Genomic DNA, 288358 nt, shown 5'->3' on the forward strand with positions numbered 1-288358 from the left:
TAAAAGTTTAATTAAAAAAATAAAAACTGTTCTCAGCAATTATATTGGTGGTAGTATTATTGGTATTCTGAGTTGATGCATGTAACTTGGGATAAAGCACATGAGTAATTATAGGATATTCTAATTCTATGGCTCCTGTATCCTTGAAAGCCATGATCCTGAGTGAAAATGCTTAGTACACAATACAGGAAAAACCTCTACAATCCTGAATTCGAGTTATTTTTTCTTAGCTCTATCTACTGATACGCCTAGAAAACAAGGACCAACCCAGGAGCAACGAGCATTGCTAGCACACAAATTACGGTTTTCAAAATACCATTTTACACTAAAAGAAACCAGGTTTTCTTAAGAGGAATCTCTGATTGCAGGTCCGGGGGCAAGACACGTACTGGATGAGCCTGGGACGGTGTGTCATGCCAGATAAGGAGGAAGGGGATATCAAAAGGACTCAGAAGCCAACTTGAAGGGACTTCCACCAGCCAAAGGTGGGACATCTTTAAATTTCAAAAAGGGTAATTTCATCAATGGTCAGTGTTGGGAAGTGGGAAGTGAATGATTTCACCATGACTCTCAATGGTGAGAAAAGTCCTGAGCTTTGGTGGATAGAAGTTTTACTTTTTTTCTTTAATTTATGCTTTTTTGGGTTATGAGCATGCTTAGAAAAACCAGCTTAAATCATGGTAAAGACTCAGGCATTTACCCTGTCTTTCCTATATGAATTCTACCACTAGATGAAATATTCAAATATTCCAAGTAATAAATGAAGAGAATGTATCCAGAGGGAAATATCATAGCTGCCCCCCACCCCATACACTACTAACCCTAAAAGTGCCAAAAAGTTGGTGAGAAGATAGCCATGTGTCCACTGCTCAGCCTGATACACTCTATTTCATTGACTGAAGACCTGTAGGTTGTACAAAGAATCATCACTCTAAGTACCGCCAAGAAAACACAACGCTGAGGCTTGGGAATTGAAGATGCATTCCAACTTCAGAGACGTTCAAATGTGACAAAAGCGGCCTTTCATCAATCAAGAATGCCTCCTTCATGTCCTGAAAGTCTTAATTTACTGCTTCTCAATTCTCAGATGTATACACAGAAAGACCAGTTTTATTACCCATCCTGCACCACTAAAAATTCAGGTAAAATAGTACATTATAGCAACAAAAATAAATGTGCACAATTCTCAAAATGTTAAGCAGTGCATGATTTTTACAAAAATCCATTATTTACCGTGACAGGATTGAAGATCACGATCTTATATGGCCTGTAACTTCCCCCTGTGAACATGTCTTCATTCGGATTTTCTAATCACATGTGCTGACATCAGCTCCTGATGACCCACAGAAGCCATTCTTCTGCAGCTGCTTCTCCTCCTGCCGCCCATCATCTTCCACTTTCAGGCCTCAGGCATCCTCAGCAAGGGCAGTGAGGAAAGCATGTACCACCAAAACCAGGTATCGGGGGTCTGCAAGCCTCTGGAATTACATGCAAAATGTTCCATCCACATCTACTTTCTATGGAAATCTGGGATTGCTGGTTAGTTTCCTTTTGAGTGTGGCCTGCCTGCCACCTGCCTGGCTTTGTCAGGTAGGCTGTAATCAATCACGTTTATTATTATTTTTTTTAACATCTTTATTGGCGTATAATTGCTTTACAATGGTGTGTTAGTTTCTGCTTTATAACAAACTGAATCAGCTATACGTATACATACATCCCCATATCCCCTCCCTCTTGCATCTCCCTCCCACCCTCCCTATCCCACCCCTCTAGGTGGTCACAAAGCACCGAGCTGATCTCCCTGTGCTATGTGGCTGCTCCCCACTAGCTATCTCTTTTACGTTTGGTAGTGTATATATGTCAATGCCACTCTCTCACTTCGTCCCAGCTTACCCTTCCCCCTCCCCGTGTCCTCAAATCCATTCTCTACGTCTGCGTCTTTATTCCTGTCCTGCCCCTAGGTTCTTCAGAACCTTTTTTTTTTTTTTTTTGATTCCATTATGTTAGCATACGGTATTTTTCTCTTTCTTTCTACAGCTCACTACAAATAACTCAATTTTGTTTCTTTTTATGGCTGAGTAATATTCCATTGTATATATGTGTCACATCTTCTTGATCCATTCATCTGTCGATGGACACGTAGGTTGCTTCCATGTCCTGGCTATTGTAAATAGAGCTGCAATGAACTTTGTGGTACATGACTCTTTTTGAATTATGGTTTTCTCAGGGTATATGCCCAGTAGTGGGATTGCTGGCTCATATGGTAGTTCTATTTTTAGTTTTTTTTTTAAGGCACCTCCATACTGTTCTCCATAGTGGTGGCATCAATTTACATTCCCACCAACAGTGCAAGAGGGTTCCCTTTTCTCCACACCCTCTCCAGCATTTACTGTTTGTAGATTTTTTGATGACGGCCATTCTGACTGGTGTGAGATGATACCTCATTGTAGTTTAATCATGATTATTTTCTAAGATGCTTTTTCTTAAGTAAACATTTTGGTCAGAGGTTCACCTGTTGCGAATTGAACAACTTGATTCCAATCCTGAGTAAGGCGAGGGCAAGGGAGTGTCATGGTGAGATAAATGGCCTTGGGTGCTTGGGGGGTGCAGGTGGGGGTAGGGGGAATAAACAGTGAGGTCTCAGTTCACCTGAGGGTAACAGAAAGCCCTGATGCTAGTCAGCTGTGAGGCCCAGGACTGATGTCATGGTAGGCATGTCCTCTGGGGAATAAACTACTGAAAAGTCTATAATACTAGCACCCATTGCTACTCTATGTAAGAAAACATGCAAGTGGTACGGAGTCGATACACACAGATAAACTAGGACAAGTACAACACACGTCTCTAACCCACGATCCTACGCTGGCATCAGCAAACTGGCCCACGGGCCACACCTGGCCTGTCATCTGTTTTTGTACAATCTGTGTAAAATAGATTTTACGTTTTAAATGTTTTTAAAAAATCAAAAATGACTATGGTGTGGCACATGAAAATTGAACGAAATTCAAATCTGTGTCCACACATAAGGTTTTACCGGAACACAGTCGTGCCCACTGGTTACATATCATCGATGGCTGCCTCTGTATTACACAATGGCAGAGTTTCAACAGAGAGAGTACGGCCTACAGAGCCTAAAACATTTACTTATTTCTGGCCATTTACTGAAAACGTTTTCTAACCCTTGCCTCAGAGCTCAGGTTTAGCAAGCTCTCTGATAACTTTTTCATAAATAGAAGATAAAATCTGGATGTAGAGCTGCAAAACATTCCATATTTATTACTCCGTTTATTGTAACTTTCAAAGCTGGGGTACCAGACATGCACAAGAATGCGAAATAGGAACCCAGATGGACAGTCTAATGTTTCTCGTTTGCTATTTCTCACTTTGCAAATTCCCTACATGGCGTGCATGCAAGGAGAGGAAAAACAACAATTACCCACCATGCTAGATTTAAAAGCATTTAATGACATAGCATATATTTAACAGAGAGGGCAAAAGTCGAGAGGTACAGGTCATAACGACTGAGCACCGGGCCTGAGTGACCACCTCCCTGCTCAGGCCCAGCCTCTGGAGTTCATTCCTATCAATGCCATTTTGATTGTGCAGTAAGATGAAAATTTGTCATTACAATCGTTACAGTGACAGAGAAATGCACACTATGTATCAAATAGCAAGGTAATGAAGCAAATTATAACACAGTGTGGCAACGCACAAGCAAGTAACCATTAGGGTAACAGGACTTTGTCCAGTAAATGCTTCAGTTCCACTTGTACACTTACCAATGATTTAAAGGGTTTATTATACATCTAGTTTTATTATACTTTGTACTAGAATTATCTCAAACATACAATATAATGTATTTCAGCAAAAAAAAAAAAAAAAAAGAAATTACAGATTATTTAAAACAGTATCAGTTTTCTATTCCTTCTTGGATCCCGACATTCTTAACCGTCGTCCAGGTTGATGCAGAAGAGCCGCATGTCGTGTGTTAGTAAGTGATGCCAGATACAAATGGTTTGGTCTGTAGAGTTAACAATGGAGCTGCACTGTGGCTGCAGCGAGATCATAATACACAATCTGTTTATTCCAGGTTAGACCCATCGTGGGCACTTCTAATAGTCAAGACTCAAGGTAACCACTGGAAGTAAATGGAAGAGAATGGTGTTGGGAACTTGGTACATTTTGTCTGTGGTGAGCACAGGAAATACTGTTTAAGCACCGCTGCCTTGCATACCAACAGCACTAGAGGCGGGTTATTTCCAACACAGCCTCACAAAATTGAGGAACAGTTTAAATATTGAGATCTAATCTATATAATTTCGTTTAAAAAAATCTGGTCTTCCCTCTGCACCTCAAGCTTTTTTGTAACTTGGAGATAAAGTGTTTAGGTGTATTTTCCCCACCCCACCCCCCCGAGAAATGCTCTATAAATTAAAAGGAAAAAATCAACCACATTGAGGAACATTTAGGCACAGAGAGTAATGTGTTGGTTCTGAGCTTGCATGCTGGAATTTCACTGAAAAGGTTAAGAGAAGGGCAGGAGGTGACGGAAAGGAGTTCACTTCTTTTTGCCAAAAAGGCTGAACCTCTTTTCTTTGTCTTTCTCTTTGTCCTTCTCCCGTTTGCCGGGACTGGACTCGCTGGTGATGGTGACAACGCTGGTGGGCAAGGTCTGAGCCCGGCTGGATGCTGGCGTGCTCTGGGTGCTGGCGGACACCTCGTGTTTATCGGAGGAGATGGCAGAGGAGATGGCCTGGATCCATGTGTTCATTTCCTCCTGGATGAAGGAGGGGACACAGGTGAGACTCAACTAAGAGGGATGGGCACGAGATGCTCTTCAGTCCCCCTGGGTGACTGTGTGAGCCTCTGGGGGCTGGAAGGCTTGGGAACGGTGTGTCTGCCTGAGAGGGGAAAGCAGTTCCCAAACGAACCTCTGCTTTGTCAGGACAGGAGTGAACATGATTGAACGCTCACCAGAATTCGGTTTACGGTACCTGAAGGTCCTCACTCTAGTATGTGGCCCTAACAAATGTGGACGAGCTGGAAGACGGGTCTACAGTAGGGTGTCAGGTCCCACCCTAGAAGGTGCTTTTTCTTTTCCTTTTTTAAACTGAAATATATTTGACCCATAACATTGTATAAATTTAACAGAAGTTGCTTTTTTCGAATGTAAAGCCCTGCATACGTGTTGTTTTCCCATCGGCCGACCCTCTCTCCTCTCAAGGAGGAGCACAGCCATGCAATGGTTGGTTAAAGGCAGCGGGGCGCAGTGGGTGCAACGGGGAGGCTCCTGGCTGGGCTGCAGGATCCACACCCAGTGCTGGGACCTGCTCCCTGTGCTTCACCCACAGGTCTCCTCCGCGGACTTCAAGGGACCCTGCGCTAGCTCTCCTGCCGCGGCGGGAGGACAGCGAGATGACATCCACTGCCTCTGAAAAGATACAGGAGAACCGAACACCTGCCAGCTTCATGACCGTGGAGGCCAGAGGACAGAAGCCACCACTGGGTCATTACTTATGTGAAGAACACCATAAATAAAGCTCTTCGGGCCACCAACACTTGCAAACTTCTAAGTATTTGAAAAAAAATGAAACTTAGAAACTTACATCGTCTTTGGCTTGGAAGAGGTACTCATTGCCGTCATTTAGTCTGTAATTTGAAAGAAGAAACTCAGTCACAATATAACTTAAGGAAAAAAAAAAAAAAATCCCCCAACTCTCATGTGGGATACAAGCAAGCCGCAGGAATCACACCAGAAATGCCCGTGAGAACCCTGCACACGTCGCCCACCGTGCCGGGGGGCCTGCACGGGCCCAGCAGCCGCACCCCGGGGCATCAAGAAGCCATATAATTGGGCCAATATGCACAGGTAACATGGGTGTTTCAATCACTGGAAGGATCCAAAAAGCTCCGAACATGTCAACACCTGGATCTGTTGTGGCAAAGACCACTGGGATGACCGATCACTGCTCTAAACTGAACACAGAAGAAAGCTCTTTAAAACTCACGGGTCCTCCTGAAATTCTGCCACTGGACTTACATCCCCCACATTAACAAATACCAGGCTTTCTGAACTGACACCCAGAAAAGTTCTCCTAGACTTCTCTTCTTATACACCTCTCAGAACAAAAGAAACTGCCCTGGCCGGGCTATCACTGTGACAAGGAGAGGACGCTGGCTGGGAGGGCCCCTCCTTCTCTGCTGCGTCCAGAGGAAGCGGGTGTTGCCGGTGCAGAGGAGGTAAATGCCCTCTGCCGATATCCCGACGCTCTGAAGCCGCATCAAGGAAGTACAAAGTGGGCGTGCAGCCAGGGTGGGTGCCAGGCTGGCCGCGCCTGGTCTTACAGTGTGTAAAGCGTCTCAGGTCCCTGGGGCCTGCCTCCAGTGCCCGTCCAGGGCTCAAAGAATCACCCCATTTGAACTGCTCTCGTTTGCGGTCCTTGGCCTCGTCCAGCTGGCATGAGACTCACGTGTAACTGAGGACCAAAGTTTGCTTTTCAAATCCCAAAGCAACAGATCAAGTTAGTATCAGACTAAGTATCGTCCTAACCACTAACATGTTTGCTTTTCACGCTTTTAAAAGAAAAACGGATTTTTCTGCCCATTCCCAAGTACAAGCAGAACTTCAGAGCTTGGATCCACTCTGCTGGGAGTCGTACGTGTTGTACAGGGTAGAGACATTTGGAACTGAATGGTTCCAGAGGCATCTGGAACATCCGCTGGGTGAGTCAGGGGAGCACCCGCCCCTTCCTGTTTGTCTCCACCTGGCTCCGGGATGACTCACTTGACCCATCTCCAGATAAGTCATGAGCAAAGAACAGCATCTCCTGGGTCTGGATTAGCTGCAAAGACGGGGAAACTATTTTTCTAAGCTCCGCTTAAACTGTGAAAAGTGACTAGCTCACCTTGTCTCAGGAAACACTAAGTTCCAGCTTTTAAAAAGGAAAGCTCCTTTTCTTCCATGTTCAGTTGTGCCGTTAACCGGCCACCGAGCCCAGAGAGCCTAACCAAGACGTGTGCCTATCCAGTTTGTCACTTTGTCGGTGATTTTTTAAACGGCAGAGGAGAGGAATCAACTGATCACAGCATCTATCTAAGAAAACCAACCCCCAGAGTGAAAATAAACACACACCCACTCTCTGGCAACGCTCACCTTAGCTTGAACACGTGCTTCTTCTTTTTGTAATCAAGGGCCACTTCACAGATGGCTTCTTTCAAACTCACAGGGACCTCACTGTGGTAGGGAATTCCGGAAGCAGCTGTCTTTGCATCTTTGTAGAAACCCATTTCTTGGTTATTTATGACACAGTAAACATTGTGCCAGGACCTGAGCAGTAAAAAAAAAAAGGAACTTCAAGTTTCTGCTCCACACTCCCCTCAAGAACTAAGGGTCTGATTAACACGAAAACGATCCTCACACAACATGGCATGATCCCCTGTTAAAGGCCCTTCCTAAATCCTGCTAAAAATACGCAATGGAACAGAATTCCTCTGTGGACTCCCAAGACAAGACACGTACTGCTAGTGGCAGGTTTTTGAGGGCCACTTCTCACTTTGAGTTTGAAGAAAACCACAGTGCCCTCTTTCATTAAATAAAGGTACTCTTGGCTCTGACGGGAAAGACTTTTGCTGGTGTTTGGTACACTCGTGTGGTAACAGGGTACAGGCCAAGCTCCTTACTGGAAACATGCCTGTCCTTAAGCAGCTCTTCCACCTCAGCTTCATTCTGTAATGAAGTGGCCTGGCTACGTGACAGGGAGGGGGAGGCAGACCCAGGGCCACTAGCACTTATGGTACACTGGCTGAATTAGAAAAAGGTAGCCTTTCCCCCAGGGTATGGCAAACTGTCCTAATATACTGCCTTTATTAGAACAAGACACTTTACTGCCACCTGCCTGTATTAACAAATAAATCTATAATGTCCCCAATGTGGATGGCAGCTCTTAGATGGGATTCCCTTGTACAGTGTACAACCTGTACAACTGTACATGGTGGTTCCAGGCAGTTTGGTTTACTGGTTAAGCACACAGGCTGTGGAGTCAGATGAGTTTTACCCTAGCTGTGCCATTTACTAAGTTACTACACAGAGTGAGCTTTCTTAACCTCCCAGAGCCTCAGTTTCTTCATTTGTAAAATGGAGATAATACAAGTAGGGCTACTGGGAGATAACAAGTATAAAGACTGATATGGCGATAAGGTAGGGGAAATGGTGAATGTCTTAAAACATCCCCCAGGAGGGAAACAACAGTGAAATCATTTCACTCTAGGGAAGACTCCCCCCCCCCCCCTCAATCTAGCAATATTCCTTCTCAGGAGGAACTACTAAGGCCTCTTCTTGCTGTTCCCACACACACTTAACTCTTCCTTCTCTCGGTGAATAAAAAAAGCACACTACTCCCACTTCCCAACGTCAGTCCCGAGAAGGATGTAATGCCCGGGAAGCTATAGAACAAATCAGCCACATAAACACACACTCCCCTTTCGATCAAGAGTGGCCCACCTCCACCTCTTAATGGGCCGACTTCCCCCGGGACTGCCTCAGCCTCTGTGCTGTTACCTGCTTGAGGCCTTCTTATTGTGGGCCTCCCACTCGTGCTTCCGATTCAGGAAGCCTTCCATCTGGGCCAAAGGCGTCTCCTGGGTCCTGGCCGGCAAGGTGGCAGCGCTCTGGGCCGGGAGGGCAGTCTTGGCTTTGCGCTCGGAGGTGGGAGAGGGGATGGGGCTGGACTCTTTCGAGCTTGTCCTCTGTTCTGCAGCGCCATTGACCATTTCGCTCGTGTCCACCATTTCTGCCATCTAGGGACAGCGGAGAGGCCGTTCAGCTAACCCCGTGAGCCCCGGGGGTGACCACATACGCTCTGACTCGCACACGTGGCTGTGTATAAATGCCTGGCACAGATCGAGGCAGTACAGTAAAACCATTGCACATCCCACAAAGCCAGCTGGACACCAAGGACATTAGAAGGTGGGAATGGATTAATACCCGCCCGTTTACGGGGAAATGAGAAAAGCGAAATGCCAGGATGAGTTTTACTGCACTCTGTTCCTCTGATCAATCCATTTTCTCTAATAGAACTCAGATCATTTCCTCTTATGGTTACTTTAAAACAAAAGGACAACAGTTAACAATCACACATATTAAATATGAGAGAGTAGACGTTATACAGCAGCCACCTTACAACCAAGGACGCCACCAGAAGGGCTGGAAGTTGAAGCGAAAGGGCATTCACAAACAGATGGATAGACAACTCTATCAGTACTACACGGCATTCCCCCAAAGTCAGACAAGAAAGACCTTTGGTTTCTGAAAATGCTCTTCGGCTCTCCTCCCACCACCCCTTGACACATCGTCATAAACACATGCAGAAATTAGGACGGCAATCATGCATTTCACATCTACCATCCCCGTTAGACTTTGGAACTTAAGAGCTGGAAGGAAATGAGGCAAGTCAACGAACATCAATTTAACCACATCTGCCGAAGTTGTATCGTGAGTGGGTTGTAGTTTGTGTTAAAGGAGCTGGAAAAGCCAATCACAGTCACTCAACACCACACAGCTATTTACCCCCAAACAAAGACAGAACCAGGGCCTTCCCCATCACGTGCTGGTTGATCACGGTGCCTTGCTGCACTGAGACGAGGAAGCCCAGACAGCCAGGCTTCCAGCGGCTCTGACCCTTCGGGCTGGAGACGTCTTCGGGAGCTGTTCCTTCCCAAGCTCATTTATATTGTAACCCTCATGGCTTTTCGGCTTGGGAAATGCAGTAGGGTCTCCATTCATTATCGCTTTCAGCCTGTGTGCCATCAACTGTGTACCATGAACTGAAGCGGTCCCTGGCTGATACGCCCAGGGTGTGGGATTAGCGAGTTACTAAAGCTGGGTGTGGCTGATGCTTTAGTGGATTACAGACAACCTGCACCCTTCATACACGGACAAACATGGAGGTGTCAACGGCACGCTCATTAGATACGTCCCCCACCTCTGCTGCCCAGAACCAGGTGACAGCAAAATTAGCAGCAACAACCTCAACAGGATCAAGGGGCGACTGCCTACCACCGCTTGAACATTCGATATGTCAACTCCCAGGAACTGGGATGTCTCTGTTGGGCCTTATCTAAGTGGTGGGCTGGGAGTCAAGTTTATACTCTGTCTATACAAACGATCACTGTCTGCAGCGGGGGGTTAAGGTAAGACTAGAGGCTACGCACTTGAAGGGTGTCTGTGATTAGAACCCTTTATCCACACAGCAACGTGGAAAAAGGATTCTTAGGGTAGAAAGGCACAGGGAGGAGATGCACGGTGATTATCCTGGCCTTGCAAGTGACAGCCTGTCGACCAGTGCTTATAAGAAATATGCTATTTAAATCTCTCTCTTGCCTTTCCCTTTTAAAGGAGAGACAAGGGGGAAATAGTAACCAAAAAAACAAAACCCCCGAGTCAAAAGTAAGTGAGTGGATTTTAAGGTTGACACATCTGTTCTAGTGTGAGATTTCAGGAAACTTCTGGTTGGGAGGAAGTATGAGATCGGTCTGGAAGGCCTGTGCCAGGCATGAGTCCAGGGAGACATGGGGTTAGTGTCTATAGAAACCAGGTTAAACAAAAAAAAATTAGTGCTGCAGGTGTGACTCAAAAACTGCTAGTGACAGCAGTGACCTGGATAGAGGAATGTTTACTGGAAAAAGGCTAAAATTTATCACACTTGGTCAAACTTCAAGGTAGGTGACGGCCAGGGGAAGCCCCTTCTGGGGGAAGTTCTGCAGCAAAAATTTTTTTCTTTAGAGTTAGAAGGAAAGAGAAAACCCCAAACCAGTATGCAGAGATAATTAATGTTTATGCAAATGAATCACTAACCAAGAAAACAAGGAAAATAAAAGGAACAAAATGAATTTTAATGGACATGTGCTTAAGCATGCCAACAGACAACACGCCACTAGAGACAAACATCAAAAGCAAATCGTAGTGCTGTGACCAAACTGGGTACATGTGGATACACCCCTACCCCCACCCCACGTTGCTTCTCTTTAGCGATTAGTGGCTGCGTACACCTGAGAATATTTCAATCAGGAGGTGAACATAAATGCAACGTGACAACTAGTAGCACAAGGGACACCTGATTGGTTTTCTAAGTGCAAGAAGCAACACTATTTTCAAGTTCATTAACTTGAGTCTCTGCACCGTAACTCAGAAGAATGAAAAGAGCTTTTCTTCTTCTGATACAATCCAATTACAATTAAAAATTTGTCTGGCAAGCTACAATTTAAAAATCTAGATAAAAATAGGCATGAGAACAAATGCCAAAAGCATCACAGCACTCCTTTCCTGTGTGCTTATGTGGCTTTGTTTTGTTTTTGGTCTTCTGAATACGAAAGGCATAAAATTGGGTATTAGTCCTCATGATACAAAATTTAAACATATATATATGGGCACACCACATATATACATATAGATCAATGACACATATCATTTGGAGCCAGAAACACACGTCAGGGCTCCCTAATCACCAAAGATGAAGCAGTAGTTTCTTTTCTAAAATGAATTTTGGTGTGTTTTTAAGGCAGAGACCCAATAATGGTGCATACTACTCCCAGAACATAAGAAGCTTGGCATCTATCTATATACCCATCTACGGTCGCAAGTAGATAGATATGTACATAGAAATGAGGAAACAACAAACAAGATGCTATATGATGTTATCCTGACAAAAGAAAAAAAAAAGACATGCATCATGAAATGAAAAGACAAATTAGACTTAACTCATGGAGAACACATATCAAAACAGGTTTTCTGATTCCACTAACATCTAAATATGGCAAATGAGCAAGTGAATGTCTCACAAGGCTTTGATGTAATATGGGCTTGGTTTGGTGAACAGAATTTCTGTTAAGACATTTTCAAATCCCTGCTGGTGGTCTGATAAATGTCATCCTAAACGACTCTTTATTAGAGAGCGTCACAAAAGGTCAGAAGAAAACGAAAAATGAATCAGAAGATCGATACAAGACATACAACGGAGTTTCTGTCTACAGAGACACTGAAGGACTTCTGGAGCCTGGAGGCAGGCAACACCTCCTGGGGTGGTTCCCCCAAGTGCGTCGTTCAAGTAATCAGGGTGAACCAGAATGGCTTTTGTTCCATGTGTTTGAAAAATTTAAACAGTTTGACACCCTGAAGTCATCAACTGAACGGAGAGGCGTGGAAGTCTGGTAGGCAGGCTTCCCCAACGGGCCGAGAAGCGCTGCCACACCTGCCACATCCCACGTCCCGGCGGTGCCAACAGTGACCCAGACAGAGGTGGTGGCAGCAGTCAGTGGGCCCCTGACTCCTGAGGCTGGTTGCATTATCTGCTGCAAGCGAGCCTACAATTCTCAGTTCAGGACTTGGCAGAAAAAAATAAAGAGAGGACCTGGTTTGTAAAAAAGTAATAAATGATCCGAGGGTCTCAAAACCGTTCAGATTCTGCGCCTAAAGTTTAAAAAACCCTCCCAAGTAGATTCAACTTTTTTTTTTTTTTAATCATTTTCAATAAATGAATGCATCCTTCATGGAATGTTACACAGCTGACTCTACGTTTTAATCTTAGTACTGGAAGTCTCCCTCCTCAATTCCTAGTGAACTATTGCAGGTTAATAACTCTGTAAAGGGGGCTACGTATAGTGCAGGACTGCACCCTGTTAGTATAACTGGATGTGTCATACCTGTCAGATTCTAGTTTTCTTCTTCATTTTGCTGTAATCTCATTTAATTTCAATTACTCACGTAAGGCTTTCGCTGCAAAATCTTAATAAAGTAAAAAGCTCACGATAAATAAACAAAAAATACGTATGTTGCTTTCAGGCAACTGAGCATCCATCAGTTAAAAAACTCAAATAAACATGAATTAAATGCAAACAAATATGAAACCAAGGAAGGCTATGAATTAAGTAAAATTTTTAACACTGTGGGTGAAGTGGAAGCCAAAAGGTCAAACCAACAGGATTTGGAAAGAGTGGTTCTTGACAAATGGTAGCGAACTTCACAGTCCAGACCACGGCTGGTCACTGGCTGTCCGTCTGCTATTAAAGTTTTTGTAGTTTTGGTAGGTTTGAGAGCGGTAACTAACCCGTGGAGATCCCTGTTCAGCCGGCAAACCATTCTGGGAAACTTGCTCTCCTTTTGAAGTATCCCTGTTGGGGAAGGGGGAGAAAGAAGACAGAGGAGAGAAGAGGAGGAAAGGGGGAAGGAGGGAGGGGAGGGGGGAAGAAAAGAGGAGGAGAAAGAGAAGAAGACGGGGGAGAACACAAGTCAACTTTATTAGAGCCCCTGTCTCAGGAAAACATATGCACCCCTCTTTCACATGACGTGATTTCTTTCTAAAAACTCTTTAAGTGTTTCAAATTGACTCTAGATAGAGAGTAAGACCACAGGCATCCCTGCCCATAAAGGTGGCATTCAGCGTTGTCATGGAGCTTGGACCCCAGCTAAATAATCAGCCTTTCAGAAATACAGAGTAATTTCTGCCCTTTGTGTGAAAGTCACCCAGAACTTTCAGAAAGCATCACCACACAATCACTGGCCTGAAATCTGGGTAGTTCACTCCATCCATTTACTCATGTGGAAATTCTAAGTGTGTGTGTGTGTGTGTGTGTGTGTGTGTGTGTGTACACACACATGTGCACAGCAGAGATGGCTGCTGTCGACATTCCACTTCCGCTACCAACATAGCAACGTGAGAATGTGGACAAGTCACTGTCCTCAAATATTATCCAGGGGTGACTGTACAGAGAGAGTCTCAGGAGTCTTCGGAAGTGACTAACAGGAAGGGCACATCAGCACGGGCTTGGAAAGTGTGCTCCCTAAACCTCTCTCGTCACTGAATCTGAGACTGAAGTGGGCAGGCTGCCCCGTGACTCACCACTGCTGCTGGGACTCGGTCTCCTCGGAAACCTTCGAGCTCGGCTCAGGAGAAGGCGGCCGCCTCTTCCTCTCCTCTTCCTCTTGCTGTCTGCGCACTTCCAGTAGCTCCAACTGAGGGAGAATATGCCGATGTGTGGCAGAGCCCCGGACTCTGCCTCTTTTAAGGAGAGGGCTCCAGGCAAACCCTCCTCTCTGAGCGGTCTACGCTGGATCACGCGGGACAACCAGAAGCTCTAACATCCTAAGCAAAATCTCGTTAAGGTCGTAAGAACTGCAGCTACAACCTCAAACCACAGGAAACAGAGGTCTGAGTGATGAAACAGATCCATTCTATGGGCTGGCAGAAGCCCTGTGAGTTGTGTGTGCCCCTGGGAGATCGGGTTTAGTTTCTAAATGAACTCTGCAGCTCTCAACTTTGCTGAGGAAGAAAGCACCTGAGCATGAGGGTCCGTGCTGGACTTCTCATCAGAGATCAGACAAACACCACTGAGTTAGAGCTGCAATAATTCCCACAGAGGCTTCTTGTGCTGCGGTAGGGATTCAGGTTCAGCCAAGCCCCAATAACACATTAAAAAAAGCCACGAAACAGACTAACTGGAACTAAGCCATTTCATGAGCAATATGCATGTACCAGAAGTATTCCGTTTTAACACACGTGTACAGGTACATTTTAGATGCCCACAACTGTAGAAATCGGGAAGCACACCATAAAGAATCAGCTTTCCACCAGGAGTGCAAGTGTCTTGGGAGAGAAAACACCAGTGAGCAAGGCCTATTCTAAGGCCTTTATTTTGGCAGAAGAGATTACCAGGACTGGGGAGAGTTTTCAGGGGTCTAAGATCGAGCTACTAGTGCTTGATGGGAATTCTAATCCTGAAATCGGAAGAAAACTGTAAGGCTATGCTCCACGGCTTCTGTGAGATACAGGAAGAAAAGTAGATCAAAAGAGAAAAGCAAATCCCAATCGATCAATTCCCAGACGGGAAGTGACCACAGACCTAGGTGCCCAGCAAGTGGTTGAGGGGGCAGGAGCCCTGGACCATCTCCCCATGTCCTGTACCAAGAGAAACACCAACTCCAGGAAGATCCTTACTGCTTTTAAAATCAGAGCAATGACCTGAGCTCCCTAGCCTAGGAGGTGAGCAGGAAGGAGAGGCTGCCCACGGGAACCACGGCAGAGCACCCCGGCTCCCAGGGCCCACTTACTGTCGTCAGCCTTTCCAGGGCGGAGAACCTCTCGTCCCAGGTCGCTGCAGACTTTTCAAAAGCCTCGTGGCGCTTGATGAGCTTCTCCACCTCGTCCACGCTCTGGCCTATTTCTCGGCTGGAGAGGTAGGGCTCCTGTCCGAGCAGCCAGGCCTCGGCCACACTGGCGTCCCTTGAGAACTGATGGACCTCCAAGACTGCACAGGGAGCCAAGAGTGAGTGTGGAGGGCAGGGTGACTCGGCAGCTCGGGGTGGCGCTGCCCTCTGCTGGCAGCTGCCGGCACAACCAGCTTACAGTCTAGTCTAGACCTGCGCTGTCCACATAAACGTCATGTGAGCCACACGTGTACAACTTTAACCTTCCCAGCAGCCGCATTAAAAACAGGTGAAGTTGATTTCAAATGCATATTTTAGACCACCTGATATAACTGTTATTTCAACACGTAATCAGTATAAAAGTTAACTGAGTTGTGTTACATCTTTTTTTTCTTCTGTCTTTGAAATCCGACATGTATTTTATACTTGGAGCACATCTTAATTTGGACCAGCCATGTTGCAAGTTCTGAAGAGCCCCATGTGGGCAGTGGCTACTATACGGCCATGCAGGGCCAGGAGGTATGCTCTGCTCACTCAGCCCTACTTCAGTGAGGTAAGCCTCAGAGCCCTGAAGAACTCACAATCTACCTATAACCAGATTACTCTTGATGGGAGAGCCATTCACCAATCACCCTTTCTCGGGTGGAAGTGCTATGTTTTACTTTGGGGGGTTGAGAGGCAGGGAAGGATCTGGAGGCAGTATGGAAAGTAGGGACAGTATGGGCTAAGGCTTCTGCTTTATTCGTTCTGTCCCTCCACACGTGAGGAAACACAGCATGACCTCCACCCACCGCAGCTGTGAGAAGGCAGGCCAGATCTCCGCTCTGCCTGCACTATGGCTGGCATTTTCATTATACCTTAAGCAGCAAAGGTTGGGGTCATTCAGGTAAGAAATCAAGACTGCGGGCAGCACTGGTGTCACCCTGGCGGCCTCCAACACGGCACAAGAAGATGCCCCCACTGCTTGAGAGACTTGTCACCTCATCAGGAGTGCCCAGCATGCACCCTGGTGCCTAGTTCACAGTGGAGTGTAATCTGGGTTCTGCTGAACTGAACTGAACCGAACCTGCCCTGGGAGCTGGCAAAATTTACAGACCAAATCCTCATCCAAAGAATGATCAAAAGTGGGATTTCTTTTTCAAAAGAATTGAGATGCCTCCACTAGGTCTCTTACACACCTTTCAGAAAAGGCCCCTTGGATTCTGCTTCTAGAGAGCACTCCTGGTGCCTGAGAGTAAGGTTATATAATATAATATAAGGACAGAGCCCGGAGCCCCAAACACAGAATGGCAAAGTATGGTAAATAATGCTTCAGTTGGGCTACCTTTGCAGTTCATACCAATCATAAATGCTATTCCCAATACTGTATATTATAAACTCTGTGTTAGCTCACATATTCCCTTTATAAAATGAGATTAAAAATAGAATCTACCTCAGAGGGTTATTGTGGGAAGTCAATAAAGAAAAACATATAAAACACTTAGAATAATGCCTGGTTCATGGCAAAATCTTTATCGTTGTTAGCTTTCATAAGACCTAACAAGCCAACTTTCCATCTTCTTGACTCCACAGTAACAATTCTTCTTTAAGATAACTGGAGGAGAAGGGGCTCCTGTCTGCACTCTCCCAGAGGGATGCCACATCCTGTCGTCCCCATACTGTTCCTACACACTCAGACCCCGCTCACAACACTGAGGTCAATCATGAGATGAAAGATAATGAATATGTCACAGGGAACTACTTAAAAATACTTATTAGCAGGAAATGGTGAAATAGGACATTAAAAAAGCAGCATTCAGAAAGACTCCAAAAATCATTAAGAGATAACATCATATCAAATCAATTAAAGCAGGTAAATAAACCGGCTTGCTTTCAGTGGGGACCCAAAAAGAGCAGAGAGATTAGGTACATCCTTACTCAGTCTTAACCATTCCCATCGGTCTTCCCACTTGTCAATCATTTCTTTCCTCTTTTCCGTCAACTGCAGTAACTTCTCCTTGATCTGTGAGAAGAGAGGACCCCAAGGACATCTTAATAGAGTAGATCACATCCTCCTAGTCTGCCCCTTGATGGGCCGCTTCATATAAGAAAAACACTTTTTATGTAGAGACCACCACTAAGGCAGGAAAGATCTAAGGACTGCTCAGTCGATCTGCATACTGGGAGAGGAGAGAAAAGCAAGGCGACGTTCCTTCCAGAAGGGGCTGGGAGGAAGGCCGGGCTCCACCCAAAGCTGCTGTGTCGTGAGGAGGCCTGCAATGCACTGAGACCCCTCCAGACTCCGGGGCTTGCTGTGGTGAAGACACTCAAGTTAAGAGTGGGGGGCGGCGAGAGGGGCAAAGCCCTGAGCTCTCGGAGGCCTCACACTGATAACCACTCACCTCTGTGTCACCAGCCTCCCAACTCGACTTAGCAACCATCCACTAAAGAGCAAACAGATCTAGGGCACAGGTGACAGAGAAGGGGTGGCACCTTCGAGAACTGATGGAGGAGGTGAGAGAGGACGAACCCTTGACCAGAGGCCCTCAAAAATTGTCTTCTGTGCCATGGATTGATTGGCTCTACACCTAGAGACTTGCCTGTCTTATTCTATACATACAGGAAAGAAGCAAGGAGCTCTGAAACACATATAAGTGTGTGCATGTGTGTGTGTGTGAATGTAAGCACAGATTTCTGTGTGTGTGTGTCTATATATGCCCACACACACATACACACACAAGTGTGTATACTCATACGCTCACAAGAGTGAGTCACTGTACATCTGAACACCAGCTGCGCTCACCCCAGAGGCCCCAAAGCGAAGCGGCATCCTACCTCCTCTGATGCGTAGTGCTTCCTCGCCAGCAGCGATTTCCCAAGTTCAATGCAGGTCGTGAAACTGTCATTACGAGCATCGATTTCAGCTTTGATACCTTGATGATTATTCATTAATAGTTCAACAGAGGACACATCCCTAAAATTACACAAACGATACTTCCTTTAGGAGACCAAGCTTTTCAAATAAACGTGTAGGTTTCAAAACACGTAATTAATTTGAAGGAAACTGGCGGCACAGTATCTGATTCACAGTCTGAGCCCAGGCAGGGTCACTGAGCTGTAGCACAACGATGGTGTAACTCAGGCACAGCTTCACAACCTAACGCTGAGAATACGGCTACTTTTATTTTTGTGTGTGCGCTTAAACAATTTTTCTAGGTGGAGACCAGAAAAACCACTGGATCTCTGTTCAACCTTTTACTTTGAAATGCACTTCAGACTCTTCAAGAAGGTACAGACTCTTCAAGAAGGTACAGGTGTCCCCAGTTGTACCCCAGTGAGTTAGCTGCCCAAGGTTCAGGACGTGTGTGTTCTAAAGAGCAGCAAATACTGTCTCCTTATTTAGACCTGAAGACACACAGAGCAGGAACCAGCCAAGCAATCAGCGACTGGCAGAGCTGTGAGAAGGTCTCATCCATCAAAACCGACTGACTGGGAAGTCCTGACCTAAGGAAACACAACTGCCTCATGTATATAATAACCGTATTTCTTCTTTTGGGGCACAGTCCATTCCTCAGTTACGGTGAGGGCTGGAGCCGGCAGTGGGGAACAGGAGGCTATATATGTGCCTGCTTGTACACCCACTAGCTCCTCTTCACCGCTTTGCATGAAACATGGCCAAAGAGAAGACACAGAACAAATACTAAATACGAATCCCGAGACACCATTAAAGCAGATGCTGAGTGTAAGAGGCACCTTTAGTAATATGTCTGAAAAGGGATAGAGTGGTTTTTGATCTGACAGACATAGAAGAAGAACTCAGAAAAGCCATCTCATGCCAGCGGTGAGGTAGAGCTAGTCCGGTCCCAGGTATGCGGCTGCTTTGAGGCACGAGGCCCACAGATGAGAGCAGGCGGGCCTGGGTGAGCGTGGACCCAGGGGACAGGGTCGGGGAGAAATGGGGAGGGCTCCACAGGGCTCGACTACACTGGGCCCCTCGTTCCCTGACAACCGCGTGCAGGAGTCAAGTGGAACAGCGGCGGCGCCCCTAAAACCCCTCCCCGCCCCCTCTCTGGCCTCGAAGCTCTGGGGCAGGGCCCAGCCGGGAGGCCGGCAGCCTTACCGTGGCTTCTCCTGGGCTTCGATCTGCCGGATGACATCCTCCATCCACAGCATGAGGTCGCGCACCATGCTGAAGAAGCGGAACTTGTCCCCCGTGTCCACCAGCCGCACCCTGCGGCCCTCGCAGGCGTCCAGCAGGGCCTTCCAGGCTTCCAGGACCTCGTTCTCCCGCTTCTGGATGTCCTCGGCCTTGTCGCCCGCATAGGCGGCCTGGAGGCGGGCTGCATCCTCCTGCAGCTGTCTCACCTGTGAAGCCGCCAGGAGACGAGACGGCTCAGAGCTGGGCCTCCGCGCCACCACCCGGCCTCCCGCTCCCCCTCTGCACACCATTCTGCCTTCGCGCTGATGGGAGCCCTGGTCGGGAAAGGTCCCCGGAGGGGGCCCAGGATATGAAGACGGCACAGAAACACACGGTATGCACCCAGATACAGTAAAGGATAAACACCTAATCTGCTCCTGCATGGTACAGACAGTGTTTTTTTTTAATCAGGAATGAGAAACTGCCATCAAGAACTCATTTTGAAAACACCTTTTCCATTAGCTATGTGATGTTGCTGTTGAAAACAATGTATGTATCACCTGTAAGAGCTCCCACAACGGCACATTCCAACGTGAAAAACAAAAAAGCAGCACTTAATGTAGTTAAAAATGCTGATGCCAAAGAAAGTAAAATCTTAACCAGCCAAACTTCAATAAAAACTCTGGAGAACAAGAAATGCCAATGAGTCATATGAAAATATGCTACACGGAGATACTGTAAGTTGTCATCTCCTAGATGGCAAAAAATCAAGCTTGATGATGTATATGTCAGTGAGCTGATTCACTGCTGATGGGACAAAAGGTTACAGCTCCTACAAGCAGGCACAGGCAGTACCCACCAAACTTATAAATGCGTGTGCCCTTTGATTTTATGATTCCACTTTGGGGAATTTATCCTACATATACTCTTGCACTTTTAGGAAATGAAATACACATAAGGTTATTTATTGCACCAATGTCTGTAAATGCAAAAGACTGAAAATAAAGTATCTGTTCGTCCATGAGGGACTGGTTAAATGACAATGGCACATTCACACAGCAGGCTCCCAGGCAGTCATGAAAAAGAATGCGGAAGGGCTCTGTGTACTCATATGAGAAGTACTCCAAGATGACGGCTATGTAGAGAAAGCAAAGCCCAGGGAGTGTACATAATATCAATACTTTCTGTGTAAAAAGGGGGAAAAAAACAAGAAACGGCTTTCACCTTTTTGTTGGGGGCGAGGGTGGTGGTGGAGGGCAGATACACCTTTACAAGAGAAACTAATAACCGTGGCTTATTTTGTAATTTCCTTCTCTTATGTTTTATATAAAGTACGTATTAGTAAGGCCATACTCGTGCACAACATCTAATTTAAAATATACATGTATGGGGAGCGCACACTCAATCTTCATTTACTGATCGAAGTCTGAAGACAACAGCCATCCTGAATGATAGCAGCCTTCAGAGGTCCGTGAGGGGAGTATGTGGACAAACATCACGGGGGGAGGGACACTGGGGCTTGCGGGGAGATGTACCGACCCTGATCACTCAGAAGGCTCTAGGTGGTGGTAGGTAAGGAAAAACAAATTTCTGCAAGAGATGCAAAGAAGAATCAATGGGGTTTGGTTTCCCTGGTGATTTGATTCCCATATCCTAAGAGACTTTTGGAAACATTCTTTAAACATGGCTCAGGTGTTAACTCAAATGACAATAAGCAAGTTCCTAGGAAATTATTTGAAAAGCTTATCTCCTATGTGACTAACCAAATCTTTCCAAACAAGTTAAAAAAAAAAAAAAAAAAAAAATTTCCTGGGCCTCTAGCTGTTTTCAATTTGTTCTCACAACAACAAACAAGGTAGATGGGGAGAGCAAAAGCAGAAATTCCCGCTAGAATTAACTACTGCTTTGAGGAGTCACTGCAGACCATCATCAGGTTCCCTCATGTCCACTGTTCCTGCACAGAATGGAGGATGGTGGCGGGTCAGCTGGCATTAAGAGTAAAGCAGCCAAGGAGGAAACGCCATCGGCTTCTGGAGGCTGCACCGGGAGCCCTCCCTTCTGCTCTAACTGCAGGAGGGGCATGCATACTTTTGTGGCTGAAATGGCCTGGCCCAGTGGGTATGGTGAGGTGCAGACTATCAGGCTTGACGGAACAGATTCCTGCCCTGGACGTTCCTGCATCTCTCTGAGCCTCACAAAGTGAAGGGACTTAACGGAAAAAAAAAATGAAGGAGCAACTCTACCATCTCTGGAGTCTCCTGAAGTTCTAAAAGTAAATGATTTTACAGGTGCAGAGGAAAGACCTGCTGCTAATAAGGCTTCCAGGCATTCCAGAAGTTCTCTTAAGCTTTTTAAAAACTGTAACAATACACACTGCAGTCCTTAAAGCATTATGGAACCGAAGCTTCGGAAGGGAATTAAACTTGCAGCGATACAGCGTGACAGGCTCAATTCAAGCCAGGGTCGGCCCTTCTCTGGTGGCCATGCTCTAAGTGCACGGCTCAGGATCCTTACGCGCTCACGTGGTGCTCCAGGGCCTTACACGCAGTGAGAGCCACTGAACAGGAAGCTGACAAGCTTCTGAATGGAGAATCCGCCAGCCGTGAAGGAAAGACTGGAAACCCGCACAACGCATGGTGGGCGCTTTTAAATTCTGCCTGATGCAGACCCTCAGCCACTCCACAAATCTCTTAAATTATCCCCCCCACACCTTCTACCTCCAGGATGGAAAAGGGGAAGCCACTTAACGTGAATGGAGCCCCAGCTGTGACCTACCTTTGCTTCTAGAAGGGGCAAATTAAGGGGAAGACAACAGCAGTAAAGGTGGTCCTTCCACAGAACAAACCCCAAAGCACACCAGAGAAGGCTGGCACACTAGATCAGGGGCTGGCCCACGGCAAATGTGGGCTCCCTGTTTTTATAAAGCTTTGCTGGCACACAGCCACGCCCTTCCCTTTCGGATTGTCCGTGGCTGCTTTATGCTACGATGGCGGAGCTGAGTAATTGTAACGGACTGTATGTCCCACAAAACCAAAAATCTGTACTGTCTGGGCTTCTACAGAAGAAGTCTGCCAACCCCTGCACTAGATCACTGATGTGCTTCTAAAAGGTAAAAACAAACCTCCTGATATCCTCAGGGCTGATATCTTTAAGAAAACGAACTTCTTCTCTAAGATCTTGAAATTTAAGGGAAAAGGCAGATAAAATTTATTTTTCATCTAATAGACATAAGACTAAGCAGTAAACTGTGCAGGAATGAGAGTGTGAATTAGAGAGTGATTATACTACAGATCGTTACTGTTATATTGTTATCACTTTGCCAGACAGCTCTTAAACAAAGCCTTAGTGTTAACCACTTCATGGCGGGAGGGGAAGACCGGGCATAGTAAAACGTTAGAGTCTTGGTTTCTCTCTTCTCCAATACATAACTCAGACTCTGTTTGACGGAAAATAATGAGGTATCATTTTGGAAATTATTCTGGATGGATATGCCAACGTAATTCAATTCTTGTTGAGAAGGCCTAAAACTTGTCAATGTTTGTGTATGTGTCTGGGTTGTTTATTTTAATCATAAACACTGTTCATCCAACAGTGTCTGCAAAATATGGCAAACAGAATGTTACGGACTGGTAAGTTCTCCCAAATGGAGCGTTACAACAATGTGTGTAATACGTGTGTGTGCACACGCATGTCCGTTTAATTTGGGCAATTCTTTGAGGCATGTTTGGAGGAGCCAAGGAATGGAGAGAGATGCTCAGAGAGGCACAAAGACGCTGTATGGAAAGAACCCCTGCCACCACCGCTGCGCAGCGCCTCACCCACCTGAGTGCCCAGAGCCTGGATGTCATGCTCGAACGTGGTGTGCATTCTCTGTAAGGTCTCCACTGTGTTCTGATCTCTCCCGAGCTCCTCGGGGAGTTTCTTGTGCTTGTCCTGGATGCGCCCAAAGATCTCCTTGGCATCGTGGTAAAACTTGTGCAGTTCATAGGAGGCGGCGAGGATCTGTGTCCTCGTGTCGATGAGCTCCAGGAGGTCAGCCCAGGCTTCGTTGAGCCCGTCCTTCCACTCGGCGATGGTGGCGGCATCCGAGTGTCCAGAGTTGATGAGTTCATCTGCCATGTGATTGACCGTGTCCACGCGTTCCTGCCCAATGTTCCCTGTGTCCCGGGCGAATTCCCGGAATCGCTCTTGTAGCATCTGAAACAGGGATGAGCACCAAGAAATCAGTGAGACTACTGTGAACACTTTATTTCTTGATCACGCGAATGTCCTTTGGAGAGAAATGCCTGACTTAACAGATCTCAGCTCCAAAGTCTCGTATCAGTCAGGTTTCCTCCTTGCTCACTGCCGCCGAGTAAGGCACGGGCTCCATCTCCTCTGACCAGAGGAGGACAGGGCGCACGCAGCAGAGAGGTACAACCATCCCCAAGTCGCCCGGTGATCAAAGTGTCAAACTGAAACGAAACCCCGCCATCTTTGGCTCGAGTCTGGGGTGCGTTCTCCGCTCGCAGACAAGGCACGCAAGGGGCCCTCCACAGCCCGCGCGCGCCGCACTACCGCCCGGGCTCTGCCCGCGGTACTTGCCGTGACGTGCTCGTAGTCCTGCCCCAGCTCGTGCGACCCTGCGACCACCTCCCTCTCGGCGATCCACTGCTCCAGGTCATCCACCTCCCGGTTGAGCTGGAACAGCCGGTGCCTCTCGTCCAGCTTGCCCCTCCTCTCCTCCGCCAGGTCCTTGAGGCCCGCATACAGCTTGTCCACCTTGGACTGCCGCATGCTGATGCGCTCACTGCGGGGGGCGAGATGAGGGGGACATGTTCTTCAGGGGGACAGTAAATGAGGAGAAATGCCAAGAGATCACGTTCTACAACATTTCTCAAAGGAAACTTCAAGTTAACCTATTTAGCCTAAAAAAGAAAACTCTGAAATTTGACCTCAAGTAATGAAGAGTCAACGTGTAACAAAACACAGTAATCAAGGACAAAGGCCATCCTGACCGTGATGACAGAGGGAGGGGAGAGAAATCGAAACACTCTGCACTGCTGGCTCCGTATGTCAGGATTTCCTCTGACATTAGAAGTTAACCCAGGATCCGTTCTCAGGTGCCATGCTGTCGAAGGGACAGATAACATCCCCGTCTGCACACACCTTGACCTTCTCTGGGCTGTATGCTCTTCTCTGCCAGGAGGGCGGGCCCTGCTGCTCCCATTTCCTGGGTCCTGGGGGTGCAGCATCCGTCCCCCTCCCTCCAACTTCTCCCAGAATGACAGTCTTCCAGCATGAAAGCAGTCAGACAAGGACTTATTGATGCCTGTCCTTGGGCGATGAGGAAGGCCACTTTCCTGGGAGTCCTGATCACAAACACCTGAAGGAACCCCTGTACCAACCCAGCCACTGACCTCATCTCCAACTTGCCTTGGTTAACGCACAAAGCCGATTCTTGTCTGCCTGAGCTGTAACAGGCAGTTCCAGAGAAAGCCTAAAATGACTGCCACCGAAGTGAGCGTGTAAGCCTGGTCTGTAACAGGGCAGGAGTACCACACACTCCTTTTTCTTATTCCTGAGGCATTCTCAAGACTCAATGTATAAGAGTTCAGAGGCAGCATCATTTTCTTCTCCCGGCAGCCCTTTTAATTTACAGGTCCAAGTATCCTTATCCATGGCTCTATTAAAACTAGTAATTACTTTCCTAAACTGGATGACTTTTTAAACCCAAGGGTAGGTGCTTTTATCACCTGTATATCCATGCAAGTCAATCGGTACTTCTGACGCATGACACCAATAATCTTCTCAATAGGGCTTGGCCAGCAGGAGATAATCAACCCGCAAGAGTGAGCTCCTGTAATGTAACCGTGCACCCTTCCTGTTCAGCACAGGCCTACTGGGTCTGTTTTAAAAATGCTTCCCAAAGATCTACGTTACCAGTTACTCGAGCAAGAGGCCCTGACTGGGGAGGAACTGACAGGCCAGTCTCACCTTCACAGAACGGCACTCACCTTTCAGGATGGCTGTCGGCCACCAGGGCCCGGCTGGTCTTGGAGAGCTGATGCACCGTCTCCGCGTAGTCCTCCACGGCTTGTTCTAGAATCTGGTGCTTCTTCAGCATGGAGACGGCGCTCTGCTCATCCTGATTAGAGAGGGGGCCGTCACAACCACAGCCGTGCCCCCGCCCCTGACCCAAAACCCCCCGGAAGAGGGGCGCCCGGCTGACTGCGTGGTGTGGCAGGAGGAAGACTTGGCAGAGAGAAAAAAGCCACACGTGTGATATGGGCGCTGGAACACGGAGCGCTCCACGAGCATCAATGTGGACTGGCCCGTGGGAGCCTCTGAAAGACGGACGTGAGGATGACGCAGGGTGACGGGGACCCGCTGAAGTATAAGGTAAAGCCCAGGCAAACCTAGTGCATCCTGGCTGGCTGAAACACTCTCCACGGTCTAACAGATGTAGGTAACAGCATTCTGGTGAGAATACTTTCAAATACTTCTAGATTGTCTCAAAACAAAAGCATCTAGTATACTGTAAAAGACAGACTTTGGCAAATTTCTATTTAAAAAAGCGGAGGGCATGATGAATCCAGTCTTAACGACAATACCGGGATTCAGACAAGAAAATTCTGCGTCGAGGGGCAAAGAGCCAGGTTCCAGCCACCGGTACGCACCACACTGCCCCCACGACCAAGGCGGCAACGACACGTTTCACGAGGACGTCGCCCCCACGGCCCACAAGCTCAGGCTCTGAGTCTGAGGCTCTCCGGCGGCAGGGCCGGGGGGAGGGGGCTCGGCCCCCCCGCCTCACCTTGGCCTTCTCCTCGGACATCATGTACAGCTCCTGCTCGCTCATCCACGCCTCGGCCTCGGCCGCGTCGAAGTAGTACTGCTGGGCCTTGTGCGCCTCCTCCAGCCGCCGGTGCCGCTTCTCCGTCTCCTCGATGAGGAGGCCCCACAGCTGCTTCAGGTCGGCCAGCCTCTGCCGGATGGCCTCGGCGTTGAGGGTGCTGTCTGTGACGATGCTCTGGCTCCTCTCAAAGACGTCATCGATGCGGGGCTGGTGCCCCTGGATCTCCTTCTGCAGGGTCTGTGGGAGCAGGGCACACACGCCGGAGGCTCGCTAAGCCGCGGCAGCTCGCTGCTTGCGCCGCGCCGCGGGGGCCGAGGAGGAACCGCCAGCCCTCAGAGCTCTCCCGCTCACCGCCTCGTAGCGTGGCGCCGATCTACCAGGAGGAGCCAGCCCCAGCAGACACGCTTACCTGATTTTTCTTTATTAACAGCTGCACGGTCTGGAGGTTGTGGCCGTGATCCGTGGAAGTTGCCAAAGGCATCCTCTCTCCAACCCACAACTGGAAGGAATTGTAAACAGGTGGTCAGGGCCACTCAAAAAGAACAAATATTTGATGCAAACGAGGGCAGGAGGGGAGAGCAGGGAGGGCAGCGTGAGAGAGGAAGTGTGTTCAACCCCACTGGGGGATAAACAACAAGGTCCTACTGTACAGCACAGTGAACCATATTCAATATCCTGTGATAAACCGTAATGGAAAGGAATATGAAAAAGGACATATACATACATGTATAACTGAGTCACTCTGCTGTACAGCGGAAATTAACACAACGTTATAAACCAACTATACTTTAATAAAATTTAGAAAAAGAAAAAGAATCCCACTGGGAAGGGCGGCCTGGGGAGCCTGCCCTTCTTCTCCGATACAGGGCACGGGCCAGTCTTCCAGACCTCACTTCATCCTCAATACGGGACTCTCCGTGAGTCCTCATTCATTGTTTTTAAAACTACCGTTCTAGGGGCATTAAACCCTTGAGTTATCTTTAGAAAACCCGACATAAAAACAGAGTTACATTTTGTGTGGATATACGGAGCAGGGTTGGGACGGCTCAGCCCACTGACGTGACCGAGGTGGGTCAGGCCCAGAAGTGAGAACACGGGCACCAGGCTGGCCAGGCGGGGAAGTACTCACGATCTCGTCCTCCACGTCCCTGTTGAACTGATGGATCTCTTTGGAGGCCAGCAGGTTCTGCTTCCTCTCGCTCAGGGGCTCCAGCAGCTCCGTGAACTTGGTCTGCACGGTGAGGCGCCTGCTGTCCACCTCGTCCGTGCTCTTCCCCTCCTGGCTCAGGGCCTGCGCCTGGCTCTGGAGCTCTTCGATCTCCTTCTTCCGCACCTCCATCTGATTCTCCAGCATCTGAGGGCAAAGACAGACCCACCTTCACACCCGAGACGACGGACACACGGAGGGTGCTGTAAAATGTTCCCTTGTGGCACTGGCCAAAATGGAAGACCCAAGAATATTCACTGACACAGTGGAGAGCCCAAGAAATGGTTCCACACGGCCAGCGAACCAGCAATTAGCTCTCCACTTCGTCAGCTGATCTTTCAAAAAAAAAAAATCCCTAGAAAGATTTTTTTCAACTTGGGAGCAACAGTCAAGTTTATCCAGGAACTTAGGAGGCAAATGACAGGGGAAACAAGAATTAATTATGGGGAAACGACAGTCTTCATCTGCCTGTTCAGAAGCCGTAACAACGCTGGAAACCAGTTTAACCCCCAGCAAGGAGTCAGGTCTTCTGCTTCCAGTTCTTTTAGGCCAGAAGGACAGCCAATGTTACCATCTTCTCTCGATTTCTTCAATCAGAAAGCTGATTATTCTCTTTTAAAACACTGGATAATGGCTAAAAACATCCTAACTGTGTATTTACATGAGGAACACGAGCAAAAGCAGAAGCAGAGGTCTCTCACTCAGGAAAGACCACCCTGGGAAGCCCACACACTGCCGGCTTAGAGACAAGGGGCTGGCGTCTGAGAATAGACTGACTCTTTCCTTAGGTAGGGGAGGACTCGGCCACGCACTGCAAAACCGGGCCCAGGGAGCTCCTGCCAGGTTCTGCCACCAACTTGCTTGCTCAACCTCACCAGAGCTGTTTCCTCCTCAATTCAGAGTAAATTCATTGGCCCTTAGAAGGGCTTTAACTGTGATGCAAAAAACCCCAAATTTCTTTTATTATTTATAAAGTGCCCCGAACAACTCAGGTAACTATCACATATCTAGACGTTATACAGCGAAGTATGCAAACACGATAACTTTCCTTCATGTAAATTGCGGACTAAATGAAATTAATATTTACTCAACTGTTAAGTGGTGATACTATCCATCAACCAAGATGATAATGAAAGAATATTTCCATGCATGGACACCCAACACTGCTACTGTGTCTTTCCAGTTGATTCTGGAAATGTCCCACGATGCTGTCAGAGCCCGCTGTGCTGGGTTAAAATCCCTTCCCACACCAAGGGGATGTCTGAGAACACGGTGGGCGAGTTAAGACTATCAGGACCACGGCAGGGAAACAGCCACTTGCCTGTTGCTTTTTCAGCAGGATGTTGACACTGGTGAGGTCTTTGCCATAGTCGTCAGATTGAATCTGACTCTCCAGGCCGTGCAGCCATTTGTCCAGATCTGCACAGCTCTGGGTGAAGAGTTCAGCTCTGTTTGCATCGAAGAGCCGCTGGGCCTTGGTCTGTGTGGTAGACTCAAGGACTTCCCACATTTTATGTAAACCTGTGAGTTTCTCCTTCACCACGGCTTCCGTCTCTGGCTTTTCTGAAATGAGCTGCATTCCTTCCTGGAAAACACACATACATGCAGTTTGCAGGAGAATAGGTGTCACTGTGAAAAACAAACCTGAGATATTTGATCTGTGAGTTTCCTATTCATTCAACACACACACACACACACACACACACACACACGCACGCGCAGCCTTTCCACGTAGAGTTAACTGCTCAACAAAACTGACAATGGTCTGGCCTACTGTGGTTTTCACAGGTGTGGAGCACCAAGTGATTGCTGGGGCTTAGGGACACTTAATGCCAATAACCTAAAACTCCATCCCCTCCACATCACCCCCAAGAGACCATAATACATTATTTTAACTGTTAAGAGTTTGAAACAATATAGAGTGTGAAGGAAGAGAAGGGTGGGTGGGGAATGTCACATTCATGTTCTATTGTGCTGCAGAGAACCTCCCTGTGCCGAAGCAACACATTTTAGATTATTTAAAATATATAATATTTCTAAGTTCTGTGGATCCGCTCAGTCTCTGTCACAGTCCAGCACACATAACATGATCAACAGAGTGAGGACGCCGCCCCAGGGGTTTGCGGTCCATCAGGTGCAGCAGATGAGACACACAACAGAAACTCAACTCCTAGTAGTCATCAAAAGACAAAGCAGGGCTTCCCTGGTGGCGCAGTGGTTGAGAATCTGCCTGCCAGTGCAGGGGACACGGGTTCGAGCCCTGGTCTGGGAAGATCCCATATGCCGCGGAGCGACTGGGCCCGTGAGCCACAACTACTGAGCCTGCGCGTCTGGAGCTTGTGCTCCGCAACAAGATAGGTCGCGATAGTGAGAGGCCCGCGCACTGCGATGAAGAGTGGCCCCCACTTGCCGCAACTAGAGAAAGCCCTCACACAGAAACGAAGACCCAACACAGCCATAAATAAATAAATAAGTAAATAAATTTAAAAAAAAAAGACAAAGCAGGCATTTTGTGCCACCTGGTTGGGTTTCTGCTTTTCTCCCTTCTGCTGGGTTGAAGTCAGGAGTTGGTAGGTGGAGGTGGGACTGCTCCCGGCTGTGTAACTTCTGTATGTGGTCAGATATGACTCAAATATGCTGGAAAACGTGCTAAATACAAAGGAGCTCATTTCCACCCAGTTCGTTTACTCACCACGGCCACACTGACGGAGCCCCATCAAACATCTTAACTCACCTTCTCAATTTTGTCAAGCCATTCTTTGTTGGATGCGAGTTCTGCCATAAAGGCTTGATGTTTTAACCATTTACTGTGCAGATTTCTGGCTTCATCATAAGACATGTCCTGGGCTGTAAGCATCTTTTCATTGATCCAGAGAGACAGCTAGGAAAGAAAAAAAAAATCAGGAAGGTTTCAGAGATTGTGATCACAGACATCAGCCTCTCTTGTGCCCGGAAAGAGCCATTATGTCGTACTACACACACTCCATGTTTCCATGTCAACAGACAGCCAAACGTTCACTTTACAACTCTGACCTGTCACAGCAGGTTATCTCCACTGTCTGGACGCTGTACTGGAGCCTTGCTCCCAACTATGTATTTAACATTAAATCCAGGAGTACAAAAGTGCCCCGAGCCAGCTTTCAAACTGCTTGGCACCCTTAACCAGCTTCTCCCCCAAAGGCTTGTGTTTAAAATTCTGCCCTAACCAGGCTAAGTCACAACCTTCTTTCTCCTTCAAATAGCCGTGCCAGCTATACCATGTTAATCATGATTAAGTGTCTTCTACTCTGTTCGGTAATCTTTTTACCCTTTTAGTTCTTTTATTTAAAAAAAACCAAAGCCCCTACTCTTTTATCCCTCCCTTTTCCTTCACAGGCCTATCTATGGGGATGCCAAAAAGCCTAAGTAACTTGCTCACTATAGGGATAAGGCAGCAACGATGCCCTCTCAATGCTCCCTTCAAGTCTGAGTCACCTTTGTCTTTTCTTCTATAGCCTCTGTCTGTAAAGAACCTTCCATTCAGACCAAGAACACTTCACAGGACTTGATTCTGAGACCCAACATGTCTTGCTTGGATCTGAACTCTAGGAAGCCTCTTCACAGAGCCTGCCAGCCACTGACAGACAGATCTGAGAAGCCTGGGGCGGGAGTCAGCCCAACCTGGCTCCTGGACACACTTCTCTTGCTGGCTTTCACCCTGATTTGCCTGGCTCCTCACTGCCCGCCTGTAGTTGGCCACACCAGCACTAACCAGGAAGAGCTTTTGTTTGCCCAGGCGAAAGATACGCAAACAAACGCAGGATCAGCCTGGAACCAGAAGCAAACGTCTTCAGGGGCTGTGCCCTTTCTCCTAATGTGACCACAAGAAGCCACTCTTACACCAGTTGCTGCCACAACGAATCTGCACCCAAACTGCTTCATGGTCCCATCACCAAAGGTTTAGAAATGGTGCATAAAACCAACAGAAACGCTTACAGAATCAACAATTCCGAGGCCATTCACTTGCACCCTGGGCTGCTGCTAGGAAAGCCTTCCCCATAAATTTGCTTCAACAATACAAAGTCTGTTCTTTGAAAATGATGTCAAGGAGGGTGATGCGGGTCATGGGAGCACCCGGGCTCTGCACATGGGTGAACCCCCCAGGCACCATCCCTACTTTCCTCAGGATACTCACCCACCACACAGGAGGGAGTGGGGTTGAAAGCAAAAGGTGGTGAGATCTTTGATGTCACGCTTTATTAAGAGAAAAAAACCCAGTAAATCTCATAAAGCCCTTTGTAAGCAAGGAGCCTAGATTTGTTACACAACAGCCGAGACACTAAATTTCCTACTTTAAAAGCATTACCTATTTTCCTTCCAGTTACCTGAGTAACTAAGATCTGAAATGCTATGGCCATTCAATCTAAGGAGAAAAGAGGTTAAAAGGAAACCAAATGGTAAAACTTTCCCTTGTACTCTGTACACACACACTAAACACAATAAAAGGCATTTATCCAAAGTGCAAAGGACATTCACGTATTTGCGCTATTCATAAACAGCTACCCAAGAGAGATTTTTTAAAAAAGAGCTACATAAAAATCAGAGGCTTATAAACAAATCTGCTCTTTGCTGAACACATCATCCTACAGATAAAGCAGCGTGCAATGCAGCACAATGAAATGGAGCTACGGAACTTGCTAGCTTATCAACCCTCCATCAGCATTCTGGAATCAGAACCACAGTTATTATTTGTGGGCATTTACAAAGGTCATTTAAGAATATACTCATTCTCTGCAGAACAGAACACTGTGCAGATTGGAAAAGGATAGGAAAAAATGCTTTGATCACTGAATTAAGCTCAAAGCAAAGCACTGAACTCGCTACCCCTGTGCCACCACGTCTAGTTATACTGTCCTCCTGGGGAAAAAAGAAATCAATTTCAGAAAACAGGAGGCATGGTGGGAGGGAATAAAACAGAAAAGCAGTACCTTTTAAATCATTCATTTTTCAGGATATCACAATAACAGTACAAAAATTATGATGCTCTTTGTATCGCTATCTATAACTGGGACTAGGTGGGCCCTGCTCATTCCCACGGCACCACTGCGATAAATTTCCCCATCCAGGAAGTGTTTGTGGGGGGTTAGCAATGAGGGCAGATTTCACAACCCAGCCCCCTCTAGCCTCTAACCCACGAGGAAGGGAGCGTGACAGCCAGACAACCTGGATTCTCTAGACCTTGAACAATACCAACAGCCAGCAATGGTATTAAGTCTGACCTCTGGGTGCTCTGTAAAAATCCACCAGCACAATAATAGATAGGTTTTCAAATGCTGGGCTGGTCCACACACAAGCTCCATTCTCGGAGGTTCTGGCTTAAAAGGGGTGTATTTTAATGAGGCTGAATGATGGAAAGTTTATAGTCAAAGAATAGTTATCTCTTAATAATAATATCACCCCTTTGCTTGTACTGCTACACTGAGGGTTTTGGAGCCCCAAACCTGACCTAAATTCCGTCACTATGTGGAAACTATATATGCTGATGTGGTACCCCCAGCAGATCCTATGGTTGTGCTAACTCTTAATGAGGTTCAAGGAGAGTAAGATAAACCAGGGAGACTTGGCCGAGCAGTCACAAAGAGACCTGCGAATCATCTCCAGGACAAAAAAGCCCGGTCAAAACCTTTGTGCATACTTCGAGGGGAAATCGTGCAGGGCTGAGCCCTCTGGGCGTGCCTAACAGTCACTGGTGTGTGTTAAGGAGGGAACTCCTTGTAACTAAGGATGCTAATTTGGAACAAGCGTTAACAAAGATCTAAAAATCTACTAAAACTATTTCCTGTGATTCAACTGGGAAGGACTATCGTTTTATCTGCTTACTTTTCCCACACATTTCTATTTTCGAATCCACACGTATGTAAATGGAAAATCGGGGGCTGGAAATTTCAACTGAGCTTCTCTCAAAGGTTCCTCCGACCTCTCACTTCCTGCTCATTTCCTGGCATTCTTTTTCCCAAATTTAGTCCAGGTTTCACCATGTTCAGGTCAATGAATTTCATCTCAGTAACTTGTCCTTTAAGCAAGGGTATGGAATCCCACTGATTTCCCCAGCACAACACTTCCAGTATGTCTTGAGGTTAGAACAAGTCACTGGTGGTGCTTCAAGGGAAACATCAAGGTACTTCAGGGACCTTCGATCTGGGGAAGGCACAGCCCAGGCTGCAAACGTCTCCTGACAACTTTCACTCCCTCCATTGCTGAAGGGCCACTTGGTATTCACTGCAGCACATCATGCAACTCTACACAGCCAACCTTGGAGCCCGTTACTCTTCCCTATGCCTTGTCTGGGGATGTGAATGCCTCTTTAAATGAGCATCCTATTCAAATGGGTTATTAATGCTCAGGTGTCACTTGAAGAGGCACTCCTGTCCTCAGCCTGTCTGGCTCCAGGCAAACCCCGAGAGACCTAGATCCATCAGTGTGGCCCTGAAAGCCAGCAGACCCTAAGCCACATAGTTGAGGGGCTTTCTTCCCTTCTCAAGGTTTAGCTACTAGAGCATATTTTAAGATTCACAGTAAGACAGCAGTTTAATGGACATGAAGGATCGCTTCTGTCACCGTCTCTCTGACTCAGCTGTTATTAGAGACACATTTCTTTTAACACACAGCTATAAGTTTGCATGTGAGGGATTCGTAATGAGTCCAGTCATATTTTTAGCACATGACCTTGATCCTCTCCCCACCCCTCAAACTCCCCGTCCCCAAGGTCCCTGCAGCTTCACTTGGATATTCTTCATCCCATTTCTGCCTCCAGTGGGATTTAAGTCTAATAAACCAGAGAGGACCGGGTCTCACTGTGGTTCTCTGGCAGACAGTGAAATATGATGTGCTCGTGATCTCACACATGTGAAGTCAGCTAGACGCTTTTTTCCAACTAGCTTGCAGAGAGATTGCATTTTTCTGGCTAACTTTAGTTTCCCCAGTTTGTTTATGCATGTATCAGGGGAGCATGAAATAGTTTGAGAATCATCAGATTAATACCACATGCTGAAACTCAAGAGCTTGAAATCAGGATTACTGCTCTTGGCATATCAGACAGACACCTGAGGAGCCTGAAAGATGGATATTTCAAGGTCTTCAGTGAATAAGAAAGTCAGTTTGTATTTTTTTAAATCTTTCTTCTTACCTGGGTAGCCAGCTGCAGTTCCTTTTAGTTCTTTTCTTTTGTACTATTAAATGTGCGTTATTGTAAATAGTTTAAAATATAATATTAGATGCTTTTAGGTTACGGAATACTTGAGAATGAGAATATCACTGTCTTTGACGATGGAAATGTTCTACATCTGCATTGTCCACGTGATATGGCAGCCACGAATCACAGCTGGCTACCGAGCACTTAAAATACAGCGAGTATGATGGAGGAACTACACTCTTAATTTCATTTGATTTAAAATGAGACAGCCACATGTAGCTAGTGTCTACTGTATTGGACAGCACAGTTCTAGACTACAATATTCTAGATTGTAATAATCTGGTTACTCTGAGTGGTAGCTTGTAGGCTGGAGAACTGACACTGCTCCACCTGCCAATTATATACGTGATATGAATTTCTGGCCTCAGTTAATTTTATAATTCCAAGGGCTCTTATGCCAAATGCTCGGCGGCTCTTGTGAGAAGAGAGGAAAGGAGGGGTTAAAAGGAGACGCACCTCCTGACAATCTTGCAGGAATTTCTGAAGATCCCTGTTGTCCTTCAGTCTCATCAGCAGCTCACTGGCTGCCTCACGATTCTTCCTATGTCTGTTACAAAGATAAGAAAAATAATTTTAAAAAGAGGAAGTAGGGAATCTTGAAATGCAGAATTTACAACTCGGCTTCTTTCCTGGGTCTCAATATATGCTGGAAACAGTTTGCCTACAGTTCTCAATCATGTCGAGACAAGATAACCAAGAGAGTTTAGCATCCTCCAAATGAGTAAGCCATGGTACAAGAGACCATCACACCTGTCCCAGCCACACAACAGGCCAGGATGCAGGCAAAAGAGCTTCACAAATCTGGTGTTAGGGGAGAGAAAAACCCTGAGCATGTGCTGAGTAAGGGTCTCCATTTTAGGAACTATGCGAGAATATGAAATTGATCTTTAAGAAACTCATACCTGGGTGACAGGCCATGTACATGGCTAAGAAAATGCATAAAACCATGTAACTGGCTTAAAGGAACCTTCCCTGATAATGAGATTCTCGTCAGGAGAAAAACTCACCCAAATCAACAATAAACCAAGAATGAAAATTTTTAGACCTGTGACATCACACACCTAACTCAATCCCACTCTTCATTAACAGACAAGGGTCACCAAGGTTTAAAGAAGTTAAGGCACAAAACCTTAACGGAAAAACTTAGAAGAACTGGAAGGAGCTGCTGAACTCGGGCAGCGACAAGGGACGTGGAGTGCTCGCTCCCCAGCCCGGATGCTGGGCATAGGGCTTCTTGGCACACGCTGCGGAGGTGCCAGAACTCCCCTGCAAGCCTCCTTTACGCGCCGCCCAGGGGCTTCTCCACCAGACTGTGAAGGAGAGCTATGTGAACGCTGTGAGTGCCATGAGTGCCATGGAAAGGGCTACCTTCACGTGGTTCTACTGCCATGGGGCAGAGCCGTACCACACTGAGAACCGAGAAGCCTCACCCTAACACAGCTCCCCCATATTCCCAAGGGACCCAAGCGCCAGCCAGCCGAAGCGAAGGGTACGAAGAAGGGCAAAGGAAGAGTGCAAATGGGGAGGTTTGGTTTTTCATTCCAATTCCCAAAGCAATTTCTTGCTGCAGTGCCTGGGCAAGGTCTCTCGACCAGCCCTGCTCGCCCCCCTGGCAGGGAGGAAGAAGAACATGACCTCTGATTCTCTGCAACACCAAGAAAGGGCAGCTCAGGGAGCACCTCATGCCAACTGGCTTTTAAAGAACCTTCTTCAAGAGCAAGAAAGACCTTACAGTGATGCATGTGTCACACAGGCCTGCAGTGGCTGCTGGCAACAAGGGACAGGGGCAGCACTGTAGCTACCATCTTGCCTGGGGAGCAAAGGGAAACGCCCTCTGTTCCTACAGGTACCGGTGACTACAGAACACAGCAATAACATGAATGGAAATAATACTGTCAGGGAATTACTTGATATATAGGATGACTTTTTTTTTTTTAGTTGAAAGGGGTTTCATACCTTCAGGAAAAGGGGTCTTAATATGTTTATACCACTTAGGCAAAATGCAACAATAGAAAAGTACTTCTCATATAATGCTAAATGAAAAGAGTTTATGCACAGCCAATGATACAAAACTCCAAGGCACAAACTGGAAAAGCAAAAACTAAAATGGCATGTGCTAAGGGTGAGATTAAAAAGTAGTAGTTTCCACCTCCCCTCCGAATTTTTAACATTGTAGCTTTTATAATAAAAAATAAAGGCCAAAGCCCCTTTACTTCATTGCTATCCTTTCTCAAAGGTCAAAAATTTTTTTAAAATGTTTTTTAAAGATTGTTAGTGATTTCGGACTAAAGGAATTAGTCATCGAAAAATGTGGGTGGGGAAGGAATGTCAAGAAAAGTTCTTCAAGTTCCCAATCCTCAAATTCCAGTCACTATTTGTAGGGGGGTTTAAGAGAAAGAAAGCAAATAAAGCAAACCTTCAGGAGGAAGGTAATTTGAGTTGGAGTTAAGTCACAAAATGCAAGAGTCCTGCCTTTAGCCAAAGGCCTTGAATGAAAGTTCCCATTCCCTTCCCCAGCGTCACACAAAAATGCTACAAAGGCAAGGAGTAATCAGAGACACGGGCAGTTAAACCAGGACATGCAACTTTGAAGCTCGTAGAAATAATAGGAGTAAAAATAACTTCAAACACTGAGAAAATTTACTAAGAGAGAAATACCACCGGACAGAATCTTGAATGTCTCTCTTATATAATCAAGACTCACACGTGCCCAGTAGACTTCTGCCTGGACAATTTTCCTCTTTCGGTGGGTGCATGAAGGAGGGAAAGGCCAAATGGTGATTTAAGGCCTCATGTCCAAACAACACAGATCAGGAGGGCATGAGGATGGCCTCTGAGTGATGCGCTCTGCGGAACGAAAAACAGCTACACAGGCAGCTGAGATGGCTACTGCTTCAGAAAACCCTTGAGAGAAGTGAGCGTGGCTTAACTGTGCACTGGTGGTCACCAATGGTATTCACGGGAAGTGAAACTAGGGAAAGTCTTTCAAAGGGTGATCGCGGATTTAGTTATAGGGAAGGACCTTCTTAAACTTGGCCGTAGCTTTCCACACTCCTAAGAGTGCTCTTTGGGGCAAGGTTAAATCTCTTGCTTTCTTTCCATCTCTCACCACCTACCCCTATAATAAGACTCAAAAGCTCCTCACCACATGAGGCAGGTATTGGGCTTAACTGTGTTTCTTATGGAAAATAAAGAACCACAGGTACCTAAGTAAAGTGGGTTGGTGATTTTTAAGCTTTTTTTCCCACGTGAGATCAGGCCTGGCTTTATGAAACTGGGCACTTTTCCTTTTCTCCCAGGACTGCACTGGGGCTCGAATTTCCCTCTGAGCCAGGAAGCTCACCCGTTCACACCCCCCCTGAGCAGGCTTGGACAGGAGGCTCCTTTCCATCCAGTCACAAGCCCTTTAAAGGACACTCACGCCCCCACCCACATCTGTTAAGAGTCAGTGTCTTTGTTCTAGTACTTCTTCTTCTCAACAAACTTCAGTGGTAATCGATGAGATTTCCGGAACATAAGCAGGTTATGATGATTTTGCTTTCTACAAAAATAGCTTCACGGGAGCGTCAGAATGTTTCTGGACGGGGATCAGATCCGAAGAGTTAGATATTTACTTAGCTTGCGCCCTGACACCACCTGGAACTCAGATTTGTGTATTTTTTTTTAATAACAGACCAGTGTCCTCTGGGGTCAAGTTTCAGATCTTGAGGCCTCTGGGGATATTAAAGTGAAACCAGAATTCGGTTAACACGTGCTGAGGAAAATAAAAAAATGTAGTCCTCCTGAGGGCAGATCACTGGAAAGCCCCATCCCCCTTCCATCTCTCTTATGCTTATGGATAGTAGGGAATCTTCTTCCCAATGCTTTTTTAACAACAGAAATCCCCAGGAGGCCTTGGAACCCCACGGGCCCAGGCTCTCACTCAAGGACAAAAGGAAGGTTAAGCCAGCACTTGAGAGCTGCTGAAGCATTCTCTCACACCGAGGAGCCTCCCGTCTTGACAGAGTCAACTGCTTCCAACAAGCCCTTGCAGCTGCAGCATCAGGGGACGGATGAACACACTGAGGAAGCTGCCAGGCAGCTGCACGCCTGCCTGAACACAAGTGTCCCCAGTGGCCCGGCCTGCCTTCAGGAGACCAGCTGTGTGCACCTAACATGGAAGAACATGGTGTATCATGTTTACAAAACAACACGAGATTTAAAAGAAATCCTTTCTCCTCCAGGTTAAGCCTGTCTTGCCCAATCCTTGCTTCTCACACTCACTGAAGAAGGGCTTGGTGGAGGGATATTTTTCTTTTCCTTTTTCGTAGCTGTTTTAAAAGCAACAGATACAAAATTTTAATTAATATACCTTACATCCTATTCCATAGTACCACCCTGAGAGCATATGGGTTTAGGATCTGAATTACTGCAAAGGACAGACTGGTTAAAGCCAGGAGCTCAATCTTTACAGGGCAAGAGCAATTCCCCTCTCCACTGCACACTGTAAAACATTCATCTGGCCCAGGGTCCCAGGAGACCCTCTCAGACATGGTAAGAAGGTAAGTAAGGAAACGCTCTCAGCAAGAAGTTCCTCCTCTTCGCTGCACTTGAAGGCCAGAGGACCCTTGAGGAAGAGGTTGTTTCTCGATGACATCAGTCTCACAACAAGCCCTTAAATCTGGCCCAGGGCTCACTGGCACCGGAGAAGATCAGCTGGAGCGGAGGCTAGTGACCGACCCAGATGGGCCACACCCAGAGAGACGTGGCCAGTCCAGAACCAAGCCAGGGCCCGCTCAGGTTGTGCTTCCAAACCAGATCTGCCCAGACCTCCTATTTCAGTAATAACCAAGGCAGAGTTAGGAGTCAGGGGTGAGGGTCTAACAGAGAACACTGGCCAGGGAGAAAAATCTTTTGGAACTGCAAATAAATAAATAAATAAATAAAAATAAAACAAGAGCATCTAATCTTGGAGAGGCCTTGGCAGAAAAGGAGGAAAAGAGTCTTGTTTCTTATTTTGAGAAAGATCCTATTACAGCATTACCCAAGCCAATTTTCCAAGAAAGGCCTGATGGTGTTCACTTTTGCCTCTGCCAGGTACTCAGGACAAGCCAACTTTGCCCTTCTTCCCTGTCCCCTCCTGAAAGGCCTCAGAGGAGCCTTGTGTGGATGAAGGTGAATGTGGGCTTGGCTGCGGAAGCGTCTGGCTTTCGGGGTCCCACTGGGTGACACGCTACGTGTCACCTCTCACAGGGCAAGGCTCACACCCCACCGCTACTCAGCACTCTGGCTCTCCTAAGTCTTTGGTTAAGAATTAGTCTGGCGTCTCAGGCTTTCTTTCTATTGTAGATTAAATTTTGCTACGTGCCCACGTCCTGCCCACCGGGGGAATTTATACCCACAGCCCCAAAGACGTTGGCCAGTGTTTCAGACGTTTGACAGCCCCAGGGTGCATGACTCCCTTGAGAACCTCAGGATGCCGCACCTGTCATCGATAGAGTCCACCTTCTCCTGGATGCGGTCCGAACTGATGTTCCCATCGCTCACCAGCCTCCGGCCCGTCTCCACGACCGCATTGATCTTCTCCTCGTTGGCGTCCATGGTGGTCATGAAGTCCTCTTGTTTTTTAATAGCTGCTTCAGCTCCTTCCAAGGTGGTGGGCATTTCAGTATGGGCCAAAACATACTCCTTATTTGAAAAGGGAAAAACAAAATCAGAGCAGGATGAGAAATCATGAAATACAACTTGCTTTCAGAACAACAACAAAAAAAGCACTCTTTCCTACATCCTGCATTTCCACGCAACATACTTTGCAACAATTGCTTCATCACACTCATATGAAATTATCTATGGAGTCAGATAACACAAAAAGTTGGGCGGGAAAAAAAATCCCAGTGGGACACCTCAAGTGACTAAATTTCCCTAAGTGGTTAAATGCTCTTATATTTTTTTCCCAAAGAGAGTGAGGGAAGTGAACAAAGGTTTGTGCATCAGCCACAAGGGTCCACTCATGTGCCCATAAGGTGACAGCAAAAGACTGTTCAAACCCAATCTTTTAAGAGGGATTATCAACCACAATGTTGGTGACCATCCTTAGCTCTTTCTCTTTCTCTAACCTCTAATGTCCTTGGGTCACTGGGTCAAGTCCCTGACCTTTCTAGAGCAACGAAGACAGAGCCATTCAGAAAAAAAAAAAAGAAAAAAAAGAAAAATCCCCTAAAATACTGGGTTGGCCAAAAAGTTCGTTTGGATTTTTCTGTAATCTTATGGAAAAACCCGAATTTTTGGCCAACCCAATACTTTTTAGATTGAATTAACACCTCTCAGAATGTCGCTAATTTAATGAACTGCTATGAGGACATACGTACTATGAACACACTAAGAGGTCCTCGACCGTAACTGCAGTGGAACTGTACTTTGCAAGGCAAGATAGCCCCTGTGGAAATCTTCAACTCTATTTCCTACGTTGTGATGGGTTTCAGTGCCTTAGATGTCAGGAAAAAAACAAATGTCTTTCCATCATTCTTCTCATTTCCCACAGGTGAGGTTTAAACCAGCAGCCCCGGCAGAAACGCTTCCAAAGGCAGCCAGGGCCTGCCCCGACAGGAAGGAAGCCAAGGCAAGGAGGGACGTTACCTGGTTGTTAAGGAAGGCTTCGGCCTGCTTGGTGTCCCGCAGGAACTGCTGGTAGGCGTGGGACTGGGAGAGAAGGTTCTGCCTGTTCTCCCACATCTTGTGGAGCTCATTCCACCCAGTGTCCAGGGCCTGCAGCCGCTGCCGCAAGAACATGTACTGGGCGTCGGTCTGGCCCTGGGTGACCATCTCACCCATGTCCCTCATCTTCTGGTAGTCCTCCTCGTAGTTGTCGATCTCGTTTTTGATGTTCTCGTGCTGCGTGAGGAGCTTCTCGGCCTCGGTCAGGGTGTTGGGCATGTCCTCCGAGGCGATGGCCGTCTGGGTCCTGGAGAGCCAGGACTGGAAGTCGTCCAGGTCCCGCAGGAACTGCTGCAGCTTGCTGGCCTCTCCCAAGGAGGCCTCGCGGTTCTTGAGCGTGGTCTTCATCTCCTCCCACACGTCGCTGATCTCGGCCAGCCGAGACAGGATGGCCTGGGCCTGGTCGGGGTGCTCGGACTCCAGCTTCTCGGCCTCCTTCTGCAGGTCGCTCAGCTTTGCCTCGATGGCCACCAGGTCCCGCTCCATGCCGGTCAGCTTGCGCTGCAGGGCCATGACTCCCGCCAGGTCGTTGCCCAGGTCCTGGGTGGACTCAATGACCTTGGTCTTCTCCCGAATCCAGGACTTGGTTTCGTTGCACTCGAGGTGGTAGTTCTGGATGCTCAGGGCGGAGAGGAGAGCGTCCTTCTTCCGGTCCACCAGCTCCCTGAACTGACTCCACCTGTGGGCGCAGGGGCGGAGGAGAGAGCAGAGTGGGAGAGAGGCCGGAAGCTCAAGGCTGGACAAGGAAATTAACAGTGACGGTCGAAGCTGCGGCTCCCCCTCCAACTCTGCTTTGACTACGTGCGCTTTGGAAAATCATCTCCCTCAGTAATATGGACACCAAATATCACCATCGAAACAGCTCAGAGACACACTATAATCTAATCGGGAAAGAGGCTGACAAGAGGGGGGACTTGTCAAAGGAGCTGCAAAGTCAGCAGTGACAACACATCTGTCCCCCAAACAGTCACTTAATTCATGTCTGCAATGCACATTTTACTCATCTCCGAGCTGCACCTAATGAACGTTTCCCACACCCAAAGGCTTCAGAACCAAGGCCAGCTTGCCACCACGACCTACTCAAATGTATTTATTCAACAGAAAGATAAGACCGGGACAAAGGTCCACCTTGATAATTAGGACTTTCATCCACCAATTACGTCTCAAACATGCTAAAACCCTCCCTGTTCCAGAAATCATTTTAAAAGACACAGGACAGGTGCCGCCTTGATGCCGTGATCCACCACGCTGGGCACAGGTCTCACACCCAGGCCCTCGCTTCCCACGTCAGGAGGGGCTGCCCCGAACGATGTCGCCCACCCCCCTCCCCACAGAGACCCTTCTTGAAAAACCAGGGTATGTCGAAAGGCAGATGCCGACATCATGACGTCAGCGCCACAGTGTCAGTGACCCTGTGCAGGAAATTCCTGACCGCGAGGCTCAGCAGGTGACCTCGCCATCCCGGCCCGGCACACAGGGAGCCGGCCCGCCGCCTGCCTCACGCTTACCTCGTGTTGAGCTTGTCCTGCTGGGCCTTGATCTCCTTCTCACTCGGGTGTCCGCTGTGCATCAGCTGCCGAGCGATCTGGTTCACCACCGCCACCCGGGAAGCCTGGTTGTTCATCTCTGGTTCCAGGCTCTCGAATCTGCAGAGGCAATTCAACAGGGGGGTCACCTGCTCGGTCACCTCGGCTGCGAGGGGCGGGCGGGCCGGTGTCCCCGCAGCAGCTGCTCACCTGTGCTGGATGACCTCCAGGTCCTCCAGCTTCTCTGGGATCTGCATGTTGTTGAGCCACTGCTCCTTCTCGTCGATCCAGAGCTCGCAGGCGTCGGCCTCGCTGAACATCTTGTACAGGGCCAGGGTGTCCTGCAGCGCCTGCTTCCGCAGCCGCGTCAGCTCGGCCACCTCCTTGTAGCGCTCCTCGATGCCTGCCAGTCGGCCCTGCACGTCGGGAGACTCGGCGTGCTCCTGGGGGAGGGCGCCGGCCTGCTCGTGCAGCGAGTCGATGGTGGGCCGGTAGTTGGCGATCTCCTCTGCCACGTCCTTGTGCTTCTTGACCAGGGACTGGGTGGAGTACTCGTCGTGGCCCACGTCGCTGCTGGAGACGATCTTGAGGATGTCCAGCATCCAGGCGTCGATGTCGTCGGCGTCCGCCTGGAACTGATGCAGCAGTGAGGCCTCCTCCAGGCGCTTCTTGCGGATGGCCGAGAGCTGCTCCAGGTGGGCCCACTGCTCGCGAATGTAGGCGATCCGCTCCCGGATCTTCTCCGACCCGAAGTGCTCCTCGGCGATCATGTCTTCGCCCTCCTTGATGGCCTGCTCGAAGTGGCCGCTGCGGCCGCTCATCTCGTCCTCGAACGCCCGGTGCTTGCTGAGCAGCCGCACGACGCTGGTGAGGTCCTTGCCATAGTCGTCGGAGGACAGGATCTTCTCCTTCTCCCGGATCCAGCCTTCCTCCTCGGCCATCTCCCAGAAGAACTTCCAGAGGCGACGGGACTCTTCCAGGCGGGCCCGGCGCTCGGCCGCCAGCTGGCAAAGCTCTTGGTAACAGAACTCCATGTGGGCCACGCGGTCTCGGATCACCTGGGGGTCGCAGGGCTTGTAACCTGTTTAACGCCAAGGCAGGCACGTGGGTGTGACAGCGGCAGCACAGGCTCCCGCGCGTTTGCAGGCAGTCGGCTACACCCCCGCTCTCCCTCCTAGATCACCAGTTTACGCTAAGTGCAGGGCCACGTGATGGGGCAATGGAGCACCTTCTAGGATCTTGACTGGATGAGGAGGGATAGGCAAGGATAAGTGCTTTTTTTTTTTTTGCCCCAAGCGTTATTTTTTTTTGATCACTTAGGAACCAAAATTAGCAGGTAAATTGTAAGAAAGAAGGCAGCTGCATTTAATTGTTTCTAAAACAGAACAAAACCAAATCCTTCCACACATCCTTTAAACAAAGATATGCACAGCCAGGTGTGAAAGCCATGAGGTGTCTGAGAGACACACCAGGCTATCGGTGTGCAGAGTGTGGTCTGGCAGATTTCAGTGGCCAACATCAAGCCATTAAAAGCCAAGCAGCACTCGAGTACTGAAGGAAAAGACAGGTCCACTTCAGAATAGCAAGACAGAGTTAAAATGTAATGGAAGGCCACCCTACTGCATCTCATTATACCCAGGACACGGCCCACTGGGAACCCACAATAGCAAGGTAACTTTAAAGGTCCCACTGCCACACATAACCCATCTACATCTCTGGAGATGGACTTCTGGTGACGAGGGGGTAACGTCTCGAACGGTCTGTCTTTACCTTCCCCGTCTGTTGCAAACTTCTGGGCGGAGGCATTGACACCTCTCACCCGCTCTGCCTGGATGCCAATGTCCGCTTCAACCAGGGCGTGCTTCTGTAACAGGTCTTCCACGCCGAGCAAGTGTTTGCCATAGTCTTGAGACAATAATAGCACCTGCGCGCAAGAGGCAACAAAAAAGACATCCATGAATACAACCTTGACGTCATCGTCTCATAATCTTTGGACAGGATGGGAGCCAGCAACCAAGCTGCACCCTCCCTCCAGCCAGCCATCCTCCCCATATCTTTAGGGGAAGATGATGGCATGCAAACCAGAGCAAAACAAACCCAAAAGCCTATAGCAGGAGAGACATTATAAACTAAGGACCATCTACCTTGGAATAAGAAGTCAAACCTATACTAAAAAGTACAGAATAGAAAAAAGAAAAAAGAAAAAAAAAAAAAAAAAAAAAAAAAAAAAAGAAGAGAGGAGGAACCAGTATGAAATATAAACTGAGCCTCCAAGAAGGAAGTGCCTGCAATTAACAACCATTCAAGAAGATAAGATAAAGGTAACAGAGCTGTTTCATGTCAAAGTTTAAAGAAGTCTCCTAGAAGTTGCTGACCCCTTAACTGGATGCTCTCCTCACCTGCAAGCTCATTGGTACACCTCTGCGATACTTACACAATCAACGGGAGAAACACCTAGTTGAAAAGTTTACAAACCACATCTCTAACCAAATCTCTAACAGGGTCAGGTGACTGTCACGCTTAGGAGGTCCCGAGCAACATCTCTGGTTTAAGTTTGGACCCACTAATATTTTCTTTCATTTTTTCCATCAGCCCAATTTGGGGCTCTCATCACACATCCTCTCCAGATGGAATTTCTACTTCATTCTTACTTATGAGGAAGTCTCTGGCCCAATCTGAATTATAAAGTGCATGACGAATTCTAAAATGAAAAGCACATCTCTGCTAGATTTTATGAACATTTCTATTTTAAGAGGTCAAGACAGACCATACATGAGAACATCATAAACCTGGGACAATAAGAGGGAAAACTCATGGTATGAAGAGACCTTGCTCCCCCTGCCAGGAACAGTTCAAGAGGTAAGCAAAAGACAAGGGCTTACATCCCAGGAAGGAAACCCCTCGCATGAGGTCAAGCTGGGGAACACAGCATGTTGAGATAAAGGAGGCTTCAGGGTACGGCCTGAAATCTGCCCTGTTCTGTCCTAGCTATGTGGCTAAAGGCCTGCCAGCTGGAGAACTGCTTGACACGGATGAGCTTTCCTAAGAGGCTTGCATCAGAGGACACAGACAGGCACAGGACTACGGCACAACGGCAGGTCTCTTCCTGGGTTGGGGGGAAAGCTGGGAACACCATGCCCAGAGCTGTCAGTAAAGGAAGGGGAGGCACAAATCGGCACTGGCAGCCCTCTCCAACCAGCACGCCGTCCTGTGATACATACACATATCTTGCGCTTAATTCTCGCTATAACCGGATGAGGTAGATGAGGCAGATGGTAAGTAAGCTCTCCGCTTACAGGTGAAGGAAGGAGGCTCAAGGAGATCGGGAAGCTCCGGCGCTCACCATCTGAACGCTGGCTGCCTGTTTCCCGGGATGCGTTCTGTCCACACTGCCTACTACTCTTCCGTACCACCCGCCTGGCCTCTCCCCAAAGAAGAGCCACTCACACATAGACCAACGGACGGAAAGACAGCCCCAACTCTAAAAAGTTAAAACCACAGAAGACCACAATTTGATTGACCCCCTACCAGGGGATATAACCTAAATTAGACCTGAGTCACAGCGGCAGCCCTCCAGCTACGGAACTGACCTTTGTCACAACTTCTTCTCACTTCACGTCTCATTTAACTTGTGAGCTAACAACCTTCCCGTGGGTGACATGGCCCTTCTCTGGCTGTAAGTGGACGATCAGACCAGGGGCATGGTTGTGTGTTGGGGGGTTAGTGGGCGGGTCCCAGACGAGAGAGGCCTGACTGGATGGGCTCTGGCCTCCACGCTGGCACGTTTTACCTTCATTTCATCCATCCAGTCCATAATGTAGAGCATTTCCTGGAATATCTTCTGCAGCCCCAGGTTCATCTCGAGGCGCTGCCGCCGGGCCCTGAGCAGCTCCAGCAGGTACTCCCAGAGCCGGATGACGTTGTCCTTCCTCGCCGCGATGCGCTTGATGTCGTGGTAGTTCTCCGCTTCCAGCTCCCTGGCCACGGCCACCACGGCCTGCACGCGCTCCTCGTACGCGGCAATGTCCGTCTCAATGGCCTCGTGCTTCTTCGTGGCAGCCTCGACGGCAGGAAGGTCAAATCCAAAGTTGTCCTAAGAGAAAAGGGAACAAAAAGAAAAGAAGCACAAAATTCAAAAGCCATCCAATTTGGAACAAAGAAACAGAAAACGGAGGTGGGGTCCTGGGCACACCCCTTAATCTTGGCGGGGGTGGGGGAGGGTGTCCCAAAGCCAAACACTGACTCCCGAGTCCCGACCCCCACTGGTCTTCGCCTTCCTGGGGGCCCTTAGAACTGTGCTTGGGCTCAAATGCTGCCCCCAAAGCAAACCAGCAACTTCTCACTTTACAGAGGGGTGCAGCACATAGGTAGCACCCGACTTACGAGACTGGAGCAGGCGATGGCTTTGGTTAAGCCAAGTAGAAAAGAAGCCACTTACTTATTTCATGGCCAGTCTAGCTGCCTTGAAGGCCAAAGACTGGGAGAAGGAGACAAATTTTTAAATATGAACGGTTCACACACACTCACTGGCTCTAAACAAACTTTGTTTGAACTACTTCCAGATCTATAAAAAGTCAGATAAATAGAAGAGAAAATATATTAGAAATTATAAACATCCTCTTCATGGGAAGTGGGTGAGATGACTTGACAGCTGCTGCAGGACACTGGATGTTGACAAACAGCTGTCCTAAGGCCCCTGAGCGTGGTCTAGGTTCTAGCGGACCCCGGGAGCAGTTTTCTTGAACACTGTTCTAGAGCAGGACCTGGGACACCAGACGCTGGTTCTCGCTCAGCCAGGTCTCCCTCATAGCTGCCTTGCGGTCGAATCTGCGGGCAAGCTGTTCCAGTTTCTCCTGTCTTATGAGCTCGTTCCGCAGGGCCAGTTCTCGCTCGTGTTCCGCTTTTTCCAGTCTTTCCCAGGCCTACAGAGATGAAAGAGAACAGTTTTCCTGCTACGTTCAAGGAACAATCCTAGGCTGCAGTTAACAGCCAGTGCTTCTCAAAAAGACCTGAGAACTTGAAAGGGAAATCCCATTCCCAACCTCACTGACTCTTAAGCCTTGGGAAAAAAATCATTTTCTCTCAGTTGAGCCCCATGGGAACACTCTCCCTTATCTAAATCTAAAGATCCTATGTCACATCTGGGAAACAAAGCAGTGTAGATATGGAGCAATGTAGCTAAGTTACAAAGCCCTTAACTTTAATTGAGAGGAAGCAAAGTATCTTCAACAGCTCTGATGTAAAAAAGATAAATGACATCTTCTAAGAAATCATACTATGAATCTCTCATTCACCCCACTCTGAAGTCACTTATTTTTAATTCACATATCTGAGTATTTTTTTTCTAAAATACTCACCAATTAAATTCATTCCTATGAAATATATCTTACTTCACATTAAAAAAAAAATTCCACTTAAAAGAATCTAAATGTGTACAACTGACCACAGTTCTAGATTTTTCAGATTTCTGCTTGGAAATAATGCCCACCATGAAATTCTATAATTGCAGATATAACAGGCATGGAAACAAATTTTTTGACAGCTTCTCTGACGGAAGGAGTCAAAATCCTAAGCTCTCACCTCTAGGGATTCCAGATACATGAAATAAGGTTTTGAATTCTCCCTTTTGCAATTTAAAGATGTTTGAGCCAATTGCCTGGGACAAATGACAGGTAAACTGATTATGTATCTGAGTGACAAGGTAAGCAGGCTGAACCTGGTTTGATAAAATCTAACACACACACACACATACACTGCCAGCCACCTGCCCCCAAACCACCACAAGCACTCCCTTGACCCTCAGCACTACGTGAGCAATGACTGCCGCTTATCAACTAGGCAGGCCAGGAAGGAAGCCTTTCAAGATCTCTTAGCAATCAAGACCCACTGATAGAACCTGAAAACCTACAGGAGGCTGGCGCCCACACAGGAGGACAGGGCCCACGAAGGAGGCCAGACGGATCGGTTTTACCTTGTTAATGTCAGAGATGAGTTTCCCCTCCCGGGGCATGTAGACCTTCTGGTTATTGGCCCTCATCTTGCTCTGAATAGTGAAAAGCAGGACTTCCAAGTTCCCCTTCTCAGTAAATCTAAGCAGAGAAAACCAGCCATAAACATTATACTATATTTTGTTCTTTCAAAAGGAAAAACGCATCTGCTTCTAGAGAAGAGAAAAAAATAAAATAAAATAAAATAAAATAAAATAAAATAAAATAAAATAAAAAAACACACTTCGGGGCTTCCCTGGTGGCGCAGTGGTTGAGAGTCTGCCTGCCGATGCAGGGGACACGGGTTCGAGCCCTGGTCCGGGAAGATCCCACAAGCCGCGGAGCAACTAAGCCCGTGAGCCACAACTACTGAGCCTGCGCGTCTGGAGCTGTGCTCCGCAACGAGAGGCCGCGACAGTGAGAGGCCTGCGCACCGCGATGAAGAGTGGCCCCCGCTTGCCACAACTGGAGAAAGCCCTCACACAGAAATGAAGAACCAACACAGTCAATAAATAAATAAATAAACAAACACACTTTGTGCAGCCTCACAATTTTAAAAGGCATTTATCTCCAGTCTGATTTTTATGTGAAACGCTTGCGTGTTAGAGCAGTGGGTTAGTTTTTGGGTACTGAAGACCTCAGTATGTGCCAAACTGTGGGGTTTTTCTTGTGGTTCGTTGTTGTTGCTGAGATTTACAGTCAGGGGCACAGAATGCTACTCTTTTGTTAATCATCTCAATCAAGATTTAGACCCCAAGCCCTGGACGATGAACTGGCTTCATTCGGAGAGCACAGCTGAATGCATTCAACAAGGATCATTTCAAACGCCCACCTAGGGTCACTGTCAATGGGTTGTGGAGACCTCAGCCAGGAATTCACAACTGAGTGAAGTTTTCAGAAAAAGGAGGGATGACTCTTGTCATAATAAGCAAGAGATAAGGGCCACAATATTTACTGGACAACTACGTATCTTTAAAATATGTGAAAAATCAGACTTCTGGGGGCAGCAAAACCTGATCTGAACGGATATGAAACTATTGTTTTTTTAATTCACACAATGTGAATAATTACATGTTTTGCTACAGATATGTGAGGAGGCCTGATATGAGTTAACTGCCTCAGAACCACCTGGCATGTACCCTGTTACTTCTCTAAAATCCAGAAACGATGGAATTCTGAAACACATTAGGCACAAGAGCTTTGGATAAGGAACTGGGGACCTGCACCGTTTCTTGGGACTCTCACGTATCACACGTACCAGTGGCACATTTCTGCTGGAAAGGGCTCACAGAGGGTATAATTTGGAATACATCTCGGCAACACAGGCTCAGAGTAAAAGGAGGAGGACAGGCCGCTGGCGAGAGGCATTCATTGAGAGATGAGACCATGCAAGTCAGAAAACAGGGGTCTGCGGCTGCAATCACCTCTCTCCCCGTAAGAAGGGCAATGCATTACACTCTGCATCTTACTTGGGCGGCTTTTCCACAGTGCGGTAGGTGTTGAAGGCCTGAAGCTGTTGTTGAACCCCAACCAGCGAGTTGGCAAATTTGCGATTGTTCAAAATAATGATGGTTTGTTCAATCCACTCCAGAAGGTCAGAGGCAAGGGATTCATACTTTTCAATCATTTTTTCTGTTTCAATAGCATTGTCGAGCACCTGTAAACAAGAGTCAGAAAAATGGAAAAACAAGATCATATCCCTGCGTAAGGGAGACATGACTGCAGCCCTATGGGAGCCCGCACACACTTCAGCGCTGGCTCTGAAACGGTTCTATGAGACTTAGGCACAAGAGTTTTTAAAACTCCAAGAACCATGTGCTAATAAGCACTCAGACCGTGGCTATCATTTGTGAGCAATGACAACTTAACTCAACTGTAATTGGTTCTGTAACCTCCCTACCCCCAGGCAAAGGGTTTCAGATCCTGAATGACTCCTGATACCTCAGCTCTGAAATTCCTACAGGAACAAAAAGGGCTCTATTTTGCTTGGTGCTGTCCCATGAATGCCAATGCCCATGAATTTTCCATTCCATTGCACGGAGAAGACAATGTCATCTGATCTGCTGTTTTGAAATATATGGCAGGGGAACATCAGCCAAACAAAAAAATTTAAAAAGTGTAATACTGATGAGGACTTTCCAAGCGTGGTAAGTAGGATTTTCACGTCCATGACATCAGGCAACTCAATCAGATTTTCAATACCCAATTTTCTGGCAAGGTTGAGGGGAGGGGTGTTTCTGGGTCTGAGATCCCCCTGAAATCCCTTCCTCAGTATTTTAGCCACCCACCGCTCCTGCCTCCTGTTACTCTTTGGGATCGAGAGGCTGCTGCCCACTTCCCTGCCGTGTGGAGAACCTGCCACGAACTCCCAATAGCTAAACGTCTGAGTGCGTGGTGGCGGCACATTAAGATGCGAACCTTAATTACGTCTCACAACTTACAAAAGTGGTGTGAGCTCACCTTTCCAATTCGTTTTCCTTCAACAGCCAAGGCCTTCATCTTTGAGAAGTAGTGGTAATAAGTCACCACGTAAGTGATAATGGACTTCTCATCGGGGTGGTCCACACTGATATCTGCAACCCAGAGAAGATTCTGTTCAGTACTCTGCTCACGGCACCGCCACCCAGGCAGCAGGAACAACCCGGAACAGCTGCTCAGCACTGCACAGGCCCGTATCTTCATTTTTTGGGCTTGAGAGTTCTGCCATCAGTGTGTTAATTATAAAGTTAACTAACAGGGATGAAATCACCTCCCTGGCTCTTTTATTATATGAACATTCATAAGTGCCTTCTACTGCAATAAGGACATAAAAGTCTTTTTTTTTTTTTTAACATCTTTATTGAAGTATAATTGCTTTACAATGGTGTGTTAGTTGCTGCTGTATAACAAAGTGAATCAGCTATATGTGTACGTATATGCCCATATCTCCTCCCTCTTGGGTCTCCCTCCTACCCTCCCTATCCCACACTTCTAGGTGGACACAAAGCACCAAGCTGATCTCCCTGTGCTATGCAGCTGCTTCCCACCAGCTATCTGTTTTACATTTGGTACTGTATATATGTCCATGCCACTCTCTCACTTCGTCCCAGCTTACCCTTCCCCCTCCCCGTGTCCTCAAGTCCATTCTCTATATCTGCGTCTTTATTCCTGTCCTGCTCCTAGGTTCATCAGAACCACTTTTTTTTTTTTTTTTTTTTTTAGATTCCATATGTATGTGTTAGCATACGGTATCTGTTTTTCTCTTTCGGACTTACTTCACTCTGTATGACAGAAGGACATAAAAGTCTTAACAGACATGATCCTTTCTCTAGAGGATCCCAGGCTACTGAGATGACAAAATATATACAAAACTACTACACAGAAATGAAGAACATAGTAAGAACTGAGTCAGATATCTCAGTGATGTGGTTACCACCCAGACACACCACATTCACCTCCCTGCCTCCCCGACCCCTAAGCTGGTCTGTGTTTCTCTGTGGTCCTTATTTCTGCCAGTGGCACCAGAATCTTTCCCGGCCACTGAGTCCATGGACATCTTTATCTCCTTGTTACCCATATCCAGTTAGTCACCGGGTCTGAGACCTGATGATTCTATTTATGGAATCCTTACTGTCACTCTCGGGTCCAGCTCTCATGGTCACATAACCAGACCTGAAGCAATGGCTTCCTCACTGGGTCTCCCTGCTACTCGATTCACTTTACACACTGTGCCTGGCTGATCTTCCAGAAGCACAGCTGTGAAGCACAGCTCCCTCCAAGCCCAAATTACTCAGAAGTGCCCTGCAGCCTGAAAAATAAAGTATAAACCCCAAAGGCCTCTACAATTTGCCCTAACTTTCTTTCCCTCCCTCCCTTCCTTCCATCTATCCATCGAATATTTATCAAGCTTCCTCTAAGTGCCAAGTGCCATTCTAGACATTTCTCATTCTACAGCCTACTGGTTCTTCTAAGGCACTATAGATCTAAACCAAACTGGACTATTTACCACCCCTCAATTCCCAATATTCCTTCCGGTTACAGCCTCCCTTTGTCCGAAAGGGCCTTCCCCAGCACACCACCTTCTTCCTACCCTTCAGGTCCAGCTCAGAAGCCACCACTCCAACACAGCCATTTCCGATCCCTACAGCTGGAATGACTGTCTCCTCTGTTCCCTAAAAGGCTTTGTTTATGGTTTGCTTTCTGCCAGGTCCTATGATTACTTATGCACATTTCATTAGTCTTACAAGACTGAGTTTCCAAGGCAGGAACCCAGTCTTGGGAAGCCCTGGGCCACCGTGCCTCCCCACCTCCTAACGTGCTGTCTATATACAGGTTGGGTGGTCAATAAATATTTATCGAGGGAGGGAGCAAATGAATGAAGGTGGTCAGTCTTCGGGGTATGGCAATGTTGAGGGAAGTACTCAACTCAGGATAGACGGAGGAGAGAACACACAGATAGCTCTTTGTTGACGTATGGGGCTCTTTTTTCAATGTGCATCCGCACACGCGCCTTCATTTCTATCCTCCTGGCAGCCCTGTGTGAGGCAGGTTGTTTCTCTTGTTTTAAAGACTTGACTACCAGGGCACAGGGCGGGAAAGCTCCCTGCCCAGAGACACTGAGGCAGCTGATGGCAGTGGGGGCCACAGCTACTGTTCCCACCCCAGGGCCCCTGTGGCCAACTCCTGTGTCTGTTTGGCCCCATCAAAGTGGGCCCCGTGGATACAGAACTGGAGGAAGGCCAGGAAAAAATGCCATCCCTGTATGCAATTTAATAAACACAAAATGTCGACATAACTGGGAAAGAGTGAGCAAGCAAAACCTTTTTTAACTTGTTTACAATTTTATTTTAACTGATGCTCTCTGGGGCACCGGACAACTAACAGCAGCTAAGGACAACTAATAATCAAGATCAAACCCACAGAATAAGTGACATCGACTGCTTTTTTTAGCTCCTTGTCTTCGAAATGATCTGGGGAACATCAATCCCCTTTTCGTAGTGGGTGGTGATTAGCAAGAGTAACTAATGAGCAACTTATTAAATTTCTTTTTGTCATAGTGATTAAAAAAAAAAAGAAGATTCTTTATCCAAGCACAAAGAGCTCGGGCTCAGGGAGGATGGCCTTCCAGAGTAAGGCAGGGGTTAAGCACAAAGATTTATCACAGTCCAAGGAATTTTAGTTTTGTGTTTATATTGAGAAATCATTTAATGGGCTAGCACAAAGATAATTTTATCTCAGCTTCCTGTAGTGAAACTATCAGTGCATCTGATGCACTGGAAAATAGCAAGACGCCTGCCTGGCAGCCTCACGACCTCGATCTGCCCCTGGGGAGTTCAACTTCCTGTTCTATATTTATAAGAGCTTTAAACTTTCACTCACATACAGTTTTTTCTCTCTAATATTTGCTAACAGCTGAGAGGGTCTAAAAAGCTCCAGCCCTACAAACAAATCCTCTTACGTTTTAAATGCTTCTCGACATCAGAGAACGTTCCTGTGATAGCTCATGCTAAGATGAAGCCTACAGTTAGGATTTTGGTAAGCAAGGGATTTACAACCTATGGGACTGTCCCACACAGGTCTGCTCCATGTCACCTGCAGTCAGTCTTCAGGGTCCTGCTGCAGGGATCCGCAGAGCAGAGAGGTTGGTTCTGTGCAGAGATTGGGCCGCCAAGCAGCCAGCCACGAGGAGGGACTGCGCGTGTTACTCCTTCTGCCACCCACACGTTCCGGGTGCACCTTCCTCACTGAAGCGCTTCTTGCTCAGGAGCAAACACTGCACAGTCTCCTAAGGAGGCCCCTGCCCCTATCTCTACCCAGGCCAAACCACGCTCTTGCCACCGTGGGATGAACGCCAGTCAACAAGCATGTATGAGAGCCTAAGGCAGCTTCTCTTCCTTGAGCACAGAGGCTAGGGGGCTTCAGTGACTCCCCACTGCCTGCTGAATAACCTCTAAAGACCGTAACCTGTTGGGCCCCCACCCACCTTTCCAGTTGTATTTTTCCCAACATCACGCTAACACCACCCCCAATAAACTGTTAGTCCCCAATCACACCTTCCTCTTTCCTGGTTCCTTTGCTCACACAAATCCCTCTGCCTGCCCTGCCCTCTCCTCTGGCACATGTTTAAATCATACTCATCTTTCAAGGCCTTTTCAGATGTAATCCTTTACACAAATCCTCAAGTAACTCCCACACCAAAATTAAACTCCTCTTCCTTAGATAATTCCCAAAGCACACTGTATGAATACAACAAACTGACACAAAGCAGATTTTATATTTACCCCTCAGTGCAAGAGATACCGACAGTCCCACCTTTCACCCCTTGAGTCCTTACCTTCGGGGTCCAACAGTTTAGTGAGGCCGAGGTGCTGCTCTGCAAGGTTAAATGCATTCTGCAGATTGTAGTGTGCATTGGATTTCTTTAGCTTGTCAAAATCTATCAGGTCAGGCCTGTGTAGAGCAACAGTGGAACACAACAGAAACCGTGGCTTGAAAACACACCGTGTGACCCGTGGGACTCGATTACTACTCCAAAAGTGTCCACTTAGCAGAGTAAAAGCCTACGGTTTTAGTTAATCATCAAACAATGAAACCCGATTTTTGAATAAACAACCTCAAAGTTTATGAAGAGAATGGGTGAACTTGTTTCTTTTGTTTGGGAGAATTTACACACTCTCTCTCACCTTCCTCACGGGGAAGGCAGAAATTTCCACCGTGATGCAACAGCGAGGGCAACGGACATGAGGACTGAAAGTCACCCAGATCTGCTACACAAGGATGTCAACATTCCACCCCCAAATTGTTAGCATGACCTCTAAGGACTCACCGGTGTTTGTGTATCAGTGCATTGAAGGCCATGCCGTCCCTCCAGCTAGTGGTGAAATTGTGAATGTTGACGTTGGGGTACCTAACAAACACGAGGCACGAGACAAGAGCGACACAATTATCAAATAAAGGTCTGTGCTTTTGCTAAACACAGTGTTTAAAAAAAAAAGAAAAAGTCTGTAGGCACTGCGAAAATGTCGGGCAGTGAATATCAATAAGGACAATCAAATCGAAGCTAAGATCCGCCTCAACTTCTCCTTGTTGGAAAATAAGAATAAAACACACGTCCACATGGCTTTTCTTTCTTGGTAATTCGATCTGTGATCTGCGTCCTTGACTGAAAACACCAGGCTTACTGAGAAAAAAGTGACCACGACTAGATGCCTCTGACGTCTCCCTGCTTCACTGGCTTTCCACGCCCCCAGCACAGCTATCAGAACCCTGCAGACACCAAGACCCGAGTTCACACGGCACTCCGGGAGAGGGAGTAGCTGGGATTACCTGTTCAAAGACTCAGCTCTCCTTCTTCCTTATCCCACTGAACTGGATGAAGTTTTGTAAATCTAGTACCTCCCTGAAACAATTCCCTATGTTTGAAACTTACCCGCAGTCAATCAGCTACTCTACACCACATTGATTATTAATAACTTTCTACCTGTGGTTGATTAAAAGTTCATTCCTAACTTGATCCCCTTACTAAGCCTTACACTCTTTATAGTTTCCATAGTTACCACTGACTGATCATGTCCATTAGTTACATCTGTCCTCCAAGTAGTCCTGACTTGGTGCAAAATTAACCTGGCAGAAAACCAATTCTCAATTAGTACCGAGGAGCTCCGACAGTTTCAGTGAGCAATAAGCAAGATGCGATTCTCTAAAAAATATCTTCACTGAAATTTCAATGAGAGAATAAAAGAAAGGGAAACTGAGAAAACGTACAAAGACCACCCACCCTTAAGTTTAATGCACAGAGCTTCCCAAAGCAACAGAAATTAAAGAGAGGAGAAAACCCACAACTTTTTACAAATATCATGGATGAGATTCTTAAACATGGTTTCAGGGTTTTAAAATTCAAGATTAACTTCTCTCTGGAACTTCCTTAATAAACAGAGGGAAACTGATTGTGCAAATGACAGGTCCAGGATATAAATCCACTCCTGTTCTGAGAGCTAGCTGAAATGTCAGCGCATCAACTACTTACGAGTCAACAAGACGTCTCAATGGAAGTGGTGGAAAAAGATACTCGTCAACACCTTGTAAGTGATGACTCTGGTAGAACTTAGTCCTGGGAGAAGCAGCCCCTAACCCCCTGAGTTCGTGCTCACCCAGCTGTCTTCATCTGGCACCACAACAGCAATGCATCCTTGGCAGATTTCTTCTCTTTGTTGTCTTCAGTTTCCACGCTGATATCCTGGATCTAAGATTTACAAAGAAATATTAGACCAATAGATGCGTTAGCTTCCTAATGAAAGCCACAGAAGAACAGGTCTGCATATACATAAAGAGTAAACTTTAGATCAACACCTAGCCCTGCAGACTGCCTACTCCGAGGGTCAATGAGAACTGCTTTCTGAAGCCAGGGTTCACTTCTTAGAAACACCAACCAGAACTAGGTTCTCTATTTTGCACAAAGATAAGACTGAAGTGAAGACTAGTTACCTGCCTGACTTCCAAGAACCTATTAGGGGTCATTTCTACCCCCAACATAGCCCGTCTTCTCCAACTACAAGCTAGAACAGTGGTGCATACGGTACACCTTGAACCTCAGCAGACCCTAGAAAAATACCGTTTGTTTTTTCACAACCAAAGATTTTTTTACACCAGGGTGAGTGAGTCCTTTGTTGATGAGGACAGTGCGTGCACCATTTCCTGAAAACTGACCCAAACTCTCAGAGAAAGAGTGCCCATAAATGCTGTGCTTCCATGGTCTGAATGTTTGTCTCCCACACCCTCACCAATTCTTATGTTGAAATCCTAAGCCACACAGGTGATGGCGTTAAGAGATAGGGCCTTTGGGAGATGCTTAAGTTATGAGGGTAGAGCCCTCATAAATGGGATTTGTGCCTTATAAAAGAGGCTCCAGAGAGATCCCTAGCGCCTTCCACCATGTAAGGACACAATGAGAAGTATGCAACCCGGAAGAGGGCCCTCACCTGACCACGCTAGCACCCTGATCTCAGACTTACAGCCTCCAGAACCGTAAGCAATAAATTTCTATTGTTTGGAAGCCACCCAATCTGTGGTACTTTGTTTTAGCAGCCTGAATGGACTAAGACAGCCTGTATTCATCAGCTACTCAGAGGCCGCTGATTCTCAACAGGACATAGAGCCTGGTCTACTGGCACCAAAGTCAGACTCTCTGGGTCTGAATCCAGGCTCCCCCACCTACTGCGTGTCCTTGGGCTAGTTCCTCGGCTTCCCCTCTGAGGGGTGGCTATCTCGGAGCGCTGCTGTACACTTGAACAAATGCAAAGTATGAAGGGCTGGGCTCTTAGTAAGGATCCATACACGTCAGCTCTTTGGATGACGGGCTGCCTACCAGTTACGTGATTTTAAACAAACGCTCTAAATACCCCTTTGCCTTTAGTTCCTTGATTATAATGATAAAATGTGGGATGGAGTCAGGGGAAAGGGTGTTGGCCTCTCTTTCAGCTCTAACCATTCCAAGATTCCCTGTCCTGGCCCCTGTCAAAGGTCTTTCCATTTAATCTAGAAACACGCCCCAGAATTCTTTTTAAGAGAAAGAGGTAGGAGGAGGATAAAATACATACATGTAAGATTAAAAAGTTAGAAACTTTCAACTAGGAAAAACACCTAGAAATTGAAATAATTACACTTCTAAAAAAAATTCTGCATTTTTAACTGTTGTAAGTGAAGTCTGAGCTTGCACAGACTCCAAACTCCAAACAGTGTGCAAGAATAACCTTCGCTCAAGGAGTAAGACACGAACTCACCAAGAAAGGCAGGTGGAATTTTACACATTAACCCCCGTCAGCTTTCCTATGCCTCAGTGCGAAGGGAATCTGTTTCCAGACTTGTTCTTTTAGAAACAAAATCTACCCTTCTGAAGTGAAGACAGCTCCCTATGTGGACTAGGCAAACTCGACAACTTTCATTCCAGTTTCTCACACCATCTTTTACTCTCTTTTAAGGGAAAGCAGCATAAAACCTGTCTGTCATCATCGGTATTTAATGCACACCTGCTACACACATCAGGGCAGGCCACGTCTTGGGGACTCTGGAGACACACACACACACACACACACACACACACACACAGAGGAAATGTAAGACAAGGCTGCACATTCAGGAGCTGGGGGGCGGTGGGGAGAGAGATGCTTCACGGAGGACGCAGAATGTGAGCTGGGCCTTGGCTGGTGCAGAATCAATACATGTTTGTGGAGCGGGGGATGATGTGATAAAACTGCTGCGGGAGGTGGGGTCATGTCAGACACCAACCCTGCAGGCCATGCAGTGACATCAGCCTCAAAGGAAAGGGAGAAACTACGTATCAGCATTTACAGGTTCAAGCACAGAAAAAGGCAAGCTGGCAGGAAGCTAATTAGTCAATGACGCAACCCAATTCACGTGGAGAATCCTGGAAAGGGCTGTGTGTGCCAGCTCCCCGCCACGGGCACAGACCCGCTGTCAAGAGAAGCTGCTGTCAGGACGCCCTTCCACGCTCTGATTGCTACAGGCCAAAGGCAAGAGAAACAGGACTTTTTACTCTACAGAACTGAGGCGATGCTCCAGGAGAGTCCTGTTGGCCTAAGGCCAAGAGCAATAGTTAGTGAATGTAATGGTATTCACTCTGTTTTCAAATCATTCAGGAACTAAATGACAGAAACCTGCAGAAGAGTTCTGTTTGCAAAATAAAGTCACTGATTGTTGCAATTAAATCTCCACTAACGATGTCACCTTCACAGTGGTTCCCCGCCTCAGACCTATTTAATTAGAAGCGCTGGGGCTGGGACCAGGGAACCTGAATGAGTAAACGGCTTTCCCAAGGCAGGTCCAGGCTTAGGAACCCCCCATGCAGGGAGTGTCTCTGTACAGCTCTGGTTTGGTCCCCTACCCCCTCCCTCCTCCCACATACCCACCCAGACCACTGAACTAGAGCTGCCCGATCCCGAGGGAAGCGAGAAGGAAAACGACTGGTTAGAGGTTGATTTCAGCGTTTTAGTAAGAATACAAAGAGAGCTATAATTTGATTTCTGACATGGCCCTTTGTTGGTGAGATTTTTATTTACGTAGGGAAAAAAAAAAAAAAAACAATCAAACTTCATCAAAGGGGCTTAACAGGAAGGGAAGATACAGAGAACACAGCCACAGTGGAGACAGGACTGTTTGGACTTTTGTTTGCAGGGTAACCTGACGCCATGGTAAGAAGTGTTTCCTGAATTTCAGATTTTAACTGAAAAGCAGGGGCATGAAGCAACAGCCTGGAGAAAGAACCAGTCATCAGGCCGGAGGTGCTTCACAGACGAGAAAGGCTGAGCTCTCTTCCAAGGGGTCAGGAGCGCGCACAGCAGCCCTGACTGGCTGTGTGATCCCTGGCAAGGCTCCTCCCTTCCCTCATAAAGTGAAGGAACGGGACAAAGTGACCTTGAGAGCACCTTCTGGCTTACAGTATTCCTATACTTAGAACCTTTCCCTCGGGTATAACAAACCCATAAAATCGTCATCAATTCAAACAAGCAGAAGGCTTTTTGGCACATCCCCCCTGAAAACTGCTTCCTCACATCCAAAGGAGAAGGAGAAGGTGAAAACAGAGCCCACGCATGTGCCATGATCCTAAGCAGCTTTGCCTAAAGATATTCTATGACGCATGCCACAATCTGGCAAAGTTCACACAGTCTAGTGGTAGTAACCTAGCATCGACCACACCCTTACACCTCTGCTCCTGAACGCTGAGCAGCAGACACCAGACGTCTACAGTAGGTGTCGGCGAAGTGGTGGGCTAAGACGCAGCCCAGAAACCCTCTTATTTGCCAGGAGAGTCAAGACTTTCAGGGGCTAGCAAAACTGAGGGAGGATATGGCTAGCTGCCACATGCCTACAGGGCAGCCAAATGTGACCCGCCGCTCTGCTCAGCTGACTCTGAGATGACATTTCAACCTGGTCTTCCTGGTCCCTCTGGAATGGGGAGGCCAGTTTCACAGGGATGCTCATACCCAGGAGGGAGGCCGAATCGCCGGGCCAAGTCCCTTACCTGGAAGCGCAGGATGATGGTCCAGATGAGGCCGAGGGTCAGCCGGTGGTTCCCATCCACGATGTCGTGGGACCCCATGTTCTCAAGATGGACTCTCTGCTCCTTCAGGAACTGAAGGGCCTTGTCCACGTTCTCCAGACAGTGGATGCGCATTCGTCCCTTGGTGGGTTTAGGCTAAAACAGATGAGCAGAAGGTGGAAACAGATCATCCAAGAGGGCAGAAACCAGCTCAGAACTACAGCCCAGAAAGTGCACACGTGCCCATTCATGCAGCGCTTTCCGACCCATACCAAAACGTTAAAAAAAACGTGCTCATTCAGTCCAAGGACAGAGTTTATCTAACAGCCTTAGAAAAGTTTACTTAAGGGATGGTAACCGATCACTCTTCAGAGGTTTTTGTTTAATCATGGAAGTGACACAATTTACAAATGAGCACAGAAGCTGGAAGCTTAGAGAAAAAGGAACCCAGTTTTCATAAAGAATTTCAGAGCTACTACTGCCATCCATATGATTTTTGCAGATGCACAGCGAAAACACCTCTGAGGACTTTCTGGCTGCTTTAAACGTAAAAACAGGTTTGCCACCTGCTGGTTTGGGTCGTTTCCCAAGGTTGGCTCAAGATGAAAAAGGCGGGACACTCCACCCAATCAGCGGAATTTTCAAGTGCTGGTTTTGTGAGGATGATGGAGGGGGGTTGAGTAAAAGGGTGTGACTTACTGGAAAGAAAGGATAAAGTAAAAAAAAAAAATATGAGAGTAGTCTAATTTGACTACCTCAAATGTCTATTCCTTTTAATCAGTTATATCAAAATCAAAAAAAGGCATTTTCAAGGTGAGCGTTTTAAATAAACAAAGCAATAGGTAAAGATACACACACACACACACACACTCGAAATTTTCAGTGGGTCTCTATCATCTCCTGTGTCAAGAACAAGCTCATGCCTCCATCGCCCGCCTCCATCCTTCCCACCCTCCTCTCTGTCGCCCGTTACTCCCCCTTCTAGCTGAGGTTGCACCTCAGGCTGATCTCACTACTCCACAGAGCTGCCACCAGGTTGCCCACACGCCCCTGGCCAGAAGATGAACCTGGCCTGGCTGCCATCCTACCTCCTCAGCCAACTCATTGTACCCTACCCACCTTTCAAGGTTCAGGTCAAGGCACATCTTTCCTTCTAGGAGTCATTTCCAACCATTCCAGTTCTCACAGGTCTCCCCTTCCCCCCCAAACCTATACGTCTGTGGTCTCTGTCTGGACCACAGAGTTCAGGAACTAATCACATATCTTATATTTTTGCTGTTATTTCGTATGTGTTGTTTTTATTACTTCCAACTTGACTACTGCCTTGAGAGCAGGGATGATGTTTTATATGCCTGCTATATCCTCGGTGGCCTCTGGTTTGGTTCAGCACCCAGGGCCGACATGGAGTGACCTGAACGCCCACAGATGGACTGGGCAGCGGTGTGTGCTATGAGCCGGCCTCACAGAGGAAAGGCAGCCAGGTGTGCAGCAACCTGGGCACACGCAGGTGTGGGCGGCAGCTAGTCCGACGGTAAGGTCTTGCCTGCTTCCCACTTTACCCTCTGTAGCTGAGATCCTCAGTTAAGCGCTAGATGGAAAACATGTAAAGAGAAGATAACTTGGCTAACAAGTGACCACGTTAAGTACCCAGTCTCAGATTATGTTATTTTTTTCTCGACTTTCTCTTCTACAAAAAAGGACTGGCAAACATAGAAGAATGTGCCTTGACCCCGAGGAAATAAGATTATGGCCAGAGGCCTTACCACAAGTGGCAGATTTTTTCAAATAATAGCAATGGAAAAAGAAATGTCTCTAAAAGTCAAGCTTTTCACGCTCCAGTTGGCCCTCCGTCCCCGCGGGCGGCAAGTCCTGGAACCAATCCCTCTTCGGGCATCGAGGGAAGTCTGCATTATAAGAGTTTACTTACAACCTCCCACCACCCCCCGCAAAATGGCATCGTCTCTCAGAAACGTCACAACTAATACATTTCAGGTATGTCAGAAATGCTAGGATTTGTTATTCATGTTAGGTCAAGTGATAACATTACATCAAAATCAAGCAATATGGCGAGGTAAGAAAAAGATCAGATATTTAAAACAGAAAGTGGTGGCCTCCATCTAGGATTCCGTGAGCGACTGTGTAGACACAGTCTGAGGCCGACACTGGAGCCCCCCTCTTCCAAGGCACGCCCAGCAGCCTCCTCCCCTGGGCCCCCTCCTAACAGGGGAGATGGCCCTGATGGAGGGGTGTGCCCAGAGCCCTCGGGGGGAGAAGTCCCCGGACTCTGCACCTGGTTCTCGCGGGCCAGCTTTCAGTTCTTCTCATTTTCTCTGGATTAGCGGTCATTTCTTGAGGTTGACAAAGTGACCACCCACAGCGGTCCCTTGTTCTTCTCGTGTCCAGGTGGCTCCTGCTGAACCTCTGTTCAAAGTTGAGGGGTGGGGATTAACTGCCTCTAAGGAAGCATGTGAATTCTGGGGCAGGGGCTCCTGCCATTTCTCATTGCTCTACAGAGGCCTCTTCCTCTCGTCTCTTTAATGCCTGCGCCCTGACCAGCGAGCCTGTGACCAAACAGCGTGTGTCAGGCACCATACGCCCAGGACCGCAGAGCAAGAGGGACGGAAGCATTCTCCTAATGGCAGCAGGTATCTGCGAGGCCAGAAGAGGTTATGTCCTAACTGAGCGTGAGAGGAACAGTGTGGATGGAATTAGAATTGGTAAAGTTAATTCGAGTACCAGGACCCACAAAAGAGAGGCCACCCCAGTGGCTCGGCCCACGTCACAAACCTAAGTCGGACTGCCCTTGAGGGAAACAGCTGTCAAGGAGCCCAAACACACACCCATCCCAGTCCTCCAGCTCACCTCGCCCCAGAAAACAGGACCCGCTCGCCTCCTAAGGAAACCTCCAACCTCCTAGCCAGTCACGCCCTGCTCCCGCGCTGCCCCTTTTCTAACCTCTGGAAACCTGCTCTCGCCCCAAATCCCTAAGGAAACATGCTCCACCACTTGTGAGGCACGGCACTCCTCTGTCCACGGACTGTGTCCCCTTGAATAAAGGACATCAAACTCTTTACTAAATTGTTTAGTTCTGTCATCTGACAGAAGGACCTGAGCAGCAGGAGAACAAGGAACAGGCTGGGGGCTGTAAGGACCTTCCCAGGTTGCAGCAGGCGTAACTACAGTTGGTCCTTTTAGACTTTATCTTGAAACACTCAACTTCAAACGTGTGTGAGACACCGCTCAAGCCTCTGTTCTCTCGTTACAAAATCCCAGCCGACTGTGTGTTCGTTTCCACGTGAGTATGGGGTGCAAGGGTGTGTGAGGGGGAGGGCTGCGAGAGGGGTCCAAACGCTTTCCTGCAGGCTGGAAAAGCCCAACGCCACGTGGCAGGGACGCCGTGCTGATGCTGAGTGGCCATGCCAGGTGGGATCTGAGGATGGTTCACCCCAGACCTGGACACAACGTTAAGTCCCCTCCAGCACCAGCCATCAGAAACACTAGTGCGTGGGAACACAAAGGAAGGAACTAAAATAAAAACGGCAGAGAAACACCTTTGGGTAAATGATCAGACTTCTTCAAATGGTTAAAAAACAAACCTCACCAATTTCCAAAAGTCAGAGGAAATGGAAAACTTTCAGGAGACCCCCTCACCCCACTTGGTTTTTTTTTTTTTGCAATTCTCCCAAAAATCAAACCAAGATTCGGGGGGATGATACTCTGCTCTTCTCCCCCTAAAGCTTTTTTGTTTTTAATTTTCCTACTGCTCCTGGCCTTTATATCTTTTAAAACATCAAACACGAACAAACCAGATCTCTGTATATGCTTCTGTTGGGCAATTCAGCATAGAAGATGATGCTAATGTTAAAATGCCCACATTTAAGTTACAATTTCCCCACTTTCTAGCCAATCAGCGCCTTACTTCTCAAATGTCTGTTTATCCATAACATGGGGATAATATGAATAATTATCTCAAAGGGCTGCTACATAAATGAAATGGTGAACTAATGATTATGGTGTTCTCAAACCCACAAAGTGTGTCTACCAACAGGGGTGCCTCAAGGATTTTCCTCCCAACGATTCTACTTAAAAGAGGGGGCTCCCCCTCTCCATGCCACTTGGGCTTCAAACTGTTTAGAAATAACACACCTCTCTGTTAGACAACAGGAAATGTTCAGGGTCTAGACAGAACTCTCCCACTGAGAGGCAGAGAAGTTGGTATACGTCAACTGAAAGGCAAATTTAATACCAGAAGGGAATGTGCCCCCAAATAATGGTAATGATATTACTCCTCTAATCCTGACACCCCAAATTAAACTCTGGACAGAAATAAAAGGAAAAGGTGGTAGAGAAAACTTATAACTGCCTGCTGCCTGGAGGGAGGGGAGATAGGACGAGAGAGCGGAGAGGATGTGAAAACACCCAAACCTCAACACTTAAGGCCTCTATACACAGTAAGACCTCTATGACTCAGAGCTTACTAGGAAACAAGGCTGGAAAGCACGATTTACAGAGATATTTTAAATATTACTATTATGCTGTGCAGCTAGTAATTCAAACTAGGCTAAATGTTGTGCAGTGAAAGTTGCTTCATTGCCTCACTATACCTCTCTATGTTTTTCAAACACTTTCCCACATTTCATCTCAATCGAAGCTCACTCATCTTCGGTGGCATATTAACCCCTTTTTAAACCAAAAGAATAAACCAGATGTGGCGTGATTAGATGATGTACGGGTGGCACAATGAGGGGGGAGTAAGGATCAAGACTAAAACTCAAGAATACCAACTCCTGAAACTCATGCTGTATCTGCTTCAGAGAGGGCTTCTGAAGTGTTTTAAGGCACGGTACCTGGGCAAGTTTAGGGGGCAATCATTACAGGGAATTTATTTTAGAAGGGTTAATGACTGCACAGAACTATATACACTGAAACACACTGGGTCATATAAACGGCAAAACTCCCAAGATCTAAAAATTCTTAGCTGCCATTTCCTGTGCCACTATGTTAACCTATCTGTTAGGTGGTTTACATTTATTTAATCCTCACACTAACACTGCACAGCAATAGTTGTTATTATTCTTGTTATTTTGCAGATGAGAACTTGCTGGCTTAGAGGGGTGAGGTGATGGTGCGCGGCTGGCTGGTGTGCGGTGAGCCGGGATTCCAGAGCGCGCCCTCTTCAGGCTACACCGGGAACCAAGGGCAGTACACACACACACGTCTACGTGAAAGGAAATTACGAGGCTCGGTTCCCATCTGGCAGACAGTTTTCCTTTTTTTTTAAAAGAGCTATTTTTATTTTTACTCAACCTCCATCTTCTCAAGAGGAAGAAGAGATAACAATGGAGAGAACTGAACACCGAGCAACTGGGGGAGGGGTGCATCGCTCAGGGATAAACACAAGCCTCGCCCCAAGAGTGGCTCGCCCTGCCGAGAAAAGGAACCTTCCCTGTCTCGTCTCCATTAATTATTGTCAAGTTCCTAGTGCGACACAGGTCCGTTCCCACGGCAACATGCGCATTTCTGTCCTCTGTGTCCTTTCTGATGGGGCAGTTTGAGATGCCACTTAGGAGGAGGCAAGGATCAATACCAGACTCGCGTGCAACTCAAGCAAGGGGGGCTCTGCAGGCGCGGGCTCCTCTGAGGAAATGCCGACTTTAACGGATCCTCCTTTAAATCAATCTAACAAGTGTCCCTGCTCTTCCGCACCAGGGCCTGTGGGCCTGTGTCTTGTGGGCGCTTTTCCTGTTTCCCCTTCCCAAGGTCCCTTCTGTCCCTTCTAGTCCCAAATCTCTATCAACCACAGCTCCAACCCATCTGGGCCTTCCTCCAGACCCATCTTCTTTCCAACTCCAAAGGAGGAGTGGGAATTACAGGGCTAAATAACCAACCTCCAGAAACTGACAATATACTCCTGATTGCTTATTAGAGCAGCTAGTCCGAGCCCTGCCCCTGAGAAGCGGTGTGGTCCTGGGCAAATTCGCCAAGTGGGCCCAAGGCCCTTAGAAAGGAAGGAGGGGGCTGGATGCCGCCACCCCCCACCCCCCCATGGCTCTGCCCCGACTGTCACTCAGCCTGGAGTTTGGATCGATTACACGCTGTGAGGCATCAGGATTTGCAGAACTGTGGAGTAATCACGATGGCAGGCTTTTTGTCAGAGTCTAGAGATGGAAAAGAAAAAGCAAATGTTTCCTGGAGCCATTTTTAGCCTCCTTGAATAGAAGAGGAAGACATAAAGGAGGATTCCTGGCAGGGTATTTTGGGAGGACCCTGGGGAGCTGGGCCACTCTTCTACCCTGGTTAAGCCCCACTCCCTCTGATTTTCTTCATGGGTATCCAAAGCCACCTTGAAGCCACCTGGAGCAACAGCTCTCCAAGGGTTGCAGGGTGGACAGAACACCAATCCTGGGAATTGGGAGAGGCCGACTGCCACATGCCAGCTGGATGGGCTTGATGGCTGCTGACTCTCAGTTACAGGACCTATGAAATAAAGGGATCTAACTTAGTGGCCACTAAAGTCCCTTCCAGCTATAAAATACAACCTATGTGTTGGAGGGTGAAAGACTCACTAGCATGCAAGGTGAATTCTAAAGTGCCTCCTGATCTCTCGTTTAGGTGAGGAAGAAATAGAGAAAAGACACTACTGGTCTCAGTATATCAGAGCAATGGATACTTGCTTATATTTTTGCCTTTTAATCAAAAATCAGTGTTTGCTACACACACACACACACACACACACACACACCCCACTACTTAATACAGAGGGTAGGATGGGATAGCAATTTGGGATTTGGGGATAGGAACTCCAAAATCTCCTCTGATACAACAGCCAAACTCATTTCACATTATGTCCCCAAACACCTCCCTACACATCACACTTTGAGCTTTAAGAAGAGTATAAACGATTCTTGCCCAATTAAAATTAAACAGGAAACAACATACTTTGTTCCATTAATTCCTGCCCGTCTCCTTCCTGGTTGGGACCCACTCCCAAGGAGAATCTTCTCCTTTAGCAGGACTCAATGAGAAAGGAGGGGACCAAGAGACAGGAGAGTAGGCTGGAGTCCAAGTTATATTCCCCAGTAGTGATACTGGCCTTGGGCGAGGCCCTGGTCACTCACTGCCCGTTTCTCCTATAAAGCGTAAGTTGTCCCCTTGATTAGACTGTGAGAACTAAACACATTATGCATGAGACAGAAAACACTAAAAGTGACTGACCATCATCACTCCTTCCAAAAACAAACTCCAATTCAGCCAGGATGCTTTCCCTACACTTGTTCCCTCCTGCCACCCACCCTCAAGCGCTCTCTTCACTCTTCCTCACGGCTGACACGCGGCCCCTCCTTGACACCCCATCCAGAAGGCCCGTTTCCCCTTCTGAACTCTAGGGCTTTGGGGCCATTCATTCAGTACTTTATCACATGGTATTACTATTACCTGTTACTATTAATTCACTTTTAGTATGTGTGCAATTAGACCCGAATTTAACAGGGGCATTCTTCTGTGTCTGTTTAGAACAAAAGCAAATTCTCCCACACAAGAGACATTACAAACAACAGGCAGGTTCTGTGGCCAGTCCATAAAACCCCGTTTCTATAACAATACATGCCAGCATGTTCTCCTAACAAAGGCTCTATGTAAAACGCACTCAGGGTAGTTCAACGTGGGATTTGTCTAAGGCTTAGCAAATCTCATGGTAAATCTATCTTCTCCACCTAGCTCAGCCTGTTTTGGAATTAACGGTGGTAAAAAAAAAAAAAAAAAAAAAAAAAAAAAAATCCTCTTTTTGTTGCATTGTCTTCTTTGAGATTGATTAACAGAATAAGAAGACAGAATATCAGGAAAACATCAAGCAACCAAAAATCAGTGGTACCCGCTATTGGAAATGGCAGGGGCTGGGGGGAGGGCAGAAGTGTTCAGAAAACCTTGTCCTCTTGGTCAGAGGCGAGGGCTCAGTCTGGCAGGAGCAAGGCAGGAAACTGTCTTATTCAGAACCATCCTTCATGCCGAGGCCCACGGAGGGAAGGGGGCAGGCACTGGCCAACTTCGAACTTGGATGAGGACCCGTGGGCTCCACTTCACCCCCGAAGTCCAGAGGCCCCACTCCCTCCAAATGTCAGTGGGTTGCACAGGACAAACCTTTACCCCTCAAGTCCCGTTTCTCATCTGGCCCTGGGACCTAGGACCAATGACAAAGTGACCAGCACAGTGACCGCTTCTACCTGGTCAGTTGATGTCGTAAAGGGTGGTCTATATTCTTTATGGAACTTTAAAGCAAGACATTTATGAACTTATAGTACATGGTAATTTCAGAGTAACACATTGGAAAGGAAAGGTTTTCTTTGTCATCAACCCAATCCCGATTAGCAGCAGCTTCCGGGCTCAGCCGAAGAGTTTCCTCACTGCTCCAGGATCTGACATACCTTGCGGCAAAGAGAGCGACAACTTCCGGACACAGATCCCGCCCAAGTCAGGAGCAGATGTGAGGATTCCTGCCCTCTCATGTTCCCCAGTACACTGGAATCAAGTGCCTTGATAACCCAAAATGCCTACCCAAAGCCTGCTCAAATCTAACTCAAATTTTATTAAGCCAAAATGCAGGGTGGGGTTAGGGTGGAATGCTCTGGATCATTAAGCTAATGTATTTCTTTGAACTTAGTAAAAATAAGACAAATCTCCCCCTCTGTAAAGAGGGATGAGTTGGCTCCAAGCGTCTATTAATAAAATAAATTTAGATACCGCAGTCCCTCAAACATTTATCTACCACCTACTGCCAAGCTGGTGGTAAGTGCTGGCGCTGAAACGCCGATGGAGACATGGCTCCAGATGGAGTGCAAATGTTTATGTGACCCCGGGCTTTGGATCACTGGTGCAGAAAGCCCAGTGCTGACTGAACGTTATCTGATGATACAACCGTTTAGCTGTGGACATTAATTTACCCAGGCCTGGAAGCTCTAGCAACCTCATTCGTTTTGGAATCTGAAGATGCAAGAATCCTTTGGGGTAAGCCCTCATGGATGGATGTCCTCTCCTGCGGGGAGGGTCTCTAACGTTGAGTCCCTGGCAGCTTCTGCAGCCAACAGCAGAGTGTGGTCTGTGTCCCTTCCAGAAGGCTCCATGAACCAAATAAACCACGGGGCCAAAGAGGCCGAAAATCTCCAGTACAAATGAACAAGAGCTGTAGCTCACTCTATCTATGGTATCCTTACTTTTGGAATAAGAAGATTAATCAGACTGCCCAACCTATAGTCAGAGTTGGCTGTGAGGAAAGGATAATAAAAGAAGTCAAGGCTCTTGGGGTTTTACAAAGTGGTAAGTCATGGCTAAACACAGCTTCTGCCACTGACTGCCTGAGAGGATGGAGATGGCAGCCCTCTCATGCTTCTCTATCTCTACTCTCCCAGGCCTCTGGGTCACTGCAAAAAATATATATATATAAATATATATACTGCTGGCAGCAAAGAGGAGTGGGAGGTACCTGCAAACAACCAAGAATTATGCTTTGCTGGTTGCTTTTTTTTCTCCCTAATGTTTTTGTTGCCCTTTCCAGAATAAAGGGCAAAGGGTCTGATCCCGTTTATTATGTGGACATTATCAAGGACACAATCTTCTTGGTATGAAAGAATTATGGACCTTCCAGGGTGAACAATTTACTCCCCACAGCCCTGAAGACGGGACCCTATTGGGACAAAAATTAATGTTCAAACTAATTTCTAGTTTCAGGTGACCTTTAATGATTTTTTTTTTTTTTTAGCTACTTTCAAAACATCATTCAAAAAAACCCAAAAATCAATAGACAATCATACTAGGTTAAACATTAAAAGGGAAAAAAAAATGTGGGGCGGTTGAGAAAGTCTGGTTACCAAAATTGTATTTAAAGATGAATATCACAATAATTCTGGCCTAGACTCACGTCAAAAAACAAACCAAAATGACCAGCCCTCCCCCTGTGGACCCACTGCTCCCACTTGCACCTTACACACCGCCTTCAGGGCAGCATCACGGTCACGGAGGCAGGAGCCTCCTTTGTTTCTCCAGCGTGTCTAGCTTGACCCACAACCTCTCAAGAAAACGAGGCAACATAACGTGCACGCTCAGGGAACAAAGAGCGTGTGGACCACAGGCACTGAGGATGAGGCGGGGCTTCACTGTCTCTTAGAGGAGGCTGTGCTTGAACGGAGGGGCAGGGAAAGGGAAACCTGATGTTCTTACCCGGGCTCAAAGGGGCCATTCTGCCTGTGGGCTAATGACAGGACAGGGTGCAACCGCAGCCCCTGGCCTGTGGTCAGAGGTGTGTGGGTCGGTCTGCATGCAGACCCACCGCGGCTGTCAAGTTACGGGGTGGAGCTCGAGTTAAAAGTGAGGCTTTCTGGCAGCCCTGCCAACCACCAGCATCATGTTTTCCTGGTGATGTCACTGCAGATGTGGGCTCGATCCCTGGGCGTCAGCCTGCCTTTGGCTGGGCCCCCACCAGCACCTATGGAACCGCCTGTGCTCTGGCAGAAGACAGCACCCATTTCCACACCAAGGCGAGACAAAACCTGTTGGGTCAGTTACAGTGACTGGTTTAAGATTCCTCAGTTTAAGGTCCATAGACAAAAGTCACATCAGAGACAGCCATGGCAGCTCTGGGAAACAGAATGGGGAGAACAGTTTCACTGTAGGCTGACAAACTCCCCTGCCCAAAAAGGCGGCTCGGGGGAATTCATCAAAGCTCCAAGTTTCCAAGGAGACACAGCACCAGCCTCTCCCTCCACCCCCAAAACAAGAAGTGTGCATGGAAGAAACCAAAAAAACACCAGGGACCATTGAATTCAATTCCTGCCACCTTAAAACAGCAGCTCAGATTTTCCAGAGAATCAGTAAGACACAAATTGAAAAGTATTCCGTGATTTCAAGGGATACAGGTACATCCTGGAGCCAGGACCCAAGGCTGGCCCTTAAATTTCCAGCACCGTGCCCTGTTCAACAGGGGACACCAGCCAAGATCTTTCTGACCAAAGGTAGTAACCTTGCAAATAACCAGAATGAAGCCGCTTCACTACAGTTCAAGAAAATCACCCAGATTCAGAATGTTACCCTGGAGCTTTCCCCATCGTGCTCACCTCACTTATCAAGAGTCTCCTCCTCAAAAATATCAACCGTTAACTGCAGAAATCAACAGGAGACAACTCCACACTTGATTTTTCAAAAAAACATTTTCCCACCTACAGTGCACCACACTTCACATCCCCTCTTACCAGTCTCTCTCCGGAGAGGACCTCCAGCAGCTTGATGAGCATCCGTCCATCCCGAAGGTCAGTGTACAGGTCTGTGATCCGGCAGGACACCCGGGCGAGGTGGGAGTTGACCCACTTGGTGAAGGTCTTCTTCTGCACGGCTTCACGTTCATCTGCAAGCAGAGGAGAGCTCACTTTACCACCAACCACAGCCTGGGCAGTGGTGGGTGTGTGCCAGTGGGGGCATGAGACACTGGCCAAAGGAAGAAGAGCAAAACTCAACTGTAATGAACCTTAGCTCCTCTAAAGCACGGTCAGCAACTCGGGAATAGAGGAACCATACAATCCCTGAACACTGGAGCCCCTAAGCATAACCACCAGCAGAGCATCCTTCGCTCGCACTCATCTCATTTCCTCCCACCTCTGCTGGAGAGGCAACACGACAGAGAAGGTCACGGTGGGTTCCTCTGCACCCCTGCCCGATAGTATAATACTTGGCTGGTAAAGTTTCTAACGTGGGCGTCAGCTATTATTCCTCCCCAGTGGGGCGGACGCACACAGTACACAGAAGGACGTGGGGCAGAAGAGCTCAGGAGACAGCCAGAAATTGCTTCCCTCAGGTACAAAGGATCAGGCAACACCTGACGAGATAAATTCACTCATGACCTTGATCTGCAATGACCCTTTCACCTGCTGAGTGGGATGTTCAGTGAACAGCAGAAACAATGGTGGGCAACTTGGCAGAGTACAAGGAGACCTGGCCAGGCACTGGGAGAGCAGGGCCTGGGCCCGAGGTTGAGGTTTCGTCAAAAATGTGCTGAGACCCTGGGCTCAGTGTTCCCTTCCGTAAAGTGAGTAGACGACTATCATCTCCAAACTTCAACCATTCCTTGAAAAGGCAACTGCTGGTTTATGGTCCAAAGTGGGGTAGCTGCACATCTAAATCATCCAGGAAACAGTATTAAGTTTTTCAAGCCTCAGTGATCAAGCTCTGTCCAATTCAAAGCACAAAACTCTAGACACACGTGCCTAGAACCGGCCCTTCACATTTCATACAAATGGGCTTCCCATCTTCTTGCCTCTGCAGAATGTTCTAAATGCAGGCTGTTGAAGATCTTCGACAGGGATCCACAGAATGTGCCCTGGACCCACCGACTCACACTCCCTGACTGTTCTCTACTGAGCTACCCTTTGGTCACATACTCACCCCACTTCCAGTTCCATCAGCATAAACCTGTCCTAAAAGGACCCAAGACTTCCTCCTTTCAGCGTTAGGCCCAAACCCACCAAGATGCTTATGAACCAATCTACAAAAAAGGGAGCAGACTCCAACAACTTTTTGTGTATTTCAGCATCACTGAGTGACAGCTAAAAAGCCACCCTTGCTGATGGGGCATGAACTTGGTGGCCTGGGTGTACTGGGTTCCCAGGCTGCCCAGGGTATCCTGGGAATGTCTGCAGGGAAGGCTCTGCTGAGGCCTCCACCCACCACAGGGAGGGAATGAGGCAGAGGCAACAAGAGATGAGCCTTTACTGCTGCCAACCTGGCAGGTGAGGCCACCGGGCCACCTGCCAAGACAGCCGCCCACCTTCGAAGCCAGCAGCTCCTCCTGGCCCAGCCTTCCCCCGAGGGAACAGCCCGCCACAGGGAAAGAGGGCCTTGCCTCGCAACAAAGGCCAACTGAAAGCAAGGGATCAGAAAGGGCAGGATGGGGGAACAAGGAAAAAGGCAGTGAGGGGCACAGTGCAGACTGAAAAAGGCACTGCACCAATAACATCATGATCGGTCGCAGAGAAAAGATCCCATGCATTATTCGTCACACAATCATCATGATGGACGGTAACTTCATGACAGCGACACAGAAGCTGTATTTTTTGGCCGAAGGTTGGCTGTTTGGAAAGAGCAGGTCCAGAGCAGAGTACACAGACACATGAAGCTTCTCCTAAGGACACGTCACAGATGGCAAGTAACTCGAGGTTCAGGTGCATTTAGGGTCAACTAATTTTTTTCTAAATTATAATATCTTTTACGTGCTACACAGTTGGAAATGTCTTTAATAAAGCCCTTGATGGGTATCCTAGGTTGTTATTAAAGGGTCTGGGGCTCCAAATCGCTACCACACCCAGCCTATCACGGGAACAAGGTCAAAATGAAAACCTGCTTGGATTAAGTTATTTCTAAATAAACAAGTACCAAATGTGTCCCCAGCCAACTGTCACTGCTTTGGGTGAATCTCACATTACAGAAACACCCCCGGCTTCCTTCAGGTTCTGAATTAACAGGTTCCTTTACAAGCAGATTCGAGGATCTCCTCCTAAAGACAGTGCGCTCCCACAGCGCCCTGTCCTGAAGAGCTGGAGGCTGACCCCAACCCTCCTCCCCATGAAGACGCAAGCAAGCAAAGAGGCCACGGGTGGCGCAGAGGGAACTGAGTGGAAACAGGACAGGCTGAGGATCTGTGAGAGGACGGCTCCCCAGGGCTGCTGGGGTCCTCAGAACCTCCTGGAAGAAGGGAGGAAAGAAGAGAGGGAAGAGAAGTTCAAAAATAAAATTAAACAGAAGGAATGAGCGCTTGCTCTCCTGCTTCCCAGCTCTCTACTCTGCCCACCCCCACCTCAGGAGCAGGCTCCAGGTAGCTTGAGCATGCTAGAAAAATCACGGAGGGCTCAAGTTCCTCGGGCTTACTGGAAAAGGCATGGAAGATTCCATCCAGGGACTGGACCAGAATCAACACCCTTACGACACACAAGGGGCAGGAAATGGGCTCAGCCGAGAGACACAAAGCCCAGCCAACTCAGCGTGTCCTCTTACAATGGAGCACTTGGTGAACAACAAATGCTTCTGAAACCGGAAGGAGGGAAAGGGAGGGAAAAAACCTACCCAGAGGGCCAGCTGAGGATGAGGCTGCCTGTCCTTGGGGACTCCGTCCTTTGTTCCACCCTTCCTGGGAAGGCGCAGTGACATCACCCCTCCACTCCCAACCCAGTGAAGCCAGGCCAGACGCCTGCCCGAGGAGCTGGAGGCCCTTGACGCAGACAATGGAAGACAGTCCAGAGGCGTGTTCCCAACTTCAAGCTGCTGTCACCGTGCCCGAGCTATGTGAGGAGGTGGTGGGAGCAGCAGAGAGAAGAGCGCCCACCTTCTAGTTCTACAAGTATGAGCAGCTCTGGGAGTCCTCACAAGCTCCACTTGATCTGGTTTATTTAGACCAGTGGTTCCCAACTGGGGGCAATTCTGCTCCCTAGGGGACACTGGGCAATGTCTGGAGACATTTTTGATTGATTGTCATAACTGGGGGGGCAGGTGCCACTGGCACATAGTGGGTAGGAGCCAGGGACGCTGCTAAACACCCTACAGTGCGAAGGGCGGCCCCTACAACAAAGGGTTATCCAGCCCCGAATGTCAGCAGTGCCTGAGCTGGGTTGAGAAACCCTGCTTGAGACATTCTGGGCTTACACCAACTGGAGTTGACATTAGGACACCCAAGTTGGGGTACTATTCATTCATGACTCCCTATGCCTGCATCAAAGGCTTTTTGATCCGGATGGTGTGCCTGTTAGCTGATGGCAGCAGAAACTCCCTGCCCTCAGGCCCATCCAATTCCACAAAGAGCTGGCTCCTTCCTTGCAAGGCAGAAGGACAACCGCGGGGGTGGGCTCGGTCTGGGTCAGTGTGACACGGGCATTTCTGTCCCCCGTGCCATTTCTGTCCTCCTTTTCCCTTTCAGGGCCTTGTATTGCTGTTAATCAAGCCAAAGCATGCCCGCATCTCCCCCCGAGGAGAATTCACCTGGATGAGCCTGATGCTGCGGCAGGTTCCCACCCGTCTCTGCCCCAAACTCAGCAGTGGTGCCTCCGAGGAACGGGGACCCCACAGCTGCTCCCTGTGAGTATCCTTCAGCTGTACTTGCCCCTCTCCCCCACATGATACTTATGTGGAGGGACTCACCTAAAGCTTGCTCTGGCATTCAATGCGAGGACGTCAAAGTGCCCAGCGTGTTGTAACTCTCATACCTTGGTTCCCTCTCCCTTTCCCCAGCAAAGCAGCCCTTTCAACAACTCAAACTATTCAAGAAACTTACCAGGGATCATGGAATCATATCATCTCAGGGTGGAACAAGGCTTTACAAGTCATCTGAATCAGCTTTCTTTCAAAAGCAAAAACTCCCTCCTCCTGCACCTGGACCAGCTATTTTAAAATTCCAAAAAAAGGAGGGGGGGAACTGTGTGTGTACACAGCAGGAGGTTAATAGTTGTACAGAAAGAAAACGACTCGTTCTTTCTTATTAAAATAATAATAGCATACACAGCGTACTTACTACGTCCCTGGTACTGCTCTGTGTGCTTTACACTCCTAACTACTCCATTAGTTAGGATCTGTTAACTCTCCAGGGCAGGCTGGCTCCAAAGCCCAGGTTCAGTCACTATGCAATAATGTCTCTACCACAACATCAAAATAAAAAAAAGTTTCAATGATACAACATATAGAATCAGCCGTAATCTCACCATCCTAACCCAAGTCTTTATTTTGTGAAAGGGTCCACTCCATCACTGGGTAGCTCCAATCGCTGGGATGCCGTCTCCATCGAGACGAGATCTGGCTCTGTGACCTGCCGAGGAAGCTTGCTCCACCTTTGAAGCTACAGAGAATAGGGCTCCTCACTCCTCCACGTAAAGGCCTTCAGGTGTGAACACTCCTCACCGACCCCTCTTTGCATGACTGTCACAATGTGGTGGGCAGCGTGGAACCCAAGATGGTACCTGAAGACACAGCCACCTCTCGGTGGCCTACTGATACAAGCCTACCTACCGCACACCTAACCGATACAAGCCTACCTACCGCACACCTAACCGATACAAGCCTACCTACCGCACACCTAACCGATACAAGCCTACCTACCGCACACCTAACCGATACAAGCCTACCTACCGCACACCTAACCGATACAAGCCTACCTACCGCACACCTAACCGATACAAGCCTACCTACCGCACACCTAACCGATACAAGCCGGGACTTGAGGCAGCCACAGCAGCAGCAGTCCGGAGGCAACAAAAGTGGGGAACCACGTGAGCAAAGGGCAAAAAGAACCCAGCAGCCCTCTGCGGGAGAGAGCCTGGTGAGGCAGTTTGTGTGTCAGTGCAGGGGTGGTAGTCAGGAACGGCTCTTAAAGCAGCTCTCAAAAATAAGTTTGCCAGAACCACAAATTCTACCAGAACGTCCGTGGAACCCCGAGAACCTAGGAACCAGAGCCGTTCCAAGTGTGAAGATCCAGCCAGCTAAGTCTTCTTAGCTCCACAGCCTCAGACATGAACTAGCCAACCACCTGGTCAATGAGGACCACTGGGAAGCAAACAAGAAACCCAACCTTGAATGGGTGACAACATCTGCGTTGGCCTCTGATTGTAAGGACTGAATTATAAATGGCTTTCTATTATGGTGCTCTTTCCCGAAAACAGAATTTCACAAGATGATGTGCCTGCAATGCACCATCATGCATCTGAAGAGCAATTTACGCTTTCTCAAAGCTCACTAGATCTGCACACCAACTCCGTCAGGGAGGTGGGACACCAGCGTAATCTCCAGCAAAGCCCAAGGCTTGGTGAGGTGGTGGGCTGCTCAGTGTCACCAGCCAGCAGTGACACTGGGAGTGCCGGGTGGGTGTCTTTGGGTGTTGTTCTGTCTCTTCCACTGTTTAGGTTAAGAAGGATTAGGATCCTTTCCTCTGAGTATCTAGACTCACTTGTCTTTTGTTGGTGATACCTAACTTGAAATTTTTAGAAGACGTCTTACAGAAAGAGGAGGAGATATTCAGAACAGAGAACCGTACTTGCTTAGGATCAACCAAAAGGCTGTGAATATCCTCTCCATCCTCCCCTTCTAGAAGCACATAATCAACTTCCTTTCTCTTTAGGGAATGACTATGATCAATATTGGAAGGCTGGAACACTTCAAAACTTACTTACTCTGGAGAATTGGCTGTAACTGGAAAAATGAACATTGTGTTAGCATGAGTTAAGCTACAGGATACAGAAATAGCTTTGATGAACAGAAGGGCATTGTGTTATGGAAATGATTGTACAGTATCTTTCTGCAACACCCTCTGTACAGAATGCTAAACATAACCACATTCACCATATGCCACAGCTCCAGCTATGGAAAGGGACAGGGGCCAGGGATGAAGAAAGGCCTGAAGGCATGTAACCATCTCTGGATGGAAAATAAGGGAAATACAGAAACGGGAACTGACCAATGACCCCATTTATTATTCCCTCAAAGACTGAATTTATACCTGGCGGAAGAGAGCAAATCTTTCTTCTACTTTTCAAACAGTCCGAACCTGCTGATACAACCCAATAATGTTTTCTATCAGGATCTTCCTCAATTGTGCTAAGATAAATGGCCTATCTTAAGCAAGGGCTGGCAATCCCTTACTTTTTTCTCCATATAAACACATAGCTAAATTAGGTACAGAGTTGGGTTCATAGAAGGAAAGGAGGTACAAGGATGGAAGCGGAAAAGACATCAAAAGGAGATGGTAAAGCAAGTGTCCCATGAACACATCCCCACAAGTGGCTATTTAAATCAACAATACTCCAACATTTTACGAAGTGCATACTGCATGCAGAACTCTCTATATAAGACAAGCTCTCCTGCCCTCAATGGACTAGAAGTCTAGCTGGGGAAACTTTCTACATGGAAAGTTAAAGAAATAACAAAAGATATTACAAAACAGTACAGGATCAGGTGCCAAGAGAATGATTTCAACAATGTATTTTTGGGTGTTTGGAAGAAAAAACTCACTACAATTAGGATGGTTTCGGGTCCCGTCATCCAACAGTTACTAAAATCCCCGGCCTTCTGCCTTTCCCATTCTTACTCTGCTTAAACATCACTGCCATAGTCGTCTTCCCCCAAACAGTGGTTTTTCAAAGTTATACCACTGAACCCAACACCTTCAAAGGACCCCAGCCATCTACAAGAGGGTCCAAATCTGAGCCTGGTGTTCAAGCCTCCTCAGCAGCCTCCCCCAGGGCACCTGCTTCGTCTGGGATCTTCCCTGACACCCACCCATCTCTGTGTTCCAATCCAACCCAACAGATCTTCTTCACTCATCGTGTTCTCAACTCTCACCTTGCACATTCCTTCTTCCCACCTTTGCTTACACCATTCTCCTAACCTGGAACGTACTTGCTCTTCTTTCGCCCTTCTTTTAAGACCCAGGCCAAGAGTCGTTCTTCCAAGAGGATCTCACTTGGTGGGATGAGGTCTCTGTCCCTCTCATCTTTTTATTATGTATCCTGTGTCCTATCTCCTCAGCTAGCCTGTAACTGCCTCCAATTCTATATCCATTTAGGGCCTCAGCATGTGCCTGGGGACTGTGGGGCAGGGGGCAGGGGGGTGGTGCACATCACAATACACGCTTGTTGAATGAATAAACAAACCTCCAGTGCCCAACAAATAGGCTCCCAATAAGTCTTGCTGCTGATGGCGGCCCCCATTGTTAACGAAGAAAGACATTTTCCAAATCACATAGACAGGCCCTAAGCGGTTAAACGTTATCATTGCCTGTCACTAAAAACTTTTAACACCTGAACTGTAATTGTTCTTCAGGGTCTGATAAATGATAAAAATGCAATTTTGTGGTACTGTCTTTCAGACTCAAAGGGATCCAAAGCTAACCTAAAAAGTTTCACAAAATTTTGTTTGTTTTTATTTTGTTTTGGGGGCAATGGCAACCACACGCCCATACAGTAAGAGTGCAAAGCTGCAAAACATATAAGGGTATAATTATAACATGATTTTAACATGACCCAAACAAGCCAACAGTCACAAGACTTAATTTATTCTAATTTTAACAATTTATCCATTAAAGCTCAATTCTTGAGTTGGTAAAAAAAAAAAAAAAAAAAAGAATTCTAATTCAAAACAAAAGAATACAGTAGGGTGGAGTCCCCATATGTGCCTTGGCTTGAAAAAATAAATAAATCATTTCCCAAGAGCAACATGCAAAACACACAGAACAGGAAACCGGAAACAGGCAACTGGCTGTACTGATAATAGAGAATCAAACTGTTATCCTGAGGCAGCAAAAGGAAGGAAACTAATCTTTTGACTGAAGGCCCTGTGACGGATTAGTCTGGGGGCCTTTAATTTATGTTTGCTGACTTGTATATAAATAGAACTTGAGTTGAAATACTTTTCCTAACAGTTTAGCCAGCTTCATGGACAAAACACATGTAAACATCTGTTCTAAATGCATGTGTAGCAAGCATGCAATTCTCTGCTCGTACTTAACACTCTGATGTGCAAACTATAAAACAAGCATGAACTCCCTGTAACCCGGCACCCACGGCTTACGTCAGCTGAGCAGGCCCGGCTCACAGCTTCCAGAGGGTCTTTCTTCGGAGCAGCACAGCCCCTGCTTTGCCAGCGTGGAAACCAAGGCACTGCACGGGGAAGCTCTGGAGGAGAGCCTGCAGTGATGAACTGAGAAAGCAAGCCACACTCCAGGGCCCCCGCCGCCCCTGCCACGGTTATCTCCTCAAGGTCACAAACCACCAACGCCGCCGAGGCCGTGGAGGACGTGGAGGTAACGACGGGGGCCAGCTCCGAAAGCACACGGCAGAGCAACAGCACCGACCCCTCTGCGATGAGAATGAGGCTGAAGGAAGTAGCGCACAATGCCCAAACCAGGAGGGGAGACTAAGTGCCTTAAAACACAGAGTCAGGACCTCAGGAAGAAATATTCAGAAACCGCCCGCTCCATTTGCCTGAAAATGGGTGGCATGCTTCAAAATGCCTTCACAGACAGGAAACCATCCCATGAGCCCGCTGCCCTGCTACTCTCCACCTCTGTGGGACAGGCCAGCACGAACCAGCCTGAAACCGCAGCCAAGGAGAATCAGGAGGACGAAGGATGAAGTCAGTCCTCCTTTGCTCCTACGCACTGGTGGAGGCCGTCAGTTCTAACTAGACAAGGCCCAGAAAGGTTCTAGGGATTCTCCTGAGGGCGTACAGCCAGCAAAGGCCCACCCAGGAGCCGAACCCTAAAGAATCCCGAAGCTCCTACGCACATCCCATCCAACAGTGCCTGCGGAAAACATGATGCCACCTCCCCACACAGCACAAAAATCACTGCCATCCATCTCAGCTCAGTTTCTTCATGACTGAAATTTAAAACAGGCATCAGCAAACTCGGGCGTTACATAGTCTGTTTCTGTACAGCCTGGGAGCTAGAGGGTTTTTGCCTCTTTTGAGGGTTGGGGAGGGGCATCAGAGGAGGATGAGGAGATAAGATAGAGAGCCCCACGTGGCCCGCAGAGCCTAACATAGCTACTATCTGGCCCTTTACAGAAAAAGTTTGTCAAGTCCTGGTTTAAAACACCTTTTATAATGTCATTGGTCCCACATCCTATTTGTTAGCTTCCATTTTCAAGGACATGAGGCCAGGGTGACGTGCTCTAGCCACATGCGCTTTTTTTTTCTTTTTAAGTTATTTCACTAAGACGCTGCCCACATGGCAGGTCAGTAGGGACAGGGGGTGGTGTGGGGACAACTCAGGGCCCTCTCAGCTGAGGGGTATTTATCTGGTTACCACGACACAACAGGATTAACAGCGCTACCCCAGCTGTCAGGAGGGACAAAGCATGATGTGCACCACAGGCTCCCGGAACTCAAGGCCACACCTTCTCTTCCCCTTCAAAGGATGAGGAAGAGCCAGGAGGCTGGAGACCAGATTTCCCACCTGCCTCTCCAGGTACACAAGCTTCAGGTCCTCAATTCCTACCCTGAAGGACATTTTATTCGCCACCACCTCTCCTCCCCAATCCTCCCTGGAAGGAAGACTACGAACTATTAAGTCAAGGTAGACTGAGGGTAATTTGTAATATCCTCAAAAGATGGAAAAGGCTTGGACCTAAACAGATACCATATCCTTAATTATTAAACTTATATGGCAGAATGCTCACATTAATACAGACTAGGAGAGAATTTTTTAAGGGGCAACAAATATAATAGGTACACTAAAGACTTTATGAAGGTACTTTAATTGTAATATATGAAGGTGTGTGTCTGTGTGGTATTACTTTTTCTAAGCAACAACTAAAAAAGCAGTAAATAATATACTCTAAACCAGACTATTATGTGGCACACAAATTCACTGGTAAAGACAAAATCCTGTATTTCATTTTCAAGGGCTTAAAGGTAGGTTTTTATTATAGGAGTCTCGGGATTAAATGCAGGTGGTGAGAGAGAAGTTTACTATGCCTCTTTTTTCATGCAATGAACAAAAAAGGGAGCCGTTCTGTTCTGTGTACTGTATGTAGTTGGTCTAAACCAGTATATTAAAAATCAAATAGTGTGTGCCCTGGCCCTTGCTTATGATTTTTCTATCTTTTCCAGTCTTCCAGAATTCTTAAGGTCAACAGTGCAGGGAGGAAAACAGAACTCTCTTTCATACACAAGAGTCACATTACCGTCAGACACTCAAGATGCAAGAGGACACTTACTACTCAGTGTTTTCAAAGAGGCTGAGGCGGCCAACAAGATGAATGCACCAACTGCAGCCACTCAGGACAGGTCCTGATAACCCTCCTGTATAATGAGGCTGTCCAAATTAACTGTAATTCACTGAGTCCAAAAAGCTCAGATCCAAGGGACTCTTTTTTTTTAAACTGGAAAGACACACAAACAAGAAGGAACAGTCAAAGACCTAAAAGTCACCCTAAAGCTGTCTGCTTTTCATGGATAGTATAGTGTTTACTAAAATAATCATTTCTGAATGAATTGATTACTGAAGCACCTATGTAAGAAAATCTAAGATATCATGGAAGTCCTCCAAATAAGGCTATGTGTGTAAATTTAATCTACAAAGGACTGGCATTTTGGAACAAAGAAAGCCACGGTGATGCCGTTATCACTTGGATCTATATAATGATGACAAGGTTCCACTTAATGAGAAGAGAAATTATATTTAAAAACAAATGAAACAAAAGAATTTTAAAACTGGCTTCTGCCCTAGAGAACATTACAAATTAGTCACCTAAACCCCTTCTTGCCAATAACCATGATGCACCACAAAAACTATGAGGGTTGAAATGGCAGAATAAATTAAGTAAGACTGTCTCTCAACTTCAGTGCCAAACTCCAAAATTAAATAAGCCCAAGCTTTCATGTGTGTTTGGGAGAAAGGTGTCCAAACTACACTTGGATTTCAGAAATAACTAGCAGTTGTGCCAAGATGAAAATACAAAATGCACAATGTTATAAAGATGACCTGCTCTCTGGACTGAACTAAATAATTTCAGAGCTTAGCACTACTTTCTAAATGATATCACAATGCATCAAAACCAAAATTTCACTTCTCACGATGCATATCCTTCATCCAAGAAGTAATTACTGAATGATAAATGCTGACCCAATCCTCGATTATATATGTAACTCAGCCAACTACTTCACTGGAAATTGATTCCATACAGAAGAGCAAATGGTCTACACACTAGTATTTGACATTCAGCCATACAGGTCTACTGTCTTTTTTTTCATCTTGGATCAATCTATCAACCAATGAGCAACCATTTATTGAGTAAACGCTATGAAGGCATTGGAAAGAGCACCTAAAAGCATTAAGAGTTCTTACCTTACGGTGATCATTTCATAATATACCCAAATGTCAAATCATTATGTAGTACACCTAAAACTAACAATACTGTACATCAACTGTATTTCAGTTTTAAAAAGTTCACCAGCAATTTTCAATTCCTTGGAAATTCACAGCAGTAGATAATTGATACCCATATTCAACTACCATTTAGTTATTTTTAAGGTGTCAAAATGAAGAGAAAGTTATCACTCACAGCATCAAATATGCAACAATTCTGCTAGCTTCCTCTGTGGCTTTCCTCAACCCCACACATAGAATAAATGGCCACACAAAATTTCTTACAAAGCCAAACGGCACAGAGTTTTGGCGGGCAGATTCTATAAGTACACAATGTACAGTACCTTGTTTTAATAAAGGAGGACAGAAAAACTGGAGGAGGAAATGACCTCAGAGTCAACCCCTGTAATGATCTAGTCAACAGGTGGGTGGCTCACACTAATCAAAGGAGGGCAGGACAGTGAACGGTTGATACTATTTTTTTTTTTTAAATCAGTACCTATTTCTCATTGATAGGAAACCTCATCAAAGATTTAAGCATAGCTTTACAGAAGCTAATGCACAAGATGTGCCCTGGATCACACTGAATCTTCCTAGCTTACAGCTGGTCATCTACCTTAATTTAATTTTTTCAAGTGAAAACGCAAAAACGGGGCATAAATGGGGAGATTGGTTTTTCTGTTGTTCTGTTTGATTTGGAAACTTAAACCTGTTGCCCAGTGCCGCTTAACTTAAATGTAAGTGTCTTCCCACAGAAGCTTTATGATGTCCCAAAGTACACACACCCCACCCCCGTGCAGGCCCCCACCCCCACTAACAAGGCATTAACTCTCACTCCACAAAACTGGGAGCTTAACAACAGGTGTGCGAAACTTGGCTGCTGTAGTTTCGTTTTTTGGGGTTTTTTTAAGTTTTTTTTTTTTTTTTTTTTTTTGGGTGTGGACCATTTTTAAGCTCTTTACTGAATTTGTTAAAATACTGCTTCTGTTTTATGTTTTGGTTTTGTGGCCCTGAGGCATGGGGATCTCAGCTCCCTGACCAGGGATCAAACCCGTACCCCCGGCATTGGAAGGCAAATTCTTAACCATTGGACTGCCAGGGAAGTCCCTGTTTGCTGTAGTTTTGCCTGTCTGTAGGGGAATGGGCCTGTCACAGGGTAAGTATTACTCCTATTACCTGGACGTGGCCTGGGAAACCTACTGCTATAGCTGATTTGTTCTTTGGGACATTTTATTGCTTCATAAAGTCCTTGGCAGTTCCTCCTCAACAGCCTCTATAAAGATAATAATCATGGAATTGAGTGGGAAGGGCTGGAGGCCCAGAGAGGTTCCATTGGGGCATCAGACAGCAAAAGTTCCACTTCCAGGACTAGGTGAAAGTAGGCGAAAATAAACTCTGTTCCTTGAATTTGAAAAACAAATCTTGTCTGAAGACACAGAGAAATGGACACACTAGTATGTAGCTGGTGGGAGGGTAAGTGGGCAATATCAAAATTATTAAAATGCATTTTCTCCACCTACCAATCACACCTTAGATACTTTCTAGAAATACCTGCACATAAAGATGTACAGGATATGAAGGGAGATTGGTTCAAGATGGAGGAGTAGAGGGACATGCGCTCACTCCCTCTTGCAAGAGCACTAGAATCACAACTAACTGCTGAACAATCATCGAGAGGAAGACACTGGAACTCACCAAAAAAGATACACCACATTCAAGGACAGCAGAGAAGCCACAATGAGATGGTAAGAGGGGTGCAATCACAATAAAATCAAATCCCATAACTGCTGGGTGGGTGACTCACAAACTGGAGAACACTTACACCACAGAAGTCCACCCACTGGAGTGAAGGTTCTGAGCCCCACGTCAGGCTTCCAGGCCTGTGGGGTCTGGCAACGGGAGGAGGAATTCCCAGAGAATCGGACTTTGAAGGCTAGCGGGATTTGACTGCAGGGCTTCAACAGGACTGGGGGAAGCAGAGACCTCACTCTTGGAGGGCACACACAAGGCGGTGTGAGCATCAGAACCCAGGGGGAAGGAGCAGTGACCCCATAAGAGACTGGGCCAGACCTACCTGCTGTTGTTAGAGGGTCTCCTGTGGAGGTGGAAGTTGGCTGTGGCTCACCATGGGGACGGGGACACTGGCAGCGGAAGTTCTGGGAAGTGCTCCTTGGCGTGAGACCTCCCAGAGTCCACCACCAGCCCCACCAAAGAGCCTGTAGCCTCCAGCGCTGGGTCGCCTCAGGCCAAACAACCAACAGGGAGGGAACCCAGCCCCACACATCAGCAGACAAGCGGATTAAAGTTTTACTGAGCACTGCCCACCAGAGCAACACCTAGCTCTACCCACCACCATTCCCTCCCATCAGGAAACTTGCATAAGCCTCTCAGACAGCCTCATCCACCAGAGGCCAGAGAGCAGAAGCAAGAAGAACTACAATCCTGCAGCCTGTGGAACAAAAACCACATTCACAGAAAGACAGACAAAATGCAAAGGCAGAGGACTACGTACCAGATGAAGGAACAAGATAAAACCCCAGAAAAACAACTAAATGAAGTGGAGACAGGCAACCTTCCAGAAAAGGAATTCAGAATAATGATAGTGAAGATGATCCAGGACCTCAGAAAAAAAAATGGAGGCAAAGATCAAGAAGACACAAGAAATGTTTAACAAAGATATAGAAGAATTAAAGAACAAACAACTAAAAGAATTAAAGAACAAACAAACAGAGATGAACAATACAATAACTGAAATGAAAAAATCATTAGAAGGAATCAATAGCAGAATAATGGAGGCAGAAGAATGGTTAAGTGACCTGGAAGACAGAATGGTGGAATTCACTGCTGCAGAACAGAATAAAGAGAAAACAATGAAAAGAAATGAAGACAGCCTAAGAGACCTCTGGGACAACGTTAAATATACCAACATTCGCATTATAGGGGTCCCAGAAGAAGAAGAGAGAGAGAAAGGACCCGAGAAAATATCTGAAGAGATTATAGCCGAAAACTTCCCTAACATGGGAAAAGAACAGCCACCCAAGTCCAGGAAGCGCAGAAAGTCCCAGGCAGGATAAACCCAAGGAGAAACACGCTGAGACACATAGTAATCAACTTGAAAAAAATTAAAGGCAAAGAAAACTTATTAAAAGCAACAAGGGAAAAACAACAAATAACATACAAGGAAAGTCCGATAATGTTAACAGCTGATTTCTCAGCAGAAACTCTACAAGCCAGAAGGGAGTGGCACGATATATTTAAAGTGATGAAAGGGAAGAACCTACAACCAAGATTACTCTACCCAGCAAGGATCTCATTCAGATTCAATGGAGAAATCAAAAGCTTTATAGACAAGCAACAGCTAAGAGAATTCAGCACCACCAAACCAGCTCTACAACAAATGTTAAAGGAACTTCTCTAAGTGGGAAACACAAGAAAAGAAAAGGACGTACGAAAACAAACCCATAACAATTAAGAAAATGGTCACAGGAACATATATATCGATAATTACCTTAAACGTGAATGGATTAAATGCTCCAACCAAAAGACACAGGCTCGCTGAATGGATACAAAAACAAGACCCATATATATGCTGTCCACAAGAGACCCACGTCAGACTTAGGGACACGTACAAACTGAAAGTGAGTGGATGGAAAAAGATATTCCATGCAAATGGAAATCAAAAGAAAGCTGGAGCAGCAATACTCATATACGATAAAATAAACACTAAAATAAAGAATGTTACGAGAGACAAGGAAGGACACTGCATAATGATCAAGGGATCAATCCAAGAAGATATAACAATTATAAATATACATGCACCCTACACAGGAGCACCTCAATATGTAAGGCAAATGCTAACAGCAATAAAAGAGGAAATCGACAGAATAATAGTGGGGGACTTTAACACCTCACTTACACCAATGGACAGATCATCCAGAAAGAAAATTAATATGGAAACACAAGCTTTAAATGACAAAAGAGACCAGATAGATTTAATTGATATTTATAGGACATTCAGGACATATAGGACAGCAGATTACACTTTCTTCTCAAGTGCTCATGGAACATTCTCCAGGATAGATCACATCTTGGGTCACAAATCAAGCCTCAGTAAATTTAAGAAAACTGAAATCATATAAAGCATCTTTTGCGACCACAACGCTATGAGATTAGAAATCAATTACAGGGGGGAAAAAACATAAAAAACACAAACACATAGAGGCTAAACAATACATTACTAAATAATCAAGAGATCACTGAAGGAATCAAAGAGAAAATCAAAAAATACCTAGAGACAAATGCCAATGAAAACATGATGATCCAAAACCTATGGGATGCAGCAAAAGCACTTCTAAGAGGGAAGTTTATAGCAATACAATCCTACCTGAAGAAACAAGAAAAATCTCAAATAAACAATCTAACCTTACACCTAAAGGAGCTAGAGAAAGAAGAACAAACAAAACCCAAAGTTAGCAAAAGGAAAGAAATCATAAAGATCAGAGCAGAAATAAATGAAATAGAAACAAAAAAAAAAATACCAAGATAAACAAAATTGATAAACCTTTAGCCAGACTCATCAAGAAAAAGAGCGAGAGGACTCAAATCAGTAAAATTAGAAATGAAAAAGGAGAAGTTACAATGGACACCTCAGAAATTCAAAGCATCATAAGAGACTACTACAAGCAACTCTATGCAAATAAAATGGACAACCTGGAAGAAATGCATAAATTCTTAGAAAGGTATAACCTTCCAAGACTGGACCAGGAAGAAACAGAAAATATGAACAGACCAATCACAAGTAATGAAATTGAAACTGTGATTAAAAATCTTCCAACAAACTAGAGTCCAGGACGAGAGGGCTTCACAGGTGAATTCTATCAAACATTTAGAGAAGAGCTAACACCCATTCTTCTCAAACTTTTCCAAAAAACTGCAGAGGAAGGAACGCTCCCAAACTCATTCTACGAGGCCACCATCACCCTGATACCAAAACCAGACAAAGATACTACAAAAAAAGAAAATTAAAGACCAATATCACTGATGAATATAGATGCAAAAATCCTCAACAAACTACTAGCAAACAGAATCCAACAACACATTAAAAGGATCATACAACATGATCAAGTGGGATTTATCCCAGGGACGCAAGGATTCTTCAGTACACACAAATCAGTCAACGTGATACACCATATTAACAAACTGAAGAAGAAAAACCATATGATCATCTCAACAGATGCAGAAAAAGCTTCTGACAAAATTCAACACCCATTTATGATAAAAACTCTCCAGAAACTGGGCATCGAGGGAACCTACCTCAACATAATAAAGGCCATATACAACAAACCCACAGCAAACATCATTCTCAATGGTGAAAAACTGAAAGCATTTCCCCTAAGATCAGGAACAAGACAAGGATGTCCACTCTCGCCACTATTATTCAACATAGTTTTGGAAGTCCTAGCCATGGCAATCAGAGAAGAAAAAGAAATAAAAGGAATACAAACTGGAAAAGAAAAAGTAAAACTGTCACCATTTGCAGATGACATGATACTATACATAGATAATCCTAAAGATGCCACCAGAAAACTACTAATCAGTGAATTTGGTAAGGTTGCAGGATACAAAATTAATGCACAGAAATCTCTTTCATTCCTATACACTAACAATGAAAGATCAGAAAGAGAAGTTAAGGAAACAATCCCATTTATCACTGCAACAAAAAGAATAAAATACCTAGGAATAAACCTACCCAAGGAAGTAAAAGACCTGTACTCAGAAAACTATAAGACACTGATGAAAGAAATCAAAGATGACACAAGCAGATGGAGAGATATATACCATATTCTTGGACTGGAAGAATCAATATTGTGAAAATGACTAAACTACCCAAAGCCATCTACGGATTCAGTGCAATCCCTATCAAATCACCAACGGCATTTTTTACAGAACTAGAACAAAAAAATCTTAAAATTTGTATGGAGACACAAAAGACCCCGAATAGCCAAAGCAATCTTGAGGGAAAAACACGGAGCTGGAGGAATCACACTCCCAGACTTCAGACTATGCTACAAAGCTGCAGTAATCAAGACAGCATGGGACTGGCACAAAAACAGAAATATAGATCAATAGACTAGCACAGGAAGCCCAGAGATAAACCCACGCACCTATGATCAACTAATCTATGACAAAGGGGGCAAGGATATACAATGGAGAAAAGACAGTCTCTTCAATAAGTGGTGCTGGGAAAACTGGTCAGCTACATGTAAAAGAATGAAATTAGAACACTCCCTAACACCATACACAAAAATAAACTCAAAATGGATTACAGACCCAAATGTAAGACCAGACACTATAAAACTCTTAGAGGAAAACATAGGAAAAACACTCTTTGACATAAATCACAGGAAGATATTTTTTGATCCACCTCCTAGAGTAATGGAAATAAAAACAAAAATAAACAAATGGGACCTAATGAAACTTAAAAGCTTTTGCACAGCAAAGGACACCATCAACAAGACGAAAAGACAACCCTCAGAATGGGAGAAAATATTTGCAAATGAACCAATGGACAAAGGGTTAATCTCCAAAATATATAAACAGCTCATGCAGCTCAATATTAAAAAAACAAACAACCCAATCCAAAAATGGCAGAAGACCTAAATAGACATTTCTCCAAAGAAGACACAGATGGCCAAGAGGCACATGAAAAGATGCTCAACGTCACTAATTATTAGAGAAATGCAAATCAAAACTACAATGAGGTATCACCTCACACCAGTTAGAATGGGCATCATCAGAAAATCTATAAACAACAAATGCTGGAGATGGTGTGGACAAAAGGGAACCGTCTTGCACTGTGGTGGGAATGTAAATTGATACAGCCACTATGGAGAAAAGTATGGAGGTTCCTTAAAAAACTAAAAATAGGGCTTCCCTGGTGGCGCAGTGGTTGAGAGTCTGCCTGCCAATGCAGGGGACACGGGTTCGAGTCCTGGTCTGGGAAGATCCCACATGCCGCGGAGAGGCTAGGCCCGTGAGCCACAGCTACTGAGCCTGCGCGTCTGGAGCCTGTGCTCCACAACAAGAGAGGCCGCAATAGTGAGAGGCCCGCGCACCGCGATGAAGAGTGGCCCCCGCTTGCCGCAACTAGAGAAAGCCCTCGCACAGAAACGAAGACCCAACATAGTAATCAATCAATAAATAAATCTTTAAAAAAAAACTAAAAATAGAATTACCATATGACCCAGCAATCCCACTACTGGGCATATACTCAGAGAAAACCGTAATTCAAAAAGACACAAACACCCCAATGTTCATTGCAGCACTGTTTACGATACCCAGGTCATGGAAGCAACCTAAATGCCCATTGACAGACAAATGGATAAAGAAGATGTGGTACATATATAAAATGGACTATTCCTCAGCCATAAAAAGGAATGAAATTGCGTCATTTATAGACATGGATGGACCTAGAGACTGTCATACAGAGTGAAGTCAGAAAGAGAAAAACAAATATCGTATATTAACACATATACGTGGAATCTAGAAAAATGGTACAGATGGACCAGTTTGCACGGCAGAAGTAGAGACACAGATGTGGAGAGCAGGTGTGTGGACACCAGGGGGGAGGGTGGGGGGAGGGTGGTGGTGGAATGAATTGGGAGATTGGGATCGACATATATACACTAATATGTATAAAATGGATAACTAATAAGAACCTGCTGTATAAAAAATAAAATAAAATAAAATTCAAGGGAAAAAAAACAATGAGGTATCACCTCAAAAAAATAAAAAAATTAAAAAAATTGAATTATAACTCACATTCAATAAAATGCACAAACCTTAAAAAAAAAAAGATGTACAGGATATGAAGTGCAGATTTTTAAAATAATTGTAAAAAATGGATAGCGAGAACAACATAAAAAGACCAGAAACAAGTAAATATATTAATATACTGATTTATTAAAATATGATGCATTCAGGCACTTCCCTGGCAGTCCAGTGGTTAAGACTCCACGCTTCCACTGCAGGGGGCACAGGTTTGATCCCAGGAAAGGGGAACTAAGATCCCACGTGCTATGCGGCGCAGCAGAGGAAAAAAAAAAAAAAAAGATGCATTCATATGAAAGAACAGTATGTACACTCTAAAAAGAGTAAGGGAAATGAATAAAGAGTTACTTACAGAATAGTATATATATATATTTAGTATGATCCTATGAATATTTATTTATTTATTTCAATGTAAGTAATCACATAAAAAAGTACAGGAGGAGGACTTTCCAAACTATTAACTCTAATTGTCCCAAGGGAGTAGGAGCAGATGCAGAAGGCATTTCCGCTTCTGTATTTCTGCACTGTTGACTGTTTTTTTTTTTTTCCTTTAATGAGCACATACCATTTTTTAAATATGTAAAGGGCATTTCTATTTGAAGGGAAAACAGACAATTCATTTTTATTTGATAAGAGAACTAAGGTTCACCAATGGGTCTGAGATTGACGAGCACGAATAAAAAGGGCACTCACTGGAGGAAAACAAAGTCTCCCAGGGCACCACAAGAGGTCATATGTGAAATGCTGTCTTCAATGAGTACTCTAAAATAAATAAAATGCCACCCTGAATTTTCATGTCTTTCTTCTGGAGAATACTAAATCAATATTTAACCTTATACAACACTTATAAGCAAAATAAGGCAAATGACTATTAATACTTCCTTTCAATAGACGTGGAACTGAGGCTATTAACACAAAAATAAGTGACAATCACTGAAGAAACACTGAGGTCTAGGGAAGCAGTTTTCAAACCAGGTTCCTGGAGGTCAGGCTCCAAGTACCACCTTCTCACCTGTACTTTGGTCAGAAACACTTCATTTTACACCCTTTATTTACTGGAATCCCACCTCAGATTTAATCTAGGGGAAAAACAAATTCCATTTTTAAAAAATGTTTGTAAATCGCTGTACTAAGCGATGGGAAATAAAGAGAGATGCTGGTGCAGTTTACAGTTTAATGACACGCCACACTCGACGACAGGTAATTATATTGCGCGGTAATGAGGAACAAGCAAAGCACAGAGGGATCAACCAAGTGGAGGTGAGTCAAGCGGTCAAAGCTTCACAGCTGAGATTTGACTCAAGAAGACATCATGAATCAGCAGCAAGGAGAGGATCAGAGCCTGCTGGGGTTGGTCCACCAGTACTCCAGCTACACAAGTGGCAAGTTCCATGGACGGGATCCTGAATCATGGGGAATTCCAGTGTCATCTCCCACATTCACCCGCATACTTAAGAGTTTATGGAGCACTTACTAGAAGGGATCAACACCCTTCTAAGCACTTCACCCAAACTTATTTAATTCCCACAACTGCTCTGTGCAGCAGGCACTCTTTCGTCACACGTATCTTGCCTAAGAATAAACAAACAGTAAGGTTCCGAGAGGTTCCGTGGCTTGCCATGGCCACAAGGCAAGCGCGGCCCCAGAAGTCTGACCCAAGGTCTGACGCCACAGCCCCTACGGCTCCAAACAGAATTCTACACTGGCACGGACCCTGCGGTGCAATTGATATGAAACGGGGCTCAAGCCTGAACATTAAATTAGCTTCCTCCCCACCTACAGGGAGCACGTGGAACTAAGTCTCTTAGTTCCAAGCACCTTAATTCCTGACAATTCTAAAACCAACTGTTTTACTTATAATTCAGTGATAGCAGAAGGCCTCATCGGAAAGCCCTCCAGCTTTTCAACTGTTCTTTCAATTCCACCAGGGTCTCTCTTCAAGTCCCATCAGGGGAGGTGCTCCTCTCCCTTGCCTCACACCTGGGAGAAGTGTAATTCACCTTGCTCCCGGTCACCACCAATCCAAACCCAAGATCAACACTTTCCTTCTCAGACATCACCTTTAGCCACAGCATAGAAATGTCCATGACTCTCTCCTATCCTGACCCCCGTTTCAATTATTTTTTAGACTCTGGAACCACTGAGTCAAGAAAACTAGCTTTGTAACTGTTTTACCATCATGTATTTTAACAAACAGATGAGATCATTTAAGATTGTACCTGTTTTTAAAAAAGCATCAACATCAATTGAAAACTTTGAACAAGCCTAGGTTATACACAGCCAGACTGCCAGGTGTGTTTTTCTTTTACCTTGGTTTCCAGAGCCACCCTATTCTTGGCCCTGATAATTACAGGCACTCCATGTACCAAACCACAGAGCAGCACCTCTGCAGCCAGGGGAGAGTGAAATGCCTGTTGTCTGGCATGGGGAAAAGTCTTCATTCAGATTTGAAAGTAAGTAGAGCAATTAATTAATAAAAAAAAATATAGCTTGGGGTAATTAGCAGCAGCAACAAAAACGTTCAGCTGAGTGTCCCCTTTTTATCTTGAGGCAGTTCCAATAGGCAGATGATGCTCAGAATTAATGAAGTGTAATGAGACCTGCAGCAGCTGGCTAATTAGTCAGTGAAGAGGAAGCAGTACTGACAAGGGAAAAAGGGTTTTATTCTTGTTATGAGCTCAGGCCTTGGACAGTTTTCCTCAACTGTGGGGCTGTGCCCCCAGGAAAATTCCTGAAAAGCCTCCAAGTGGTCCCAGGGCAAATAAAGTTTTTTTTTTTACAAAGGCAAAGGAACCAAAGCATGAACGCTGGCTTCCAGCTGCGCAGGAGTAACTGTGGGAGCGCAGAGGCCGCGGCTGCTCAGGGCCAGCACGGTTCCCTGGGGAGCGACACCAAATTCTGTCGGCATCAAAGGATGACCACATCCTGGGCAAGCTGGACAGTCACCATCTTGTGTCTCACTGAAGACCTTGCTGAGGATTCTCAGTTCTGAGCGTCCCCTGCTCCCCAATACTAAGAATATTTAGGAGGTTATTAATTATGAAGGAGAAGCACTTAATGACAACGGACAACTCTTTTTGCTCTACATCCTGCACTTGGATCATCATTTAAGAACTGCACAGTAGGAACCCAAATTCTTTCAGAAGTAACTAGTTACTGGCAGCAAATTTCTCATTCTGTCAAGAAACAGTGAGGGAGGGAAGTTTCTCTGTTCAAAGAGAAATCTGACGATACTGGGATTATAATCTCTCCCCTCCACACAAACACACAAATAAGCAGCTGATGGCAATAATATTGATCTTCCCAACTGACGAGGCCTGTGCTTCAAACTGTTTTCCCAATAATGTGGGTGAATCTGCTCTTTACGTACTTAAGAAATAGGCTGGGAAGAGCCAGTGTAGGCCTTAAAAGTGAAAAGTGCTCGGCCAGAGTGGGCCAGAAGCCTCTAAATGTTGCCGGTTTTCTAACAGTTTCAGGTGCCTTTTAGTTCCACACAAAGTTCTACCTTTAACCTCCACCACTCAGCACACCAGCAAGAGGCAAAAATCTACTCCTTATGTAACAATAAAGTCACCCCAGAGTAACCTTCACACGCTGGGTGTTTACTTCAAAGAAAAGAAGCCTTGCAGCCATCACTGCCATGAAGAGGATATTCTAGGGGGAAGCCTGCATGTTTTTCAGCATTAGCTTCCTTTCCCCTTGGGCCAGAGGCTGTCAGAACCAGCCTGGAAACCACTTTCTTATATGGCCGTAGCATAAATGAAAATATTCCACTGTTAATTATTGACATGAAGAAGGTCATACAGGCTTGTCCTAGCGACACCAGAGAGCAGGTCTCGCCAGCAACTTTTACTCTGGCCCGGAAAGAAGAAAAGAAACTCTCATTCGTTCAGCAGAGCTTTGGGTTTCTAACCTGTTTCCAAACTAAATACAGTCAACTGCTTGAGGTTACTTACTTTTACAGTTTTAGGATCTCTGTCACATTGTATTTTCTCAAAAGTTCTAACACACAATACAGTCATTAAGTCTTCATGCAGTGGCCAGAACTGGTTCCCTCCGAGACTGACACTCTATCATATACACCCAAAGGTCAACAGTCAGGAGTTACAGAGACTCACAAAGGTGCGTTTCAGAACCCCACACAGCAGATACGTGTTCCCAATTCAAAAGCAGAACTGGGCAGCAGCGCTCAACTCCCCTGATGTGCCCCACCTGGAGCCACGTGCCCCAGCCAGTGAGGATCTGCTCCATCCAGACTGTTGTTGGTATTAAGAGAGCAGTAGTTTCCTGTCTACTGTGCTGTTCCTACTGTAAAGAGAAGAAGCAACCCTCATTGGGTGCTACAGACCCTCCGTGTGAAATGTGAAAGATGGCGGGTTAGGTGTTTTTAGAAGCCCTGGTTTGTGATAATATGATATGGTTTACCCATACAGCATATAATATCACAAACACAATCACAATCACAAACACACTGGCTGTCATCTCCACAGAATCAATCTCAAAAAATGGTAACTGATAATCCTGTATTCTCTCCCTCTGGGTGACATTCTTACACCTGTGAGGCACCCCATGCTGAATGGAAGCTACTATAATTCACTCTGACTGCATGCTTGCTTCTGACTGCATGCTCCTTCTACATTTTAAGTACACTGCAGCTCAAAGAGAAGGTGAAAGAGATCAGTCAAACTATAAAAATCATAAAAAAAGCTTTACTCTCAAAAGAGATCAAAATGGGAGTTTACAACATACACACTCACCACACAGGAAGGTTCTTCTACAGCACCCCCAACAGAAAATTTCTTGGGGAAAACACGTAGCAGTGACATGGCACCTTTCAGTCTAATAATGTCAGACCTTCCCAAGAAAGACGAAAGACATTCACATTTTTCTAGATAGAGGCACCCAGGAAGAGAGCAAACCTAGAGTTCACCAACCCAACGATCCCATGACGAGTCTTGTGATTCCAGACTCTGCAGCAGCAGAATTATCATCACACACACACATGCACAACACACACACACGCACACAAAACCATCAGGAGACACCTGCCTAAGCCAAATTAAATCATTTCTCGAACGAGATGGGGTATAAACAAACATAAATGACTTGCTTCTCTTAGGCCAAATTCACAACACAATAGATGGCAAACAAAATCAAGCTTGTGTTTTTTAGGGTATAACAACAAGTAAGGATGAACAGGTGTCCCTCTTAAAACCTATTTTTCTATCTGCCACAGGGAGACTCAAAAGGTGGCCTGGAAAAAAATGTGAATAGCAGCTGGAAGTCTTCACATATTCTTGGCAGCAGCCGAACCAGGAACAGGGATTATATACTTTATTCACACGTTGGAAATCACAGAACAAAAGGCAACTTGGCCTAAATACAGCAAGCAGCAAATGCTCCAGCAGCTGAAAATGTTTAAAGTCAAGGAAAATCAGCAAATTCCAACAATCTGAACTTAAAATGTGGGTTTGGGCTCAACGTCATGCTCCTAGGTAATGCCATCGCTGTTGAAAATTGCTCCAGGGTTCCCTTCTGTATAGCCTGTACCAAGGAGTCAAGATCAGACTTCTAACTCCAAAATTCTACTTCAGGGCTGGTACCCTTCATTCCACGTTCTCAAAGTTCCTTTACAGATAATTTTATATACTAGCAAGATACCAGGCAAATACAAACAAAAACACCACTACCAAAACCAAAATATCTAAACAACAAAAAACTCAATACTGCGAGAACAGAAATGGTGAGTTTATGATACGGTGACAAATAACTTGTACCACTGGGGAAAAAATCAGAGTCTGCGCTGTCAGTTCAGTCCCTTATTCTGCCAGAATTGCCAAAGTAAACTACCATCAAAGAAAAGGAAACAAAGCCTTCCAAGATTAAGCAAGGCTTGAATTTTACATCACATCTACCATGCTGCCCCTCACCATCGCTGCCAATTAAGAGCAAAAGTCAACAAATCCTTTACAGTTGGAATAGGATCAGGAATTTCCACTTCTCGGCAATGGCTTTCACCAAACCAAGGTTTCCCGGGTCCTAACAAAATGCTAATCCAAGATGTACAAACACCCAGGCTTCCAGCATCCTGTGGGAAACACTCTTGAGAGGCAGCACAGCAAACTGGTTAAGGATTCAGAGTCCAGAAGCAGCCTGCGTGGGTTGGGATCCACGACTCTACCACTTACTAGCTATGTGTTCTTGGGCAAAGCATCCCTTGTACCTCAGTTTCCTCACCTCCACAGTGGAAATAATTCTTATCTCACAGGGGTGCTGTGAGGAGCATTACAACAGCACTGGCCCAGGGTTAAGTATCAAGAAGTTTTAGCTGTATTACTATTACAGCCACTACCACTTCTGGGCTAGAGTTTAAGGAGGGACCTACTTTCCTTCTCTGTTTGCATGAGGACGTACTTTTCTTTTGCTTTCCCTCTCCTTGCTAGCCTGTTAGTTCTACCGCAGGACTGGTTCTGTGAGCCCAGAGAACAGAGGAGCCATTTTTTTTTAAAGCAGTGGGCATCTACCCAGCAGAATCTCATAGAAGCGTTTGGTGAAATGAAAGTTACCGAAGATGGCCAGTAGGACCCTCCATGCATTTATTTGAAGAGGTCCTTAAATCTGCAACCAATGATGATCTAACAACCCTTCGTAACAGGTAACAGAAGTGAGATACAAGTTGCTTGTGCAAGGTCATTTCACCAACATCAGCTGCTAAGCACCTGATTCCCTGAACCTATGCCAACACTAGCTGAATGCTGGCTAACAAAAAGGAGGCAAAAACCCCAACTAATAATAATAAGCATTAATAATTGAAATGGAAGGGAAAAAATATACATCATATCCTAGCCAAAGTCTAGCCGTTCCCCCAGCATCCCTCACGGTTCTGCAGCCCCCTCTGGTCATATCCCATCCCCACCCCCAGGCACCCACCATCTCATTACCTAATCCTGGTCATACTTAAAGTTGCAGCTCAAATGTCAACTCCTCCAAAAAGCCTCTCTCACATCCCACAACCCAGGAATGCTATGTGCATGTCTTCGAACACCTGCCACTTTCTACCTAGTATTCTCTTTTAGAATGTAACTTCAGACAGTGGCTGTCTGTTACACCTCTGTGTTTCTAATGTGCTTATTAGCATTGCAACTTGCTCACTTGTGCTTGTTGAACGACTGCATGGGTGGACACACTTGTTGGCTCCTTTAGAGATCTTAGAGCTATGAAGGTGTTCTAAAAACATACCCTGCCTTCATCCACAGCACTTATTCTTCATTACTGAGGAGGTGCAGGCTATTCTACTCCAACAGCCAATATGAACTGGGAGATCAACTACAGCATATTATAAGCAACTGACTTCCAGATTTTTTGACAGTTGAGTTTTTAAAAAATATTTTTTTAATTTATTTTTGGTTGCATTGGATCTTCATTGCTGCACATGGGCTTTCTCTAGTTTCAGCGAGCGGGGGCTACTCTTCGTTGTGGTGCGTGGGCTTCTCATTGCGGTGGCTTCTCTTGTTGCGGAGCACGGGCTCTAGGCATGCGGGCTTCAGTAGGCGTGGCGCACGGGCTCAGTAGTTGTGGCGCATGGGCTTAGTTGCTCCGCGGCATGTGGGATCTTCCCGGACCAGGGCTCGAACCCATGTTCCCTGAATTGGCAGGTGGATTCTTAACCACTGCACCACCAGGGAAGTCCCCCGACAGTTGAGTTTTGAAGACAAGTTCTAGATAACAATATTTATCACCAAAGTGAAGAAACTAGAGCCAACAGTGAAAAAACTGGGTCTACATACACCTCCTATCAACATTCTAGCTTTAAGTCATTACGTGAGCCACGGGAGCAGCAGAAAGAAGAAACAGATCTGGGTGATGACAAGAATTAACACAGACCATCACCGTACCCACCTTTCCCTCTAACTCTGCTGCCATAACCTAAACTGAACCAGATTCTGGAGGCTGCCCTAAGCACCCACCCAAACATGTTTCTTTTGTGCTACAAGTTAATTCCTGTCTCACCCAGGATAAAGGAAGAAAGACAAGGTTTTCATGACGGGCTAAGCAGAGGTGTGTTGGGACCCAGTTTTCCAAATGTAGGTAAGCACATTTTCCCTCTCCTTTTGGTTCAGAGGCTTGTGGGCAGGTTCAAATGAGTCATTGGTACCTAGAAGCCGAGCAGTCTGGCTGTCACTGAGTCACCAACACATCACTGCATCAAGAGATGCTTGGGGCTTCCCTGGTGGTGCAGTGGTTGAGAGTCTGCCTGCCAATGCAGGGGACACGGGTTCGAGCCCTGGTCTGGGAAGATCCCACATGCCGCGGAGCGGCTGGGCCCGTGAGCCACAATTGCTGAGCCTGCGCGTCTGGAGCCTGTGCTCCGCAACAAGAGAGGCCGCGATGGTGAGAGGCCCGCGCACTGCGATGAAGAGTGGTCCCCACTTGCCGCAACTGGAGCAGGCCCTCGCACAGAAACGAAGACTCAACACAGTCATAAATAAATAAATAAATAAATAAATAAAAGAACGTGAATTTCTTTAAAAAAAAAAAAAAAAAAGAGATGCTTGGCTGCAGGTTTTTCATCTCCAACAATTTGGGATCCAGCGCCCTCACGGTATTAGCAGTGGATCTATATCCATGTCTATTAACTACGTTCAAGAGGATCCTGATACGCCAAGGCTCAAAATCACCTGAATTTAGGCTATTACATGGCTCAACATCCCCCAAATAGCCTAACTGCATTTACCAAACGCTGTATCCACACGTGGGTGAACGTCTGCTCTGTCCTTTAAGATATGTAGATACGTTACCCATCCCCACAATATTATGCCCCTTGCAATATCAAAGATAAGCAAATAAGCAGATTGCATTGTTTTTAATGGAAGGATTTACTCAGCAATAGCAACAGTCTTATCAGAAATTGACACGTGAGAAACCTATTGGTGAGCCTTCCATTTTCAAGCTGTGTATTCAATTTGTTGCTAGGTTAGATGGTACACTTTTTTTTTTTTTTAATTAATTAACTTATTTATTTTTGGCTGCGTTGGGTTTTTGTTGCTGCGCACGGGCTTTCTCTAGTTACGGCGAGCGGGATCCACTCTTCCGTGTGGTGCACGGGCTTCTCATTGCGGTGGCTTCTCTTTGTTGCGGAGCACGGGCTCTAGGTGCGCAGGCTCAGTAGTTGTGGCTCACGGGCTTAGTTGCTCCGCTGCGTGTGGGATCTTCCTAGACCAGGGCTCGAACCTGGGTCCTCTGCATTGCCAGGCGGACTCTTAACCACTGCGTCACCAGGCAAGTCCCTAGATGGTACACTTTTAAACACCTGTGAATTTGGCTAGATGTCAAATAAGAATAATTAAATACACGTTTTAAACAAAATTTAAAACAAAAATTAAAATCAATGCAATCCACACATGTGCTGACAGACACGTACACTATACGCCTTGCTATGTGACTCCACCTATTTAGAAAAAGCACCTGCTCTAAGTTCAAAGAGGTGTTGAAAAAGGCCCCTCCTTGCTGCAGGATTTCACAAAGTCACCCTTTTTGTCACATGCTGGCTAAGAACCTTGCCACCTTACTTCACCTTTCTGATCCTCAGGTTTCTCAATCCACACAGCAGACCTTATACCACCTACCTCACAGGGCTACTGAATGGATAAACCATATGGATAAACCATATGTAGGTGAAGGTACCTGACTTATACCTAGAGCTCAGGCTGGAAAGCCCACAAAAACTTTTTTAAAAGTCAGGGCAAGAGAAAGCAGCTTGTGGTTTCACTTTTACATCACAGGCATCAGCAGCTTCATGAGCAATGTGGTGGAAAGGGTGTGACCTGCAATTCCAAACCAGACCGCATTGATCCGGCCCTCACAGCACCCCCAGCTTACCGCGTGGTGACACAAGCATGACCCATCCTGAACACAGGGCGGGCAGCGACTCCAGCAGGGCCGACTATCAGCAACCGAGGGGCTTTCTGACCCTGGGGGAGAAGAGCTGACCTCCAGAGGGAGGAGGAAGGAAACCACATCATAAATCTCACCCCCAGAGGGGAGGATGCTTTCTGAGGAGCTAGGGCTGAGGGAGATGCTTCAAAGCAGACACGACACTGTGCAGGCTGCTGCTAGAAGATGTGGTCCAACTGCTCTCTCCACACCGAGCCACACCTAGATCCTCCCAGGAAGATAAGCACCTAGGAGAGGCAGTGTGGAGTAGGGCTCGGTGAACACACAGCCGGGCGCGACTGCCAGGCCCGGCCCAGCCCACCGCTTACTAGCCGTCTGCCACTGAGCAAGTTGCTTCATCTCTCCAAGGCTTAGTTTCCTCATCTGTAAACAGAGCTGTGCCCATCTCCAGCATTCTCCCGAGTATGCAGTGAGGTAATGCATATAATAAATGGCACAGAGTCAGGTACTGAAGAATAAATGTTGGCTATTGTTACTGAAAGGTCTCTGCTTCCTTCCTCAGTGAACACCATACCAGCTGAGTGTACCTGAGCACAAGGACAGCCACGCCATTGTTTCCCCAACAAAAACTTCCTAGAATCGATTATGAATTTGTATTTTTCATAGGGAGTTCGCGAATTATGATGTAACCGATTGTCACAGCAAACCGGGAAGAGAGGGGAGGGCCGGTGCTCTTCACTATGCAGGTGTATAAAGCAGCCCCCCCCCTCCTCATATATACCCATTCAAATCCTATTACAAAAACTGTTTTCCTGTGTCTTGACTTGTTTGTGAGCTTCTTGAGGACAGGAAAAGAAACTGTACCCCAGTGCCTAGCAAAGAGCTACAGACAGAGGCCCTCCGTCAGGCAGAATATTCAACAGGGGTTGAGTAACACCATTCATTATTCTAATGATCAGGGCTCCTACTCCAATAGGAGTTTTGTTTGTTTGTGGGTTTTTAAGGCAGGGAACCTTAGAAGATGAGTTACAGTGTGAATTCCCACTGCGGGAGGGGGAACAATGACAGAAGATCCCAAATCAACTGCTGCATCACAGAATGACCTGGGCCTCGCTTTACTCTCCCAAAAGAGCACTGAGCAGAAGAGCAGCTCCTGATCAAACAAAGAGGGAGCCAGGACCCAGGACACAATTTATGTGTGCAGACAATTATGAGCTCGTAGGAAAACGAGGTAAGAAAGGTCATTTCAGAATCCCTGGATGACAATGGCAGAGATGAACATCTGGGTCCGCCCTCCCATCTGACCCCCAGCACGCCAGGGGCAAACCCTCACAGAGACAGCCAGCGCCAGATCTGGCCCAGCAGATCTCGCTCTAGTGCACCTCCCTCAACTCCAACCCTCTCCCTTCCCCAAAAGCCATCTGAATTTACTACCCTGATAAACAGTGCATGTGGTTCTGTGGCCAAGAACTCCTAGTCAAGTCCAGCTACAGTCAAGCCCACTGCGGAGTGAGTATGACTTTAAAAAATTGCTTCCTTGTGTTTCAAGTGAAAAAATAACCTCCTGTCTCAAAATTGAAATCATATATATTTGCAGAGGAAAACCAAAGATTTTTTTAAAGGGGGGGTGGGGGTGGGTGGGTGTTGGGGGTGGAGATTGTAAGGCACTGAGGGGTGGTAAGTAGTAGTTCTTGGGCCAAAATTAGTTTTCTCCATGACTGTTTCTTCAGTTTAAAAGACCAAGCTTGCACATTTAGCTGGTATCTAAACTTCTGAGGCTGTGCCTTTATTTGCTCAGAGTATTATTAACTGCCTGGCTTCCAGAAAAGCATTACTCATGAGGCATCACTCTGAGTAAAAAGGCATATTCACATTAGAGAAATCGCATTCATTTTATTTACAGCCACACAATATAAAGCTCTGAATGGCTACCACACCTAGAAGAACGGACTGCAGTTTCACGGGGTACACTTTTACCTCTTTTGCTATGTCCTAGTGTCACTCTTAAACTTTTCTCCTGGTCCAACTACTCTTGCCCACCCACTCAAAGGAAAAAGAAAAGCAACAAAAATGAAGAGACAACCTGATGCCTAATTAATTTCCAAGGACCGGTTCCTCTCTCTGCAAGTACCGTAATGCCGTGGGCTCCCCTCTCCTCTCCTTCCCACCAAAGTTAAGTCAATTCCCCAGTGCCCTGTAGGGTACAGGGACTACATGAGGGAGGTCCCTAGGGTCCTATCAAGATTTCATTTTATCAAAAAAGGAGACAGACTCAGATAAGCTCTTCCTGAAGTTATAGTTTAGCCACATCATAGAGCCAAAATCATTATCATGAGTGATTCATTCTTTCATTCAGCACATTATTTACCATGTGGCTGGTGAGGCCACCTCTTCTCAGGGAATAAGAGTCAACAGGGAAGAAGAGCCGCTAACTCACTTTAAAACTACTCTATACGTGTTACTACTGCCTTCACTACTTTACTCATTCATTCATACACTCCTTTATTTATGAGACATTTATTTATGTGCCAAGCACTAGGAAGGAATGCAGGGGTGAACTAACACATACAGACATCATCTCCGTCCTCTATACACAGTAACAGGTGCTTTTATATATAATTAGGGTGACCTAGCGCCCAGCTTGCCTGGTACTCTAAGAGAGATTCTCTCTCTCCTAGAATCTGGGAGATTCCCTGGATGTGGGACAACCAGTGCTAAACTGGGGAAGTCTCTGTCAAACCAGGATGAGTTGGTCACCCTATTTATACAATATACGAATTTAAGCTTCCCAACCACCCCCAAGGGCTATTTATTCTTCCCAGTTTTTACAGATGAAGAAAATGGGGCTCAGTGAGGTCAATGGTGGAGCCAGGATTTGAATGCTGGCTTATATGAATCCACAGCCCATGAACTTTCAACCACCGTTGAGTTTCTAAAATGAGAGATAAAATGTCCTAATTCTGAACACAGCCCTTCTCACGACCGCCTGCTTCTCCCCTGGTCACTGCCACCCACTCTCCACCACAAACTCTGTGCAGCTGGGATTTCATCTGCTTGGCAGTTGTTCGCAGATAATACATAATCTCCCTCTACCACTGCAAGACTGAATTTTTTTTATAGCAAGTTGTTTAAACCTCTGTAGGAATAAATGTCTTCCTCAATAGAAATCAGGGCACCGTTTTCAAGCACCAGAAACACACTTTGCACTAGACTTGTATTCACCTCTCAACTACTATACAATCAAGCTAGCAATCTACAGAAACTCACTGGCATTTAACAGTTCAAACAGACTAGGCAGATTTTCAAAGGCTCTATCCACTTTAAACCAGACCTTCAAAGTTTCTCTTTAAAAAACAAACCTAATTCAAAATGCCAAGGCCACATTCCAAGGGATAACCACCATTTGCTTGTCAGTGTGGCCAAAATAATGTCTATGGTTTGTATAAGGATTTCAGGCCACACACACACACACACACACACACACTCCTGCAACTAGTCGTGCTTAAACCCACAGCTCTCACTCCAAAATTCCAACACAACTGCACTCTCAGTGGGGGGGTAAAATTCACCCAAATAATGACACAGCCTATGTAATTTCCTTGCCACCAGAGAAGAACAGAGCCTCCAGACGTTTTACGTTTTGCTCACATTCTTCATGAATGAAGCGTGCCTCAGTGATCCTCAAATTAACTTTCCACTTGCATCATTTAAGCATTAAAAAAAGACTTTAAGGCCAGATCGTTCACAAGGCCTTTGTGAGACCAAATATAGGCCAGCCTGTGTCTCCATGCTACTGTGTGTGATTACTGGATTTGCTACTCAAAGGTCCTGTGCCTCTTGAAAACAAGGCTGGGGGAGAGAGAGAGAGAGAAAGGCTAAGAGAGGCCTTTCAAAAGCAAACACAGTAGAGGCATTCTACAGAGGGCAGCTAATGTGAGTCTGGCTACAGGAGTCTCTTCTGACGACGTGCTGGACGCTCTGGCTGCAGCACTAAGTGCTCCGCACGCTTTTTATGAACTTGGGAGAGGCACCACCACTGTGTCCTCAACCAACATCAAAAGTCACCAGGCTCAAGGGACTGCTGCCAACCCTGTGTACTTTCTAAAGGGCAACATAAAAGGGGGTGTTTTCGGCTGGGTGCATTTTCAGGCAAACTCAATGCTCTTCTACACATGCTGAAGGAAGCCACACCCAGAACAGGTTTCGGGGGCAGGGGCGGGGTTGAGGCATTCAACTCAAGTTCAAAAGACTTGCCGCTGCAGGGTACTGCTTTGCCTTTTAACCAGGACCTGTAATAATAAAGGCTGTTGTTGACTACTGAGGGCCCACCGTGTGCCGGAACAATTTCCATGGAGAATCTCGCTTACTCTTCCAACAATCTTATTACACAGAAGTTGTATTACTCCCATCCCACAGAAGAGACAGCAGGTTCAGGTTGGTAAATAAATTGCCCGGATTTGGAAAGCAATTTGGCAAGAGGCACAGAAAATAACCACATATGAAATGTTTGTCATATAATGTTAAGTAAAAAAATAAAAAGATGCCAAGACAAAACTGAATCTATATAATGACTATAACACTGTTAAACTGTATATAAACAAGAACTATCAGAAAGTTAAGATTTGTTGGGACTGCGGGATTTTACATGAATTATTCTTTCATTTTTATTTCTTCTGGAGATGACCTGATACGGCTGTGAAATAATAAATATAAAAAATGTTGGAGTAATACAAAGAACAGCTAGAAATTTAATTTTTGTCTATTAATAACCTTCAACCTTGCCTTTGAAAGAACACCACCTGAATACTACTGCTTTCATTACCCACACCCCTTCCCCTGTCAGAAAGGTTCTGGAGTGATGCCAGTCAGAACAGAAGTCACTTATCTCCCCACCCCTTTTCTTTCTTCTAAGGGGCAAAAAATTCTGGCCAACAAGTTTCAGCAGGTGCTTTTTCTCCCCTACCTAATCAATAACCAGTAATTTTAAAGCTTCACCTGCAGACTCACAGGAAATGAGCGCTTATCAAGTAACAGATATTTAATGTATTTCAAATCCAGCTTTAACACCAAAACCTGAAGGCACTTGCTGGGTAAGTTTGATATATATGAAACCGGACTAAAGTCTCACCAACTGCAAGAACACCAACATTCATTTAATTAGGATCATTTTAGTAAGATGGAGTGTGGGGAGGAGGGGGTATTTTTGCTTTAAAAAATAGTTTAGAAGTATATCAAAGGTTTAAGTCATGAAGCAAGTATGGACTTAATAAGCCTCTACTTCCCAGGATACCATGTTGAAATTCTGGAAGAACTTAGAGAAAGTAGCCCAGAGTATTTTTGTAATTCTCCATTAAAACCAAATGGATAAATGAAAAGAAACTGTTTTTTTAACTTCACAAATTTCTAGAACTGCAGGATTAGCAAGTAAGAGAATCCTAGCCAAACTCTACAAAGATTTATAAAGCTAGGAATTAACCAAACATGCTTTAAAGCCCTGTAATCTCCTAGGGTAATGCTAAACTTTCTTTAATTAACTATTATTCATTTGGATACTATATTATTTTTACAGTTAAAATGATCCAGTTTACTTAAGAAACACACACACACACACACACACACACACACACACACACACTCCTCCTTCCTTTAAAGCAGACTATATATGAAACACAAACGTTAAACCTCAGAAAGGTCATAGCCTCTTTAGGACTATTTCCTTCTCGGCTCAAGGGGTCGGGGAGCAGGCAGAGATTATTTCCAAGGCAGCACTTCTTAGACTTGTCTGTGCATACAAACCACTTGGGGATCTTGCTAAAAGGAAATTATGACTTAGTGGGTTTGGGGCGAGCCTGAGAGTCTGCATTTCTAACAAACTCCCAGGTCATCTACAGAACACACTGAGTAATAAGGTTCTAAGTACCTTGCAGTTCAAAATTCAAGGAGGTTATGCTGTTTCTGTTTTTCATCACAACAAATGCAACAGCCTCCTAAGTGGTCTCCTGCCTCTTCTCTTGACCACCACCCACCTTCCAAAACAATCATTATACTCAGGAATCAGACTGGCCTTTCCTTAAGGAGAAAAAAATCAGAACAAGTCACTCCCATATTTAAAATCCTTCAGTAGCCTCCCACTGCCTTCCCAACTCCTTAACTTGATTTACAGGACCGTGCACCCTCTGGCCTTTGTTTACTATCCCTTCTAGTACCCCTCCTACCAACCCTTCCTCACTCTGGACTCTTAAGCTCCGCCACCCTGGCCCTGCTTGAATTCCCCTACCTGGGTCCCCACATGGAACAAGTTTATTTCTCCACTTGCTTCTACTCATCAGTCAGCTCGGCAGCATAGCTGAGCCACGCTTACTCATACACTTCCTAGCCAGAGGACAGCTGCTTACTGAAAAGCAGGCGATCAATAAATATGTGTTAATAAACAAAGAGAACAAAAAAGCATGCCCTATACTGCTTAAAACACTTTTATCATTTTATTTCTTAGGAGTCTTCTTGCTTTAAAATAGCCTAGATTAGTAACCAACTACTGAGCTTTTAAATGGCAAGTCCTTTGCACCCATGATATACAAACAACTGCCAGATTTTTAAGTAAGCCAATCAAGCAAAGAATACTGAAGTTAGAAAAAGGCTTTACAATGCCCCCATCATTTATTTCCCCCTGTCATTAGTTTTTCATGGCTGGGGCTTCTAAGAGTTGATAGAAACTTGTCAGGCAAAAGGGAGAAAAGGCACTAAGATCTAAAAATGGCTGGGATCTACCTGGCGTATTTTTGATAATATGCACAAGTATGATTCCAGTAGGAACAGATGAATGGCTGTGAAGCTCTGGTTCACTGGAAACTTGACGCTCTGACAGATTATTGGCCCCATTTGGCAGTCATGAGTTGGCTGAGGCCTGCAGATGTTAAATGGCTCCTCTAGTTTAGCAGGGTAGAGCTCATTCCTGACTAGCTAAATACCTTTTCCACTACTACACAATTTTGTTCTAAAACATACTTTTCCCTAACTCTTCATTCTTCAATAAGAAATTAGATACAATATTTGCTCCTATCTGGGAGCAATTCATGCAATCTGTTCTTCCCAAATCCTCCCACCCCCCAAATTGCAAAGAGGGTACAAATGATCCAATAAGGGAGCGTTTCTCAAACTTGAGTGTACATCACAGTCACCAGGCATGCTAGTTAAAAACTTATGACTAGGCCTCACCCGGAGAGTTTCTGATTCAGTAGGTCAGAAGCAGCGCCTGGTAATTTATATTTCTAGCAAGTTCCCAGGTCATGATGCTGCTACTGGTCTAGGAACCTCATTTTGAGAACCACTGAAACAAAGTATTCCATAATACTACTTCATTTACTCCTTAATAAATACTTAGTGACTTCTATGGGTAAGACAGGCTGTATCAGACTTTTGTCTTTACGCTCCCAGACTTTGTGAAATGTAAGGAAAGCAGAGAGGCAGATACTCAAACTGTAACCAAAGGCAGGATGTGAAAATCACAGGAGAATGACCAAGTGCTTAAACTTTAAATCTTAAAGGAAAAGAATCCAAGCAGAGATTCTGATCACCTCTCCCCTGAATTAAGTGGCATCTGAACTGAACCTCAAAAAAAAAAAAAAAAAAAAAAGATCCTGACACAAGAAATAATTCCTAGGGGGAAGAAACCAGGAGAGCAGGAAAATGCAGGGTAGGTTTAGGGAATCATGAGTACCGTGGAGTAAGGAATAGCAGGAGCTGGAGGTGGGAAGGTCAGCTGGAGTCAAATCCCAAGTTTTTGCAGGGAGATCTCTTATCAGAGCCTGCATTTAGGGAGGCTGGGGCAGCTGCATGGGGGTGGGGGGGGGCATTAGGAAACCACGGAAAGACACTAACACAGAGGAGGCAGCAGTGGGGCTGTGAACAGACCCCTTTCTAGGCCCAAGGCATGAGAAGAGGTGAAAATTGGGAACACAATCATCCAGAAAGCTTCCTCAGTAGCCAGGACGTTTAGAGTCCCATTCTTTCACTACCGTAAGTGGTATCTTTTCCTCAAACGGAGTAACTATCTCCCCCTCCTCTTCTTCCTAACCGGTCTCCAAAAGTCCTTTTTACAGTCATCCCAGTCAAACATTGGACTTAAGCTAAAAGAATCAGTGTTCCCTTGACTGTCGGTGTTCCTAGACCACCAAAAACTGAGGGCACCACATGTCCAGAAATCTGAGCAGTTCTGTGCTCGTTAATTTTCCATGCCGCCAGAATGTATTCATGATATCTGGGTAATGGGTATCGTGGCTCATACCTAACCTACACTTTGTGGTCCTATAGGAGAAGATCAAATTTGGAGTCAGAAAACCTGGATTCTGGAGAGGTAGCCTCATACTGGTTGATCTTAATCCAATGATCTATTTCTTTATAAAAAGGAAGAGAATACCCCACAGGATTATTATTAGTACTAAGGAAACGCCCACTTATTTAGAACTTACTGAGTACTGGCTCCCATGCTGGGTACTCTGAATAATCTCATGGAGTTAATTAAGCAAGATGGTACATATTATAGTTAAGTGCTATAAATATTAATAATAATTAATAGTAGTACATCACTCAAAAAAGATTCTAATTCACAAATCTGCTTGGAAGTTCTAAATTTTGAGCTGAAACTGTGGTAAACTGGTGAAAAGAGTTTTTTTTTTAATTGGTGACTTATCCCACAAAGTTATCTGGGCTTAGAAAAATCTATAGTATCATAGTACAGCATTGGCAGGTATCCAGACCAGAGCCCAGAAAGTGTTCTTATAAATCTTGGCCACCCCCAAAAAAACAGGGTTACCATTTGTCACCAACTCTTTTCACTGCCACAATGGGAAATATTTGAAGGCTATTACTTTATATCTAAGAACTTAAAGTTTTCTTCATGACAAGCAGGTGTAAACCCAGCAATCTTCTCTCTCTGTGGTTTACGAAATTACACAAGACAAACATCTAGGTACCATAACAAACTGGAAAGTTCTTTTTAAACACTTAGGAATGCATTTTCCCCGTGATCTGCGGGTATAAAACTAGCAAAATTCTTTCCCTAACAGTTTAGAAATCAAAACCAAAAAAATGAAGAAATTCAAGGAGGCAACCCTGAGAGAGCACGTAATAAACTTGAGTGTAACGCGTTCCCACAGCCTGCAACTCTTTAGTCTCCCTCTATGTCCCAATGAAGACAGGTGACTCCATGATTCCTTCTGGACAGCTGGAAAAATTCATTGAGCCAGAATAGCTAAGAGAAAGCACCTTCTCCAGAAACACCAGGTGCTGGATGTCAGGGTCAGGCTGCAAAGAAGGCAGAGAAAGTTCATGTTGGTGCATTTAAACTAGATTCTGTCTTCATTACAACTCCACTGCCAGAACTGATAGAATCAGTGCTCTGAGGGGGCAGGTAGGAAGAAGAGAGAAGCAGGTTGGGGCTGGCATTTCACAAGGTCACCTTCTCTCTCTTTTTTGCAGAAATAAAATAATATTAATATCTAGAAGTCTGGGAGGAGAAAGTTCGAGAACAACAATGTTCAGCCTGAGCTCAACAGCGCCTGGGACCTGGAACAAGCTATTTGACTCTACCTTTTCATCTTTAAAACCTTGGGGGGGGGGGGGGGAGGGGCAATATAGGGGCAAGGGATTAAGAGGTACAAACTACTATATATAAAGTAAGCTACAAGGATGTATTGTAAAACACAGGAAATAAGCCAATATTTTATACTAGTTATAAATGGAGTATAACCTTTGAAACTGTGAATCACTATATTGTACACATGTAACATATATTGTACGTCAATTATACTTCAATTAAAAAAAAAATCTCCTAAGTGTGCTATGAACACAAGATGAGATACAGACAAAGCTCCCACTAAACACGTCTGGTGCATGGTGAGCACTCCGTGAAATCTTTTTCCCACTACCCAACGGAGGAGACAAGGAGAAGCTTTCTTGAATAATGGAATGTAAGCATAGTCTTAAAAAAATTGTAGGAAGGATTTCTATTGGTAAAATGGAAGGGCAGAGCCTTTGAGGCAGAAGGTAGACAATGAAGGAAAAACCCAGGGCTGGGTTTCATGAGGAACTGCAGGCCTGCCCACCTGGAAGATTTATTTGGTTGGAATGTAAGAGCTGGAATAGGAATTTCGTGTCTGGGGCCATTTGGGGGAGGGTCCTGAATGCCAGGCTAAGGAGCCTGGAATTTAATTTACGCAAGAGGCAGGCACAACAGCCTCTGAGTAGAGGAGGAGCAGGAGTATCGTCTGATAAGGAGTGGAGCTGGCTGGTGTGAAACTGGAGAAAAGGTATCATCGTGAACTTCTCTGCTACTACAAACACATTTTTTAAAAACATGTGAGGTTGAGTTTTGTTGTGTTTCAGCAGTCCTCTCTTATTTAAAAAAGAAAAGCAAAACAACAAATCTAACTGCATAAGATACACGAACAGATTCTCGGGAAGGTGGTAACTTAATCTTGCAGGTGAAATTCGAAAGAGATCTCGAGTGCGCAGTGGATATGCCTGTCAGGTGTGTGCCTGTCAGGTGTGTGCTGGGCATCGGTGGTTAATGTTTGAAGCCATCAGAGGTGGAAGGTCCTATCTCTTATGCCAGGAGCATCAGTGTGAAAGACATTACTCTGCATCTCGGCCCCTTAAGCCCCTCAGTGAGGTTTTGTTTCTAATCACACTTATTTACTTACTGATAAATCTCTATAAACTATTTTATCTAAAAGACCAGACTCATTTTAACACTGTATTTCCCTTAGCTAGAACATTAAAACTCCGCCCCCTCCTGAGATTTTTAGGATCCAGTGTGAAAATATTTGAAACCAAGAAAACTGCAGAAATATCTCCTACAAAATCACAGTACTCTCAGACTCTAAGGTACAGACGCTAAATGAATAAGTTCATATAAGAGGCACTAAAAAAAAAAAAATCGATACAGATTCAGAGGTGCCGTTTGCCAGTATTGGGTTATAAGTACTAGGAAGGATTAAAAAGAGGAAAAAGGCAGCTTAGTAGGCATGTACAAAATTAAATCAGCAGACAGAATCTATAAGTTATCAAAGATGTGATGATTGGAAGAACTACAAATACTAAACAATAAGTAACAAATACCAGACGGGGATCGGGGGTAGGTGGGGATGGGAAAAGGTTTTATCAAAAATTTTCCTCAAGTTGCTTAAAATGCAATCAATTCCATGTGTAACTAAGGATGATGCCAACTGTTTGTAATTCTCCTGGGATCCACCATACTTGAGAGTTAATTCACCCTGTCTCAGTTCCTCAACACGGGTGGTTTTCTGTTATAGAAGAAATACCAGCACTAAACTTGTGCAACTTTTAAACCGCAATATTTAGAAATAAGAAAGTTATCTGCAACTAAATTAGGGGACAAAGGTCATTTAAAAAAATCACCACACAAAATGTGGAGCTCACCCCTTTTGAAGGAATTTCCTTGGGAAACACGAGGTAAAATATCAAAGGCACACGGTGATTTTTTTTAATTTAAATTTTACTTTTCCAGAGAGGACAGTTTAAGACATTTCCTGTGTGTAAGCTCCACCCTCCTCAGTGAGCAGTTTTACAACCGTCCTCAAACCTTTCAGAGTGACAGCCTTTTGTTATGGGTGGGCCTGTGGGCACACTGGTCCCCACACCTTCTTGTATTTTCTCCTTGGTTTTCATTTCTTCTGAGACTACAGGAGGGGGTTGACTGGACCTCAGTAATAGGTTTTCAGATCGAGGATCCTCCTTGGTGCTTTCTCCTTGGCAGTATGATACAATGAAGTGAGGAGCCTGGGTCATTTGAAGAAGAAAGTGCATTCTGAATTCTCAGAACCTCAAACCTCAAACTGTGGGCCTTTGACCACACACCCAGAAGATAATGGACACACCCCACTCCTCTATTTACCATCTTCAAGTCCCCACCCCGCCACCAGCTCTGGCCCCCCCTAAGTTTTCCAAAAAAGCAATTTCTACCTTCGAAGAGCTCAAGAGGGATGAAGCAAAGACACACAACCATTCCCTAGAGGGAATGCAGCTTCCTCTTAGCTAACTGCCCAAGGAATGCAGCACAGCCTAGCAAATGTTTAAAATCATGTCCTGTTCTGCCTCTTGTTTTCCAGAAAAGTGTCATTACTGTCAACTATTGCACAAGACAAATAAACCTGTGAATGAAATATAGCCTCCCCCTCTCCCCAGTGAAAACATTCTAAGACTGAGCTGCTTCCTTCCTTCCTCCTCCTCCTCCCAGGATCCACATTTGAGGCACCAAGAAGAGTTAAAATAAGAAACATACACCGTCTGCAAAGGCTACTTTTTCACAGCACTAGAATCATTCCCAGCCTATTACCGATTCCAGAGGCTTCCTAACGGAAGGAGTTCTGTTTTCAGTTACAAATCGTTTTTCATGTATAAGCTCCGAGACACCACCGGCCAGGCCTGCTGGCTGGGCAGGGACAGCCAAGGGGGCTGCAGGGGCCACTTCGGCCGCAGGCAGCAGACCCATCACCCCACACAATGCTCTCCATAAAAATATTAGATTCATTCAACTGTTTGAGATTAATACAGACTCCAAGAAACCTGTAATTGATCCAACTAATCTAACCCAATAGCACTGGAATGACAATAACTGGTTTTCATTATAAATTACATAGCTCACTAAATTGATGGCAAGGCTCTATCCCAACACAATACATCAAAAGAGTTAAAATGAAGCTTCGGAATCAAAACTGTAATTTACCCAAGTCTTAGGAACAAAAAGACCACTCCCTCCTTCCCTTTGCTATTGTCCTACAGGGTGTCCAGCAGTGCACTTTACACCTTTAGGCTTCCCAGAGGTAAAAGGCTGGGGGCCGGGAAACGGAGGCGACCCGGAATCAAATACTTGCATACTAATAGGTCTATTATCATTGATCTACTAAAATGCAAAGACAGCTAAAAAGAAAGAAAATGTGTGGGCAGTGGGCAGCAGATACCTGACAACCAAGAGAGCCCAAGGGAAACTGGAGAGAAAGACTCCAAATGGTGGCTTTTCTGGAGTAAAGAGTGAGAAACTGTCTCCTTTAAGTAGTGAATGGGGTGCCCGCAGCCAACCAGAGGCTTTGGGGCCAGGCGCGCGGCCGCCGGTCTTCATTAGGGTCATGTACCATATGGCACAAATAAACCCTCAGAACCCCTGGAGGCAGCACGGCCCCCGGGCAGGCCCGGCCTTTGAGACGGGAGTTTACCTTGTAGCTGCTTGAATCTCCCTTCCAGCTGGTTGTAGTTGTAAGGCACCTGCCCCGTGTAAGCCGGCGACAGCGGCCCGGAGATGCTTGACGTCCTCTGCAATTCCATTATGCCTAGCGTAACGCCCCGGCGGGCTGCACGGTGGAAATCCCGCTCCGGCCCCTTCCTACCCCCATCCAACACACAGCAGCTTCCGCAACGCTTGGCTCCCGGCCCCGGCTAAAAGGGCTGGACCTTAGGCAAGCCCCATCCCGGTGTGAAAGTCCAGCAGGCAGATCTGATAGGAAGTTGGCCGCAGGAGAGTCCACCTTAGGCCACTCACGCATCTAATTCCTTGTGGCTTTCCTTCCTTTTGTGGCCCTTGGCTCTAGGCTTGAAATAAATTACCGAAGAGGGGCGGGAGGACGGAGGGAGGGAGGCGCAAGTCCTTCTTAAAATTTTTTAAAAATACGGCCAACCCTAAACACGCCTCGGTCGCCGAGCCCGGGAGCTCTCGGGCACAGCGCACACACCTCCTCCCGGCTGCCCTTGGCGGCCGCCGGTTTGTAATTTAATCAGGAGCCACTCGCCGTGCGCTGGGTGGTGATGTCACCTGATTAGCATAACTGCATTGTAGAGGAAACGCAGGCTGTACCACGAGGGGCGCGGGGGAGGCCGGCCGGCCGCGGCCCCCACCCAACGGCCGCCGCGGAGCCGCCGACCCCCGGGTCGGGCCCAGGACGCGCCTGCAGCGGTGGTACCTTCCCAAAGCAAAGCTGCTGGAATTACAATCTTTTGTTGAGAGCCTCACGTAACGGAAAAGTCTCCGATTACTATCTCATGAAAAGGAGGCGGCCCGGTAGGGTAAGGCGCCCCGCAGGTCCCCGGCCGGGGCGGCTCCTACACTATTTAGCTTCAGGAGCTCACGCAGCCATGCGGGCCGCGCACCTGGGCGCTCAGCGTCCTCACCGCGCGGGCGCCGACCACGCGGAGGCGGCCCGGCCGTGCCAGCGGGTCAAAGTAAAAGTCCCTCTGGGCGTTGGGCAAGGCCACAGCGAGGGGGGCGGGGGGGAGCGTGTAAGTTCAGGCTCACGGAAGGATCTTCTCAGCAGACCCGCCGCTGCCAGTACGAGACGTTACGCGTAGGTTTTCCGGGATAACACCGGCCCTATAACAGTAACTCAATGCAAGCTTTATGGGAGCACCGACTTGCAAGGCACTGTGGGAGAAAGGTACACAGGTAAACACCTCCAGGATCCCTGACCTGGATGATTTTAGGAACCAATGAGGAGATAAAAGAAATCACCCTGAAATCTACTGTGATTTGTAAAACAAAGCCTTTAAACTTCTGAGTTCTTCAAAAATTTAAAACTCTCCTTGCTAACTTCTCCCACCAGTCTCAACCAAAAACAAAATCCTCTACATAGACAATATCAGTGATCAAAATGTGTTCTTGGGAAATAACTGACCCTAGTTACCCACCCACCCACCAATCCCCTTTCTCAGTAACTACAGGCAGACAACAAATTACAAATTTAGTGTTTCAAGCGTGTAGCCTTGCAGCCATACTCACTGAAGAAGGTAATTTCATTCCTAAGGGATTCCAATCTGCCCTGAAGAGATGGGCCTCCACCACAGGTTTACTTTAGTCCCCAGGGCACTTGTAATTCAAGCAATTGCATCCTGTTCAGGGCTAAAGTTAAAACAAACCCAGAGTCTAGCTAACTGCTCAACTCAGAACAACCCCACTCCTTCCATCCACACTGCTGGGTTTTTAATGCATCCAGTGTCAACCTTGAGCTTTCTAAAGCCAGGCCCAGGATTCTTAGATATTTCTCCACATCCAAGATGTAGCGCATTTTCTAAAGCCCCTCTACTGCAATTCAAAACACTGACAGCAAGGTGGCAAAATGCAGGGTCTTGGAAGAAGCACTTGACTAGGATTCCCAAGACCTGAGTTTCTAGTCCTGGCCAAGCCTCTTAATCACTTATGACCTTAGAAGAAATCCTGGATTCTTTCTAAACCTCTGCTGTCAGAAAGGGATAATTAATGCCTACCTACAAGATTACTGAGGGGATGATGTGAAAATGCCCTAAAAATGGTCATACTATTCAAAATTAGAAGTATGTTTTGCAAAATGCACCTCTTCTTGATTTTTCCCCCACGTATCACATCAAGGCTACAAAGAGGAGAATGGAGAATTTTCTCATTTGAGATCTTTTTAACAGGCCCCTCTTCACTATTAAATATACTGGTGATATGGTAAGTCTCTAAGTGTCTAGCTATGGGCACACAAAATGAGACTGCAAAGTGCTTGACAATTTACAACACATTTTTAATCTTTAAGCCACTTAGTGAACAGAGTATGAGCCACCACTCTAAGTCTCCCTTTTAGTTCCCTCTGGTACAGGGAAGTAGGTAAAGTAAGCTTTCTAATTCGCCAGGTTACATGCGATGTGATGGAGGGAGAGGCTGGGGCTCGTGTAGCCACACTGGATCCTCAAGAGCAGACTTAGAACAAGCCAGGTGAAGTGGACACATGTAAATATTAGAAAGAAAGGTTTTGAGGCTAGGAAAGGGTTTAATAGCCCCACAGGGGCAGGGGGTAAGATGTGGGAATGCTGTGGTGTGATGGGACCAGGGAAGAAAAGGACCCAACCCTAATGGCTCACGTGACCACCTCCACCTCAGCAGCGGGAGGAGGTAAAGGAAGGCCAGAGCACTCATTCTTTATTCCACGCAGTATTTCCTGGATGCCAACTATACGCAGGGCACACTGCCTGGTGTTTTGGAGGAGTCAAAGATAACTGGGAGAGATGGTAGCCAAAGGAGATGGGACAGATACGCCAATAGTCCAAAACCAGAACAGAGTGAGGAGTAGGTAGGGGAGCTGCAAGAGTTCAGTGGACAAGGAGGTCACATCTGCATAGGAAGGCAGGAAGAACAACTCCAGGAGGGACTGGCATTTGACCAGATCTTGAAGCACAGGTAGACTATCAACAGGCTGGGATGAGGCGGAAGCTCTTCTCCTAGTTGGGGGAAAGCAGCCCAAGTAAAGGCACCAACTGGACTGTTGGGGGAACAGCACCAGCGGGTGCTACCGTTTGACTGAAACATAAGGAACTAGGGTCAGGCAGGAGGAAAGCCAAGGGAGGCAGGCTTGGAGCCACTGGATATTTTTGAGCCAGAGGAGGACGGGTTCTGGGTTGGGCTCTAGGGACGATTAATCTGGCAGTGGTAGATTAGAATGGGTTGAAAGGAGAGAGACATTAAAGGCAGCAAGGTGGTCACTGCAGTTGTCCAGGTCAAAGGGCTAGTCAGGGTACAGCAACAGGAGCAGAAAGGAATGGGATGATGCAAGAGTTAATCCATAGGACTTTGGTAACCAATTCAAGTCCTATGGGACTTCAAAGTCTTTGGGAGGTTCAAAGGCTAGGGGTGAACTTCAGACTCTGGGGTTTTTAGAGCTGGCTGTGGGGTACAGGGGGGGAATGAACATTTTCTTCCAGACAGGCTGCAACTCCACAGGGTGACATGTCTAGAAGCAGTCAGGGACGTGGAAACAGAGCTCAAGGCTGAAGATACAACCCGTGCACAGACTGAGAGTTGAGACTGCAGTGGGCTGAAGTCTAGGAAGGGATGTAAGAGGCAAGCGGCCGAGCAGAGAGCCCTGGGGAAGGCCAGCATCTGGGAGGAAGGAGAAACAACAGTGGAGATACCAAGGGATTCATAGAATGAAAGTTCTAGAGAGGGGAGAGATATTCAAGCAGGAAAGGTGGTAGACGGATGGCAGCACGTGCTGCAGAAAGAACAGGGAACAGAGAACAGGTGATCCAGTGTGTGAATTAGGAGGTCACAGGGATAATACAAGCTGAAGTGAGGTCACAGGGAGTTGGAGAACGAGAAAACAGAAGATGGAGGACAAGAAGGTAGAGGTGGTGAAGGCAAGATGAGGGAAGGGAGCTACAGGACCAGGGAAGGGTTCTGGGGCGGGCCGAGCTGGCATGTCCTCCGCGCACAGGCTTCAGCCCCAAGGTGGCACGGGCAGGAAAAGGCTGGTGGGCAATGGCTCACCGGTGTGGGTGGCACAGGCAGCCTCAGCCAAGAGGAGGCCCACTAACCTTCAGAGGCAGGCGGGCAAGGACGGAGACGTTCTGAGGAGGAAAGTAGGAATTTAAAGGAGCTTGCCCAGCTCTAACTCAATAAAGCAAGAGGCCAGGGGTCCGAGTCACAGTTTTATTTCTAGTGATCTGAGAAAAAGAATCCTGAAGACACCTATGACAGAAACACGCAGCGTGTGAATGGGAACATTAATGCGGGGGGCGGGGTTCAGAATGCTCAACAGTCAAGCTTCCCCCAGAAACAGACCCTGACATCTCGGCCTCTCCCCTCAATCTTATCTAATCTGAAAAATTACTGTCCCTCCCCAACGCCAAGGATATCAACACATGTGGCCAACCCTGCTAAGTGGTTGTGCCTGCCTTCAAGCTGCATCAAGATTCCAAGGCGTGAGAATTCCCTGGCAATCCAGTGGTTAGGACTTGGTGCTCTCACTGACAAGGGCGCGGGTTCAATCCCTGGTCAGGGAACTAAGATTCCACAAGCCGCACGACACAGCCAAAAAAAAAAAGAAAAAGATTCCAAGGCGTAATGAAAGATGGCCACGATTGACTGGTCAAGTCAGCTATGGGACTGAAGCAACTGAAGCCCAAGTAACATGTATCTGCTATCCTTGTGATGCCAGAAAGGCAAAGCCGAGTCACTATGGTTATCTGTAGACGGCACAAATCAGAAGTGCTGTGGTGTGGTGGAAAGACTCAAGACCACAGTCAGATTCTCAGGCTCACCCCAACTCCTGAGGGCCACCAAGGAGCTAAGTAATCGCACAGGTGCCTTACCTCCCTGGGCCTTGCAATCCTCGCCCACAAATCCAACAGGTTGGAATCTATGGTCATAAAAACTCCTTCTGGTTCTAAATGTATGAGTGATTTGAGTGCAATCTCCACATAAACTGAACAGCCATAATAACAACAACATCACATTATTACAGCACCCTGTAGCTTTCATATACATTTTCTCAAGTGAGGTAGGTACTGTGTCCATTTTGCAGGCAAGGCAACCGAGGTTCAGAGAGATACAGTGTCTTGCCCCAGGCTGCACAGCTGCTGAGGCAGAGCCACACCTGGACGGCAGAACTGCCGGTCTAGCAATGTTTCTCCTGTGTACTCAGAGTATAATATCAGCTTACAAATGGTGTCTACGCTTTTCAGAAAACCCTAAGACTCAATAAATGGTTCAAGGTAAACCTAAAACCCAAGCAAGCCTCCACACGAACCTAGACAACACTTAGTTTGGGTCAGGATCAGGCATATTCTCTGCTGGTTCACAAAGAAGTTGCTACTTACTTGGAGGGTTCCCTTGTTGTGCATGGGTTTTGTCTGGTCTTGTTTTATTCCTTTTCTCATACTTGGTGGACCTATAACTAAGATTCTGTATGATTTAGCATGTAGCACGTGAAGGGGAACACTAAGGGAGTGAGATTAAACCTCTGTTTGTTCCAAGAGGCTTTATGTAGTCTGGGAGGTCAAAAGAAAAAAAAAAAAAAGATTGCTTTTCCTGCATTACAGCAAGCTTGAAAGGGTAAACCGTGGGGTGTTCATTTCCTGAACATCTAAACATCATCAAGATTGAAATGTCTGGGAGAGGATGGCCAAAATGCTAAGATGTGATGGGATTTGTACACATTCAAGGACTTGAAAAGCCAACCCAAAGAGCTGGGAAAGAAGTGGTAGGAACAGGGAGTGAAACAACAAGGTTTCACATACAAACTATCTTGCCAAATTCTCTGCCGCTTTCTACTGCTGTTTCCACATCTGCCTTTCGTGTGCATCGCGGTCAAATCCCTTGACAGCTGGACGACCACAGCCAATTTCTCCTGAGCCTTTCTTTATAGGAAACCAAAATACTACTACTAAAATAATCCTCTTCCACGCATGTGGCCAAATAGACAAGCGGGCTCCAAACCATACTGCTGCGTTTATGCTCCCTGCAGCTGAAACTTATCTTTCTGTCTCGTCTCCCCAATTTTCCTTCTGTCTTACCTCTCTGGCCCACCCATTCCCTCCTCCAGGAGCCTCCTGCCCACCTCCCCCAGTCTTGAACCTTAACTGTGACCATTCTCCTTCTACTTCTACTATATAATGCCTGGAGAGCCGCCCACCCGATAACTACCTAGTTACTGCTGGCCTTACTCCCCAAAGCCTGCCTCAGGATGCACCTTCTCTTAGAACCCATCCCTTTTTCAATGGAAACGGCCCCACTTACCAGAAAACTCAACCAACCAACCAAGCACACAACCATGAAATCCAGCCAAAACCAGAAAACAAAAATATTATCTGAAACCTCCTTTTCCCACCCCAAAGAACAATTTTCACCAAGTCCCACTGGCAGGCACATCTGTGACACTGGCATTTCTGTGCCTGCCAAGCCCTCCAGAATGTCTCCGTTCTCAGGGCCTACAGCCTGGGCGGCTGGAAGCAGTCGGCAGCACTTCCCCTCCCCTCGCAACCCACAGGACTCATAGATCAGGGCTGAGACCACCCCCATATTTACCCCTAGAGCACTGCCCACTGAGTGTTTGGGTCAGGGTTTGGAAATGCAAAGCTAGAGGAGGAAAGGTGGTTAAAAACAGACTTGGAATCTAGGAAGCTGGCTCTGCCACTTTCTAACTTTGTGATTCTGAGCCTGAAAAACTGGCCCAATAATGTGACCAACCTCAAAGAGTTTTTCTATAATTGAGTTAAATGTTTAGAAAAATCTTAGCACCATCACAGCAGCTATGATTACTAGTCTTTAAACTTCTCATAGAGGAAATCTCAAAAACTAATTCTGCCCCACCTCTTCACCAAGGCGGCTACCAGCTGGAGGATGTGATAGGTCCCATGTGGAATCACTGTCCTCAGCCTGGGAACCCCTTTGGATTTTGGGACAAGGACAGTTCGGAATAGCAGGACCAGTCCTCCACCCGGGAAGTACTCACAAACCCCATTCCCTCTCTTTAACTCACCCCATTATGCACTGGGAAAGGCATATTCAAAATCGTATTTTATAGTCATAAAAGTAGCAATATCGCAGAGATAGTAAGAACACAATACTCACTATGAAACAAGTTATAAAAGGCCTATGTTTTTACCAAGGCCAATGTTTGTTTGAGGTGGGGCTATCAGATTTGATACTTCGGGACTCAGAGTAAGTAGAACAAAGGTTAAAGGGAAGGCTAAAGGTATTTCCATCCACAACAATTGCTATCTCTGTGCCTTGGAGGATATGGATGGATGGATGGATGGACAAATGGATCTCTCTCCCTTTTTATACACACACACACACACACACACACACACACACACACACACACACACACACACTCACCCCTCCCACAAAATCATATAGTTTTATGGCTGAAATACCAGGGCAAATCTAATTTTTATTCATATCCTTTTCCTGTTTCTTGTTCCACTGGTCACAGCAGAACTGAATACAAAGCACTGACATCTCTGCTGAGAAGGAGAAAAAATGGCAAGTTACACTCAGTAACCAGCACCCAAGGCCCCGGGGCAAGGAAGGAATGCAGTTTATTGAATCTTCTACCCCAGCCAAACCTTATCCTGCATTCTTATCTCATCTGTTATCTGCACATGCAAAGCTTCACCAGCAAAAGAAATGCTCCAGTCCAGAGGCCCCACCTTTGGCAAACAGGTGTTGCTATGCCTGTGAATATGTTAACACCAGCCAGAGCCAAGACTGGGCTCCTCCACACAGGTAGAATGGTTCACAGGAAAGAACATCTGAGGAATGCAGTTGGGGCCAGGTCTGCTCTTGCCCAGGATTTTTGATTCTGCTCCCCACCTCCAACTTGGAGGGAAAAGGCTGACACACACAGGTATTCAGAGCCATCGGGCCAGCGTTTTACAAAGGGGCAGATGGAACAGTGACAAGACGCTGTTTCCTGGTAGCAACAGCTACCGGCTGTTGGGAAAGAAATGGGAGAAGAGGAAATACAAATCTATTCTTTGTGAAAATAGGCCTTTGGACCCTGCCCACAGGTATCCACACCCAGGTTATCTTTTCCAGGAGCTTAACACAGACTGGCTGTAATGAGATAGGGTGAAAAGAGCAGGTTGAACAAGCACCTGGAGAGGAAGGGAAGAAGGGAGTGAGGGGATGCAAACCTCATCATCAAGACACAGGCCCCGCCGCTCGTGGTTTGCACAGAGCAAAAGCCAACCCATCCAACAAGTTCTCAGCCCTACCGTGTTCTCAGCTCAGGCCATCTGAGGGACCCACAGCATCATTAAGAAGTGATTTCTTCTCTGCAGGCACCTTCGGCCCAGAGGAGGAAACAGGACACACAAACGCACACAGGCATGTACACACAAATGCAAAGATGTGGTAATGCATGACGAGTGAGGTTGGTGAGAGTTGGTGTGAGTACCACTCTGAATGGATCAACGACAGCATTCTTCTCCTTGGCTGAGAAAAGAACAGAGCAGAGTGGGGTTCCTTCCACCCGAATGCTCTCTGTTGCCATACCATCCTATCTGCAATTTTAATGTGGCTTCTCACCAAATCCCTGACAACATGTGCCATGCTAACACGAGCGTGTAGGTTACTGCACTTATTAATTGGGAGTGGGGGACGTGATTTCTCACTCTGAAAAACAGGCCCCGATTACCCAGCTGCAGGGCCATGGAACAGAGCATGCAGCCCTGGCATGTTAAAGCGTGAAATATTTTAAGGGTGCCGTCATTTCTTCATCCTCTGCACCTGAGCCTCTGCTGGTCCCTCAGTGCCATAGCACAGCCTCCTTCCCACAGGGCTTGGCCAGGCAGCCACTCGTTGGGTACAGGCCCTGAATAATTCACGGTCAGCCCAGTTACTCAGGAGCGCCAAGGCCTGCCAGCTGCCATTAACTGGGAGGCAGGCTCCAGGCTTACAGTAGAAGAATGAAATACTATCAACAGCCTCAGAGACCTTCTTTACAGAACCTGACAATCCTTCCCTGTTTTCTTTTTCTCCCCATTTGAAACCAGGTACTTTCCCACCAGATCAAAGTGTAACTGACTTTTACTCTAAGGAGGACAGGTCCCAAGTACAGATGGGGAGGGGAGAAAGTGACGTCCTCAAATGAGCGCTTGATGAGGATGTCATTCCCCCACTCAGCATGCTGAGATGACACAGGTGAAGGGCCAGACACTGTGCCTGCCGCCAGACAGATGCTCAATAAATGTCAGTCCTCGTCCCCTCCTCCTTCCTGTCTCTCTGCCCCAGCCTGCCTCGGGCTTTCTCATCTCCACGCCTCTGCTCCTGTCCTGGCGCTCCCCTCTCCTCTCCCTCTCCGTCTAAAGTCCACCCATCCTTCAAGCCCAACTCAAAACTTCCCTCCTCAAGGAAGGCTTCCCAGATTATCCCAGCTGGAATGATTGCTCCTTTTCAGAAACCCTATACCCATACTGTCAGCCCTGCATCGTCTGGCACCTTTTGTGTGCTGCCTTAGAGTATTGCTTATCTCTTCTTGGGCACCAGTCTTATCTACCTAATTAAAATAATGGAGAATGCACCCGTTACAGACTCAAGAGAAGTGAAAAGTGGACTCCAGTCTCAACTTCTGACACTGACTGGCCTTGCTGACCCAGAGCCCGGCCCTTGGCTTCTCACAATGCTCTCCCTAAAAATGAAGAGATATAAAATAGAAAATCTCCAGGGTTCTCTGGATATAATGCTCTTGGAAATACATCATGATCTGTTTTAGGGCAGATGCAAGTCTTACATAACCTTCACTCCACACCTAGCCCAGTATCCTCTAAGAAACAACTGTTCAAAAGCGACTTAGGCATTTCAGAAGCCTGCATGCTGAACAGAAGCCTGAACAGAGCAAGGGCTCTATGAGATACTTGACACCATATGGTAAACCTCAGGGCCTGTTCCACCTTATGTAACACACCCCCCATCCATACCTTAATCCTTCACAAGGAGATGAGAGCTAGAACTCTGAACAGGTGTCAAGAAGGTCCTTTTCAAAATTCACCCACCTGAGCCAACCATCTCATTTACAGAGAAGGAAAATGAAGCACAGAGCAGCATGCCCACAGACACAGAGTAAGTTACTGCACACCAGCAATCAGAAAGCAGGCCTTCTGAATTCCTGCTGCCTCTTTCATTTCCCGGGAAAACGTGACGGTATCGGGGGCTGAGGACAAAGGCAGTGGCATGCATTTCTTGAGCTTTCGGGCAGTGAAGCGGGCCCACGGCTTGAAATCAGAGAAAAGGCATCCTCATCCCCTCTCCCGCCTCCCTTCCAGGATCCAGCACCAAGTTGGAGCCGACAGGCTTGTACTAAGTGGCAGATGACCCACATCTTTCCGTGTGTTCTCTGACATCCAACTTGTACCAGCTGAGAGACAAGGAGGCCCCAGACTGTGGTACTGGCCCCTTTGATCTCACCCTCCCAGGCCAGCAGAGACCCAAACACACAGTCAGCCCCAAACAAACTGAATCCCAAGGTCTGTTGTTCAAAGACCCCCTTTCTCTTGGTTTTCTTCACTGGATTTTTCTCTATTATTCTTTTTTTTTTTTGGCTGCATTGGGTCTTCGTTGCTGTGCACGGGCTTTCTCTAGATGCAGCGAGCGGGAGCCACTCTTCGTTGCGGTGCACGGGCTTCTCATTGCAGTGGCTTCACTTGTTGCAGAGCACGGGCTCTAGGTGTGTGGGCTTCAGTAGTTGCAGCATGCGGGCTCAGTAGTTGCAGCACACAGGCTCAATAGTTGTGGCTAACGGGCTCTAGAGCGCAGGCTCAGTAGTTATGGCGCACGGGCTTAGTTGCTCCACGGCATGTGGGATCTTCCCCAGACTAGGGATCGAACCTGTGTCTCCTTCACTGGCAGACGGATTCTTAACCACTGTGCCACCAGAGAAGTCCTCTGTTATTCTTATGATGTTCAGAGGGAATAGTTTACTCAGGAGGCATTTTTTAAAACACATCTGATGAATGAATCTATTCATTATAACTAGCACTTTAACGACAGGTAAAGAATGAAGTGAGAGAAGAGAGAGACTAAGCTCTTTTCTAAAACTTGCCATGCTCACCTCTAACCACCTCTCCACTCACCTTTTTATTACCATTTCTATCACCCTTTTAAATTACCATCCACCAGGAAAACCACGAATTGTGACCACGATGGTATCTTTTTTCCACTACATCTTATCTTAATAACAATAAAAGTTTCAGTAAAGGATGGGGAGAAATTGGAACCCTTGTGCACCGTTGGTGGGAATGTAAAATGGTGAAGCTGCTGTGAAAAACAGTATGATGGTTTCTCAAAGAATTAAAAACAGAATTACATATGATCCAGCAACCCCAATTCTGGGCTTATCCAAAAGAACTGAAAGCAGAATCTCAAAGAGATATTTGCACACGCATGTTCACTGCAGCATTATTCACAAGAGCCAAGAGGTGGAAGTAATCCAAATGTCTACAAATGAATGAATGGATAAAGAAAATGTGGTACATACATACAATGGGATACTATTCAGCCTTAAAAAAGGAAATCCTGTCACATGCTTCAAGATGGATGAACCTTGAGGACATTCTGCTAAGTCATTATGAGGACATTATGAAATAAGCCAGTCATAAAATGACGGGTACTGTATGATTCCACTTACGTGGGGTATCTATTAGTGAAACTCAAGGAAACAGAAAGTAGAATGGAGGTTGCCAGGAGCTGGGGGAGGGGGAATTGGGGAGTTGTTGTTTAATGGGTTTTGAGTTTCAGTTTTGCAAGATGAAAAAGTTCTAGAGATTTGCTACATAACAATGTCGATATAGTTAACACTATTGAACTGTACACTTAAAAATGGTTAACATGGTAAATTTTATGTTATGTGTTTTTTACCACAATTAAAAATAAAGTTAAATGAAATTTAAAAGCTTTGCTACTGACTCTGTGGGAATCCACTACTGGGTATGGGAAGAAAAGCTGATCTAAGGCCATGTTACGCGTCTATGACTCCAAACTCAAACAAAACGTTCTCAAATGCTATCAACCGACACACTGATCCCTCCAAGTCCTCTCTTCAACTCTTAAGAAAAAAAAAAAACTGTATTGGAATCCTGCCAACTCTCATTTTTTTTTTACAACAAAAGTCCCAATAAAGTACTTATTGACTCCAAGCCTCATGTCTGTGTACATAGTGCTGTAGAGTAACCTCCATGTACTGCAGTTACGCCCAGGGTCATGCCTTCTGATCTCTGCAAGTCCACCCTTCATGAAATTGTTCAGAAACTATTTTTTCAGTCAGCCTCTTTGAGACTGAATCCCCAAAACACAAATTTGCAGTAGTAGTTTTTGGTAGTTTAGGAAGAGTCAGTAGCAACACATCATAGTTAAGCAGGCATGCACACATCTACACAATTTGGGCGTGGGTGTGGTGTGTGCATCCACGAGCAGGCCCACATGTGCGCAGGATCACCTTGGCCGGTATTAACACAGAAGTTTTCTGTACTCCTAAGGTTCTGTGATACTCCATCAACTCTCATGAAATATTCAGACTTGCTGATATCCTCTTAATGTGGGCACATACATAGTTTTCTGTTAAGAATAATTTTAGTGTAACAAGGGCTCATGAAGCAACAGAGCACAGTTCTTACTGATCAAAGTGTCCTTCTATCCTGCCTATGTAAGATTATGGAAAGGCGAATGGCAAAAATCATTACACAGGAGACGGGCCTGCAGTTTGAAGTGATTATAATCAAAAGTCTTGTTAACACTCTACAAGAGCCTGCATTTCTGACTCATCAAACATAAAAAGTTTACAAAAAATTAACAAGAGACTAGGACTTGAGTCAGAGTCACATGGCATTTATCATTTCCCGGAGAAGGACAAAGTTTGCTGTCATCCCTATACACAGTTTGCATCTCACTGTGTACACAGAAACCACTGGGAAAAGAGGCCAAAAACTCACCTTGGCAACCACAGGAAGGCAGCCTGCTAACTCCTCAGGAGCCCACACACGCTCTTGGAGGCCTACGGGACCTTGGAATACCTAACCAGCCTGTCCCTCGTTTTTCAAATGAAAGTGAAGCTGAGAGAGGCTGCACCATTTCTCTAAAGTCTCAACCAGCCAAGCCCAGCTGCACCTCCATCTCCTGGCTGCAGAAACAATACTGACAACAGCCTCCCAGCTGAAGCCCTTTTGTCAATGCCGTAAAAAGCTTTGGGACCTAAAAAAAGTTTTCCCCGGAATATAATGCCCATCTTTAATGCCTGGCTTTCCTCTAACAGTAGAAGAGCAATGGAATAGTAGGCACGTTAAATAAAGTGCCCAGGTATCCCAGGATACCTTCACTTATTTAATTTCATCCTTCCTTAAATATAAACATACCCCTTTTCTAAAAATGTTTTTCAAGTTGTTTCTACAACCTACGAACAGTCATATCTAGGATATATTTTATACCTCCATACCTTATAAGGTAATTCATACCACCATATCTTTTTAGTATACTATTTAACACAGATAAATGTTTGACCTTTTTTAAAAATAAGTCACTTAGGCCTCCCTTTTTAAACTGGTCACATTTCTCTTGCGCGTGACAATCAGAAGAAAGAACTCTGTAAAATATCTGATTCTTGATTCAGCTTTCCTGTTAAACATAGGTAATGTTTGGCTCTATCGGGAAAGTTTTTAAAATAAGCTCAATCACCACTGATGTCACAAATGAGTATTCATTACTTAAAAAAAAAAAAAAAACTCTAAAAACTTTGCTCTAATTTCTGTTCCTCCAGCCGTTCTAATCTTCTAAGTTTATGCAAGGTATCTCAGAGTCTTACTCATAATTCTCTGATATGGAGTAACTGTAGGAAGAGGTACAAGATTTTTTTTTTCATGAATTACAAGGCATTCAGATACCTACAAATACTTATGCGAAGGAGGGCAATTTACAAGAGAGTTAGAGAAGATAGGTCAAAGATAGGCATCAGAGGCTTTCAATTACTGCCCTGGAGCGCAGGGGCCTCTGATTTATATAACTACTAAAGTAGGAAGGCTGGGGCAAATAACAACCTAATTCAGAAAATCTCCGACTGAAATCTGTGAAATGGGGGCTAATGCCCCCTACTGAAGACTGCTCTTAATATTTAAGTAATATTTTTACAATCTTCCCCAAGATGAAAGCGATACACAAATTTTAAGCATTACAAATAATCCCCCTGAAAATCTAGCAATATTTCTTCTTTATTATCCCCTGATGCCAAACTACAGCTGTCTCAACAAGAAGGAAAGAGCACCAAACCTAATCACCCCCATAAAGGATCAATCCTCTCCCAGCAAGGGCCGGCCTACTTGACTTGGATGTTCTATGCTGAGCTCCCCCCGCCCCCTCCAAGCAACACAGGGCTCCCAATCCCATCTCCATCGCTCCCTCCCTCCAATCTTGGTTATTTGCAGGGAAAAAAATAAATAAATTTCTCAACCTCCACTCCAAGAAAAGTTTTTAAATGTTTTTATGGAACTTTTCCCCTAAATCATTCTCTCAATGAATGTTTAGGGTTCCGATTATTTTAATGTGCACTGAGTACAAACTCAAAACAGGAAAATGCAGCCAGAGAAGATGCAAATGCAAAGAACATATTAGGGATTTTTTTTTAATTAAAAAGGAGGCTTTTCCAATGCTTTTCCCACTCCCCAGAAGAAGGCCTGGAATCACAAATGCCCTCGAAACACCACAGCAAACAAAGCCACAGGTCGGCACTATCTTTAGGCCATCAGACAGGCGTCCTTTGAATGTTCTTGCTTTTCCACCTTGACTTCTGATCTTCCGACCGTGTATTAATGTAGCATTTCTTAATATGGAAGGCCTCCTTGCAGGAGGAGAGAGGAGACCTCTCTTCAGAAGATTTATCTTCCTAGTGCAAGGTTATAATTAGCACCTCCCACGCATGCCTACCTTGTGCAGACGCTGAGCTAGGCAGCTTCCACATTAAAGTTCTCGCAACAATCCCACAGGGAGGATATTATGATTCTCATCCTATAGAAGTAACTTTGCCCACTACCTTACAGCTAGTAAGTAGCAGGGCAGGGATTTAATCTCAGACCCCAGGCCTTGAAAGCCACTCTTCCTTTCTCAGCATCAGCCCTGTGACGGATGGTCCTGGATGCCTGAATCCAAGCCTAGGAATAGCCAGGTGCTCAGGTCCTAGGAGGACCCGCACATGGGCATGCGGAGAGGCAGATGAGAGAGCTCGGGGCCCATGTGTTTTCCAAAGGCTGGGGAGAATATGGGCAAATGCAAGCTAAGGAAAACGTGGTATAATCCTGAAAACTAGAGGCCACGTGATAGAGCAAAAACAAAACACTGAACAGTGGCCTGCCTTGCATATTTGTGACCAAAATACCCCATACAGCTCTCAAGATACCCCAAGCATCTGGAACCCAGAAGAAAAAACTTACCATGAGGTTTCATATAACCAAAACCAAACTCATGCTCCTCCCACCTTCCTTTCCCATCCCCTCCACAGCCCACTGGGGAGCAAGTCCTAGGGATTCTGATTAACAGTTTAAGTCCTTGCTCTCTCAAACCCTTGGCGACCGCCCCAGTTTCAGGGCCTCCTACTCATCTCCTCCAGACAAACAGGACGGTCTCCCCAAACGGCTTCCCTCTATCTAGCTTTTCTCCTAGGCCTTCCTCCATGGTGTCCCCAGAGGGCTCCTGCTGAGACCCAAGTGCCATCCTACCAATGGTTCTCAGGCTCAGGACCCCTGGGGGTAGAAATCCAGGTGAGGCCACTCTGTTTCATCCAGAGTGGCTCCAAGTTTGCCATTTTACATATTGAGGTAGCAAATACAATTCTACTTAAAAATAACAATTCTCCCAAACTCAGTGTTGAAACCCACAGGCTAAATTTAAGGATAAAGACAACTCCTTGGCGTGGCATTCGAGGCCCTCCTCGTGCACTTCTAGGGTTCTCCCTCTAGCTCCTTCTGCACTTCTGCGTGGCTCCCCAAGACAGCCGGGCACGGTCGTGCCATTCTGGGCACCACCTGTTCAGCCTGTAGCTCCCTTCCATCTACTGACATTGCCTCTCCTCTGCAAGAACTGAAAATCTTTTCTGCTGGCCACAAAGCTTGTTTTCACTTCATAACCCATCTCTATACAGTTGACCCTTGAACAACGTGGGTTTGTTTTGAACTGTGCAGGTCCACTTCTATGTGCATTTTTTTCAACAGTAGATACTACACTACAGTGTTACATGATCCACGGTTGGTTGAATCCAGCAGATGCAAAACCACACATACAGAGGAACCATGATACAGAGGGCTAACTGTAAAGTTACACAGTACTCGGATTTCTCACTGACACAGAGGGTCTGCATCACTAACCCCCACATTGTTCAAGGGTCAACTGCATTTCTGATGTTAATCACACTGCCTGGTACATAGTAGGTGCTCAATAAGGATTTCATTTATTCATTCATTCACTAATAAATGAATGAAACAAAAACATCAAATAATCACTCTAATAACCATGATTCATAAAGCTTAAAAACAGAGAGACCACTTAGATGTTCTTTCAAATGGACCTGTTATCACAGGGTTTTCCAACACTGTTGGTTATAAACTCTAATTAGCGGATCGATACTAGCATTTAAAAAAAATAGAATGAAAAATATCACAGCATCTCATGAAATACACGTAAACACTACTTTGTGAAATTGAAATGTGGGTGTGCACACACACACACACACACCCACATACCCACAGACAGTTCCTTACGATGGTTCAACTCGATTTTGCAAAAGCAGTACACGTTCAGTAGAAACCATACTTTGAATTGTGAATTTTGATCTTCTCCTGGGCTAGCAATATGCTGTATGACACTGTCTCGTGATGCTGGGCAGCAGCTCTAGTCAACCAGGCGGTCACAGGGGTAAATGACCAATACACTTAGAACCATTCTCACTTTCACTTTTAGTACAGCACAAACAATACATTACATGAGATAGACAACACTTTATTATAAAATAGGCTTTGTTAGATTCAGGCTAATGTAAGTGTTCTGAGCACGTTTAAGGTAGGCAAGGCTAAGCTATGGTGTTCAGTAGGTTAGGTGTGTTAAATGCATTTTTTTGGACTTATGACGTTTTCAACTTGCTGATGGGTTTATCAGGACATAACCTTCTCGTAAGTCAATGAAGATCTGGACGTAAGTTTATGTGTGTACTAGATTGCCGTGTAAACTGTATTTCTTACTGATATTTTGCTCAAATTTTTTTCCTTCAAAATCTTAAGTCAGTTATAGATTAGATCAATGTGATTACTCTAAAGTCCTCCATTCAGTTTAAAAAACATAGAAACTTCATCGTTCATGATAAAATTCAGTTCAGATAATAACGGTGTTGGGTGTGTCAATTAAAATGGCTCCCTGAATGTGAGGGAGTTAAAAAAAAAAAAAAAAAAAAACCTACATGTGGGCACACCTGAAGATTACAGCTGATTAAATGCACAAAGAAAGCACAAGCACACCTGTTAATTCAGTGTCAGGGGTTTTGGGTTTCAAATTAGTATCAAGTGCCTTCTCCAGCCTTGCCTCCTCTCCATCCCATAATTCTCAAGGCAGTCTTAAATACCTCTCCATTATTTACAAGCATCCCTACTAATACTGGCCTTCCCTCAAATGCTTGGAGACAGCTCCACGGATGGTGCGTTTAGGGGCTCAGGGCAAAAGCAAGAGGTTCACACTGATCCTCTGCAGGACGACCAGTTCCAGGTACAAAACTTTGTATTTTCACAGTAGAGACACACAAAGGGCTAAAAGATGTGGTCTGTAAACTTATTTTTCCAACATCAGTATATAACACAGCTTCAGGACTATCAATCCATGGAACTGTCAAACCCACATCCTGGCTAGAGAAAAGGTAAAAACTGACCACGGGCCCAAGCTGGATAGATGACAGGCCGCTAGCCCCAATCAGAAAGTTACTAGATTGTTTCTGTTGTTGTTAACCACAGAAGAAAAGGCTTAAATTATACATCAGTGAAAACAACCATCATGACAACAGCACTCGAGTCCACTTGGAGCCTAATCTAGGGGACAGATGAGTGGCCTTTGGCTGTTGAAGAAAAATGGAAGTATTCTAGGAACCATACATATACTACAATGATAGCAATTCCTTCTCTGTCGTGTGTGGCCACCATAATTGCCAAATTCCCTATGTCCTTAAAGTCACAATACAGTATTCCAGGAGGAAAACTGTGGCCAGCATTTACAAATTTGTGATGAACCCTTAAATTATCAAACTCCAACTGCCGGCACCCACTTGAGGCTAATGACGACACAGGAGAACACAGGCAAACTGCAGGCCCACCCAGGAGTGAGGGCCTCTTTAAAGATGTCCCCCCATTGAGCACCTCTAGTATCCCAGAAACATGGAAGGCAAAGAGACAACGAGAGAAGAGGTCCAGAAACACTGCAGTGACATGAAAGAGGAGAAGACAAATCAAGAAATCTTTAGCTTTAGCTCTTCTGGCCAAAAAGCATAAAACCCTAGGGGCAGACATGTGCAGCACAAAAGGAGGCAGGTGCCACCCTGACAGCATCATGGAAGGATGTCTGATCCACTGTAGAATGGTTTGTACCAGCTTGCAAACAATGCCCCAAACTTCCAAAAGCCTGTCTTCAGGGGACAATGCAGTAAGGAGATCGGCTCCTGCAAGAACGAAAATCTAAGACAGTCCTCTTTGGTGGGGAAAAGACTAAACTCCAGATTCTAACAATCAGCTGGTCCTGCTACTGTTTATAATAATTTACATGGAAAATATCCCAAAAGATATACATCAAACTTTTAAAAGGAATTATCTTTAGGGATGGAGACAGGTTTGGGGAAGGGGAAACATTCACTGTCTACTTCCGTAGTGTTTGGACTTTCTTTCTTTTTTTTTTTTTTTAACAATGCATGCATTGTAACATACAATATACAATGCAAGGCATTATTTTATAATATATTTTAATGTAAAATTCTTAAATACGTAGAACTGATTTTTCAATGGTATTACAGAAACTAGGGAGAAATTTTCCCCAAATGAAGTGATACTTAGTAGTTCTGATCATGAATCAGTTCTTCAGTCTGACAAGTAAAAGTACATAATCGCATTCTGACTTATGTGAGGAATGCTGAAAAAAAAAAAACATTACTCATTGTCACTGTCTTTGAGGAGTTTAGCAGTCAGCCAGAGAGACAAAGTATGGATACATCCACCTTGAGCACACACACAAAATTAATAAGGCTCAGGCTGGAGCCAGTGGAGAGGGCTTGGGTTTGCTGAAGACTTATAGGGTGATCCAAACAGTAACATGCAAGGCAGGGAGGGTCCAGGGACCTGGCAAATGGCCCAGCATCTCCCTGACTTCAGTCCATCTGTTTCTTACGATGCCTACAGACACAATGATGTGGCTAATAAAGCAATTTCACATACATGTTCAAGAAATCAAAGGAGTCTGCAGAAATTTAAACCTATGTGACAAAATTTTTATCAGCCTCACCCAGTAACATGTGCCCATCACCCAATTATGTCACTACCTTAGGGTTCTGAAAATTCACAGGTTTGCAAGAAAGAGATCAAAACTTCCCTTGAAAATTACCTAATGAGACTCTAGAAGAGATAAGAATTGTGGAAAATGGACATCTCTATCAACCAGAAAATGAAGAGACCAAGATTCAGGTTTTGGGGAAGCGTCACAACACTTTTGTGCAATACTGTCGCATGCACTGACTGTTATACATACAGTCTATTTTCCCGAAACAGATTACATGTCGGTAAGGAACATGCTAATATTGTACTTACATCACTATACTGCTAAAAAATCTGGAATGACACTCTATTACTGGGCACCTGTCAGACTCTAAGAATGTGCTGGTCCTTGAGGCCCCAGAAGAAAGAATGGGATAAACTGTTTCTAAGTCACTAAATCACCAAGCAAATTCACAAATTAACTTCGGTTCTGAACAGCTTATTCTAATAAGACATATTCTAAATAACAGCTTATTCTAATAAGACATATTCTAAAGACGGACACGCTAATGTTCATTTCTCTTTGTTTACGTTTTCAAAGATCTTAAAGGAAGCTGTAAGGTTATTGGTTGCTTTGTTTTAAGGAAGCTATTTGTCAGCGGTGAAGATCATCTTGCCATTTTAATAAAATAGTGTTCCCTCTGAATCAAGGACATCAATCTATCTGAAAACATGCCGTGAACACTTACTGTTATATACTGCCATCTGCCCAGCACCCACTCCCTTTTTCAGGAGGACCTCCCTGTGGTTCCAGGGAGAGCTACCGTGTTCTTACATCCCTCTACACCCTACACCACAGTGCACCCGTTCAGGAGTCACCCCGTGACCAAAGCCTCGTAAATTACATCCTCCTTAGCAAACAGCCCCAACGTTTCCAACTGGAACTAGAAAAATGGGGCAACTGGTGGATAGCAAAGTCCAGGGGCACATGGCAACCACATCTCCTGCTACCTGGAAGACCACCTGCAGGGGCAGAGACAGAGGCTAAAATCAAGAGATTGAGAGATGGAAAGCCTCAATTTCTGTTGTTCCGGGGCCTGTCTGCACTTTGCCTTTCCCTCAGACTGGCTGCTTAGCTCTTCCCTTGATCACACAAGATATACCAATATTTTCCCCCGAAAGTCCTAATATAAAATACCTTCCCCCACCACACCACAATTCTGCATTAGAAATGCCAACCATGGCCTCCGACTGCCAGCCAAATCCCCTCTAATCCGTGGATGAATGCAGCTAGTATGTTTTATACATACGACTTCCTGCTCTTCACCAATGTTCTGGGTAACTCTTTTAAAGGTAATCATTTGTAAATAACCAGTTGGTCATGACCTGGTATAAAAATATTATCCGGGCCAATCAGAGCCCTAACTCCATACTCAACCTCACAGAGATCTGAACCAGAGAAGGCCAGGATATTGAGTCGTTTAGCAATACGTCAAAAGAGAAAGATTGGCAGGAGGTAGAGTTGGAACCACAACATACCAAAGCCATCGGTGAGCTGAGTTATGATGAGCAGATACCAGCACCATGCAGGGGGCTCCCATCCATGAGGTGCCCGCCCCACCTGAAAGATGAAGATCACCTCCAGCCCTACAGCAGCCTCAGTCACTAATGGATTTCTGGGGCTCGTGCACCTGAAACTTTGCAGTAACCTCCCAACCCCCACTCCCCCACACACTATCTTTTTTTTAATTCAGACACTCAAGTGAATCCCTGTTCCTGAAAACCAGAAAGAACTAACCCCAAATAATTGTGAATGCAGAATTCTTTCCAGAGAAGCCAATCAGCAAACACACACCACCTTGTTACCTTCTTACCCAGAACCCTCCCACTGGGTTACTATTTATGTGATCGTGTCAAAACTACCGACGAATACGCAGTTTAATAATCAAAGCCATCTTCTATAATCAACTTGATGTCAAACATCAAAACATAATTTAAGAAACTATTTAACATCTACCCAGCATTAATTTTCTCTACAAATTAGAAAATTAAATTGAATGGTACTGCCGCAGATGGTGGTTAAATAAAAACCTTAGCTATCCGAATTGCCATTGTTAATATAAAACCTACTTCATGACATTTTTAGCTTGCTCTCACTGTGGGACATGTTTTTAAAGTAGACAGGACTTTATAAATGCCCTGTATGTAAATGATGTATTTTCTTTTTACTTTCTTACATTTTCTTTTTTACCTGCTCACAGGTCCACTTGGATAGAAAACTGGCAAAAGAGTTAAACGGTATAAGTGAATTTAACAGATGGAACAAAGATGACCGTGTGAGATCACCAAACACCCACCAGGAGGCTTATCTGATGACCACATCCAGGTAAATGAAGAAGTACTTAACTCTACAGTACTTTCAGATGCCTACGAGGTATTTGCCATCTACTCCCAGGCAACTGCCAACTAAAATCACAGTATTATGCTGTCAGTAACTTTCATAGAATTTTTTCTGTTCTTCCTCACTAATCTACCACTATTACTTACATAAGAGAACAGAGGGAGAAATCAGAGAGGTACTGGTAACATGCTATACAACGCGGATGAACCTTGAAAATGTTTTGCTAAGTAAAAGAAACCAGTCACAAACGGCCACATGTTGTATGATTCCATTTAGATAAAATGTCCAGAAAAGACAAATCCATAGTCAGTAACTGGATTAGTGGCTGCCTGGAGCTGGGGAGGAGTGAAAATGGGAAGCGACTGCTAATGTGTATGCGACTTCTTTGGGGGGGTGATAAAAATGTTCTGGGATTAGGGGTGATAGTTGCACAACTCTGTGAGTATATTAAAAATCACTGAATTGTACACTTCTTAGGGGAAAATTTTATGGTATGTAAATAATATAAATAAAGCTGATATTTAAAATACAGACAGATGGCGGTGGGTGGAGGGTGCACATATGCAGAGAGAGCCAGGAAAAGTAGAAGAGAGGAGAAAAATCATGAATTTTTCCTCTTTTGCTTACCTAGGCAGTCTCCAACAAAAGACAGGTCACATTCCCTAAGTTCAATCACAAATCAAGCATAAAATAGATGGGATTCTCCCCTAGAAATGGTGATTGGAGTTCCTCAAAAGTAAGGGACTGACTTAAGGAAAATATTCTGGTGGGGTGAGAAGTTAAGACAAAGGCTAAGGTGCAGTAAGAGATGAGTAAGGGGATGAGGATTGAGAAGTTCTCTGACCTAAGGAATGAAACTTGAAAGAGACTGAAGGGCAGGAATGGGGGCTGGGTTAGGAAGAGGAATGGTGTGTGGTTAAGAGGTTTGATGAAGGAGAGGAATAGTAGGCTGTTTCTCCCAGCCAGGATCATTCATCTCAGCTGCTATGGAGTTTCAGCCATTGCTGAGATGAGAAGAAAATCTGAAGAATATAAGGCACAGGAGCGGAAATCCAAGCTGATTTCAAAAGTCAGGAGGGTGTCATCTACAGCAGTAAGGAGAAAGAGAGGGGAGGGAAATCTGAGGAACCTCTACCCAAAAAAGAAAGAAAAGATTCCTGCAGTCCTCCAGTCAGGAAACTACTGAAGCCTTATGTATACAGAAAATAAATTGAGGGTATAATCCAGGACTACTTCTAATGACCTAAACAGACCTTCTCTTCACTAGCCTGCATGAACCTCTTTGATATGAAATGCTCTTTCAGATTCAGATTTCACAAGTAATGGGTGGTGTATTTAGTGGCACTAGGGACCATGCAGCTCTCACAAATAATCCCAAATAATGCATAATTTAGGCAAACAGCCTCAAGAGTAGATGGGGAAAAAGATGGGGTAGCTATTAAATCTGTTAATCCTAACTATAAAAATCCACTCCATCATGCAAGAAGCCTTTCCCTTGGGGCATAAAAGTGTTCCATCTGAACAGGGTGATGAGCATGCAAACAAGAAAAGCTCTAGCTTAATTTTCAAGGAACGAATCCAAGCTCAAGGTGGTGTATCATCTTGAGAAGCCAAAAGCAGTTTCTGTTTTAGCGAAAGGCCTCTTCTGTTTTGCTGCAGTGGAAACGGAAGCAGCCACGCCAAGGTTCAGGCTCCACTCTCTCTCCAAGTTCCAATGTTCTTTACATTACTTGACCCATCCTCTTAAAATGCCTTTTTTTTTTCCCTCTTGCGATCAATCCTTCCCTCTAAATTACTAGAGCACTAATTGCCTGCACTACTTTCTTGGCACTTGCATACAAGTTTAGTTCACGTTTCATGTAAATAGGTTTTATCTTCCTAATTAGATCATTCCAGACCATGTTTTATAGATCTCTTTGCATATTCAATAGCAAGCTGGCACCATACTTCCACTAGAAGGAAGTAAAATATTTTACATATATTTGTTTGTTTGTGTATTCAGTCTTGGCAGGGGGGAATGACTGTGAATTAACAGTCGTATTCAGGGAAGTTTCTAAGTAAAACTACCGTAGCACAGGGGATCTTAAAAAATATGAAGCCAATATCTAAACCACCTAATTAAAAATTCATGATTATAGGCAGAAAAGACAATAAGACATCTCTCAAAAAAGGTAAACTAAAAAATCTTTTACAGTTTTAAAATAAGTTTCCACCATATATGCACAGGTCTATCTATTTGGGGATTAAGTAAATAATTTAAGCATATAACCTTAATGACAGCTTGAAATTTGCAGTCAACTGGCAGAAAGTAGATGGCAAGTTCTGCTTTGATTCTCAGTGTATGGAGTCCAAGTCTTTTCCTCCTGAGAAAACCCTGTGCCTGAATTTTTTTATCTATAACTTTTGAAAAGTCCCCACTAATTTTAATTAGCACTAGAGAGCAAATTTAGGCCCCCAAGAAATGTTCTGCCCTCCTGGAGACTTCAAATTAAAAGGCCCAAACAACTCTAGGGGCTGGGGTTAGGCGGGGGAACCTCCATCACCTCCTGCAGGAAGATGCCCCAGACAGGGGCTATAATGAGGGCAGGGATTACAGCAAGAATGTGTTCCTCTTGCCACGAGACAGCTCTCTACTCAGTTCAGGCAGAACATTAAGCCTTCTTAGGTGCTGAGATATCAAAACATAACTGTGACCTACTTACTGGGGGGGAAAGGGCAGACTAATATTTTAAAGGAGAGATGAAAAGTTGATTTTCACTTTGGTGAGAATACTCAAGGATAATAAGATTTGAATATTAAGTGAGAACACTTCAGACCATGTCACAGGAAAGTGTTTCTCAAAGAGTACTGTATGCATTAAAAATGCAGATTCCTGTGCTCCCTCCCACTGAAGTGAATCTCAATTTTTTGGAGGGAGCGTGGACACCCTGGAATATGCATGTTTAAACAAGTCTATTTGCTATTGAGTCTTCTGCCTCCAAAACAGTGCTCGAGCTCAAGAACAACGCCAAAGTTTTCAGCTGAAACAGCAGAGTGTGGATGTTGTGGAGGATCTTTGTTGCTACTTTGCATCCATTTAATAAAAGTTTAGAAGTGGAAGGCACACATATAAAGAGTGATTATTTTAAAAATAATGATTCAGTTGATGGGTTATTCCTCATCAGAATTTAAATTCACATTTAGCCAAGTGGCCAACTACTCATGGCTTCACAACTATACTCGAGACCAAATTCGTGATAGGGATTTTAAAGCCCACATTTGTTCAGCAGGATCTATAAAGTTTTCACCAATAAAACATCTACGTGAAGGCACTAGAGATGCACTGTCCAAACCGGCAGCCACTGGCCATGTGGGACTAAAAATGACCATGTGAGACATGGAAAATAAAATATATACTGGATTTCAAAGACTTAGTAAAAAAAATGTACAGTATCTCATTTATAACAAGTTTTTTACACTGATTACATGTTGATACAATATTTTTGGATTGTCTGATTAAGTGAAATATCTTACTTAGAACATTTAAAGTCACATGTGGCTAGTATTATATTTCTTTCAGACAGCACTGATCTGGACATTTAAAGTACATCACTGCTTTAGCTGATTAAATGCTCCACCAAAATTCTTGGTCACTCAAATAAATACTTATGTTTAAAGGAAATCTGGCTTACACATACAGCCACTAATAAGTGTTATTTACTCTATCCATGTAATGTAAAAGATACAATTAGGTGCTTTCACCTCATTTTCCTATGTTTCTCAGCTGTCCTTAATTCCCCATAACCACATAAACTCAAGGTCAATTTCTTTTCCCATGTCCATACCTTAGCAGAAAGGCTCTCCTGCAAAATTTTATCTCATAAATGCTAATAAGTGACAACTCCCAAAGTAATCTTGTTTTTAATTTGTCATTTTTTTAAATGTTCATTCATACACAGGCTTTCTCCTACTACTTCTCTATGCCATTATTTTGGGAGAAAAATTAATCAAAACTTTTGAATGTGATATTAGATGTTAAGATGTTTTCATGTTGTTTTTTTTTTCCTAATTACAAAATTGTTCACGTTTATTTCAGGAAAAAGTTCAAATACAAATAAGAAAAAAGTTACTCAGAAAGAAACATGGAATATTTTGGTACATAGCCTCCTAATTTTTTAAATTCACTATTTATGAGTGTTGATATAAAGATATTAATTTTAATTACTTTATCAATATTTTCAAGCTAAATGTTGCACTTTTAAAAAGACTACTTTTCCTACTTCCCCTATATTTTGTGTTGATTACACAAAATATAACCTAAACCATAAACACCCATCACTTGTAAAAAGAAAATGTTTAGCTTTTACCTTTCTTTAAAAGATTAAAGGGTTTCTTTAATATGTAAGTTTCAGGTTTACAGCAATAGAATTCCTCATCTGTATACACTATGAAGTGATGACCAGCACAATTCTAGTTACCATCCATTCACCATACAGTCGACCCCCTTTCACCCATACCCACCCCGCTTTCCCTGTGGTAACCACTAATACGATCTCTGTATCTGTGAGTTTGTTTTTGGTTTGTTTGTTCATTTGTTTTGTTTCTAGATGAAATGGCCTCAGACACCCAAGGAAGTAGACCAGATGACCATCGATACTCTACACCAGTCTCAAAATGGGATTCCCCAGACCAGCCACATCAGCATCACCTGGGAACCTGTCAGAAACGTAAATTATCAAGTACCATCTTGGACTTACTGAATCAGAAACTCTGGCGGTGGGCCCACAATCTGTGCTGTGATTCTGAAGACCACTCAAATTCTAGAACCACAGTTCTAGACGGTGCTGGTCTGATCTGTTACTCCCACTATCAGCTTATAAGGCTTCTTAGAGAGCTCAGAGACTTTTCTGTCCCACAGAACTGGGAAGTCAGATAATAAGCAAGATAATTTCTTCCATGAACAGGTGGTTTTCCTGGTATCTTCTGGATTCACTAAAAGCAATTCTTTTTTTGTTTTTCTTTTCTTTTTTTTTCCACATTATTTATCCTGGAGGCAGCATGTTTTCTTTTCAGTAACTTCTCGTGGTTACTCATGGCTTCTTCAAGCCACAGGATGCATTTCTGAGCCTTCTAAAGATCTTTTTAACATGTTTGCATTACCCATCATCAATTCTCTACACCAGTGAGCTTTGAATCATTTTGCATTTTACTGAATATAAAAAAAATAGTAGAGTATACACTTTGGAGCCAGTCTGCCTTCAGTCACTTATCAGCGGTGTGACCTTGGGCAAGCTACTTAATCTCTTTGTGCCTCAGTTTCCTCATCTATACATTGTAGATAACAATCTCTCTCATAGTTGTTATGGGATTAACTGTTAATATATGCAATGCATTTAAAACAGTGCCTGACACACTGTAAGTATGCTTACTATTATTAGCACTTGTTCAAGGACCTGGATAACACAGAGGGAAAGACATCTTAGGAAGTGTAAGGACAACTGATTAATCCTAAGGACAGCTGGGGATCTCCTCTGGAACTACAGAAAAGAACAAAGCAAGGAACTACTCTGCAGTTTGCGAGTAAAATTCTTAAAAGGGCGATACTACAGTTGACCCTTGAACAACACAGGGGTGAGTTTGAACACAGTTCAAACCCCCGTTGTTCAAGGGTCAACTGTACCTGGTAGTCTGGAACCAGAAAGTAAATGACTCATGATCAAAGATAACCGGCCACTAATATCATACTGGTCTAATGGCTCAAATGAAACCTCAAGAAAAATGAGGTAAGACATTAAAGTACAAATCGATCCACGAGCACAAGACAAGATCATGGTTTCCATAACGTTCCATGTTAATGAATAAGCTAGAAAATAACACTCTAATTCTAGAGTGACTATCTGGTTAATCATTTATGCTCTCAAATCAGGCAAGCTCAAGAAAGACCTACAAATCACCACCACTCAAAAAACAAATTATCCTAAGGCAGCTGAACAATTTTTCCATAGCACTTAGTTGCCTGCATTCTCAACATCCATTTCCCTCTTCCTCCTTCCTGTTATATTCTAAATTTTCTAGCCAAGCTGTTTGGGTGGGACTGACCCCTCACCACTCCCAACCCCACAATTCCCTGCACCCCAAGATGCATTCTGATTAGCTGATGTCAATCAGCAATATCCTCTTCTGACTCCAGTGGAGAGAGGTTCTGAGAGAGACACGTGACCGAAGCACAGTCAATCAAGCCAGTGAGACTGATCCCACGGCCATAGTGGAAGTACAGTACTGGGCAAGCAGAGGTGCTCTTTTCTACTGGATGTCCTTACAGATTTGGGACCCAGGGCAGCCAACTTGGGACTCCAGGGACCCAAGAGCCTACCTGAGAATGGAGTCCACACCAGCAAGGAAAGCCAAAAAGTGGAAAGAAACTGGATCCTGGTCATACCATCTAAGCCCAGGAGCAAGTATGGCTTAAATGTTGAATTTGTCTACTACTCTCTGTCATGTCTCTTTGTCATTTAAACCACTTTGGGTTAGGTTTCCTTTTACTTACAATCAAGAGAACTCCAAATGATACATGCCTCATAAACAGATTACACTGTAAAGGTAACAAAAAAGTCAGCTATCTTCACAATTAACAGGAAACTTACTTGTTTAAGTCGTGACTTTTGTTTACCTGTCATAATGAAAGATATTAGGAAAAAATACATAAACCCACTTTTCTCACTTGGAAATCATTTTATTTGGAGTCTCAAAGTACAGAGGCAAGCTTTTGAATAAGCTCCACATTGGCCCCTTGGTTTACACATACTCAATACTGCTGAGCTTTCATTGTGACTGAACCCCTTCCTGATTTTTCAGGGCAATTCCAAGATAAAACACTCCCACCCCATCTAGGGCCCTGGTAAAAGTGTGCCCTAAGTATTCAACAGCAACAAGGGAGTGAGAAATCATGAAGTAAGGGATGTGTGCCTGTTAACTTTATCAATGGCAGACTTAACCTGTTATAGCATTAAATGTGCCCTCATCAGATTAAGCTATTGCTTTTCAGATCCAAAACCTTTGCACGTGATACTAACTAACCTCGGTCACTCAAAGCAAGTACTGTAACAGGTCAAGTTAATTTATATATCACAGGCCCTAAGTAAACAGGTTAATTTGTATACAGTTGACCCTTGAACAACAAGCGTTTGAACTGTGCAGGTACACTTACACTTACATTTACACATTTATTTTCAATAAATATATAGATGTACAGTAAATGTATTTTCCCTTCCTTATGATTTTCTTAATAATGTTTTCTTTTCTCCAGCTTACTTTACAGTAAGGATACAGTATATCATACATATAACTTACAAATTATGTGTTAATCGACTGTTTATGTTACGGATAAGGCTTCAGGTCAACAGTGGGCTATCAGTAGCTAAGGTCTGGGGGAGTCAAATACATGGATTTTCAACCATGCAGCAGGTTGGTGCCCCTAACCCCCATGCTGTTCCAGGGTCAAACTGTATTTTCGTGTCTAAGGTATTGTATACTTCAATATATTGAAATGTAAGATGTGTTAAAAATAAAAGATTTCTGACAAGCCTAGGGCATCTCTTTCTGAACAGCTATAAAAACCACCTGGTGCTCTGAATCATTTTGGCTGTGGGACTGACAGTTCCCCAAATAGGAAACTGGCCACCTTATGGAAACAGTCAGCTTGCTCTGGTGGGACGTGTTCAAGCAGAGGTGAGCTGATCTTGAGAGGGGGACAGGGTGGGTGATTTCAAAGGGACCTGTAAGGCATCCCAGGCCCCTGTGACGGGACATGAGGGCCCCCTACCTGCCAGAGCCTTGATGCGGGACCGCTCGAAGAGCCGCGCGGAGCTGTTCTCGTTGTCCCAGTCGTCCACGTCCCAGCGGTTGTTGACGTCGCTGTACTGCTGCTGGATCTCAATGTTGTCATAGTCTGTGGCTACTGTGGTCGTCATCTTGGACCGCCTCAGCTGCTCCTCCACATCAGCTCCTTCTTAGAGGTCTGTGAGAAACAGAAGGAAAACCCTCATCAGAAGTCTAAGCTGTCGATCCCCACAAAACCTACTGGGGAAAGGTGAGCAGAAGATAACACAACTCCTGCGTGCTGAGAGCAGGTCTCTGGAGTCAATCGAAGCTGGCTGGGAACTTCAGCACTGCCCCGTAACATGTGTGTGACCTTGGCCAAGGCACAACATCTCTGAGCCTCCGCTTCCGCAGACATTAAGGAGGGAAGATACTCTACAGGTTGTTGAGAAGACTGAATGAGATGACGGATACCCAACAAAGGGTGGGTTTCTTCCTCCTTTCTGAAGTTTAAACTTTGCAATTTTAAAGTTTTTATTAGAGCTGGATGAATACCTACCTTGGGGTTCTGCATGAACTAATCTGTTTCTATTGTGTGTCACCATAAACTATAATCTTTTAGCTTCTCCTAGAAATTCATATAATGTGATGTAAGAGAACTAACAGATCATTTTATCTAAGCATTATCATTTACATATTAGAAAACTGATGCCTCAGATTAAATGACATGGTAAATATACAGCAGCAAGGACAGTACTAGTGTTTAACAGATACCAAAAAATGACTGAATAATGACTGAAATTATGTATATGACTGTGTTACTACAAATTCTACTACCCACCCCAATACCCACGTCTCAGGGACCCACCCAGGGCCACAGCGTTTTACAGGGATAAATGGGAAACAAGAACTTCAGCCTCAACGTTTGGCCCACTGCCATCTGTATCACAGTGCCCTCAGAGAATTAAGAGAGATACATTTAGCTTTAAATATATAGCTTCTCCCCTCAATACAGTTATTATTCATTCACGGAACCAAAATGTTCCAGGGACCTAGTACATGCTCAGCACTGTTCCAGATGCTGGGTTAACAGTAAACAAGATAAGGACCTGGCTCTAGTGAAGCTTACATCCTACTAGGAAGAGCTGGACAAAAAAAAGCACACAAGAAACGACAAGATAGTTGAAAGAAAATAAAATGAAACTGGAGTGATGTGACACAGAGTGAGTCATCAATCATACTGTGTTATAAACTTCAAAGCTGCTAAGAGACTAGACTTAATCATCCTCACTACAAAAAAGAAATGATAATTATGTGAAGCGACAGAGGTGTTAGCTAATGCTACAGTGGTAATCATACTGCAATATATAAACATATCAAATCAACATATCTTACACCTTAAAACTTACAAAGTATTATGTGTCTGTTATATCTTAATTTAAAAACAAAAGAGAGAAAAGGAAGGAATGGCTAGTTTAGAGCTGGTGGTCAGGGAAGGCCTCAGTCGGTATTTAAACTGAGCTCTCAATGGTCTTGTCACACCCAGATCAAGAGGAATAACATTCTAGGCAAAGGAAACTACTCATGTAAAGGCCCTAAGGTGAGAACAGCAGGGCTTGTTGGAGGAATGAAGAGCTCAGTGTGGCCCAAGTCTGGTGGGCAGGGAGAGATACAAGGAGATGAGGTTGGAAAGGTTAGGTGGAGCCAGTCCACAAAGGGCTGTTAACCTAAGTGTGAGGGAAGCCACGGCAGGATTTTAACCTAATAACTGACATCACTGGATGTATGTTTTTAAAAGATCAATCCTGGTGCTGTGTGAAAAACAGATTCTAGGAGGCAAGGATATGTGCTTAATTCCTATGGGTGTGGTTAACTTCCTGCATATTTTATATACAAGCCTATCTAAGTAACTTAAAAAGAGGAGGAGGAAGAGGAGGAAGAAAGATGCACACACACCCCCCCACTTAGTTGTAGGAAGATATCCCAAGGGAAAAGATGTTTGTCATCTCCCCCTCCCATCCCTTCCCACAGGCCCCATCTTAAGACTCAAAAATTAATTATAAGATTTTGTACCTGGATGCTCGTTTCGTGAAAACCTCATTCAGCGTGCACCAAGAATGCACGCACAGACCAGAGTTAGCAAGCCTAATCACTGGAGCTCATGCACTAATCAAACCAGACACCACCCGGCAACCACAAATGGACCACTCGAGCTCACATTTTCCCCCACACATGGCACCAAACAAAGAAAATAAACAAAGCCACATACGCAGAAAAGAAACATTCCTCTCATTGTGCTTCAAAAGGCAGCTTTTCTCAAGTTCTAGCACAGAACCACACAAGGCACACGCAACCAGGTGTCCGTGGACAATAAATTAAGCTGAAACAAATGAACTGCACCTCAAGTAGTGTAATAATTGGGGGCAAAAGCACAAACATGCCCCCTCTTTTGTCATTAGCTGTTTTCTCACAAGATATCCAAGAATATCCCCAACACATCCTCCGTGTCCCCCTCACAACTGAACCACCATCTGTAACTCAGAGTCACCCTTCTCTGCTCAAACAGAAACATCTCGGATGGGAGTAAAATCCTGGATTCCCATCAGGCAGACATTATCAAGGTCAAAAATATAAATTTATCAGTAGATCAATTTTAACACCTCCATTAGCAACGTATTGAAAAGATTTCATAAAAAGACAAAAAAATTCAGACACTTAAGCCAGTAAGTATATTCTGTAGAAGGATCTTACAGTTGGTTTTTAGCATTCAGAGTCATAACCCTCCAAAAAAATAAAAATCAATATTGTTATGTACCATTTGACCTTGGAGATGGTTAAGTTTTATGACTCTATCAAAACCAAAGACTTCTACAAAATTCAGCCTTGGAGGATGCCATCTCTAGGGGGAAAAAACGTGAGAGTGCTATTAACTCCAAAATGTTTAACCCAACCCAAGGTGAAATCTGAACACCACATACCTCTCTCCAGATTCGTCCTGGCTATTTGGTGCCACCTGCTGACCAACGAGAACAAGCTACACCGAGGCCTCCAGGGCAGCAAGCAACCTGTGCTCCAGCTCCCACCACCCCTGACTCCAGAGTAAGCCCAACTACATCCCATGAATCTCTTCCTACCACTGACTTACCCACAAATTTCTCAACAAGCAAACATTGAGTCCTTGACTTAAGTTTAAAATAAGTCATTTAGAGAATGTCAGCACATGTTTCCTAAGAATTCTTCTTTAACGCTGTTCTTTAATAACGCCATTGTTCCTCAAAACAAAGAGGTGACTGGGGAGCAAAAGTTCCTACGAGTCTGTATACAAAAGAAGTATCGACTATAAGTTACTCTTTTTATTCGATTGTTTCACTCGAGCGTCTAAAAACTTGGATATCAGGGGCATTTTTGTCTTCAACGTTCTCTGTCCTAAGGCAATATCCTCACCAAACAGAAGAGTTTTCGTAATGATAGAATTTTTTTTTTAAGTTTCAGGGATATGTCAAAGCAAAAAAGTCCCACATCCCCACCAGGGCCATAGTGAAACGGTGCTTCCAGGTATTCAACAGCAACAACACAGGAACCTGAGGGTGAAGGAACAGTCAGAGTCAAGGCAAGAGCATGGACGAGAGCATGCCCATGGCACAGGGATCCCAGAAAGCCCAGCAAGCTACTACCATCATTATCCCCTAACCCACTTCAACAAAGGACGGTGCCAGCTGCGGGGGCAGCTTACATCGCACCTATAGGTGTCCCCAGGCGGTTATCTATAAAGGGCTAGATTTTCCCAAGGTGCTAGCTATCAGCCATGTGTCCCAAGGGCCAGTGAAGCAATCTGTACTTCGATGGCTGTGGGAAGATTAGGAGGAGAGAAGAGAGGAGGGCTGGCCATCTTGGAACTGGGCCTGGTGGTGGGGCTGCCATTAGGAATGCTTGAGAGAACTACGTAAGGGTGGCGGGAGGTAAGACAATCTCCACTCCAGAGAAGGGCTCTCACTGTCCCAGCTGGCTCGGTGCGGCCCGAATTCTGACTTGATCACCACGGCAGGAACCCATTAAATAATCCTTGAGTGAATACAAATCACTAATATCCCAGATGTGATATGAATAATACTCATGTCTTCTGTGGCCAGACATTGGGAAGATGATTAAAACTGCTTCCCTGCTCTTCTCCATCCTAACTCTGTGTGTGTGTGTGTGTGTGTGTGTGTGTGTGTGTGTGTGTGTGTGTGTGCGCGCGCACGTATAAAAATAAGGAATAAGTAAAAAAGCCAAGCCCCCTCCACAAATTACTCTTCTCTAATCCTCTGCCCTTCTCTAATTCCTATGAACTGGAATTTTCCAAAAATACAAAGACATTCCAAAAGCTTTATCATTTTCTGCTTCATTAAGAAGACAATTTTATTTCTTCAAACTGGCAGACAAAGACAGACCCAAAGAGGCAAAGAGGTTCCTCCAGCACTGGCACATGCTACCACAAGGTCATAACCATCAGGAAAAAAAACTGGAGCTTCACCACTCCCAGCTTTAGGAGTTATTATTGATAGCTCTCTTCATTGACTAAAATTCTGAAAGTCAACACCTGGCAAAGTCCAGAGGGAAAACACTTGATCTGTTTATTTTCCAAGGTACCGTATCTGTTTTCCCTGTCACATGGGTATTAGATCAACACACAGGGTTTTGTTCCTTATAGTTTATCTCCAGGCTTCCTTCCACTGCCCTCTTCCGTCTGCCTGGATGATGTTACCCACCTACCCTATGCTGACAACCACTCCCTGGACAGCTAAGGGCAGCGTCTCCTAAGGATCAACAAGTCCGTGTCTACAACTAAACTCCTAATTCCTCCCTCCAAACCTTGTTTTCCCTCTGTCACTCCCTCACTGAACAGCACCCTCATTTCTCCCACTGACCTCAGCTAGAAACCTTGCGGTCATCCTTCATTTCTCTCTCTCCTCCCATATTCAGGCCCCAAGGTTGCCTGCGCCTCCTGAAAATCTCATAAATCAGCTCAAGCAATAGTTTCTTTTTTTTTTTTTAATTTTTTAAAATTTTATTTATTTATTTATTTATGGCTGCGTTGGGTCTTCGTTTCTGTGCGAGGGCTTTCTCCAGTTGCGGCAAGCAGGGGCCACTCTTCATCGCTGTGCGCGGGCCTCTCACTGTCGCGGCCTCTCTCGTTGCGGAGCACAGGCCCCAGATGCGCAGGCTCAGTTGTTGTGGCTCACGGGCCCAGCTGCTCCGCGGCATGTGGGATCCTCCCAGACCAGGGCTCGAACCCGTGTCCCCTGCATCGGCAGGCAGATTCTCAACCACTGCGCCACCAGGGAAGCCCAAGCAATAGTTTCTTATTCCAGTGCCTCACCTCTCATTTTAACCCCTAATCCGCCACCCTACATTACCGCCAGAGGGACCTTTCTAAAATGTAATTCTAATCACTTTATTCCCATGACTAAAATCTACCAATGCCCACGCCTTCAGAATAATAAATCCCCATGCCTTCAGAATAATGCCCAGAACTCTTTGAAGAGAAATGAGAGCCTTCATGAAGGGCCTGCCCAGCTCTCCAGCCTGGTTTCAATATTCTTGTCTTTAACTCTTGTAGCTCCTGAAGGAAAAGTCATGTTCCGGTCTCACCTCCAAAACTACTACCTAGAACAGCTCTCTCCTATTCCAACAAATCCTAGCTGATGTATCACCTCATCCAAGAAGCCACGCCTGATGCCTCCACCACCACCACCACCACCACCACCACCACCACCTAGTCTGAGTTAGACGACCCACATATGTCCTCCTTCCTAGACTCCTTATATACCTCTGCCCTATCACTTATCATCATAAGACTGTTTCATAATTACAAAACTTCTATTTACTAATCATCAGTAGGACACAGGCTCTTAAGGTCATGTCCCCATCATACTGTGTTTATATTTCTCAACTCCTAGCAAGGTGCCTGGAAACAGTAAGTGCTTGTGAATTATTTATGGACTGGTTGGGAGGGTGGGAGACTGGATGGAGGATGGGAAGGTGAGGCCATAGGAGCAATGACAATTCAAGCTGCCACGGGGGTACCGTCTCCATCAGTCATAGAGCCCAGAACACATACCCTTTTAAGTTACACAGATCTGCTGGGCTCTCTGCCTTCAATTTCAAGGCAGTCACATTTTTAGACTAGGCTGCTAATGAACACGAACTTATATTTAATAAGGTGCTTCTCTACATACTTATTAAAATGTATGTTTTCCTTTTTAATTTAGTTTTTACCCATGAAAATAATTTATTTTTTGTCCAAACTAGAGAACAAAGCAACAAACAGGGAATAAATGGAATTTTCACTGGCGCTACACACATGCACAAACACACACTTCATTAATACCCAATATTAATTAAAGGCTCAAATAAATTAAAGAAAAAGGTGACTTAACATTTGCCAACCCTTCTTGAGGAGGAAAACCATATGCCAACAATTACTTCGACAGAATTCACAAACCCAAGTGTTCTGCAGATGCTTAAAAGCCCTCCCACTTCACTCATAAAAAAAAACTTGAAAAAGCATACACTGGACTGCTGGTGTGCCACCTTAAAAAAAAGAAAAAAAAAAAAAAAAAAAGATCCTGCTCAGGGACTCTGGAGGGACCAAACTATGTCCGAGAGTTTCCAGGAAGGGACCTCTGAGAGTTCTGCCTCAATCCTCTCAACTCTTCAGTAGCCAGAAAACAAGAGGGTCACACCCCGTTTACAGTTTGCCACCAAGGCATTCTGCAGCATGTGTAAATGGCCAATAAAGAGGAGTCTCTGGGCTTCCCTGGTGGTGCAGTGGTTGAGAATCTGCCTGCCAATGCAGGGGACACGGGTTCGAGCCCTGGTCTGGGAAGATCCCACATGCCGCGGAGCGACTAGGCCCGTGAGCCACAATTGCTGAGCCTGCGCGTCTGGAGCCTGTGCTCCGCAACAAGAGAGGCCGCGATAGTGAGAGGCCCGCGCACCGCGATGAAGAGTGGCCCCCGCTTGCCGCAACTAGAGAAAGCCCTCGCACAGAAACGAAGACCCAACACAGCCATAAATAAATAAAATAAATAAAATTAAAAAAAAAAAAAAAAAAGAGGAGTCTCTGCAAGAAACCACATCTAGAACCACTGTGATGAATAAATCTGGCTAACCGACCGTTACTCAGGTTCACAGACCCAGTTCCATAAAAAGGCTCAAGAGTCCAACCTAAACATTCAAAGTTCTCTGCTCACAAACACCAGGACACACAGAAAAAGTCCTAGTGTGACAGCTGACAACATAAGAAAAAATCACACGCATACAAAGTCCTTTAGAAAAGTTTATCATTCACTTTTACAATTATCTAGTTTACTTGGAGCTTTACAGGAACACATCTACTGTACAAAGAGCATTATATGGCTGCATAAACCAGCCAAAATTCATAGACTCAGACCATTTTGCGAGGGAACAGTACTCAGAGACTTGTTTAAAATGAAACCTCGTTAATAAAGGTGGTCTTCAAATACTCTATAGTCATACTAACTTTTGTCTGTTTTATTTATCAGTGACAGAGTATGTTAAAATCTACCACTATGGGCTTCCCTGGTGGCGCAGTGGTTGAGAGTCTGCCTGCCAGTGCAGGGGACACGGGTTCGAGCCCTGGTCTGGGAGGATCCCACATGCCGCGGAGCAACTGGGCCCGTGAGCCACAATTACTGAGCCTGCGCGTCTGGAGCCTGTGCTCCGCAACAGGAGAGGCTGCGATAGTGAGAGGCCCGCGCACCGCGATGAAGAGTGGCCCCCACTTGCCGCAACTAGAGAAAGCCCTCGCACAGAAACGAACACCCAACTCAGCCATAAATAAATAAATAAAATTAAAAAAAAAAAAAATCTACCACTATGATTGTGGTTTTAACAGATTTCCCTTGTAACTCCCTGGATACATGCAAAATCATAATTATTTTATCTTCTTGGTGGGTTGTTAACATGAAATAGTCTATTTCCTCCATATTCATATATTAATTCTATTTTTACAGACAGTAATATTTGCCTGTCCCTCCCCACCCCCTTTCTGTTCTTTAAACCTTCTAGAGTCATTTTGTCTTAGGTATGTCTCTTATTTTTTAATTCAATCCAAGAGTCTGTCATTTAGTGGGCAAATATAACCCATGTACATTTATTAGGATTACTGCTATATTTGAAGTTTCAACCAACTTACCTTGCTTTCTATCGTAACAAAATGTGGAAACTGGGGTGTGAAGATTTAAACAACTGGATCAAGTCATACAGCTATGAACCCAACATCTATAATATCTTTATCACCACTGAATCCAGAGCCGTAAGAACTTGTCTGATCTTTAAAATGCAGACAGTTGATGAGACTAACAACCAAAGAAAACTCTAGTACTATTAGAAATAACTTCATTTTTTTGCTGGCTTATTTTATGCCAAGCATTGTGCTTTACTCGCTTTTTGTCTTCCCCAGCAACCTTTTGAGGTAGATACTATTATTGCCTACTTTACAAATGAATAAACTAAGGCTTTGCCCATGGTGGCACAGCAAGGAAATGAGGAAGCCAGGAGGGTCTGAAACAAGTGTATGACTCCATGAATGAATAAATAGCTTGTGCTTTGAGGAACAACCCTTTAACAGCGGTCCATATCAAAAAATTGTCTAAGGGACTCAAGGTTCTTAAATAAATAATAGATTAGCCTCCTTCAAAGCCTAATTACTAGGTAGGGCAGCAACCCACCCAGCCAGGTATCCTAGCTCATGTATTCTCAATGGGGCAATACTGGTCCCAAGGGATGAAAATTCATTTGGGCCTTGGGGCAAAAAAACTTTCTTTTATGTAAGCACAGATACAGTATATCTGTAGTATTAAAATTTCATGGGTATTAAAATTTCAAACTGTCTAAAAGACTTCTGGTGGAGGAAAAGAATAGTGGGAAATAGGTTAAGAAACACTGTCCAAGCTAAAGGAAAGATGTGTACCACCTTCAGGTAAATTAAGACTTGAAGGCAGGCCTTAGAAGACAGGAACATGAAGAGTACATTTCCCTGTACTAAAGAATTGGAATTTCATACACCATGGGTCCCATTTATCATGCCTCTGATATAAAAACTCACATTAGGCTACTCCTCCCTAGGACTAACGTATGTACTTCAGGGAAGCAGTGATGATTTAGCCATCTTCTGCCTACAACACTCAAAGACTAAAGCACTCATTACAAGCCTGCTGCTACCGACTGAATGTTTGTGTCCCTCTCCCCCATAAAATTCACATGTTAATTCCTAACGCCCAATGTGACAGCATTTGGAGTTGGGACCTTCGGGAGGTGATTAGATCATGAGGGCAGAGCCCTCATGAATGGAATTATAAGAGAAACCCCAGAGTGTAACCTCACCCCTTCCATCATGTGAGGACACAGCAGGATGACGGCAGTCTATGAACCAGGAAGCAGGCCCTCACCAGACACCAAATTTGCCAGCACCTTGTTCGTGGACTTTCCAGCCTCTAGAACTATGAGAAATAAATGTTGTTTATATGCCACCCAGTCTATGACGTTTTGTAACAGCAGTTCACACAGACTAAGACACCTTCATTCCCAATATTCAGAAGTAACCTCTTTCCTACCCAGATCAAAGATGCCACTGGAAGGCCAGTTCTAATTTTATGAATAAAGCTGTAGGGACAAATTTTATTTTTTTTAACATGGGCAGGTTAAACCAGGTTCTACTACTTGGAGTAGTAAAATTACCCTAACTATAAAGAAAATTACTTATTTTAAAAGATTCACTATCAGAAAAGACACTGACCATAATTCGTTTTATTTTAAAACAATCTGTTTAAAAGATTACATCAGGGTGGCTTAAGAACTTACCATTATACAGTATGACCAAGAATACATTTCTTCTACAAGGAAAAGTAGAAAGCAGGGGGAATAACAAGGCATCTCCCTGACCCTCTACTTTACAGAGTGAACTGCACAATGAACAGTAAAATTATAAACAGATTCATTATTTGAGCGCCTTAAACAAAAGAAAAATTCTTAATATGTGGCATAGAAATTTATCCTTATGTACTATTTGTACTTTAAAATTTTAAACAAAGTACCTTATTTCTTTTCTGTGCCTACATATGATACTATCTAGATTCTAAATATAAATTTGTAAGCCCTAAAATTTTTTAACACTAGCTTTATTTCAAAAATAGATCAAGATACTGTAAGGTCAGCTTTTCCAGTATCTATCTATAAGCCTCAAAATCACCTAATTTGAACCAAACAAAAACATTTAAAAATAATTCCTATTAAAATACAAGGCTTCGTCATATACTTGGCAGTTAAAGGCTATCCTTGTTTTTGTTCTATTAACAGAGAAAAGCAATTAAAAGTGAAATCATTAACTCAATGCAGACCTAACACCATGGTCTTACGGCCAGCGTGGGGTTTCTGAGCCACTATAAATCACCACTTTGGTCTTCCCTTTACTTCCAGAATAGTTTTAAATTACATTAGGGTGTAGGTCTAATGGTACTGCTGCCAAAACGCCAGTCCTGACTTTCAGTGAGTTTGGCACTTCATGGCCTTCCTCTCTGGGAAATTTTATAAGGCCTGAGTGCCTGAACAACAGAGGAGCAATAACATGCTGTTTGGAAGCAGACTTCTACTCCCAGAACAGCCCAGTGCCTAAATTCTCTGCAAATCTTATCAAGTGAAAATGCGTATCACAATTTCCTGGAATAATGATCACATGACAGAAATATGTAAAACCACAATGAAAAGCAATACTACAGGAAATGATGAACGAGGCACACACGCTAAGCTCCATGAGGGCCAGGGTTCTCTCTGTCCTGCTCATCTTTATATCCCCAGCACCAGCACTTAAGCCGCCGCAGACGCGCAAAAACAATCGTGTAAGAAAATGGCAGGCGGCAGGGGCAGCGTCACCACAGAGCATTCTAATGCTGAAGCACAATGCTTCTTTCTGCCTAAATAATAATGTATCCTGGATCAGGATAAACTGTAATTGTTTTGCAAGGGGCCACAGTCTCCTCACCCAGATTCATTTAGCAAAGGATACATTTTTATAAGAAATTTATTTTCAACCAACAAAATATGAAGGGTCATATTTGGACAGGAAAGGAATAATCACAAATTTCACAATCTCATTTGGGATAAACAAACATACTTCTTTTAATATGTCATATTTTGAGAATCATTCTCCTCTGGAAAATGACTTAAATCTCAGGCTTGTCTAATAATAGCCAAATTTCCAAAGGTTTAAATATTATTAGTTAAATTGTCTCAAAGAGCAGTTCAAACAACCCTCACTGCTTGGATTTACATGTCAGCAGCAAGCCTTCCCCCTCTGCATGGTTGGTAAATGATTCCCAAACTATTTAGAAATCTGTAACCTTTCAAATAAACAAAATGAGTGAAGGTTGGCCTATGATACTTGAAAAGGAGAAGTGACATCAATCCCAGAAAAAACATTCAAATAATTACCATTTTAACATGATCAAACCTCTGTTACTAAAACTTGTTTAAACCTATCAATTTGAAAAAAAGGGTTTAAAAAAAAAAACAAAACACTGTTAACACCATATACAAACCGAAATCCATTAGAATTCCACACATTACTTTTTAAAAACTTGACTACAAAGGTGCTGGGTATGAAGCTTGGTAACAAAGGTCAGTTAAGGCAAATGTGGAGATTCACTTTGGCTTTCCATAATATTTAAACACTGCCACGCGAGAAAAATGAGCCACAGTGGTTAAAATACTGCCGTAAGTTTAGAATCACAGAGGAGCTCTCTGATACAGAACTATGAGCATGCGTTCACCATAGGTGACCAGACACAAGCACACACATCCACCACAGGGCCAGGCCATAATCCAACCCTGCCAGCAGCCCATCACTCCAAGCTTGGAAGAAAGGCAAAGGATCAAGCATGGCCTTTCCAAAGGCTACAGGGGCAGGGGCCTGCAATTCATATTTGCTTGGCTCCCCCTCTATTGCTCGAATTACTTCAAAATGAAAATGAAGTTTTAGCTGGTAAAGTCCTCAATCAGGTTCAAGAGCAAAGGAACAACAACGATATACCGTACAGCACAGGGAATTACAGCCATTATCTTGTAATAACCTAAAATGGAGTATAATCTGCAAAAATACTGAATCACTATGCTACACACCTGAAACTAACATAATATTGTAAATTAACTATACTTGAATAAAAATAAATAATTTTTTAAATTTAAAAAAAAAAGAGAGAGAGAGACCACGAGAGCAAAGGAAACCAGCAACTTTCCTTGTCTCCGCAACAGGGGGATATAGGCTTGAAAGAACAAGAACCAGAACATCCAGACTGCTCTGAATTTCCTTCTTTAAAAGCTCCCTCGTGATGTGATTTTGGAAACTGTATTTTTGAACTCCTTGCCTGACCAAAATCAAGCCTGTATTTTCAACTCCTTGAAATATGTTATTAATAACCTAGTTTTCTACTTCCCAAAATATCTACAACGTAACACGTACTTTTGTTTTTCCTTCCTCCAAACACTTTCAAAGAAGTTCGCTGTTTCTTTTGTCAGACTCAGCAAGAGTGAAGAATGAACAACAGGACAGTAGGGCAATTTACAGAAGTGGAGGGAATCAAATTATGTTAGCATCCCATGATTCTGCACAGAGAGAAAATCAAGGGGTGGGCACCCCAGCAGTGGCTGGATTTTTAGTGGTGTCTGAGTGAACCCTAAAGCTGTCTTTCGTGCCGTTAAATGCCAATTCCAACCCAAAAAGTATCAATTAGGAAGGCTTTCTATTCTCATTAGCAGTGGAGCTGCTCTCTCTCAATAATTTGTGATTTTTAAAGATAGGGACAACAGATAAACAAGAAACAGGTCAGCCTAAACATTACTTTCTCCAGGAAGGCTCTTCTGAAGCTCCCAGCCCAGGGCCTGCTGCTATATGCTCTTGTTGCAATCTTTTCTCGTGGCATGTATCAAGAGTGTTTAAAAAACTACCTGTGTAATTGTTAAATAACTATCTCACTTTATATACCATACTCACCATGAATTATTAGGTATTTCTTTTTCAGCAATATATCCCTAGGTATAATGCCTAGCACATGGCAGGCAATCGGTAAACATTTAATGAATAAACTTTATACTTAACAATTTTAATCTTCCAAGGGTATGATAGGCACTTTCCCTACCAAAGCAGCTGTATCAAGAAGAAAAATTTTCCAGTTTATCCATGGTAAGTTTGTTCAAATTAAAGCTAGAAATAGTAAAAATCAAACAAACAAAACTGAAATAAACCCCTAAATGATAAAAGGATTATCTACATCTTAATTTTTCTACTCTACTTACCACCTTAGAATTTTTGATTTCCCATAGTCACCAAAGTAAAAACTTCAAATGGCAACGTCAAATTTCTATCTAAATTACAGAGGCTGATTTCCCAAGTCAAATCTTTATTGCTGGCTGAACAGCCATACTCAAAGGGTGCTGACTTGAAGATTAAAGAGTGGTGGGACAAATTCATAACCCAGGGCCCAAGCTAGTCAACACCTTCCTTACGATCTCAGAAAGCACACTGAGTACCCACGGAGGACCCCGGACCAAGAAGAGACTAAGAATACATCGAGTCCTACATTTAGATTTTTTAAGTACCCAAGGTTAGAAGAGGTGAAAACTGACAGCAGTGCAAAGAAAACGTGGTCAGCTCAATACAAATCACCAGCAGAAGGTAGTGCAATTGTTACGACATGAAGTAACCACCTGTGGTACTGAGCAACTCGAGTATGTCCAGAAGAGGGCAGCCAGGATGTAAGGCACCTGGGAGTCCCGGCCAGGACTTAGGACCCTCCGGGGGGAAAAAAGTCTTAAAGAGACACCAGACAACTATCTTTAAGTAGCTTCAGGAGCCCTCATGTCGGCACTGGCACAGACTCCTTGGCAGGCAGTGAGCAACAAACTCATAGGGACTCAGGGTTAGAAGAAGCTTTCTGAACAACTAGAGCTGTCCAAAAATGCAGAGGGCTGGCCCGAGAGCAAGGGAGTTCACCAGCACCACCAGAGGCTCACCCTGGGTGGGAAAGTATCACTTGACAGGGCAGCCACAGTAGGACAGAGCACTGGGTGCGAAGCTGGGCTTCAGGAATTCCAAGATCCCTTCCAACTAACAGGCCTCTGTGATTTGGTTAACCAGAAAATGTTTACCGTTCTTCTGATCAGCACACTGTAGTAATACTACAGTACTCACAACTTGGTTCCCAAGGTAGACACCACACTCTCTTCCATGGAGCGGAGGATATTCCAAAAGAATGGTTTTTTTCCTATTTTTAACTGAATCTCTATTACTTTAATTATAACCATTCTTTGTTGGGGTGTTTTCGTATTAAGAGAACATTTGCATTCTCTTTAAAACAAAAGTACTCTTCTGCAAACATTTATAAACATTTACATTGGGTTTCACGACCCCACTGAAAAAAACGGGCAATAAGTTTTGAAAATAGCTTTTACATTTTGATGAAAACATTAATTTTAAGTGTACCACTGGAAATATTTATTATCAAAACAATTATTCTATTAGGTAATTTTATACTTTTTAATATCATAAGGTAGCAAATAAAACATCTGTTTATTTAAAAACTTTTCATTGGAAAATACTGCCTATGCTGATGTGACATATTTTTGAGGGCATATTACTGAGCCTGGGAATTTGTCCTTCACAAAAAGTAGAGACAGTCCTGCTATCTAAATAGATGTGAAAATGTAAAAAGTTTTTTATCTAAGAAAGTCATAGAATATCAGAATATAAAACAGTTTGTGCTTCACAAGTCTTCTGTACCTCTCTTTGCTTCTTCAGTTTGGGGAGAAGGGGACTGCATTTCAAGTTTCCCTGAGAAATTTCTCTGTGATTCTCCTGATCAGATTTTTGCTCTAACAGAGGGGACTGGACCACATCAGTCCCACCTAGTTCACTTAAAGGTCAATGCTCACATATCCAGCATCGGTCATTTTACAGTTTAGTGCTGGCATAACTACGGGGTTACTCAGAAGATGAGTTGGTTACAAACCAAATCAAACAAACAAGGTACCACACCGGCTGCAGAATTTGTTTTATTATGGCTATTTTAAATGCAGTTCCCAGAAGTGTCCTTATCTCGCTCACTTTCTGTAGGCAGATCATGATATCACCAAAACACGTCTGAAAAAAGTGAACTGATACATTTGCAAGCATCAAGAAAATACAGGAAAGCCATTCTTTGTAACCACACTCAGCTATGGGATGATGAAGAGTTAGGCATTTAGCAGTTTCTCAGCCAGAAGTTGGTTGGTTTTGCCTTATGGCAATGGGCCTATGTTTTCTGTATTGATGTGCTGCTCAAAAAGAACTGATACGTTCAAAGACTAGAAAGAGAAGGCCTGTTTGTAAGACCAGTGATGAGAGCATGGATCAAAACGGTGACCTATAAGGATGGTCATTTTCATGCTTACAGAGACACTTCTTGCCTTGGATCCTTTTAAATCCCTCAGATTCTCCAAGGGAGGGAGTAGGGAGCCAGTGTCAGAGATTTCTCTAAAATGCATCTTGCCCCACGCTGGCCTGTAGAAGGATGACAGGAAGGGTTTTGCTCTGACTGCAAAAGCCCTAAGCAGGTGAGCAAAGAAACCCCTCACACCATGCCTAGTCTTCCGAGAAGAGGAAGGCAGCTGTCGTCTTACACGGTGTGCTGAAAGACTGGCCAAGTTCCTGCGAGATCATGCTCATATCTCCAGATGGAAAGAAACCGAGTAAAATACATCAGAATGGAGACTCCAGTCTTGGGGGCAGGTTGAGACTGTATGACCAGGGTCCAAAAATGTTTTTCCTTTTTTCTTTTTTTTTTTTAATTAATAACCTCAGTAGAGTAAGCTCCACACAGGAAAAGGATTTTTTTTTTAAACTTAGGGATCGCTACTACAAGACTAAGAATGTACCCAGTTGTTAAAACCCCTCTTAGTGTAAAATCCAGAATGACTGCTGTGCCGGGAAAGACTCCAGCTTCGCAGGCCGGGAGGATCAGCTCTCTTTGCTCATGACCACAGAGGGAACGTGCAGTGGTGTCAAGTGCGCTCTCCCCTGCGGTCAGGGGGCTGCTGTGTTATCCCGGGAGTCTGTACGGAGCTCCCGCCTGACTCTGAATGAGGGACAGCCCCTCTTCATCCCGACTGCTCACCACTCACACACTCTCCGGGAACCTCCTTCTAGAAGTTCCAGAAAGTTCCTGCTAACCAGTTCAACAGGCTTTCCCAGTGAGGGATGAGGAGCCCCCTCCCCCTTGCTTTCAGTGTACATTCCAAACAGAAGAAGAAGGAAAAAAAGGCCAGCAAAGCCAGCGCTTGCCCTTGGTTTTGCATTGAGATAAATTTTTCATTAACACACCTCTGACTGACTTCAGGCTAAATCCGTTAAACTTTACATCCAGAACCGTGGGCAGGAAAAGCTGGCAGGGAGCTGTCACCCATGCCTACACATGCAGGCCTCAAGACGCATTCTCTGAAGTGAATATTTATTTGACTTCCTCTAAATGGCAGGCGGCCTCTTCCAGCTCTGCTGCGTCTCTGTTGCCAGAAATAGCGATGTCAGGAGCAGCCTTCTCTGACGTAACCCAGCTCCTCACAGAGCAGTGGGTAAGCAGGTAGAGCCAGACCACTCTGGCAGCCTGACCATCCCACAGGGCTCAGTTCATGCCCTCTGCCCACTGCGGCCTACATTCCTTAGGTCCTTGTTACCGGCTCCTGACAAGAGTAACAAACCTTCACCATCAGCTTCCAGATGAGAGCAGGGGTGAGGCCTTCGGGGCCAGAAAGCAGAAAATCACCAGCCTCCCCATCACAGCCACAGTCTCCCTCTTGGGGGTGGCGATGGAGGGTTATTTCAGACACCAGTTAGTATTTTAAATAAAGGATGAGCGAATTCTCTGACTGACATCCTGAGAAGAAAAACGCAGACCTTTTTCTTTTCTTCATTTCTCCGAGTTTCACATTTGGAAACGGATGCTGTCATATTACAAGAATAAACGGCAGGTCTGGAAATGAACCAAAGCTCTTTAATCCAGTCTTGCTTCACAATGCAAATGTTTTTCTACCAAACGCTCCAAAATATGCTAATCATCACCTGCAGCACAAATTTTCAGGGAGCTATAAATACTTACCAAAATTTCTTCAAACTTTTCTCAAGGAAAGTGTCTGTGCACATAAATTGCTCCACGTCCTGGCTTCCTCTCCTCTCACAACTCCCCAGGCCCCCTGCTTTGTGATCCCCTCTCCTAGAGGCTTCTTCCCCCAGGTGGGGCGCGCCACAGGTGCCCAGTGCGAGGAGAGGGGGTCAGCTGGGTTATCACCCTCAGTACCATTGTCCAGTGCGCAGCTATAGCTGCAGCACCCACCTGCCCAAGCAGCAAGCAGCAGAAGTACAGGTAAGGAGGGCATCGTAGACAAAGCCTCGGACGTAAGAAGGGCTGGAAATGACAAACTCAGAGTGCACTGGGTCCGGCCCCTCTTTTTGGATAACACATACCTGCACCTTGCTGTCCAGCTAAGTTATCCCTAACAGACAAAACACAGCATTAGCAATTGTCAGTTACACCAAACACTGTGCCTAATTAATATATACTGCTCCCTAAAAGGGGAGAAGGAAGCGTCTGAGAGATGCAGGAGGGGACCAGCTATTCAAAAGGCTCTTTGGTGATAAATGGCAAGTGGTCTGGAAGCTGCTATCTCATTTAGCTAATTACAAACCTATTTGTTTCCGGAAAAAAAAAAAGGAGCACCTGAGGCAGTTTATCTCCCCTCTCACTGAGGAATGTAGGTAGCTCTAGTGGGAAAACAGAGGGCGGTTTCTACATGGGTGAAAGGGGCAGGGACCTCAGTGTTCAATCCTGTGCACTGGATCCTGCTCCCTGCAGCTTCCTGGCCTGACTCCGTCCACAGGCCTCTGGGGAGAAGATCACCAGAGACCTGCAATCAGAGACTCTGATATCCCTTCCAGAAGCCGATGACCCCACATTCAGCTCAGTCCCAGGGGAGGCCTTGGGACAAGTCACCGAGAGACTCGGGGCCTCAGTTTCCTCGTCTGTAAAGAGAGAGGACTGGAGAGGAACAGCGGTTCCCAGCCCTGGGTACACATCACCATCACTTTTGGTGATTCTGTGATTTAATTAGGGTCAGGTGTGGGTGGGCAGCAGGATCTGTAAAAGGGTTGAGAACAACTGATCAACTAGAGCCCTTTCTACCTTAAACAAAACAAAAATTTCCTAAGCCCCAAAAATCAGTGAAATCATCTGCACCCCTCCCCCTAAAGGGTGATGGATGGGGATGAAAAAAGCGAGCTCATCACTGAGTAGGGCCAACCTGGCCCTGAAAATGCTTGATGAGCACTGAGGCTGCAGCCTACCCGAAGGATCTCGAAGTGTCCAGTCAGCTCTAAAATTCGGACAACGTATTTGGAATTTAGATTTTCTTCCCTCTGCTGCCTGAAACGTGAGTCTCACAATAAACTATCTTAAAAGAAAATGTTGTGGTTGTTTTAAATAACGTCTTCGTCTAACAAATGAGACTGCCTGCCATTGTTTTTTTGGTTTTTTTTTTAAACAAAGAATGAAAATCTGCTTAAGCATTCGTTCATTCCCTCACTTTCAGTTGATTATAGGCCACAGAAAAAAACATAAAACAAGTCCTAAGAAATGAACAATTAACATAACAAAAAGTGAAAAGAATTATAATACCAAGATGCCAAAAATATTGATTACATTTCAATTACTATTTGCACTTTCATCTGGAAAACATATCCTCCGTTGGAAAGTACCCAGTATAACAGCTGCATTGCTTTTTCAACTTTCACAAACACTCTAAAAGTTGGCCAGAACTCTGGGCTGGCTGACATCCAGGGTTTTATTATTACGTACTATTAGTTAATAGTGAGAAATGTGGGCTAAGGAAGGGAGAAAGCGAAGTAACAACAGGGTCTTCATAATCGTGTGCAGATGTGAAAGTTTCTGAAGCTTTATCTGCCAGAAAATGCCTCCTGTATCACTTCTATTACCTGTAGCCTTTATTAATTTAATTAGGTAATTACAAATGTTATGTTTTTAGGACATCATTTAGAGACTTAACGTTAAACAATTTTTCTTATGTCAGTGGCTGGTCCATGCTGACATTTTAGTACTTTTCATATGTAAAGCAAACTGGTCAATCTTCTCCCCTTCTCGCTCTACTTTTTAGCAAGTGGGGAAAGCAAATCAACAGGCCAACAACCAGTCAGTCCCCTTCCTTCATTATATCCATTTCTTGTCAAATCAATTATGGCTCAAAAGCCTCTCACTTCTAGTACTTCATAAATGTTGGGGCTTACATTATTTTCTTGAAATGTTTATATAAACCAAATGGAGTGGTATGGTCCAGTACAGACTTTTCAATCTCGCAAACCTCTAAAAGTCAAAAAAAAAAATTGTAGGGACCAACATGGGTTTCTAACTTTTATTAAGTAAGGAGTAAAAATTAAAACAAACACGAAAAACTACTATCTGATACCACCACTACTGTATAAAGAAGACTCAAAATAGGAGAAGGATCATCATCATAATCTGAGAACTGAAAGATCAATCCTTTGCAGAAGAGAACAAATGGTGATTTTACATCAAGGCTTCTAAAGTGGGCAGGGAGCGCCCCAGGACACACCTGGCCCCAGAGGTGCAAAGGGAAGCATGAGTCAGTAGTCAGACGATGAAAGCTGAAACCAGCTAGCTGACCAGGAACAGGCACAAAGCTTCTCCAGGCTTCTGCAACTATACCTGGATATTTACCCTACTTCTGAATTACCTTCCTGTTCTAAAGTCCCATAACCACTAGGTGAGAACACTCTGCTACTCTGTTACCTATTTTATTAGGATGAGGGATAAGAACCAAGTCTCTTATGCCCCACGATGTGTATCTCCAGCACAGCACTGGGCACACACATCAGGGCTCAATAAATATTTACTGAATAAACGACTTTTCTGATCTCCACAGTGTTGAAGGATTTTAAGAAAAATGCTTCCTGAGAGAAAATATAACATGGATCTGGCTTTAATTTTTAATTTTATGGATGTATGTATATTTTCATTATTTAACAAATATTTACATAGCTCTATGTGCCAGGCCTCACAGCTTTACAAATACTAACTCATTTAATCCTCAAAATATCCTTTTCGTGGTAGCCACTCTTATCTTTCTCATTTTATAGATGAGAAAATTGTGACACAGAGTGGTTAAGGAATTGCCTAAGGTCAGAAATGTAAAGTCAGTGGAGTTGGGATTTGAAACCAAGTGGTCTAGTTTCTGAGTGTATCCTGTGCTAATAATGGTTGCCACGAGTCACATGAGGCTATTTAAATTCAAATGAATGAAAATTAAATAAAAATTAAATATCAGCCCTCCAATGTACTAGCCATGTGCACTCAGAAGCCACATACAGATCAGGGCGACAGTACTGAAAAACGAAGATGGGGAACAATTCCACCATGGCAGAAAGCCCCACTGGAAGCACGGTCTACGCTCTCAGGCAATGCTCAACTGCTGCCTCTCCATCTGGCTGTGGCTCCAGACCCTGCACTCCCATCTCCATGCTGTGCCCCCAACCTAATAAAACATAACACAAAGGGGCTTTCCAACTGGGACTCTCTAACGCCCATTCTTTAAGCAAAAGTATAGAAAAACAAGTCAACAGCAGCTTGATTCTTGATAAACGTCCTCAACAAGAAAGCTTGGCTTGGTTTTTTCCTTTGTTATGTTCTATTCTTCTCCTGACAGGATGTCTGCAGAAATGGTCTCTGGCTCTTAGGTCACTGGTGCACACTTGCACCTGTCCTGCTGTGAAGGGCAGAAACCCTGATTTATGGATTTTGTAAGTAGAGTTCAGCCAGAGGGTAGCCCTTCCCAAAATTCAGCTCCCAAAATATTTGCAGACATTCTTTCAAAACGCAGAAGGTACATCACAAAAGGTTCTTTCTGTAACATGGAAACAAAGTTTTTGGTACCAATGCAGCCTTTAAATTCTCTGTCTCAGAGGAGGATTCAGGGTGAGCTGCCCCTGAGGGGTGGGATGGGGGTGGGTGTTACGATTTCTGCAACTCCTAAAATAGCTACACCTTTGAGAAAAGGCAGTTGTGAAAGTTTAATTACCTAAGAAGGGTAACACATCAAGTCATTATTCAACATAACATCTGAATCCAAAAGAACTTGAGGGGAAATGAGACACAGGACAGCTAAACTTTGGTAGGAGAAAAAGTCAAGTCCCAGAACTGAGGGCAAGGAAAATAAAGAAGTAAAGAGAAAAACTCTTTGGGTGGAGTATCAAGGGAAAAAGAATGAAAGTAGGAAGACCAGAAAAACAAAACTAATTCATAGTTCTGCTGTGGCTGGACTTCCCGGTTGTAAAATTCTATTTCTGCGTTTGTTAAATGAAGTCAATAAAAGATCTCTAACAAAATATATTCATTCCTTCTCTCCCTCTTCTAATCAAGGCATTTTTATGATGCTTACTTTCAGAGAACCCCAGAGGTTCCCCACAGAAACCCTAGGGGTTCCTTGACCAGACACGCATCGTATGGGTCAACAGATGACAAGTTTCTCTGGCAGTAAACAGAGGCGGGAGCTGAGTATGCTGGCTTCCTGCTGGGGCCTGAATACCTATAACCAGGAGCTCAGACTGTGGACAGACGTTGGATCTTCATGTTCCATGCTGTATGTTTGTCCCCGTTTACACTTGGCCCTCCACACCCATGAGTTCATCCACGAATATGGAGGGCCGCCTGTACTGTGCCAGTTTATATAAGGGACTTGAGCATCTGCAGATTTTTGTATGGGGTGGGAGAGTGTTCCTGGAACCAATGCCCTCCGGATACCGAGAGACGAGAATACAATTTCCCGAACAACTGTTTCCACAACCGTATGCCCAAATCATTGTCCGTAACTGCTGCTGAGCACTGCTGTACATTATGGATGTACCATAACTTTATTTAACCGAGTCCCTACTGTAAGATACATAATTGTTCACTATTCTCAACAATATTTTCATGAATGTGGTAGTATCATTGTAACCTTGTCCATTATTTTGTTAGGGTAAATTTCTAGATCAGAAACTTACTGCCCTACAAAAATGGTTCCCACCAGCACTGCAGGAGAAGGCCTGTTTCCCCTCCACCATGATCACACCAAGTAGGTTAAGATCACTACAAAAAAAAGAGATATCTCTAAAGTGACATCTCACTGTTATTTTAATTGCACATCTTTGCTTACTAGTGATGTGACCTTGAATATGTTTTCATAATCTAAATTGATCACTTATTTGGGCAAATTACTAACCTCTCTGTGCTTCAGTTGACTTATCTATAAAACAGGAATAATAATTGAACCTATATCTCATAGCATTGTTTTGAGAATTAAATGAGTTAATGCATGTAAAATGCTTAAAACAATTCATGGAAAATTCAAAAAAGTTTTATTATTCTTTATACTTTTTAACTTATTTCTGGTAAGGAAGAAATCTTCCTTTGAAACAATAAAGTTCACCTTGGTGGTTACTTTTTCTGAACAGCACAGATGAAATTATTATCACCGGGTAACAAAGAACCACTGTATGTACCCACGTGTAATTCTATAGAAGTAGATCTCTGTCTCCTTCATTTAGTTATAATATCCACTAGACCAAGACTATTTTTCTGTAATATAAACAAAAGTACATTTGAATTAAATTTTAATAAGTTGTACATTCTTGGATTTACTTTTAATAAAATTCTGATTTTTCCAGAATTTTTTAAATTTTATAACAAAATTTTATAACAACAAAGAAATCCCAAAACAGAGCTCAGTTAAATAAATCATGATATATATAATATGTAGACTGTCAAGCATCAATAAAAACAATGATATTTTATATGTACGTGTAAAACAGGATGGTGCTCAGATGAAATAACAGGTAACAAAATAAGCATATGACAATTCTAGTTCTGTTCGAAAACATGCTTTTATCTGGAATAATACATATACCAAAATGTTAAAAGTAGTTATTAGCACTGGGTGGTGGTATTAAAGGCAATTTAAATTTTCTTATTTTCTAAAGAAAACCATGTTTTCCCTAGTTTCTACAAAGAACACTTTATTTTTGAAATGAGAAATTTTAAGTATTTGTACAGGTGGGATTCCAATGCGGTGTGCAGTTTCTTGGACAGAGCAGAGCTGTCTGGCGAGACAGGTCCCTCTTGGATAACAAGGTTCTCTCCGGCAGGAACATTCTGTGGACAGACTGGGGAGTGGCATCTCATCAAGGTTCCCTGAGCTCAGAACCTGAGATTCTCACCTCCCCACATCCTCCCAGACATGGGCAAAGGGCCTGAGCTGATTTTGTCTTTCTCCTGCTTACCACCCATCAAGGATGCCCCAAGGCTTTCAAAACAAAGCTTCAAACTATTTGGTAAGCACACAAGGCCCCTGCTTTTCCCCAGTGTCATCCCCTGCCACAAACGCACGCACCCTTAATTCCAGGCAGCTCAGCCCTCTCGCAGTTCCCAGACTCTGCACACACACACTGAGTGTAAAACCTTGTTTACACTCAGCTCAACCTCATCTCCTGCAGGGGGGCTTCACGGTACCCCTGGCCCCATATCTAGACAGCATTCTGCACACTGGACCACAATCGTTGGCCCATTCCTGCCCACCTTCTTGACTGTGAGTGGGTTGGGTGGGTTACAGCAGAGTGGTGGAGCCAGGAGACAAGTGGAGAGAGGGCTCCTTGAGGTAGAGTTGACGTATAATAACTATAATGAACTGCACATATATAAATTACACAATTTGACAAATTTTGATATATGTATACTCCTGTGAAACCATCACCACCATCAAGAAAATGAGCATATCCATCACTCCAAAAAGTTTCCTCATGCCCCTCTGTAGTCCACTCCTCTTTGCCCACCTCAGCTTATCCCCATCCCTGACCCCCAGGCAACCACAGATCTGCTTTCTGTCAGTATAGATTAGCTTGTAACTTCTATATACATGGAATCACTCAGTATGAACTCTTTTTCTGTCTGACTTCTTCACTCAGCATGATTATTTTGAGATACACCCATGTTGCTGCATATAACAATAGTTGATTCTTTTTTTATTGCTGAGGAGTATTCAATTGTATGGATACAACTCAGTTTATGTATCCATTTACCTGTAATGGACATTTGAGCTGTTTACAGTTTAGGGCTGCCACAAATAGGTCTGCTATGAACATTTGTGTACAAGTTGCTGTGTGGACATGTGCTTTCATTTCTCTTGGGTAAATGCCTAGGAACACCTGGGTCATATCATAGGTCATATGGTAACTTTTTTTAAGAAACTGAACCATGGGACATTCTAACAAAATTTAAAAAAAAACAAAAAACAATGAGCAGACAAGTACCCAAATGCACCAGGGGAATATCCTTTTTAAAGAAACATAATAAATCCTTTTATAAGGGATGAGTCATTTTACAGTGTGAATAATCATTCTCTGTGACTTTTAAAATTCAATCTTCACATACCAAGTTTTTTTAACATCAAATGAGTCATGCCTATATTAATTACAGTTACATAAAAATTTGTGCTCCCTCCACTGCCCAATTCCCCTACGGTGAGCCTTGTTCTTTTCAGGATTTGGACGGCACCACTTAATTGCTTCTCTCTCTGGCATTCTCTACAGTGGTGTTGTGAGAAAGAGCACGATGTTGTGATTATATCAGTCTTGAAGAAGGATCCTTTCTTTGTATGTGCTCCAAGAAAAGACAGGAACCTGCTCATGTGACTTCGGGGGAGTTATATTAACTTTCTGTGTCTTTTGATAGCCACCCTATCAGCACCCAAAATTAGATGTGAGATTTAAAAGGCCTTCTGTTGAAGAGGTCTATTCAGCAGTGAATACGACATGGGCTGAAAAAAGGAAGCGATTCTAAATGGAAATACTCTATCCTGGCACTTAGGCTGGGACCCTCACCTCCAACTTAAACCTATTTAAATTCAGAACACATAAAAGCATACAGTTTACAGAATATGAGTAATCTGGAACATCGGGGAGATTATAAGAAAAGTGCTCTTTGGTTCTATCTAAACTTCAAAGGGTTGGGTTTTCTGGTAAATACTGTATTCAGTATTCTTGTAGACGCATTAAACTGCACATGATTTTCTAAACATAGTTTTAAAAGAATCTGTGTATAAAAGCATAATAGAGCTAAACAGAGTCTGACAGCTTTTACTATTTCTGTTAACTTTTCTGCTCTAGTTTATACACGCCAATAAATCTCATTCTTATTCCACATGAAAAGAAAGGAAATCCACCCAGTAGTCAATTACATTTCTACTGTAGGCTAGGAATATCTTTGCTTGAGACATAAGACACATGTCCATGTGTCCTCAACATGAAGACCACTGTGATTTACATAAATGTTCCAGAAGCAAACCTTTTAAGCAGCAAAAACCAAATCCCATATAAAATGTTACCAGCCTGCCTAAGTCTGAAGGCATCTGCCACAGGAGTCAGTCAGCCAACACAAGGGCAGTAAGTAAGACACCTGCAAGGAGGTCACTGGAACGCACAGCCTTAGAAACAGGTGTTAAATGAAACTCCTTAGATCCAGCAGTTCCCCCCTTAGGAATCTACGGGAAAAGGTGACTTCAGATAAAAATTTGAATTCAATGATGCTCTTCATCATTGTACTTTTTATAGCAGCAAAAATACTGAAGACAACTTAAATGCCCGGTAATAAGGGACTGTATGGGTACTTTACAGAGCCACAAAAAAAGTTTCCAAAAGACATTTTTAACATGAAAACAACACATAATGTAACAAAGTGAGGACAATTATATTAAAAAGTGTAATGTAAGAACGTGAGTGTATGTGTGTGTGTAACTGCAAATAAGCAAGACCAGGAAGAAGTATATCAAAATGTTAACAAGAGTTACCCTGGGATTACAGGACTGTATTACTTTCATAATCAGGAGTTATTTTCTTTAAGGGCCTATAAACAAAGGCTAATAGGAAAATCTGGATTTAGACAAGAGAAAAAAAAGAAGGAAATTACATAAAAGTGATTCTTCAAACCACAGACGTTTCAGAAAGATTAATTTAAATGATGCATATGGTTAGAAGGCACTTAAAATACAATGTTCAAAATTTTACTTCACATGCAACTCTTCAGGAATATACTGACTCCAAAAAATTATTCTTACATAATATGACCAGTAATTTCTGACCAGTTCTTCACCAAGAATGTTGACTACCAAAACAGTTCAAATCTTAATATCCAGTGGGTAATGAAAAATTTTTTCTACCAAACTGTAATCAAAAGAGAACACATTTGAAAATTATAAAGTCCTGTTAATAACGTGGGCAAATCTTCAACCTTTGAATATGGATTTGGAGACTCTTCACAATACATGACTACGTGGGAGAAAAAGTAAATCCTCACAGTGGTGGACCATGATGCCCTAGGATGCAGTGTTTCCTGTCAGTCGGGTTTATTACTAGCAATTTCTCTGGATCACCCCCCAAATTATGAACTATAACCTTGACTTTGGTTATAGCGTTTCTTGACTTAATTATTGCTTACTCTGCCATCACTATGCCCTACTGAAATTCACTCTCTTCCGTACTGGAGCTCAAGTGAGCTTTGAAAAACACACAAACTTTCCTAAAATCTTTCACCACCCTCCCCCCTTCATCTTTTGGGTAAGACTTCCTTTGAAGGGGTACACGACGTTACGCCTTGTTTCATTTCCCTTCATCCTCAAGATGCTCCCTCTGTTCTGGCCATAACAGAACCCTTCCCCCAAAGCACACCATCTTCTTCTCTCTCCCTGGCTTTGTACAAGTTGTTCACCCTGCTTGGGACGCTCCCACTCCCTAATCTTTCCAGCTAACACCATTCATTCTTCAAGAGTCATCTCAGGCATCATCCTTCTTCAGAAAGGTGTTCCTATCCCCTTGCAACCATAATCTACCTGCCCACAGTTTACAGTAATCAAGACAAGGACTTGTCACTGGTTCCCTGTTTCCTCCTCTGAACGCTAGCCCAGTGAGGGCAGAACTGTCTCATTTCTGTGCCCTGGTGTCTGCACAGAGCTCAGCAATGGGAAGCACTCGACATTCTGACTGAAGCTCCATGCCCATAGATGCTAGTAAGGCAGTGGTCCTACTTATTAGTCCAATAAAAGACATCCGCTACTCAGTGGAAACCCAAACATGGTCATTCATCAAAGTATCCAGTTATTTTAAAATAACTTATTCTCAATCCAAAATTTCTGGAGAAAATGCCTTTTGAAAGAATGCTCTTATCGCCATTTCAGTGTTGATTTCAAGATTGTTCAAATGTCCTATTTTCCTTTTTTTGGTGGACCCTACCTGAACTTAGGACCCTACCTAAAGCATTACCAGAAAAGACCCTTTAAATACTTTCAGAATTAAAAAGATCTGTTTATAAAATCTCCAGGAAGTTGTTTTCTATCCTCTGCATCATCAACCCAGCAAAATTAAACAGACTTGGGGTGGCTCTGCGAGATCAGCATGAATGATTAAGGCTCAGGTGCTCTCTTATTCCTATGGAAACACACAGCTAGGATTAAAAATATTTTAGGCTCAAAGAACAGATCACAGGTCCTCTCCTTGATCCAGAAAAATCCAACTAATTAAAAATTACAGTGAAAAGATCATTTCAAAGAACATTCTCTATAAATAACTCATATATATACTCAGTAATATTTTGCAAAACATTCCCAGTTAGGGATTTCTGTATGCATGCTCTTTGCAAAAGCTCTTAATCATCTGAAGCTGATCAGCTCTCAAGTCAGAACTGTGATTTTAAAAATGAGTAACTTAGATCTGTATAGTGCCATGTATTTTTCAAAGTACTTTCAATTACATCACTTTATTTGATTGCATTTTCAGCACTCACTTCTCAATGTCAAATCCAAGGATTAAAAGTTCTTTCTCTAAATTTTCTAAATCTAGAAAATTGTACTGTTATTTTAACATCTGGTGTTGAAGATGTAAAAAAGTAACAAATGATGTAAAGATGTAGGAGTAACAATTCTCTTAATTGCTAACAGTGGAATTAAATATTGTATACAACTGTGTTTGTTCAGTGCTTAGTCTCTTTACAAAATGAGTCCTTTGTAAGATTAATAGCTTCATTAAAATTGAAAATAGGAAAATAATTCATGGAAAAGTGTGAAAAATTCTGTTTTTTTTCCCTATACAAAATGTACCATCTGGAGTTATTCTGCAGCCAAAAATATATCAGGAGATAGGACTTTTTTTTTAATGATGAGAGGAAGAAAGAAACTGTAAACCACAAAGAAGCCACTAGGATGAGACAACACACAACACTGAAATCTGAGAAAAGAGGTCCCACAGATAACCCTCAAAGCTCACACAAGCTAGTGTGACCACGCAGGACCTGTGACATGCCACCCTTTAAAATGAAGCAAAAAAAAAGGACTCTGGGAATGAAATGGGAGAAGTCAACAGAGCCAAAATTAAAAAATAAAATGATGTCAATTTCAGAAAGAAGACTAAAGAGTGAGGTAGACATCACATCTGCCTAAGGTGAAACTAGAGAGTCACTGATTCTCGAGGGGAGTGGGGAGGTGTGGATGACTTAGGCAGGTCCCTGGTCTAGTCCTCCTCTGGCTACCTTTAACGGTACCTCCCTAGTCCTCAGTTCTCATCTGAAAACTGAAGCAAGTAGTTCTCAAACTTGGCTACTCACTACAATCACCTAGGAATTTTAAATACAGATTCCTGGACCCCGTGCCTAGAAATTCTAATCCAACAGGGGTGTGATGTGGCTGGAACCTCTAATTCTAAAAAAGTCCCTCAGGTGGTTCTGATGTACATGTCTGGAAACCATCAAACAAGATGATCTCTAAAGTACCACCCTCATCCTTTTCATTGCAATTTAACCTCACCGTCGAGAACCCAGGTCTATTTATTTCTAGAGGATTTCTCTGTGTACTATACTAAAAACTGAAAGCTTATGGTATTTCAGAACACAAATTTTCAATGGCTTGGGGGTACCTTTTCTACTTGCCCTTTAAAATTCAATTCTATAAAGACCTCCGAAATCCACAAGCAATAGAGGACCAGCTGCACTCAAGTTACCAGGATTGCTCCCTACTACACAAGATATTGATGAGTCAATGCTTGCTTTCCTATTATTCTCCTTAGCATTTCTTTTTGGCCTTTCCAATCTTCCATTTTCCTGCTTTTTAAAAAAAGTTAACATTTCCTATCTAGATCTCTGAGCTTGAGAAAAGAGAATATACAAAATCAGGCAAAATAAAAGTGTTCAACGTAATTCAATAAAGATGGGTATTAACAAAATGCATAAAAATTATTGACAATAGGAAGAAAAGGAAATATGCCTCTTCTCCAACAGTCAAAAGCAGAGTAGACACATGCACCACAATGTTCACTGCAGCACCATCTGCAATAGCGAAGACATGGAAGCAACCTAAATGTCCACCGACGGAGGAATGGATAAAGACGATGTGTTATATACTACACACACACACACACACACACACACACACACACACACACACACACACAATGGAATGTTACTCAGCCATAAAAAAGAATGAAATAATGCCATTTGCAGCAACATGGATGGACCTAGAGATTATCATAAAAAGTGAAGTAAGCCAAAGACAAATATCATATGATATCACTTATATGTGGAATATACTAAAAAAATGATACAAATGAACTTATTTACAAAACAGAAACAGACTCACAGACATAGAAAACAAACTTATGGTAATCAAATAGGAATGGGTGGGGAGGGATAAATTAGGATTTGGGGATTAAAATATGCACACTACTATATACAAAACAGATAACCAACAAGGACAGCACAGGGATACTGTATAGCACAAGGAACTATAATCAATATTTTGTAATAACCTATAAGGGAAAAAAATCTGAAAAGAATATATATATAATATATATGTACATATATATGTAACTGAATCACTTTGCCATACATCTGAAACTAACACAACACTGTAAATCAACTATGCTTCAATAAAAATTTTAAATTTTTAAAAATTAAAAAAAAAAAATATTAGGGAATTCCCTGGTGGCCTAGTGCTTAGGGCTCTGTGCTTCCACTGCTGGGAGCCTGGGTTCGATCCCTGGTCGGGGAACTAAGATCCTGCAAGCCACACTGTGCAGCCAAAAAAATTAATTAATTAATTTTTTAAAATAATAAAATAAAATATTAACCCCTCCCCCCCAAATAAAGCAGACTGGAAGTAATGCGGGAGGTCCTGATCACCTACTCCTCAGGGCAAACAAAGCAGGCAGTGCCGCGTGGTTATTATTTGTCAGTACAGATATTTAGATACTACCCTGTCAAGAACACTTACTGGCCAAAAGTGTACCAAAATGAGAAAATGAGGCCTGCGACAGGCATTTACACTTCACCCGATTTAACAGCAGACAATGACAAAATAGGAAAAACCTCAAGTGACTCACAGACCCTGTTAAGCTGCTGGGACACACACACCCCTGGACCCCTTGCATGCTTTTGATTCACACACTGTCAGAGCTCTTCCCACGCTCTCCTTGTGCCCACGAACACTTCACATTTTCTTTTTGGTGGGCTCAGAGAAACCAATGGAAATCTGTTCCTGGGGAGGTGCTAATGTCCAGTGAAATGCGAGAGAGGGGGTTCAGCCTGGAGGGTACAGACTCAAGTGCCAGCCTCATGACAGCCTCTCCACCTGCGGGTTTCTTACTCCTGCAGAGGACCTGCCTGAGGGGAGTGTCCTTTGGAAAATCCACATCCTTTAGCATACTTCATTCTTCCTCTATCCTTTCTCTTTTCCATGACTCTACCCAACTTGGCTGTCTAAGTGAGATGTCTGAATAAAAATGATTTAGTCTGTTCCCATCCTCTCAACCCCTATCTGCTCAATGCCCCAAGAACATAGGGGCCTACATGGAACTTTATTTCACTAGAAATACGTGCCAGCACCATCCTTCTCTCCCACACACTAGAGATGAGCCAGGAGAGGCAAATGACTGAGGCAGGTGTCTCTTCAACAGAAGGGACAGAATCTGCTCTACCTAGTTTCACCCCAAATCTCATGCTTCAGTCCCTAAAAGGGCATTCCTCAGCTCTGCAAGAATAAAGCTTAATTCTCCCCTCGCTGGCCCTGGACTCCCCGGGGTTCACATTCTCCTGCCCTCAGAGTTCACCACACCCCTTCAGGCTGGCCTGCTTTAAACAGGGCCTTTCAACAAGATGCGACACCTAATCCATTGCACCAGCTGCGGCAGAGCTTCTGGTGCCAAAAGACCATTGACAAAGAGGCTGCTAAAAATGTATGTGGCAATTTGTTACTGGCAAGTCCCATTGGATTAGCTCTATTCCAAGCCTGTCCGTCCTGTGTCAGACTTCTCAAATGTTCACGGCTCCCCACCCTGTTCTGTTGACATCCTACAGACAGCCTAAATGTAGGCTGTCCACCAGAACTTTCTGCCATGTTGCAAACATTCTGTATCTGCAAAATCCAATACAGTAGCCATGAGTCTTATGTGAGAACTGAGTATTTGAAACGTGGCTAGTGTGACTGAGGACCTCAGGTTTTAGTTTTCCTTAATTAATTTCAATATTAGTAGCCACATGGGGCTCCTAGCTTCCCTACCGAACAGCATAGGCTACAGCCATAGTTCTGAGTACACCAAAGGATAACGTGCAAACTTGGTTAGAATCACCTGGGGAGTTCTTCAAAGTCCCAGTGCCCATTTGGTACCCCAGATAATTAAACCAAATTCTCTGGGGGTGGGACCCACATATCTGCATTTTTAAAATCTCCCCGAGGGCTGCCAAGATAGAGAATCACTGCTCTAAGAGGTGAAAATTTCCACCATGAATAGCCAATCCTCATCCAACCAGACACCTCCAAGTACTAAGCCATTTAAACAACTAGGCCAAATATTCCACCCATCATGCAAATCAATTCTACAACACTATGATAAACCTCAGGCTTGTGATAGCCTGAGGAGCAAATCATGTCCAAAGGCAAAGGGTCACCTAAGGAAGCAATGAGGAGACAAGGAGACCGCTCAGAAAGGAAAGGAAGAGTTTTTTGAAATAACTATCGGCATCCAAAGCCTGGCTAGCATCAGCCCTTACATGTAAATGAGTTATTTTCTGGAAAGCCACCAGTTAACAACAAAATACACCTCAAAATCAGATACTCTGAACAAACAGCTCTAACCGGATTTTTTCCCTTGGCTATAATCCACCCACACACTATCTGTGCCTCAGAGTAAGCTCTCACCACTGTGCATTTTTCTTCAAAGGATAATCTGAAACCTGTGCTTTTTCACTGGGTACATTAAACTTCTTAAATGGCAGCAATTAAAAAGCCAGCATTGGTCCAAAACCCGCTCTCTCTGGCTCACTCTTCTCCAGCAGGCACAATGGCAACCTTCACTTGCCATTACTAATTTCCCCAAGTGTATCATTAACGGGGTGAAGCTTTTTCTCCAAGACTTGGCTTAACAGAGGCATCATACCCAGAGTGTAAGAAATGCAAACAGACACTCAGGTTTCCGTGGCCTCTAACCTTCCAATCAGCATTTCCCAAAGGCGTGCAGTGCCCTTCTGGCTGAATGCTGACAGAGTTCCAAGGCTGATGCAAAAACCTCACCAGCATTTTCTAAGCAGCACTACTGAAAGTCAAAAACAGGAAGAAGAGATTTTAATGGGAAGAGTGTCTGAAGGTCACTCTTAATGACAATAAAAGTTGTTGCCTCTATGTTGACAAGTGAAATATAAATCATCCATAATTAAATCCCCTTCCCCAAATTATTACTAAAGTAATTCAATCTCAAACCAAGAACTCCCCGAGTCAGCCAAGACTTCAGTAAGTCACCTTCACCAATAGACTCCTGTTAAAAGAGAAAGAGCTGGCTTGAGTCCATCCACACTCACAGACAAGGAGTTCTCATGGAGCAAATGTAAGTCCTGCCGCTGTGGCAACTGAAGACTGAAGCCCATTTTGTGTTGGCCTTAGTGGATACCCAGAGCAGCTACACAGTAACAACTTCTCAACTGTCCATTGCAATGGTGGACAAAAAACGTGGACTTTTTAACAGGTAACACAGTACTTACAACAGGAACTGCACTATACTTTTGTAAGTACATCTGAATGTGGGTTATAGGATAAAAAGTCTCTTTCGACTATATAACTGAATTGCCAGATAAATACAAGATGCCAAGTTAAAGCTGAATTTCAGATAAACAAACTTTTAGCAAAAGTACACGCCAACTACTGCATGAGACATACTTCCACTAAAAAAGATATGCTAAATTTCAGATAAATATCTGAAATTCAAATTTAATGGAGTATTCTGGTTTCTTTGTTTTTCCTAAATCTGGCAACCCTATATATAAGTATGCTAGGAAAATCCAATTTGAGAGAGGCAAGGAAGAAGTCTAGTTTGGGGACGCTACCACCCAACCATTCCAGTATCTCAAGGTCAACTGTGAAAACTCTGCCCTCTAGTGTGGCTACTAATTAGCCACCATCTGATAAACAATAGCCCCAATGCCCATCCTTCTCTGGACCACAGATGCTAATTATATAACTCAGTGCCAGGGGTAAAGGGCTCAGATAAAGCAAGTAATTAAGTATGAGTAGGTATCCTAAACAGGAGTCATTAGTAAATGTTATTATTTATTCAATAAAATTAAAAGCAAAATTTGCTATGGAGAAACAATATGAAGACAACAGAAAGTAAACTGAATATATAAGGGGTTATTATGTGAACTAAGCACCCTAAATAGTATTTTTTACAATAGTTAACTCTATTGAACAGTTACTATGCGCCAAACGACATTCCAAACACTTTACGTGTTTCATTGCACTTAATTCTAATCCCCTAAAAAGTGAGTACTATCATCATGCCCATTTTACAACGTGAAGAAACTGAGACACAGAGATTAGGTAATTTGATAAGACTAGGGGGACCATATTTCCTGGTTTGCCTCGGACAGTCCCAGTTTATGCCTGTTGTCCTGGTACAATTATTAAAAGCACCCCCTTTCATCACGCTCATGAATTACCCAGTTTGGATGATAAATTACATGGTCACCTACCAAGGACCCACAGTCAATAACGAGCAGACGCAGCGTTCCATCCAGGTAGTGTGGTTCCAGAAACAGAAGCCAGTCACTGAAACATACTCCCTCCCAAGTCCTACATTCCAGGAAGAGGATTCCAAAAGGAGATGAGAGTAACCTTTTTACTAGACATCCCGCAGGGTTACAAATCAAAGTGAGTTGAAGGCAGGGGGTAGGTGAGGGTCATGTTTTTCAGAACTGTCCTTTATCTCCCTTTAAATCATTGATAATACACAGCACAAATCACCTGTGAGCAGAGAGAATTCCTCAGCCAACCTATATCCACATCACTGGGTCTAAAAATTTTTAAACTTACTCGACTAATCAGAGTAATATTTAACTAGATCCTCTTCTATTTTGGAATGACCTTCATCTTCCTTCAGCCTGGTCTGGGCAGCCAGGGCTTGGTTGTTGCTATTTATATTAAAACAAAGGTGCGCATGCTCTATGTGCTGGTTTTTAGTTCCATACACAATGAGCTTTCCTTCTTTCCCTATAATAAAAACCTCTCTTCTTTTTAAAAAAAAATCTTTGGCAAAACACTATTTTCCCAATAAACATTAATGCTAGTTTGACAGCATGAAGACACAGAACATGAGCATTAACTTGTAGGCTCTCCTCATATACATAATTGTGAAATGCATCACAAGTGGTCCAAGAAGTAAGATGCCTCTCAAGGTTCAGCACAAGGAAATGGTCACAAGCAGACTAAGTGTTCCCACATATCTGCAAATGCTTCAGAAGAAAGTGTCACCCACTTAACATGGTAATGTCAGCCCTTAACACTTGAGGCTGTGTGACTTTACTTGCTCTCTCTTAGCTTATCTCCTCCTTATACAATGGAGTGGACGGACTAAGGTCTACAGGGTCCTGCCTGGCCCTGAAACGTCCAATTCTACATACTCCCTACAGTCTTCCTGACCGTGCACTGCGGCCTACAATGTGAAAACTCTGCTCCACCGCAAACCCTCCTAACATCTGGCTTCTCAGCTGGTTGGTCCACAAGGGTGGTCCACGAAAGGACACCACTACAGGTCCCCAAGGGTGAGGAAATCAATGCTCCTCTCTCAAAAGCAGACTTACACCAAAGCTACCTTTACTGAAAGCCAACACAAGCATCTGAGGTGGTCGAACACCTGAAAGACAACGGTCCTGTGACCTGGCCCAGAAGCAGCCCTGTGGTGAACAGTGATATTCTCATGTCTGTCATACTCCTTGATATATTAAGTTTGACTCCTGTCATCCCCAGGCCATGTGAAAAATGTTTTTTACTGTTTATTTTTGTGATGGGTCATGAATGCTTCTTCTACAATGACACTAAAATCAACAAAAAGGACAAAACTAGGAACCATGGCTCCAAAGAAGGTTTTTTCCTGACTCAAATCCTCACAAGGCAAGTTTACTGCTGGTCAGGTCCTGATTATAAAAGCAGTGGGAAAGGGGCGGGATTGGGGCTGCTGATTTAACCGATAGCTTTACAAGTGTGTTTCCTGTCACGTAACAGCAATGGCCCTTCACGTCTTTTCGCTCACAAAGGAAAAAAACAAAACAGAAAATGAAAACTGAATTCTCAGCCTGGATTTCACATGATTTTTCACAGAAACTGACTTCATCACTTAACAAAAAAAGCCATAAGCTCAAAGGTCTGGGAGTTAGTCATGATAAAGTTCTACTCATGCATAGTTATGAAACAGGAGGAGCACCTTACCTTCTCACCTAAAGTTTTACTGCATGAAGTTTACAGCCACATTTCAGTGAAAACTTCCATATTGAGATTTGTTACATATGCAGGCATAAATCCCTGGCAACAAACATCACGTTTAAATCCAAAGCCTTCTGGCAGAGAAATAAGTAATACCTCTTGACAAAAGTTGTCCCTCTCCTTCTTATCAGAGCCCTCATTTCAGTAACGTCAAAACTTCTAGAAAATTTGTTATGGAAAGTCAGAGAGAATCAAGAAAAATGCAGAAACCAATAAACAATTATATGTGTTTGGGCCATCTGCTCAAACCAATTTAATCTTTTATCACCACAAAGATGTGCGGTCCTGGTTTGTTTACCTCTCTCTTTTCAGTGGTAAGTTTAGAACACAAAAGCAACTAAATGAAGACAAAATCCTATGGATTCAACACAGGCATGTAACCAATGACTAAAATTTTAAAACAACATTGCCTGCAATTTGATTCATAATCGCAGAAACCAGACTCTTCAAATAATCAACTCTTCTAGCAAACAATAAATACAAAGCTTCTTCCCAGCATATGTAATAATTAAAACGTGATTCTAATAGTTTTCCCTTGTATGAGAACAGACTAGATGAGGGCATCCCAAAGCATATTCTATGAAACCCTGGCCTAAGAGAGGCTATGAAAAAAAAAAAAAGAATTCCAAAGTCAGCTAAATTTGGGAAACAACATACATCACTCTCCCCTCTACAATGCCTATCAGCTTATAAAGGCTCTGAGAAGTCCCTCACTAAAGAAACCCATTACATTTTACTTCACCTAGCATTCTTTTAAATAACACATGTTAACATACTGCAAAACTAGTACTTCAAAAACTTGGTAAGAAATGCCAAGTTAGACTGTATTACCTATACCATCATCTACGTTTGGTCAGAAACTTCTAATGCTCATAATAGCCAGTCTCTTCTCTTTCTGGTCACATGGGTAGATTACACTTGCCTGCTCCCCCCTGTAGCTGGGCAAGGTCGTGTGACTAGTTCTGGTCACTGACTCAGAGGACCCATCAGCCAGAGTTCCTAAGGGAGAAAAACATGGGGGAGAGACCCCTGCCATCCTATGATGGACATAAAATATGAATGAGGAATGCACTTCTGTGGGTTTAACCCACTGAGATTTTGGAGATGTTTGTTACTGCAGCACCAGCCTAACCTGCCTGATATGCTATGGAGGTAAATTTTCTTAAATAAGTCAATATAAATTGACTAAAGTGACAATATAAATTGAAGTGAGAAAATAAATGTAGAGTTAGAAATATTTGAAGGATGGGGAGATAGATAGTACAATAAGCATACAACAAGGATGCATCTTTAAGAAGGCCACTTTGGTCTACAGAATCTTAAAGATCTAAAGATCAGTGAGCTAAAACTAAATGCCATGGTATGGACTATTTGAAGTGGCCAAGTTTAGCCTGTTTGCAGTTTAGTTTGTTGGCACGGGTGGGCAGTGAGGGTAGCAACAACACTTACCGAGTGCCTATAATGTGCCAGACCCTGAGAAACAAAGTGCACAGATTGCTGCTTTTAATCTTGACAATGTGATAGTTGGTAGATGGTAACTGTTGGCATCATCTCCCTTTCACATGAGAAAACCAAAATTCTATTACATAATTCGTCTAAGATCATACCACCAATAAACAGCTTTCATATAACTATACCTGTCTACATTCTTTTTATTACACCATTAGTCTGAATTAGTAGAAACACCTGAACTATGAAATTTTTTTAAAAATAGTTTGGCGTGTCATTACTCTAATGCACTTTGTAAGAATGTGAAAGTATTGTAGAATCAAAAGGGGGCAAACTTTGGCCAAATGGAAGACCTGGAGCTTTTAAAGAATAAACAGGATGTTCTTGTAATTAACATACTAATTGCTTGCAATGGATAACATTCACTTTTCCAAACAAAGTTTATCTTTTTAAATTATAAAAGACATACTGATTGTAGAACACTGGAAAATACAGAAAAGCATGGAGACAAAAATAAAAATCACAAGTAATCCTACCACTCTCTCCCAAAATTAATATTTGGAGTATTTTCTTATTTCTTTTTCTTTGTTTTTGTACATAGTTGAGATCATACCATTTATATAATCCTGTGTTCTGCTTTTTTCCCCTTATATTAAAAACTTTTCTATGTTATTAGGTTTTCAATAATAATAATATTTTTATCAGTATAATAATAACTAATAGTTATATATTTGCCAGGTATTAGACTAATCACTTTACTTACGTTAACATATTTAATCCTGACAATAACTCTCTAAGGCCTGTATTACAATTGTGCCCATCTTACAGACGAGGAAACTGAGACAGAGTAGGGTTAATGACTTGCCCAAGGTCACAAAGTGAATCCATGGGAGAGTCGGAATCCAGACCCAGGCAGCCCCTGGGTGAGCACTCTTAACCACTACATTGTACTGCCTCCATAATATTCCTTCCTCTAACCTACCAATGATGGACATTTGGGTTCTTACCAATTTTTTTTCTATTACAATAATAATGTTAACAATAAACATCTTTATAGGCATCTAAAGCAATATTCTATCTAAACCTATTCAGACAGCAAAACTGTTACCATTTTAACAAGTTCAATTTATTTTCAGCTAGCTGACAACAGCTGTAGAAACATCTAAGACAGCTAGCATTTCATAAACCAACTCACTGCTCCACCTACCCCTGGTATGAACTTCCACGTGGTCCTCACCTGTCCACCCCACTGCCATCTGCAGCAGATTTCTGTAACGTTTCCATCTGCCTTCACACGGCACAAAGAGCCAATTAAAACCCTGGGTCTGTTCTGTGTGTCCCCCAACATATAGAAGCAAATTCCGTAAATTTTTATGTCTGGAATATTTTAAATGCTAACCTTATTTGTCCCTAGTCTTATAAGCTTGTGGCAATACAAGGCATACAAAGAGAGATACTATGCTATATGCATGTATAAAATTAAAATGAATGATTTTCTAATTTAGACAATAATCCAGAAAAGGGATATTCAAATATTTTACTTTTTGCCTGCTTTTCACTGCTTACACTGAATGACTGAACTCTCTTGCAAGATTAAAAGAATGGTCTGAGGGGCTTCCCTGGTGGCGCAGGGGTTGAGAATCTGCCTGCCAGTGCAGGGCACACGGGTTCGGGCCCTGGTCTGGGAGGGTCCCACATGCCGCGGAGCGACTGGGCCCGTGAGCCACAATTGCTGAGCCTGCGCGTCTGGAGCCTGTGCTCCGCAACAAGAGAGGCCGCGATGGTGGGAGGCCCGCGCACGGCGATGAAGAGTGGCCCCCACTTGCCACAACTGGGGAAAGCCCTCGTACAGAAACGAAGACCCAACACAGCCATAAATAAATAAATAAATAAATAAATATTTAAAAAAAGAATGGTCTGAGATGAAAATAACCCAAAATCAAGTTTCACAAGCAGATCAGATAATGGTGTGTTAAGTAAAAAGGGAACTGGTTGGTGGCTCTGGCTCACGGTTCACACCTTCTGAATTCAACTTACCAGCATGGCTATCCAAGAGTATGTTTTAAAAAAAAGGGAATGTGTAAAAGAAGGGAAAGGCAAAAGCATAATTTAAAAAGTTTAGAAATCGTCAAGAAATTTTCCAATACATCAACCAAACCACATAGAGAAGTCATTTGCCATTTAAGAATGAAAAAGATCAATACTTCTCAGAAGCTAAGTATCTCCACATTTTCTACAAAATATTTTTCATGTTGTAAAAAAAACAAAATGTTTTTTACAGATTCTGAAAACACACCTAGAAAAGCAACCTTAACTTTACTGACCAAAGACCTAATAATTAGATACTATAAATCTCTGTATAAGGTACTTACATAGAGCCAGAAATAATGTTTCCATACAAGGAGAAGCCCTCTGAAATACATGTAAGATACGAAAAGTGGCAAAGCAAAATTCAAAATATTATAGATATGCAGACAGCAAAATAAAAGAAACAAAGCCATTTGCGGGGCACTCTAAAAAGCTTAAAATTATTGCAATTAGTCCAAGTCCAAACTTCTAACAGACTTTAGAGGATAATTAAGACATCTGTTAATACCAACTTTCAGAAAATTCTTACTAGGAACTTGGTTTGTATATAAGCGCTTTAAGATAAAGTTCACTCACTGTTTTCCTGTTACAGTTAACATCTAAATCCTCTGTTCTTATTTTAGTTCCACTCAGTAATCCAAATACTGCATTTTTAAAGATTTCACCTTCACAGAACCCAAACTAACAGGTTCTTTGGATTATCCCCACAGGCAGCCCCCGCCTCCACCCAGCCACCCAACCCACCACCCCCACCGGCCTGTTCATGTCCCCATCAGGCTCCCAGCGCCCCGCACGGGACTCCTCCTAAAGACTGCACAGCCCCGCCCCCCCACCTTGTTTCTACCATGCTGATTTAAAAAAACAAGCCTTGCAATTAAAAACAATTTTGAAAGACCACAGTCAGGAAGTAAATCAATTACACACAAGAATCAAGTACTGCAGACAAATGGCCAATGACACGAAGTCAAAAAGTGAGTAAGCGAAGAAAAAAACAAGATTTTGCATGACAGTTAACCAAATGCCTTTTATTCTGCTTCTACAATGTTTTGGCATCCAACCATCAATAATTCATATACAAATGACAGTCAGATATATAAAATATAGGACTTTTTTTTTAAACCTTCAGGGCCCCAATTTTCATTCAAACCACAAAGACTGCATATTTTGCAGTGAGTGGAGTAGGTAGGGCAGGGGAACCTCCACGTGAAGTCTGGCAGAACGCATTACTCATTAGTCCAGGTAAAACCATGCAAGATTTGATGTTACACAGAAGTGTTTTCCTCCATATAGTCACAAGATTTAAGATTACTGGAACAAAAAGATAAATAAATAAAAATAAACCTTGCTAAAGAGGAAAGCCACCACCTCTATTCCAATTCTTTGCTCAAGTGAAATGACAAGTTTCAAGATATTTTGTTAAACTGTAGCTATTTTAAGGCAGGACAAAGCTGCATCGGTGCTTGTCACACAGCTTGCTCCCAATCTCTTGGCAGTTCTCCAACACATTCTAATTTTTTATGCACAGCCTTGCTGGAATCTCACCCCACTTATCTCTAAAGACACACTAAGTAAGATGTTGCCACATTACACAACCAACCTGCCATTTATTCCCATCCGTTCACTTTGAACAATGTCTGACTAAAAAAAAAAAAAAATCAGAGCACCATCTGTGTGGATGCAGCTTAATCCAAATGATCCAATTCACATGGGTCCCCAAAACAAGTATCGGAATACTGTTCAAGCTGGGAGGAAATGCTGTGTGTCAGTGCCCAGAGAAAGGCTGAATACTCACCAACCAAGGAAGGAGAACTGATACAGAGGGAAAAAAACAAGATCAAATCCCGACTACAGATGCTAGACCCTAGTCATGCAGCCACTGCCTACATTTTGAGGCAGATTATTAATCAGGGTGTATTTTAAAGGATAAACTCAGGATTTAATGAGTCCCATTACTTCCGTGAAAAGAACGATTTAACATAACATTACATCCTCTAAGTCAATGTACTCTCTAATTGTTAGTATTTGGCCAAAAAAAAAAAGTCCTCTTCAAAAACAAACTGGAATGGTTAACCACATGCTGTTACATTCCATTCTTGCTAAAAAAAAATATATTTAATTAGCACATTTGCTCCTCATGGTCTGCACAGCTGCACAACATTCCAGTGATGGGCCAGCTATCGATACACTCTTTACATTAAAAAACTACTGACTTCAAAAGTTGAGAAGACTGAGAAGCAGTTCTCAAGCATGACCCACTAAAGATATTTTTATTTCATGTGAACAAGTTTCCTTTAACAAGGGTATAGTCCAAAGGACAATATATTATAATTAAGAATAAAATATTCATGCAAACATACCCTAACAAAATCATTCTTCAGAGCTGGAAATATATATATATGTATATATATTTATATATATCAATATATATAAAATTCAACTGACAGACAAGAACAGTCTTCCTCAGGAACAAGACAATAAATTAGCCTGCCGTCTAATTAAACTTTCACCCTTTCTGAATCAAAGATTTTTAGAACTAGGATGAAAGCTGATGTTCTTAATGTCAGGAACTCATACTTAAAAAGCAAAACAAGCCTTTCGAAATGAGAAATCATCCTGATTATCAGGGAAATTCAGGAATTCTTCTGGCAGTGGGTGTTGATTTAAAAACAAACAAACAGACCAAAAAAAAAACCCCCCAAAAAACAAAAAAAACCTACGTTAAAGAATAAAACACAAAGTGTGCACTGGTTTCTCTTCTGCTCAAATGGCACACAAATGTCTCTGCTCCAGGATCAGGGTGCTTCTTCGACTCCGCCCCAGGAGATAAGTCGGGTATTTAAGGGCAGCTGGCAGCACGGAGCTGTCAGCCTCGCTGTGAGAAGGACCAGGCCCCTTTCAGAGAAGTTACCCAACTGATACCTCTAACCACTCGCCTCCTAAAATAGAGACAGGTGTGCTCATCCAGTCAAAGGTCCAGATAAGGCTACATTCAAGCCTCCTACACTCCCTAACCTGGGGCACCGGGACCAGACACTGGGCACTGTCTCAGCTCAGTGCCTCCCCAGGTGCCAAGACTCAACGTTTGAAGCTGCCTGTAGGTCAAGATGAGATCCCTCCCTACTCCAGGCTTCAGTCAGCCCAGGCACATTAACCAGCAAACATTTCCCTTGATGGGTTTTGGCCACCCTCAAAGAGAATGACTCCCACCAGGTTGGGAGTTTCTGAACAATCCCTCATTTGGAGAGAGGAAGTCCAGAGTGTACCTGAGCTCCATCACCCAACCCTGCTCCATCCATCACCCAGCCCAGCTCCATCCACCACCAGGCCCAGCTCAGATTTCCCCTCTAAACTGTGCAAGGTGCCACCACTGGCCTTAGTGTTTAAACCTGGGAAGAAGATCATTTGCCATTTTTCCTTGTGGCCAACTAACCCAAGTGAGACCAGTAACAACCACAAAGTACCTCACAGAAATTGCTGGCAAGGGCTTTCTTTCTCTTCCAATGAAAAGGTATTTCTCCCCTCTTCCCACTCCCTCTTTTCCTCAGCACATGAAGAAACCCTATTAGCACCTTCTTCAGGAAGAGGCCAACTATACTAGAATTAAGGCAACAAAGAAGTGCCAGCAAGTCACCTGCATCACATCCATCCATCTGAGGTCCCATGGCTTAAGAAACTGGTTTGCATAATCAAATATGTATATTGCTTTTTCTCCTTGAAATAGATCCCGGATCTGAAGATAGAATTTTAAAGAGTTCAGCTGATACAAATACCCTAGGAAAGCTGAGCTATACTGTATGCTTTCAACAATTACAACCAAATCCAGCCCAGTAAAATTTATTACATTTAAAACCAAGATTATAATAACCACATCCATTCCATTTGCAACACTTTATAGGGTAGCTGGTTCCAAAAACTCTGAAATCTGAAGACAAAAGTAAAATCAGATGTTGTCCGAAGCATACGGAGATGTCTCTCAGGGAATTAATGCAACTCCGATGGGAATTCCTCTCAAAACAAACAGCACACATTATCTAATGATAGCTTAATTTCTGGTACTTTTCCACTATAAAACAATTTTTTTTAAAGAAGAGAAGTATCTACAATAAGCAAATTTGGGATTCTCTCAATCTTTGCCGTTTTCCTTAATACCCCGCCACTGAAACAACTCAGGGAAACCGACAGTATCCATAAGCCACAGTTTTAAATATTGCCAGTAGTAATAAGATATTATGTTCTGTCATGCTACATGTACCAACTGGAAGGGTGATAAACATCAAGGGATTATTCAGACTGTGAAAACTTTACATCTTTAGCTTGAGATTTGAGGACTGACCCTTATTCATGAGACGAACAAATATGTACAGAGGGAAAAAGGTTTAAAAGACAAACACCAAAATGATAACTGCATGTCTCTGGGGTCACTGAATGGGGTCAGTGATTTTAATTTTCTTCTTTGTGTTCATTTTTATTTTCCATATGCTCTACAATATTTATTATTTTGGTAATAAATATTATTTTGAAAATTTTGAAATTGTTATGATTTTATGTTATTTTATACCTTTTTGAAAGTATATATTCTACATAAACTATTCAGAAAAAACCTAACATACTGTATATAGTAGCAGACACTCAAAAATTCAGGGATTCTAAAAGGTGAAGAAAATGAATATTTTAACTTTTAAGATGATTGTTCTCCCTATAAAAGCACTCCTACGCTACAGGTTATAAAATACAATGGAAAATGTTTAAACATCACAGAGAAAAATAATAAGTATTGCCTTAGGGAAGAATCTAGGTTTTTCTTCCCCTTTAAATAAGATAAAAGGGGGGGGGGGGAAAGCCCTAGACCGTGATAAAAGTATGCATTATCCCACCCCAAAGACTCTGTACAGCTGGTGAAGAACACTTGGAAAAATGTGTAGCCCTTGAACATTTAGATTTGGCCTTGAAGCAAACACACCAGGACAAAAATTATCCCTGAAACAGCCATCCAAGAGGGTAGGGAAACAACAAGAAATTTCATCCAGAACCAAAGGCAGTAGCCATTCGAGGCTGGTCTCCACCCGGATGATGCTTCTGTCAGGCTCCCCTGTGGCCCAGTTTCTACATCTTTTCCCACACTCCACGGAAATGGCAAGGCTCTAACAAACTGCACATTTAAATGAGGAATGAAAAAATCTTTTCAAAACTTCGGCGTTCTTTACACCTTCAGTACTATTAATGCTGCCTTTCTGAAAGCCCTGGTAGAAAAAAATTGAACAGCAGAGGGTATATTTAGCTGATTAATCATTTCACTCATTAGTTTTTATCCAGCTAAAATGACGCTTGTTCTGGTGTTAGGATATTTTTAATAAAGATCAAAAGTTTATTGGTAAGTATTTTCAAAAAATTTGGAATACATGGAGAGATGAAATTAGAACTCCACAATCCCATCACCCAGAGATAACCACTGTTAGGCTAATGAACTTACCAAGCAGAGACATATTTAATTATACAAATTAAACACTGAACATATACATTTCAAAAGAATAAATTCTATTCATATGTCATTCTAAATTTCATCCTATTTCATCTGTTGAGTAAAAAATTCGTAGTTATATTCTGATACAGATTTTACTGCCTAAGTAATGGCTTCAAGTTTATATGTTAAAGATCAGAATCAGCAAGGAACTCTAGGATCCTAGAGCAGAGATGTCAAATGGTTCTTTAGAGTTCACTAAGAATGGAATTATGATGCCTATATACAAGGGCCAATTTTAAAGCAATCTTGAAGTTATAACATCTTACTTTCATATCTCAAAGCACACTTCACCTGAACCCCTCCTCAATCAACCATTTAAAGTTCATGGCAGAAAAAATACAAAATTCCTGAAAGTAAATTAGTTCATTTTTATAAGCTACATTTTACAAAGTACCAATACAGTTGAGGACGTGGACCATAAAACAGAAAGTACTATTTCCTCTCAAACATTTCCCTCACCAGCTAAGGACAAAGTGACTCATTCCTGGGATTCACCTTCCTTCAAAATACTATCTCTATAAAATTCCCCACTTAAAAAGTCTTAAAATAGCCCTTTGTCTCCCTTCATGGTGGAGCTTTCTCAATCACACACATCTCTCTTTCTCATGTGATAGACAGATAAAATAGATATCATTATATACATACATAAATGTCATATATAACATTATATAAGAATTTCTTTTCATAAGAAAAAAGAAAGAGTATCATTAAAATTCATTCCTCCCACTCTTAGCCTGAATATTCCTGAGATGCTGAGAAACCATTAATTGGAAGTAATCTAAATCTGGAGTCATTTTTATTTTAAAATTTTCACTCAGAATTTTTTTTTTAACATCTTTATTGGAGTATAATTGCTTTACAATGGTGTGTTAGTTTCTGCTGTATAACAAAGTGAATCAGTTATACATATACATATATCACCATATCTCTTCCCTCTCGCGTCTTCCTCCCTCCCACCCTCCCTATCCCACCCCTCTAGGTGGTCACAAAGCACCGAGCTGATCTCCCTGTGCTATGCGGCTGCTTCCCACTAGCTATCTATTTTACATTTGGTAGTATATATAAGTCCATGCCACTCTCTCACTTCGTCCCAGCTTACCCTTCCCCCTCTCCGTGTCCTCAAGTCCATTCTCTACATCTGTGTCTTTATTCCTGTCCTGCCCCTAGGTTCTTCAGAACGTTTTTTTTTTTTTTAGATTCCATATATATGTGTTAGCATACAGTATTTCACTTGGAATTTTATCTACATTTCTGACCAATACCAATGAAACCTGGTGGCCTAATGGTTACAAAATTAGTTCCAGCAGCAGTGTTTGGGCTTCTACAAGTGAGAACAAATATGTCACAGAATTCCACTGCTCTCGTCACACAAGTGTGCGGTTTGGAAATAATAAAGAAACCTGGTCTTCCCCACTCTTTAAGCTGACCCAGACTAGTGGTGTCTAGCTATCATTCCATTACATCTGAATGCTCTACCCCTCTCACACCCACACCCTTCAGAAGGTGACTTACAGATGCTGATGTTTTCCCACTGCTCTAGATAAGTGCAGAGGACAGATATGACAACCCTTCGGACTCTTAAACCATCCCCTAACAATAATCTACAATTAGCCAGGCTTACTTTTTTCATTTCTTTTTTAAAAACTAAATGGTTGATTGCTTTTTTTATTACTTAAAAAATGATCCTCATGGTAGTTTATTATATTATTTACTGTACTCTTCTCTATTTGTAAGATATTTCAAAACTCCAAATGAGAAACATTAAGTCATAGGAATTTCCTTTCATATAAGAAAGGAAATCACCCATCAACCCACCATCCAAAGCAAACCATTAATATTTTAATGTATTTCCTTCCAGTCTTTAATATAACAAAACTGGAGTTATACCATATTGTACAGCTTTGCATACAGATATTTCCACGGAATATTATACTGTTAGCATTTTCCCTTTTCAGTAATACTCTAACAAACCGTTATTTTAAGCAGTACATTGAATTCTATCCTATGCCTGTGCCATAATTTATTTGACTATGCCACATTTGCTTTTTCACTATTAATATTGCTAAGAAAATCCCTGCTTAAAAGCCTGTCCTTATTTTTAATTCCTTCTTTAGATTACAGAACTACAAGGGGAATTTCAGCCCAAACGGCATAAACATTTAAGTTTTCTGTTATATATAAAGGACCCCCTGTTTTCCACTCAGTTTGTATTAATCCACATATTCTCCCAACACGTGATGCAGAGGCCCAATCTCACAGCATCCCAGAGAGCATTACCTACCAATTTAAGTGGAAAATTAATCTAATTGTTTTAGTTCTTATTTCATATTACTGGTGGGTTTGAACAATTGAATATGGTTATTGGCTTCTATGCTGTCTTCTTTTACAAACTATGTTCCTATCCTTTCCCTAAGCACTAGGGTTTTAGCGTTTTCTTATTTATTAAAAATAAGTATTAATCAGGTTTGCTTTTCCTACTAATTAGACATAAGGACAAGTTTAATATAGACTTAGCATTATTTATCTGCATGATGGTATTGTTTACTGGAATGTATCTTTTCTGAATAAATCAAATTATTTGAAAGGAAGCATAAAAGTGAGACAAACTAAGCAAAAATTCCACGTTTTATGATAATTAAAACGTATTGTGATGGCACTGGATTATCCCACTTAGCTTTCATAATCCTTTGTGACAGAAACTGTCAATACCACCATTTTGCAGATGAAGATACTGAGGCTCACAGAGAGGTCAAAGCAGCTTGCTGAAGGTCAATTAGCCAGTGCATGGAGTGACAAGTTGGAGTAATTCCAGAGCCCAAGGCTCGGGACTCCTGCATCCAACAGCCTCTCCTCAGCCACCCTAGCCCTGACCTGTCTCCTTCAACTTCTTGAGCATTATCTCCACGAAGGGTTCTGCCAGAACCTCAAATTCAACATGTTTAAACACAAAACTGATTCTCTTCCCAACCAGATATCCACTCTTCCCCTTAACCTGTCTACTTCTGTCATCATGGTGACAACCATGCTCTTTGTCATTATTCGATTCTGAACCCTTTATTTTAGCTCCTTATCCACTCAGGTCCACTCCCATCCAGTCACCCTGCAAATTGTCAGCAAAGGATTGGGTCTTCACAACCTTTCTCCCATCTCTCCCCTCCTCCTCATTCTCTCAGCCTCCACCATCAATTGCTCCCTTAATCTCTGGACCTTCACCATCACCTCTTTCCTGTCTCCTTGCTTCTAGTTTCTTCCTGTTCCACTGTGTTTTGAACAACTGCCAAAGTGTTGTGTTACTCAAATACCATCACAGAATTTTAGGTGTACAGGATCTTGAAACCTAAGTGCCAGATCTGATCAGTTGGCAGTTCCTGACTCGAACACTGTATTGAGGGTGTTCCTGGGGCCCCATCTCAGCTCTGCAGAAAGAGCACCCTGATTGATTTTCTATGCCTCCCAGGGACACAGGGAGTGGTGCCCATGTGCCAGGTTTTAACCCCCACTAGGATTTCATCTAAGTTTTTCATTTGATAAATTTAGATCTGAGACCAGAAAGATTAATGGCTTGCTGAAGTCACACACTTGGTCAATAAAAGATCTTTACCTTCCGTGTACATATAGAGAGTATATTCTATACGTTAGGAGTATAAAGTCCTTGGATTCAGGAACTAATTCTTATTCACCTTTAAGCCAGCCCACACCACCATCATCCTAACCCAATGACAAGCCTTGGCTACAGAAGGTACCCAATAGTTATTTACTGCATTAAAAACCATATTGCAAAGTAATCTTAGAGTAGCAGCAAAGGAATAACATTCATATAAGTGCTTCTTGGTAAAAGAACTATAATCACACTACTTTCAAGAACAGGAAACTGAACTGACAAAGGGTTTCCACTAAGTGGTCTTGCACAGCCTGTGTTAATAAATATAAAAATTCCATTGGTAACACAGAATTTAAAAAAATAAAAGAATAATAGCTCTTTTGGCATAAAAATGTTAAGGTAGTTTTGAGAAAGCACTCCAAGAGGGGTCAGTGGCTGGTATAGCTTGGATAGTCCAAAGAGAAAGGAATGGAACCGTTATCAGCTGAACGCCTACTATGTGCCTAGCACTGTACACTGCTATCTCACAACTGTATGAGGAAGTATTATTATTTCAACTTTACTGATGAGGAAATCGTGATTCCAAGAGTAATGAACTAACCCAAGGACCTAGATGTGACCACATCGCTGGTATACAATAGCATTAGGATTTGAGCCCAGATCTGTTTGACTATAAAACACAAGCTCTTTCCAAACTAAGGGAAAATTTTCTGCAACAACATAATCATCCTTACAGACCTTAAAGGACAAAAACTTGATTATGATTCTACTGAAATTATGAGTGACTGTTCATCAAAATAAACCACGAAGAGTTTAAAAAAAAAAACAAAACAAAACACAAACTGGGAGGTAGTTTTTGCAACACATATAATCCACAAGGGATTATTAGGCAATCTACATTAAATCAATCAATAAGAAAAATATCTAAAAGACATACAGACAAAAGACTAAACAAGGACTTAACAAAAGAGGGAACCCAAAAGGTCAATACTATAAATATATACTTAACCTCAATAATCAGGGAAATTGCAAATAAAAAGCACAATGAGATAACATTTCACAAATATGACTGGACAACATTCTGAAGTCTGGCAAGGTTGTGGAAAAACTATAACATCTGTACACTTCTAATAGGAATATAATCAATACAATCTCTTTGGCATTATCTAATAAGGTTTGGCATTATCTAGTAAGGTTGATGATGCATATACCCTATGAGCCAGCAAATTTCATTCCTGAGAGAGAGAAAAACAAATAATATGTTTGTGTGCATGTGCATGTATCCCCACATACATAATAAGAGACATGTAGGAGACCCATTCATAGCAGTCCTTTCATAATAGCAAAAGAAAAAAAAAAAACTAAAATCAATCCAAATCTCCATCTACAGTAGAAAGAATAAATAAGCCATGGTGAAATACTACACAGCAGTGAAAATGAATGAACTACAGCAACAAAATGAAGGAGTCTCAGGAATATGTTAATCTGAAAGGACAAGTCAGAAAAATACGTAAAGTGTAATTTCATTTATATAAAGTTCTGAAACATATAAAATAAATAAGAATTTTTAAAAGGATAACCCATAAAGAAGAGCAAGGGAATGATAAACACAAAATTCAGGACCGTGGCTGCTTCAGATGGGATGACAGAGGGGCACACAGGGGACTCTGAATGTATAATAGGTTCTTCTTCTTGAACTAAGTGGTGGCTGCCTGAGTGTCCATTGGCTTGTGATTCTGTAATATATCTTTTATGAACATTATTTTGTATATACAAATCACTTAATAAAAAACAACTTTAAGGGAAAAAAATGAACCAGAAGGTCAGGATATTGAATACACCAGGAAAAATAGCTGATGACAGAGAACAAGATGCCAGAGGAGAGCAGAGGCAGTAGAGGGGACCCTATGGTCAGGGGTTTAGCTTCCTGGACTCCAGTTCTGCTATCTCAAAACTAATGCCTTCTTCTAGGGGGGGGTGGGGAGTTTGTTTTTTCAACATTAGAGGTGTTTTAGAAAAGAACCTAAAAAATTGATTAATCTAAATAAACATAGTAAATAGAGCTCTTCCACCTGAAGATTACAGAAGAACTTTAAATTAAATATTTCTGTATTAAATAACTTACAACACATGCATCAATTTCTTAGTGATGCAAGGGGAAAAAATGTGCTGATACTTCAGCAAAAGACAAAAGTAAGATACTAGTAAGAACCTTTTGATATGGAAGCCTTTTAGCTGAAGGAGCAGAGCAGTTTCTCAATTTAATGTCCATACAGACCATTTAGGGGTCATGTTAAAATGCAAATTTTGATTGGAAAGGACTGAGCCTCTACGGATTTACATATACAACAAGCTCCCACTTCGTAAGTGATCCCATCCTGATGTTGCTGGCCCACGAACCTCACCTCACTATGGTAGCAAGAGACATCATGAAAATGCCTTCTCTGGTGATGTTTAAAAATAGAAATATGAGAGTATCTAATTGAGACCGTTTCATTTTCCCCCAAAGTAGAGATTGATGACGTTATTCCTACACTATAAAAACTTGGATACAGGACGCTTGTTATCAGAAAAAAATCAAGAGTACTAAACTAGGTCTTTTGCAAAGAAAAGGTGCTTTGAGAAACAGCAAAGACTGAAAACTTCCAAGAGAACTCCAGGAGAGGTTTTACTCACCTCCACAGACCTAGAGAAATCGCTTTTCCAGCAGGGGTATTAGCCCTTTCCTTATGGAAGAATGGTTTACATTCCCAAAAGTCTCAAAGGAAGAAACCAGGACTACCATAAAGATATTCACAAAACATTAATTAAGGCCTGATTTTCATGCAGATGTTGGTGGGGGGCCCCACAAAATTAAAGGAGCATCCTATCACTGCATGTAAAAAATATATATGTTGGGCTTTAAAATTCTCTCTAAGAATATGCTGTTAAAACGAAAAGCTTATTATCTCAACAAAAACCACACCGAATAATTTCCCCTCATCATGCCTATGTTTGTTTAGAAGTAGTAAAATCCTCCCATCTCAAAATAGTACTTCTACATGTAAAGTCATACTTTCATACAGCAAGACAAAATAACCACTCACATACTCTTCCAAGGAAACTCTGCCAATGCCAAGTCTCTGCTAAGGATGTGTCACTAGTAGAGTGAGGTCTTGTCGCTTGCTCCTGCAACATCACAGACAGTTGTTACTACTCTCATCCGAGAGATGCTCTTTACCGAAAGCCTGCACAGCAGAAGACGTCCAAGTGACAGCAGTTTCTTCACTGCCCCAGTATTTCTCATTCTCTCTGATGAAGGTTTGGTCTCTCCAGAGCCAACAGAGTTACAAAGAGCTTAACCTAACAGAATTCTGCCCCTGGTAAGTCAGAACAGCTAAACTTCCTGTGACATCAACACAGGGTGTTTTCTTACAACACAGTAAATCCAAAATGTCTGGATAATCTATGGAAGGAATACTCCAAAACATCATAATGCAACATGATTTTATACAACCAGCACAAAGATTTAGCCCAAATCTAAAAAATTCCACCTTTTAATGGCCCTCTATTACTGAAAATAATGCACATAAACCACACAATCTGCAGTCAATTCTATTCTGCAGAGCCACATAAAATCAAATGCCACTAACTTGGGTTCATTAGAGATTTAAAAAATAAAAGCAGACACACCCTTGCTTTGAAACACTGATCTTCCCTTCCAGTTAACTTACTGAAATTCTCTTTTTCACCTATACATTCTAGAAGAGCCTGGGGTGAAATCTGAAATGTATCTCATTTGCCATCCCACATTGAATTGTAGAAGTGGCATTTATAAAGGAAATTCCTTGGGTACTACCCCAGACTAAATAGATGAGGATGTTGGAACATCTCCTTCTGACCAGATACCAGCTACACAGGCCCTGGTGGTCTGCCCTTCACAATCCCCTCCCCAGCCACATCTGCAAAATATATGTATATAAAAAGTACATATATATATAAACAAACAAATGCAATCAGTTACCACCACAATCCCATTATTCATGACTGGAGACTTAACTTGGCTATCAAAGCCAATCTGAATACCAATTTACCATCAACCATGACACATTTACCAAATAATCCTTAATAAAGAATCCGAATATGTAAACGTATTTGATTACAGAAAAAGCAAACGATGAAAACAAAGCAAATAGACGTTAAAAAAATCATTTTCCATCCATCAAAAACATATGTAACTTCTTTTTAAAAAAATTTACTGAATGTTAATATTTTTTAAAATGTCTCAGGGACATATGAACTAAAATACATCAATGGTTTCATTCCAAAAAATGGTTTCCTACAGGAAAAATTCATACTCCTAGTATTGATCAAACACAGAGGTACCGTAATGTCGTAGCTGTAAAACACCAAATAATAAACATCAACTTTCACATATGATGAAATTGATGGAGAGTTGGGTTGTGGTTTACGGATTACGGGTGAAAAGACGCTGCGACTCCCAACACAGACTGCACCACTGCCTCCGCACACCACTGGGCCCGGTCCTCCCGGCAGCCCCTCCCTACGGCTCAGGTCCCTCGGTCGGAGATCAGATTCCGGTCCGCAGCCGCAGGCCGACTCCCTCTGCCCGCATTAGCACTGCAGGACACCCCTTCATCCCAGCACGGCCCAACAGGCTAGGCGGGAGGGGGTTACCCAAAGAGAAGACTCCCCTCCCTCACTACTAGGTGACCTGGTCCTCCCGACGCCACATCCAGCTGAAGCAGCATGACAAGGTAGAAGCAGCTCCGAGTCTCGGCCAAGGGCAGCCCTGGGCCTGGGTGGGGCCCGGCGGGGGCCGCAGGCGCCGAGTGGCCTTGCCAAGCCCCGCCAGCGAGAACCAGGGGAGGCTGCGATACTGCTGCATTGTGCTGCATCACGGCAAGGGCACCGTGAGCCATCCATCTTGCCAAAAAAATCACATCCCCGTCCAGATAAACCCCACCGAATCCATTTTTCTCCTCCGCCGAAGCACCCCCATACTCGCCCTCTCCTCACTTACTATCTGGCCCGGCTTTTGACTGGAAAAATAACGGACACGGTTTGTGTACCGATGCCCACAACACTCCCCCCTCCCCATCTGACGGCAGGCACTTGGCATCTTTCCTATCACAAAAACAAAGGGAAGGCTCCCCCCAAAAAGAGGGCCGCGGGCGTCGTGTGAGGGCTGATGACCAGAGGGGCTTCCAGCCCACCTCCCCAAAGGCAAGCCCGGAGGGTCCCCGCGCTGGCACAAACCTGTTGAAGAGAGGGTGGCAGGAGCTGAAGGGCGGGCGCCGCGGCGGCTCCGCGACCCGAGGCGGCTCCCGCCCAGCCCTGGGAGAGCGGGGACGGCAGGGAGGGCGGGGGGCGGGCGCGAGGATGGGCGGGGGTGGGGGCGCCGGGCCGCCGCCTCCGTTTCAGCTGCAGCGCGGCGCAGCCGGGACCACGCCTGGCCGCATCCCCCGTACCGTTACGCTCAAAGCCCGGCCCTGTCAACACCGCCCCCGCTCGCCACCAGCCGGGGCTAGAGAGAGGGCACCCGAAAATACACCCTCCCGTCTGCCCACTTCGCAACCACCCCCGCGCCGGGGGCCGCTGCGCCCGGCTGGAGGGAGGAGGCGGCGGAGGCGGGGAAGGAATCGGCCCCAATGCGTCCAGGGATGAGGCTGGGCGGCCGCGGTGCGCACGGCTGCTCTGCGACCGCCTCACTGCGGAGCCCGCCGCCCCCCGCCCCGCACCGCCCGCGTACTCAGACGCCACTGGAGACCCGGCTCCCCGCGCCGCCCCCGCCCGGGCTCTACAGCTTCCCCGCCCCCACCCCGCTCCCCGGGCGCAGGGCAACGGCGGGACAGCCGCGTCCTCCCGGCCTGGGCCCGCGCCCCTCCTCCCGCCGCCCAGGAGCCAGCCCGGGAGACAGCCCCAGTGAGTTGGCATCTTCCTGCCTCAGGCCCCCTACCTACCTCCCGCGGATAGGGGGGTGGGGGCGCCGGGGTCCCGTCCTCCTCCCGCTCCTCGGCGGCCGGGCGGGTGGGCCGGGAGGCGACTCCGCGGGGCTGTCCGCGGCTGGGGCCGGGGCTCACAGGACGGGACCGGTGGGCGCTGTTGCGCGGGGCTGCGCGCTCGCTCCGGGCGGAGAGGCGGCCGAGGGAGGGACTGGAGGAATCCGCAGCCTGCTCGGCAACAGCTGCACTGATTCCGGGGGTTGGGCGGGAGCGCGGGGCGGGGGGAGGAGGGGAGGGAGCTGCAGGGAGGGGGCGAGGGGCGGGGAGAGGGAGGGCGCGGACGCGGGCAGGCGCCGGGTGCGCGCACACGCGCGCGCACACGCTCTCTCCCGCACACCCTCCACCCCTCTGCTGCGCTCCTCCCTCCTCGGTTTCCCTCTGCCGCCGGCCCTCCGCGCTCGCCGAGAGACCCGCAGCCGCCCACTCGGCGCCTGCTCCGCGCGCGACCCGAACCTCGGGCGCGTCCACGCTTTCCCCGCGGAGCCTCTGCCCTGGCCCAGCGCCGACCTTGTCCCCTGCCGCGGGGACTGGCCGGGGCTGGCCTGGGCAGGGTGGGCACCGCCGCCGCGCTGTCCGAGTCAAGGGACAATGGGGGCTTTGTCCCCACAGCCGGCAAGGGCCAATTTCATGTTTAATTTGAGGCTAATTCGATTATCGCCATGGAAAAGGGCAGCCTAATTTTCTACGTGACTCGTGCAGCCTCTTTTTGCCCTCGATGTTTGCGTTTGGAACGCAATGGAGAGAGCGTGTTGAGGGAGGCTTTGGAGAGTCGTTTGGTTGTTTAGTTTTAGTTCTAGGTGGTGATGCCTTATAGGTTCTGCCCAGCCTGATGAAGACCGGTGGTGACCTCTCCGTGGGAAACCTGGGCGATGGAGGGAAGGCGGTTGTTCCTCGGCGAAGTCAAGATCTTCCTCCTTTATGAGTGATTTTTCACCCTTTCCCTCGGGGTAGCTGGTAATAGACCCTACAAGTGGTTCGTCCAACTCTTGCCTCTCTCGCCGTGAAGCCGGCTCACTTTAGCCTGATTCGGGTGCCCTTCCCGAGCCACTCCTAGGAAGTGGGGACGTCCCGGGTGCGGTGGAGGCCCCGCGATGGCCTGAGGGCTTGAGTTCTCCCCCTACCCATGTACCGTGAGATGGACACGGGACGTTTCCTCGAGACGTGGCAAGTGCTAGAGCCGATTCTCAACCAGCTTGCCTACCCTCGCAATCCCCGAAGCTGTGTAGAAATTCTGGAACCGCCACTGTTGAGAAAAGATGGTGTCATCACCAGGACCACGAATAGAAATGCTCTTTAGAAAACAGCCTGGAGAAACTGACTTTCTGCCTGCTCTGTAAGTGCCCAAAGCGGCACCCTAAGCCTTCAGAGCGAAGAGGGGCCTTCTCCGTTGTTTAAAAAAAGCCCTAAGGCTTTTCTCCTAAAGATCTGACCCTCAATACCTGAATAAAAATTTTTTCAAAAAATAAATAATAATGATGATAATAGTCAAACAGCTAGGATCATGCTTATGTCTCAAATCAGTAGACATGATGGATTTATATTTTTGTATGTATTTTTCATGAATATTTTAAAATAAAACTAAACAAAATAGTCTCCGCAAAGTGAAGATGATTCTTCCTTTTAGGCTTTCGCCATCAGTTTGAATGTTTGACCAAAAGTTTATATTTGATGTATATGAAAAAAATTGAGGACGGCAAATGATTTAACATTTTTCTCACAAGGTTGATCAACACAACCAGGTAAACTCTCGAAAGGCAGGGTTCTTTGTTCACTGCTTGTACGTAGCAGGCATTTAAAAGGTACTCAAAAAATATTTGTTGAATTGAACAGAATCAACATGTATGTGGCTGCCCTTATTAGGTAATGCTGGATACCCACTAGAAATAAAAGTTGGTTCCCTTTCACTTATTTTGTGCCAGAGCCCCCAGCACCTCCCCACCCACAGTGTTAATGAAATACCAGAGAAAACAATGGCAGTACTGAGAAATGCCTGTTTAAATTCTTTCAATGTTATTCTGAAATTGTGACTCTTAACTGCTTCCTTTATCACAGATAACAGTACTCGAATAAATCTTCATTTGATGCATGAGTCACCTCCCCTACCCCATTCCACTCCCACTTAGTTTTAAAATTTTCCTTCAAAAAGGAAAGCCACACATAACTTTAGCAAGATACTTTAGTAAAGTGGCAGTAAGTATTCCAAACATGTGAAAGACAAGGATTCAGAGTTTCACTATAAATACCTGACTAGCAATTTCAAATTCTTACCTTTTGGTGGGGGGCGGGGGGTGGGGCTGGTGGGGGGGGAAGCATCACCCAGGAGAGCCCAGTGTATCACTGACCAAGAAAAATTAACAAGTAAAAAAAAAGTCTAAATCTGGAGAGATTATTGGAGAAGACACATATCTCTGTGGAAAGAAAGAATCTAGAAAAAGAAAAAACTTTAGGCAATAATGATGGTAACTCAAAAGGATTATTCCCAAATATCTCAGAAGCAACTTTGCTGAAGTTTATCCTCACATTAGAATCAAGGTTGATTTAAAGGAACCTTAAACTCCTTGGTTTCCTGTCTGTAACATTCTACTCTCCATTTTTAAAACCATGTGGGTATATATGGCTTTGTCTCCCATAGAAATAATACTTCATTACAAAATTTTTGAGTTATAAATAGTTATTTTAACTTTCCATTCAAAATTTAGGGGAAAATCTTGTCAACATACATTAGTCACTATAGACTGTTATGATAACACCATAGACTGTGTTACGATAACACCTAGTTCCCAAATCTCAGTATAATATGCACTTTCCAAATCAACAAAAACTAATTTGTTGCTTATACAAAGTCAACTGTGGTTCCAAGAGACTCTCTGGGGAAGCTGTCTTCCAAGTGTCAGCTCAACATTTCAGAATACTTTAATACTATGGTACCTTCATGTCAATGGGTACTCCCACAATATCCATTGCAAGGAAAGAATGTAATGGAGGGTTAAGTACCAGCGACTAAATACTTCTGCCCAGAAATGACACAAGGTTTCCTCCACTCACATTTCATTTGCCAAAGCAAGTCATGTGGCTACACTTGAAATGAGATATGAATGAGCAATAGTGTTGTCTGTCACTACCTGTTTTATTTAGAAAAGAGAGAATGGTACTTTAACTATTTCCTTGGTTATATTAACACAATACCCATATACATACAAACTATTATGTATAAAATAAGCTAAGGATATATTGTTGAACATGGGGAATATAGCCAATATTTTATAATAACTAAAAAAATAATTCAGATTATAAATGCTGTTACGTATATTTTACCACAATAAAAATTAAGAAAAAAAAAGAAAGCCCATCTTTTATTATAATAATAGTACTCTAAAATTTGAAAATCAGGACACATTTTGAAAACTTGAATAACTTTTTTCATTTCTAATATTCTTAAACCTGACTTCCTTTTAACCTTGAACTAGTCTGGGAAGTCTCCTCATATTAGAAATGTTCCATTTGGTGATTTACACATATTAATTTTGCACTGGGGGAACCTAAAGACTTACATGTTTAAACTGTCATTTCCATGAATGAATACTTTTTGAGCACCAACACACTTACTGCTGAATAAAATAATTCATTCTTTCAATTATTCAAGAAATATGTATGCCTTAATCTGTTCTAGGCTCTGAAATAGAGCAGTGGGCAAAACAGTAAAAAAATCACTGCCTTCATGAATCTTCCATTGTAGTAGGGGGTACAATCAATCAATAAGCAAGTAAAATATATGTATGATGATCAATCTGACTATATGGTAATGTAAATATTTAGAAATAATATTTGTAACATGGTCAGAATAGTCTCAGCTTTCTATAAAGGATCATCAAATTTTTCTGTTAACAATAATAATGATCATAAGTAGCAACTATAAAATGCTTAACAGTTTTTAAAGTGCTTTAGCAAATGCCACACTATCTTGTCCTTTTGTCAGTTCTGTGAGGTAGATATCAAACCCATTTTACAAATGAGAAAACTGAGACATGGGTCGGTTGAGTTGTCCGAGTTTACACAGCTACTAAGTGCCAACGATATCTACTTGGAAGCTAGTATATCAGAGCTGTGTGCCTGGGAATTGCATATTAATTATTAAAAAGTAATTCTCTTTGCAAGATGAAAAAAAGTTCTAGGGAATGGGTGGTGGTGATGGTTGCACAACAATGTGACTGAACTAATGCCATTGAACTGTACATTTTAAAATGGTTAAAATGGTAAATATTATGTATATGTTACCACAGGTTTTTTAAAGTTCTTAAAGTAATTCTGAATTTAAACCTCTGGAATAGTAGAGTAGACGTTCTCTTAATGATTCTTCACTTAGCCCACTTGTTGGATGACATTGTTCACTCGCTCTGTGTTGTAAGCACACTGATGTCTAAGGCACAACAAACATACTCTGCTGGTAGACTATTCTCTTCTACATCTGTGTATTTCAGCTCCTACCAGTTGTGTTATATATTTACCAAGGCAGATGTGTTTGTCCCCAAATTTGTTTATGCCAGTTATACTTATTATACCTAATAATTATACTTATTATAATTAAGCATTACATACATCAATTAAATATGAGTATTTTTGAAATGTCTCAAGAAAGGCTAAAAATATTGCCATCAAATTACACATGGTCAAGCTAACAGTAAAAAATTAGAAAGGGTGGAAATTATAAAAACCTTGAAATATTAGGAGACAGGTTGCTTTGCAGGTGTCTCTAAGTTCTTAATCAACTTAAAAGAAGACAAAAATGTGTATCAAATAGCTGTGGCTTTTGCAAAAGAGAAGTGACCTTTCACTCAGTAAACATGTTCAGAGAAACACTTTGTTTTTCAACAGATTAACAGGTGAATATAAATTTATGTTTCAAGTAAAACAAAACTTTGTCTTTTTCCAGATATACAGCTATAATTTTATTTTTCTTTTGAAATGTGCTCCAAGGATTAGGCAATGAATCATTAGATATGACATCAAAAACATGAACAACAACAACAAAAATAGACAAATTGGACTTCATCAAAATTTAAAACTTTTGTCCATCAAAGGACAGTATCAAGAAAGTGAAAAAATATACAGAATAGGAGAAAATATTTGCAAATCATACATCTGATAAGGGTCTAGTATTCAGAATATATAAAGAACTCACAACTCAACAACAAAAAGACAAACAACCCCATTCAAAAATGGGCAAAAGAGTTGAATAGACTTTTCTCCAAAGAAGATACTCAAGTGATCAACAAACACGTGAAAATATGTTCAATATCATTAGTCATTAGGGAAATGCAACCCACTAGGATAGCTTTAATTTAAAAAAAAAAAAAAAAGTAAAACAAGAAAATGGAAGAGATCAGATTTGTGGTTACCAGAGATGTTGGGGGTGGAGGGGAGGATGGACAAAGATAGTCAAGAGGTACAAATTTCCAGTTATAAGATAAATAATTGTACAACACAAAGACAACAGTTAACACTGCTCTATGATATACGTGAAAGTTGTTCAGACAGTAAATCCTAAGAGTTCTTATCATAAGGAAAAAAAATTGTTTTTCCTTTATTTTGTATCTATAGAAGATGATGGATGTTAACTAAACTTGTGGTAATCATTTCACAATAAATGTAAGTCAAATCATTATGCTGTATACCTTAAACCTATACAGTGCTGTATGTCAATTATATGTCAACAAAACTGGGGGAACAGCAGAAAATAACTAGTATTGGCAAGAATGTGGAGGAATTGGAATCCTCATGCACTGTTGGTGGGAATACAAAGTGGTACAGCTGCTGTGGAAAAGAGTTTGGCAGTCCTTCAAAAAGTTAAATAGAATTACCATACAATACAGCAATTCCACTCCTAGCTATAGTCCCAAAAGAACTGAAAACAGGTACTCAAACACTTGTGCACAAATGTTCATAGTAGCACTCTTCACAATAGCCAATAGGTGGAAACAACGCAAATGTCCGTCAATGGATGGATAAAAAAACTGTGATAGATACATACAATGGAATACTACTCAGCCATGAAAGGAATGAAGCACTGGTACATGCTACAATGTACACTTAGCATATGTACACTTAGCATAATGTGAAAAAAGCCAAACACAAAAGTCACATATTGTATGATTCCATTTATATGAAGTATCCAGAATGGGTAGATCCATAGAGACAGAAAACAGATTGTGGTTGCCAGGGGCTGGAGTAAGGGGCTGGGTGAGAATGGGGTATAACTGCTTAATGGGTATGGGGTTTTATTTTGGAGTCATGAAAATGTTTAGATAGAGGTGGTAATTGCATAACATATTGAATATATTAAATACCACTGAAATGGTTGCTTTAAAATGGATAACTTTATGTTATGTGAATTTCATCTCAATTTAAAAAATGCAATTCAAGATTGAAAATCTTTTTTTTTATTAGTTCCTCACTTAACATCATTTTTTCATAACCAACCAACCACTTGTCACATCAGGTAAACGGACTTTTGCATGTTCTTTAAAACTTTCCAGGACTTCCCTGGTGGTCCAGTGGTAAAGAATCCGCCTTCCAATGCAGGGGACTCGGGTTCAATCCCTGTTCGGGGAACTAAGATCCCACATGCCGTGAGGCAACTAAGCCCGTGTGCCACACTACTGAGATTGCACGCCTCAACGAGAGAGCCCACGTGCCGCAAACTACAGAGCCCATGTGTCCTGGAGCCCACGCTCCACAACTAGAGAGAAGCCCCAGCGTCTCAATGAAGAGACTGTGCATGCAAGGAAAGACCCCTTGTGCCTCAGCGAAGATCCCACGTGCCGTAACTAAGAGCCAATGCAGCCAAAAAAATAAAGAAAATAAAGTTAAAAAAAAAAGAACTTTCCTACATGCTCCTCTTGAGAAAGGGTTTATCACAATTTACCTCTCAGATATAAGCTAATTATTCCACTTGCATATTTTCAGGCAGCTTGATTCTCATTATCCCACTACAGAAATATAAAAGTGATCTGAGTTCTTATTGTTGAAACCAAAGTAGAAATTTTTAAAAAGAATTTTCTGGAATCTCCCTTTGGTAAGTAGCAGCTGAGAATGAGGAGGGGAAAAGCTCAGAGTGTGATGGCTCGCCATATAACAACGTGTACTTTCCTTCCTCGTCCCAACCTGCACTGTCCAATACGGTAGCCACCAGGCCACATCTGGTAGTGAGCACTTGAAATGTGGCTGGAGTGACAGAAAACCTGAATTTTTAATTTTAATTAACTTAAATTTTAAAATTGATTCTTGGTTTAGTTATTACACAACTTTTAAGTATGTTTAGAACAAGTTGGGTATTTGAAACTACTTGTTCTAACTGTAAATCTTATGAACTCTATATACACACCAAATTCAAAGACTTAGTTTAGAAAAAAAGAATGTGAAATATCTCAATTTGTAAAATGTCAATTATACATTGCAGTGATATTATCTTGGGTATAATGGATTAAATAAAACATTTAAAAAATTATTTTCACCATTTCTATTTTTTTTTTTCAAATAAAACTATGGCAAAATTTTAAAATTATATATGTGGCTCACCTTACAATTCTATTGGACAACGCTGTTTCAGACATTGTCAATGGGGACCTCGGTCACTGGCATTCTGACTATTTAGGGTTGGGAAAAAAGAAAAGCAACTAGAATTTGGAATATGCCACAAAGCAAGAACTCCAAAGTGAGGTCATTTCCAACCCCCAGGCTTCCCATAGTGCCTCCATCACAATGGCCTCAGTATCTGTGGGCAGCAAGCCAGATGCTTTTTGAGAGCAGGAGGCAGGCAGGGCTAATGTTTTCATGACTGGTATCATTCTTTTGGAAGTCCAAAGACGACCTTGGCAATGACATCTTGCCATTGCCTCAAGATAAACCACCCACTCACCCCAATTTGACATACTTTGCTGGCCTATGTACAGGATTCCAGAAGTGGGCTAGATTCATGCCTAGAATTCATTCAAGAAATTGCAAAAATTCATAGGCTGATGGGTGAGGAACAAAGAGAAACAGAGAGAAAAACCACTCCCTCACAGAGGTCAGAGAAGTTTAACATGTAGCTGGTCTGAAGAGAAACTCTTCTGTCTGGATTGAGTGATTGGATCTTGTCCTCTAATCATACTTCTGACATTGGGGTATCTTCTTTTCCCATCCTCTGTCCTCAGGTACTGAGTGGGTGGGGATGTGTGGTCACAGCACAAACTTTACACCTCATTCTCAGAGGATGACAAAAACACTAAGACTGTCTGAACATTTGCCATAGAGGCGATAAAATTCTGTCCTTGCTTGCTTCTCATGGTTTGCAGGCTGGTCTCTTCTCTTGGGTTCTTTCTTTTACACACAGGTTAGAGGAAGCAAGAGTTCAATTTTAATAATAAGCCTTTATTTAAGACTGAAATGTGGGCCCTTAAAGACTCACAAAAATGAGGAAATATTTGCTAAATTTCAGTTAATAAGGATTTTCCCCAAATGAGATGCAAGGTATAATAATTTTTGGTTTTTGTTTTGACATTATTATTTTTACTACATATATATGTAGGCACTCTAAGTACTTTACATGTATTTATTTAATCCTCACAGCTAATCTATGTGGTACGTACCATAATTATCACCATTTTATTGATGAGGAAACTGAGGCAAAGAGATTGGGTCAGTTGCCTGAGGTCTTACAGGTCTTGAATTCTCATGAAAACAGAATTCAAACTCAGGTCCATCTGACACCAAAGCTGTTTCCAAAAGTTTGAAAAGGGAAATAGGATTTTAGTCATTTTACTACAAGCTTTAAAAGCAAACATAATGACTCGAGATGTGGTCAAAGGCACCCTTTTTTAGAACTGACATAGTTTTAATAAAACTTTAAAAAGATATTTTTCAGATGAGGGCTGTAAGGATGTGCCTAAGTTTGAAAAAATTTCAAGCACCTGGATTCTTATGTGCTTATGTTTCAAAGTTCACCCAACTTGAAAGTCATCTGCTCCTTAATAAGTGCTGCCAATATGGAATAAGAAAAAATACTTTAAACAGAAAATCCCCCTGTGTTTGGTGAACAGAGCGGTATTGTTTGTTTTTCGAAAGGGACAGGAGATGGGGGTAGAGGTGGGAGTGTTTGTTTTTATGAGGTCTGCTTTGAAAAGCTCTTCTGAGGCCTTCCCAGGAGCAGCCAAGAGGGAGTGCTGGGGTTTGATACAATACCTGCTGGGTAAGTATGGGCCTGTCTCAGCTGCAAGTAATTTACACTCTCAGGATTCTCTCCAAAGAGGACCTTAGACCAAAGCAAGCTGAGAAAATCATATATTGGATTTCTAATTGCTACAGGGCTCTGGTAGGAACAAAAATAATTTTAGGTCTAAGTTTCTTAAGGCAGTGGGCTAACTGAATCTGAGAAGAACTGGGGATTTTACCCATTTGGTGGGAAGATTTATGCTATCTGAGGGGTAGATTCTAGGGAAGGCTGGGAAAATTTTCCGAAAGCATTCTCTGAATTGTGTCTTAGCTATTGGCAATGTAGGTGCTACTCAGAGCCTTCTCCAGTCATTCTTCTGTTAATTTGCCCTCCAAGAGGATCTGAGAATTTGCTAGGCTGCCCCTGTCCTCCTCCTCAACTGAATTCTCCCAGATCCTCCAGAAAGAGTAAGGATGCTGATGCCGTAGTTGTGGGCCTTTCACACAATCACCGGCCACATCCCAGACAGATGGAGGCCTCTGGTTTCTGAGCACCTGTGTCAGGTGGTATGAACTGGAGAATCAATGTGGCTGGCTTGAGAAGAAAACTCCAGGAATATCTCAACTGCCAAAGTTTCACCTTTCCAATGACAATATTGCCACAGGGATTCATACCCCAGTACAAAGCTGCAGCAATAAATTAGTAAATCATTCCTTAGTTCTTCCCTAGCCTCACTGAAAACTGAAAATCAACAAGTAAGATAAATATCTGTTTTTGTTTAAAAATACTGTCACCATCAGAGGTTTCTCTTTTAACTTTAGCTTTTTCTTTGCGTAGGCAATACATTCACATTCTTAAATAATCAAAATGGTATTGAAAGGTATGTATTGAAATTCTCACTCTCACCCTGTCCCCACCTCCATTCCCCATAGGCAACCACTTCTTAAATTTCTATGTACACTAACAGGGCACCTCTCTAAAAGAGATACCTGCCCAGTGTCTCTTTAGGCATGTATAAACAAAATCAAATATATAGTTTTATTACTTCTCTCCCTTTATTATACAACAGGTAGCATACTACAAACACTGTTCTGTATCTTGCCTTTTTTTTCACTTAATGCATCCTAAAGCTTTCTCCTTCTCAGCACATGGTAAGCTTCCTTATTCTATGTTGTTGTTCTTGTTACAGCTGCTTACTATTCCATTATATGCCACACTTTATTTATTTGGATTGTTCAGTCTTTTGTTTTTAAAACAATGCAATCAAGGGTTTGTGACCAGATATTTCTGGATCAAACTTTGTTCCTCTATTCACTGGAAATCCCACAGGCATGTATACGGCAGTCCAAGGAGTGTACACTAGACTTACAGAAGGGTAGAGATAGAAGAGTCTTCGGATCTCATCTAATCCAACCCACTGTTTTAAGAAAGAGGAAACCAAATCTCAATGAAGTGACTTACCCAAGATTACAGAGTGGTTGGTCTGGGACCAGAGCCCAGTTTTCCTGGTTCCCAGCCTGAAGTTTTCCCTGCTAGATCACACTGCTGGGTGCTGCGTGTGTGTGTGTGTGTGTGTGTGTGTGTGTGTGTGTGTGTGTGTGTGTGTGTGTGTGTGTATTGCTCCTCCAGGAGTATAAAACTCATTGAATACAAAGTTGAACATGATAAGAGCCAGGAGAGAGCCCTACAAAGGCCTGAGGGGATTCCTTCAAAGAGGAAGATACCAGGTTAGGGGAAATCTGGAAAGGCTTCATCAAGAAGGTAGCATTCATGGTTGGGCCTGGAAGAATGCGTAGGATTTTACCAGGTTGAACAGGTGAAGAAGGACATTCCAGGTGAAGAGGTCAGCAAGAGCAAAGACATGGACATGGGAAAGCATCAGGTATCTTTGTGTAGCCAAGAGCCAAGTGTGTCTGGAGTATAGTGTATGATTAGAAAATAAAACTACTAGTAGCTTTAATGAGATTATTGAGCACTTACTTTATGCCAGATGTTATTCTGAGTGCTTTATCAATATTAACCTTTAATCTTCACAACCCTATGAAGCGGTTACCATTATTAGCCCCATTTTCCAGGTGGGAACACTTGGGCACAGAGAAGGTAGGTAACTGGGCTTAAGTCCCACAGCTAGTAAGTTTACATTCTAGAGAGTCTGGCTTTAAAAGAGCGTCAGCACCTCTCCCTGTTACTGGGAGATGAGACTGGAAAAAGAAAGTGGTCACATTAGAGAGGATGCTGGAACACTTGGTGAGACACAGAAAGATTTATACTACCATGGATTGCAAAGGGAAGGAGGCAAGTCTTTATTGAGTATATACTATGTCTTCAAAATATGATGAGAGATTTCTTTTCTTTTTTTAATTCAATTTTTTATTAATTTAAAAAAAGGAAAGATCTTAGGCAGCCAGCAATGCTACAGAAACATAGGGTTAGAGGCCTACCTAGAGAAAGACCCTGGTATTGGCAGAGAGATATTGAGGGACTGTGAGTTTAAAGTCTGAGATCTAAAGAGAAAGAGTAGACTAGCCAGTGGTCACCCTCCCAGCCCCCTGCTTGACATCTGCTTCAGTTCATTCCAGGAGGAAAGAGAAGGGCAGGGAGGTAGGGAGCATCTCAGCAAAGCCAGCTTCAGCTTTGGTAATCTCACCTACCCACCATATTTAAGGAGCTCCAGGTTAAGAGTTTAAAAGCATATGGCACCTAGGCTGTCATTCAGCAGAAGGGATCACATTCCAAGTCCAAGAAAACGCCTACCTCAGATCTGAGAGTGTTCAGGGCTTCAGCTGAGCTCCTCTGGCTAACGAGTAGTCACTTGGTCAGTCCTGCTGCCTTGACCCCATCTCCAGGAGGGGCTACAGCCAGAGGGAGTAGAGGGAGTCCAGCGCCCAAGCCTTTTGCGGCACTATTAATTAGATAGGGAAAAGAGGGGCCCTGGGGTCACTGATTCTAGGAGGGAAACTGGTAGGGGCAGCATCTCTTCTGGGCTGAACAGAGTGAAGCTTGGACATACAGCAGAACCATTCCTATTGGAGCTACAAGTCCCTAAAATTGCTCCACAGCCTGTCTTGGTTTCCCTTGAATCTGATCTGCTCCTGAACTGCACCTGTCATGGCCAGTCCATCTCCAACCCCCATCTCCCTAGAGCCAATGTGAGGCAGGTGGACAAAATTCATTGGTTCCCCAATCATGGCCTGGTCAAGCCGCCTCCTCTTCTTCTTCAGCTGGGGTTTCCCTACCACGCAGCAGCCCAGTTTGTGCCAAAATTCACTCATCCCCTGATGGTTACAGTTTCACTCTGCCTGAGGCCCCAGAGGGCTCTTACTCTGGTGCCTTGACCTCCCACTCCTCACTCCCCTCAGGTGTAACAACATCCTAGGTTTACTCAGCTGGACGGGTGTAGAGAAAGTAGAGTCTCTGGAGCCCTTAGCTGAGCAGTGAAGGTCAGCGTCTCAGACCCTGAGAGACAAGCAAGGTCAGAGAGTGGGGTGGGCAGGCAGGCACAAGATTATGTCTTCCACAGACTTGGAACCCTGCTCTACTCTGGCATTGAGGCGACTGGCGGCAGCTGGTGGGGGGGGGGCGTCCCGCTTGGGGCCCACCAGTGTGGGCTTTCCAGGCTCGCTCCTCGGCGGGGTGGTGGAGCCAAGGGCCGGCTGGCAGAGCTAGATTTCTTTTCTGCATAATTCAGATGAGGAAACCAGGACTCTGAGAGGGTAAGTGACTAACCCAAATTCTCAAAGCTGTCAAGTGGCAAGAAAGCCTTTGAGGACCTGTGTCTGAGCGAAAGCTAGTGTTCTTGCTTATCTAAATGTAGCCCACAGAATGCACGGCCTAGAGGGGAATGGAGTTCCCTGGTGAAGCTGGCTTGGGAAATGCTCAGCTAATCCAAAACAGATGTTAATTTAATTGCAGGTTTTCTCAGACTTTAATAGGCTACCATGCTTCATAAGGTGGACATCTCACATTTCCAAAGCTAGTTTTACCACGATACCCTCCTCTCCCACCACCCCCAAGCCCTTTGTTCAAGTCACATTCAGTGGAGAGAGTGCTGGGAGGATACTAGTTTGGGAAAGCCTACATAGACCATACTGGAGAAAGGAAGGAAAGGTGTGTTTCCTGATCACCTGGGTGTGTGGCCACTCTTTACAAATACAAACAAAGGGCACTTGAATCTTACTTCCTGAGAACAACACAGAAAAGACATTATCTAAACTTCCACATCTCGGAAAGCTGGTGTGTTTTGTTTTTTGTTTTTGTCTTTGTTTAATTTTTGATCCCTAAAACAAATAAATTGTCCTTGTTTGTTTTAGGGATCAGAATGGAAAAACCTGATTTGATTTCTATGGTAGAATCTCCCAATTCCTAGTCTAGTTCTCTCATACCCTAAGGTTAAGATGTTGGGATGTCAAAACCCAAAAATATATGTAGGTCATGCTTGATTGGATTATGCCTGTGAACTTAATTTGTATTTAGCTTGTGGTTTAATATATAATCCAGTGTTGCTATCATATCATTATAAAAGACAGTATGTCCAAAAAAGAATACCTTTACCCTCTCCCTTCCGAAAATCCTCATAAAGTGTAAAACTTATACCCAGCATGACTGAACCAAGTAAAACCTTAGGCATTAAGAAAGGATTCTGGGGCTTCCCTGGTGGTGCAGTGGTTAAGAATCTGCCTGCCAATGCAGGCAACACCGGTTCGATCCCTGGTCCAGGAAGATCCCACATGCCGCAGAGCAACTAAGCCCACGAGCCACAACTACTGAGCCCACGTGCCACAACTACTGAAGCCCGTGTGCCTAGAGCCAGAGCTCCACAACCAGAGAAGCCACCGCAATGAGAAGCCTGTGCACCGCAATGAAGAATAGCCCCTGCTCGCTGCAACTAGAGAAAGCCTGTGTGCAGCAACGAAGACCCAACGCAGCCAAAGAATAAAATAAATTTAAAAAAAAGAAAGGATTCTGTAAATCTTAAACACTGTGTGAAAATAATACTCTTTGACTGGCTACAAATTCTGCCTGTCAAAGGACATTTTCGTAGGCAGTTTTTATTACATTTGGTAAGTTGGGTGGAACTTCCTTTTCAACTCTGGTAGTATTTTAAGAATTTGGGGGAGGATTATTGGAATGACCAGAAATGCTATTGGTGGTGGTTTTAATTACTCAATAAGATGACCTAATTTTAAGAATGGAAGGGCTACGTAATAACACTTGTTCTTATTTAGAGAGCCGGTGTGTGGGTGAAGGCTCCAAATTTTGCAAAAACTTCTAGAATCACTTGTAGTGTTATTTCATAGTCTGGGGAATGTTTGGTAGTGATCCCTTTAGATATAAGACAGAACTGAGTGTAGGATGTTTTTCCTAAGAAACTTTTTGTAATAAGTAGTCTGCTGCTGCTGCTACTGCTACTCAAACTTAATTTTCATCACTCAAAACTGAATGAAGTCTAGGCTCCCTCTTTTACCAACTGCATTATGACTAGAAAGTGGAGTATCGAGAATTATCATCAGTTCATTTTTTGTCCTTAGTCCATATGGGAAGAGGAACTCAAAGGAAAAACACAAATAAAAAAATGTGTTCATTCATTATCTTTCTTAGGCCAAAATGAACAGTATATAGCGATGCAAATACTAGTGAAGCAGATTGGAAAATAGAATAGGAACATTGAGGATAATGCTAATTGCAACAAAATACAGATCCATCCCTCAACTAATTAATTACCAATATAAATATCTTCTTTCTTTTGGACACCATATAACATGTACGTATGCAATGGAATGTTTCTCAAGTATAGGAAATTGGGATCCCCAGCCCCCAAGAAACATACCTGCCTTGTGAAAAGCTCCTCATCTTAGGAATCACGGAAATTGGAATTCTGTGCAATTCTGGTGACTTCTCAGTTTATGGAGGTGGGTAGGAATTCTGTTTTCAAGATCTTGGGTGAAAGGAAACTTGCAATGGGCATCCTGAATTGTAACCTTGGCACCCCCCTCCCTGTGAGCTCAGACAAATGGCTTCATCTCTTGTGCCTGTTTTTTTTTTTTTTTAATCTCCCAATTTCTATTCTCATTCTTTTGTATCCAGAGGTACATGTCATCTGAAGCCTTATGCACTTTGCATAGTAAATCAGGAACAAATCCAGGAGGGAGAATGAGACAGAGAGACAATTACTGGTTAGTAGCACTAAGTTTCTGCATAAATTTTGTGCTAGGCTTGATGAACCTACGGTAATGTATGATGTTTCATGTGCTGCACCGTGTCTTACACATTTATACATTTTCTCCTGGCCCTTGGGACACTGAAGTCTCTGTGGAACATTCCATGAATGATCATCAGCATTACATTCTACTAAAATAACTGGGACCTATTTATAAACCACCGGAAATTGTTCTTGCTCAGGATACAGTCTGAATAAGTAATTTAGAAAATGGAAAACACTGTCAGTCATCCATATGTTTTCTCTATCTACTATTTTCCAAACTGGTCTTGAGTGTTCCTATTGCTATACCTTTGCTCGTGCTGTTCTCAAAGCTAAGAATACCCTCCCCACTTTTCCAAATCCTCTTCTCCTTTAAGGTTCAACTCAAATGCCACTTTTTTGGGTAGAAATTTCCGTACCTTTTTGACATGGCCCCTCACCGCCATAACCCAGGGATCTCTTTTTCCTTGCAATTGTGATTCACTTCTAGCCCCTAACACTTAGCACTTAAGTGCTCCCCTATTGTTCTCTCCTTTTTTAAAAAATAAATCTATATATTTATTGATTGATTTTTGGCTGCATTGGGTCTTCATTGCTGCATGTGGGCTTTCTCTAGCTGTGGCGAGCGGGGGCTACTCTTGGTTGCGGTGCATGGGCTTCTCATTGCGGTGGCTTCTCTTGTTGCAGAGCACAGGTTCTAGGCGTGCGGGCTCGGTCTCAGTAGTTGTGGCACTCGGGCTCAGTAGTTGTGGCTCGCGGGCTTAGTTGCTCTGCAGCATGTGGGATCTTCCCGGACCAGGGCTCGAACCCATGTCCCCTGAACTGGAAGGCGGATTCTTAACCACTGCGCCAGCAGGGAAGTCCTGTTCTCTCCTTTTTGCCATTAGATAAAACTGGGATTTCCAGAGACTGTAAACTCCTTGAGAAGAGGGTCCTACATGAATAACCAAGAAAGCATCTAACACAGAGGTGAGAACATGGACAGCACTCAGTGCTATTGGTATAAGGTGGTGGTTTTCAAGTGATCTAAAGCCAAGCGAAAGAAAATCACAGAAACCCTATGTGCAAAATAAACAAAGGTTGACCTACTGTGGTAGAAGTTGTGGTAAAGGTAGGTACACTGGCATCCTGTCAGCTGGACCCTACTCTCTACCCTCTTCTGAGCAGGTCCTGGAGCACCCCCAGGGTGCAGGCTCCCTTTGTCCCCTGCCCTGCTGGTGCCCTGTGTTCTCAGGCTTCCATGCTGGGAACCTCACCTTCCTTAGAACCCAAGGTTCCTCTGTTCCATTCTCTCCAGGCTTAAGCATAAATGTCTTTTAGCTGAGTTGTTAAATGTCACATTAGCTGAGTGTGTGCTAATGTTACCCACCCTCTCCAAAACAAGTGCATTCTCACAGTTTTTCTAAACAGAACACCTTGACCTGGCCCATGGATCCCCATCCAGTCAGTTGGAGAACTCGGTGTAGCTGATCATGGTGCAGTCCCTGTGGCCATATTCCCCCCTTCCTACTGCTCCAGCAAATTCCAGTAGAAATGCCTGCAGGATTGAAATTCTGGGGTTCCTTTCAACTCAAACTTCCTGTCAACACAATCACACTCTTCCCTATAAGCAAACATTTCCTTGTTCCTTCATACTCCCAGTTAATTGCAAGGAAACAGAGTAAACAAATTTTCTGATGGAACTTTGGATGGCACAAGACACATCCCATTCAGAGCAGTAGGAACAGAATGCAAAGTGGCTGTACCATCCACCCTTTGACCCTGGCGTCACTTCAACCCATCCCACCCCAGCACCGTGTGGACTCCTCCAGGATTGACCCCCTTGGCTGCCTGCTATCCTGGGCTTCATGCTTGCATTCTTGCTCCTCCCTTGATTTGATTATTGGGGCAACGATGCGTTTATCCCTGACTTTACATCCTGCTGATCTCCTTTTACGTGGTGATCCACTTTTCACTCCAGACCCTAATGCAGGCCCTGGTGCTCTTACTATTGTTCACTGACCAGTGGCTCTTCTGGGTCCACATGATCCTGGTTGCTTCAAGACACCAGGCCCTGACAGCCACAAATGGTGAGCTGTATATGCCAGCTAGAATCTGGGACTGTTTTCCAAGAGACCTTGCCTGGCTCTAAACTGTTTGTCCTACGGGCCCATTTCCATTCAGTCCCAAACTGAGCAACCCCAATCTCAGTAGCCTCCTGACTTGACATCGTATGTGTTCTTCCAGCTATTTGACTTGGGCTTCCCTCTACAAACATTAGCCTTGTTCACCTTTGTGCTCTGTGTCCTCTAGAGCCCTTTGCCTGCCCCACCCCCAGTACCTGCCCCACTACAAGAAGTCACACTCTCACCGTCACCATTATAGGACATTCCACTGGCCCCTGAGGAATCAGCACAAGTCAATCAGAGAAATCATTTTACAAACAGAGGGTTTTGATTTCCTTAAATTCACCGCGTAGGGCAGGAGTTATTCTCAGAAGGAAATATAAAATAAGGGATGTAAATCTGGAGTCTTAGTCCAGTCAAGAAGGAGGTACAGAACTTTTATAAAGGATAAATGATTTACTGTCTCTCCTACCATTCTACCAGATGGTGTGAGGCCTGCTGGGAATGTTGTGAGGGAGATGTTTATCAGGAGGATGGTAGAGCACTTAGGACTCTTTTGTTATCTACCTTCCATAAGCAGGCACTTTTCTCTTTTGTATTCCTTAGGGAGAAAAAAAGTGTTGGCTTGAACTCCTCGTGCTTTTTTTAAAAAAATTAATTAATTAATTAATTTTTGGCTGCATTGGATCTTTGCAAGGATCTTTCTCTAGTTGCGGTGAGCCAGGGCTACTCTTCGTTGCGGTGTGTGGGCTTCTCATTGCGGTGGCTTCTCTTGTTGCAGAACTCAGGCTCTAGGCGAGTGGGCTTCAGTAGTTGAGGCACACAGGCTTAGTTGCTCCGCAGCATGTGGGATCTTCCCAGACCAGGGATCGAACCTGTGTCCCCTGCATTGGCAGGCAGATTCTCAACCACCACACCACCAGGGATGTCCCCCTCATGCTTTCTGAAGTAATAAAAAAGTCAAGCAAATGGCATGTCTTGGTTCGACCTGGACTCACAGCCTGCCTGCATTATCACAAGTGCTAAGAGGTGGAGGCTCTGTGTGCCTTGAGGATTATCATGCATTTTTTTCCCCAAGTGTTAAGCCTTTTTCCATGCAGAAGGGGCCCATCTCAGGGCAGGCCATTATGATGCCTAGTCCCTTGTTGATGTTTCAGCTAGCGTTAAATAAGGCTTTAGGGTTTTATTGTAAGGGTACTAAATTTGAAGGCAAGATTTCCAAAACCAGTTTTCCTTTTAACTGACTATGGGTACATCATAGCCCAGCTGGGTCCCTTTTGCTCATCTGTAAAATCGTGAGGGTTGAGCCCATGCAACCTGAAAGAAACCCTCCTGCTCTGAAATTCCCCAACTTCGTAATAAATCCTAGTTGGCATCTAGGCACTAATTGGAAATCTATAAACCAGCTCAGATACTCTAGAATTGAATCTATTGGTATCCCTCAGCAATAATAGTAATAATTAGAGTTTTAGCTACAATAAGAAGTCATCTTCCTTTTTTATGAGGTAATATATCCAGGGGACCACCTAGCATCGATAGGCCATCAATACATTTCAGTTAAAGAGGCATTTCCTATACTAATATTTCCCAAAATATAATTCTAGAAATCCTATTCTTTCACCTAGATTCACCAAGGCAATTGTGCCCTACAAGGTCCTTTATAATATTTTTTATGTGTGCAGGATCCAAAGATCACACATTGCTAGTTATTAGTTCTCTTTAGTTACTCTTAATCTAGAACAGTCTCTTCCCATTTTTCATAACATTGATACATTTGAGGAGTCTGGGTTGATTGTCCTGTAGAATATTACATAATCTGAATTTACGGGATTGTTTCCTCATGTTGAGATTCAGATTTAATCTGTTTGTCAGAAAAACGACTTCAGTGATGTTCATACTGTTATTTTTTAAAACTATTTTTATTTTACCTTTAATATGTGATCAAATATTACAGAAATACATAGGGAGAAATGGAAGGTGCTCCAAAATGTCACCCACAGAAATAACTAGTATTTACATTTTAGTATATATGCCATCAGATTTTTTTCATTTGCATATAACAAAAATGGAACCATTTTCTATATCATTTTTGTAACTTGCTGTTTTCATTTGTTGCCATATCTTAGAACACTTTCTGTGTGAGTACATATAGATCTACCTCATTTTTTTTAGTGGTTTGTTTCCAGTTTCTGCCTATTAGGAACTATGCTGCAATCATCCATGTAAATTTGTCTTTGTGTACTTATGTGTTTCTGGTTACCTTCTGGAGTAAAATTCCTGGAGCAACTTTGATATTACAAACTTGCCACCACAAAAACATTACATCAATCAATACATTCACCAACAATGCGTGAGAGTGACTGTTTCCTCACATCTTATCCTGGTATTACTACTCTTTTTAATCTTTGCCAATTGGAAGTGAAAATTGCTATCTCATCATCATTTGAATTTTTAAACTATGAGCGAAGTTGAGTATATTTTTGTATGTCTATTTCCTGTTTTTGTTCCTTTTTCTGAGCTATCTGTATATATCCTTTGCCTATTTTCCTACAGGATTATCCTTTACTTATTGATTTCTAAGACTCATTTTTATACTAAAGAAATTAACCATTTGTTTTGTGTACTTGTAATTATTATTTTGTCCAGCTAATTAGAGCACCTAAGTAACATCCTGTGAAATGTGCTCCAAAGAATATGCCTAACTTAGGAAGAAGCCATGTTTAGATTCTTCTCTTTGAACTTGCCATATAGGGAAAAGAGCCAGAACACCTGCTTGACTTAAATCTCTAGTGTGAATAAAATATATGTATTCATACATATACATACCCTGTATGTATAATTTGAAAGTGGTTGTTTTAAGAAATGTTTTCTCTGTGGTCATTTTCTTTCAAAAAAATAAACTACATTAAGATTCTTTAAAATTGGGCTGTGGTGGGTTATAAGGTAGAAGCAGAAATTGTTCTGAAGCTGGAAATAGGCTGTAGATTATTAAACCCAGTGTCCACAGGTGACCAAATCTCCCCTCTCCCCCTCCACAATGACTGGACATAGTGTGGAACCCATCACTCTGGAAGGTCTCAGGAAGCTCTGACAAGAAGAGCATCTTCAGAAGGTAAACTCTGTCCACTTAATTTTCTCCCACCTTGAGCTGCTGGGTTTGGTTCCGTGGTGGCCCGCTAGCAGCCTGCAGATCGCGCTGTTAGGTGTACTGCAGGCCTAAGTTCAGTCTTTAGAAATCTTTCCAAACAGAAAGGACTTGTGGGCCAAAGTTTTGTTGTTTTCATTTTGCCTTTCCTATCCCAACCAAGTTGGATTCCTTTTCTCACAATTTGGACCATGTCCTTGCATTTCCTATGAATAAGATTGTCAGCTTCAGAGATGTCTATATTTGGTGATAGGGAATTACGTTCAGCAGTTTTACAATGCTCTCCCTAATTATCTCTCCTGGTCCCTGGATGTGCTGGCTCTGTGCCCAGTACAAAAATGAAAGATTAGTTAACTGGATGCACTAGGTACATGGCCGCCAGCTGCATTTAGGACGCATGATTAACTCTCTTACTTCTCCTAAGAGCTGCCCGCACTCCTCTGCCCTAAAAGTAATGCAGTTCTTTCTTGTTCAATACTATTGACTCCTCTATAGAAAGAAACAGAGGGAAAAAAGTCTCTAACTTTTGATAGCTCAGAGCTGGATCTGTCAGCAATCTGAAATACATTCAGTCTCTGATAATAAAACATTTTCGTATGTCGCTCAGAGGGAGTTAGAAGACATTACCTCGGAATTTGATTTCACATATGTGAAATCATGAGGTTCATGAGGGCAAAAGTAAGATGTCAACACCCAACCCCCCAAACAGCCACGAAATAGGAAATAGAGAAAAAAACACATACAGCCAAGAAATAGGAAATAAGGAAACAAGCATACTTTCTGAGTGATAAACTCTGAAATCAACACATAATGGCACTGGGCAGAGATATGTAAAATCTCCTTAAAGGGGCAGAAATCAATAATCTAGCCTATGCCTTTAAGGCTTGACTGCGGTCCACTCAAGCATAAACGCGTATTCAAAGAAAAAAATGCACATTATTTATAAAAGAAAACATAGAAATGTTACATGGCAGCGTTTTGGGTTGTTATATAATATGGATATATTAATTTTGTCTCGTCACTGCTATTCTTTCCATCTTTTTTCCCATGGGAGATACTCACTGGAATAAAAATATTTTTCCCTTTATTTTTTTTTCTTGCTAACATAGTGGATCTGCTTGAGAGCTGTTATTAAACATACTCATCTGACTTGGTTGGGATAGAGCCACCAATACCTTCTGAATTTAAGCTACAGCTGAAATATTTTGATAAGAAAAACAGGAAATTGCTCTACAAATAAACCAAGGTACACTCAGGATTGAATCAAAACTTTTCCTTCATGGGAAATAACCTAGCGATATCTCTGTTTTTTTTGAACAGAAAAGAGCTGGCACAGTATATGGCTATTGTACCACTGTTAAGTTCGTTCAAATTAGGTCTTATGGATGAAACATACTGACGATCATATCCTTTGGTTGGACTCCTCAGCAGCTGTCCAATGAACTAGGCTTCATAAACAGAACATTGAGAAAAATATTTCTGCTGCTTCATGGACACACCCGTAACACATTCATACAATGGTCTCCCCACGCCCTGGACTTACACACACTCTGTAGTACACAGCGAACAGTTAGCATTCAAATATTATACATGTTGATTTGATTGTACCACAAGGATATTCATCCTAGCTAGTCATCTGTCAGGGATATTTATCTCCTAAAAATTTTAATTGCTAGAGATTTTGACTGAATTTTGACAATCAGACTTGATGTTCCCCTACCACCTCACCAGTTAGAAGAAAGAAAAAAAAAAAAATCTACTGCACTCCTCATCCTTCTGATTTGAGTGATTGTGCCATGATGACTTAATTTGCTTTTCATACTTTGTGGAGGAATTTAAATAGCTCAGATGCTTAACTCTTGAAAAAGTGGTTACTAGTCACACATAGCAACTACTTCCTTTAAGAAATGTCACAAGGATGTTTATAATTTATTGCTGGGCTTGTTCAGCATAGCATGCAAATCAACTTACATATTTACATCCAGCATCAAATAGGATCTTAAAGGCACTGCTCAAGCCAATCAAAGTAGGCACCCTTACTGGCAACCCCATGGCTCTGCTTTTCCTCACTCTAGCATTTTTCTAGATGTTAAAATAATCCCATTCCTATGATGTAGGAGTGCATATATGTGGTCAGAACCACAAAACACAAGTAAAAGGTGGCACAGGCACCATTCCATGAGTGTCCTTAGAACTCAAAGCTGTTGACCATAAGGAGAAGGGAACTCCAAAGCAAAGGCCTCACTGGAAACCACGGCCACATGGATTTAGCAGTCACTGTTCATAGGCCCTGGGGAATTGTTGTATGACTGGCCCCAAACCACAGTGATGTCAGTGACCTTGTGGAGTTGATCCCTAATATCATACCTAAAAGCACAGGTAGAAAATTGTCTAGGCTGAATAAATGGATCCTGAGATGAGAAGGACTTTGGAATAGGCCTACAGTTCCTGGGACTACCATCCTGATAAAAACCCTCTCTAACTGCTAAATGCTGTCTGAAATTGCCTTATTTCTTTGGCTTAGGGCTTTGATAAGCCTTTTTAAAATGAAAATATTTGAGAGAGGTATAATACTGTATGCTGTTCTTAGTTACCCGTGTCTTAATATGAGTAAGGAATAGCATGTTCCTAAGATAAAGTACCCACAGAGCTTGGAGATGTAGGAAGAACCTGCCTGCAGTGAACCCTTGGGGAAAGAATGCTCTTGAAGGTGAGGAGCTAAGGGCTTGATGCTTGATGTTCTGCTAATGGCCTCCCTTGGAACCCTCATAAGTTTCATTCCCATGGAGAGCACTGGTGTCTAAGCTGCCTGTTGGTGATCCCGTACAAAGCTGAAGCAAACCGAGTGAGCTGCCTGGGTCCTGAGAAGAAGGAAGAGCTGCTGCGCCACAGAAGCAGTGTTGTGTAGCAGAAAGAAATGCGACTTGTGGATGGCAAACCCTTTTGTAGCTTTCTGTGGCTTATAGCTTCTTCCTATATGATCAAGTCTCCTCTTAGGGAACATCAGCCCTCTCTAAATATTTACAAAATTAATATTTCAAGTTAATTCCCAAACCCAGCCCAGCCCTGAGAGCCTGCCAGTGCACAGGGCTGCAGAAACCCTTCCACAGCAAGGAATGGCCATCAGTGGATCTCAAGAGAAGGGCCAATGTCCCAGCTGCATTCTTCACTCGTTGCCACCATCGTGTCTCTGCCCAGAGATTTAAGATTTATTTTGCACCTTTCTGAGTGAATCTCAAAGCCCTTTACAGACACGAATAAGGGTTATCCCAGGACAGGACTCTTAGTCTGTATTCATCAGATTATACTTGGCCAAAGCAACAGTCACAGTTGGAAGCAGGAACAGCCTTCATGTTTCCTAAGAAGTCTGGTAGGGATTTTGAAATCACAGGATGAATCTGGAGTATGAGACAAGTCTCAAAGTAACTAAAATATGTGGCAGGGGCATGTTTCACTGTGACCTACACATTGCATATGCTGTTTCCTTTAATCCAGTTGGCCAGGTGGTGATAGTGGGCAGTGGATAATAATAACAACAGCAACAACTAACATTTACATAGGATTTACTATGCACCAGACACTGTTCTAAGACTTGCACATGCACTCACTGATAACATCCTATAAGACAGGTACTATTTGTATCCTCCCACTTGACAGATGAAAAAACTGAGGCACAGAGAGTTTAAGTAACTTGCAAAGGGCATATAACAATAATTGAACTAATTACATTTTAAATTCTCAAAATAACTACTACTGATATTACCTTCATTTTGCAGAGCAGGAAGTTGAGGCTCAGAGGCAAGTAATGTATCGAAGGTCACACAGTGTTGAAGTGGTGGCATGGCCCACCCCTAACATTTGGGGGAGCTGGAGCAAGAGTACAGAGACCCATATTCCACGGCAAAACTCTTACATCAAGCTAAAGTTAAATAAAATGTGCTCTCTTCCGTTGTTTTGACAAATAAACCTTCAAAACAACCTGGAAGACCAGATTCAAATTTAGAATTTTCAGACTTCTTTGTCTGAGCCAGAAGAGGTGGGGCACAGAGAGTCATACCCCAGTCCCTGGCCCATTACCCTTCTCTTCTCACCCTGAAACTCATATCCAGATACTCTAGTGTGCATGACCTACTCCTGTCCATACTCTCTACAAACAGCTGCCCCAAGCCACCCTGAAACCTAGGGTATGCATACCCCGGGGAGGACACCCCTGGGAGTGGCCTGCACAGGTCCTGGGAGCAGGCTCGGGGTTACTGACAGGGGAATTCTGGTGTCTTATTATGGTCTAGGGGGAGGGATATGGCTCTGGTGGGCATATTTTTTGACCTGGTTTTTGACCTTCACTCCATGGGGTGGAGCATGCCTTGAGGAGGGCCGCAGGCAGTGGGACCCTCTGGAGCTCATGGCCCAGGGCAGAGGGCCCAGTTGCCTGGCTCTGAGAGTAGCACTGGTCACAGTACCAGGGCTTCACACATGTCTGCCTGACTCCAATGTCCTTGCCCTACTCAACCACCACTAATGTCACCCCTCTGCCTCTGACCCCAATTTGGAAATTGAAGCTGAAGAGGAATGCCGTGGGAAGGAAGGAGCCCTAAGAGTAGGGGGCACAGAGATTTCCCCTCACCCACTCTCACACTTTCCCTTTTCCACTGGGTCCTGCCTCTAACAGCTGGACAGGCTGCATAAACACTGCCCAGAGCAAATCCAAATCCTGACCACACCCTTCCTTGTTTACGAACACAAGGCGAAAGAAAGAATAGGCACTGCCTCGAAAATGTTTCCTTTAAAATCTGTTAATTCTCTCTAACCCTGGAAGATAATGCTTCTGAAAAAATAATTTACCTAGAGAAAGCCGTTTTTCTTTCTTCAGACTTTAGTACAGCCAAAAGGCCTGCCTGCCTAGCCAGTCCCTCTACTGCAGTTGCTTCCTGGCACCTGGCATGGGCTATTTACATGGTTTTAGAAAGGAGCCTGTCAATCTGTCCAGGCTTCTAAATTTAGTTTCCATACATAAATGCAATTTCCTGTGTTGGTTATCATAATTAAAATTTTCCACAGGCTTAATTTTGTATTGTTGACACTCGAATATCATCATTCACGGTGTCTTGCTGCCTTTTTAAAGAACCACTTTAACACCCTGACACACCAGCAGCTTGCAAGCCCCGGCACTCAGAGCTAAGACTCCAGCGGGCAGTGCCCGGGGATTCGGATTGCTGCAGGGTATTCCCACTCATCCGAGGGCTGGGCTCATTAGCACCCTCTCTCCTTTTCCAAAGGCACTGGGGGAGTGAAGACAGACCTGCCCAAGTACCAGAGCCTTTGTGTCCTAGTCCTGGAACCTCAGAAATCCACTCAAAGCAACATGAACAAAACATGGTGTTTTGTCATAAAGAGTAGGGGCCAGACTTGAGCAGGGAATGTATCAGATCTTTCCAGAGGACAGGAAACAGAATTATGAAAGGCACCAGGAACTGATCTTTCTTCTTGCCAACCCCTATCCCACCATGATAGTTTATTGTGTCTCTTCTTTCTCCCTGCAATCCACTTTTCTCTGCTTCCCCACTCCTCTGCACCCCAAATAGCTGGGCAGGCAGCGCTGCATGTCCTCTGGTTTGGAGCTCTGGTTTAACTGCAGCTCAATTCCAAATCCAGAGCACCTGATTGGTCCAGCCTGAGTCAGGTGCCCGTGTCTGGTCCAACTGGCTGTGGCTAAAGAGGATGGATAGAGTCTGGGACAGTACAAATAAACCTGCAGGTCACATCCTTGGGGTGGAGTGGGTGAGAAGTCCTCATGAAGAGGGGGTGGGCAAATGCTCTAAAGTAGTGGTCCCCAACCTTTTGGGCACCAGGGACTGGTTTCGTGGAAGACAATTTTTCCACGGACGGTGGGGTGGGGGGATGGTTTTGGGATGATTCATGTGCATTACATTTAGTGTGCACTTTATTTCTATTATTATTACATTGTAATATATAATGAAATAATTATACAACTCACCATAATGCAGAATCACTGGGAGCCCTGAGCTTGTTTTCCTGCAACTCGATGGTCCCATCTGGGGGTGACGGGAGACAGTGACACCCGAAGTGTGTTGCTTATGTCCAGTCTACTCCATAATCTCATTTCGGTTGCTGTCACTGCAGAAAACCCTGCTTCACGAAGATAGGATGCTGGAAATGGAAGCAGGCTTTTCGGTGCTTTTGTGGCAATCTCAGGATATTCCGCCTTGACTTTAATCCAGAACGTATGGAGATTTGAAGTTGTCTCAAATATACTTTTAAGGCCACCGTCATTTGCGATCTCAAGCAGCTGATCCTCTTCTAGCACAGACAAGTTGATTCACCTGGCTTATTCACAAATTGGTCGTGGATCCATTCCTTCCCATTTTGGGGGTCTTTTGTGTTTGGGTAGTAATGCTCAGACTCTTTTGAAAGCTGAGATAGGTGATCATACACCAGCTGGGAGAAAGAAGGCCCTGGCTCTTTCAAAATCTCTGCTAATGTTTGAAACATGTCAAAAATCCCAATGTTCACCTTTCTCCCCCATAATTCTCCCCCATATCTTCTGCTATTTCATCAATTCATCTAGTTATGGTGGAAGCCGAAAGAGGAACACGTGCCACCTTCTGAACTGCAGCCTCTCCTAAAAGTTCATGACAAACGTCCTCAGCAGCAGGCAGGATCAACTCTTCACCCATAGTAAAGGGCTTCTTAGCTTTAGCAATGTGGTTAGCCACTAAGAATGATGATCTCAGTGCAGACACACTTGATGAAGTGGTGGCCTTCAGTAATTGCTTCTGTTCTTCGTGTTTACGTTTTTTTCTTTTGCAAAACTCCAGAGGCTTGTCTTTTAATGCAGGGTGCTTTGTCTCCCTGTGGCAAAGCAGTTTTGAAGGTTTCATGGTTTCGTTGGATAACCGGTCGCCACATGTTATACAAAGTGGGCTTGGAGGATGTGAATCACCTGTTGCAATGAACCCGTAATTTAAGTAGGACTCTTGGTATTTTCTTTTAAATGCAGCCTTTTTTTGTTGGCAGTCTTAGCGTCTTCTGCTGCCTCATCATTGGGTCTTTCCTCCTTTTCAAAGAAGCTCTCCAGTGACATTTGTTTTTTACTCATTTTGGCTAGGGTTAGCATGTGGGCTTACCAAAACTGTGACTGAGACAAGTGTGCAGTGCAGAAAAGAGGCAAAGATGGAAGTGGTAAATAAAATAATGGGCGGGCCACTTGCAGACTAAAATAAGTGTCAGATTCTAACTTAATGCCTGCTACCAGATGCAGCTGTACAATTGAAGTACATCAACTCACTTGCCACTATAAAGCCTGCCACCAGATGCAGCTTAATTGTCACTTGCCACTCAATGATAGGGTTTTGATGAGCCTGCAAACAATTGATTTATTATGGTCTCTGTGCAGTCAGACCTCTCTGCTAATGATAATCTGTATCTGCAGCTGCTCCCCAGCGCTAGCACCATCGCCTCAGCTCCACCTCAAATCATCAGGCATTAGATTCTTATAAGGAACGTGCAACCTAGATCCCTCGCATGCGCAGTTCACAGTAGGGTTCACGCTCCTATGAGAATCTAATGCCGCCGCTGATCTGACAGGAGGCGGAGCTCAGGCGGTAATGAGAGCCATGGGGGGTGGCTGTAAATACAGATGGAGCTTCACTCGCTTGCCCACTGCTCACCTCCTGCTGGGCGGCCCGTTTCCTAACAGGCCACGGACTGGTAGTGGTCCGTGTCCCAGGGGTTAGGGACCCCTGTTCCAAAGGTAGGCATAGATTCATGACCCAGGTTGTACACATATTTAAAATAGTTAGACTACTACCTCTTTACCTTTGCCTTAACATTTTTGGATGATAAGCAGTTTGAGGTCAGGTTTCGCATCTGTGCTTGTTCTGTTGCACATCGTGTACTCTTATTTACATGAATCATCATCATGGCAATATCCTCATCATCCCACCTTTCATCATTAATACCTTTTCTGGCTTTCTATTATGGAGCCGTATCTCTCACCCAAACTCAAAGTAGGAAGAAACATTGTTGAGAATTCAATATGATGACTGCTTAGCATTTTGCCTGGTTTAAGCCTATTTGAAACTTGCACAGAAAATGACTATTGTCAACTTGGTTCATTTTTTGGGCCCCCAGCCCAATCACAGCTTTTGCTGAATTTACTTGACTTGTCTAATATGTAAAACAATAGCCTATTCTACACTCTAAAATATCATAAACGTCTCAGTCCATAAATCCCAGACTGGGATATCTGAGGAATTTTTGGCAGATTCACCAAGAAACATGGCCAATCTAGATGTTAGAAGAATTTCTTGAGTTTCAAGCCAACCAAAAACATTAACACTTCACCCATATTCTAGAGGAATGCAATCATTTTGTACAGTTGGATAGTCTTTAGGGAATGGGCTGTATTACTATTACATATTTTAAGAAATGTGTATTTGGTTTTCCTGACATTAATGTTCAGGAGGAACAAAACACTCATTGCAAACTAAATTTTGGGTAAGGTATAATCTGTGCTGCCAAATTAGTTTCTATCTCTCTCTTTTTTTTTTTGTTAGAATGACTAAAGAAAAATTCTGTGCCAAAATCAAGATGCAAGCTGAATTTCATTAATCCCTTTCTTAAGTCATTTGCTGTTCACTGGGTATGTACTATGTGCTGGACACTACGTTAGAGGATGCAAATGCAGAGGTAAAGGATACAGTCCTTGTCCTCATCACACTCACAGACCAGCAGTGAAAACAGATGTATCAACCAAAAATGACAGTGTGATATACTAAGGGTATAAATACAATACATAGAATGTTGAAGGAGGACAGAGCAGGGACTCCTAACTCAGCCTGGGTTGAGTGGGGTGAGGAGAAACTTCCTGGTGGAGAATGAGGTCTGAGCTGACTTTTACTGTTGAGAAAGGAGTTAAGCAGGTAGATGAAGTGAGGAGGGTACGCAGGCAGGGGAAGAGCGTGAAAAGAGCAAAAGAGCATGGTGCATTGTGGGTATTGGTGATGGCTAGTTTTGGCTGGAGTTTAGGCCAGGAGTAGTACAGATAGGGCTGGAGAGGTTGGCTTGGGAATAGGTCACAAAGGACTTTAGGCCAGGCTAAAGTATTGAAACTTTATTCTGGGTTGATATGGAGTCTTCAGAATATTTCTTTTTTAAGAAAAATTTTTACTGAAGTATAAAATATATGCAGGAATGGGCACATATGATAAGTGTTCAGCTGGATGAATTTTTATGACCTCATCACAGCTGTGTAGCCAGAAACTAGGTTATAATGTAACCAAAACCCCTGAAGACCCCTCTTGTTCCCTTCTAGTCACTACTTCCCTCTCGAAGGGGGACCACTGGCCTGACTTCTAACATGATAGATTTGTTTTGCCTGTTTTGAACATTATTTAAGTGGAATTGTAAAACAGGTAGTCTTCTGTGTCTTCTACCAGCCAGCACTATGTTTCTGAGCACCATCTATTCTGTCTTATGGAGATGTGGCTCATTCAATCTCACTGTTGTACAATTTCCCATTGTATGAATTTGCCGTAACTTATTTATCCTTTCTATTATGTATTAACATTTGAGTTCTTCCCAGTTTGAGGCTATTATGAATACTGCTGCTGTGAATATTCTTGAACATGTCTTTTGGTAAGTATATGTGTACATTTCCACTGGCTAAAATACCCAGGCGTGGAATCTCTGGGTCATAAGCTGAGTATATATTCAGCTTTATTGGATTCTGCCAGTTTTACAAAGTGATTGGACTAATTTAAAACCCCAGCAGCAGTGTATAAGAGTACCAGCTGTTCCAGTTTCCAACAATTGATATTGTCCTTTTCATTTTAGCCGTTCCAGGGTGTGTGTGTGTGTGTGTGTGTGTGTGTGTGTGTGTGTATGTAATTGTTATGGACTGAATTTTGCCTCACCCTCAAATTCATATACTGAAGCCCTAATCCCCCATTCTGACTCTATTTGGAGTTAGAACCTTTACAGAGGTAGTTAAGGTTAAATTGGGTCATAAGAGTGGGGCCCTGATCTATAATAGGAGTAGTGTCCATATAAGAAGAGGAAGAGACACCAGAGACCTCTCTCTTTCTCTGCACACACACACACACACACAGGAAAAGCCATGTGAAGACACAGTGAGAAGGCGGCTGACTGCAAGCCAGAAACAGAGCCCTCATAAGAAACAAACACTGCTGGAACCTTGATCTTGAACTTCCAGTCTCCTGACCTGGGAGGAAGCAAATGTCTGTTGTTTAAGCCACCCAGTCTGTGGTATCTTGTTACGGCAGGGCAAGCTGACTAATAGAGTTGTGGAATAACATTCCAGTTTTAATTTGTATGTTATTCCTCATAGTCTTTTAAATAAGAGAGGGAAGTTATCAGATTTGTACTTTAGCTGCAGGACTAGAAATAAGGAAACTAATCAGAAAGCTAAAGGAATAATCTAGGCAAGAGTTTAAGAAAGCCTGAACAAATTCAGGGCCAGTGGGTTGGATAGGAGGGGTTAGGTCAATAAATGAGAAAGGGGTAGAATTGGCAGATTAATGGGGAGTAACGAGAAAGAGGTGCCAATTTAGCATTTTGTCTAAGGGAGGCGCTGGAGTCAGGCTATGTGAACTCAAACACTGACCCCATCATTTACTAGCTGTGTGACCTTGAGTTTCACATTTTACCATACTAAATAAACTTCTATTACTTCAAGTATAAATTAAAGAATTAATAAAAATAATAACTTCCTTCTAGAGTTACTGTGAGGACTAAATGAGATAATGAAAAGTACCTATTTGGAAAAAAAATAATATAAACTCCAAATATATTTGATATAGCCTTGAGTAAAATTAAAGTTGAAACCAGAGGCTACAATTTCTTTATTATTAAAATGTATTTGTTTATTATTATTAAACTTGCAAGAATGAGGACATTTTTTAAAAGTCTGAGCACTTATTTTCCATTATTTGCTTTGTGAATACATATAGTTGTGCAATACATATAAATTTTGCATCCTAAATTTTGCATCCTATTCTAAATGCAATATTTTAGCAAATATGAAAATGTACTTTATTGAAGATGACAACAAGATTACATCTTTCAGCTTTCTTTGCCCATATTTAGCTGATGAAAAGTATAGGTGAAAATACCCAGAAAGTCTTTAAAGCCATAGTTAGTCCAGTCCAGGACAAGGAATTAGTAAATCAAAGCTACCATTAAATGACAAGTATTTTGTTTTGATTTAATCCTTGTGAAATAATTTGACTAAATGTACGTGTATCCTATATCATATCATAATGTTGAGATTTTCTTATAAATAAAATGAAAGATTATTTTAATGAATAACTTTGAACACAATACAGGATTTGTCTTTTCCTTGACATTAGCTCAGAGCAAGGTACATGCTAGGCACTCAGTAAACCTTAGCTGCCTTCATCACCACCGCCACCAGCAGCACATTATCATTTTGGAGGTATTTGGGATTACTTCTGTGGTAGATTGCAAAAATCACTGCACTTCTCCATCACTCTGCGTATACACACCACTTACAATTTGACTTTGCAGTTTCTTCAGTCAAGAGCTGGTGTGTATTTCTCCATCCATTGAGCTTGGGTGGGCTTTGTGAGTTCTGGCCAAAAGAATATAACGGAAGTGATAGTGTATTCATTCCCATCTTAGTCTTCCAGAAGTCTTGAATGGTTTCTGCTTTCTTTCTTGGAACTCTGCCCATCTGCCACGTGAATAAACCTAGGCTAACTTGGTGGAGGGTGAGAGACCATATGTGCCCACTTAGCCCAGTTGTCCCACCTGAGGCTCAGACATGAGAGCGCCCAGCCAGGATCAGCTGAGTCTGGCTCAGGTCAGCAGAAATGCCTAGCTGACCCATAGACTTGTAAGCAATAATAAATGACTGTTATATTAAGCCACTATTTGGGGGTGATTTGTTAGGCAGCAGTAAATAACTGATACAACTTCCAGAGACATAAACTGGGGGAGAGAATATAGGAGGGAAAGCCTATCTGAAGGTGGGAGACCTCTGTTTCAGACATATGGAGTTTAATATAACTAAGAGACATAGCGTAGAGGTGTTGAGAAGTACAGTCTGATCTGGAGGCAAAGATTTAAGAGAATTCAGTATTAGGTGGAAGCAGATGCCACAGAAATGGGTTTCATTTTCCAGGAAGAGAGAAAAAAGATCTGAGGAAAGAAACCTGGGGAAAATCAACATTTAAGGGATGGGTAGAGGAAGAAGAATGTGAGAAGGAACAACCAGGGATGTGAGAAGAAAGCCAGAAGAGAGTGGTATAATGGAAGAAAGCATGAGAGTTTTGCCCTCATTTTTTAAAAATTGAGGTAACATTGGTTTATAACATTATATGTTTCACATGTACAACACTATATTTCTACTTCTGTATACTCTACAGTGTGCTCACCACCAAAAATTTCATTTCCATCTGTAACCATACAGTTGATCCCCTTTACCCTCCCACTCACCACCCCTTCCCCTCTGGTAACCACTCCTCTGTTCTCTGAATCTTCATGTTTGTTTTTGTTTGGTTTGATTTGTTCATTTATTTTGTTTTGTTTGTTTGTTTTTTATATTCCACATGAGTGAAATCCTATAGTATTTGTCTTTCTCCAACTGACTTATTTCACTTAGCATAATACCCTTAAGTTCCATCCATGTTGTTGCAAATGGCAAGATTTCATCTTTTTATGGCATATGTATATACTCCACATCTCTATTCATTCATCTGTTGATGGGCACTTAGGTTGCTTCTATATCTTGGCTATTGTAAATAATGCTGCAATGAACATAAAGGTGCATATATCTTTTCATATTTGTGTCTTGTGTTCTTTGGATAAATATCCAGAAGTGAGATAGCTGGATCATATGGTAGTTCTATTTTTAAGTTTTTGAGTTTCCATAGTGGCTGTACCAATGTGCATTCCCACCAACAATAAAAAGCATGAGAGTTTAAAACCACGTTATTAAGATAAAAAAAGAGGTAGGGAAAATATTCAAAGCATCCTCCCATACCTAGCTGACTCTGTGTATTGGAGGTAAGAAGAGGGGAGAATGAGCTGAACCTAGAAAGATCATGAAGGATCTCATATACCATCCCGAGGGGTCTGGATTTCATCCCGAAGGATTTTTAGCAAAGGAGTGACTTGAACAAGTTTTTGTTTGAAGATCACTCTGTAGCAATGTGGTAGGTGGGCTGGTTGGAGGAAGCAAGGCAGAAACTGGGGAGACTAGTTGGGAGGCTCTCAGAGTAATCCACGTGAGAAAGGATGAAGGTCTGAATTGAAGGAATGACTGTAAGCATGAAAAGAAAAAAATGGATTCAAGAAAATGTGGGTGATGGCACTGACAGTGCTGTGTGACTGATTATCCAGGGGAGGTCAGATAATACAGAATGACTCCTAGTTCTCAGGCTTAGGCATCGGGGTAAATGGTCTGATTTAGATGGAAATAAATGTAATCCAGATGGAATACCCTGGCCCCACTAGCCTGTGACTACGACAGAAAGTGATTCTTCCCTAGTCTATCTAAATCCTTATAGCATAGAGCCTGCCCTGGAACTACTTGCTGGAAACCAGCTCCTGTCAGTGTCTGGTTTGTTAATTCTGACTGTATCTTAGAGCAACTGCATCTCATTTGAGTTACAGAGCAAGTTCCTTGGGTTCTTCCCCTCTAACCTAATCTTGCTGCTTCATTGTTGCTGCTACTGTTAATGCCATTCTGAGATCCCTGCTCTTGGGGATCAGATGACTTACAGGTATTGCTACCTATGGACCCCCATTCCAGCCTCGGAAGCGGGATGTGCCCTCTAGGGACTAACCAGGTCCACATTTGCTGCCTCAGTTTGGCATCTCCAGAGCTGCTTCCCACCCCCCACTCCAAACCCCACCTTTTCTTTCTTTTTTGGCCTTGCTTTTCCAGCCTCCATGTTGCCACTAGATCAGAAACTTGGTGTTACCATTCACTGCCCCCATGTGATAGAAGCAGTTACTCTGCTAGCAGAACGACTGCTAGGCTCCTCTGTATCTAGACTCAGTTGGTCTTAGGCCCTAGATCTTTCTCTCCTCCTCCTGTTTAGAGCATTCCCCCACCCCCATTTCTGTCCCAAGAGAAACCACATCACAGGACAATGGAGCAGAAACATACATTCTCTGCTGGGAAAAACTCTATATCCACTCACCAGCCTGTGGTCTTATTCTATTGCTCAGAAGATGCATTTACACAATAGTTCAAGGTTAGCATATTTCCCACAGGCTGGGTAGATCACTCTTATCCATGGTTACCATAAGAAACTGGGAATACAGGAAAAGGTATATGGGAAGATCATGTGTCCATTTTGCCTTTGATGATGTTGAGAAGATATGACATTCAAGTAGATTTGAGTTTGGTGCAAATGAGAGAGAGAGAGAGAGAGAGAGAGGGAGGAGGGACTTCAGCCTGTAGGTGGTAATAGCAGTGGTGGGTGCAGTGGTGTGCTGGCGTGGGCTCATACAGCTGGTAAGGGCTGATTTTGTGCATCAATTCCCAACTCCACAAGGATTGGTAGCTTGAACTCAACAGTGGTGAGAACGTTACACCACAGAAATCAGCAAACACTGCAAATTTGGGCTCTTTAATCCCCCTGGAAGAGCTGTTTGTTAACATTTACCACACACTTTTGTGGGTTGAGGGTGAAATCATCCAAAGAAGGCAAATACAGTAAGAGGAAAATTTCTGAGGAGTGCTAAGGAAGTAACGTTTAGGGAGTGGGCAGAGAAAGACAAGTTGTAAAATAGAACAAGAAGAAGCATCCAGGATGCAGCAAAAATGTTGCTATAGGGGAGAGTTTACAAAATAACCCTGTGGGATATATGTCTCAAGATATCCATAAACAAGATCAGAGACCGAAGGATGGATGGCTATTCTTATTTTTTAAAGCTATTTTAAGCAATCAAAAGGACTGCTTCATGGTCAAGCCAGTCAGTGTTAAGGTTGCTGAAATAATTAGCCAAGCATTTATTTTAATCTAGTTATCTTGGTCATTTCAAATAACTGAATGATATCACCAGTTTATTCTTGGGCAACAGACCTATTCAAACTTTGTGTCCAATCACACAGAGTTATAAATATCAAATCCTATTATTTTGGAACTAGAAAGAAACTTAAAGATCATCAGTACCCTAATTATCCAGCCAAGGAAATGAAAGTGCAGAGAAGGTAAGTGACCACCGCATGACCACCACCAACACACAGCTGGCCGCTGGAAGGTCTCGTGACACCTTCTCTCTCCTGCCATCCCCACCTCTTCACAGAGACTCTCCCTGTGAGTGAAAGACTAACCTGAGTTCAGCTGAGATGAATCTTGAAGCAAAAAAATGATAGGCGTCTTTGCAAACATTTTATTAATATTCAAATAAATCAGGGTCCCTGGGTCTGTTCTCTTCTGTTTGGGAATATATCTCCAACAGTATGCAGGATTTCAGCCCATGAAGGGCTCTGACTGCCGTAACCAAGGGAAACCAGAGGGTCTGGGAGCCATTTTGCTTTCAAGATGGTTCCAGGATGAGCATGTCGGGTGGTCATTCTATGGTCCAGGAAACTTGGTACCAAGTTTATCCAGAGTACCAGTAAAAGGCTTGCCTGCTTGTTGCATCAAAAGGTAAGCTTTTGAATTTGATTCTAAATCACAAATGTAGTGCAGTGCTTATTTAAAATATGACAATTTCTACTAGAACTAAGTAGGAAGAATAACTTTGGTTTTACTGAGAATTTGAATCTATCTACTAGTATTATTTTCCACTTAATCTCTTCAGGGGACCTGTGGTTCACAGTATCAACTTACTGAACAGCCTCTTTTCCTGACTGTTGTTCAGAAGCTCAAAAGACACCCCTACAGCTTAGAGAGTGTGTGGGAGAAAATTTTACTCCTTTCCCTCATCAGAGGGGGTGGGGAGACAGCTGCTAATTGAGTTTTCTTACTTCTTGACTTGTGGCTGCCCCCTGCAGAGCTAGAGTTCCAGATTGGAACCTTTATTCCTCTTATTATTGTTTCCTCTTATTATTGTTGTTTATCTAGAGAGCCAGACACCGAGTCCCCGTTTACTGCCCTCCAGGAGCCCGTAGGTCAATGAAATGACCAGAGCACTTTGTCCTTATTGTTATTTACTTATATGGATGACTACAGTCACCCAATGCTCCCCCTGAGCCCTGAATTATTAATTTCTTAAAGTGGCATCTAATGGGCGGTAATGCATGTCCCAGCCACCCCTGCTTCTTTCACATACAGGCTGGCTGATGCCTCCTCTGCCCAGATCTTTCTCTCCTCCCTTTACAATTTGTTTCTACTCACTGTCATTTGTGTTCTGCGTATTCTCTGCAAGCAGATTTTTCTCTTTTCATATGAAGTAAGCCATCTGAGGAAATTATTCACATTTCCATTTTCAAAATATATTCTCCTTCTCATGTGGGTGTTATTCCTGAAGAAATTGGTTCAGCAGTCAATGTGAATAACCCTGATGTCATCCACCTCACGCGGTTTTGTTTCTTAGTTTCCCCAAGAGACTACACATTTTTTTTCAGTTGTCTCTGTTATGTGTACCTTTTAATCTTATTCTTTTAAAAAATATTTATTTTTAAAACAATTTATAGTAAAATGAAAGGAAATTCTATTTTGCATTTTATGTAATGTAACCATGATATGAGATATGTTGGTCATTATTTTCAGTAGGTACTACCAATCTTTTTTACATAATACAACTCTATTGAATATCCACCACCAGCTTCTTCCTTAGTGCATTACACATACACATGCACACTCACACACCCATGCATGCACGCACAAGTATTCATTTATTTATTTCAAATATCTTACCTTTTTTTGTATGTCTGGCCTTATCATTGGTTAATGTATGAGAAAAATTCTAAGTAACATTTCAAAGTCAAGTTTCTGAGGACACGTGCACATTACAATACCCTAGAAGAGAATACTTATCAGAGAGCTTTACTTGGCCATAGACATGTTGAGAAGTACAGACTTGGGAAACTTCCCAGTGATTGCCCATTGACCTTGAACTCTCATTTAAGTCAATGGTTTCTCACAGTGTCAGTGGTGACACTTCCAAAGGACCATAGAGCAATGAGAAATAAAGTCAGTATAGGAAGTTTACATCAAACCAAGTTTATTCAGTTTGAAAAAACTGTGAAATGTACATCTTTTCTACTTTTTGGAAATTAAATGTTCTTTGTTTTATGATGGTGATGGTGACAGTAGGTGATAACTTTTCCCCTTAATATTTTTACTTGGCAAAATAAAAATAAAATGATTACTCTATGTCAACCTCTTAGTTTTTCTGGACATTTAGGAATTATTGGAATCTCAAAGTCTGGAAAGTAAACAATTCACTTCCTTGTGTTCTTCTATTTGCTCACCCCTCCTCCCCCCACCCCTCCAAACCCGTACACACATCCTCTGTTCTCCTCACCATCCCAATGGCATTTGCTAACCCTGAATCAATTTAGAAATTGAAGGTCATGCCTGCACTGGTATCTTCCTCCTTCCCAGTCATCATGCATGCTTTTTGTGATAATTACCCTTGGGTTATACAGGAAAACAGACCTCCAGAGATGCATTTGTGCATGTATGTACACATTCAATAACAATTTGCTGAGCGCCTAGATGTTAATGGAATAGCAGAGACTAAGACACATGGTCCCAGCTCCCGCAAGGCTCATTTTCTGTTGGGGTGGGGGGCAGAACTGCGGGGTGGGGGTGACAGGAAACAGGTCAACACTTAAGTAATAGAATTCCATATAGTGATAAATATGAGGTTATGGAGCAGTTTCCAGGTTATCTCCAAGACTGCTGAATGACTGGTGGTGCCGGGGAAGGGAGAGCCTGCTTCAGATGGGGGCTCAGGGGCAGCTCCATGAAGGAAGCGATGTTTGGACAAGATCTGAATGACAGTGAGGAGCTTTCCATGAAATGACTGGGAGAAGAGTGTTCCAGGCCCAGGGAAGAGCTTGTGCAAAGGCCCTAACCTGGAATTTGTTCTTTTAGGGGACAGAATCAAAACTCTGTTCTGAACATATTAATTTTAAGTTGATCATTGGCATCGGATGGGGATTTCACATATGCAACAGAATGTATTAGTTCTAAGTTCAGGCAAGAGGTTGAGGCTGTAGATAACACTTGGGAAGCGTCAGTCTGTGGATGACTTTTAAATCAGGCAGGGATGAGAAGATAGGGCCAAAGAAGGAATGACTCTTGTGTGAGTTGACAGTGAGGAATTAAGGGTGAACAATCAGGAGATTGAGAAGAAAGAGCTAGAGAGATAGGAGGAAATCCAGGGAAATTTGGAGACGAAAGAATTGCACAAGTGAGTGGCCAACTGTGCCAAAATGCCGTGTTGGTAGAATTTTTAAAATACCAAAACCTCTCTTCATTTATATAATTTTAATAAACCCACAGTTGTAGTAAATGTACAGAGAGCTCCTTTCACTTGATTCAGGCACTGCTTCATTTAAATTAACCCTGGTTCCACACTCACCTTCCCACTGTTCTGCTCTGTTTGCTGCTTCTGCCTTACAGAATGGCCTGCTGGATTCTGAGCACCGTGCTAGGTTTGGTTACTTTCCGCATTAAGGGCATTACAGCAAGTTCAGCCCACTGGAACAGGGATCACTATTAATTACCCCCTAATTCGGAAAGCTTACTTTCCTCTCATGCTGACAAAAGAGAATATAAAATTTTCAGAGACGCTGAGTCTGCTCAAACTCCAAGATAGATTCAACCCAGTCTCCCTCTACCTAATCAATATAGATTAAATGTATTTTGCATAGAATAGTTTTGATTTCCCATTAACTAGGTTAGTGAACTATTGGATTCCCCACCTCATTCCTTTTCTAGACCATTGCTGTCTTTACAGAGGGTTCTTTTCCCCTACATGTTTGAAAAATATTTAGAGAAGCAGAACATTTTGAAAGCAGCTTCACGTGACGTTTCTCCCATTCCTCTTTGAGTGATGGCTGTGGAGATAGCTGGGAAACTGCTGAAGCCTAAGAGAAGAGGAGGCCTTATATTCTTTATTGTTATTGTTCTATTTTCGTATATCATTTGCGCAAAGGCGTAAGGTAGAATAAAAAATATGGGACTGGAATTTGAGAAAACCAATTTCTGTTCCTAACTCTGGGCAACTTGAAATCTCTTTGAGTTTCAGAGTTCCTCAGGTAAATGGGGCAGGCCTATCTGTACTAGCTAATATGTTACAATATAAAAGGGTAAAATCACATCTCTCCGGCAAATATAATATGAATACATGTCAAAGATTTTATTTATCGAGGGGAACATTAAGATGTTAAAACTGGCCCAAAGAGCATTAGAGATGTGTGTATATACAATTCAATTAAAAAAAATAAGATTGGCAAGTTAAATACAAAACTGGTTAATGTCCCACAGGACAACAGACTGTAATCTTTGTGCTTATCTGTTCTATTAAACAGACATTATTTGCATCTTCACCAGACAAAAAGTTTCAAGTTAGCCTCTGCACAGTAGAAAATCAATCCCATTGCTGCACTGAAAGAAGGCCCAGTAACCTTCTTTGCCTATTTTCAAATGTCAGATAATTTTTCTGACAAACGTGTATAACAATAATACTTGGCTAGCATTTCTTAAGCACTGACACTTTGCTGAGCAACACTTGACATGTATTATCTCTTTGGAGGCTCACCACAACCCTATGAGATAGGCACTTTTATTATTCCATCTGATAGGAGAGAAGATTGAGGCACAGAATGGTTAATTAATCAGCCTACGGTCACACAGCTCACAAGTTTCAGGGATGACAATCAAACTGAGGTCTTATTCCAAAAACAGGTCTTCTGCTTCTTATAATTGTTATTATTATGTTAAGGGTCAAAAGGAGTAATAAATGTGAAAGTGTTTTAAAGATTGTGAATTTGCTATAAAATGAAAAGCATTATTGTTAAATCAAGATCACTATTAAAGAATAGGCAGTAAGAGTTATTGCCAGCCCAGTGCAGAGGGAGACGTATTAATTATGGAAAAAGTCTGTTGTCCCAGGAATGCCTCTGAGACTTTATCTTAAATCTGTTCCCTTGAATTGAATAGATTTTACTAGCCTACTCTTTCCTTCCTCCTTTTTTTTTTTTTTGAGGGTGGATTTTATTGAGAGGGTTTCTTAGCTCATTTCTTATTACGTGCATGGAGAGGTATCTACTCTGAAACCTTTCCTCACTTCTCTTTGTGTTTTCTTTTCTCAGCCTAGTAGAGTGGAAAGAACAATGTCTCAGGACTGGATAGACCTGAGTCTGAATTCCAGCATCAGTGTAAGACTTTGGGCAAATTACTTAGCCCATCTTGTCGCAGAGCCTGTCCGATTGCACTGAAATCTCTTGGAGGAGAGGGGTATTGCTCATCCAACATACAGGAGAGGGTACCGAAGAATTTGAAATTTCAGGTCCTCATTAGTGAAAGGGCAGTATCAGCATTCTACCTTGGAGGTGATTTTGAGAAGTGATATCTGATAGGATATCAGAAATGTTAGTTCTGTTCTTCCCATCTTCTCTCCAATGAAGTCTCATTCATTTGCCATTCTTCTCTCCTCCTGTCCCCTCCATATTTCTGTTCCCTCCCCTCCATTCCCTTCCTCTCTCCTCCTGTCCATCTGTCCCCTTCCCTCCTTTCCTTTCTCCTCTCATCCCCACCTGTTCCCTTCCCTCTCTCCATTTGTTCCCTCCTTCCCTTCCTCCCCACCCCTCCCTCCCCTTCTGTCCTTCCCCATCCCCTCTTGTCCTCTTCCTCTCCATCACCTCCTGAACTTCCCCTCCCTTCCTATAGGTCCCCTCCTCTCTTGTTTCTTGCCCCCTACTCTCCTTCCCCTCCCCATTTTTTTCTCTCACAAGGCCCTGAGACTAGACATCTCCTAAACAATGAGACCTGGTTCTTACCTTACTAATTTAGAGAAACTATGGAATTTCAATTTAGTGGCAAGTGCTGGGGCCTCTTTCTATTCCAACCCTCACTTTATCAATGAAGGAACCAAGAACAGAGAGGTTAATCCCAAACCCACCTGACTCCTGGTCAGTGCTCCTCCTAACACATGACCAGGCTGCCTCTGTGTTTGCACTTGTGACACGATTTTTTTTTTTTTAAATAATTCTTTCTTTCTTTATTTATTTTTGGCTGTGTTGGATCTTCGTTTCTGTGTGAGGGCTTTCTCCAGTTGCGGCAAGTGGGGGCCACTCTTCATCGCGGTGCGCGGGCCTCTCACTATCGCGGCCTCTCTTGTTGCAGAGCACAGGCTCCAGACGCGCAGGCTCAGTAGTTGTGGCTCACGGGCCCAGTCGCTCCGCGGCATGTGGGATCTTCCCAGACCAGGGCTCGAACCCGTGTCCCCTGAATTGGCAGGCAGATTTTCAACCACTGCGCCACCAGGGAAGCCCCAACACGATGTTTTGGTTCATCCCCATCTTCACTTCATAGTTATCAGGAGGCTGGGAGAAATGGGGTGATAAATTATTACTGTTATTTGTTTGTGAAGAGTAAGGTCTTCTAACCCCTGAGACCACCAAAGAAAATGTGTTGTGGTGACAAAAAAAGTCAAACTTCATCAAATATGCAGTATCCTCTTTAACTGGTCAGGAAAACACGGCAAACACAAATTGCAAGGAAACTCACCTGCAGTCATTTCCATAGAGAACTAGAGCTTTTACACTCAATGTCCCCGAGAAAGGAATAAAACAGTGTGCTGCAGTAGATAAGGCTGGAGAAGAGAGTTAATCAACTTGGTGAAGGCAGCCAGGGGCCAAGCCACCACATGAACCATGCCTCCTGCAAGTGCCATAGTAGAAAAGTGAAAATTCACCCCCAGGTTTCCTTTGCGTGTGTTAGCCCAGGACGCTGTGCTTCCTGCCTTGCCCTCATTTTCTCCTCACGCTGGATTTCACTGGTCCTGCTCTCTTGGCTCTTGATATATTAGAGGGAAGCTGCGGGGTGGGAGCTAAGATAGTGCTCGCCTCAGGCAGGAGGGGCTCAAGTTAGCATGGTGACTTTGAGAGCCTCACAGAGCAAGTTACCTGTTCCTGTAGCAGAGTCTCCAGTTTCACTTGAGTCTATGCTGAATTCCCTGTGTTCTCTCTGAGCCTGTAATGGGTGGTGTTTACTTGCATTCAGTCAGCTACACTCTGGGGAGGGCCAGTAGCTACACTGGGGCCAGAGCATCGAATAGGTGTTGCCCCTGCCTACCCAGGCCTGGGGAGGACAGCAGAGGTTTGGGAGGCTTCTCGAAGGGCAAGGTGTGAGGAATAGGCAAGCTTACAGACACAGGAGGTAGATTAGTGGTCGCCAAAGTCTGGGAGGAATGAGGAGTAACTGCTAATGCGTTCCTTTTCCAGGTGATGAAAATGTTCTGGAATTAGTGGTGATTTTTGCACAGCTTCGTGAATATATTATTAAAAGCACTGGCTTGTATACTTTGAGTGAATTTTATAGTATGTGAATTATATTTCAATTTAAAAAATTTGAGGGAAAAAGGGAGAAAGAATTTTGGAGCAATGCTCAGGGCTGTTAAGGTCAGCTGCTCTTCCCCCAGGTATCCTGCCCACATATCATAAATGTTTTTAAGTGTCTTATATACTTTTCTTTCTTTTTTTAAAAATAAATTTATTTATTTATTTATTGGCTGAGCTGGGTCTTTGTTGCCGCCTGCAGGCTTTCTCTAGTTGTGGTGAGTGGGGGCTACTCTTCGTTACGGTGTGTGGGCCTCTTTTGTTGTGGCGCACCGACTCTAGGCACAGGCTTCAGTAGTTGTGACACGTGGGCTCAGTAGTTGTGGTGCACGGGCTTAGTTGCTCCGCGGCATGTGGGATCTTCCCGGACCAGGGCTCAAACCCGTGTCCCCTGCACTGGCAGGCGGATTCTTAACCACTGCGCCACCAGGGAAGTATATACTTTTCATAATTTTCATTCTTATGGTGGAATAATGGTCCACTGTGTATCATAATTCGTAAAGAGGTATTTCCAATGTTGGTGATTTAAGAATGTTCCATATTTTTGCTATTATAGATGTCAAACAAGGGCAATAAAATTCTGTTTCCACTCTGCCACAAATCTTGGTTTTCCACAAGCTTCCTCCTGGAATCCCTGTTCCCACAGTACCGGACACTCATTGTCCCTGTTTTAACTCTCTGTGCCTCTTCAACTACAGTTTCACCTTGTCCCCTTCGTAAGCTTCCTGTCAAGCTGCCTGCTCTCTGCTTACCTACCCTACCCCCCCCATCATAAAAGTCAAATTCATCTGACTGCATCTGTGGTTTTCTTGCTGAACTTACTGAACCATTCTGTAATGCGTTTATTTACCTACGTGACTCCTCTGCCAGACTGTGAGCCCCCTGAGGTCAGATACAGTGTTTTACTAATTTCTGAGTCCCTGTTGCCCCTGCTTGGCCAGTGGAAGGTGTAAAATATATGCTAATTGAATTTAATTGATTCGGCCAAGGCTCTGAAGAATGGTGCTGAGTGTGTCTCTTTGCTTCTGTCAAATTATTCTCCTTAGTGCTAATTACAAAAACTGGAGAGGGAGAGGAGAGGGAGGGAGCGAAGAAAAAAAAAAAAACAAAACTGGAATTACTGGGTCAAAAGGCACGAATGCTTCTCCATGTTGCCATAGTGCTTTCTCAAAGGCAGTACTAGTTTGCCGTGCCACCTGAAATGAATGAGGGTGCCAATATCACTGTCACCTTGCCAGCCCCTCATTTTTTAAAATGCTAATTTAGTAGGTGTCAAATGACATTTCAAGGTTGCTTTAATTTGCATTTCTTTGATTACTACAAGGGCCAAACATTTTCTCAGGTGTTTATTTACCGTTTCTTTTTCTCCTTGGGGGAATTGCTGCTTCGTGTTCTTTGCCCATTTATCTATCAGAGTGAAGAAATACAGCTAATAAATTTAAGTAAGCTCCTTTTATATTTTATTTATGACCCAATAGTCTGTAACATATGATATAGATTTTTTTCATATTCTGTTTTTGTTTTTATGTTTTTGCTATTTTTTTTATTGTATAGAAGTTTAAAATTTATATGTGAATTTACCTATCTTTTTCTTTCTTTACCATTCCTCATAAAGTTTTAAGGAAAAAAATTTCTTCCTCACAGGTTTGCCAATCTTTATTTAAATGAACTTTAAGTTGTAGATCTGGGACTTGCCTACCTACTTGTTGATCTAATCTCACCTGTGTCAGTTAGGCTGGGTTTGATTGCAGGTAGAAGAAAACTCAAGCCAAAACTGCCCTACACAAGAGAGGCTTACAACACGGAGGTTAGTTCGGCAGCTCTACCAGGTAATGAAGGGTTTCATTTCTTTTTAGCTCTTCACGCTGCTGGGCCACATAGCCTTCCTGCTGAGGCTGGTGGTCCTTCTGGTGATCAGAGGGCCAACAGTAATGATTAAGCCTATGCACTTCCTTATTTATGTCCATTAAAGATACTGTTTCTTTTCTAGACCTTCCCGCATTTCTCCCCTTCTCTTTTCCTCAACATCTTTTTTTCAGTCTTATTGGCTAAGCTTAGGTCCTCGCTCACCCCTGAACCAATAACTGTGGCAAGGTCGGGTGGGCGGGGATGAAATTACGCTATTTAGCTTAGACTTGAGTGGGGGTTTGGAACTGTTCCCCCCAAGGCTTGTGGGCTTCATGTAGGAGGTACAAGTATCCCTACACTCCAATTTCTACCACCAAACTAGAGCAGTTACCAAGGGTTGAACAACTGATGTTGAGAAGGCAACCATAACGTCCACCACACTTTAGATGTTACTTTTCCCAGGACTCCTGAACTGCTTTCCTAAGTCCAAGTTCCAAGACCCTCTTTGTGATCCTCTAACACAGGGGATTATACCACAGTAGATCTGCCTGTTTACTTGTGGGACCAGAAAAAAATAATGTATTTTTAATCCCCTGGCCATCTTCTAAGGAAGTTTATCTTGCTAATGAGAGGACCTTTATTTGATACCTGAGATGTAAGACTTAAATAGTCTGCGTAAGGAAGGAAAAGCCATAGAATGGCCTGCAGGGTGACCCTGGGCCAGGGGCCTGTCCCCAGGCTGGGAGCCTGGGGGTAGAGTAGGGTTGGGTGAGGAGGTTAAGGATTGATCTGGTGGGAAAAACAAAGAGTTTATGGGGGACTTATGGATAGAAATTATGTGTGTTTTGAAGTGTAACTTCCTTCCCCTATGCATTCTTCAGTAAAATATCCTTTTCTTCCTTGCCTAATAGAATGGATTTATTTTAGGAGGATGAAGAGAAGGGCAGAGATTTGCATTCAAGGTGGCAGAGCAAGAATGGGGGTGAGCATTGGAACATGATGACATTGGGTTTCACCTGACTGTACTCCTCCCTATGCTCCACGTCCTGTGAGGACAGGGACCAGGTCTGTCTTGTTCACCTCTTTGCCTAGCTCAGAGCCTGGTACACAGTAGCTTAGTTAGTATTTGTGAATGAATGAATAAGCTTGCTAAGATCAGAGAAATCTTTGTCAGATCCCAAGTCTGCAACTTTCTGATCTGTGGAATGGGAAAAATGATAATCACCTTGTAACCTTGTTGTGAAATTGAAGTCTATTTTAATAAATGGCAACCATGATTACGATTATTAGCTCTTCCCAAATTCTACCAGCTAACCTACAAATACTAATAATAACAACTGTTAACATCTGTTGAACATTTTCTTTGAGCAAGACCCTTTAGTGAGCACTTTACATGTGTTATCTCCTTTAATGTTAATCCTTTCAACCACCTTGTAATTATCCATATGTCATCTCTTCCTCCAGAACTTTCCACATGCCCAATATCTCTCGTCACTCACAGGCACCAAAATCTAAATAGGCAGAGAAGGAATCCTTTGCTGGTCTGTTATTTGCTATCCACTCTAGAGATGCACAGCTTGGTTGCTCTAACAAGACCGGACAGAATGTAAGTAACTGGCAATTTACCTGTAATAGTGAAATGTGGTGGATTCACGGTTGTTGTAGCAACAGAGACCCCACGACCTCAGAGGCAGGCAGAGGCTGAGCCTGAGGTCACTAGCGATGGGAAAAGTCGAGGTTGGATTTGTGAGCACCAGGAATCAGTGGGCTTTATTTTCTGACAGGGTCTATTCCTGGAACAGCTGAAAGTTCTGAGGGCTAAATTGAGACTCCTGGATGAGACTCAAAGATTGCCTGGTGAGAAGGCGAAGGGAGAAAGGGACTTTTTTCTTGTTCATATAGGTCCTCTGGGCCTGTTAACATTTGAGGATGTTAGTTTTCTCATTTCTAGAATAGGAATAGTAATATCTGATTCCTCATCCCTCATAGGAGTATTTAGGTGTTAAATGAAGTGATATTCAGAATTTCTCTACAGAAAAATGCTACAGACACCAATTCTTTCAATAACTAAATATATATGAGCTTCATGCGTACTCTGAAAAACTGAAGGAACGATAACACAGACTCATTTAAGATTAATTTCTCTTTGAGTTTCAGATCTGTGTTGAGCACTGAAATCTCCATAATAATACACTTACAATTCTACATGCATATATTGAATATAATATTTAAAAATGTACTCATAATCATGGATCCTCTTAGATGCAGTCATGTGCTTCTTTCTGTTCTTAACTTCTTAGAGTTCTGTCCTTTCAGAAAATATCAAGTGATCAATCTGACAATATTGTAACACTATCATATGAAGTTGTCACTTGCTTTACAAGTCAAAGAGATTGCTCAAAGCTTAAAGCAGCTGGTAAAGAAATGAGGTAACAAGAAAAGCTGCCTTTCAGGATTTCAAATCTTTTAGACTAAAATAACTCCACTGTGCCGAAGTGTTTTAATCAAAAGCAGTAGAAGATTTTAATTAAGAGTGATAATGATGATGCTAATGATTGTTGGTAGGTTTCAGTGGTTAAAAGGAACAAGCTTCAGTTACCTGAGAGATATTCCCTGGAATGGAATGTTCAGTTCTCTAATGGTGAGCTTTACTCTAATTCTCAAGGATTTTGCATTTGGAGACCTGTGTTCTGGTCTGAGTCTTGCCACAAATTTGGTAGGTGACCTTGAGAAAGTCACCTAATCTTGCTGGATCTCTGTTTTCTCATCTATCAAGTGAAGAGAATGGAGTAATTAATCCATACACTCCTTTCAGCTGTAAGGCATTGTGATTACTTTCAATCATTTCCAGAAAACATAGTGTTTATCTTTGGAACACTGCTAAGCAACAGCCTGAAATGAGAGCTAAACCTTAAATGAGACTCACTAGGGTTACAATAAGAGCTTACGCTGACATTGTTGAGTAATTACAATGTGCCAGACCTGTGCCTCATACTTTGCATTTATTGCCCATTTAATCCTCTCAGAATAACCTCAGGAATACCTGAGCATTCATCTCCAACAAGGAATTACAACAACTTGTGGAACTTCCAGCTACTAGCCGACTGGTCCTTACTTACATAAAGACAGATCCAAATCCTGCCGGTGTCACTTTGGAAGCATCCAGGGAGAGATGGTTGCTGGGATTGCTTTACATGCTTTTGATTCACCTTGGGCATGTGCAAGATTACCAAGCGCCAGAGCATAAGTGCAGATCAATGCTTAGTCTTCATCTTACTAGACTTTTTGGTAGCATTTGGCATGGTTAATTGAAACAATTCTTGAAACAGTGTCTTCATCTGGCTTCCAGGACCCTGAACCCACCTGGTTCTTGTCCCACCTCTCTGGCTACTCCTTAGTGACCTTGGCCGGATCCTCCTCAACTTCCCAGTCCCCACTTGACAAAGAGCTGCTTCTCTTCTCCACCTGTAATCACTCCCTTGGTGATCCCATCCAGGCTCTTGGCTTTAAAGACTACCTATACCTGATGCTTCGAAAATTAAACCTCCAATCCCGATTTCTGCCCTGATCTGACACCAGATAAATATATTCAATTGCCAACTCAACATCTTTACTTGAATACCTAATCTCAAACTTAAGAGAGCTGAACTTCTGATTTTCTTCTCTAAGCCAACCCCTTCCCCAGTGTTCCAAAATGCAGTACAAAGGACTACAGATTCACCTAGCCAAGAACCGAGAAGTCACACTGTGTTCCTCCTTTTCTCTCACATGCCACATTTACTCCATCAGCAAATTCTGGCAACTCCATCCTGAAAAACTCTCCAGTATCTGACAGCTGTTCGCTAGCTCCATCGCCTCCAACGCGGTCCAAACCCCTAGACTATTGCAGTAAGTCTCAGGTTTCACTCTTGCCTTCACCATCCCCCACCCCAATCTAGTCTCCATACAGCAACGTGTGGTTCCTTTAAAATGTAACTCTTTGCAAACCCAGCTACTTTTCTCATACTGGGAACACAACCTCAGATTCTTACCTTGGCCTATGAAAGCCTATGGGATGCGGCTTCTGGGTTTCTCTCCAGTCACCTCTCTTACCACTTTCTCCCTCACTTTACCCACCAGCCACACTGAACTTGTTCTTTTTCTGAACACTTCCAGTACCCTCAGGTCTTAGGACCTCTTTACTTTCTGTTTTCTCAGTCTGGAAAACCATTTGCTCAGATATTTGCATATCTTATTTCCTCCTTTCATCCAGGTCCTATTCAAACGTCACCTCATCAGAGATGTCTTCTTGGACCTGCCACATGAAAGAGGTTCCCTCTTCTCCCAGACACTCTCTACACACTTATCCTTCTTTTCTTTTCTTTGTGACAGTTAATCTTCCTCTGTGGTTAGGGACTTTGTCCACTGTGTTTAATGCTGCATCCCAGTGCTTACCACAATGCTTGGTACATAGTGGGCGCTCAATAAATATTTGTGGAATGAATGACCATTATAATTACAAAGGCATGTTTTAGGATGTGAATAGACAATTCACTCAAGAACAGTTAACAGTAAGAAGACACCTTGGCAGTAATCACAGATACAATCTGCTCTTTTTTCCACTGTCTAAAGGTCTGTTCTGTCTCCTGCTTTGCTTCAGGGGCTCATGAGAAGCAGCTGCCCCTAAGCCCTTGTTTTAGCTTCCTGACTGCTCAGTTGGCATGCTGCTCCAGACTGCAGTCTCCGTGGACTCCCCAAGCCTTGGCTGTATATCCATCTGTGTATTCTTGTCTTAGGTTCACCATGTTCCGATGACCTGTTTGGACCCTTTTCTTTACTAACACACCTATGCCAGTACTATCAAAGTTCAACTCGTTGAAAGTAAAATAATATATTGTAATTGCTTTAGACTCATTATCAAAGTAATACCTATTCAATGTATGTATATATAATTAGAAAAAAACAAGGCAGAAAATAAAAATCAGACAAAATCTCCCTCACATACTTTTCTGAAAGATTCAAACGATTATTAGCATTTTGGTTTAACTTAGCTCTGCATAAGAAACTATCTGGCCCCAACTGTAGTCATATAAGATCCTCCCTGGCTGGTTTAGTCCTCTGGTCTCCTTGCCAGGCAAAAGGAAAATAATGGAAATAAAATATAATGCAACATTTTATAGTTGGTGAATCAGCAAACAAGCAGACAAACGAACAAAAAAGCATCTAAATAATGATGGCACCATGCTAGTGAGGTTGTGATGAAATTTGCATATATATATATGATTAGTAGTATTTTAAACTGCAACAGTCATTCTGATTGTATGAGATTATGACAATACTTTAAAAGTTATAAAAATATTCATAGTTTCTTTGAGGTACAATTGACATATACCATTAGTTTCTGGTGTACAGCATAGTAATTCTGTACTTGTATATACTGCAGAATGATCACCACAGTAAGTCTAGTTAACATCTGTTACCACACATAGTTAAAATTTTTTCTTCATGTGATGAGCACTTTTAAGATCTACTCTCTTAGCAACTTTCAAATTTGCACTACAGTGTTATTAACTATAGTCACCATGCTGTACCTTACATCCCTATGACTTCATAGTTTTTTTGCACTTAATCTACTTGCACAGAAAACTTCCACACACAAAGATGTTATTGTAGTATAATCTATTTTAGCCAAAAAATGGAAAATCAACTGAGTTCCCTAATAATAGGGAAATGGTTAAGTAAATTGTGATATATAAATCTTAATAAAAAATTATTTTTACATTAAAAGTTATAATTATGAAAAATATATAGAAAAAATAGGAAAATAATTATGATGTGATATTAAATGAAAAAATATAAAATTAATTTGTAAATAGGTAAAAAATGTTTATGAATATGGACTATGGACAGTGAATAGAAAACAATACACAAAAAAGAAATCTTTGTAATAGGGGTGGAATTACGGGTGATTTTTTTTTCTTTTTTCAAAGTACTGTTTGAATATATTCACTGTTATTATTGTTTTAATTTGTTTTTTTTGTTACAAAAGGACACAGAGAGCAAATAAAAATATGGAATTGGTGATCTCTAAAAGTTTATATCTGTGGTAGATATTCATGGCCTACTCAGCAGCTGTTCCCAACGCCCTTCCTCTTTGCCTGTCTCCTACGCACAAGGTTGAAAATGCCATATTGGATTTCCCCACCCCCTTTGCAGCCAGTGTTTGCCATGTGACCCATTCCTGGCCAGTGAAATCCAATGGCAAGCCTGTTGGGGTGCTGTTGTGAAAAGTTTCCTCCTTGATAAAGAAGTGAGACCCATAAAGAAAATCCTTTTTGCCTTTGTCTTTTTGCTGTGTCTTTTTGCTTATGAGGGCTGATTCTGGAAGCTGTGGTAGACATTTTGAGTCATCACCAACTCTTTGAGGAGGCAGAGTGGGATGATAGAAAGAGCCTTAGTACATGATGTTGTCTACAACATCACCGAGTCACTGGACAAACTCCAGGACAGACTGTCTCAAGGTTTCTTGATAACTAAACAGTAAATGTCCTTGTGGTTTGAACCACTATTAGGTTTTCTGTTACTTGAAGCTCGGTGCATTCTAACTGATGCAGCCAGACAAAAATAAAACTTATTGGGGCTTCCCTGGTGGCGCAGTGGTTAAGAATCCACCTGCCAATGCAGGGGACATGGGTTTGATCCGTGGTCTGGGAAGATCCCACATGCTGCAGAGCAACTAAGCCTGTGCGCCACAACTAGTGAGCCTGCACTCTAGAGCCCGTGAGCCACAACTACTGAGGCTGCGTGCTACAACTACTGAAGCCCGCGCGCCTAGAGCCCGTGCTCCGCAACAAGGGAAGCCACTGCAATGAGAAGACTGCACACCACAATGAAGATTAGCCCCCGCTCACCGCAACTAGAGAAAGCCCGCGTTCAGCAACAAGGACCCAATACAGCTAAAAATAAATAAATAAAATAAATAAATTCATAAACAAAACAAAACAAAAAAACCCAAAACTTATTGGCACACAGACCTATCTAATGTATAGAAACCACAAAGTGACAGGAAACATCACAACAAATATACAGATTAATTTGAAAAGTGTTATACTCTTACAGAAGGAAGTGAAAAACCAATAACCCAATAAGAATTTATTTGTTGCAAGGCTCCTTGGATCTGTTAATATTTCCTGGTAGAAAAAATATTACTTTATATTTCTGACTAAAATAAAACAAGCATCCAGACACTTTTGGCTTGTAATCTTTTTCAAGTTTGTATGTGTCAGGAAGCAGCCTATGAGGGTATGATATGGTGGTGGTTTTTCTCCCTCCCTATATCCTCTGACCTCTTTGACTAGCATAGAATACTACTCAATTATGTAAGATGGAGCTCCCTGGGATTTGAGGATGTACCACCTAGGGGGTGAGATATGATTTCTTTATTGATCTAGTATCGGGAATCTCTTCGACTCAGCCTCTATCTCTACTCAATACAAATCTGGTTTTGAAGATAATAAGTTTTGGGGTTGGCTGAGAAAGGAATTGATTGTCTAAAAGCTAGAGACATTGGTGACAAAATAGCTTGTTATAAATGGACTCTTTATTAGAAATACATTTCTAACTTATTTTTTCTTTTTCTTTTTCTTATTTTTTTTCTATTTTTTCTACATGGTAGATGACTTAGCAAGTTAGCTGACCTTTAGATTAAACAAGAAAGCCAGGAGAATGGACTCTGTGATTATTGTCGGTGAGGTGGTGGCTTGGTATAGGCAGTGAGAGTGGAATTTAAGTAGCACATGGGTGATAGAGTGAAGAAATTGGCTCTGCCCCACAGTGTAATTAAATGAGGATTGAGTAGGGGTGAAATGGCCATAACATGTTTCATCCCTGTGGTCTCCGGTGTTGGTTTGGGTGCTCTGGCTGGCTGAGAGGGAGGAGGGAAGAGAGCGTGAGGAGCCTCCTTCCTCCTTTATTGCTTCACGAAATTCCTTCCTGAAGAAGCTGCCTGGGGAAACAGAGTTGCTATCAGTTCAGACCGCAATTATCTGCAAGTAACAGAAAACCCATCTCAGAGTGTCTTATACAAATGTCTTTCTATTTTGATTTTGTTTTCCCACATAACAAGAAACCCAGAAGTAGTCTGATGCTTGTTTAGCTCAGCTGATCAAAGTAACACCAGGCACCTAGTCTCTATGTATCCGTTGCACCATGCTTAATGCGCCAGTTTTCATCCTCATCCTTGACTCTTCGTGATTGCAAGATGGCTATAAATCCATCATTTCCAATACAAGGAAGATGGGAGTGGGAGGGGAGGATACTACTACCTATATGTATTTTTAAAATTTGAAATATTTCACAGAAAAATTTAGGAGACTTCTGTTAATGTGTCATTGGTCCAAATTGTGTCACATGACCATCCATTGATGCAAAGGGGCTGGGGAAGAAAATAATTAGCTTGCTACATTGCCAATCTGAGCAAGATTGGGATTCTGTTAGCAAGATGCTGCCACTAAAGTATAAAAAGTATGGATATATTCTCTCCTGCTTTGCTAAAGATTGTTGGGTTCCTTGACAGCTCCAGAAACCATGGTGGAACGTGGTAGGAGACAGCAGCAGAGCTCAGGAAGGGCAGCAATGTCCAAGTGGAGGAACTTCCCCAGAACAACATCTTGGTCTCTCTCCCCAACCCTTACTCCATCTTCTGTATGAAAGGAGTAGTGATTTCTCTGATGGGGGATTTTGGTGGCAGGAACTGGGCATGCTCAGCTCATTCCTTTCCTCCCTCCACTCCCTTGGGGTCTCCTGACTCATCTGTTCCTGATCATGCGGGAAGCTTAGTGGACAGCCCTTGACCCTGTGCTTGAGGATGGAGGTTATCCAGCTGTGCCGGTGACAGGGGCAGCATGGAATAAGCCTACTGTTGCACAACTCAGCTGTGTCCTCTAACTTAGCCTTTCTCAGTTACAAAGCTGATAATTTTGATTGTTATTTTTCCGACACCTGTGTCTAGCTCTTAATTTTTATTGAACTCAGATGGGTAAAAGATAGGTAGTATGTATGAACATCCTAATATCCCTAAATGCATGAACCCCTGTGTATCCTCAGCCTGGTATGGCCGGAGGACACTCAAGTTTCTAATGATCCACACTGTAAACTTGACTGTGGAAGATAGCATCAAAAGGTGTAGTCTCCTTTGTTTGGGTAATGTTTGACTTCCATTTATGACCTTTTTCCTGCCAGGATCATGTAGTTGAACATGTATATGCCCAGCTGGACTGATTTTAGTCTTTTTTTTTCCAACATCATAAACCCTTTAATTTATTTTTTATTGAAGTACAGTTGATTTACAATATTATATTAGTTTCAGGTATACAGCATAGTGATTCAGTATTTTTGCAGATTAGACTCCATTATAGGTTGTTACAAGGTACTGTCTATAGTTCCCTGTGCTCTACAGTATACCCTTATTACTTACCTGTTTTGTACATAGTAGATTGTATCTGTTAATCCCATACCCCTAATTTCTCCCTGCCCACTTCCCTCTCCCCTTTGGTAACCACAAGTGGGTTTTCTATATCTTTGAGTCTGTTTCTGTTTTGCATATAATTCATTTGTATTATTTTTTAGATTCCGCATGTAAGTGATATCATACAGCATTTGTCTTTCTCTTTCTGACTTACTTCGTTAAACACAATATGATTTTAGTCTTTTTGCTTGAACTTGTACAAAATGAATCCAGCATAGTTTAGGTAAGGTGTAAAGATGATTAAGGCAGTAAAGCCACCCCCAAATTACTTCAAGGATGGATATTTGGAGTTAACAAAAAAATAAGTCTTCATTCTTGAATTGAGTGAAAAACAAACTCCAGGAGGAAAGAAAACAGATTTCTGAAAATATCTTTTCCTTCCCTTCATAAAAAGAACATTGGCAAGCAGCTGTGTTTGGAAACTGCTCTTATTCATCTAGATTTGGGATTATTTAAGATCCTGTACAAGTCATGACCCATATACTTAAGCAGATCCAAAAGAAACTCTCATGTTTATAAAAAAAGAAAAAAAAAAAAGGCATTATATTCAAGAAAGTTCAGCCATGGGAACAATACTGAGAGTTTGCTAAAGTGTTTTCCAGATCCCACCAGCTCTCTGTGCATAAACATGCGTATAACCAAAATGTATTTTTGTGGCTTTGAGGCAACTCTCATAATTTAAAACATATCCTTTAAAATCAACAGACCCACCCATGTAGAAGAGTCAAATAAATTCTCACTGCTTGGCTACCCAAGAAGATTACTTTTTTCCCTAAGAAGTCCTCTTCTTAACACATCCTGTAATGTGGGGAGGCTGACTGGGCAGGTCAGAGGACCTCAGGGTGCCCTGAACTGCCCAGCCTCAGTGGAAGATTGGCAGCAGGACACTCCCAAAGGTGAAGATTATACCCTGGCCACTCAGTGCTCCACTTACCCATCCTGGGGTTGTTCATGTCAGAGAACCTAAAGTAAAGTTGCTGACAAAAACCTTAAAATGCTCTGAGTACTAGAATGGAAGCTGATGACACTGTTGGTTCAACTTCCAGGTGTTTGACCCAAATAGAAATATTTAAGTGTGACTGGGGATTTCCCATCCAGGTGAGACTAAGGGACAGGTAACCTTGTCCTTAAGAGCTGTAGTCTAAGTCCTCTTTCCTTTATTTGCCAAAATACACCCAAGCAAGTAAAGTTAGTGTATACATCAAGGTTTTATCAGAGAAGCACAACAACTAGGGGTGACATAATAATAAGGGATTCATTTTAGGGATTTGACTTTATTCAGTTGTGGAAGCTGGTTAAAATGTCTCTGTGAGGCTTTACTTCGGGGCTGCTAGAACTTGAAGTTCGGGAAGGAAATACAGGTGTGAAGTAAGGGAAGCACAGACACACTGGAACATGTGAGCGTGAGGCAGAAACCATGAGAATGGCTGGACCTCGAATTGGACTCTCAACTACCTACAAGGCTCCAACTCTAGGATACAGGGGACCTGCAGGATAGGTCCACAAAGAAGCGTGGACCTGGCCCTGGAGTCAGAGAAGTTGACCCAGGAGACTTAGTGGGATCCGGAGGAGCTGTGGGCCAGGCTTCTGCCCCACACCAACCAGTGGAACCAGCAAATGCGCGATGACACCTGTGAGGGACGTCCACACCCCACACCAGCATCAACCTGCTGAGCACAGAAAGAATATGACTACTTCATGCCTGCCTTCTGAATCACAAACAAAATTTCTCTTCCGACCCAAGCCAGCTGTGTAAGGAGGAGAATTCTGGGAAATGTAGTCCAAGCTTAGCTAAACTGACACAATACACATTCACCACAGAGAAGAAAAAGGCAGCTGGGTAGACTGTAAAAATATTAGCATCTCGCTTGTGTTTCTGAATGGAACACTGAAGGTGCTTTACAGTCAGGTAGCCAGATCAATTAATTGATGGTGGGAAAATGTGAGCATTTTCACATCACATGATAAAAAGAGTCTGAGACGGAGCATATAAAAACTAAAAGCCCAGCATAAATTTTTCGAAATATAAAAAGACATAGAGAAAATTAATAGACATCTTGAGTAGAATAAGGGTGCTAGAGGCATATGAGCTGCCCCAGGGGAAAAAGAAGTTTCCTTGAGGGGTCTCTAGTAGCCAGAGCAATGACAGCTCCAGCTGAAAGGACACTTAGGTCTTCACTGACTTCTTTCTGAGTGAGGAGCAGGGATGTGCAGGAGAGAAAACCAAGGAGTTCCTCTGCTTTAAAACTCCTGCTGAAGGAAAGTTCCCTATTGATAAGCACTCCTGGGTCAGTTCTCAATATCTCTAGAGAAGGTGCCTCTGCTGAATCATCCTAAGGGGTCAGGTGAAGTAATACACCATGATATGTGACCTGCCAGTATTAGCAACTTGGGGGTCCCAATGGTGGGTTTATGATTGGGTTCCTGGAATTCTTGTCTGCCTCTCTCTCTCACACACACACATTTTTCAACCCCGTAATTTTCTCTCATGGGAAACTACAGCCTTGAGTCACATCCAGCCACTCGTGCAAAGAGATGTGGCAGTTCTTTAAAACCATCACTGTGATCACTGCTAATGACAGACATTCTGAAATGTTTTAGAGACATTTGGAAGACGTATATTTAGCTAGAGAGGCTTATGTTATTTGTAACTGTCACTTTTTCTATATATCATTAGGCTAATATATCATCCTGCTAACTGCATACGTACAATCACCCTCAAGTGCACTTATCCTTTACCTGCCCATGTTATAAGTATTTCAGATCCATGTCCTCTTCTTGTCTGAGATGACTGTGATTCATCCTCTCCTCCCTGAGTTGCACACCAGGTTGCTCCTCACAACTTGAACAGAAATCCAGAGAGTATTGTATTTGACAATATTTTAAGGGGAGGAGAATTTTAACTAACATGAGTGACATAAAATGTAAATAATGACTACACATTTGAAAGGGAAATTAACGTCTTGAAAATTTAAACTAAGAGGAAAAAAATAAAGAAATACATGTTTTAATTGGTAAAAAGGACTCTTGTTGACCCTATAAAGAAACAAAATCTCTCCCTGGATATCCTGCATTACCTTCAGAATGTTATTTTTAATGTTTGATAGAAGCTAGGCCTCTACACTTAGAAGGTGTAAGTGCAACTTACATTGACTGTGAGCTCTGTAACTTCTGACCCCTGTGAACTGGAAACATCTTTTGAGCACAGAACATGTATTGATTATGGAACACCCCAGTTACATAAAAAATATTGAAATAACATTAATATATGGATTGTAGTGCTTAACCAAAGTAGTCCATGGATTATTTCAGGATCTATATAGTTCAAATCAATTTCTACCCAGAGACAAATATAGTGACCCTTCTAAGGTTTGAAAGTTTTGACACTAAAACCAGAATTTTAAATAAGAGCTCATAAGAAACAGAGCCTTAACTGCTTAAGGTCTCTAAATTGAAAGGGATTAAAATGTGGTGCATTTCATCCAAAATGGAAGGTCCCTAACAAGGTCCAAAGAGCCAAAAGACCTGCCATTTGGTATGGACGGCCCTCTCTTTAAGGACAGCTTCCTTTCAGGAGTCGAATGCTCACAGCCCCCTTGGTATGGAGGAGCCTAAAACACAGGGCAGCTTCAGAAAGACTCACTACCTAAAGGCTTCATTAAACTAAGTCAGTGGATAGCAGGACAGGTAAAGGCTATAGGGAGTGGACATGGTCAGATGAGGGGATTACCCTTTCTCCAGAGGTAACTTCCTGGTGAACTTCTTTCTTAAAAAAAGTTTTTTTTATTAGAACAGGCACGTCTTCCTTCCCCTCCACTCTTGTCCTTCCTCCCTACAACCAAACAACAAAATAGCTATCGGAATGAAGGCTTTGAACACTTCCTCTCTCCCCGTTAGACTTTACCACCTGGATGGATGAGGCCCATTGTTCTTCCCCTCTTTTCCTAACTCCTCACTGAAAAAACATTGATACAGGTGCTGATAAATTATTCATGAGGATTCAATGGCCAGTCCTTAGTTTAACAGATTAGAACAGACTTCTCTCAGGGTAAAAGCAAGGCCTTTTCTGAGTGTGAGAGGGACTCAGCCTCTTTCTGGCAGCTACACCGAATCAGGAAAGGCATCTTGATGCCTCTGTGGGCTTGGATGGCAGTGGAGCCCGGAAAATCCATGCATGTATAGCCGGTGTTCTCCAACAATCTGCTCTCTGTGCTACCCTTGGCCTTGAAGGGCTTGACTGAAGAGCCTGGACTATTCCTGTGGCTGCCTTAGAGACGGTGGGAATAAAACATTCCCACCACCCCAGAAGGGTTCCTGGGGGCACCTGTTTCTCATTGGCTTAGGCACCATATGGATTCTTGGTGGCCCTGAAATTACCAGAGGCCTCTAGTTTCAGAGAGATTCACAACAAAACAGTGTGACACCAGCAGCCCCCATCTCCAACAGAGGACCACTAGCCACAGAAGCCCATTTCTTAAGCTTCCCCTGTCCCTCTCAAAAGCCCCCAACAAGTAAGCTAGGGCCTGAGAAGCAAGGGCCTGGCAGTGTCAGAGCCAAGTCCTATCCCCCAGGCCCAATATGTACACATACACACACACACTCCAAGCCTACCCTGGGGAAGGAGAGAAGAACTTTCAATCCCTTATGAGATTAGTTTGGACAAATTTTAATAACTAAAAGTGACCTGAGAGATACCAAATCTGCCTACAATGACACTAAATGATGGAAAGGACGATTTGACAGGACACGGTTGAAAGCAGTGATAGAAGTATGTATAAAGCCACTTTCTTATATATCCTTCTTCAGTTTAAGGCTCTTCAAATAAACTGCTTACCTAAAACGTTTAGCACATGGTTTCTGTAAATTTTAAGTGTAGAAATAAAATAACACCACGGAGAGAAAAAGAAACAGGCAAGAAGTTTCAACTTTTTCTAGTTTTCTCCTCTGAGGATGTCTCACCTGTCCATAAAAAGGACAGCTTGGCAGCCTGGGGTCTCAGAGCACTGTGCAGGGGGGTCATGGACCCGGGGGCCTTGGCTCCAGCAGTGGCACAGCTGCAGGCTCTGCGAAGCCCCACTGCTTCTCTAGTCTCGGTTTCCTTGTCCATCAGAAGCTCCGCAGCACTGACACCTCAGCTGCTCCCAATATGCCCTCAACTTGCTCATCAATAACTCATAACCTGATCTTTGTAGGGACCAGGGTATTTGAAACACATCAAACGTAGGTTAAATACAAGTCAATTTCCCCTCATAAAATACCAATTATGTAAGTAAGGAGGGTCCTTTGCTCCAGGGTTTGTGCGTCCCTCTAGAAGTCAGATTAAATCTCTCCCACGTTCCAAAGTGGAGTTACTGAACGGACATTGATGATGCAGCAAGAGCCTGGTGGGGTGGCTATGGAGTGGGCCACCTGGGAGCCCTGAAGTCCCCGTCCCCATCAGCAAGTGGGTCCTGGCAGCCAGCAGCAGGTTCTTTACCACAGCTGTTTTGCCATCTCAGTATTAAAGGAAGAGAGAGTAAACACACCAAAACTCCTATTGAAGGAGATGCTCATGGCTTCTTTATCTTCCCCTTAGAAAGTTTTTAAAAAGTTAATTATTAGAAGAAAAATAATAAGAAAGAAAAAAAATTTTAAGTTAATTATTATATATTTCAAATGTATAATAAGATACAAATAAAACTGTAACAGCACACATTTACCTATACCCAGGTTTTTGAATTAACATTTGGCCACATTTGTTTCAAATTAAAAAACAACAGTAAGAAAAGGCAGGCAGGAAGGCAGGAAGGGAGGCAGGAAGAAGGGAGGGAGGGAGAGAAGGAAGGAAGGAAGGAAGGAAGAGAAGGGAAACATCTTAGTGGCAGTTGAAATACCTTGCCAATCTCAAGTGAGGAGATATTCCCTCTCCCCAAAGGTAATAACTTTCTTATTTATTGTTCATGCACATTTTTCCTGCTCATACTTTTATACTCTTTCTACATATTTGTTCATGAGTAGATATATTATTGTTTCTGTGTTTTAATATTTTACATAAAGGGTATCATACTGAAAATTACTTTGTGTAACTTGTACTTTTCATTCAACATTACTTTTTAGATTAATCTGTGTTGGAATACGTAAATGTTATTTATTCATTGTAACTGAGTATACTATTTCATCGTATGGTGATGAAACCACAGTTGTCTGTTCCACTCTTGGAGGGTATTAACCCTTCCAACCTATTCACATTACAAAGAATGCTACGATGGACACCTTATGTTGTATCTCCATCTGTATCTGTCTGAGCAGCAAATACCTGAAAGGGAAATTGATTTCTTGAAGGGTATGAGCATCTTCTACATTATTATTTAGCAGATATTGAAAAACTGCTCTTTTAAGTTGTGCAGATTTATACCCCAACAAGTAATATAGCAGAGTTCTTGTTCCTCAACATGCCTGCTAACCTTTGGTATTACCAAACGTTTGGATTTTAGTCATTCTGGTAAGTGTAAAGTGGTATCGATCTCATTTGTTATTATCATTGGCATTTCCCTGATTACTAATGAGATTGAAGACCTATTCATATATTTATTAGTTTTTCAAGGCTACTCTTTTATTAGCTGTGTATACCCGTTGCTCACTTGTCCATTGGGTTGTTGCCTTTTTCTTATTGATTTGTATTTCATTCTATTTCGAGAAACGAATCCTTCATTGAAAATATGAGTTGCAAATATGTTGTGTTTATTTTGCTTCTTGCTGGTGGATGTGGCTGTCCCTCTTGTTAGAGTGGTAACAACTCAGACTTGGGTTTGGATGTGGGGATGGAGAGCAAGAGTTAGTTCTTCATCTGGCTTTGGTTTTTGGCTATTCAGGTGTGTGCTAAAGCATTCTTCACTAGCTCCAGCCCAGCTCACTGCAGTGCTGCAGTGAGATTTGGGGCCCAAGCCGCTGGTAAAGGGTTGCTTGGTTTGTTTTTTTCTCTGTGTACCTCATAGGAAGGGGAGCATTGTTTAGAAGGGCTTAGGATCCCAATGATCCTACACCTGTTTTTCATGGCTTCCTGCACATTCAAATCACCTGGGGAGGTTCTAAAAATAATATAGATAACCTGGCCTTGCCACAGAACAATTAAATCAGAATTTCTGAGGGTAGATTCCAGGAATCAATGTTTTAAAACCCTCCATGTGATTCTAACGTGCAGCCAGGGTGCTGAACCATTGCCTTGGACAAATACCATCTTCACCACGTCCCATGAGTATTTCCAACACTTTGAAGTTAAAGTCAAGACACCTGCCCTCATTAAGAATGATTAATTAGCTATGGGGAGAGGAGTTCTCTATGCAGATATGGAATAACTATTAACACATGTATTTTTAAAAGGCCTAAGAGACTGATTATTATGTGATACAACAAAGCTTCCAAATCACATGCAGTGTCAAGGTCAGTGAGCTAGGGGGTTCTGTATTCTCCCTCCCCACCCCCTCCATTATTTGATCTTTGTTTTGGTCTTCTTGAAAGACAAAGATGCTCAGTCTGTAACATTTTTGCAGCTGAAAGGGTGGTCCCTGGAGCCTGAAGCCTTCATTTTATTCTGAGGTTTGCAATCGTGACCCCCGAAGGATTTACAGTGTTTTTCTGTCCTGATTGCTACCTTCTCTATCTTCCAGTTGATCCCTCGACTCAAAATCCTCTCCACTATGTTGTGCTGTTTTGGTTCCACAAAGGATTCTTTGGCTCTGACCACTTTAGATCTCATTCTCCAGGGCACCTGTGAACTTCCCTCAGCTGCAAAGACTTTTTTTTTTTAATAAGCTATATCTATCTATCTATCTATCTATCTATCTATCTATCTATCTATCTATCTATCTATCTATTTATTTATATATGGCTGTGTTGGGTCTTCGTTTCTGTGCGAGGGCTTTCTCTAGTTGCGGCAAGCGGGGGCCACTCTTCATCGCAGTGCGCGGGCCTCTCACTATCGCGGCCTCTCTTGTTGCGGAGCACAGGCTCCAGACGCGCAGGCTCAGTAATTGTGGCTCACGGGCCTAGCAGCTCTGCGGCATGTGGGATCTTCCCAGACCAGGGCTCGAACCCGTGTCCCCTGCATCAGCAGGCAGATTCTCAACCACTGCACCACCAGGGAAGCCCTGCAAAGCCTTTTTGAAGGTCAGGCCAAGATGCCTTCTGCACACGTCACAGGGGAGAAGGAAGGCTCTTGGGAGATGCTGGGTCTCAGTGGACAAACTTTTCCAGATTTGCCTTTTAGGCCATTGCATTCCTCTTTCCAGGGAAGAGGGATGAGATTTCCTTTTTGCATTGCCAGACCGTTCAAATGCAAACCCAGGGCTCCTTGGGGTAACTGGACTGTTTTGAAAAGGACACGCGCCTAAACTCTTGCAAGGAAACGTCTGCTGAAAGGAACTACTAGGCGCTCTTTCTGTACCATTAGAAACTCCCGGATCAATTATGGGAGGCCTGCAGTGTCACATTGTCCCCTCCACCCACCTCCCAGGTCTGCTGACTTATGGTCCATTCTTCACTACTCCTCCCTCAACAGTGTTAATTTAAAAATTCTTTTTTTTTTGAATTTTATTTTACTTTTTTATACAGCAGGTTCTTACTAGTTATCCATTTTATACATATCAGTGTATATATGTCAATTCCAATCTCCCAATTCATCCCACCACCACCCCACCCCCCCACCACTTCCCCCCCTTGGTGTCCATACATTTATTCTCTACATGTGTGTCTATTTCTGCCCTGCAAACTGGTTCATCTGTACCATTTTTCTAGGTTCCACATATATGCGTTAATATACGATATTTGTTCTTCTCTTTCTGACTTACTTCACTCTGTATGACAGTCTCTAGATCCACCCATGTCTCTACAAATGACCCAATTTCGTTCCTTTTTATGGCTGAGTAATATTCCATTGTATATATGTACCACATCTTCTTTATCCATTCGTCTCAGCTATGCTATTGAGCCTCTTTCCATGCTGGGAGCATTTTCCTTTATCTTGTGTTCCACTTCATCTCTTAGTTCTTTTCTTAACTTAAAAGAATGTCATTCTTTATCTCATGCTAATTGTTTGCTTTGAGACTTGGGTTTCCTTCAAAGGCTCTTTCTCGTACTCCTTTTGGAAGGCTTATCCCATTCTAACCATCGGTGTTACCTCGGAAGGATGGATCTAGAAGGGGACAACAAGATTTTTCACTTTTTCTTCATAAAACTTTCTTATCTTTACTTTCTTAAAATGAGCACATATTGCTTCAGCAATTAAAAATATTTAAAAAATAAATTCAGTCACAAATAAAACGTAAAAAAGTGCATCCTTTGCTGGAATTTATGCAACCCCATGATATGTACATTTTATGATAAATGTACATGTACATATATAAATACATATAAATATGTTCATGTTTATAAAGCACTTAGGACACCTCTGAGCACACAGTAAATAAACAAAAACAAATACGTGTGCCATCATTTAACAAAACAGAGGGTTTGCATTAAATCTGTAAGTGAAAGGAAATTCTGAGTTAGGGGTGAAAATACAGTGCTTAGCCCAGTGTGGAGCCTATCGTGCTGCTGATGGATACATTCTGATGTTTTCTTTGTTCTCATTTGAGAAACTGGAATGAGTTACAAGTCAAGGAGCATGCTGAGGTTTAACTCATTCCATAGTTCCAAAGTGACACAAGGCATGATTTAAAGCCAGACAGCCTGCCCAGGTTTTTAGTTCTTAGTGGAAGTTGTCTGTCTTTGATTGATTACACGGGACTGGGGGTTCTGAACACCTATTGTGACTGACCCAGAGGGCTGAATGCAGCCAGACAGATGGTTTGCTGCATTCCCCATATTTTTTCTGGTTCCAGTCGAAATGCTTGGATTTGAGTAGCTATGAGGTTGATCCAGGACTCCTTGGCTGATTCTGGACCCAGCATCCACTGCTATGGTCCCAAACAATCTGGGCTATTTCCAGGCCAGACCAGGACATCCTGAACTTTGAGAATGACAGTAGGCTTTAGACCCTGACCAGAGCTTTGGTCGTGTACAGAACTAGAGTTGGGCTCCAAGCTAAGATCCACTGGGGGTGGGAGGCAGGGTTAATCAGGAGCAGTCACAGGCGGGGTGATCTGAGACAGAGAGAATCCTACTCAGACTCCTGCCCAGCAGGGAGGTCAGGCTGGACCTGCTCTGCCTTCAGCTTGGTGGGCTCACCCAACTCTGGGTCAACTATTGTTTTGACCCCATTGAATGGGTGTCGATGCTGCTCTTCTAACTTAAAGTTTTCCTTGATGGTAATCAAAAATAGGATAAAATTGTATTTGCAATATATTTTTTGCAAATAGATTTTTTCTGATCTTAATACTTTTTAGCTGCATTTCTTTTTTTTATTATAAAAAATTTCTGAATTGTAAAAAAACTATATTAAGTGGTTAGTTCGGTTGGAAATGGTGCTCTTGCTAAATTAACAAAAAAAGTGAAACTTGCTTTTATTGGAATGAGAAATGCTACAGGGACTTGTGAAAAAGTATAGGGTCTTCTTTTGTGTTCTTAGGCACAAATTCAAAGAATTCAATTGTTCGTGGATCAATAATGCTACAACTATTAAGACTTCTGAGATAATTCATCCTGCTGGGGTTTCTTTAAGGGAGAATATTTTTATGAGGCTTACTTTGATGGGGGAGAATTAAGTGTGGATTTATGATTGCTTAGGGAGGGATAGTTCAGGAACTTTCCTAATGACTCCATTCAGAGTGAGGAGACAAGTCCAGCCCCTGGGACCACACGGTCATGTCCTTCTGGCTATTCTAGCTGCGGAGGGAAGTCCAGGAGCACCGCCTGTCCCAAGACAACTGGTTAGGGTGGGGACCAGTCAGAAATACAAAGCGAAAGTACCAGAAGCTCCTGCCATCCATGTCCCAGGCTTAAATTCTTACTTGGCTTGTTCAGCCTATTTTAGCCTCCCTGAATTGGTGCCCTGTGAGGATCTGGCTTTTCTAAAGGAATAGGAGTTTATTTTTAATGACTGAAGGACAAAATCAGTCATGCTGGAAATTAATCGTATGCATGTTTAATATATAAGATATTTAAGCATGTCAGTTTCATTCTCATTTCGTTTCAGTTCTTCAAAGACATATCTTGGCCAAAATATTGATTGTAATATTTTGACATGGCCTGGGTACTTCTAGTTTTTATTAAGAACAGATGCACTCCTAGCTGGAGTGTGATTTCACTTATAAGCTGTGTCTACCTGATAGCATAGCAGAGATTCAACAAATATTTGTTAAATAAATGAATAAAGAATAAAGGATAGATTCAGTTCTGTTTTGAAGAATTTATCAAGTGGCTTGGATGTGTATTTATTGAGTGCCTTGATCAGACACAAACAGCTGCCCCTAACTCTGGTCAATCTCAACCTCACACTTGGTGTGTCATCCAAACAGGAGATCACCATCCTCCCCACCCTAATCTAATCAGTTATTCTGTGAGTACAACGTTAGGGTGAATTTCTACATATTAAACAGTGGAGTCATCATACCTATATCAGGGTTTCTCAACCTGGGCATGATTGACATTTTGGACCAGATGGTTCTCTGTTGTGAGGACTGTCCAGAGCACTGTGGGATATTAGCAGCTTCCCTGGCCTCTATTCACCAGCTGCCAGTAGGACCCACTTCCCTAGTTACGACAACAAAAACTGTTTCTAGATTACCAAATGTCCTCTGGGGAAAAATCACCCTGAGTTGGAAACCATGAATCTATATTAAAGAGTAATATATATTTATGCCACCTTAAGCAATACTAAAATGACAGAAAACCCCAATAACCCACTTTTTGCTGCTGTTGTTCAGTGAAGGTGTTCTGTAACATTCTGCTGCAAGAAACACACACTGAAGGGACTTTTCTCTGAGAATCAAGGCTTCTGTTTATGGGAATAATAAGTGTTGCTTTAGGGCAGAGATTTGTGGTTACAAAACTTACACGAAAGCATATTTGACTTCTTTTGAAACAAAGTAATAGAAAAATGAAGACCCAAAAGGTCATAATCCTAACTCTGATGAACTCTGACATTAATAAAATAAATAATTAATACAATAAAGAAAGGAATACCAGAAGGTAAAAACAGAAAACAAATATCTCCCTCTTTCTGTTCCCATCTCCCTTTCTCTTCCCAGAGCCCACCACTTTCAAGATTTTTCATTTCAGGGAAAAAAAAAAAGTTTACAGTAGGAAAATTTAAGCTTTGCTTTGGGAGAATTGGAATAGACAAAAGTGTCAACTAGTAATGGAAACAGGGGGGTAACTTGAAGCTAATGCCACTTACGAACAAATCAGAAAGGAAGGCCTGGGCTTGGCTTTCATTAAAAGAGTTTGAGACTATTTATTACTTACTTACCCTCCCTAGGAATGGACAGTCGTCTTTTTCTCATGGTGCACTGGCTGCAGAGTTTGGAAATTTAGCTGGTTTTAGTTTAAATCTGATCAAGTCTTCTCTCAGAGAGCGAGCTAGCCGAGATGGGATTTTTGGCGAAGAGCTCTGTCCCTTCTTTGTCAAGGCTGACCTGTTGTGGCAGTGCCAGGGGCTCATTTACTGCCTTTTCCCTCAGTACACAGGGCGCCCACTCTTCCACTGCACTATCGTAGTTGTTCTGGAGAGAACAATCCGGACTTTGTCCTGCTTCTGAGGTCCGTGAATGGACGCGGGTTTTGGTGAAAGGGGGGCCCAGCTGTACGGTAGTTGCTGTCTTCTCCTTAAGACATGCCTGTGGATTTCAGCCGCTTTCCTTAATGAATCTGCTCTTCAGAAAAGTCTTGAATGTGTTTGGTGTCCTAAGCACTCGTGGCTCTTTATCTGAAAACGTAGACATTATGAAGAATTTCTTATCATTCTCTAAAGCATACTTTTCATCCAGTGAATGAATCTCTTTATGTGTCCCAGCCACTAACACCCTGAAGTTCAGAGGCATACAAGTAAAAAGAGACATTTGTATGAGGAACAAAATATTTCAGGACAACAGAGTTTTTTATTATTTGTGAACTTTCATGACATTTCCCCTCTTAACATATTACCATTTGTTTATTGACTTACTCATGCAACTGCAGGCATTAATTAAGCAACAACAGTATGCAACAGACTTTGTTGGGCACAGTGTGAGATCCAGGGGTCCCTGAGGGAGGAGATCAGAGTGGCTAAGAGTTCAAATTTGGCAATCCGAACATTTGTCCGCTTTGCCTCTTCTGGGCTCTGTGATCTTGAGCAAGTCAGTTAACCTCTCTCAGCCCCAGAGTCAACATCTGAAAAATCAGAATAATAACAGAATCTACTTTATAGGGCTATTGTGAGAATTAGTTGAGATACGCTGGCAAAGCACATACTACCAAGCATAAGCATCTTCTAATTGCTCATTTGATATTCATTTAAAAAAGAAAGCAATTTGTAGGCCAGAATGGAAAAAAGACATTTATGCTCATAATTATATCATAGGTGGTAAAGAACCACATATGCTAGGAGAAGTAGAAAGGAGGGTGTATCCGCAGATATAAGTAATGCTAGCTACTGTAACACACAAGCCCCAAGCCTGTGGTTTAACATGGTAGGGATGACTTTCGAGTTTACCTCTCCTCCAAGGGACTCAGGCATCCTTGCTCCTTCCATCTTGTGGCCTTCTAGAGCTTCAGTATCATTCACTTCAAAGTATGTAGGAAAAAGGACAAAGAAAATAGGAAGGTGAGTAGGAAAAAGGAGGATGTGTGTGTGAAATACTGCTTGGGATGTTTTGTAGCTAGGCTTGTCTATTAGTTATCTATTGTTGTGTGACAAATTGCTCCAAACTTAAACAGCTTAAAACAACTCATAATCTCATTGGTCAGGAATTCTAGAGCAGCTTACCTGGGTGGTTCTAGCTTTGGGTCTCTCATGAGGCTGCAGTCAAGATTCGGCTGGGCTGCAGTCATCAGAAGACTTGAATGAGGTTGGAGGATCCTGTTCCGGGACAGCTTACTCACATGGCTGTTGGCAGAAGGTCTCAGTTCCTTGCCATGTGGACCTTTCCATTGGGCTGTCAGAGTGTTCTTACAACATGGCAGCTGACTTCCCCCGGAGCCAGGGATCTGAGAGAGAACAAAAAGGAAGCCCTAATGCTTGTTATGATCCAGTCGCAGGAGTCTCATGCTGCCATTTTTGCTATATTTGTTCACTAAAAGAGAATCACTCAGTCCAACCCACACTCAAGGGGAGAGGAATTAAGCTCCAATTCTTGAAAGGAGGAGTATTGAAGAATTTGTGGATCAAATATATATAGAGCACAGAGCTCCTGAAACCCTTGGAATTTCCTAAGTGATGAGAGCAGAGAAAAGTGAAAAGAGTGTCTTTTGTTATTTATAAAAAGCCCCATTGAACCACACCTGAGCTTATTTTAATTTTAATGTGGTGTTTTTTTGAAAGCCACTAAGGATGAGGGGTTGGTTGCCAGGGGAACCAACTTTCAGCCTCATTCCTTACAACCTCCAGTTAAGGGAGAAGGGCTAGAGGTTGCGTTAATCACCAATCATGCCTAGGTGATAGAAGCCTCCACAAAAGTCCCTAAAGTATGGGGTTCAGAGAGCTTCCTGATTGGTGAACACATCCATGTACTAGGAGGGTGGCGCTGCCCAACTCCACGGGCACAGAAACTCTTATGCTTGGGACCCTTCCAGACCTTACTCTATGTATCTCTTGATCTGGCTATTCATCTATTTCATTTATAATATAATAAACTGGTAAATGTAAGTAAGTGTTTCCCTGAGTTCTATGAACCATTCTAGCAAATTATCAAACCTGAGGAGGGGGTCATGAGAACCCCAATTTATAGCCAGTCAATCAGAAGTGCAGGTGATAACTGGAGACATGCAGTTGGTATCTGAAGTAAGAGGGTAGTTTGTGGGACTGAATGCTAACTCCAGGTGGATGGTGTCAGAACTGGTCAAATTGCACGATGCCCAGCTGTGTTGGAAAATTGGTTGGTGTGGGGATAAAACCCACACAAATGGTCACAGATGTGAGTAAAGTAGAGGAAAACAAGTTTTCCTTTCACAGCTTCTAATTCCTTCTTTGCTCCTCAGTAGTTGTGTATCTTCGGGCAATTTACTTAGTCCCTTTCAGTCTCAGTTTCTTAATCTGTATAATGGGAACAATTATATCCCTTTGAACGGGTATTAGGAGGATTTGAGAAAACATGCATAAAATATTTAGGGCAGCAAACGGTAGCTCCAAGGATTGGAGCCTCTTCATGGCGAAGGAAGAAACAGGCTGAGAGAGTTTTAACAACTTGCTCAAAATAACATAGGAAATTATTAGGTTGGCCAAAAAGTTCGTTCGGGTTCTTCCATGAAGATGTTATGGAAAAACCCAAATGAACTTTTTGGCCAACCCAATAGTTAGGAAATGGATTAGAAACTCACATTAGAACCTCACAGGGGCTTCCCTGGTGGTGCAGTGGTTAAGAATCCATCTGCCAATGCAGGGGACATGGGTTCAAGCCCTGGTCTGGGGAGATCCCACATGCCGTGGAGCAACTAAGCCCGTGCGCCACAACTATTGAGCCAGCGGTCTGGAGCCTCCGAGCCACAACTACTGAAGCCCGTATGCCACAACTACTGAAGCCTACGTGCCTAGAGCCCGTGCTCTGCAATGAGAAGCCACCACAATGAGAAGCCCATGCACCGCAACGAAGAGTAGCCCCCGCTCGCCACAACTAGAGAAAGCCTGTGCGCAGCAACGAAGACCCAACGCAGCCATAAATAAATAAATAGATAAATATAAAGAACCTCACATGAACAAAGGCATAGAGGTCAGAAATATCACCTGGGCCTGGACCAGATGTGGCAGAGGAGGGTTTGGGCAGAGCAGGGCAGGGCAATAGCAGCCCTTGAAAGCAGGAGAGGAGCTTGAGATCGAAGCACCTTAATTCTCGGGCAGCGTGGTGGTTTATGCAAACATATTCTGAGATTTGGTTGCAAATAGGTGAATGATTAGTACAATAGACTTTGAATCAGGACTAGGAATATGGTCATTCAGCCACCGTGCTCAGTGGAGAAAGATCTACTAAAAAGCACCCAAAGGATTTTCATCGTTCTCAATCTGTAGTCAGGGAAACAAGGAGACTAAAAAAGATATCACCAAAGAAACACTGTTTTGAAAATATCTATAAGGGAAAGAGGGGAACCGGCTACGTATTCTGTGCCCGCGTTCCCATGGCAGCACACGTCTATAGGGGTGATTACACCCAGAGGCATGGGCGTAATCGTGTGTGTCGGTGGGGGGGCAGGTGTGGGCGACCCACACCCAGTTCACATGCTGTTGCAGTTGGGAGGGAGGGTATAAGAACACGGTCCCATGTAGTATCCATAGGTGGATGAGGACTCCCCAGGAGCTTTCTTTTTCTTCTGAAAACTCCCAAATTTACACTCAAGCCCAAACTTCTTTTCTGAGCTCCAGATCTAAATCCGACCTGCTTAGCAGACATTTTTATTTGCATGTCACACAGACACCTCAAACTTCACATCCAAATCCAAAATCATGATTAAGAACATTTTCCTTCTTAAACTGATTTTTAAAATTTTTATTTTATATTGAAGTATGGTTGATTTACAATGTTGTATTAATTACTGCTGTGCAGCAAAGTGATTCAGTTATACATATATATACACTCTTTTTTTAATATCCTTTTCCATTATGGTTTATCATAGGATATTGGATATAGTTCCCTGTGCTCTACAGTAGGACCTTGTTGTTTATCCATTCTATATATGATAGCTTACATCTGCTAACCCCAACCTCCCACTCCACCCCTCCCCCAACCACCTTCCCCTTGGCAACCACCAGGCTGTTCTCTAAGTCTGTGATTCTCTTTCTGTTTCATAAATAGGTTCATTTGTGTCATATTTTAGATTCCACATGTAAGTGATATCATATGATATTTGTCTTTCTCTTTCTGACTTCACTTAGTATGATAATCTCTAGTTGCATCCTTGTTGCTGCAAATGGCATTATTTCGTTCTTTTTTATGGCTGAGTTTAATCGAATCTTCAGCATCTCAGTAAATGACACCACATCCATTCAGGTGTTCAGTCTAAACACCTGGACATTGTTTATATTCCTCCTTCTGCTTCACCAGGTCCTGCGTTCTCATACCCTGGATGGAGGCAGCAGTCTTTTTATAACCTAATCTCAGAGGTGACATCCCATCACTTCTGCTGTGTTCTATTCGTTAGAAGTGAGTCATTAAACACAGACCACATTCAGGGAAAGGGGATTCCACATTTGGGGGCCATCTCAGAGGCTGCCCACAGTACTCCACCACTGTTGGGGCAGGCTTGGTGACGACTGCTCTGACCCTTCTGCGCTGCTCCACGCCCCGCCAAGGTCTTCTCTCCTCACATCTGCAAGGCCTAGTGGAATCCTGCTTCTTTTGGATTCCAGTGCTTGGCAGGCCTAACGATGACCTGCTGAACTGAATTGAATTGTACTCTCTAAGCCATGGTCAGGATGTATAAACAGTGCTGATGGTTGGGACTAAACTGAGGAGCTTTTTGAGCTTTTATCTCTTATGGCAAATGAGCTGTGGAGTAGCATCTCAGAGGTCATTTTGGGTCAATATAGGAAATAGCTGGACTCTGGGATCTTGAATGTGTGCAAATGGAAGGTGTCCTGGGTGGGGGTGGGGTAGGCAGTATGTTGTCATGGAAGGAACTGAAGACACGGGGTCAGATGGACTTTGGAATCCAGCCTTAGTACTAACTCACTGTGGGGCCTATGGCAATTTGTCTCATCAATACATTAGTGTCTGAGATTCATCACCAAAAGAAATGCTAAAATCTACCTTTAGTGGTGTTGCGAGAATCAAAGGAAGCATCTGGCATGTGGGAGACAGCACATTTATTTCCCTTCCCTCTCTTGTCAATAAGAGAGTCTCAAACTTTAGAGTAACATACGAGCCACCTGCGAGATGCAGGCCTTGCCTCACCCACAAGAATCTGAGCCAGTAGCCTGCAAACCCAGGACCCAGAAATCAGCATATTTAAATAGGGCCACAGGTGATCGGATGAGTTGATCAGACAACCACACATTGAAAAACATTGTCCTGGAGGACATAGGAACTAGAGAAGAAAATAGAAGTCAAAGGATAAGATCTCAGATGAATAGCAGGGGTCTTTTTCTGGCTATTTTATTATCCAGGTGGATGAGGACGGGTTGTTAGGAGCAGCCAGACTGCTTTCCAGAGATGTCGGTCACAGTGGCCTGAGGCCAGTAAACCACATTTATAGCAAAAGCCTGGTTTTTCAGCTGAATCAATGTAATCTTCTTGTGTAAGGCCAAGGAAACTGAGGGCCACGGAAGTTGTGCTTTACCCAAATCCATAGATGTTCATTCATTTGTTGCTTGATTGGTTCATGTATTCATTCATGAAATGAATTGCCTGTTACGCGAAGCTTACATAAAAGTACAGTATATGTTCTCTGCACTCAAAAACAGATGTTAAATGTAACAATTTGAATCTCTACAAAGAATAACAATACAGAATGAGAGGAAAGTATAAACTGGGCAGTAGAAGTAACAAGTTCTATAGCTGCAGGAATACAGGAGATGTGGGTCCAAAAAGGTTTACTGGAGCCCTTGGCAACCAGGTTGGGACTTGAAAAGGGGGGTTGATTTGAATAGACAGAGCAAGAGGAGGGCATTCCAGCTTTCTACTTTCAATGAGTACCTCTTTTTTGTGTATTGTTTTGTGAGTTATTGCATACCCTTTAGTCTGTTTTTAGATGTGTTACTGCATTTTGTTGTTATTCAAACTTTATTGTTAATTATAATATATTCTATTTTGGGGGAAAGCTGGGCACTCCTTTATTTCTTCTTTCTAGACAATTTGTTTGGTAATTTCACCTGCATATTTTCCCAAGTACATTTTAGAATGAATTTCTGATGTTCTAAAAGAAAAATCCATTAGCATGTATAAAGCATCTGATGTGATCAATTCATTAAGGAAGAGTTAAAATTGCTGTAATACATAGTTTTCCTGTTTAAAAACTTTTTAAACTGCTTTCAGGCTTGGCTAGGTGCAGGCCTAGCACGCTGGATAAGCTTGTGCAGCCACAAAGCATGTGAGGCTGAGATTTTTCTCAAGAATGAGTAGCACTGTTTATCCAACCTTGGTGACCCAGAGGAATATTATCACCACAAAGCCAGGAGAGTTCTATCTCTAGAACTTTCTGTCCCACAATGACAACCCTAATTGACAGGATTAAACTACGGACTGTTGCCAGGCACCAGAATGATAAAGTCAGTGTGTCTCCCAGCCTGATTCTCAAATCAGGTAAAAGGAAAAAGAGAGTCAAGTTCAGCCTGTCTGTGTCCTGAGGCTGCCTGGCTCTGCAGGTCTCCCTAAAGTGCTCTGGTCAATTACCTGGGTATCCGTGGAGATGCTTGTTAAAGAGAAAAAGGATTGACATGTATTTAGCTCCTGTTATGTGCCAAGTGTTTTACAAATGTCAGTCCTTAAACCTCACACCTGCTCTGTGTTTAGGTATACTCTCTACCTCCTTTTCCTCTTTCTTCTTCCAACAATCCCATAGATAATACATATTAAATTGAGAGTTAAAGGTTAATTAAATTGCACATTGGCACAGAGCAGTCACTGATCTATTTGACTCCAATGTCCATGCCTTTCTTCATCTACTGCACTATTCAGCCTCAACACCAAGCCCAAGAAGGCACAAATACAGACACACATCAGTGTACAAACACCTCCTGTCTACATATAAACAGACATATGTATTGTCCAAAACACTGGGAGATCTGAGCTCCCATTAAGGAAATAATGACTGAGTTTTCCAGGAGAAAGAATATGCATAAAATCTCGCAATGTGGTGGTCTCAGGAGTGTGCTGGAGCCTTCTTGTACTGGCTTGCAAGCGTCGGTTGCTAAATTTTCAGGAATTTTGTGAGCTTGCTGTTAAGCCCAGCCATTATTAGAAATACGTTTATATAAACTTACAATTAAATAAATTTTATTAAAACAAATGTCATTCTTACAACTCAGTGCTTCCTAATATTTTATTACACTTTACACTTTGAGGTAGAAATACTGCATAACAGTATGCTGCTGTGTACACTGCTTTCCAACTGACATTCAGTGACATTTTGTTGGTAGTTTGAGTTTGGCCATGGGAATTATAGCCACACTATGGAAATCAGTAAATATTACCAACCAGGGCATAGTTTCTCCAGGAGCCGGTTGTTATACATTCACCAACACACCACTGGGCAGAACCCATACAGGTGTTGTCATGAAATAAACAATCTGCAAGGACTAATGAATAGCTTCCGTAAGCCCACTAGTGCCAGCCACTCAATAGAGACTTGGTTGGGAAGTCAGAAAAAACAGAAAGTCTGTTGGAATGTTGGTGGGCTGAGTAGTAAAGACTTGTTCTTTCACAAAATTGTGGCACAAAGACTCTTGTGTGAGCTTGACAGTGACCCTGAAAGGTAGAGCCTTTGCCCTCCAGGAAAACCAAGCCTAATTTCTTGTGCTTACCGTGACAGAAGCCCTGGAGTGTGTCTAATGCTTTTTCCAGAATACTCTTCTTCCTGGGCCTCAGTGCTAATGGCCAAGAGAGGGCAGCCCTGGCTGGTGAGGTGTGTGGACCCACACTCACAGCAAGTTGTGGAACATGGTATCTGGCTGGCTTTCTTTAACTCACTCTGTATGACTCCTGATTCTGAGCACTGCCAGCCCATTGCCCCAGTGTGTGTACACTGTTTTATTCTAGGCAACCTTCCCAAAAGGTCAGATTTACCTCCATGGGAATAAGGTATCTGGGAATGAGTAATTCAGAATAATTGGGAGGAGGTTCAGAAACAAAACTCCAGGCCTCAAATGTAAAATCATTCCTCTACTCTAGTGCCAAGAGAAGGAACCGTAAAGTAAGCTTGAAATTTTAAGGTAAATATGGTCTTAGGGAACCTCAAACTTGGTGGGTCAATACCCATGACAGGAATATAGGTAAGATTTCTTTGGATATTATTTCTCTTCTTCAATTATTTTTGTAAAAAAAGAAAAAAATTAGAAAGTGACTCATGTCACTGTAAAAATTTTAAACAAGATTCAAGATTATAAAGCTAAAAAGGGAGTTGCCTCTTTATCCCAACTTTCCTGGGATAATCACAATGATGTGTATCCTTTCAGAGCTTTATCTACACACACACACAAACTCATCTACATGATTTGAAAATTTTTGGGTAAAAATTTGAATCATACTATCTGTATAAATAGTTTGGTGACTCGTTCAGTTCACAACATATCTTAGAGATCTAACCCATGCTTTGGGTGTACATTAGAGAATTCAATTGTGTCAGCGTACCATAATGTATTTAAATAGCTCTCTATTGAAGAACATTGAAGTTTTCTTCAATGATTTGCAACTAAAATAATATAGTAAATAAGCATCCTTATAAATATGCTCCTGTTAACTTGTATAGATATTTCTGTAGGATAGCTACCAAGGAATAAAATTGTAGGGTAAAACTGTATGTGCATCTACACTTTTGATTTTGTCAAATTGTCCTTCAAAAGAGTTGTACCTATTTATACTCCTACAACCTTATAGTAAAGTACCTTTCCCCCCCTCATCCTTACCAACACTTTATATGAACAATCTTAAATTTTGGCCCAACTCAGGTGAAAACTTGTATCTTGTTCTTATTTTACAATTATTTGACATTGTTTTCCCAGTTTTTTGTATTTCTTCTTTGAATTTCCTGTTCATGTCCTTTGCCCATTTTCCTATTTATTTGAATGACTTTATTTTACTGATTTGTATGAGTTCTTTATATAGAACTTTTTAGATCTTTATATATTAGGGAATATATTAATATTTCATTATATGTTACAAATATTTTCTCTCTTCCATTTATCTTTTAACTTTATTAGAGCTATATTTTTGGCCATGTTAACATTTAACATTCTTTTGTAGAAAAATCTGATCTGTTCCTTCTGGCTTCTGGGTTTGGGGGTCTCATTTTGGATATTTTTTAAAGGCTGATAAGGTAAGGGAAAGCCTTAAGGAGAAGCCTTGAAAGTCTGACTAATTAATGTCATAAAACAATAACTAGCATTTACTTAATACTTCACTAGATATTCTATTATATGCAGAAGCAAAACCTCAAAAAATGATTTTCCAGTACGATTAAGAAATGTTTTTTCACAGATCAGGAAAGAAATGAGGCAGAGTAGAAAGCTACTGTAAACGTGTATGGGAATGGAGTAAGGGAGGCAAATGGGAAATGGAAAGGGTGCCTTGACGTACGCGTTTCATCTTTCGCTCTGGAGCCAAAATTTAGCACTGGCTTATTCTGCCTTTATTTGCCACGTAAAAAGAAAAGAAAGAGAATTAGAAATCTGTCAAGTGCTCTGTGTTTGAAAAGTGACCAGTATATTTAAGGCCAGGTCTATCCCAGTTTTCCCTTTCTAACACACGTTTAGAATAATGTGTATGACATTCCTCTAAAGGGACCAAAATGGGAGCTGGTTGATGTTTAAGTTCTTTAAATGCAAACAAACAATGCTGTTATTCTGGAAGGAATTAGTCATTCTCTGAGAAACCTAGGGCACGTTTATTGGTTCTCTAAGCATTATTTTGTCTTTACTTAAAATATTAAAATCCGTATGCTCCTTTTGCCCTGAGATAGTTTTTCTTTTTACTTGAACTCCCATCAATGACCAAAGGAACTGTGAATGTACCAGCAATTATTAACTATCATTCCTCAACCAGATAACTCAAATCTAATTACTCAGAATACCTTGTTTTAAATAGGACTCCCAGTACATGGGTATATAATTGCTTGAAATATCTCATAATACAATGAGAAAAAAGAGAAGAAGAAAAGACATTCATTTTCAACATTTTAGGAACCCATCTGTAAGAATTACAGTGTAGAGCAATGAATGCTCAGACAAGACTGTAAAACCAGTTACTATGGAGAGTATTGAGGATAAGAAAAAAAGAGCATTGCAGGAGGCACGCTGCATAGTAAAATACAAGTTAAGATAATTGGACAGGAAGCAAAAAAACCAATACTTCTGACGCCAGGTGTCTATATGCCATTGCCTAGGCAATGGGCAATAAAGAAAGTGAACTTGCTGTCTGGCACCCAGAATTAAGTATGACCTCATGGGCATTCCTGAGACTTGATGTGGAGACTCAATGACAGGAATGGAAGGATAAACGTTGTCCAAGAGACAGAGACTATTAGGAAGATAAATATATGAGCAGAAATTCAAAAACTGAGGTCAGGACCATGCTGGAGAATATCTGGGTACAGACAAGGGCAGAGAGGGTCAGAAGCAGCCCAGAGGTGGGCACCACCCACCCAACTTATTGGGCAACTTGAACTGTTTGACCATTTTACTGAGTCTCCTCCAGCCCATAGACATAAGTGTATGTCACAGATGCCATACCAAGGAGTTCTGTCTCTACTCGGTGGAGAACCACCTAAATTTTTGAGGGGAAGGTGGCCTGTTGGGGGCTATATTTTAAGAAGACAGGGTGGAGACTATTCTCTGAATTAGGGCAGCAGCAGTGGATATCCTAGAAGCATTGATACATACATATTGTATGCCAGGCAGGCTGCACGTATGCCCTGGAGATGCAGAGTGTAGAGACAAACAAACATCAAGTACGTGCTACAAAGTGACATGCAAACTGGGGAACAATGGGATGTACAGGAAGGAACAGTTTGTTCTGCTGGGGGTTGGTTGAGGGGGCGCTTCAGAGAGGGTGATATCTGAGCTAGGCCTTGGAAGAATAAAAAAATGTTACAGACGTGGGGGAGGTGTGAAGGTGTGGGCGGTCCAGGCAGAGGGAACAGTGTGGATAAAGGCACAGAAGCATGAACATGCCTGGCATATTCTGGAAAGAGTGAGTAGCTCCAGGTGTGAGCACAGGGCATTGGGCTGGGACCCGGGTGGCTGGAGAGAGGCGGTCTGGCTGTGAAGATCCCGTAAGGCCTTCTGGCAGCCGTGGGGAGCTTTTAGAGGGTTTTCAGCAAGGCTGAGACTGCTCAGGCTTAGGTGAATCTGCAAAGACCAAATCTGGCCACAGTGCAGAGAGCGCACGGGGTATGAGAAGTTAAAGGCAGGCAGGTCAGTTCAGAAAGCATTGCCTGTAGATGAGTGAGTGCTAAGTCCTGAGCTAAGTAAGGCAGAGGCAGTGGAAATAGAAAACAGGAAACAGATGGATGAAATAGAACTTGGTGACTAACTAGAGATGGAACATGAAAGTTTCTGACCCATTGGGTAACCTATGATCCATTAACTTAAAGGCAGAAATAAGGGAGGGGGAACATAGGAGGCAGGGGTGAGTCTGATCTGGGACATGATGAGTGTTCCAGTTATCTATCGCAGCGCAATAAATGACTCCAAACGTAGTGGCAAACGATAATGATCATTTTATTATACTGTGGACATGGCTCATCTCTGTTCCCTATCTGGGGCCTCTGCTGGAGACTGGGGATGACTCAGATGGCTGGGACAGGAAGAGCTAGAGTGGCAGGAGCCACTTCCAAGACGAGTGTTTCATTCATGTATCTGGCACCTCAGTGGAGAAGACTGGAAGGCTGGGCTCAGCCCAGGCTGGTAGAAGGCCCGCGTGCAGCCTTCCCTGCACGGCAGCCTTGGGGAAGTCAAACTTCTTACATGGTGGCTTACTGTACCAGTGGACAGTGGCCTTTCATGACCTAGCCTCAGAAGTCTGATGTCATCACTTCCACCTTGGTCTATTGGTCTAAGTAGTCAGAAGCCCACTAAGATTCAAGGCGAGGCGATAGTGAGAGGCCCGCGCACCGCGATGAAGCGTGGCCCCCGCTTGCCGCAACTAGAGAAAGCCCTCGCACAGAAACGAAGACCCAACACAGCCAAAAAAATAATAATAAAATAAATAAAAGTGAAATTCGTTAAAAAAAAAAAAAAAAGATTCAGGGCGAGGGGACACAGACTCCTCTCAATAGGGGGAACATTGAAAAGTTTCAGGCCATGTGTTAAAACCAGCACAAGAAGTTAGAATAAAAAAACAAGAGGACAAATATGAGCCCCTAATAGACTCTTCAGATCTCAGCAGCTGATGGAATATCAGGTTAAGGAGGAAGGAAGCCTCAAAGCTGAATATGCACATCGAAATTTCCCACATCATAACGTTATTGCTAGGACCAGAGGGCAGACTTGGAATCAGACTGCCTGGGTTTGAATACCAGCTCCAGCGCATATGAAGAGTTTGACCAGAGGCGAGTTACTGATCTCTGTGTCCCATGTGCCTTATCTATTATCCCATTTTAATGGGTATAATCATAGTAACCTACTTCAAAGGGCTGGTGAGGATTCCAGTAAGACCTGTGAAGAGTACCAGGCACACAGCACCTTCAATACATGTTAGCAGTTATTACTGTTTACAGAGCATTCCACATGCATCATCTCATTTATTCCTCACTAGGACCATCTGATGTAGCTGTTTGCGTTATCATCGTCTAACAGATGAAGGAATGAGAGCTTAGGTGACATTCTCAAGGTCACACAGCTGGAAGGTGACTGAGCTGGAACTCGGAAACCTGCTCTGCTGCTTCCCTAGACTCAGCTCTTCCCACGGCAGCCAGCACAGCTGCTCCCCAGGCAAGAGCCCACTCCCGCGCCCACCCCCACTGTGGGATTAGCTTCCTGGCAAAGCCACTGTGTTTCTGGCACTGATGTCACCCTCCCGGGAGACGCCGCCGTGGCTACCTCGGCCCTCGCCCACCACCGGCACGTCTGAAATTTACTAGAGGCGAGAAGCTGACAACTGTGACAGCAGGTGTGGCTCCTGCAGGCACCCGGCCTCCCCCTGCTTGAAACCTCCAGACTGTCGCATTTGCTCTGGGATGGGTGTGCGGTGGAGCCCTTTCCCCAAAGCCAATAGGAACTGGGGATTGGATGCATCAACGTACTCTCTGCCCCCTCCGGACCCAGCACCAGAGCAGATGCCAGGCCCAGGTGTCCCTGACCCCTTTCCCAGCATAGATGGCTGTGGAGGTTAGGGGTGCTGAGTAAGATAGGCCTGCCTTTCCCCTAAAAACCCAACATAAGCCAGCACCCTGGGGAAGGCTGGCAGCCCCCAGTGGTGGTCCGAGCTGGGTGGTACCTCTCACTCCCTGGGGGCTGCGGCCCAGCTTATACTTTTCCCAGTCTCAACCCACCCCATCTTCCTATTTGGAGGGCTCAAAATCGGACAAGGAAATATTCAGAACAGTGAGGGGTTTTCTCTTCCTCCTTGAATAGCCTAAAACATGGATGCATCTGTGAGAAAATGAATCTCTCAGCCCAGCAGAGACCCTGAAACCGTGGGGAAAGGAATAACAATGTCCGCTGCTTTCTGTTAAAGGTCACCCTCTAGGCCCTGAGGAATTTTTCCTGAATTACAAAGGAGGAACAGATCAAATGCTTGTCATAACACACTTTGGAAAACAAGGAGCAACCAGAAGTTTCCATTCATCTAAGGAATCTTTGAAAATCCTGCCTTGGGTGGAGTGACATTTGGTAACAATAAAAACAGTTCCCTTGGCAGGCGGCCCTGGGTACGGCCAGAGCTGACCGGCGGACTGTCCCTCCAGGGACTGGGCCTCACCTCTCACGGCTCTCAGGAAGTTCCCAAGAACATCAGGAACCCTGTCTGGTCTTCGTGAGTCCCAGCCCACCCTCCACCCAGGCTTCCTCTCCACCCACATCACAAGGGAAGGGGCCTTTGAAAAGGAACTTTTTTTCTTCTAAAACCCAGTGGGGCTACTTCACCTTTCCCCACAGTTTAAGCTGACGAGGAGGAGTCACCAGGCTGAACTCTTTCACAGATTTGTGTGTTTCCAACAAGTTACTTGGGTTCCAGCCCAATTCAGATTCTGAGAGGTGGAATCCTGGATGGCAAAACCAGAAAATATCAGCTGTGTAGCAACAGGTCTGAGTTAATAAACTTGCTACTCTTCTTTACATGGTTTTTTTTTTTTTTTTTACAAAGCACTAAAATAACTAGTATTTTAAAAAGAAATATGTACTTTTAAAAGAATATGCAAAGTTATTTTTATAATTAACCTCTCATGATTTCTACAACATTTTTGTACAGGTAGTAGGAAATTTTACCTCCTTTCCCTCTCCCTTTCCTGAAAATGTAATTTTGACTTTTTTTGATAGCTGGCAGCACTGAAATATAATATAGGACTAAAGTAGCAGAGAATTACCAGGTGTTTTTGTACTGTGTGAATTTACTGGTAATAATGTTAGAAGCAAGATGAAGAAAGGAACTTCCCACTCGACCATCAGGCAGCGGGACACCCTTCGTTGTTGTCACTGAATTCTTTTAGACTCTAGCAACTTAGGTGTGATTGGTGTGATGAGAAATGTCAGCTGACACCGACTTACAAACTACCCTGTGGCCTAGGAAGGAATGTATTTCATATATATATGAAAATAAGTTCATTCAGTAGTATTCCTTTTTTCTCCCTTTAAAACAGTGCTTCCTGTTTGCAGATGACATGATACTATACATAGAGAATCCTAAAGATGCTACCAGAAAACTCCTAGAGCTAATCAATGAATCTGGTAAAGTAGCAGGATACAAAATTAATGCACAGAAATCTCTTGCATTTCTATACACTAATAACGAAAAATCTGAAAGTGAAATTAAGAAAACACTCCCGTTTACCATTGCAACAAAAAGAATAAAATATCTAGTAATAAACCTACCTAAGGAGACAAAAGACCTGTATGCAGAAGATTATAAGACACTGATGAAAGAAATTAAAGATGATACAAATAGATGGAGAGATATACCATGTTCTTGGATTGGAAGAATCAACATTGTGAAAATGACTCTACTACCCAAAGCAATCTACAGATTCAATGCAATCCGTATCAAACTACCATTGGCATTTTTCACAGAACTAGAACAAAAAATTTCACAATTTATATGGAAACACAAAAGATCCCGAATAGCCAAAGCAATCTTGAGAACGAAAAATGGAGCTGGGGGAATCAGGCTCCCTGACTTCAGACTATATTACAAAGCTACAGTAATCAAGACAGTTTGGTACTGGCACAAAAACAGACATATAGATCAATGGAACAGGATAGAAAGCCCAGAGATAAACCCACGCACATATGGTCACCTTATCTTCGATAAAGGAGACAAGCATATACAGTGGAGAAAAGACAGCCTCTTCAATAAGTAGTGCTGGGAAAATTGGACAGATACATGTAAAAGTATGAAATTAGAACACTCCCTGACACCATGCACAAAAATAAACTCAAAATGGATTAAAGACCTAAGTGTAAGGCCAGACACTATCAAACTCTTAGAGGAAAACATAGGCAGAACACTCTATGACATACATCACAGCAAGATTCTTTTGGACCCAGCTCCTAGAGAAATGGAAATAAGAACACAAATAAACAAATGGGACCTAATGAAACTTAAAAGCTTTTGCACAGCAAAGGAAACCATAAACAAGACGAAAAGACAACCCTCAGAATGGGAGAAAATATTTGCAAATGAAGCAACTGACAAAGGATTAATCTCCAAGATTTACAAGCAGCTCATGCAGCTCAATAACAAAAAACCGAACAACCCAATCCAAAAATGGGCAGAAGACCTAAATAGACATTTCTCCAAAGAAGATATACAGATGGCCAACAGACACATGAAAGAATGCTCAACATCATTAATCATTAGAGAAATGCAAATCAAAACTACAATGAGATATCATCTCACACCGGTCAGAATGGCCATCATCAAAAAATCCAGAAACAATAAATGCTGGAGAGGGTGTGGAGGAAAGGGAACACTCTTGCACTGTTGGTGGGAATGTAAATTGATACAGCCACTATGGAGAACAGTATGGAGGTTCCTTAAAAAACTACAAATAGAACTACCATACGATCCAGCAATCCCACTACTGGGCATATACCCTGAGAAAACCATAGTTCAAAAAGAGTCATGTACCAAAATGTTCATTGCAGCTCTATTTACAATAGCCAGGACATGGAAGCAACCTAAGTGTCCATCGACAGATGAATGGATAAAGAAGATGTGGCACATATATACAATGGAATATTACTCAGCCATAAAAAGAAATGAAATGGAGGTATTTGTAATGAGGTGGATGGAGTTAGAGTCTGTCATACAGAGTGAAGTAAGTCAGAAAGAGAAAAACAAATACAGTATGCTAACACATATATATGGAATTTAAGGAAAAAAAAAAAAAAAGGCCATGAAGAACCTAGTGGCAAGACGGGAATAAAGACACAGACCTACTAGAGAATGGACTTGAGGATATGGGGAGGGGGAGGGGTGAGATGTGACAGGGTGAGAGAGTGTCATGGACATATATACACTACCAAATGTAAAATAGATAGCTAGTGGGAAGCAGCCGCATAGCACAGGGAGATCAGCTCGGTGCTTTGTGACCACCTAGAGGGGTGGGATGGGGAGGGTGGGGGGGAGGGAGATGCAAGAGGGAAGAGATATGGGAACATATGTATATGTATAAGTGATTCACTCTGTTATAAAGCAGAAACTAACACACCATTGTAAAGCAATTATACTTCAATAAAGATGTTTAAAAAAAAAAAAAAAGTGCTTCACTGTAACCAAGGAATTGTCCTAGTTATTTAAACAACCATTTTTATTTGCCTATTAAAATTTTCATAGAATCATGACTTCAAAGACGTCATGAAACCTCACATCTGTCTGATGCTTTACGAATTTTAAAGCATTTTCCAATCAATTTTTGTTTCCAGTTTCATCCTCAAGATCACCTGTGACTTAGGCAGAGCTGAATATAATTGTTCTCACTTCATGGAGTAGAAAACTGATGTTTATATAGATGAGATAACCTGCTCCAAGACCTACCTTGGTTAGAAATCAGGTTTTTCGGCATTTGGTTTAGGTTTGGTCCAAGCTGCCTCCCCAGAAATGTTCAGGATATTTTTTTTTAGCCTCCTGAGAAGGGATTACTGTCAGATGATTCTAGTCAAAGTGTCTGTAAGTCTAGGATCATTTCACTTCAGACACACACCACACAAATTTTTGAACATTTTGCCTGTGTCAATTTAATTTTATTTTTTGGTAAACTGAGGATGTAAGTGCTTATTATGAGAGGAGTATTATTCTGCGAGCTGGTATGACAGTTGAAGTTTCTTGCGGCCAGTTGTGCTTCACGTGAGGTACGAGGCACCACAGGCCAATAAGGAACATGAGAGTGATTGGGTAGCTCCTGAGGAAGCTGGGACTTGGTTTTGAGAGGATTCAAGATTTCCAAGAAGATTAGAAGGACAGTTGGGCTAGATTTGATTGAGCCACCCTACTGGAACTGGAATCAGTAATCCCAGGTGGGCAAGGGGGCAGCAAAGAAGGGAGTAACGTGACAGGGAGACACCTCAGGTTCACTCTTGGTGCTCTCCTGACCAGGTCCCATGTGTGCGAGACAAAGAGGGTGACAGCCAAGAGGCGATGACTCACTTCGGAGGGAAACCCCTCCCTCTCCCTTTCCCAGTTGAGAGGCCAGAATCTCTAAGAGGGCTGGTGTGATGAGATAAAGACCTTCTTAGAGGATGCCTACTTGGGGCTTAAGTCTGACTCTGTATTTTATTTAACGAGCCCTGTATATTTAATGTCTCTGAATTATGTCTTTAGAAGGGGCCTGAACTCCAGAGCTTTCTATAGATTTAAGCACTGCCTATTGTCTTTTTTGTAATAACAACTTCATTGAGATATAATTCACATGCAATAAAAATGCACCTTTTTAAAATTGAAGTATAGTTGATTTACAATGTTGTATTAGTTTCAGAAGTACACCACAGTGATTCATATATATATGTGTGTGTATATACTTTTCCAGATTCTTTTTCCTTATACGTTATTACAAAATATTGAGTATAGTTCCCTGTGCTACACAGTAGGTCCTTGTTGGTTATCTATTTTTTATATAATAGTGTGTATATGTTAAACCCAAACTCCTAATTTATACCCCCCCCCCCCCATTCACCATGTTAAAGTGTAGAATTCAGTGCTGTGCGTTGATCACCACTATCTAATTGCAGAACATTTTCATCACCTCAGAAAAAACCTCTTACCTTGCAGTCACTCCTCACTCCCTCTCTCCCACCCCCAGCCCCTGGCAACCACTAATCTCCTTTTTGTCTCTGTGGATTTGCCTATTTGGGACATTGCCTACAAATGGAATCATATAACTTGTGACCTTTTTTGTCTGGCTTCTTTCACTTAGCATAATATTTTCAACATTTGTCCGTGCCGTAACATGTATCTGTACTTCATTTCTTTTTATGGCTGATAAATCTTCCATTGGATGCGTATACAGATGGCCCCCAGCTTAAGCATTTTTTGACTTTAGGTGGTGTGAAAGTGATACACATTCAGCAGAAACCATCAGCCACATGACCACAAGGGTAAACAACCAATACATGTACAACAATTCTGTACCCATACACCCATTCTTTTTTTACTTTCAGTACAGCATTCAATAAGTTACATGAGATATTCAACACTTTATTGTAAAATAGGCTCTGTTAGATGATTTTGCCCAATTCTAGGCTAATGTAAATGTTCTGAGCACCTTTAAGGTAGACTGGGCTATGATAGTCGGTAGGTTAGGTTTATTAAATGCATTTCGACTTCTATTTTCAACTTAAGATGGGTTTATTGAGACTTAACACCACTGTAAGTCAAGGAAGATCTGTACTTCATTTGGTTTATTCAAAAATTGATGGATATTTGGGTTGTTTCTGCCTTCTGCCTCATAAATAACACTGCCAGGAACATTTGTGTACACGTTTTTGTGTGGACATGTTTTCCGTTTTCTTGGGTATATACCTACGAGTGGGATTGCTGGGTTGTATGATAACTCTGTGTTTAACTTTTTGATGAACTGCCAAACTGTTTTTACAGTGGCTGCACCATTTTATAAACCCACCGGCAATGAATGAGGGTTCCAATTTCTCCACATTCTCAACAGCACTTGTCTTCTTTTTTATTTTACCATCCTAGGGGGTATGGAGTGGCTTTTCATTGTGGTTTTGATTTGCATTTCCCTAATGACCCAAGATGTTAAGAATCTTTTCATGTGTTTATTGGCCATTTATATAGCTTTCTTGGAGAAATAGTTATTCAAATCATTTGCCCGTTTTATTTTAAATGGGCCTTTTTTTTTTATTGTTGAGTTTACAAATTGTTTATGTTTTGGATAAAAGTCTCTCATATGATTTGCAAATATTTTCTCCAGTGGGTTGACTTTTTACTTTCTTGATGGTGTTCTCTGAAGCACAAATGCTTTAAGTTTTGATAAAGTCTGATTGTCTATGTTTTCTTTTGTTCCTTGTGTTTTTGGTGTCATATCTAAGAAACCATTGACTAATCCAAGACGATAAAGACTTATACCTATGTTTTATTTTTACAAGTTTTATAATTTTTCCTCTTACATTTAGATCAGTGACCCATTTTGAATTGATTTTTGTTAGGTGTAAAAAAGAGGTCCAGCTTCATTCTTTTGTATGTGGTTATCCAGCTGCCTAGCACCATTTGTTGAAAAGACTATTCTTTCCCCTTTGAATTGTCTTGGCATACTTCTTGAAAATCAATTGAGCATAGATGTATAAGTTTATTTCTGGAATCTCAATTCTATTCCATGGGTCTATATGTCTATCCTTATCCTAGTACCACACCGTCTTGATTTACTGTAGCTTTGTGGTAAGTTTTGAAACTAGGAAGTGTGAGTACTTACTTTGTTGTTCTTTTTCAAGATTGTTTGGCTATTCTGGGCCCCTTGCATTTCCATATGAATTTTGGGATCAGCTTTGATTTCTGCAAAAGAAGGCACCTAGGATTTTGAAACGTACTGTGTTGACTCTGTAAACCAGTCTGGGGAGTGTTGCATTTTAACAATATCAGTTGTACCAATCCATGAACATGCATGTTCTTTCCACTTATTTAGATCCTCTAATTTCTTTCAACAATATTTTATAGTTTTCAGTTTAAAAGACTTGCAATTTTTTGATACACTTATTCCTAAGTGTTTTATTCTTTTTGAGAGTGGGATGGAAATAGAGCGAGTTAAAACACCACAAAGCTCACTGTTCTCATAGAGATTCAGTCATTTTTATTGAATGACTGCTCTTCCAGTTATTGTAAGTCTTTGATTAATTTTCAAAGTTTTGAAATAGTTGATTTTGACCGCTTTTGCCAGTGTTCTCATTTCTTTCATGGAGGAATGGATTTTCTGAAGTCTTTTCTCTGACATATCAGAAATCAGAACTGTCTCTTATTTATACCACTGCCTTATTTTGGCTTACCTGCCTGGTCTCTGAGGACATTTGAGGTATAGAGGCAGGTGACTCAAACTAAGAGGTATGATGCAGAAGTTCATTGGGTCACAGGGCATCTTGGTGGTTGTCAAGGTTATATTAACAGACAGATATATTGGGCTAAAATTCCCTTTACTGAGGCCACAGGTAGAGTGGTGTACCTGAGACGTGGTTTAACTAGAAGTTTTTCCTCAGTGAACTGAAATTGAGAGAGCCATCAAGTGTCCAACAATAAGGCATGGTTTTCATGTTTCTTGGTGGAGGCTCAAACCAAGAGGAATATCATCCCAAAACTAAGAATGACAAATGCATTTCAAATGTCAACTTTAATCAATTCATAGTTACAACCTGGAGCTCAGTGCTGAGAAGATTCTGTGATCATATGTGATAGTGCCAATCACTGTATCAGTCTGGTCCAGCTAGATAATAATGGCCACTCAAACAGGGTGAATGTGGAGAATAAAGGGATTATTTACGAAGCTGTGGGCAGAGTTAAAAGAAGTCAGTAAGGAGGGTGCTGTACCGTAGCCAGAAATAGTGACTACTACTTCAAGGCCGAAAAGACCTTTGATAGGATTGATTAAAGAAATGAGAGTTTTATCGACTCATGTAGAGTTCTTCTTCGTTTTGCCATTTCTTGTATCATAACCGAGGTTAGTTGCAGTAATATCAATACTTTGTCCTTTAAAATTTCAGAATTTCTTGGTTGAAAATGCTTGGGAATATTTTTAGAACTAAACAAATGCAATTTATTGTTAACTTCTATCGATCATTCCAGCTCCATCTAATGTAGTGAGAGGTTCTACATTACCAAGAAGTTTCACTATAGACTTAATTATCTTGTTTAATCCTCACAACAAATAAATCAGCAATGCAATGTTTGAGAGCCCCCAAGACCACTTTCACTTCTGACACTAACTGCAAGTTCAAGGGTCCCCAAGATCACCTGTAGGTTCAATAATTTGCTAGGAGTCACAGAACTCACTAAAAGCTCTTATACTCACGGTTATAGTTTATTACAGTGAAAAGACACACATTAAAATCAGCAGAGAAAAGAGGCACATAGGGAGGGCAGTGTCCAGCAGAGATCCAGGAATGAGCTTCCAGTTGTTGTCTCCTTGTGCAATTGTGGATAGTGTTAACTTCCATCAGTACTGCATGATAGACATATGAAATATTGCCACCTAGGATGCTTACCTGAGTTTTGGTGTCCAGAGTTTTTATTGAGCTTGGTCATATAGCCATTGTTGACTGTCTGAATGGCTGACCTTAGTCTCCAGCCCCTCCAGAGATCAAACTAATATTGCGTAGCCCAAGACACCCCTCAATAAATCACACTGTTGCATAGATCATCTGGCAT

The 288358-nt window shown here is 43.4% G+C and overlaps 1 protein-coding gene, 1 long non-coding RNA gene and 1 pseudogene across 7 annotated transcripts; 1 reads left to right on the forward strand and 2 right to left on the reverse strand.

Annotated features, from left to right (window-relative positions):
• Positions 1-3445: 3445 nt before the first annotated feature.
• SPTBN1 (spectrin beta, non-erythrocytic 1) lies at positions 3446-199248 on the reverse strand. Of its 5 annotated transcripts, XM_082357919.1 has the most exons (37): positions 199016-199247; positions 196139-196220; positions 144410-144604; positions 72067-72218; positions 60812-60985; positions 56925-57016; positions 55601-55681; positions 55109-55224; positions 51256-51368; positions 50265-50452; positions 48780-48897; positions 47572-47730; positions 46599-46901; positions 44579-44732; positions 43019-43889; positions 42791-42928; positions 41205-41961; positions 40054-40256; positions 35046-35136; positions 30093-30239; positions 28680-28943; positions 27281-27505; positions 26561-26650; positions 26110-26388; positions 25310-25440; positions 23898-24102; positions 23136-23510; positions 19296-19540; positions 18011-18149; positions 17114-17198; positions 15101-15297; positions 13893-14005; positions 13101-13164; positions 8558-8796; positions 7154-7327; positions 5607-5649; positions 3446-4777 (listed from the first exon to the last, which is right to left on the reverse strand). In XM_082357919.1, exons 3-37 carry the CDS (start codon positions 144555-144557, stop codon positions 4559-4561), a joined length of 7092 nt encoding a protein of 2363 aa, XP_082214045.1. In that variant the 5' UTR covers positions 144558-144604; positions 196139-196220; positions 199016-199247; the 3' UTR covers positions 3446-4558. The 5 variants fall into 5 exon arrangements, with proteins under 5 accessions (XP_082214045.1, XP_082214044.1, XP_082214046.1 ...); XM_082357918.1 differs by lacking the exon at positions 196139-196220; XM_082357920.1 differs by lacking the exons at positions 196139-196220; positions 199016-199247 and adding an exon at positions 198312-198446.
• Positions 122052-143804, forward strand: LOC309612543. Its single transcript, XR_014235266.1, has 2 exons — positions 122052-134694; positions 134738-143804. It is a non-coding gene; the product is annotated as an uncharacterized lncRNA (long non-coding RNA).
• Positions 199249-209831: 10583 nt separating the features above from the next.
• On the reverse strand, positions 209832-231825 carry LOC309612473 (CDC42 small effector protein 1 pseudogene; annotated as a pseudogene). Its single transcript has one exon. The product of its transcript is annotated as a CDC42 small effector protein 1 pseudogene (transcript).
• Between the last annotated feature and the right edge of the window lie 56533 nt (positions 231826-288358).

Source organism: Balaenoptera borealis (genome assembly GCF_965194805.1).
Source record: "Balaenoptera borealis genome assembly, chromosome: 15".
NCBI classification, from domain to species: Eukaryota; Metazoa; Chordata; class Mammalia; order Artiodactyla; family Balaenopteridae; genus Balaenoptera; species Balaenoptera borealis.

Excerpts from the sequence above, each read along its gene's own strand:
- SPTBN1 (XM_082357918.1), bottom strand. The coding sequence starts at position 144,557 with ATGACGACCACAGTAGCCACAGACTATGACAACATTGAGATCCAGCAG. Across the intron at positions 72,219-144,409 it reads CCGCATCAAGGCTCTGGCAG|ATGAACGTGAAGCCGTGCAG; the intron begins GTAGGGGGCCCT and ends CTCTGCTTGCAG. Across the intron at positions 28,944-30,092 it reads GGCTTGACAAAATTGAGAAG|GAAGGAATGCAGCTCATTTC; the intron begins GTGAGTTAAGAT and ends TGTGTTTTCCAG.